Source organism: Nerophis lumbriciformis, linkage group LG03 (genome assembly GCF_033978685.3).
Source record: "Nerophis lumbriciformis linkage group LG03, RoL_Nlum_v2.1, whole genome shotgun sequence".
In the NCBI taxonomy this organism is placed as follows: Eukaryota; Metazoa; Chordata; class Actinopteri; order Syngnathiformes; family Syngnathidae; genus Nerophis; species Nerophis lumbriciformis.
This window is the reverse complement of record NC_084550.2, coordinates 63,450,604-63,732,500: the sequence shown is the minus strand read 5'-3', so window position 1 is coordinate 63,732,500 and position 281,897 is coordinate 63,450,604. Positions and strand designations below refer to the sequence as shown.

General features: G+C 39.9%; 7 protein-coding genes across 19 annotated transcripts in view; 3 read left to right on the top strand and 4 right to left on the bottom strand.

Moving 5' to 3' along the window:
• The first annotated feature begins 10,346 nt into the window (after positions 1-10,346).
• Positions 10,347-26,255, top strand: gfi1aa (growth factor independent 1A transcription repressor a). Of its 2 annotated transcripts, none has more exons than XM_061941194.2 (6): positions 10,347-10,475; positions 10,565-10,696; positions 19,084-19,397; positions 19,469-19,606; positions 25,475-25,640; positions 25,721-26,255. In XM_061941194.2, exons 1-6 carry the CDS (start codon positions 10,364-10,366, stop codon positions 25,897-25,899), a joined length of 1,041 nt encoding a protein of 346 aa, XP_061797178.2. In that variant the 5' UTR covers positions 10,347-10,363; the 3' UTR covers positions 25,900-26,255. The 2 variants fall into 2 exon arrangements, with proteins under 2 accessions (XP_061797178.2, XP_061797170.2); XM_061941186.2 differs by having other exon boundaries at positions 10,565-10,744.
• Positions 26,256-40,146: 13,891 nt separating this feature from the next.
• Positions 40,147-85,861, bottom strand: rpap2 (RNA polymerase II associated protein 2). The gene is made up of 13 exons (XM_061941155.2): positions 85,749-85,861; positions 85,628-85,673; positions 79,579-79,693; positions 76,637-76,735; positions 76,490-76,555; positions 76,341-76,429; positions 70,065-70,100; positions 69,108-69,990; positions 65,989-66,083; positions 65,716-65,796; positions 61,452-61,520; positions 44,271-44,470; positions 40,147-40,309 (listed from the first exon to the last, which is right to left on the bottom strand). The coding sequence occupies exons 1-12, from the start codon at positions 85,837-85,839 to the stop codon at positions 44,290-44,292; spliced, it is 1,851 nt and encodes a 616-aa protein (XP_061797139.2). The 5' UTR covers positions 85,840-85,861; the 3' UTR covers positions 40,147-40,309; positions 44,271-44,289.
• Positions 85,818-132,034, top strand: glmna (glomulin, FKBP associated protein a). Its single transcript, XM_061941144.2, has 19 exons — positions 85,818-85,961; positions 86,169-86,231; positions 87,680-87,805; positions 95,222-95,335; positions 95,401-95,509; positions 102,780-103,083; positions 103,170-103,269; positions 107,344-107,522; positions 107,589-107,642; positions 111,753-111,783; positions 111,881-111,970; positions 112,050-112,091; positions 118,488-118,561; positions 118,634-118,718; positions 118,788-118,897; positions 120,786-120,849; positions 129,301-129,436; positions 129,502-129,572; positions 131,779-132,034. Exons 2-19 carry the CDS (start codon positions 86,193-86,195, stop codon positions 131,866-131,868), a joined length of 1,818 nt encoding a protein of 605 aa, XP_061797128.2. The 5' UTR covers positions 85,818-85,961; positions 86,169-86,192; the 3' UTR covers positions 131,869-132,034.
• Positions 132,035-137,097: 5,063 nt separating this feature from the next.
• On the bottom strand, positions 137,098-161,033 carry cdc7 (cell division cycle 7 homolog (S. cerevisiae)). Of its 2 annotated transcripts, none has more exons than XM_061929794.2 (12): positions 160,799-161,033; positions 160,489-160,567; positions 154,471-154,557; positions 151,337-151,472; positions 151,149-151,242; positions 142,884-143,026; positions 142,516-142,816; positions 142,327-142,431; positions 142,081-142,235; positions 141,918-142,000; positions 137,635-137,784; positions 137,098-137,557 (listed from the first exon to the last, which is right to left on the bottom strand). In XM_061929794.2, the coding sequence occupies exons 2-12, from the start codon at positions 160,565-160,567 to the stop codon at positions 137,220-137,222; spliced, it is 1,671 nt and encodes a 556-aa protein (XP_061785778.2). In that variant the 5' UTR covers positions 160,799-161,033; the 3' UTR covers positions 137,098-137,219. The 2 variants fall into 2 exon arrangements, with proteins under 2 accessions (XP_061785778.2, XP_061785785.2); XM_061929801.2 differs by having other exon boundaries at positions 142,753-142,816.
• A 5,547-nt stretch (positions 161,034-166,580) lies between these two features.
• Positions 166,581-236,217, bottom strand: hfm1 (helicase for meiosis 1). 5 transcript variants are annotated; one of them, XM_061940997.2, is made up of 41 exons: positions 236,073-236,217; positions 235,374-235,474; positions 235,156-235,295; positions 234,773-235,007; positions 226,006-226,343; positions 220,791-220,832; positions 220,630-220,700; positions 220,422-220,554; positions 216,675-216,826; positions 216,524-216,601; positions 216,278-216,433; positions 215,996-216,196; positions 210,978-211,066; positions 210,830-210,873; positions 210,440-210,541; positions 203,993-204,138; positions 201,367-201,461; positions 201,159-201,292; positions 200,892-200,939; positions 198,654-198,734; positions 196,420-196,511; positions 196,228-196,334; positions 196,105-196,152; positions 195,937-196,034; positions 195,729-195,863; positions 195,568-195,653; positions 183,115-183,198; positions 182,852-183,009; positions 179,279-179,382; positions 179,012-179,182; positions 178,857-178,928; positions 178,652-178,776; positions 176,035-176,114; positions 175,881-175,963; positions 175,729-175,800; positions 175,615-175,652; positions 175,365-175,557; positions 170,252-170,300; positions 170,094-170,172; positions 167,017-167,150; positions 166,581-166,932 (listed from the first exon to the last, which is right to left on the bottom strand). In XM_061940997.2, the coding sequence occupies exons 2-41, from the start codon at positions 235,451-235,453 to the stop codon at positions 166,884-166,886; spliced, it is 4,422 nt and encodes a 1,473-aa protein (XP_061796981.2). In that variant the 5' UTR covers positions 235,454-235,474; positions 236,073-236,217; the 3' UTR covers positions 166,581-166,883. The 5 variants fall into 5 exon arrangements, with proteins under 5 accessions (XP_061796981.2, XP_061796992.2, XP_061797000.2 ...); XM_061941008.2 differs by having other exon boundaries at positions 166,581-166,929; XM_061941016.2 differs by having other exon boundaries at positions 175,729-175,788.
• Positions 236,218-245,347: 9,130 nt separating this feature from the next.
• LOC133588463 (zinc finger protein 644-like) lies at positions 245,348-275,378 on the top strand. Its single transcript, XM_061941045.2, is given in 6 exon segments — positions 245,348-245,360; positions 245,363-247,741; positions 248,267-248,839; positions 251,879-252,004; positions 274,709-274,811; positions 274,878-275,378. Coding segments are annotated over 6 exon segments (3,381 nt in total). The 3' UTR covers positions 275,065-275,378.
• Positions 275,379-279,752: 4,374 nt separating this feature from the next.
• The window catches only part of LOC133588513 (uncharacterized), a 62,716-nt gene continuing 60,571 nt past the window's right edge, over positions 279,753-281,897 (bottom strand). For 6 of the 7 annotated variants that reach the window (XM_061941111.2, XM_061941119.2, XM_072912223.1 and 3 more), the window contains one exon: positions 280,168-280,327. In XM_061941111.2, the coding sequence (XP_061797095.1) occupies positions 280,307-280,327 (21 nt within the window). In that variant the 3' untranslated portion in view covers positions 280,168-280,306. Of the gene's footprint in view, positions 280,081-280,167; positions 280,328-281,897 lie in introns of those variants that run through there. The other variant, XR_012049314.1, reaches the window with a different exon arrangement.

Sequence of the window (281,897 nt, the reverse complement as noted above, 5' to 3'; positions counted from 1 at the left end):
CTGGACGGGATGAGGTAAATCAGAGGCTGCCATGGAACGTGAACGTGTTGGTCGGGAAAAAGGGAGCTGTGTGTGTGTGCATGTGACATGAAGACAAAGTGTGTGTACACAGACCGTGTGTGTGTGTGTGTGTGTGTGTGAGCACTGTGAGTATGGGCCATGTGTTCTTAGACGGGCACCTATCAAGCTTGCAGCAGCTGCACCAAACACCCTCAGTTCCCACCCGGAACACGAGTGACACTCAGCTTCAATCTTTGATATCATTCCAAAGTGACAGATTTCCTCACCAGGGTTATTACAAGGGGGGGTTGTGTGTGTGTGTGTGTGTCGGGGGGGGGGGTTAATGGTGTAAAACAATAAGGCTGAAGGCAGCGGGGGTAAGGTGAAGCGGACTGACTGTAACGTTACACCGCTTGTCTGCGTCGGCAGGCTGTCGTGCGCGAGGCCTATGAGCGGGCTCGTTTTACAAGCGGCCTGAACAAAAACCGGGCTGCGTCCGTCATCGACCAGCCTGCCTGGATGGGCCCCGCTGCTCTTCTTCTACGTCCGCTTGCATTCACACGCGGCCGAATCGGTTTCAAGTAGGACTGATATTGATCACATTGCATAATCTAGGTCAGGGGTGTCCTAACATTTTCCATGCACCAAGGGCAAATGAAATAATACTAGGGGCCACTTTGATGGTTTTGTACTTTAAAACTAGAGATGTTAACGATAAATGCTTTAAAATGTAATATCGGAAATTATCGGTATCGGTCCGATTGTAGCTGAGATAGGCTCCAGCGCCCCCCGCGACCCCAAAGGGAATAAGCGGTAGAAAATGGATGGATGGTCTCAAAAAGTAAAATGTATGACTTTTTAAAACGCCACTGTGTACACGGACGTAGGGAGAAGTACAGAGCGCCAATAAACCTTGAAGGCACTGCCTTTGCGTGCCGGCCCAATCACATTACATCTACGGCTTTTCACACACATAAGTGAATGCACACATACTTGGTCAACAGCCATACAGGTCACACTGAGGGTGGCCGTATAAACAACTTCAACACTGTTACAAATATGCGCAACACTGTGAACCCACACCACACAAGAATGACAAACACATTTCAGGAGAACACCCGCACCGTAACACAACATAAACACAACAGAACAAATACCCAGAAACCCTTGCAGCACTAACTCTTCCGGGACGCTACAATACACCCCCCCCCCCCTTCAACCCCGCCCACCTCAACCTCCTCATGCTCTCTCAGGGAGAGCATGTCCCAAATTCCAAGCTGCTGTTTTGAGGCATGTTAAAAAAAAAAAATAATGCACTTTGTGACTTCAATGATAAATATGGCAGTGCCATGTTGGCATTTTTTTTTCCATAACTTAAGTTGATTTATTTTGTAAAACCTTGTTACATTGTTTAATGCATCCAGCGGGGCATCACAACAAAATTAGGCATAATAATGTGTTGATTCCACGACTGTATATATCGGTATCGGTTGATATCGGAATCGGTAATTAAGAGTTGGACAATATCAGAATATCGGCAAAAAAGCCATTATCGGACAACTCTAATTAAAACCAATTCTATGTGCAAAAGGGTGAATTCACAGCAAATAATAATAATAATAATAATGCAGTACTTTCACGGTAACATTTACAGTAATTTACTGTGAAATATTTTTACAGCAATGGAATTCAGCTGTGATTTTTTTCCATCATAATTACAATATGTGCTTTGACTTCACAGTCGTAATGTTACAGTTCATTGTGATAAAGTTACAACTACATGTTACATCACAGCTGGGATTTATTTCCATCATAACTACAACTGTATGCTTCACAGTCGTAATGTTACAGTTCATTGTGATAAAGTTACAACTACGTGTTACATCACAGCTGGGATTTATTTCCATCATAACTACAACTGTATGCTTCACAGTCGTAATGTTACAGTTCATTGTGATAAAGTTACAACTACATCACAGCTGGGATTTTACAGTTCGCCTTTAAGTGCAGAATTACAGTTATTTGTAAAAAAATAAATAAATAATTTAGTTATCAAGATTTTGTGTGACAGATGACCAAATAAATACTTTAATTTAATTTTTAGGACATGTTGAGGGCCAATAAAAAACTAGCGAAGGGCCGAAAATGGCCCCTTGACTGCAGTTTGGATATCCCTGGTTTGCACAGTATACACATGTTGTTTATTGGTCTGTGTACTAAACTGGGTCTTGAAAATATTAGAAAAACATAAACATCAGAGAAGTGTTATTATTAATAATAATAATAATAATAATAATAATAATAATAATAATAATAATAATAATACTTTAAGGGATGTCCGATAATGGCTTTTTGGCGATATCTGATATTCCGATATTGTCCAACTCTTTAATTACCGATACCGATATCAACCGATACTGATATATACAGTCGTGGAATTAACACATTATTATGCCTAATTTGGACAACCGGGTATGGTGAAAATAAGGTCCTTTTTAAAAAAAATTAATAAAATAAAATAAGATAAATAAATTAAAAACATTTTCTTGAATAAAAAAAGTAAAACAATATAAAAACAGTTACATAGAAACTAGTAATGAATGAAAATGAGTCAAATTAACTGTTAAAGGTTAGTACTATTAGTGGACCAGCAGCACGCACAATCATGTGTGCTTACGGACTGTATCCCTTGCAGACTGTATTGATATATATTGATATATAATGTAGGAACCACAATATTAATAACAGAAAGAAACAAACAGAAACAAGTTTTTTTTGGGCTGGTGCACTAATTGTAAGTGTATCTTGTGTTTTTTATGTTGATTTAATTAAAAAACAAAAAACAAAAAAAACGATACCGATAAAAAAAACCCCGATACCGATAATTTTCGATATTACATTTTAAAGCATTTAAAACATCTCTAATTATTATTATTATTATTACGTACCAATAACTTAATCACTGTGCAATAAGGACACTTTGACTAAAATATGTCAGTAATCAGAACCACTCTACGCTGTAAAAATGGCCAGGAGTGCACAGCATTTAGCAGTATTTTTCCACAATAAAATACTGTAATCGAAATTTACTGCAGCATTACAACAAATGACTGTAAAAATGACAATAATTTCACAAGGATTAAGTGTTATTTTACAATAAAATACTATTATCAAAATTTACTGTAACATTACAACCAATGACTGTGAAAATGATAATATATTTCACAATGATTAAGTGTTATTTCACAATAAAATAATGTATTTAAAATTTACTGTAAGATTACAACAATTGACTGTAAAAATGACAATTATTTCACAACGATTAAGACTCTCAAACTGTGCTGTGGCCTTCATCTATAAATCTGTACTATTATGGAGTACCTATGATTTTTTTGCAGTGTGTGTAATGTTTGCAGTGACCAAAAATAAACTTGTTAAATAAAACCCCTGTCTTGTTTTTAATGAGTACTTGGGCCTACTTGGCCACTGTATTTTCATGTTGACTATGGTGACACTTGGATAGTGGTGCTTTTCTAAAGGTGGTCAAAGTCCGAGAAGCGCTAAGAGATGCTTGCACACTTGCGTAAGAGCAAGAGAGTAAATACCGTATTTTTCGGACTATAAGTCGCAGTTTTTTTCATAGTTTGGCTGGGCTCCGGTGCGATTTATATATGTTTGTTTCCTTCTTTATTATGCATTTTCGGCAGGTGCGACTTATACTCCGGTGCGACTTATACTACGAAAAGTACGGTAACTATTTCAATATATTTATCATTTGATTCTAATATAGAGTTACAATTGTCAATTTAACTTTACTGTAATTACGTAACTGTCAAATCACAGCAGTGCAGTTACAGTCAATTACTGTGAAAGTAATGCAATTATTAGCCGGTAATTTGCTGTAAAATTAAAAATATTTTTACAGTGCATACTGCTATTGTTTTCTTTTTTTGGGTGTTTGTTTGTTATATTGTCCTCCTATTTCAGCTGACACACCTTCTCCTCATTCAATGTGTTTTCTTTATTTTCATGACTATTTACATTGTAGATTGTCACTGAAGGCATCAAAACTATGAATGTACTTAATAAAGAAATGGTGAAATAACTGAAAACATGTTTTATATTCTAGCTTCTTCAAAATAGCCACCCTTTGCTCGGATTACTGCTTTGCACACTCTTGGCATTCTCTCCATGAGCTTCAAGAGGTAGTCACCGGAAATGGTTTTCACTCCGCATGTGTTCATTCATAGTTTTTGATGCCTTCAGTGACAATCTAGAGGGTAAATAGTCATGCAAATAAAGAAAACACATTGAAATGAGAAGGTGTGTCCAAACGTTTGTCCTGTACTGTATGTTTGTAATATTTTGTCTAATAATTAAGTTCTTGTTAATTTTGGAGTGTCATAACCCTAATAGGACTGCAGAGACCGTTGATATTTTTTTTAAAGACACACCTTTTTAATCATGCTTTAATTGTGTTATTTTCTGTTATTTACACTGCTTCTCTCAGTCTTATGTTTGTTATTCATTAATTAATGTATTATTTATATTGACATATATTTGATAATATACAATATTTTCTTGTTATGTGTTTATTTTTTTCAGATATGTTGATATTCTGCAGTGGTTTTCTTCAAAGCAATCTGAGGGTTCCTGGTTCAATCCCCAACCTTCTACCATCCTAGTCACGTCCGTTGTGTCCTTGAGCAAGGCACTTCACCCTTGCTCCTGATGGGTCCTGGCTAGCGCCTTGCATGGCAGCACCCGCCATCAGTGTGTGAATGTGTGTGTGAATGGGTGAATGTGGAAATAGTGTCAAAGCGCTTTGAGTTCCTTAAAAAAAAGGTAGAAAAGCGCTATACAAGTACAACCCATTTACCATTTATTCACCATTTACACTAATAATTCTATATAAATATGAAATATGTGCACAAGATCTTGGTTTTATTTTGATTTGACAAAGCATGTTCGGTTGCTTTGTTGGGTCTGCTCCACCCCTATCTAGTGTTTATCTCAGGGGTCGGGAACCTTTTTGGCTGAGAGAGTCATGAAAGCCAAATATTTTAATAAAATGTATTTCCGTGAGAGCCATATAGAATATTTTTTAACACTGAATACAACTAAGTGCGTGCATTTTTAAGTAAAACCAACATTTTTAGAGTATAATAAGTCTCTTATTCTTTTTAATAACATTGTTATTCTGAAGTTAACCAATAATAAATAAAATACTTATTACCAATAATGAACAGGATGGATTAAAATGCATGAGAATGTTTTATATTCTGAACGTTATTTTTAACACTGTGATTACCAGCGGAATTATTCATTACTTAGACTTAGACTTAGACAAACTTTAATGATCCACAAGGGAAATTGTTCAGTTACAATGAGGGAAAGTGTAAGGATGGAAAGGACAGTGCAGGTATACATAGACTAATATAGCGATAAAAAAATCTAACATATATATATACAAATATTTACATAATATGTGTACAGAATAATGTATATACAGATATATTATATTATGTCTATAACATATATTACAATATATACCAATGACCATGTACAATATTACAGTATATCATACTTGCCAACCCTCCCGGATTTTCCGGGAGACTCCCGAAATTCAGCGCCTCTCCCGAAAACCTCCCGGGACAAATTTTCTCCCGAAAATCTCCCGAAATTCAGGCGGAGCTGGAGGCCACGCCCCTTCCAGCTCCATGCGGACCTGAGTGACGTGTCGACAGCGGCCAGCCTGTTCTCACGTCCGCTTTCCCACAATATAAACAGCGTGCCTGCCCAATCACATTATAACTGTAGAATGATGGAGGGCGAGTTCTTGGTTTCTTATGTGGGTTTATTGTTAGGCAGTTTCATTAACGTCCTCCCAGCGCGGCAACAACACACAACAACAGCAGTCACGTTTTCGTCTACCGTAAAGCAGTTCTTCTGCCGTAAACAGCAATGTTGTGACACTCTTAAACAGGACAATACTGCCATCTACTGTACATGCATATGTGACAATAACATTTAGGGCTTTTAGAGAGTGCAGTGCACAGCTGCTTTACTATATATATATATATATATATATATATATATATATATATATATAATAAAATAAATATATATATAGCTAGAATTCACTGAAAGTCAAGTATTTCACATATATATATATATATATATATATACACATATATATATATATATAGATATATATATATATATATATATATATACATATATATATATAATAAAATAAATATATATATAGCTAGAATTCACTGAAAGTCAAGTATTTCATATATATATATATATATATATATATATATATATATATATATATATATATATATATATATATATATATATATATATATATATATATATATATGTATGAAATACTTGACTTGGTGAATTCTAGCTGTAAATATACTCCTCCCCTCTTAACCACGCCCCCCGACCCCCGACCCCCGACCACGCCCCCCCTCCCGAAATCGGGGGTCTCAAGGTTGGCAAGTATGCAGTATATACTTATCGTGTTAAGCAATGCCGGCTAGGATTTATCTGAGAGCCAGATGCAGACATCAAAAGAGCCACATCTGGCTCTAACACAGTGGTTCTTAACCTTGTTGGAGGTACCGAACCCCACCAGGTTCATATGCGCATTCACCGAACCCTTCTTTAGTGAAAAATAAAATGTTTTTTTTTTTCAGATTCAAGACAAAGTTATATGTTTTTGGTAACACTTTAGTATGGGGAACATATTCTAAGTAACAACGACTTAATTTAGAGTTATTTGGACACTATGGGAACATATTCTAAGTAATAAAGACTTAGTTTAGAGTTATTTGGTTAGGGTTAGAGGGTTAGGGCTATAATAAGGCCATGCCGAATAAGGCATTAATAAGTACTTAATAATGACTAGTTAAGAGCCAATATGTTACTAATTTGCATGTTAATAAGCAACTAATTAATGGTGAATATGTTCCCCATACTAAAGTGTTACCATGTTTTTTTTTTACTGGTGAACAAAATTAACCGTGCATGAACATCACCTTGTTCAAAGAACAAAACCAACACAGTGCATGAACTCACAACAAATTACACACCTGCAAACCAGTCGGCTGTTGCCTTATCCATAATACGCCGATAGGGAGAAGTTTCTATTTACACGATGAGTCGGGTGTGTTTTGACCTCCGCCGAACTCAAGGGTTCCATCGAACCCAGGTTAAAGGGGAACATTATCACCAGACCTATGTAAGCGTCAATATATACCTTGATGTTGCAGAAAAAAGACCATATATTTTTTTAACCGATTTCCGAACTCTAAATGGGTGAATTTTGGCGAATTAAACGCCTTTCTATTATTCGCTCTCGGACATCGGGAAGCAATCTGCATTTTTTCAAACACATTACAAACACCGAGTCAAATCAGCTCTGTTATTTTCCGTTTTTTCGACTGTTTTCCGTACCTTGGAGACATCATGCCTCGTCGGTGTGTTGTCGGAGGGTGTAACAACACGAACAGGGACAGATTCAAGTTGCACCAGTGGCCCAAAGATGCGAAAGTGGCAAGAAATTGGACGTTTGTTCCACATACTTTACCGACGAAAGCTATGCTACGACAGAGATGGCAAGAATGTGTGGATATCCTGCGACACTCAAAGCAGATGCATTTCCAACTGGACTGGACAGATCAGCTTTCAGGAAAAGAGAGCGGATGAGGGTATGTCTACAGAATATATTAATTGATGATAATTGGGCTGTCTGCACTCTCAAAGTGCATGTTGTTGCCAAATGTATTTCATATGCTGTAAAGCTAGTTCATAGTTGTTAGTTTCCTTTAATGCCAAACAAACACATACCAATCGTTGGTTAGAAGGCGATCGCCGAATTCGTCCTCGCTTTCTCCCGTGTCGCTGGCTGTCGTATCGTTTTCGTCGGTTTCGCTTGCATACGGTTCAAACCGATATGGCTCAATAGCTTCAGTTTCTTCTTCAATTTCGTTTTCGCTACCTGCCTCCACACTACAACCATCCGTTTCAATACATGCATAATCTGTTGAATCGCTTAAACCGCTGAAATCCGAGTCTGAATCCGAGCTAATGTCGCTATAAACTTGCTGTTCTATCCGCCATGTTTGTTTTGTATTGGCATCACTGTGTGACGTCACAGGAAAATGGACGGGTGTTTATAACGATGGTTAAAATCAGGCACTTTGAAGCTTTTTTTTAGGGATATTGCATGATGGGTAAAATTTTGAAAAAAACTTCGAAAAATAAAATAAGCCACAGGGAACTGATTTTTAATGGTTTTAACCCTTCTGAAATTGTGATAATGTTCCCCTTTAAGAACCACTGCCCTAGAGCCATAGGTTCCCTACCCCTTGTTTATCTAGTGCAGGGGTGCTCATTACGTCGATCGCGATCTACCGGTCGATCTCGGAGGGTGTGTCAGTCGATCACCAGCCAGGCATTAAAAAAATAGTCCTAAAAATCAGCGATCATAAATCTTCACTATGATGTCACTTTCGTCACTTGATTGACATTCACGGCACCCGAGGGTCTTCTGAGATGACGCTGGCTGCTGCCAGCTCATTAAAATTACCGACTGGAAGGCGAGAAACACTTTATTTCAACAGACTCTGGCGCCGTACCTGTCGTCAAAACTCCAAAGACCGACTGCACAGTTGCACAATAAAAGCTCTGCTTCATCCTGCCTGCGCTACCAAAATAAGAGTCTCAGAAAGCTGGCGTGCACAAGCTAGCAAGCTACAGAGTTTGCCGACAATGTATTTCTTGTAAAGTGTATACAAAAGAGTACGGAAGCTGGACAAATAAGATGCCAAAAACCAACCACTTTCATGTGGTATTGGACAGAAAGGAGGACTTTTTTTCTCCTCCATTCGAAAATGCGGACGTTATCAGCAACACTGTCTGATTCCAATCAATGCAAGTCATCAGAATCAGGTAATACACCAACTTTTATTCTTGTCTTCATGAAAGAAAGGAATCTATATGTGTTAAACATGCTTGTATTATCTTTAACCACCTTTAACTTGTTAACAATATTAACTATATGTGTTAAACATGCTTTTTTATCTTTAACCACCTTTAACTTGTTAACAATATTAACTATATGTGTTAAACATGCTTGCATTATCTTTAAACACCTTTAACTTGTTAACAATATCAACTATATGTATTAAACATACTTGTATTATCATTAAACACCTTTAATGTATTAACAACATTAACTATATGTGTTAAACATGCTTGCATTATCATTAAACACCTTTAACTTGTTAACAAAAACTTATATTTCATAAATAAGTAAATATAAATTATATATATGAATGAGGTAGATCCCCACGACTTGATCAATTGAAAAGTAGCTCGCCTGCAGAAAAAGTGTGAGCACCCCTGATCTAGTGTTTTTCATGTTTTTATTTCTATTTTAATTTGCTATTATATAGTCTAACTGGAAGACGAGGAACAAAAAGACAGCAGACTACAAACAGCTACAGAATATAGCTTACCGCTACCGCATCCAGCTACACTGACAACGACAAGTAGAAATGACAATGATCCAGCACTGACTGGAGGGGAAGGCAGGTTTAAATAGCAGCTGGCTGATTGACACCAGGTGTGGCCAGGTGCCAATCAGCCACAGCTGAGGGGACACAGCACTCAGGGAGACAAGTAGGAAATAAAGACAAAATAAAAGTGCTGGACAGAAAACTAAGACAAAACGCAGAGAAAAAACTAAAACACAGTCAAACTGTCAGGGACAAGCCTGACAGTTGTTGTCGTCGTACTTTTGTAGCTGTATGTAGAAATGGCTGGTTGCATCAGCTCTGCTCTTTTAGTGTCTTTAATGTTCTTTGATGTTTCCCTCTTACACACATGCTTATGTGTGCTATGGCTATGAGGCTTCTTTTTCCTTTGGCCTCAGTCTGGACCTCCTCTCCAGGGGCCCAGGCTAAGACTGAATATTTTTCTTTTTCACCTTTTTTTTTTTGTAAGGAGCGCCGGAAGTTGGCAGACCCGTCAACGATCCTGTTCTGTCTCCCTGTAATGTTTGATCCTGTTCTGTCTCCCTGTAATGTTTGTCTGATCTTGAATGGGATTGTGTTGAAAATTGTAATTTCCCCTCGGGTATTATTATAGTATTTCTGATTCTGATTTTGATTTACATTTTGGAAGGGTGCAGCTTTTTGGCCACCTGCCACACAACACCTGGTAACACCCCCGTGCCCTTTGCGCATGCGTAATGGTGAGGTAGAACCAAGTCCCAGCCCCGTGTGGCTCAGTGCAATCTGCGAGGAGATCAAGAAGACGCAGCAAGCAGAGCCGAGCAAACATGCCGAGGTCTTTCCTGGTGAAGAGTAAGCGGGCACACAGCTACCATCAACCCCGACACCTGCACGATGACTGCATCGGCCTGGACACGCTCCTGGCTCACATCAACGCAGGTTGGTTCGTTTGTGCGTAATTACGCGCGGGGTTCCATATGGCGAAAGTTTTGTTTTTTTTATTTAAAAAAGGCTCCTGTTGCTTCCAGAGGCGAAATGTCAAGTGGAGTGCAGCCTGGAGGCCGCGCCCACTGACAGACTCTCCCCGGGGCCACAGCGCCAGTCGCCGGGTTCACTGCCGTCCAGCTCCCCGCTGAGCGACGGAGCCTGCAGTGACCGAGGTTCGGACTGGGATTTGTGGGGTCCGCCGTCCCCGTCCTCCTATCCAGGTCTCATTCAACTTTCAGTCTCAGACCCACTTTTAATTTAGGAGCCTTTAACTATAACGGCATGAATCACTTTTTTAACTCCTGAACTGCATATATAATTCCCACATGAAAACGCAAAACCGTTATAAAATAGTCTGTATCAAAGCATGTCAAAATGTGTATAGAGAGATGATTAAAAGTCTCTTTTACATACACTTTCTAAATAATCTAATGATGCAACGTGAATTTATAACATATAAAAATTATTTTCTATCACGCTTATGAATAAAAATACAATTATGCATATCATACCAACTTGATTTATAAAGCCCTTTAAAAACAACCTCAGTGGAAGAACAAAGGGCTGTACACCACAAAGAAATAGAGACTAAAAAAATAACATTTAAAAAGCAAATACAAATTACCCTAAGAACAATTTGTTAGATAAAAAGCAGTTAGAAAGGGTTAAAAGTTAGAAACAGTTTAAAGTCTCATGCAGAAAGCAAAATATAACCTGCGAGTCAACAATTCTTCTCAACTAAAGAGGAGACATGTAATTTGGAGAAAAATCTAAATGAAACCATCTGTACGCACGTAAAACCCTATCAGTATGTGGAATGAAATGATAGAATGGATTAAACAAAGAAATCAAACAATTTGGGATGTCCGATAATGGCTTTTTATCCCGATATTGTCCAACTCTTTAATTTTAAAAATACCGATATCAACCGATATATGTCGTGGAATTAACCCATTATTATGCCTAATTTGGACAACCAGGTATGGTGAAAATAAGGTACTTTTTTTTTTAAATAAGATAAATAAATTAAAAACATTTTCTTGAATAAAAAAGAAAGTAAAACAATATAAAAACAGTTACATAGAAACTAGTAATGAATGAAAATGAGTAAAATTAACTGTTAAAGGTTAGTACTATTAGTGGACCAGCAGCACGCACAATCATGTGTGCTTACGGACTGTATCCCTTGCAGACTGTATTGATATATATTGATATATAATGTAGGGACCAGAATATTAATAACAGAAAGAAACAACCCTTTTGTGTGAATGAGTGTGGGGGGAGGGAGGTTTTTTGGGTTGGTGCACTAATTGTAAGTGTATCTTGTGTTTTTTATGTTGATTTAATTTAAAAAAAAAAAAAAAAAAAAAAAAAAAAAAAAAAAAAAAAACCCGATACCGATAATAAAAAACCGATTCCGATAATTTTCGATATTACATTTTAACGCATTTATCGGCCAATAATAGCGGCAGGCCGATATTGTCGGACAGCTCTAATTCTCAACTAAAGAGGAGACATGTAATTTGGAGAAAAATCTAAATGAAAACATCTGTACGCACGTACAGCACTTAAAACCTATCAGTATGTGGAATGAAATGATGGAATGGAAAAAACAAAGAAATCAAACAATTAGGGATGTCCGATAATGGCTTTTTGCCGATATCCCGATATTGTCCAACTCTTTAATTACCGATACCAATATCAACCGATATATGCAGTCGTGGAATTAACACATTATTATGCCTAATTTGGACAACCAGGTATGGTGAAGATAAGGTACTTTAAAAAAAAAATAAGATAAATAAATTAAAAACATTTTCTTGAATAAAAAAGAAAGTAAAACAAAATAAAAACAGTTACATAGAAACTAGTAATTAATGAAAATGAGTCAAATTAACTGTTAAAGGTTAGTACTATTAGTGGACCAGCAGCACGCACAATCATGTGTGCTTACGGACTGTATCCCTTGCAGACTGTATTGATATATATTGATATATAATGTAGGAACCACAATATTAATAACAGAAAGAAACAACCCTTTTGTGTGAATGAGTATAAATGGGGGAGGGAGGTTTTTTGGGTTGGTGCACTAATTATAAGGGTATTTTGTGTTTTTTATGTTGATTTAATTAAAAAAAACAAAAAAAACAAAAAACGATACCGATAATAAAAAACCCGATACCGATAAATTCTGATATTACATTTTAACGCATTTATCGGCCAATAATAGCGGCAGGCCGATATTGTCGGACATCTCTAATTTTCAACTAAAGAGGAGACATGTAATTTGGAGAAAAATCTAAATGAAAACATCTGTACGCACGTACAGCACTTAAACCCTATCAGTATGTGGAATGAAATGATGGAATCAAATCAAATCAAATCAACTTTATTTATAAAGCACATTTAAAATTTACCACAGGGGTAGCCAAAGTGCTGTACAATGAGCAGGTTAAAAGATAAAACGAGTACCGAGCAAACACAACACAACACAAACAGAACATGATAAAAAATAAATAATTAAAATAGAATTAATAAAAACATAAAAACATAAAAACAGGATCACAGCAGGTGTATTATGGGGCGCCATTGCAGGATGGATATCACTCAGTGTTAAAAGCCATGGAATAAAAGTATGTTTTTAAGAGAGATTTAAAAACAGGAAGAGAGGAGGCTTGTCTAACACTCAGGGGTAGGTCGTTCCAGAGCTTGGGAGCAGCAACGGCGAAAGCTCTGTCACCTCTAAGCTTCAGCCTTGTGTCAGGGACCGTCAACAGCAGCTGATCGGCTGATCTTAAGGATCGGGTGGGGCAGTAAGGCTGAAGGAGGTCGGAGAGATAGGTTGGCGCGAGGTTGTTTAGACATTTAAAAACAAATAAAAGGAGTTTAAAATGTATTCGGTAACGCACAGGGAGCCAGTGAAGGGACGCTAAAATAGGGGTGATGTGCTCACGTCTGCGGGTCTGTGTTAGCAGACGAGCAGCAGAGTTCTGCACGAGCTGCAGGCGGGCGAGGGAGGCCTGGCTAATGCCAACATACAGGGCATTACAGTAATCAAGACGAGTCGAGATAAAAGCGTGGATTAATTTCTCAAGATCATGTCTTGATAGAAGCGGTTTCACTTTCGCTATTTGGCGTAATTGATAAAAGCTTTTTTGAACGACGCTGCTGATTTGTTTTTCGAATTTAAAATCTGAGTCAAACTTTACCCCCAGGTTTGTGACAGAGTCGCTGAGATACGGGGTCAGAGTGCCGAGGTCAACGTTGGGGGAGGGAGAGCGACTTGGACCGAACAACATAACTTCTGTTTTGTCTTCATTTAGGCTCAGGAAGTTAGCTGAAAGCCAGACTTTGATGTCGTGCAGGCAGTCAATAAGACTTTGAACCGTGTTATTTTGTGCCATGGGAAAATAAATCTGGCAATCATCGGCATAAAAATGAAATGCAATACTGTACTTCCTAAAAATAGAACCAAGGGGGAGAAGGTAAAGCGCAAATAAAATTGGGGCAAGGATTGAACCCTGGGGGACCCCATGTGGTAAAGGAGCTGTGGACGACATAAAACTGTCTACTTTTACACAAAAACTCCTGTCGGTTAGGTACGACCGGAACCAGTTGAGGGCGGCGCCCTTAATGCCCACACAGTTCTCAAGACGAGTGATTAAACAAAGAAATCAAACAATTAGGGATGTCCGATAATGGCTTTTTATCCCGATATTGTCCAACTCTTTAATTACCAATATCAACCGATATATGCAGTCGTGGAATTAACACATTATTATGCCTAATTTGGACAACCAGGTATGGTGAAGATAAGGTACTTTAAAAAAAAAAAAAAAAATAAAATAAAATAAGATAAATGATTTAAAAACATTTTCTTGAATAAAAAAGAAAGTAAAACAAAATAAAAACAGTTACATAGAAAGCTAGTAATTAATGAAAATGAGTCAAATTAACTGTTAAAGGTTAGTACTATTAGTGGACCAGCAGCACGCACAATCATGTGTGCTTACGGACTGTATCCCTTGCAGACTGTATTGATATATATTGATATCATCAGTGTGTGAATGTGTGTGTGAATGGGTGAATGTGGTAATACTGTCAAAGCGCTTTGAGTACCTTGAAGGTAGAAAAGCGCTATACAAGTATAACCCATTTATCATTTATTTATATATATAATGTAGGAACCAGAATATTAATAACAGAAAGAAACAACCCTTTTGTGTGAATGAGTGTAAATGGGGGAGGGAGGTTTTTTGGGTTGGTGCACTAATTGTAAGTGTATCTTGTGTTTTTTATGTTGATTTAATAAAAAACAAAAAAAAACAAAAAAAACAAAAACGATACCGATAATTAAAAAAACCGATACCGATAATTTTCGATATTACATTTTAACGAATTTATCGGCCAATAATAGCGGCAGGCCGATATTGTCGGACATCTCTAATTCTCAACTAAAGAGGAGACATGTAATTTGGAGAAAAATTTAAATGAAAACATCTGTACGCACGTACAGCACTTAAACCCTATCAGTATGTGGAATGAAATGATGGAATGGATTAAACAAAGGAATCAAACAATCATTCGAATTGTATTCACTTTAAGAAACTGTTCAAACTTAAAGTATTTACAAGAAGAATTGCACACTAAAATACGCTGGGTTATTTTGATGACCCAATTTATGAGTTGCTCGTGTTGGGTTACATTTTGGAGTTGTTTTTAAGAAAAGCAATCCATTTTTGGGGTTATAAGGGTATTATTTTAACTCAAATTCTGGGTTTTCAAAATGATGAACCCTTTTTGGGTTGTTTTTCAACAAGTAACGCATTTTTGGGTAAAAGGCTTTTTTTTTTAAATTATTATTAAAAATCAACTTTTTTCTTGAAGGAAATTTTATTATGGATTAATCTCATTAATATTATTTACAATCACCCAACATTGAGCTAGCATAACTCAACTTTTGGGTTAAATAATTCAACCCAATAGTTTGGTTGGGAATAACCCAACAATAGGTTATCATAACTCAACTTTTTGGTTAAATAATTCAACGCAAAAGTTGGGTTGAAAAAATTAACCCAAAATGTTGAGTTAAAATAACTCAAATAAGTGGTTCGTCCTTTTCTGAACCAGCAGTTGTGTTAAAATTGGGTTATTTTTCAACCCAACATTTTTCAGTGTGTATGATAAATATCTTGAACCTGATCAACAATGAGATCATCTTATTCAAATCAAAACATTTTTATGATAACTTTCTGTATTTGATATGTGTTTACTTACTTACTCATTTGTCTATTTATTTATTTACTGATTTATGCATTTATTAATTGTGTTATAACAAATGTGTGAAAAATGGGTATAGGATTAAATAAACTCTGCCTCTTCCTACTCCTTTTTGGACATGCTGTAAACTGTAAATATGTCATATTTATATTATATTTAAGTGTATAATAAATGTATGTTCGGAATTAACTAACACCATATCACTTATTAAATTATAAACATATTTATATTATATTTAAGTAGTAATTGTATGTTTGGAATCAATTAACACCATAACACTTATTAAAATGTAAACATATTTATGTTATATTTAAATAGTAATTATATGTTTGGAATCAATTAACACCATATCATTTATTAAAATATAAACATCTTTATATTATACTTAAGTAGTAATTATATGTTTGGAATCAATTAACACCATATCATTTATTAAAATATAAACATATTTATATTATACTTAAGTAGTAATTATATGTTTGGAATCAATTAACACCATATCATTTATTAAAATATAAACATATTTATATTATACTTAAGTAGTAATTATATGTTTGGAATCAATTAACACCATATCATTTATTAAAATATAATCATTTATATTATATTTAAGTATAAAGTAATTGTATGTTTGGAATCAACTAACACCATAACACTTATTAAAATATAAACATATTTATGTTATATTTAAGTAGTAATTATATGTTTGGAATCAACTAACACCATGTCACTTATTAAAATATAAACATATTTATATTATATTTAAGTAGTAATTATATGTTTGGAATCAACTAACACCATGTCACTTATTAAAATATAAACATATTTATATTATATTTAAGTGTATAGTAATTGTGTGTTCAGAATCAACTAACACCATATTACTTATTAAAATATAAACATTTATATTATATTTAAGTATACTGTAATTGTATATTTGGAATCAACTAACACCATATCACTTATTAAAATATAAACACATTTATGTTATATTTAAATAGTAATTATATGTTTGGAATCAATTAACACCATATCATTTATTAAAATATAAACATATTTATATTATACTTAAGTAGTAATTATATGTTTGGAATCAATTAATTCCATATCATTTATTAAAATATAAACATATTTATATTATACTTAAGTAGTAATTATATGTTTGGAATCAATTAACACCATATCATTTATTAAAATATAAACATATTTATATTATACTTAAGTAGTAATTATATGTTTGGAATCAATTAACACCATATCATTTATTAAAATATAAACATATTTATATTATACTTAAGTAGTAATTATATGTTTGGAATCAATTAATTCCATATCATTTATTAAAATATAAACATATTTATATTATACTTAAGTAGTAATTATATGTTTGGAATCAATTAACACCATATCATTTATTAAAATATAAACATATTTATATTATATTTTAGTAGTAATTATATGTTTGGAATCAATTAACACCATATCATTTATTAAAATATAAACATATTTATATTATACTCAAGTAGTAATTATATGTTTGGAATCAATTAACACCATATCACTTATTAAAATATAGACATATTTATATTATAATTAAGTGTATAGTAATTGTGTGTTCAGAATCAACTAACACCATATTACTTATTAAAATATAAACATTTATATTATATTTAAGTATAAAGTAATTGTATGTTTGGAATCAACTAACACCATAACACTTATTAAAATGTAAACATATTTATGTTATATTTAAATAGTAATTATATGTTTGGAATCAATTAACACCATATAATTTATTAAAATATAAACATATTTATATTATACTTAAGTAGTAATTATATGTCTGGAATCAATTAACACCATATCATTTATTAAAATATAAACATATTTATATTATACTTAAGTAGTAATTATATGTTTGGAATCAATTAACACCATATCACTTATTAAAATATAAACATATTTATATTATAATTAAGTGTATAGTAATTGTGTGTTCAGAATCAACTAACACCATATTACTTATTAAAATATAAACATTTATATTATATTTAAGTATACTGTAATTGTATGTTTGGAATCAACTAACACCATATCACTTATTACAATATAAACATATTTATGTTATATTTAAGTAGTAATTATATGTTTGGAATCAACTAACACCATATCACTTATTAAAATATAAACATATGTATGTTATATTTAAGTAGTAATTATATGTTTGGAATCAACTAACACCATATCACTTATTAAAATATAAACATATTTATATTATATTTAAGTGTATAGTAATTGTGTGTTCGGAATCAACTAACACCATATTACTTATTAAAATATAAACATTTATATTATATTTAAGTATAAAGTAATTGTATGTTTGGAATCAACTAACACCATGTCACTTATTAAAATATAAACATATTTATATTATATTTAAGTAGTAATTATATGTTTGGAATCAACAAACACCATATCACTTATTAAAATATAAACATATTTATATTTAAGTGTATAGTAATTGTATGTTCGGAATCAACTAACACCATATCACTTATTAAAATATAAACATATTTATGTTATATTTAAGTAGTAATTATATGTTTGGAATCAACTAACACCATATTACTTATTAAAATATAAACATTTATATTATATTTAAGTATAAAGTAATTGTATGTTAGGAATCAACTAACACCATATCACTTAATAATATATAAACATATTTATATTATACTCAAGTAGTAATTATATGTTTGGAATCAATTAACACCATATCATTTATTAAAATATAAACATATTTATATTGTATTTAAGTGTATAGTAATTGTGTGTTCGGAATCAACTAACACCATATCACTTAATAATATATAAACATATTTATATTTAAGTGTATAGTAATTTTATGTTTGGAATCAACTAACACATATCACTTATTAAAAAAACATATTTATATTATATTTAAGTGTAATTGTTTGGAATCAATTAACACCATATCACTTATTAAAATATAAACATATTTATATTATATTTAAGTGTATAGTAATTGTTTGGAATCAACTTACACCATATTATTAAAATATAAACATATTTATATTATATTTAAGTGTATAGTAATTGTATGTTTGGAATCAACTAACACACTTATTAAAATATATTATATAGTGTGTTGACTTGAACTATTTGGACGTGTGATTCTATCATATTGATGATGCTCTAATCATTCACATTCATTAATTAAGGGACGATGTACTCACGTTTGCTGACGTTTCCCGCGCAGACTCAGAAGACGGCATGCATCATCACTTCAACACCATGGCAGCTTATGCCTGGACCTCCTACCCCGGTTCTGGCCTGGGGCGTGCGGTCCAGAGTCCGTATCTGCACCTCCCTCCCTGCAGAGGCCCGGGGAGCGGGGCCCCCGCACTTTACGCGCAGAGGGCCACTCCTGCTGCAGTCCAGGTGCAACCAATGTGCAGGATCCAGAAGTTTGTGGACGTAAAAGGGGGGCAGCGGGGGTGTGACGTGAAGACTGAAGAGGATTTCACGAGCGTGGATGGCTCCATGAGCTATAAGTGCATCAAGTGTTACAAGGTGAGGAGCAACTAATAAGTCCATTCATGGCCTTCAGACAAATAATGAGATGGTGAATTTGTGCACTCGAGGTGTTCTCCACGTCCCACGGCCTGGAGGTGCACGTGAGGCGCTCCCACAGCGGGACTCGTCCTTTTGAGTGCGGGGTTTGCGGCAAAACCTTCGGCCACGCCGTGAGCCTGGACCAGCACGGGGCGGTCCACTCGCAGGTAAGCCCGCGAGAACGCCACGTGGGCATAGGCGCCGATCCCGTGGCTGCTTAGGGGCCCCGAGCACCCACGTGGGATTGACGGCTACTTTCAATCTTTAAACTATTACAAACCCCGTTTCCATATGAGTTGGGAAATTGTGTTAGATGTAAATATAAACGGAATACAATGATTTGCAAATCCTTTTCAACCCATATTCAATTGAATGCACTACAAAGACAACATATTTGATGTTCAAACTCATAAACTTTATTTTTTTTTTGCAAATAATAATTAACTTCGAATTTCATGGCTGCAACACGTGCCAAAGTAGTTGGGAAAGGGCATGTTCACCACTGTGTTACATGGCCTTTCCTTTTAACAACACTCAGTAAACGTTTGGGAACTGAGGAGACACATTTTTGAAGCTTCTCAGGTGGAATTCTTTCCCATTCTTGCTTGATGTACAGCTTAAGTTGTTCAACAGTCCGGGGGTCTCCGTTGTGGTATTTTAGGCTTCATAATGCTCCACACATTTTCAATGGGAGACAGGTCTGGACTACAGGCAGGCCAGTCTAGTACCCGCACTCTTTTACTATGAAGCCACGTTGATGTAGCACGTGGCTTGGCATTGTCTTGCTGAAATAAGCAGGGGCGTCCATAGCAACGTTGCTTGGATGGCAACATATGTTGCTCCAAAACCTGTATGTACCTTTCAGCATTAATGGCGCCTTCACAGACGTGTAAGTTTCCCATGTCTTGGGCACTAATACACCCCCATACCATCACAGATGCTGGCTTTTCAACTTTGCGCCTATAACAATCCGCATGGTTCTTTTCCTCTTTGGTCCAGAGGACACGACGTCCACAGTTTCCAAAAACAATTTGAAATGTGGACCCGTCAGACCACAGAACACTTTTCCACTTTGTATCAGTCCATCTTAGATGAGCTCAGGCCCAGCGAAGCCGACGGCGTTTCTGGGTGTTGTTGATAAACAGTTTTCGCCTTACATAGGAGAGTTTTAACTTGCACTTACAAATGTAGCAACCAACTGTAGTTACTGACAGTGGGTTTCTGAAGTGTTCCTGAGCCCATGTGGTGATATCCTTTACACACTGATGTCGCTTGTTGATGCAGTACAGCCTGAGGGATCGAAGGTCACGGGCTTAGCTGCTTACGTGCAGTGATTTCTCTAGATTCTCTGAACCCTTTGATGATATTACGGACCGTAGATGGTGAAATCCCTAAATTCCTTGCAATAGCTGGTTGAGAAAGGTTTTTCTTAAACTGTTCAACAATTTTCTCACGCATTTGTTGACAAAGTGGTGACCCTCGCCCCATCCTTGTTTGTGAATGACTGAGCATTTCATGGAATCTTCTTTTATACCCAATCATGGCACCCACCTGTTCCCAATTTGACTGTTCACCTGTGGGATGTTCCAAATAAGTGTTTGATGAGCATTCCTCAACTTTATCAGTATTTATTGCCACCTTTCCCAACTTCTTTGTCACGTGTTGCTGGCATCAAATTCTAAAGTCAATGATTATTTACAAAAAAAATTTTTTTTATTAGTTTGAACATCAAATATGTTGTCTTTGTAGCATATTCAACTGAATATGGGTTGAAAATGATTTGCAAATCATTGTATTCGTTTATATTTACATCTAACACAATTTCCCAACTCATATGGAAACGGGGTTTGTGTTTGAAAAATCAATCTTGTTGTTATTGTTAATTTTGTGCGAGTTTGGTCCGATTTACATTATACATACCGGTAATAACAAAGTCACTAATCATATAGTCTATAATTAACCAAGCCTAACCAAGATTTCACTGTTCCCAATAATGAACTAACTACACAACCATCTTGACTTTGGACACACAACCCACGAGCGAATGAAGTGCATATACTTAATCAACAGCCATACATGTCACACTATAGTATGAACAACGCCAACACTGTCATAAACATGTGCCATATAGTGAAACCACACTAAACAACATTTTGGGAGATTTATCTGTGTTGGGACTTGTCCAGGGTGTACCCCGCCTTCCGCCCGAATGCAGCTGATATAGGCTCCAGCACCCCCCGTGACCCCAAAAGGGACAAGCGGTAGAAAATGGATGGATATTTGCACCCCAACACAACATAAACACTACAGAACAAATTCCCAGAATCCCCTGCAGCACCAACTCTTCCCGGGCACTGCAATATAAACAAACGCCATAGGTGGATCTACACCTAACATCCACTGTAATGATACCACGTACAATAGGTACCTAGTTGATACTACTATGATTACATCGATATTTTTTAACATCACAAAATCTTCTTTCGTTTTTTTCAAATGTGTATTATAACTCAGGAAATATGACTTTGAATATGACCAATGTATGATCCTGTAATAACTTGGTATCGGATTGATACCCAAATTTGTGGTATCATCCAAAACGAATGTACAGTATCAAACAACAGAAGAATAAGTGATTATTACATAGAACATGTTAAAAGAGAAAGTAAGCAACATATTAACAGTAAATGAACAAGTAGATTAATAATTAATTTTCTACCACTTACAAAATAATAGAATGATAAATGACACAATATGTTAGTAACATACGTCAGCAGCTAAATTAGGAGTCTTTGTTTGTGTAACCTATTTTTATGGGCTTGCCTCTTTGTGATGTTAAGTTCCTGTTAAAAGCTGTTATACAGTATATTCCTTGAGCTCTTATTTTGAAGGCGCAAAGAGGGGAAGTGGTGACACGTTGTTGTCTGAGCGGAGGTTTTGAAAGAAAGAAAATAAAGTGGTCCTCGTGTAAAACTGGAGCCTCCGTGTTTGTTATTTTGTAGTTTGATACAGTATAGGCGACATATATAAACCCTCGGTTACTTTACAACGTGTCACCACTTCCGCTCTTTGCGCTTTCAAAATAAGAGCTCAAGGCATATACTGTATAACTGGATTGAGGCTCCAGTGTCTTCGGAGGCGTGGGTTCGTATCCCACCGCTGCCACCAATGTAACCGAGGGTTTATATATGTCGCCTATACTGTATCAAACTACAAAATAACAAACACGGAGGCTCCAGTTTTACACGAGGACCACTTTATTTTCTTTCTTTCAAAACCTCCGCTCCACGACACCGTGCCACCACTTCCCCTCTTTGCGCCTTCAAAATAAGAGCTCAAGGCATATTACTGTATAACAGCTTTTAACATCACAAAGAGGCAAGCCCATAAAAATAGGTTACATACAAATGTACTTAGTTGTCTAGTATGTTTACTGTTCTATTTAAGGACAAAATTGCAATAATAAATATAAGTAGGGATGTCCAATAATGGCATTTTGCCGATATCCGATATTGTCCAAGTCTTTAATTACCGATATCAACCGATGTATGCAATTGTGGAATTAACACATTATTATGCCTAATTTGGACAACTAGGTATGGTGAAGAAAGGGTACTTTTTAAAAAAAATAATAAAATAAGATAAATAAATAAAAAAAAAAAATCTTGAATAAAAAAGAAAGAACAGCAATATAAAAACAATTACATAAAAACTAGTAATTAATGAAAATGAGTAAAATTAACTGTTAAAGGTTAGTACTATTAGTGGACCAGCAGCACGCACAATCATGTGTGCTTACGGACTGTATCCCTTGCAGACTGTATTGATATATATTGATATATAATGTAGGAACCACAATACTAATAACAGAAAGAAACAACCCTTTTGTGTTAATGAGGGGAAGGTTTTTTTGTTTTTTTTGGGGGGGGGGTGTATCTTGTGTTTTTTATGTTGATTTAATTTTTTAAAAAAAACAAAAAAAAAACGATACCGATAATTAAAAAAAACAGATACCGATAATTTCCGATATTACATTTTAACGCATTTATCGGCCGATATTATCGGACATCTCTAAATATCAGTTTAATGTACCCTTAGATTTTTTTTGTTAAAATAAAGCCAATAATGACATTTTTTGTGGTCCCCTTTATTTAAAGTTAAAGTACCAATGATTGTCACACACACACTAGATGTGGCGAAATTATTCTTTGCATTTGACCTATCACCCCTGATCACCCCCTGGGAGGTGAGGGGAGCAGTGAGCAGCAGCGGTGGCCACGCCCGCGAATCATTTTTGGTGATTTAACCCCCAATTCCAACCCTTGATGCAGAGTGCCAAGCAGGGAGGTAATGGGTCCGGTTTTTATAGTCTTTGGTATGACTCAAAAAGTACAGAAAAACTTTTGGTACCGGTACCAAAATATTGGTATCGGGGCAACACTAATACATACACTATACTTGCCAACCCTCCCGAATTTTCCGGGAGACTCCCGAAATTCAGCGCCTCACCCGAAAACCTCCCGGGACAAATATTCTCCCGAAAATCTCCCGATTTTCAGCCGGAGCTGGAGGCCACGCCCCCTCCAGCTCCATGCGGACCTGAGTGAGGACAACAGGGTGACAAGAACTAAATCATCCAGACTAGAGATAAATTGTATTATTATGTTTATCTTCCCTAAAAACAAATATATTTATTAATTTAAAAAAAAAAAATACATTTTTACTATAGTTTGCTAAAAACATCCAAATTAATTGTATTTTTATTTGTATTTTTTCTGACTCCTTATTACATCCAGCCATAGAATTATACCGGTACATTAAAATAAACATATTTGAAATAATTCATTTTAAATTATCATAATAATTCATTTAAAATGACCATATTAAATTATTAAAATAATTGCTTGTTTATCAACAACTTTAGCATTTTATTCATTACATTTTGAAGCTCTCAGAAGCCAAGTTATGTTATATTCATGTTATATTTATGCAAGTTTGAAGTATCAATGATCTAAACACAGTTTTGTTTGCATATTTCCAGGATGTATATATATATATATATATATATATATACGGTATATACAGTATATATATATATATACGGTATATATATATATATATATATATATATATATATATATATATATATACACATATATATATATATATATATATATATATATATACATATATATATATATATATATATATACATATATATATATATATAAAAGTTAAAGTTAAAGTACCAATGATTGTCACACACACACTCTAGGTGTGGCGAGATTATTCTCTGCATTTGACCCATCACCCTTGATCACCCCCTGGGAGGTGAGGGGAGCAGTGGGCAGCAGCGGTTGCCGCGCCCGGGAATCATTTTTGGTGATTTAACCCCCAATTCCAACCCTTGATGCTGAGTGCCAAGCAGGGAGGTAAGGGGTCCCATTTTTATAGTCTTTGGTATGACTCGGCCGGGGTTTGAACTCACAACCTACCGATCTCAGGGCGGACACTCTAACCACTAGGCCACTGAGTATACACATATATATATATATTTATATATACACATATATATACATATACATATATATACATACATATATATACATATATACATACATACATATATATACATACATATATATATACACATACATATATATATACATACATATATATATATACATACATATATATACACATACATATATATATATATATATATATATATATATATATACATATATATATATATACATACATATACATATACACATATATATATACATACATATATATATACATACATATATACATACACACATATATATATATATATGAAATACTTGACTTGGTGAATTCTAGCTGTCAATATACTCCTCCCCTCTTAACCACGCCCCACCTCCCGAAATTGGAGGTCTCATGGTTGGCAAGTATGACATACACACCGAGCACCCACTTGCAGAAATGTAGATTGGCGCCTATGCTCGTGGGGTGGATGGCGCGTGAAAGCCGCGTGATCTTCTTGTGCGCAGGAGAGGACCTTCAGCTGCAACATCTGCGGCAAAAGCTTCAAGCGCTCCTCCACACTGTCCACGCACCTGCTCATCCACTCGGACACGCGGCCGTACCCGTGCCAGTACTGCGGCAAGAGGTTCCACCAAAAGTCGGACATGAAAAAGCACACCTTCATCCACACAGGTGAGAGACGCGCAGCTGCAGCGCGCGCGTTGTCATGGCGACCCGCCGACTCAAACCCCCAACCCGCATCCGCTTTGCAGGCGAGAAGCCGCACAAGTGCCAAGTGTGCGGGAAGGCCTTCAGCCAGAGCTCCAACCTGATCACGCACAGCAGGAAGCACACGGGATTCAAACCTTTCGGCTGTGAGCTGTGCGGGAAAGGCTTCCAGAGGAAAGTGGACCTGAGGAGGCACAAAGAGACCCAGCACGGACTCAAATAATCCACTCATGTGAATTAACTTCTGCACTTTCATGCACATCTGGGACTGTTATTTATTCATTACCTTAATAAACCATATCATTTAATAACTGCCTTTTTGGGTCTCATCTAACGAGGTACTGCATGTGATTAATCACCACTGCATCAACGCACAATAATAACCCAAATGATTTTATTATGTTGCTTCAGTAGAAGCCCCGATGGCACTTTATGGATAAAACTGTTACCAAGTTTGGAGCAAAGACATTACTATAATTAGGCATATACTTGAAAAAATGTTTGTGTGGGGAAAGTCTGATAATAAAATATAGTCGTGGTCAAAAGTTTGCATAAACTTGTGAAGAACATAATGTCATGGCTGTCTTGAGTTTCCAATCATTTCTACAACTTTTTTTGTGATAAGTTAAAGATAAAGTAAAAGTACCAATGATTGTCACACACACACACACACACACACACACACACACACACACACACACACACACACACACACACACACACACACACACACACACACACACACACACACTAGGTGTGGTGAAATGTGTCCTCTGCATTTGACCCATCCCCTTGTTCACCCCCTGGGAGGAGAGCGGAGCAGTGGGCAGCAGCGGTGGCCACGCCCGGGAATAATTTTTGGTGATTTAACCCCCAATTCCAACCCTTGATGCTGAGTGCCAAGCAGGGAGGTAATGGCTCCCATTTTTATAGTCTTTGGTATGACTCGGCTGGGGTTTGAACTCACAACCTACCGATAGAGTGATTGGAGCACATACATACAAGTAGACATACAGCAATGTTAATATTTGGTTACAAGTTCCTTGGCAAGTTTCAGTGCAATAAGGCGCTTTTGGTTGAATTTTTGACCACTCCTTTTGACAAAATTGGTGCAGTTCAGCTAAATGTGTTGGTTTTCTGAAATTGGACTTGTTTCTTCAGCATTGTCCACACGTTTAAGTCAGGACTTTAGGAAGGCCATTCTAAAACCTTAATTCTAGCCTGATTTAGCCATCACTTTACCACTTTTGACGTCTGTTTGGGGGTCATTGTTCTGTTGGAACACCCAACTGCGCCCAAGACCCAACCTCCGGGCTGATGATCTTCATTGTCCCATTTACTCTCTGTAAAGCACCAGTTCCATTGGCAGCAAAACCGGCCCAGAGCATAATACTACCACCACCATGGTTGATGGTAGGTATGGTGTTCCTGGGATTAAAGGCCTCACCTTTTCTCCTCCAAACATATTGCTGGGTATTGAGGCCAAACATCTACATTTTTGTTTCATCTGACCACAGAACTTTCCTCCAGAAGGTCTTATCTTTGTCCATGTCCATGTCAGATGAAACAAAAATGTAGCTGTTTGGCCACAATAATCATGAATAATCAAATCAATTATTTACGGTGATTAACCACAATTCAAAAGTGATTAATCCGATTTCAAAATATAATTTGACAGCTCTAATTTACATTAATTATTTAACTCAAGGCCCGGGGGCCAGATCTGGCCCGCCACATACATTTTTGTGGCCCCGAAAGTGTGGAAATAATATGTGTTGATAAAATGCCTTATATTTTCTTATTACTAAAATACATGTACTGTATGCAATGACATATATTTACACTTTAATCATCTCTAATAATAAAACACAATAATATATCATCATACATCAAAATATTGGGGTATTTTTTAAGCTAACAATTATTGTGATTAATTACAATTCAAAAGTGATTACCGTATTTTTCGGAGTATAAGTCGCACCGGAGTATAAGTCGCACCTGCCGAAAATACATAATAAAGAAGGAAAAAAAACATATATAAGTCACACTGGAGCCCGGCCAAACTATGAAAAAAACTGCGACTTATAGTCCGAAAAATACGGTAATCAGATATAAAAATATAATTTGACAGCTGTAATTTACATAAATTGTTTAAATCATTATGTTATATTATATTATTATATCTTTCTCTAAACCAGTTCCACACAATTGTATTGTATTGTTTTTGCATCACAATGGATGGAATATTGTCACTGCACTGTACAACAAAACTTGTTTACGCTCAACAAACTTTTATTTTTATTTTATTTCTTAAATTTAAAATTTTTAAGATTTGACAATCAGTAAAAACAATAAATAATTAAAAAAAAAATTTTTTTTTAAATTAAATAAAATGTACACTTTAATTTCACTTGAATTATAATATGTTGTTTAACAAAATTTCATTTCAATAAAATGATCAAAAAGTGTCACAAAAGTTTCAAATGTATAGTCAATTGTCTTGGGTTGAAGATTTTGAAAACTGTATTTTATAATTTCAGTCAGTGTCCAATGTTTGTTTCTTTCCAAAGTAAAATTAATTGCTTAACTCATAACTTAGACTTAGACTAGACTTAGACTTCCTTTTTATTGTTATTCAAATGTGAACTTTACAGTACAGATAAGAACGCAATTTCGTTACATAAGCTCATGGTAGTGCAGGATAAAAAAGCAATAAGGTGCATATATAAATAAATATATATATATATATATATATATATATATAAAATAAATAAATATATATGAATATATATAAATAAATAAATAGATTACTGTACAGATAAATATATTGCACTTTTTCACATGCGTCCACGTTTATGGATGTATGTTATATTGTCTTTTTTATTCCAGCGAGTTAATCCTTTTTGGGGGGAGTTGAGGGGATAATTTAATTATGATGCGTTCAAGAGTCTTACGGCCTGAGGGAAGAAGCTGTTACAGAACCTGGAGGTTCTGCTTCGGAGGCTGCGGAACCTCTTTCTAGAGTCCAGCAGTGAAAACAGTCCTTGGTGGGGGTGGGAGGAGTCTTTGCAGATTTTCTGAGCCCTGGTCAGGCAGCGGCTTTTTGCGATTGTGTGGCCCCCGAAATAATATATGTTAATAAAATGCCTTATCTTCTCTTAATAAATGTCTTACAAAAATAATTGTACTGTGGGCAATGACATATATTTACACTTAAATCATCTCTAACAATAAAACAAAATATTATATCTTCGTACCTCAAAATATTGGGGTATTTTTTAAGCTAACAATTTTTGTCATTAATTACAATTCAAAAGGGATTAATCAGATTTAAAAAGATCATTTGACAGCAGTAATTTACATAAATTGTTTAAATCATTATGTCTCATATCTTTCTCTAAACCAGTTCCACACAATTGTATTTTATTATGTTTGCATCGCAATATGCTTTGTCACTGCACTGTACAATAAAACCTGTTCACGCTCAACAAACTTTTATTTTAAATTTATTTTATTTCTTAAATTTTACATTTTGAAGATTTGACACTTGTATTTAAAACGAACCTTAAAAACCTGTCAATCAGTAAAAACAATAAATTAAAATACAAAGAAAATGCATGATTAAAAAATCCTTTAAATTAAATCAAATTTACACTTTAATTTCACTTGAAATATAATAATATAATGTTTCACAAAATATAATTTCAATAAAATGATCAAAAAGAGTCACAAAAGTTTCAAATGTATAGTCAATTGTTTTGGGTTGAAAATTTTGAAAACTGTACTTTATCCTTTCAGTCAGTGTCCAATGTTTGTTTCTTTTCAAAGTAAAAATATAATTTGACAGCTCTAATTTACATTAATTGTTCAACTCAAGGCCCGGGGGCCAGATTTGGCCCGCCACATCAATTTGTGTGGCCCACAACAGGGTGGAAATAATGTGTTAATAAAGTGCCTTATCTTTTCTTAATAAATGTACTACCAAAATAAATGTACTGTATGCAATTACATATATTTACACTTTAAACATATCTAATAAGAAAACAAAATATATCATACATTTCAAAACTATTTTTTTGTCCAATTAAAGATAAATACTTAAATATCTGCTTGACTCATGATTTCAATCCAACAAATAGTTCATGCAAAAATTTGACAGTAAAATCCACTTTCGTACCGTTATTAAATATAGGAGTAATAATACACTATAAAAACACAACAATCGTAGATTTTACACTATAAAAAACTAGCCTGAATTATTCCATAAAAAATTGTGGTACGGTTTTTCCATTCACTTATTTTATATGCTGTAAAAAAAACAAAAAAAACCTGCAAATATTAAGGTAAAATTGTGGCGACTGACCTGACATTTTTAGTACAATCTAAAGCAGGCATGGGTCAAATGTTTCGGGTTGAAGACTTTGAAAACTGTCCAATGTTTGTTTCTTTTCAAAGTAAAACGACAATGTACTGATTGAGTGGTATAAAAAAAAAAGAGAAGCGGTGTTCTGCTATGCAAGCTGTCAATCACGTCTCTAATCTGACTAAGTTCCATCACTTGTGCCAAACAGGAAAAAAACAAAAACGTTTTGTCGTATGCACCAGCTGGTCTAAATCAAATATTTCCAGGCACACGGATTGATAGCGCAGCCATATAACAAATGCCATAAAGCTGCATGTGCAGGAAGTCTGCAGGAGTTTTCAATCCTTCATTGTGGCAGCGAGAACACTGAAGGACAGAAAAGTCTGGACTGCATGAAAAGTCCTGCAGGGTGTGATTTATTTGGACACATGCAGACCTCTACCAACTCAAACATGATTCACATGATATCATTTGCACGTGTCTTACCTTACATGTGCTGATGCTGTGTACACTGTAAAACAAAGTCTGTAGATTTTACAGTAAAAATACTGTTGCCATGCAGTATTTCACTGAAGAGAACAGTTTACAGTACTGTATGTAAACACAATCATCACCTGTAAAAAAAATAGCATCTTAAAGGGGAACTGCACTTTTTTTGGAATGTTGCCTGTCGTTCACACTCATAATGAAAGACACGATGATGCATTTTAATGCATTCTAAATATGAAATAAAGGTAAACAAAAGTCCACTTACATAGGGGGGCAATGTAAGGCCCTTTATTACGCCCATAAAACCCAATAAATAACCATTCAAAAAGCCAACAATTCTCCATTTACATTTGGTAACTTGAATATTAACAAGTATCAGTAATATTGTTATTATAAGTGCTAACACAGGCAAACTATTTATAGTGGTTATTAGAGATGTGTCAAGACTTGGTCCTGGGGTTTAGTTTTTCTGGGATGCAACGGAAAGTTGGCTCGGGCGAGACGGGAATTTAAGTACATTTTTATTTAAAGACTATAACTACAAAAAAAGGAAGTAAACAAAAGGCGCGCACAATGGCGGAGAACAAACTATGAAACCAAAAAGACTATAAACATGGAACAAAAACTTACTTGGCTTGGACAAAAATAGTAGCATGAAGGATGGACATGGAAAGAAGTGTCAGGAATGGACAGAGCATAAATGTGAGGATGTCACCAGAAAGACAAACTGAAAAACACTGAACTTAAATACTACAGACATGATTAACGAAAACAGGTGCGTGACTCAAAACGTGAAACAGGTGCGTGACGTGACAGGTGAAAACTAATGGGTTGCTATGGTGACAATCAAGAGTGCACAATGAGTCCAAACGTGGAACAGGTGAAACTAATGGGGTAATCATGGAAGCAAGACAAGGGAGTGAAAAGACAGAAACTAAAGAGTCCTATAACTAAACAAAACATGACTTAAAACAAAACATGATTACACAGACATGACAAGATGTCCGATAATGGCTTTTTTGACGATATCCGATATTCCGATATTGTCCAACTCTTAATTACCGATTCCGATTTCAACCGATACCGATATATGCAGTCGTGGAATTAACACATTATTATGCCTAATTTCCAATATTACATTTTAAAGCATTTATCGGCCGATAATATCGAACATTTTTAGCAGCTGGCGATGTTTACATCAGTGGTTCTCAAACTTTTTTCTGTGAAATTTGTTTTAATTCAAGTACCCCCTAATCAGAGCAAAGCATTTTTGGTTGAAAAAAAGAGATAAAGAAGTAAAATACAGCACTATGTCATCAGTTTCTGATTTATTAAATTGTATAACAGTGCAAAAATATTGCTCATTTGTAGTGGTCTTTCTTGAACTATTTGTAAAAAAAGATTTTTATATTTATATTTATATTTATAAAGGATTTTTGAATTGTTGCTAAATTTAGAATATTTAAAAAAAATCTCACGTACCCTTTGGCATACCTTCAAGTACCCCCAGGGGCAGGGGCGCCGCTAGGGATTTTGGGCCCCATGAAAAGAATCTTTACAGGGCCCCCAACCCTCCCGGATTTTCCGGGAGACTCCCGAAATTCAGCGCCTCTCCCGAAAACCTCCCGGGACAAATTTTCTCCCGAAAATCTCCCGAAATTCAGGCGGAGCTGGAGGCCACGCCCCCTCCAGCTCCATGCGGACCTGAGTCTGCTTTCCCACAATATAAAGAACGTCTACAGTAAAGCAGTCCGTCTGCGTAAACAGCAATGTTGTGACACTCTTAAACAGGACATTACTGCCATCTAGTGCATTTGATGAAAGCACTTTTGTGCGTGCCACACAGCAATGCATAATCAGAGCGGGTGTTCAGCATGGTTAGAAAGATAGTGACAGAGAATAGAACAAGGATGGACAATTCAACCCTTAACTCAACAATGAGTAGATGAGTGTTATGTGTGTGTATATGTGTAAATAAAAGAACACTGAAATTCAAGTATTTCTTATTTCTTTTAGATATATATATATATATATATATATATATATATATATCTATATATACATACATACATACAGGTAAAAGCCAGTAAATTAGAATATTTTGAAAAACTTGATTTATTTCAGTAATTGCATTCAAAAGGTGTAACTTGTACATTATATTTATTCATTGCACACAGACTGATGCATTCAAATGTTTATTTCATTTAATTTTGATGATTTGAAGTGGCAACAAATGAAAATCCAAAATTCCGTGTGTCACAAAATTAGAATATTACTTAAGGCTAATACAAAAAAGGGATTTTTAGAAATGTTGGCCAACTGAAAAGTATGAAAATGAAAAATATGAGCATGTACAATACTCAATACTTGGTTGGAGCTCCTTTTGCCTCAATTACTGTGTTAATGCGGCGTGGCATGGAGTCGATGAGTTTCTGGCACTGCTCAGGTGTTATGAGAGCCCAGGTTGCTCTGATAGTGGCCTTCAACTCTTCTGCGTTTTTGGGTCTGGCATTCTGCATCTTCCTTTTCACAATACCCCACAGATTTTCTATGGGGCTAAGGTCAGGGGAGTTGGCGGGCCAATTTAGAACAGAAATACCATGGTCCGTAAACCAGGCACGGGTAGATTTTGCGCTGTGTGCAGGCGCCAAGTCCTGTTGGAACTTGAAATCTCCATCTCCATAGAGCAGGTCAGCAGCAGGAAGCATGAAGTGCTCTAAAACTTGCTGGTAGACGGCTGCGTTGACCCTGGATCTCAGGAAACAGAGTGGACCGACACCAGCAGATGACATGGCACCCCAAACCATCACTGATGGTGGAAACTTTACACTAGACTTCAGGCAACGTGGATCCTGTGCCTCTCCTGTCTTCCTCCAGACTCTGGGACCTCGATTTCCAAAGGAAATGCAAAATTTGCATGGTTGGGTGATGGTTTGGGGTGCCATGTCATCTGCTGGTGTCGGTCCACTCTGTTTCCTGAGATCCAGGGTCAACGCAGCCGTCTACCAGCAAGTTTTAGAGCACTTCATGCTTCCTGCTGCTGACCTGCTCTATGGAGATGGAGATTTCAAGTTCCAACAGGACTTGGCGCCTGCACACAGCGCAAAATCTACCCGTGCCTGGTTTACGGACCATGGTATTTCTGTTCTAAATTGGCCCGCCAACTCCCCTGACCTTAGCCCCATAGAAAATCTGTGGGGTATTGTGAAAAGGAAGATGCAGAATGCCAGACCCAAAAACGCAGAAGAGTTGAAGGCCACTATCAGAGCAACCTGGGCTCTCATAACACCTGAGCAGTGCCAGAAACTCATCGACTCCATGCCACGCCGCATTAACGCAGTAATTGAGGCAAAAGGAGCTCCAACCAAGTATTGAGTATTGTACATGCTCATATTTTTCATTTTCATACTTTTCAGTTGGCCAACATTTCTAAAAATCCCTCTTTTGTATTAGCCTTAAGTAATATTCTAATTTTGTGACACACGGAATTTTGGATTTTCATTTGTTGCCACTTCAAATCATCAAAATTAAATGAAATAAACATTTGAATGCATCAGTCTGTGTGCAATGAATAAATATAATGTACAAGTTACACCTTTTGAATGCAATTACTGAAATAAATCAAGTTTTTCAAAATATTCTAATTTACTGGCTTTTACCTGTATATATATATATATATATATATATATATATATATATATATATATATATATATCTCCATCCATCCATCCATTTCTACCGCTTATTCCCTTCGGGGTCGCGGGGATATATATATATATATATATATATATATATATATATATATATATATATATATATATATATATATATATATATATATATATATATATATATATATATATTAGAGATGCGCGGTTTGCGGGCACAACCGCGGAGTCCGCGGATTATCCGCGGATCGGGCGGATGAAATAAAAAAAAATTAGATTTTATCCGCGGGTCGGGTCGGGCGGTTGAAATGAAAAAAAATTAGATTTTAAATAGATTCAGGCGGGTGGCAGTTAAACCAATTCGGAAATATATATACATAGTTAAATGTTGTTACCCACATACGAAAAACGAGCAGGCACCTGCTGCATATGCCACAACAGAAGAAAAAAAAAAAAAAGAGATGGACACTTTTACGGAGCGGAGAAGGGATGCCTCGCCGGGGTCCGGGACCGAGGCCCCTTCCCCCGAGAGGGCCCCACCGGGAGCCGTAGCTGAGGCGATCCGCGAGAAGGGCCCGACGCACGTCCAGGGTCACCACCGCGCCCACCGCACCGACACCCCGCCTCGTCCGCCTTCGCCGCGGCCGGCGTCACGCGCAGCAGGTAGGCAGCTTACCTGCCCGCCACCCCCGTGACCGGGGCTCGTAACAGGGGTCACTCCGCGCGCTCCGCCCGCGCAGCTTACCTGCCCGCCACCCCTGTTGCCGGGGGCGCGTAACAGGGGTCACTCCGCGCGCAGTGCGCTCACGAAAGGGGTGGGGCTCACCCTGGTTGATATAGACAGCAGGACGGTGGCCATGGAAGTTGGAACCCGCTAAGGAGTGTGTAACAACCCACCTGCCGAATCAACTAGCCCTGAAAATGGATGGCGCTGGAGCGTCGGGCCCATACCCGGCCGTCGCCGGCAGCGAGACGCGCTTGGAGGTGCGCTCAGCGCGGCTCCCATATGTTTGCGCACTGGTGTGCGTCTGGGTCGTGACAGCGTGGCACGCGAATGTCTGTGCTGCATTGGATCAGTCTCCTTTCTTTAACAGGCAAAAGCTTTATAACCTCACTAATGCCTTGCATCGTCTATATTAGATATATAACAACGGGCGGGTGCGGGCGGGTGCGGTTCTGATCAAATGTTAGATCGGGTGGATGGCGAATGGTTGACGACTTTCTGATGCGGTTGCGGATGAAATAATTGCCTATCCGCGCATCTCTAATATATATATATATATATATATATATATATATATATATATATATATATATATGAAATACTTGACTTGGTGAATTCTAGCTGTAAATATACTCCTCCCCCACCCCCCGAAATTGGAGGTCTCAAGGTTGGCAAGTATGCCCAACACACTGTCATTATTTTTTCTGTATTATAATTTCATCATCATTAGGGGCCTCTCTGGGCCCTCCTCCATCATGGGCCCCTAGAATCCGTCTCCTTTACTCCCCCTTTTCGGCGCCCCTGCCCAGGGGTACGCGTACCCCCATTTGAGAACCACTGGTTTACATCATCGAGTGGTCTGCTGTTTCCTTGCTCCCTGTAAGTTTATTCTAGATCAGGGGTCGGGAACCTTTTTGGCTGAGGGAGCCATGAAAGCCAAATATTTTAAAATGTATTTCCGTGAGAGCCATATAATATTTTTTTTAACACTGAGTACAACTAAGTGCGTGCATTTTTAAGTAAGACCAACATTTTTAGAGTATAATAAGTCTCTTTTTCTTTTTAATAACATTGTTATTCTGAAGCTAACCAATAATAGATAAAATACTTCTTACCATTAATGCGACTTCTTGAACAGGTGCGGTAGAAAATGGATGCGTGAGAATGTTTTATATTTTGAACGTTATTTTTAACACTGTGATTACCAGCGGAATTATTCATTACTTATCGTGTTAAGCGATGTCAGCTAAGATTTATCTGAGAGCCAGATGCAGTCATCAAAAGAGCCACATCTGGCTCTAGAGCCATAGGTTCCCTACCCTTGTTCTAGATCATAAATCATGCCTCTCGCCTGAAAAGTAGAAGGATGAGGACGTATTTCGACAAGTTGGGACACTTTGACAGCAAATTTAGACCCGAAAGTGGCAAGAACGACACGAAAAGACGTTTGGTTCCACCCCCTTTTTTTGGTGAGGATTATGAGTCATTCTTCATCTAAATAGGAATATGTGAACATCCTAGCAGTCGGCATCCTGATGACAGCAGACTGTGTACAGTAAGTGATCTTTTATTATGTTTGTTGGCTCTCATGAAGTCTGCAGTGATTAATCAGGGATGTTTTTGAAATGAATGCGCCGCATATGCTTAAAATGGTCAAAATATGTAAATATTAAAACTTATTATAAATGTTACTACAAACCCCTTTTCCATATGAGTTGGGAAATTGTGTTGGATGTAAATATAAACGGAATACAATGATTTGCAAATCCTTTTCAACCCATATTCAGTTGAATATGCTACAAAGACAAGATATTTGATGTTCAAACTGATAAACTTTTTTTTTTTTTTTTTTGCAAATAATCATTATCTTTAGAATTTGATGCCGGCAACACGTGACAAAGAAGTTGGGAAAGGTGGCAATAAATACTGATAAAGTTGAGGAATGCTCATCAAACACTTATTTGGAACATCCCACAGGTGAACAGGCGAATTGGGAACAGGTGGGTGCCATGATTGGGTATAAAAGTAGATTCCATGAAATGCTCAGTCATTCACAAACAAGGATGGGGCGAGGGTCACCACTTTGTCAACAAATGCATGAGCAAATTGTTGAACAGTTTAAGAAAAACCTTTCTCAACCAGCTATTGCAAGGACTTTAGGGATTTCACCATCTACGGCAGGGGTGCTCACACTTTTTCTGCAGGCGAGCTACTTTTCAATTGATCAAGTCGTGGGGATCTACCTCATTCATATATATAATTTATATTTACTTATTTATGAAATATATGTTTTTGTTAATAAGTTAAAGGTGTTTAATAATAATGCAAGCATGTTTAACACATATAGTTAATATTGTTAATAAATTAAAGGTGTTTAATGATAATGCAATCATGTTTAACACATAGTTAATATTGTTAATAAATTAAAGGTGTTTAATGATAATACAAGCATGTTTAATACATATAGTTAATATTATTAATAAGTTAAAGGTGTTTAAAGATAATACAAGCATGTTTAACACATATAGTTAATATTGTTAACAAGTTAAAGGTGTTTAAAGATAATGCAAGCATGTTTAACACATATAGTTAATATTGTTAACAAGTTAAAGGTGTTTAATGATAATACAAGCATGTTTAACACATAGTTAATATTGTTAATAAGTTAAAGGTGTTTAAAGATAATGCAATCATGTTTAACACATAGTTAATATTGTTAACAAGTTAAAGGTGTTTAAAGATAATGCAAGCATGTTTAACACATATAGTTAATATTGTTAACAAGTTAAAGGTGTTTAATGATAATACAAGCATGTTTAACACATATAGTTAATATTGTTAACAAGTTAAAGGTGTTTAAAGATAATGCAAGCATGTTTAACACATATAGTTAATATTGTTAACAAGTTAAAGGTGTTTAATGATAATACAAGCATGTTTAACACATAGTTAATATTGTTAATAAGTTAAAGGTGTTTAAAGATAATGCAAGCATGTTTAACACATATAGTTAATATTGTTAACAAGTTAAGGTGTTTAAAGATAATACAGGCATGTTTAACACATATAGATTCCTTTCTTTCATGAAGACAAGAATATAAGTTGGTGTATTACCTGATTCTGATGACTTGCATTGATTGGAATCAGACAGTGGTGCTAAAAACGTCCACATTTTCGAATGGAGGAGAAAAAAGTCCTCCTTTCTGTCCAATACCACATGAAAGTGGTTGGTTTTTGGCATCTTATTTGTCCAGCTTCCGTACTCCTTTGTATACACTTTACAAGAAATACATTGTCGGCAAACTCCGTAGCTTGCTAGCTTGTGCACGCCAGCTTTCTGAGACTCTTGTTTTGTTAGCGCAGGCAAGATGAAGCAGAGCTTTTATTGTGCAACTGTGCATTCGGTCTTTGGAGTTTTGACGACAGGTACGGCGCCAGAGTCTGTTAAAATAAAGTGTTTCTCGCTTTCCAGTCGGTAATTTTAATGAGCTGGCAGCAGCCAGCGTCATCTCAGAAGACCCTCAGGTGCCGTGAATGTCAATCAAGTGACGAAAGTGACGTCATAGTGAAGATTTATGATCGCTCATTTTTAGGACTATTTTTTTAATGCCTGGCTGGTGATCGACTGACACACCCTCCGAGATCGACCGGTAGATCGCGATCGACGTAATGAGCACCCCTGATCTACGGTCCGTAATATCATCAAAGGGTTCAGAGAATCTGGAGAAATCACTGCACGTAAGCAGCTAAGCCCGTGACCTTCGATCCCTCAGGCTGTACTGCATCAACAAGCGACATCAGTGTGTAAAGGATATCACCACATGGGCTCAGGAACACTTCAGAAACCCACTGTCAGTAACTACAGTTGGTCGCTACATCTGTAAGTGCAAGTTAAAACTCTCCTATGCAAGGCGAAAATCGTTTATCAAGAACACCGAGAAACGCCGACGGCTTCGCTGGGCCTGAGCTCATCTAAGATGGACTGATACAAAGTGGAAAAGTGTTCTGTGGTCTGACGAGTCCACATTTCAAATTGTTTTTGAAAACTGTGAACGTCGTGTCCTCCGGTCCAAAGAGGAAAAGAACCATCCGGATTGTTATAGGCGCAAAGTTGAAAAGCCAGCATCTGTGATGGTATGGGGGTGTATTAGTGCCCAAGACATGGGTAACTTACACATCTGTGAAGGCGCCATTAATGCTGAAAGGTACATACAGGTTTTGGAGCAACATATGTTGCCATCCAAGCAACGTTACCAGGGACGCCCCTGCTTATTTCAGCAAGACAATGCCAAGCCACGTGTTACATCAACGTGGCTTCATAGTAAAAGAGTGCGGGTACTAGACTGGCCTGCCTGTAGTCCAGACCTGTCTCCCATTGAAAATGTATGGCGCATTATGAAGCCTAAAATACCACAACGGAGACCCCCGGACTGTTGAACAACTTAAGCTGTACATCAAGCAAGAATGGGAAAGAATTCCACCTGAGAAGCTTAAAAAATGTGTCTCCTCAGTTCCCAAACGTTTACTTAGTGTTGTTAAAAGGAAAGGCCATGTAACAAAGTGGTGAACATGCCCTTTCCCAACTACTTTGGCACGTGTTGCAACCATAAAATTCTAAGTTAATTATTATTTGCAAAAAAAAAATAAAGTTTATGAGTTTAAACATCAAATATCTTGTCTTTGTAGTGCATTCAATTGAATATGGGTTGAAAAGGATTTGCAAATCATTGTATTTCGTTTATATTTACATCTAACACAATTTCCCAACTCATATGGAAACGGGGTTTGTACATTACATATATACTTACATCATGTATATAAAACCTTAATAGAGGTGTTTGGATGTTTTAAGGGCGTTTTGGGCAGAATAGAGCGACTCTCATAAGCTCCATTGTTAGCTGACTTTTGATCACATTTATTTACTATTTAGAATACATTAAAAAAAAAAAACATGTGTTCATGTCTTAAATAAGGATTGTGAATGATAGTCAAAAATCCCCAAAAAGTGCAATTCCCTTTTAAATCGCCAGATTTTTACCTTTAAAAAAAACAGCGGTACCGTTGATCCAGTTACAGCACAAGTGTCTAACTCAGATAGATCTTGCACCTCACATTTATCAATAAATGTATTTGATCTTTCCATTTTGGCAGAGAAAAATGTCCTGCATGCATTTGCATATCTTCTAAACGTTACGGGGTGCTAAGAAAAAAAAAAATAGATTCATATCCAAATTACGATTTTCATTTATTCCAACTCCAAAATCGATTCATCGCTTTCAACAATCGATTAAAACATTACAAAAAATAAAAATACATATTTTTTAATCAATTAAAAAAAGTTTTAAGGCCATCTCTGCACTTACTTGCTGCCAAGAGGAGCTTTTGTAACCTGTAAAAAAAGGGTAATAATAATTTTAATAGCAAATAATATATTGCGATAATCGGTTTGAATCGAGAATGGACTTGTCAACTTAAGAATCAGATTTGAATCGAATCTTGCATTGTTGTAATATTCACACCCCTATTATCTGATCGTGCATTCCAAAGTCATTCCAAACATTTTTTGTTATCAAAAATAAATATATCTGTTTGTCACTTCCACTTAGGATTTCAAAGCAAGTTATTAAGATGTAAAAAAATATTAAATGCAAAAGCAAGTGAATATCATCAGGCAGCTATATTGCTTTATACCGTATTTTCCCAAACTTTGAACCCTGTGGCTTATACAAAGGTATGGCTAATCTATGGATTTTTCTTGGCTCACGGCTAAATGACGGAATGGCTTAACGTTCCTCTTGTGTTAGCTTTCTGTTACCATCTCTTATGTTAACGGGTCGGTCTAGACCCATGTCTTAAATCAGCTGTAAAATACACTAAAAACAATGATCTATTATCCAATTTGTTTCTCATCTCTTGGTTATCTTGTTAGGGTTCCTTATCCATGAAAATATTGGTTTTAATATTTTTGGTGTGGGCCATTGGGCCTTTTTTTTGTTGTTAGAATACCCCTCGATTTCAATTAACAAAAATGGTAAAATGAACCTCAAGAGAATCGTATAAATAAATAAAAGGTTGTTGTGTTACCTGACTATAACTGAGGGGTATTAGAACACATCTCTTAAATACATTTGTTTAATTTATTTTTTCATTTTAATAATTTTAACTATGGTAACATCTATGGTGTTACGGGTCAATTTCGACCCATATATATTTACTTTACAAAATGAAAAGTAGAACAAGTCACGACATAAAATATAGATTTGCAAGGTCAAACAAACAACAACCAATCAAGCAAATCAAGTTAAGTTAAAGTTAAAGTAGCAATGATTGTCACACACACACACGAGGTGTGGTGAAATTTGACCTCTGCATTTGACCCAACCCCTTGTTCACCCCCTGGGAGGTGAGGGGAGCAGTGAGCAGCAGCGGTGGCCACGCCCGGGAATCATTTTTGGTGATTTAACCCCCAATTCCAACCCTTGATGCTGAGTGCCAAGCATGGAGGTAATGGCTCCCATTTTTATAGTCTTTGGTATGACAGACTCATCAGATGTATCTGTGTCTTCTGGATGATACTCCACATTGTCTTCCTCTTTGAAACCTGTTCATCCGTATCACTATGCTACTCTGTGTCCTCTCCCTTGTTTTCACCAAAAATATTATCCAGAACTTCTCTCACTGTAAATCTTTTTTCATTTTTGCATGCTGCAAATTGGAGATGTGCACTCTGCAAGTCACCAACTCTATACTGAATTGACCTCACATGTCTGGACATGCCCATCTTTGTTTGTTTTTATACTGGATAACAAGGTAAAATGAGAATCCCCCTAAAGCTCACATGATTGGAAGAGGAGCGAGCTGTCAGTGTGTTCAGTTTTGGCTCTAATTATTGCTTTATTATCTTATTTTTATAACTGGGTCGAAACCGACCCTAACAACATCAAGGTCATAATTTCAACCAGAGCATTTTATAATTTACTGAAAAAAAATAAAAAAGTTTTATTTTGTTGAAATAGAGGTTCCTGACAAAGTCAAAAAGCCTTGAAGCAAAAAAATAAATTTATGTGGTTCTTTTATGCATTTAAAAACTAAAACGGGTCGGTGCCGACCCTAACACAAGACGAAGGTTAAGCCATACTTGCCAACCTTGAGACCTCCGATTTCAGGAGGTGGGGGCGTGGTCAGGGCGGGGGGTGGTTGGGGGCGGGGCTAAGAGGGGAGGAGTATATTGACAGCTAGAATTCACCAAGTCAAGTATTTCATACATACATACACACACACACACACACACACACACACACACACACACACACACACACACACACACACACACACACACACACACACACACATATATATATATATATATATATATATATATATATATATATATATATATATATATATATATATATATATATATATATATATATATATATATATATATCAACGGGGGGTGCTTACAAACATCAGTTGTCTACCAATCTAAGGTAATACGCAAGGACATTAACACATCCGACACATATGTAGGATTAACTGAGGGAGAGTTCAAAACCAGATGGAACAATCACAAGGCTTCTTTCAGGAACCAAAACCTGCGGAATACCACAGAACTCAGCAAACACATTTGGGACCTCAAAGACAATAATGTTGAATATTCAATAACATGGCAAATTCTTGCATCCAGCACACCTTACAATAGTGGTAATAAAAGATGCAACCTATGCTTGAAAGAAAAACTGTTTATTATTTACCGTCCAGACCTGTCATCCCTCAACAAGCGCAGCGAAATTGTAACAGCATGCCGCCACAGACGGAAACACCTCCTAGGTAACACATGAGCCAATCACCACGCCCCTACACCAGCCTGTACCCACCCACTCTGTGCCCTATATAATCCATGGTATGTGAATGCTCCCATTAAAATCTCCTGATGATTGAGGGAACCCCCCCTCATGAAACAGGCCTGTAGAGATGAAATAGTCTTGTGATTTTTTTCCCCACACATACATACATACATACATATATATATATATATATATATATATATATATATATATATATATATATATATATACATACATATATATATATATATATATATATATATACTGTATATCTACATCCTGAAAATATGCAAACAAAACTGTGTTTAGATAATTGATACTTCAAACTTGCATAAATAAATAATAAGGAATATAACATAACTTGGCTTCTGAGAGCTTCAAAATGTAATGAAAAAAATGCTAAAGTTGTTGATAAATTATTTTAATAATTAAATATGGTCATTTTAAATGAATTATTATGATAATTTAAAATTAATTATTTCAAATATGTTTATTTTAATGTATAATTCTATGGCTGTATGTAATAAGGAATCAGAAAAAATACAAATTAAAATACAATTAATTTTGATGTTTTTAGCAAAATATAGTAAAAATGCATTTATTTATTTATTTTTTTAATTAATAAATATATTTATTTTTAGGTAAGATAAACATAATAATACAATTTATCTCTAGTCTGGATGATTTAGTTCTTGTCACCCTGTTGTCCTCCCGTCGTGAAAATAGGCTGTCCTCACTCAGGTCCGCATGGAGCTGGAGGGGGCGTGGCCTCCAGCTCCGGCTGAAAATCGGGAGATTTTCGGGAGAATATTTGTCCCGGGAGGTTTTCGGGAGAGGCTCTGAATTTCGGGAGTCTCCCGGAAAATTCGGGAGGGTTGGCAAGTATGGGTTAAGCAAAGAAATCAAACAATGTACTAAAATGATCCACTACTTTGAAACCGTTCAAAGTGTACAGAGAACAAGGAAGAGCAATCCTGATAAACATCTTGAACCTTATTAAAAAGGAGGTAATCATATTAATCTCAAAGGAAGAAGTAAGACATTAATTACTTTTCTGTTTTGTTTGATCAGCCTTTTACTGTCCTGTTACAGACACTAGAAACAATTAAGGTATGTCAATAAACATTTACAAAACTTTTAATGTAAATATCTCATTTCACAACGTACTGGTATAAATCTTTTTTTTTTCTTCGAAAATTTAGTGGGTGTGGTTTATGTAGCGGAAATACGTTGGTCAGCATTACTCTGGACACCTCTGATTTACAGTAATGCTCCATAAAAAACATTTTTTCAGTATAAAAAGGCAGCTCAGCTGACATAATTTTTACTTAAAATACCAGTGGTGTCGCTTTTCAAGTTACAGTAATTCAGTGTAAAAACCAGCATAAATTCCACAGTAAAATTCCGGTGAATGAGCTGACAGTTTTTGAGCATATTCCTTAAATAAAATGCCTGACATGAGAAAATTAAAAGACACAAGGTAGTTTGAAATGGAAAATATACCTTTATTTGGCGGAAGCAATTACAAGGGCCCATCCTTTGTAGAGTGTTTAGGAGAGTCCCTGCCCTGGGGCTTGAAGATGTGTAGCAGCTGGACCAGGTCTTGCTGCTGAAGGCCCAGATCCTCCATCAGGCTGGTGAAATACTGCACTGACCACGGCGTCTCCAAGGCCTCTCCAACCACCGCAGACACGCTGGACAAGCTGACATGATCACACATCCATCAGCTCGCTGACATGACTTAGACTTACAGGACTGCCTCAGAAAATTAGAATATTGTGATAAAGTCCTTTATTTTCTGTAATGCAACTAAAAACATGAAAATGTCATACATTCTGGATTCATTACACATCAACTGAAATATTGCAAGCCTTTTATTATTTTAATATTGCTGATTATGGCATATAGCTTAAGAAAACTAAAAAATCCCATCTCAAAAAATTAGAATATTTCCTCAGACCAAGTAAAAAATAAAGATTTATAACAGCAAAACAAAATCAAACATTTGAAAATGTCAATTAATGCACTCAGTACTTGGTTGGGAATCCGTTTGCACGGATTACTGCACCAATGCGGCGTGGCATGGATGCAATCAGCCTGTGGCATTGCTGAGGTGTTATGGATGCCCAGGATGCTTCAATAGCGGCCTTTAGCTCATTTGCATTATTGGGTCTGGTGTCTTTCAGCTTTTTCTTCACAATACCCCACAAATTCTCTATGGGGTTCAGGTCAGGGGAGTTGGCAGGCCAATCGAGGACAGTAATGCCACGGTCAGTACACCAGTTACTGGTGGTTTTGGCACTGCTGGATCATGCTGGAAAATGAAATCATCATCTCCATAGAGCTTTTCAACAGATGGAAGCATGTAGCCGTATTCCCATGGTCAAGCCACTCCTGAACTCAAGACAACGGAAGAAGCGTCTGACTTGGGCTATGGAAAAGAAGCACTGTACAGTTGCAGAGTGGTCCAGAGTCCTGTTTTCAGACGAAAGCACGTTTTGTATTTCATTTGGAAGTCAAGGCGCTAGAGTCTGGAGGAATGCTGGAGAGGAGCACAATCCAAGTTGCTTGAAATCTAGTGTGAAGTTCCCACAGTCAGCAATGGTTTGGGTAGCCATGTCAGCTGCTGATGTTGGTCCACTGTGTTTCATCAAGTCCAGAGTCAATGCAGCTGTGTACCAAGAGATTTTAGAGCACTACATGCTTCGATCTGTTGAAAAGCTCTATGGAGATGACTATTTCATTTTCCAGCATGATCCAGTAGTGCCAAAACCACCAGTAACTGGTGTACTGACCATGGCATTACTGTCCTCGATTGGCCTGCCAACTCCTCTGACCTGAACCCCATAGAGAATTTGTGGGGTATTGTGAAGAAGAAGCTGAAAAACACCAGACCCAATAATGCAAATGAGCTAAAGGCCGCTATTGAAGCATCCTGGGCATCCATAACACCTCAGCAATGACACAGGCTGATTGCCTCCATGCCACGCCGCATTGGTGCAGTAATCCGTGCAAAAGGATTCACAACCAAGTACTGAGTGCATTAATTGACATTTTTAAATGTTTGATTTTGTTTTGCTGTTATAAATCTTTATTTTTTACTTGGTCTGAGGAAATATTCTAATTTCTTGAGATGGGATATTTGAGTTTTCTTAAGCTGTATGCCATAATCAGCAATATTAAAATAATAAAAGGCTTGCAATATTTCAGTTGATGTGTAATGAATCCAGAATGTATGACATGTCCATGCTTTTAATTGCATTACAGAAAATAAAGGACTTTATCACAATATTCTAATTTTCTGAGACAAGTCCTGTAGACTTCCTTTTTATTGTCATTCAAATTTGAACTTTACAGTACAGATAAGAACGACATTTCGTTACATTAGCTCATGGTAGTGCAGGATAAAAAAGCAATAAGGTGCATATATAAATAAATAAATAGGTTACTGTACAGATAAATATATTGCACTTTTTCATATGCATCCGCATATGAAAGAACATGACACTTTGAGTACACGATCACGGCCAATGAAATACACCTAGGGTGAAGCCATGTGATGCCCAACAAAAAAGGGTCAAGTATTGCTTCAAAAAGGCAAACTAATTGGAAATAACTTCCTTGTTTCTTCTTGAAGTGTATTTCACAATGTCTCCGTCTTCTTATTAATTCAGCTCTATATTCTGTAAAATCATAACCATTATAAAATAAAATAAAAAATGTAATTCAGGGTTGTCAAAACTTTTTCCACTGAGGGCCGCACACTGAAAAATGGAAGCCATTTTTTATATTTTTCATGTTTAAGACCATTAGGACTCTCCTCAGTTGGTGAATGTTATAAGCCATGGGGACCCAAAAGGGTCTCAGTTAGAGATGTCCGATAATGGCTTTTTTGCCGATATCCGATATTGTTCAACTCTTAATTACCGATTCCGATATCAACCAATACCGATATATACAGTCGTGGAATTAACACATTATTATGCCTAATTTTGTGATTCCCCGCTGGATGCATTAAACAATGTAACAAGGTTTTTTCCAAAATAAATCAACTCAAGTTATGGAAAAAAATGCCAACATGGCACTGCCATATTTATTATTGAAGTCACAAAGTGCTTCTTTTTTTTTTAACATGCCTCAAAACAGCAGCTTGGAATTTGGGACATGCTCTCCCTGAGAGAGCATGAGGAAGTTGAGGTGGGCGGGGTTGAGGGGGTGGGGAGTTCTTCAGTCATTCACAAACAAGGATGGGGTGAGGGTCACCACTTTGTCAACAAATGCGTGAGCAAATTGTTGAAGAGTTTAAGAAAAACCTTTCTCAACCAGCTATTGCAAGGAATTTAGGGATTTCACCATCTACGGTCCGTAATATCATCAAAGGGTTCAGAGAATCTGGAGAAATCACTGCACGTAAGCAGCTAAGCCCGTGACCTTCGATCCCTCAGGCTGTACTGCATCAACAAACGACATCAGTGTGTAAAGGATATCACCACATGGGCTCAGGAACACTTCAGAAACCCACTGTCAGTAACTACAGTTGGTCGCTACATCTGTAAGTGCAAGTTAAAACTCTCCTATGCAAGACAAAAACCGTTTATCAACAACACCCAGAAACGCCGTCGGCTTCGCTGGGCCTGAGCTCATCTAAGATGGACTGATACAAAGTGGAAAAGTGTTCTGTGGTCTGACGAGTCCACATTGCAAATTGTTTTTGGAAACTGTGGACGTCGTGTCCTCCGGACCAACGAGGAAAAGAACCATCCGGATTGTTATAGGCGCAAAGTTGAAAAGCCAGCATCTGTGATGGTATGGGGGTGTATTAGTGCCCAAGACATGGGTAACTTACACATCTGTGAAGGCACCATTAATGCTGAAAGGTACATACAGGTTTTGGAGCAACATATGTTGCCATCCAAGCAACGTTACCATGGACGCCCCTGCTTATTTCAGCAAGACAATGCCAAGCCACGTGTTACATCAACGTGGCTTCATAGTAAAAGAGTGCGGGTACTAGACTGGCCTGCCTGTAGTCCAGACCTGTCTCCCATTGAAAATGTGTGGCGCATTATGAAGCCTGAAATACCACAACGGAGACCCCCGGACTGTTGAACAACTTAAGCTGTACATCAAGCAAGAATGGGAAAGAATTCCACCTGAGAAGCTTAAAAAATGTGTCTCCTCAGTTCCCAAACGTTTACGGAGTGTTGTTAAAAGGAAAGGCCATGTAACACAGTGGTGAACATGCCCTTTACCGAATACTTTGGCACGTGTTGCAGCCATGAAATTCTAAGTTAATGATTATTTGCAAAAAAAAATAAAGTTTATGAGTTTAAACATCAAATATCTTGTCTTTGTAGTGCATTCAACTGAATATGGGTTGAAAATGATTTGCAAATCATTGTATTCCGTTTATATTTACATCTAACACAATTTCCCAACTCATATGGATACGTGGTTTGTACATAATACATCATTATGCCTCATATTTGAGGTATATTTGAGGACATTTTATTTGAAGTTTCCGTTTCCTTAAACCTGAACACACACATCTTTACCTCTGGCCATTCTAAGCCAGTAATTTCCAGGAGTTATCACACCCTCTGAAAAGCCTCCGTTTTAGTAATGTTTTCCAATGTTGTAAAAATGTGTCGAATAAATATTACATTTCAACATATCTGTCAACCAAGATTTGCATCAGCCTGCGACGCATAGGCATTTTGATAGTAGTCTAATATAGCTAATATAGACACTTACATCATATGTTGCCTTCATTTGAACACTTATATAAGATTTAAATTTTTTGCGGTTCCAGACAGATTTTTTATGTTTTTTTTGGGGTCCAATATGGCTCTTTCAACAGTTTGGGTTGCCGACCCCTGCTTTAGGCCTACTACTAGAGATATCCGATAATATCAGACTGCCGATATTATCGGCCGATAAATGCTTTAAAATGTGATATCGGAAATTATCTGCATCGATTTCAAAAAGTAAAATGTATGACTTTTTAAAACGCCGCTGTACGGAGTGGTACACGGACGTAGGGAGAAGTACAGAGCAGTTGCGTCTCCCAGTCATACTTGCCAACCCTTCCGATTTTCCAGGGAGACTCTTGAATTTCGGTGCCCCTCCCGAAAATCTCCCGGGGCAACCAATCTCCCGAATTTCTCCTGATTTCCACCCAGACAACAATATTGGGGGCGTGCCTTAAAGGCACTGCCTTTACGTGCCGGCCCAATCACATAATATCTACGGCTTTTCACACACATACAAGTGAATGCCATGCATACTTGTCAACAGCCATACAGGTCACACTGAGGGTGGCCGTATGAACAACTTTAACACTGTTACAAATATGCGCCACACTGTGAACCCACACCAAACAAGAATGACAAACACATTTCGGGAGAAAATGTTAAAATTATGGAATATGACAGAGTCAGATGACTGCCGATTTTGTTGTCAGGAGTCTGAATCCACCCTACATTTGTTTTGGTATTGTCATATTGTGTCTTCTTTTTGGGTGGAAGTTGAAAAAATGTGTTTAAGGATTGGTTTGTTTATGAAGCTTGATGTGGTTTCTGTTATTTTGGGAGAGTTCATTGACAATCATGATTTAATCAATTTAATTATAGTACTCGGTAAAAGGTTTATTTTTAAGGCCAAAAACAGATATTCACTTCGTATTACTTTCTTTAAAACATTTATTCAGTATTTTTTAACTTTAGAAAGTTACATGGTTGAAAACGATAATGATGCCAAAAAACATAAAAAAAAGATGGGAAGTCCTCAAAGGCTTATGTTGAAAGTGTAATTATGTTTATAGATTATATGCTATCTGTTGTTGTATTCCCTAATTTTTAGTGACCTGAACATAATCTGGACTGCAAATACATTTTTGTTGTTGTTTGTTTGTTTTGAAAATGTAATTTTGTTTATAGATTATATGCAATCTGTTGTGTTCCAAAATGTTTCTATTTTTTATTTATTTATTTTTATTTATTTATTTATTTTAAATTTTTCAGTGTACATGAATGAAGGTGTGTGTTGCTTAACCCGACTTGGACATTATCTGGACTGGACCTGGTTTTAAAAAAAACCTTTAAACGAAGCTAATTTCATTTACAACCAGGTCTGGTGAAGATAAGGTCCTTTATTTTTTATTTTATTTTATTTTATTTTTTAGATAAGGGAAATACATATTTTCTTGGATAAAAAAGAAAGTAAAACAATATAAGGGTAATTACATAAAAAAAAAAAAAAAAAAAAAAAGTAATTAAATGAAAATGTTAGTGGGTGTGTATGAGTGTGAATGGAGGAGGGAGGTTTTTTTTGGGGTTGAAAGTGTATCGTGTGTTTTTTTTTATGTTGATTTAATAAATAAATTAAAAAAAACCAAAAAAACACATTTCGGGTGAACATCCGCACCGTAACACAACATAAACACAACAGAACAAAAACCCAGAACCCCTTGCAGCACTAACTCTTCCAGGACAATACAATATACACCCCCGCTACCTCCTATCCCCAACATCAACAACACCGCCCAAACCCCCCCAACCCCGCCCACCTCAACCTCCTCATGCTCTCTCAGGGAGAGCATGTACCAAATTCCAAGCTGCTGTTTTGAGGCATGTTAAAAAAAATAATGCACTTTGTGACTTCAATAATAAATATGGCAGTGCCATGTTGGCATTTTTCCATAACTTCAGTTGATTTATTTTGGAAAACCTTGTTACATTGTTTAATGCATCCAGCGGGGCATCACAACAAATTTAGGCTTAATAATGTGTTAATTCCACGACTGTATATATCGGTATCGGTAATTAAGAGTTGGACAATATCGGAATATCGGCAAAAAAAGCCATTATCGGACATCTCTGCCTACTACACTACTGTATTTCTATGCAGGTCATTAAAGTGGTATTTGGGGAGCCAAGTGTTTTCTGAGGTGCTAATTGGAAAGGTGATTTATGTATTCCTTCCCAGATGTAGTAAAATAAAACATTAACACGCATATAGTTGAGAAGTACAATCACAACAAAAATAACTTTGTTCAATTCATACTTTACTGCTTTATCAAAATGTGCCTGGGACCTTCTGCCTCCCTCGGTGTTCCAACTCTACCTGCCCCATGTCTACCTGTGTGCACGTCGGTTTATCTCCGGTTCTCCTCAGCTTCTAGGGTTGCAGTGGGGCATCCATTATTCAGCTCCAATCAACAATAGAGGCCAGACCAGCTCCACAGCTGCTGGTCAGCAGGTAGATAACCACACCACTCCAAATTATTCATGATGGAGAATCATATCCTACCACTGGCACTGGCACTGGCTCCCACACAAGTGTGTGTATGTAAAACTTGGTAAAAAGTCAAGCAGTCTATCTAAATTGATCAGTCTTAGGCCCCGTTTACACTGCACACCACATCTGATTGTTTTGTCCTCAAGTGACACAGATTGGATTTTTGTTGCCAGTCGAAACGCTACAAAGTGCTTCAAATCTGATCTTTTGGCATCAGATTCAGGCCACAGGAGGTAGTCCTGAATCCAATTGGAATCTGATCTTTTCAAATGTGACTTCAGTCTAAACGCAATGTGACCTGAATGTGACTTTTTCATCATCTTTGGGCGAGCCACGTCACTCGCAGTCGCCAGGAAGTGGATATTTCATCACAACACCCGGTTTCAATTTCTATTTAAGACAACCAAATTTTCAGTGCATCACTTGTCATCCATCCATCCATCCATTTTCTACCGCTTGTTCCCTTCGGGGTCGCGGGGGGCGCTGGAGCCTATCTCAGCTACAATCGGGCGGAAGGCGGAGTACACCCTGGACAAGTCGCCACCTCATCGCAGGGCCAACACAGATAGACAGACAACATTCACACTCACAAGGGCCAATTTAGTGTTGCCAATAAACCTATCCCCAGGTGCATGTCTTTGGAGGTGGGAGGAAGCCGGAGTACCCGGAGGGAACCCACGCAGTCACGGGGAGAACATGCAAACTCCACACAATAGCGCATAAATAATAGTTTATATGTAATATACTGTATGAATATATATTTTGATTCTGAAGGAATAGTGATTGTTGAAAGACCGGAATAGACGCTGTGGTACATTTGTTACATGTGAGTTGAAAAATAAATCTCCCGTAGATCCACGCTGATGTCTGTGTCTCCTCTACTTAACAGCCATTAAAGAGATTACAACTAGAGATGTCCGATAATGGCTTTTTTGCCGATATCCAATATTCCGATATTATCCAACTCTTAATTACTGATTCCGATAACAATCGAGACAGATATTTACAGTCGTGGAATTAACACATTATTATGCCTAATTTTGTTGTGATGCCCCGCTGGATGCATTAAACAATGTAACAAGGTTTTCCAAAATAAATCTACTCAAGTTATGGAAAAAAAATGCCAACATGGCACTGCCATATTTATTATTGAAGTCACAAAGTGCATTATTTTTTTTAACATGCCTCAAAACAGCAGCTTGGAATTTGGGACATGCTCTCCCTGAGAGAGCATGAGGAGGTTGAGGTGGGTGGGGTTGGGGGGGCAGGGGTTGAGCTCGTCGGGGGTAGCGGGAGGTGTATATTGTAGCGTCCCAGAAGAGTTAGTGCTGGAAGGGGTTCTGGGTATTTGTTCTGTTGTGTTTATGTTGTGTTACGGTGCAGGTGTTCTCCCGAAATGTGTTTGTCATTCTTGTTTGGTGTGGGTTCACAGTGTGGCGCATATTTGTAACAGTGTTAAAGTTGTTTATACGGCCACCCTCAGTGTGACCTGTATGGCTGTTGACCAAGTATGACTTGCATTCACTTGTGTGTGTGAAAAGACGTAGATAGTATGTGATTGGGCCGGCACGCAAAGGCAGTGCCTTTAAGGTTTATTGGCGCTCTGTACTTCTCCCTACGTCCGTGTGCCACTCCGTACAGCGGCGTTTTACTTTTTGAAAAAAATACCGATAATTTCCGATATTACATTTTAAAGCATTTATCTGCCGATAATATCGGCAGTCCGATATTATCGGACATCTCTAATTACAACCCTCCAAAATATTTTACACTATATACACCAGAGGTGGGACCAAGTCATTGCTTTGCAAGTCACAAGTAAGTCTCAAGTCTTTGCCCTCAAGTCCGAGTCAAGTCCCGAGTCAAGACAGGCAAGCCCCGAGTCAAGTCCAAAGTCAAGACTGGAAAGTCTCAAGTCAAGTCCTAAGTCCTGCATTTTGAGTTTTGAGTCCTTTCAAGTCCTTTTAACCACAGACTAATATATTAACACAGATTGTGTATGCTTTTCAAACGCTGTATTTATTTATTAAAACAAGTGCATTTTAAATTGCAGGAAAGAAAATTGTGCTGACATTGCACTTTATAATAGCACTATTAACCAGTCATTTTAAACATTAACTCATTCCTTTACAGAACAAACACATTGAAAAATAAAGTGCAAATGTACTTATTTGTACAAAAGTGTTAACATTGAAAAAACATGACATATACGTGAACATAACAAAAAAGTTGTACTTTTTATATGTCAGGGCCCTATGCTGCATTGCATTTGCAAAAGACCAAATTAGCCAAGAGTCTGTCAGTCATTTGTGCACGATGGGGGCGTAGTATGATGCCACCATGGCTGAAAACTCGCTCCACTGGAGCACTGGAGGCAGGCACTGCCAAGACTCTCATGGTCACTCGGAACAGTGAAGGAAGAGTCTTCATGTTCAATGCCCAGAACAAAAGGGGGGGGGAGTTTTTTTGGGTTGGTGCACTACTTGTAAGTGTATCTTGTGTTTTTTATGTTGATTTAATAAAAAATAAAAAAATAAAAATAAAATTATTTCTTGTGCGGCCCGATACCAATCGATCCACGGACCAGTACCGGGCCGCGGCCCGGTGGTTGGGGACCACTGAGGTAAACAACCAACAGTATGTCAGAAAGCTAGCTAAAACGGTACACATATTCATAATATAGTATACATTTTAACTGACCTTTATTTTACTATTTTTGTCTTTTTTTAGGTGGCTAAAATACGCGGTGCTGCTGACCGCCGTCTAACGTTACGTGTGATATATTGACTAACGTAACCCTGCTTGAAAAAAATCACTGAACAAAAAGTATGAATAAGGTAGTGAACTGCAACAGATTCCCGTGTTTGCAATAACGTTAGGAGTGAGTTTACAGCCTCACTGATTTAACTACACAGCAAATAAAAGTCACGTTACTTAGCCAATAAACGTTATTTTACATTCAAAACTTACCGTTCTTTGTGCAACTTCAAATGCCGGACGAAGTTGGAAGTTGTTGCCTCTCCATCAGTAATTTTCGAACCGCATGTGTTGCATACTGCAAACCGTTTTGTGTTGACCACCTCGTAATTTTTATACCCAAACGAAATTATTTTAGGTATCATTTTTTGTTCACTGGCGTGTGGTTTGGACATGTCTTCTTCGTTGGTTGTCCTGCAATTTGATTGGATGAATGCTGTGTGATGAAAACAAAGTAGATCTAATTTGATTGGCTGTTGTACTGAGACCACACCAGCTGACACACGCAACGCTGATAGACAAGTACACATTGAAAAATACGGAGCGCTCCCGAATAACTTTTTCATCTTTGGGTTTTGGGGAAAGTAGCAAGTCATGTCAAGTCATGTCAATTCAAAAGGCTCAAGTCCAAGTGAAGTCACAAGTCATTGATGTTAAAGTCTAAGTCGAGTTGCAAGTCTTTTTACATTTTGTCAAGTCGAGTCTAAAGTCATCAAATTCATGACTCGAGTCTGACTCGAGTCCAAGTCATGTGACTCGAGTCCACACCTCTGCTATATACTGTACATTACATTAATTTACTTTCACCTAAAAAAAACATACATTTTTAAGGTGTGAAGACTTTTATTTTATTTTGTAGTAGTAGCGACTTCCTCCCGCTCAACATCCTTTGTTTTCAAAAAGTGCACATGCAAGTGATGTCGGGGCCACATTTGGGGCCTGTGCACGTTTACACTGGAGTCTGATAAAATCACATTTGACTTGCAATGTAAACAGTCAGCTGGAATACATTTGGGCCATTTGGGCCTGCAGTGTAAACGTAGTCACAGTTGCAGTTTGATAACTGTGATATGAAATTTGTATATCTCATCCCTAGAAGCGAGTAACAATCTGTGAATAATAATGACTGATCCCAATTCAAACGTTGGATTAATCCGATGAAAAAAATTATTCATTTGACGGCACTAAAAACTGATGAATATTTTTTTTTTGCAAATAATCATTAACTTTAGAATTTGATGCCAGCAACACGTGACAAAGAAGTTGAGAAAGGTGGCAATAAATACTGATAAAGTTGAGGAATGCTCATCAAACACTTATTTGGAACATCCCACAGGTGAACAGGCAAATTTGGAACAGGTGGGTGCCATGATTGGGTATAAAAACAGCTTCCCAAAAAATGCTCAGTCTTTCACAAGAAAGGATGGGGCGAGGTACACCCCTTTGTCCACAACTGCGTGAGCAAATAGTCAAACAGTTTAAGAACAACGTTTCTCAAAGTGCAATTGCAAGACATTTAGGGATTTCAACATCTACGGTCCATAATATCATCAAAAGGTTCAGAGAATCTGGAGAAATCACTCCACGTAAGCGGCATGGCCGGTAACCAACATTGAATGACCGTGACCTTCGATCCCTCAGACGGCACTGTATCAAAAACCGACATCAATCTCTAAAGGATATCACCACATGGGCTCAGGAACACTTCAGAAAACCACTGTCACTAAATACAGTTCGTCGCTACATCTGTAAGTGCAAGTTTAAGCTCTACTATGCAAAGCGAAAGCCATTTATCAACAACATCCAGAAACGCCGCCGGCTTCTCTGGGCCCGAAATCATCTAAGATGGACTCATGCAAAGTGGAAAAGTGTTCTGTGGTCTGACGAGTCCACATTTCAAATTGTTTTTGAAAATATTCGACATCGTGTCATCCGGACCAAAGGGGAAGCAAACCATCCAGACTGTTATCGACGCAAAGTTCAAAAGCCAGCATCTGTGATGGTATGGGGGTGCATTAGTGCCCAAGGCATGGGTAACTTACACATCTGTGAAGGCACCATTAATGCTGAAAAGGTACATACAGGTTTTGGAACAACATAAGCTGCCATCTAAGCGCCGTCTTTTTCATGGACGCCCCTGCTTATTTCAGCAAGACAATGCCAAGCCACATTCAGCACGTGTTACAACAGCGTGGCTTCGTAAAAAAAAAAGAGTGCGGGTACTTTCCTGGCCCGCCTGCAGTCCAGACCTGTCTCCCATCGAAAATGTGTGGCGCATTATGAAGCGTAAAATACGACAGCAGAGACCCCGGACTGTTGAACGATTGAAGCTCTACATAAAACAAGAATGGGAAAGAATTCCACTTTTAAAGCTTCAACAATTAGTTTCCTCAGTTCCCAATCGTTTATTGAGTTTTGTTAAAAGAAAAGGTGATGTAACACAGTGGTGAACATGCCCTTTCCCAACTACTTTGGCACGTGTTGCAGCCATGAAATTCTAAGTTAATTATTATTTGCAAAAAAAAAATAAAGCTTATGAGTTTGAACATCAAATATCTTGTCTTTGTAGTGCATTCAATTGAATATGGGTTGAAAAGGGTTTGCAAATCATTGTATTCCGTTTATATTTACATCTAACACAATTTCCCAACTCATATGGAAACAGGGTTTGTATTATTACAGTTTAAGTCACTATGATAGGGGTGTCCTAACGTTTTGACTTGGGCTACAAAATACTTGGCCGTAGTTGGGACACCCTTGCACTATGGCATCACATGATCAGTCCACCCCCAGGATAACAGTTAAGTCCGTCTGTCATCCTCCATTAAGTAGGAAAGAGCCCACTAAATTGGAAGTCAGATGGACAATCATATACGCTCAACATTTTGTTTAGTTTTTCCTTTTCGTTCTATGTGGTCATTCAAGTATTGTGTAAACAACACATCATTCAAGTATTGTGTAAACAACACATCATTCAAGTATTGTGTACACAACACATCAGTATGGAATGATAGTCAAACTCACATTGTTTTGTATAGGTGCTCAGTAAGCATGTTGATGCAAATGATAAATCAGAGCCAGATAGAATGAAGTGAAAGTTTCCCCAAGTGCCAGTTTAACGTGGATGTGTGTGTGTAAGTTGACAAGTGTGTGTGTGTGTGTTTTCTCTCCTATATCACGGATCTCGCTAGGGGACAATCTGGCCGAGATAAGCTCCGGTGTGTACTCAGATGGGAGGAGCACGGAACTGATAGTGAACTGCCGTGGCCACGTGCACACTAGCGTGCACACTCGCCCGCCATATGGTGTGGGTGACACAATATCAAATGCCCCATGACGCCAAGGCACAAGCAAACGATTGATCGAGTTGTTTGCTTTTGTTAAATGAGTTATTTGGCTAAAAGTTGCTGCAGTTACACGCACATTACAGGTGATTCTTAAGTGACATAGAACAAATGTTCAAAAACAGTGCATCAAAATGCAGCATGTCTAGACTGTCTCCACTGAAGGCATGCAGAACAACATAAAGGATACAAGGTACATTTGGATGTTAAAATCAATCCAATGTATCCAATAAATGCTAAGCTATCGACAAAACCCAAAACAAGTGAAGTTGGCACGTTGTGTAAATCGTAAATAAAAACAGAATACAATGATTTGCAAATCCTTTTCAAACTATATTCAATTGAATAGACTGCAAAGACAAGATACTTAACATTCGAACTGGAGATCTTTGTTATTTTTTGCAAATATTAGCTCATTTGGAATTTGATGCCTGCAACATGTTTAAAAAAAGCTGGCACAAGTGGCAAAAAAGACTGAGAACGTTGAGGAATGCTCATCAAACACTAGGCGCAAAGTTGAAAAGCCAGCATCTGTGATGGTATGGGAATGTATTAGTGGCCAAGGCATGGGTAACTTACACATCTGTGAAGGCGCCATTAATGCTGAAAGGTACAAACCCCGTTTCCATATGAGTTGGGAAATTGTGTTAGATGTAAATATAAACGGAATACGATGATTTGCAAATCCTTTTCAACCCATATTCAATTGAATGCACTACAAAGACAAGATATTTGATGTTCAAACTCATAAACTTTATTTATTTTTTTGCAAATAATAATTAACTTAGAATTTCATGGCTGCAACACGTGCCAAGGTAGTTGGGAAAGGGCATGTTCTCCACTGTGTTACATGGCCTTTCCTTTTAACAACACTCAGTAAACGTTTGGGAACTGAGGAGACACATTTTTTAAGCTTCTCAGGTGGAATTCTTTCCCATTCTTGCTTGATTTACAGCTTAAGTTGTTCAACAGTCCGGGGGTCTCTGTTGTGGTATTTTAGGCTTCATATGATGCGCCACACATTTTCAATGGGAGACAGGTCTGGACTAAAGGCAGGCCAGTCTAGTACCCGCACTCTTTTACTATGAAGCCACGTTGATGTAACACGTGGCTTGGCATTGTCTTGCTGAAATAAGCAGGGGCGTCCATGGTAGCGTTGCTTGGATGGCAACATATGTTGCTCCAAAACCTGTTACATGTTAGAAGGCGGGAAAAAAACCCACTTTTGTCTTCTTGTCTCTCATAATGATTGTGAACGATAGGCAACATTCCAAAAAAAGTGCAGTTCCCCTTTAATGTTAATCATAAACGTGTATCCTCTCAGGCTGACACTCTTTATTTTTAGTCCCCCGGCTGACCAGCGGCTAACAGCTATTGTGTGTCTCCCTACGCAGCGTGGAGGCACTCCCTTAATCTGATAATCACCTCCATTAAGGCAAATAAACTTTATTTCTGAAGCATCATAATGATTAAACATTATCACTGGAGGATGAGGACAAACATGCTAAACTCTGAGAACATGCCAAAAAGGTAGTCGAAATTGTCACAAAGGTGTGTGCCAATTCAGTTTACATGCAACTCATCCATTTTTAACTTCTAAACATTTAAAAAGGTCATTTTCTGCAGATTTTCGCCATTTCCAGGTGATGTTCTGTAACCAGCTCCTCCTGGATATTTTATCCGATGGCTTTCAAACTCTACCCAGACAGATCAGACACATGAAGGATGTAACATTTTGAAGTGTTTAGGTTTTCACTATAGGATGTGGGCAAAGCATGGTGACCAGGATTAGCCTTCTCCACAGAGCATCAAAAAAGGTCACAAATTGACCATAGAGCAGGGGTCTCAAATTCAAACGCAACAAGATAACCTGTTTTTTAAAAAAAAATGTTTTTTTTAAAAAGGTAGATTTTACAATTAAAAAAAAAAACTGGCAGCTCAGTCACAAGAATTTCACTGTAAAATTTACAAAGCTTGTCACACCAAAGTACTGTAATCGACAAAACTGTACCACTGTTTTTGCATTAAAATTCTGGTGACTAAGCTGCCAGTTTTTTACTGTAATTTTTTTTTCTTTTTTTTTTACAATGCATTACTATATATTGAAAAATAAGCAGCACCATTATATTTAACGCAAAATCCTGGTGACTGAGCCGCTACATTATTTTTTTACCATCAAATCTATGTTCCCTCTTTTTACGTTACATTTATGGCGACTGGGCTGCCAGGTTTTTACAGTAAAATCTGACTTTTTTTTTTTTAATTTTTTTTTTTTACAATGTAGCCTTAATGATTGTGCAGATTAAAAAAGGTCAGTTTAAATATGCAATACCTTTGGTCGGGGGGTCGGCTCAAACCTTAAAGGGGAACATTATCACAATTTCAGAATGGTTAAAACCATTAAAAATCAGTTCCCAGTGGCTTATTATATTTTTCGAAGTTTTTTTCAAAATTTTACCCATCACGCAATATCCCTAAAAAAAGCTTCAAAGTGCCTGATTTTAACCATCGTTATAAACACCCGTCCATTTTCCTGTGACGTCACATAGTGAAGCCAACACAAACAAACATGGCGGAAAGAACAGCAAGCTATAGCGACATTAGCTCGGATTCAGACTCGGATTTCAGCGGTTTAAGCAATTCAACAGATTACGCATGTATTGAAACAGATGGTTGTAGTGTGGAGGCAGGTAGCGAAAACGAAATTGAAGAAGAAACTGAAGCTATTGAGTCATATCGGTTTGAACCGTATGCAAGCGAAACCGACGAAAACGACACGACAGCCAGCGACACGGGAGAAAGCGAGGACGAATTCGGCGATCGCCTTCTAACCAACGATTGGTATGTGTTTGTTTGGCATTAAAGGAAACTAACAACTATGAACTAGGTTTACAGCATATGAAATACATTTGGCAACAACATGCACTTTGAGAGTGCAGACAGCCCAATTTTCATCAATTAATATATTCTGTAGACATACCCTCATCCGCGCTCTTTTCCTGAAAGCTGATCTGTCCAGTTTTGGAGTTGATGTCAGCAGGCCAGGGAAGCTAGGGTCGATATTCTTCTCTTGATCATCTTCGGTGGCATAAGGGACGGTGTGAGCCAAGACATCCAGGGGGGTTTAGCTCGCTCGTCTGCGGGAACAAACTGCCGCCATTGCTTGCCGTGCTACCGAGGTCCTTTGTCCCTGAATTGCTCACACACTCCGGCAGATTCAATGGGGGTCTGGCGGCAGATTTCTTTGACTTTATCGTTGGAAATGCATCTGCTTTGAGTGTCGCAGGATATCCACACATTCTTGCCATCTCTGTCGTAGCATAGCTTTCGTCGGTAAAGTGTGCGGAACAAATGTCCAATTTCTTGCCACTTTCGCATCTTTGGGCCACTGGTGCAACTTGAATCCGTCCCTGTTCGTGTTGTTACACCCTCCGACAACACACCGACGAGGCATGATGTCTCCAAGGTACGGAAAACAGTCGAAAAAACGGAAAATAACAGAGCTGATTTGACTCGGTGTTTGAGAAAATGGCGGATTGCTTCCCGATGTGACGCCACGTTGTGACGTCATCGTTCCGAGAGCGAATATTAGAAAGGCGTTTAATTCGCCAAAATTCACCCATTTAGAGTTCGGAAATCGGTTAAAAAAATATATGGTCTTTTTTCTGCAACATCAAGGTATATATATTGACGCTTACATAGGTCTGGTGATAATGTTCCCCTTTAAATTGATGGTGTCGACAGTAAGGGTAGTATTAACATGATCGATACTGGAGCGATTAGGTCGATATTTTCATTTTCTCAAAATGTTTTGTTGTTTTGGTCAATGTTTACGAACTCAAGCAATAATTTCCTGGACACAGGAGGACTTTAAAGGCAAAAACCAAATGATTCCAAAGAGCAGTTGACCGTAAACAAAACAGTGTCCTATTGACTTTGTCTTGATCAAACAATTATATATAATGTCATAGAATAAAGAACTACCGGTAGTTGAAATATTGGCATTGCATTCCTTTCATTTTTAGAAGATGCCCTTGGACACCCCTGGAATAAACGTTCATACAGGATGTAAAAACACTGTTGGCTTATCACAAGTCCATTAATATGACTAATAATATGTAGAGGGAAATAACCAATACCGGTACATCTTTAGGAATGTACCTTGATTGGCAATATGGAAATGAAGGACTCATTGATTATTTTTTATTTAAATACATGTATTATTACGCTCACCCCTAGTTTTGTGTAGTGTGTGTGTGTGTGTGTGTGTGGAAGCCACACTTACAGATGCAGAATCACAACAGCGATGAGGGTCCACACTGGAGTTTTATGGATGATGTTGGTGTTGGTCAACCTGTGGGGTTTAATAACATGAATAAGGAATAATAACAAAAGGCAAAGTTATTCCCCACATGAAAATACATCGATGTCTTAGCAGGTGCAAAAACGTGAGCCTGAATGGGAGTAGACGTAATGCTGTACACTGGACATGGTCAGGGCCAGCAGCAAAAACATGGCATGCTGTATATGTGTAATGATGGATGTCCTTCTGTCAACGCTGCATATCCTTTAGCCTGCAGGGTGTCAGCGGGGGCCTCTCGGCACACACAAACAAGAATTCCTGGAAGCTGGACTTGTCTTAAATCACTGGCATGGTGATTTAATAGCAGTGGTGTGCCGTCAGGGCCAGCAAGGCCTCCTCTGCTGGCCTAACATAACCAGAAATTATGATCATAATTAAAGATAAAAGTATTTTTCAATTTACTTTCCCTAAATATCTACAAATATTCATATTCTCTTCATGTCATACTATGCTCCTTCCAGCGCTGTTGTTTTTAGGTTATAGAGTTTTTATCCAATCAGAATTCAGTGTTTCTGTGTTGAATTCTGTGTTGGCCCTGCGATGAGGTGGCGACTTGTCCCGGGTGTACCCCGCCTACCGCCCGATTGTAGCTGAGATAGGCTCCAGCACCCCCTGCGACCCCGAAAGGGATAAGCGGTAGAAAATGGATGGATGGATACATCTTGTGAGACAATGTCGCCCAACCCCGGAAGCTCGAATGGGTTCTACTAATTGTAAGTTCATATATCTTTTTTCTTAATTTTTTTCACGTTTAATATGTTTTTTACAGTTTTAATTTTGACAGTACTCCATAATATATGTTTTAATTCAGTGGTTCTTAACCTGGGTTCGATCGAACCCTAGGGGTTCGGCGGAGCCTCCACCACGGAGGTAAAGACACATCCGATTTATTGTGTAAATAAAAACTTCTCCCTAAAAAGAGCTCAGCAGCGCATGCACATTCTACAGACGCACTATAGAGAGCCTGCTGACCAACAGCATCTCTGTCTGGACTGGAGCCTGCAATGCCTCAGACTGGAAATCTCTCCAGAGAGTGGTGAGGACAGCGGAAAAGATCATCAGGCCTACTCTTCCTCCTATCCAGGAGATCGCAAAAAGCCGCTGCCTGACCAGGGCTCAGAAAATCTGCAGAGACCCCTCCCACCCCCACCAAGGACTGTTTTCACTGCTGGACTCTAGAAAGAGGTTCCGCAGCCTCCGAAGCAGAACCTCCAGGTTCTGTAACAGCTTCTTCCCTCAGGCCGTAAGACTCTTGAACGCATCATAATTAAATTATCCCCTCAACTCCCCCCAAAATGGATTAACTCGCTGGAATAAAAAAGACAATATAATATACATCCATAAACGTGGACGCATTTGAAAAAGTGCAATATATTTATCTGTACAGTAATCTATTTATTTATATATATATATATATATATATATATATATATATATATATATATATATATTTAAATATTATTTATATATATTTATTTATTTATATATGCACCTTATTGCTTTTTTATCCTGCACTACCATGAGCTTATGTAACAAAATTTCGTTCTTGTCTGTGCTGTAAAGTTCAAATTTGAATGACAATTAAAAGGAAGTCTAGTCTAGTCTAAAATACCCCCAAAATATGCTCCCTCTAATTTTCCATCTGATTTGCAGGGTGTTTGATTGATCGATTGAAACTTTTACGAGCAGATTGCAAAGGAAGAGAATACACAGTACAGTTTACACAGTACAGTTCATATTCCGAACAATTGACCACTAAATGGTAACACCCGAATAAGTTTTTCAACGTGTTTAAGTCGGGGTCCACGTTAATCAATTAATGGTAATGTGTGTAAGGTGTGTAATTTGTTTTGAGTTCGTGCACTGTGTTGGTTTTGTTCTTTGAACAAGGTGATGTTCATGCACGGTTCATTTTGTGTATCTGTAAAAAAACATGACTTTTTCTTGAATTTGAAAAAAAAAACATTTTATTTTTCACTAAAGGGTTCGATGAATGCGCATATGAAATGGTGGGGTTCGGTACCTCCAACAAGGTTAAGAACCACTGTGTTTCTTGCATTTTTGTTGTGTTTCGCTTGATTGTAAAATATGTTGATTGAGAGGTGGTGTGACGGTTATATGTAGTCAATAATCAGTGTTTTATAGTTAATATTGTAAATCCCACATTATTTTAATGTACATTCTGGGTGTCTCATTCAGTCACAAAATGTAAAATTCCATTCCATTTTTAAGATGGTCTTTACATTTAATGAGACATTATTGTAAGATTTTGTATTAGTGTTCCTAAAAATAGATATACCGGCTCCCCAACACATTTTTGTCTCTAAATTTGGCCCATCCATCCATCCATTTTCTTCCGCTTATCCGAGGTCGGGTCGCGGCAGCAGCAGCCTAAGCAGGGAAGCCCAGATTTGCCTCTCCCCAGCCACTTCGTCCAGCTCTCCCCGGGGGATCCCGAGGCGTAGTCTTCCCAGCGTGTCCTGGGTCTTCCCCGTGGCCTTCTACCGGTCGGACGTGCCCTAAACACCTCCCCAGGGAGGCGTTCGGGTGGCATCCTGACCAGATGCCCGAACCACCTCATCTGTCTCCTCTCGATGTGGAGGAGCAGCGGCTTTACTTTGAGCTCCCCCCGGATAGCAGAGCTTCTCACCCTATCTCTAAGGGAGAGCACCGCCACTCATTTCCGCCGCTTGTACCCGTGATCTTGTCATTTCGGTCATAACCCAAAGCTCATGACCATAGGTGAGGATGGGAACGTAGATCGACCGGTAAATTGAGAGCTTTGCCTTCCGGCTCAGCTCCTTCTTCACCACAACGGATCGATACAGCGTCCGCATTACTGAAGACTCTGAGTCAAAATAATTGCCCAGGCCTGGTCTAATATGATATGAATTGAGAGCAATTTTTATGGACAGAATTTCTAGGCGCAGTCAAGGCGTTGAGGGGATCCGGTTTGGTGGCTGCAGGATTAGGTCTCTGCTTTTTGCAGATGATGTGGTCCTGATGGCTTCATCTGGCCAGGATCTTCAGCTCTCGCTGGATCGGTTCGCAGCAGAGTGTGAAGCGACTGGGATGGGAATCAGCACCTCCAAGTTCGAGTCCATGGTTCTCGCCCGGAAAAGGGTGGAGTGTCCTGCCCCAAGTGGAGGAGTTCAAGTACCTCGGAGTCTTGTTCACGAGTGAGGGAAGAGTGGATCGTGAGATCGACAGGCGGATCGGTGCGGCGTCTTCAGTAATGCGGACGCTGTATCGATCCGTTGTGGTGAAGAAGAAGCTTTAGCCGGAAGGCAAAGCTCTCAATTTACCGGTCGATCTACGATCCCATCCTCACCTATGGTCATGAGCTTTGGGTTATGACCGAAAGGACAAGATCACGGGTACAAGCGGCCGAAATGAGTTTCCTCCGCCGGGTGGCGGGGCTCTCCCTTAGAGATAGGGTGAGAAGCTCTGTCATCCGGGGGGAGCTCAAAGTAAAGCCGCTGCTCCTCCACATGGAGAGGAGCCAGATGAGGTGGTTCGGGCATCTGGTCAGGATGCCACCCGATCGCCTCTCTCGGGAGGTGTTTAGGGCACGTCCGACCGGTAGGAGGCCACGGGGAAGACCCAGGACACGTTGGGAAGACTATGTCTCCCGGCTGGCCTGGGAACGCCTCGGGATCCCCCGGGAAGAGCTGGACGAAGTGGCTGGGGATAGGGAAGTCTGGGCTTCCCTGCTTAGGCTGCTGCCCCCGCGACCCGACTTCGGATAAGCGGAAGAAGATGGATGGATGGATGGATGGATGAAAGCAATTTATGAAAATTGATGAGGTGGCGACTAGTCCAGGGTGTACCCCGCCTTCCGCCCGATTGTAGCTGAGATAGGCTCCAGCGCCCCCCGCGACCCCGAAGGGAATAAGCGATAGAAAAAGGATGGATGGATTTTTATTTAAAAAAAATTAAAAACATTTTTTAAACGTGTTTTAAAAGACTCAGTTTCATTATTTAGTGGTTCAGGCTTCAAAGGGGTAAATGATTACAAGGTATGTATTTTTTTCAATTTGTCAATTCAATAAGAGTCTAATTTTACTGCTTTGCATGGCATGAGCAGACAAGTTGGCGGCAGTGCAACATGAATAGGTCCAATGTGTGTGTGTGTGTGTGTGTGTGTGTGTGTGTGTGCAGGGAGAACAGAAAGTGCTGCACTGACCTGAATGTCCTGACCAGGTTGTTGAGGTCAGTGCTGATGTCACTCAAGGTGAGACTCAGGGGGCCCACAATGTTCTTGAGACTGCACATTGAGAAGGACAGACACAACATGCATCAATGAGTAAGACTTGCAGCAGTTACATAAATACTGCATGTTCACTTGCAGGGGGACAAAATTTAACTCTGAAAGGGTGTGTAAACCCGGGAAATAGTGGTCCAAAACACACATATATTAATTGATGAAGACAATCTGGAAGGTTGTGCACACACACACCAGCTAGCAATCTTCTCCCCTGTGATTCGCCTTTGGATGAGATGTTGAGCTCTGGAGTCCACAAGCGGAAGACGTGTGTTGCTCCTCTGGTCCGCCTGGTGGGAGAACAACAAATCAAGTGACTTTTTTGGTGCACCTAGCGCTCACTGAGCGATACAACTGTGGCTGCTGATGAAGGATGTTTTCCTTTCCGACACATACGCGCTACTAACTAGAGTTGTCCAGGTAACAACATTTATTTTGAAACTTTTCAAAATAAAGCGGATCGTAAATACATTTATTTAGGCTTTATTTTAACAGAAAATCTTATAGTACAATAAACATATGTTTCTTACCGCAATAAAAGAACAATTTTGTCATTAAAGTAATAGTGAATATACTGGACAACTTGTCTTTTGGTACTAAGTAAGCAAACAAAGGCCCCTAATTTGTCTGCAGTAACATATTGTGTCATTTATTATCTTATTATTTTGTAAAAATTATGAGGGACAAGCTGTAGAAAATTAATTATTAAAGGCCTACTGAAACCCACTACTACCGACCACGCAGTCTGATAGTTTATATATCAATGATGAAATCTTAATATTGCAACACATGCCAATACGGCCGGGTTAGTTTACTAAAGTGCAATTTTAAATTTCGCGCGACATATCCTGCTGAAAACGTCTCGGTATGATGACGTCAGCGTGTGACGTCGCGGATTGTAGCATGGTGGCCAGCTATTAAGTCTCTGTTTTCATTGCAAAATTCCACAGTATTCTGGACATCTGTGTTGGTGAATCTTTGTTCAATGAACAATGGAGACAGCAAAGAAGAAAGCTGTAGGAGGGAAGCGGTGTATTGCGGCCGACTGCAGCAACACAAACACAGCCGGTGTTTCATTGTTTACATTCCCGGAAGATGACAGTCAAGCTTTACCATTGGCCTGTGGAGAACTGGGACAACAGAGACTCTTACCAGGAGGACTTTGAGTTGGATACGCAGACGCGGTACCGTGAGAACGCATGAAGCTGCGGCTTCCAAACATTTGATCGCTTGCCCGTGCGTGCGTGCCGCTATGTGCATGTCACGTACGTAACTTTGAGGAAATATATGTGCTGTATGAACTTTGGGGAGGTGAACGGTACTTTGGGCTGTGGGACTGAGTGTGTTGTGCAGGTGTTTGAGTTGTATTGGCGGGTTATATGGATGGGAGGGGGGAGGTGTTTGTTATGCGGGATTAATTTGTGGCATATTAAATATAAGCCTGGTTGTGTTGGGGCTAATAGAGTATATATATATGTCTTGTGTTTATTTACTGTTTTAGTCATTCCCAGCTGAATATCAGGTCCCACCCGCCCCTCACAGCATCTTCCCTATCTGAATCCCTCCCACTGTCCTCTAGTCCTTCACTCTCACTTTCCTCATCCACGAATCTTTCATCCTCGCTCACATTAATGGGGAAATTGTCGCTTTCTCGGTCCGAATCGCTCTCGCTGCTGGTGGCCATGATTGTAAACAATGTGCGGATGTGAGGAGCTCCACAACCTGTGACGTCACGCTACTCGTCTGCTACTTCCGGTACAGGCAAGGCTTTTTTATCAGCGACCAAAAGTTGCGAACTTTATCGTCAATGTTCTCTACTAAATCCTTTCAGCAAAAATATGGCGAAATCGCGAAATGATCAAGTATGACACATAGAATGGACCTGCTATCCCCGTTTAAATAAGAAAATCGCATTTCAGTAGGCCTTTAATCTACTTGTTCATTTACTGTTAATATCTGCCTAATTTTCTGTTTTTAACATGTTCCATCTACACTTCTGTTAAAATGTAATAATCACTCATTCTGCTGTTGTTTGATACTTTACATAAGTTCTGGATGATACTAAAAATTTTGGTATCGATCCGATACCAAGTAGTTACAGGATCATACATTGGTCATATTCAAAGTTCTAATGTGTGCAAGGACGTATTTCCTGACTTTATAAAACAATAAAAATGACAAAAGATTTCGTGAAAATAAAAAATATTGATGTAATCTTTGTAGTATCGACTATGTACGGCTCTAGTGATGTGCGATACCACTGATTTTCTTTGCGATCTGATACTGAGTAAAAATTCAGTCTGGTATCGGCAATACCGATCCATTCCAATACGTAGTGAAAATGTACCTAATGTGTGCCAAAATATACAGAGCTCTTTATTTAAAATATTAACATAGCACAAAGAATACAGCTATTTGTTTATTATTTCTTATTATATATTATTAATGATCTATTTATATAATACATATAATTATCTATTTCAAACTTTGAAGTATATTGCTGTAGTACAAGGCCAAGCTAATACAAAAAAAAAAAAACAGAAGACAATATCGTACAAAGTACATGGAAATGGTGTTTTCCATAAAACCATAATAAAAAAGGAAATAAGTAACAAAATCAAAACATAAAAAAAAAAGAATAAATAAGACCCATTATTAGGATAAAAAGTAAGTCACAATTCAGTTCCATGAACATGTTAAGGTGAAAATACTGAACATGTTTTAAACAAAAGCATTTGACATTCAAAGTTTAGTTACCTTTTTACACAGTGTTCCTGGTAATGATACACATGATCTCAAATAACTCAACTGCTAAAGTATCAAAAGTATCGATAATTTGATTTGAGAATTGATATTAGAGCAGAAAGATCTTGCATCTGCAGTATGGATACTTCAGTATCGATCCGCACATCACTACTTTACATTCAACAGCGCGAGCTTGCAAATTAGCAGTTAGCTTTTGTGTCCTCTTACGGTGTGTAGTGAAGCATGTTTAGCCATTCCTCGTCCTCCAGTGATAACGTCACTTGTAAGAAACTTACTTTGTCGCCCTGAAGGCGAGGATTAGTGATTTAGAAGATTGAATACTGCCACGTTTATCCTTAGTTTTAAAGCTCAACTTTTTTTTTTATTTACCCAGAAAAGTCCCATTGAGATTAAGAATGTCCTTTGCACATTCAGACACCAGTGTAGGTGCCACTGGGAGAAAAGTGGCTGATTAGGAACCTGCAACCCCCAAGTTGTTGGTGAATGTTTATATGGCGCCCCCTTGTGGCCATTACCTTCTAAACTGATGCGTGTGCTCCAACACTCACCTCATGGCCATTCTCGGGAGGAATACATGAGCCTTTATAGAACTCTCTGACTTTTAGCCCCAGTTGCTGCGTTTCCTTCTTAAGCGTCTCATAGTCCGGAGTCGGCAGTGTAGGTCTCTTCTGCTCCTCTGCGACAACCGCTCCTCCACCTCCCTCCACAAGGTCATCTTCATCCAGTTTCTCCTCTTCTTCTTCTACTTCTTCCTTTAAGTTGGTTAGAGGAGAGTCAAGCTGGTGCAGGAACTTCAGGGTCTCATCAGTTAGCCATTCCTTCAATGTCAACCTCAGGGATTCAAGGAGATTCCACCCAATCAGTTTGGCTGCTGGTGGCTGGGTGTGGTTCTTCACCAGATCTCTTAGCCCTTGTGCCCCTCGCTTGCTCATCCCCACCTGGATGATGTTGAAACTGGGCAGAGCCTTGCAGTCTGTATTCATAAATTCTCTCGATGCAGTACTTGTAGAAGAGTTAGGAGGAGTTGCATGGCCTTCCTGGGTGGATGCTGCAATATGCAGACTGCATGAGTTCGGCTTTTCAGTCACGTCCTCCACACGGATTTCCTCCTGCATTTGCTGTGCAGATTCTTCAGAAGACCCATGACACTGTTGCACTTCTCCATCTTCCTCTCTTTTTAATGTGTTCATCCCCGCACCCCGTTCTCCTTTGTTTCCATTTGTACGTTTGGGCAAGTCCCCCCAGTGCACGCTGGCTTTCTGCTGCTGGGACACCACACTGGAAATGAAGTCCTGCTCCAGCTCGCCATCGCTGCTGTGGTCTGAGAAGAAACGCTCCTGAGGGTCCTCAGGTTGAGCATTCTCTGGATCTTCAATGTCCTGCTCCTGGAGGCGCATCTGTGTCAGCCTCACCTCCTCACCAGAAATCCCGCTGGACAAGAGATGATATTTGGAGAAAGTTAGAGTACATTTTTAAATGATGTTACTGCTGTAGCAAATACGTACATGTCCCCTTTCTTCATCAGCTGTATGTCTGGGGGGCTGCAAGAAAACGCCGTTATTAATACCTGTCACGTAATTAGTGTGCACATTTCTACAAAAAGGCCACCCTGAAAAAAGTCAGAATTAGAAGAAAGAGAGACGTTATTAAAATTAAGAGAAAACAGACAGACATTTACAAGAAAAAAGTAATTATAAGAAAATCAAATCAAAATATTACAAGAAAATAGCTTACATCTACAGGAAATATGTTTTTTTAAAGGCCTACTGAAAGCCACTACTACCGACCACACAGTCTAATAGTTTATATATCAATGATGAAATCTTAACATTGCAACACATGCCAATACGGCCGGGTTAGCTTACTAAAGTACAATTTTAAATTTTGCGCGAAATATCCTGCTGAAAACGTCTCGGTATGATGACGCCTGCGCGTGACGTCACGGATTGTAGAGGACATTTTGGGACAGCTATTAAGTCGTCTGTTTTCAGCGCAAAATTCCACAGTATTCTGGACATCTGTGTTGGTGAATCTTTTGCAATTTGTTCAATGAACAATGGAGACAGCAAAGAAGAAAGCTGTAGGTGGGAAGCGGTGTATTGCGGCAGGTGTTGTGCCGGATAACGCACCCCCGCCGTAGAATGCACCCCTTGACTGTTGTGCCGGATAACACAGCCGGTGTTTCATTGTTTACATTCCCGGAAGATGACAGTCAAGCTTTACCATTGGCCTGTGGAGTTCTGGGACAACAGAGACTCTTACCAGGAGGACTTTGAGTTGGATGCGCAGACGCGGTACCGTGAGTACGCATGCAGCTGCGGCTTCCAAACATTTCATCGCTTGCCCGTACGTGCGTGCCGCTATGTGCATGTCATGTACGTAACTTTGGGGAAATATATGTGCTGTATTAACTTTACGGAGGTGAACGGTACTTTGGGCTGTGGGATTGAGTGTGTTGTGCAGGTGTTTGAGTATTGGCGGGTTATATGGACGGGAGGGGGAGGTGTTTGTTATGCGGGATTAATTTGTGGCATATTAAATATAAGCCTGGTTGTGTTGTGGCTAATAGAGTATATATATGTCTTGTGTTTATTTACTGTTTTAGTCATTCCCAGCTGAATATCAGGTCCCACCTGCCTCTCACAGCATCTTCCCTATCTGAATCGCTCCCACTGCCCTCTAGTCCTTCACTCTCACTTTCCTCATCCACAAATCTTTCATCCTCGCTCAAATTAATGGGGAAATCGTCGCTTTCTCGATCCGAATCGCTCTCGCTGCAGGTGGACATGATTGTAAACAATGTGCGGATGTGAGGAGCTCCACAACCTGTGACGTCACGCTACTCGTCTGCTACTTCCGGTACAGGCAAGGCTTTTTTATCAGCGACCAAAAGTTGCCAACTTTATCGTCGATGTTCTCTACTAAATCCTTTCAGCAAAAATATGGCAATATCGCCAAATGATCAAGTATGACACATAGAATGGACCTGCTATCCCCGTTTAAATAAGAAAATCGCATTTCAGTAGGCCTTTAAATACTACAAACGCAAATCTTTACAATTGTTAAAATAATGTATTGCGACTTCAAATGACTTGTCAAGCTGTCATGACTTTTTTCTTGTCTTTTGACTGAAACTTTTATTATTTGCATTACCAAATCGCGCACGTCCATATTCACTTTGGCATTTTGAGAGCATTGTTAAATTTACAAAGTGCAGGAAACCGCAGTGTGCCGCCAGAACATGAATGTTGCAGCCAATATGTCCCAAATGGTGTGTGTGTGTGTGTGTGTGTGTGTGTGTGTGTGTGTGTGTGTGTGTGTGCGGCCTAACCACCTTCAATTGTCGCTATCTTGGCTACAAAGAAGTTAAAGTTAAAATTAAAGTACCAATGATTGTCACACACACACACACACTAGGTGTGGTGAAATTTGTCCTCTGCATTTGACCCATCCCCTTGTTCACCCCCTGGGAGGTGAGGGGAGCAGTGGGCAGCAGCGGTGCCGCGCCCGGGAATAATTTTTTGGTGATTTAACCCCCAATTCCAACCCTTGATGCTGAGTGCCAAGCAGGGAGGTAATGGGTCCCATTTTTATAGTCTTTGGTATGATTTGAACTCACAACCTACCGATCTCAGGGCGGACACTCTAACCACTAGGCCACTGAGTAGGGGGGAAGGGATTTACTCGCATGCTCCCGATGGGAGCATGCGAGAAGAGAGAAGAAGAAGAGAGAGAAGAAGAACAACAGGAAGTGGATGCAGTGCTTCTGGAAAGTAGTCAGAGCGCTACACTTTTCGCACATTTTCTCATGTTACAGTCTTATTCCAAAGTGGAATAAACACATTTTGTCCTCAAAAATCTACACACAATACCACTTAATGACAATGTAAAAAGGATTTTAAATGTTTTTTTGCAAATTTATTACAAATAAAAAATCACTGCGGCGTCTTCAGTGATGTGGACACTGTATCGATCCGTTGTGGTGAAGAAGGAGCTGAGCCGGAAGGCAAAGCTCTCAATTTATCGGTCGATCTACGTTCCCATCCTCACCTATGGTCATGAGCTTTGGGTTATGACCAAAAGGACAAGATCATGGGTACAATCGGCTGAAACGAGTTTCCTCCATCGGGTGGCGGGGCTCTTCCTTAGACATAGGGTGAGAAGCTCTGTCATCTGGGAGGAGCTCAGAGTAAAGCCGCTGCTCTTCCACATCAAGAGGAGCCATGTAGGCGTTTAGTGGGCATCTTCCACATCAAGAGGAGCCAGATGAGGTGGTTTGGGCATCTGGTGGAGGTGTTTAGGGCACGTCCGACCGGTAGGAGGCCACGGGGAAGACCCAGGACACTTTGGGAAGACTATGTCTCCCAGCTGTCCCGGGAACGCATTTGGATCCCCCGGAGGAGCTGGACGAAGTGCCTGGGGAGAGGGAATTCTGGGTTTCCCTGCTTAGGCTGCTGCCCCCCGAGACCTGACTTCAGATAAGCGGAAGAAAATAGATGGATGGATGGATGTACATAAGTATTGACAGCCTTTATTCAATACTTAGTTTATGCCCGTTTGGCAGGAATTCCAGACTCAAGTATTTTTGAATACGATGTCACAAGTTGGCACACCTATCTTTGGGCACTTTCAACCATTCCTCTTTGCAGCACCTCTCAAGCTCCATCAGGTTAGGTAAGAAGTGTTGGTTTTCATCCAGGATGTCTTTGTACATTGCTGCATTCATTTTTCCCTCTATCCCAGTGGTTCTTAACCTGGGTTCGATCGAACCCTAGGGGTCCGGTGAGTCGGCCTCAGGGGTTCGGCGCAGCCTCCGCCGCGGAGGTCGAGACACACCCGACTCATCGTGTAAATAAAAACTTCTCCCTTTCGGCGTATTATGGATACCCCCAAACAATGTTACCTCTAATTTTCCATATTATTTGCATGTGTGTAATTTGTTGTGGTTCATGCACAGTTCATTTTGTGCACCAGTAAAAAAACTTATAACTTTGTCTTGAATTTGTAAAAAAAAACATTTAATTTTTCACTAAAGAAGGGTTCGCTGAATGCGCATATGAAACCGGCAGGGTTCCGTACCTCCAACAAGGTTAAGAACCACTGCTCTATCCTGACTAGTCTCCCAGTTCCTGCCTATAAAAGCACCCCCACAGCATGATGCTGCCATCACCATGCTTCACTATAGGGATGGTATTGGCCTGGCGCCACACATGACGCCTGGCATTCACGCCAAAGACTTCAATCTTTGTCTCATCAGACCAGAGAATTTAGTTTCTCATGGTCTGAGAGTCTTCCAGGTGCATTTTGGCAAACTTTTTTTTATTAAGAAATGGCTTCTATCTGGCCTGACTGATGGATTGTCCTTCTCTCTCCACAGAGGAATGCTGTAGCTGTAGACAGAGTGACCATGGTCTTGGTCACCTCCCTGACTAGACTAAGATGAATGCAGCAATGTACAGAGACATCCTGGATGAAAACCTTTGCACCCAACCTGATGGAGCTTGAGAGGTGCTGCAAAGAGAAACGGTTGAAAGTGCCCAAAGATAGGTGTGCCAAGCTTGTGGCATCGTATTCAAAAAGACTTGTGGGTGGAATTGCTGCCAAAAGTGCATCAACAAAGTATTGAGCAAAGGCTGTCAATACTCATGTACATGTAATTTTTTATATTTGATAAATTAGCAAAATTAAAAATAAATTAATCACAGTTTCATAATGGGGTATTGTGTGAAAAATGTAACTATTCCATTATCTATTCCATGAGACTAACATAACAAAATGTTTAACAAGTGAAGCACTTTGAATACTTCCCAGATGCATTGCAAATATCCCAATTGTCATTTCCCTAAGTGTGCTGCGACCGTGCCCTTGAGACCTCCGATTTCGAGAGGTGGGGGGATGGGAGGCGTGGTCGGGGGTGGGGCGGGGCGGGGTTGGGGGCGTGGTTAAGAGGGGAGGAGTATATTTACAGCTAGAATTCACCAAGTCAAGTATTTCATATATATATATACACACCGGTATATATATATGTATATATTAGAGATGCGCGGATAGGCAATTATTTCATCCGCAACCGCATCAGAAAGTCGTCAACCATCTGCCATCCACCCGACCTAACATTTGATCAGAACCGCACCCGCCCGCACCCGCCTGTTGTTATATATCTAATATAGACGATGCAAAGCATTAGTGAGGTTATAAAGCTTTTGCCTGTTAAAGAAAGGAGACTGATCCAATGCAGCACAGACATTCGCGTGCCACGCTGTCACGACCCAGACGCACACCAGTGCGCAATCATATGGGAGCCGCGCTGAGCGCACCTCCAAGCGCGTCTCGCTGCCAGCGACGGCCGGGTATGGGCCCGACGCTCCAGCGCCATCCATTTTCAGGGCTAGTTGATTCGGCAGGTGGGTTGTTACACACTCCTTAGCGGGTTCCGACTTCCATGGCCACCGTCCTGCTGTCTATATCAACCAGGGTGAGCCCCACCCCTTTTGTGAGCGCACTGCGTGGAGTGCCCCCTGTTACGCGCCCCCGGCAACAGGGGTGGCGGGCAGGTAAGCTGCGCGGGCAGAGCGCGCGGAGTGACCCCTGTTACGAGCCCCCGGCCACGGGGGTGGTGGGCAGGTAAGCTGCTTACCTGCTGCGCGTGACGCCGGCCGCGGCGAAGGCGGACGAGGCGGGGTGTCGGTGCGGTGGTGACCCTGGACGTGCGTCGGGCCCTTCTCGCGGATCGCCTCAGCTACGGCTCCCGGTGGGGCCCTCTCAGGGGAAGGGGCCTCGGTCCCGGACCCCGGCGAGGCGTCCCTTCTCCGCTCCGTAAAAGTGTCCATCTCTTTTTTTTTTTTTCTTCTGTTGTGGCATATGCAGCAGGTGCCTGCTCGTTTTTCGTATGTGGGTAACAACATTTAACTATGTATATATATTTCCGAATTGGTTTAACTGCCACCCGCCTGAATCTATTTAAAATCTAATTTTTTTTTATTTTAACCGCCCGACCCGACCCGCGGATAAAATCTAATTTTTTTAAATTTCATCCGCCCGATCCGCGGACTCCGCGGTTGTGCCCGCAAACCGCGCATCTCTAGTATATATATAAATAAATAAATAAGAGAAATACTTGAATTTCAGTGTTCATTTATTTACACATATACACACACAACACTCATCTACTCATTGTTGAGTTAAGGGTTGAATTGTCCATCCTTGTTCTATTCTCTGTCACTATTTTTCTAACCATGCTGAACACCCTCTCTGATGATGCATTCTGCTTCGTCTCCTTGTTGTGTGCGCAGTTGTGCACTGCACTCTCTAAAAGCCCTAGATGTTATTGTCACATATGCATGTACAGTAGATGGCAGTATTGTCCTGTTTAAGAGTGTCACAACATTGCTGTTTACGGCAGACGAACTGCTTTACGGTAGACAAAAATGTGACTGCTGTTGTTGTGTGTTGTTGCCGCGCTGGGAGGACGTTAATGAAACTGCCTAAAAATAAACCCACATAAGAAACCAAGAACTCGCCCTCGATCATTCTACAGTTATAACGGGATTGGGCAGGCATGCTGTTTATATTGTGGGAAAGCGGACGTGAAAACAGGCTGTCGACACGTCACTCAGGTCCGCCTGAATTTCGGGAGAAAATTTGTCCCGGGAGGATTTCGGGAGAGGAGCTGAATTTCGGGAGTCTCGGTTGGCAAGTATGCCTTAGGAACTAGTAGCTTGCATATTGAAGAGTAAGTGTGAAAGTGTGCAATATTTCTAGTTGGAGTCGGGCAGACCTACCTCTCATACTGCCTGAGCCAAAGTGGTGTCGTTGATATCTGGACCTCAAATTCTTTGGAGGCTTTATAGCAAAAGTTACTGCAAAAACACTGAAGACAGGGAGAACAAATAAGTGTATATCTCCTGCTGAGACATGACGCAGCACTCACCTTGCGCTCTGTGATGTCATACACCTTATTGGGCTTGGTAGAAATTTTGTACTTTTGACTTGGGATCTGTTAAGTGAACAGATATGAGAAACAGAAATGCGTACAGCTACAACACAAGCATATTAGGAATAAGTAGGATGCGGATACCTTTCCCAGTTTATTTGGACATAAAGGATAACCACACAGCTTGGCGATAGATCTTTCCTCCACTGCATCTTTGTAATTCGCACTGGTGATAAACCTGGCCTGTGAGAAAAATATGGGTATTAACTTTTAAAAAAACATGAATATCTACATGCCAAAATTGCCAAACGTATTGACATTTTAGGAAAAACAAATCACATCTCACCATAAAACCTTGACCACTCTATACCGTACACTCTTAGTGTCATATCTGAAAGAGGACCTGCACATTTTTGGGGAATTTTGCCAATCGTCTACAATCCTTATGAGGCACAAGAAGACAAAAGATATATATTTTTTGCTTTCAAACCTATACAAATCGGCTTGTTCTAGATGCAGCTAATGCTAGCAATCAATTCTACTTCTAAATCATTTTAAAAATGCATTCAAAAACTCGGACATGGGAGGAGTTCGGTGAGGCCATGGAAAACGACTTCCGGACGGCTTCGAAGCAATTCTGGACCACCATCCGCCGCCTCAGGAAGAAGCAGTGCACTATCAACACCGTGTATGGCGAGGATGGTGTTCTGCTGACCTCGACTGCGGATGTTGTGGATCGGTGGAGGGAATACTTCGAAGACCTCCTCAATCCCACCAACACGTCTTCCTATGAGGAAGCAGTGCCTGGGGAGTCTGTGGTGGGCTCTCCTATTTCTGGGGCTGAGGTTGCTGAGGTAGTTAAAAAGCTCCTCGGTGGCAAGGCCCCGGGGGTAGATGAAATCCGCCCGGAGTTCCTTAAGACCGGGGTGGTGGTTCCTCTCTTTAAGAAGGGGAACCGGAGGGTGTGTTCTAACTATCGTGGGATCACACTCCTCAGCCTTCCCGGTAAGGTCTATTCAGGTGTACTGGAGAGGAGGCTACGCCGGATAGTCGAACCTCGGATTCAGGAGGAACAGTGTGGTTTTCGTCCTGGAAACTGTGGACCAGCTCTATACTCTCGGCAGGGTCCTTGAGGGTGCATGGGAGTTTGCCCAACCAGTCTACATGTGTTTTGTGGACTTGGAGAAGGCATTCGACCGTGTCCCTCGGGAAGTCCTGTGGGGAGTGCTCAGAGAGTACGGGGTATCGGACTGTCTGATTGTGGCAGTCCGCTCCCTGTATGATCAGTGCCAGAGCTTGGTCCGCCATGCCGGTAGTAAGTCGGACACGTTTCCAGTGAGGGTTGGACTCCGCCAAGGCTGCCCTTTGTCACCAATTCTGTTCATAACTTTTATGGACAGAATTTCTAGGCGCAGTCAAGGCGTTGAGGGGATCTGGTTTGGTGACTGCAGGATTAGGTCTCTGCTTTTTGCAGATGATGTGGTCCTAATGGCTTCATCTGGCCAGGATCTTCAGCTCTCACTGGATCGGTTCGCAGCTGAGTGTGAAGCGACTGGGATGAGAATCAGCACCTCCAAGTCCGAGTCCATGGTTCTCGCCCGGAAAAGGGTGGAGTGCCATCTCCGGGTTGGGGAGGAGATCTTGCCCCAAGAGGAGGAGTTCAAGTACCTCGGAGTCTTGTTCACGAGTGAGGGAAGAGTGGATCGTGAGATCGACAGGCGGATCGGTGCGGCGTCTTCAGTAATGCGGACGCTGTATCGATCCGTTGTGGTGAAGAAGGAGCTGAGCCGGAAGGCAAAGCTTTCAATTTACCGGTCGATCTACGTTCCCATCCTCACCTATGGTCATGAGCTTTGGGTTATGACCGAAAGGACAAGATCACGAGTACAAGCGGCCGAAATGAGTTTCCTCCGCCGGGTGGCGGGGCTCTCCCTTAGATATATATATCGGTTTGTTGCAACTTTGTGACTTTATTGGACGCAGCCATCCACCAAGCTAGAGCACCTGCATGCACTCACTGTCGCCGGTCCCTCACTTCTCTCGCCCACTCACTCACTGACGTCACTCAACTTGCATGCTGTCATATCTTAAAGGGCGACACACACGCACACGCACACGCACACGCACACACACACACACACACACACACACACACACACACACACACACACACACACACACACACACACACACACACGTTACTCTCATAACTAACATGACATCATAGTGAAGCCAGAAGTCGAGTTTCTTAACATTCTCACTACTTTTCTTTTGTCGAGCACAAAGAAAATAACATTTTAGTTAAATGTAAGTTGTGTCCAGGATCAAATATCTACTTAAAGTTAAAGTTAAAGTGCCATTATGTTGCAGCTATTTAAAATAGTTTTGTCAATTTGTTCTGGCCTGAAATAAATTGGCCCTTTGAAACCTATCTTTGTCTTTGTGTGTTGTATGTAGACCACATTGCTTAGCAGAGTTCAGTGATGCAAATCAACAGATTGTATTATTCTCCAGTGCAATAACAGTACTGAAATGAAGGTTAAAAGGGCATTAAAGGGGAGCCTTAAAAAAAAAAGGGGGGGAAAATAAGTAACTAAATAGTTACTTTTCACAGTAATGCATTACTTTTTGGTGTAAGTAACTGAGTCACTTTTGAAATAAAGTAACTAGTAACTGTAACTAGTTTTCAGTAACTAACCCAACACTGGTTAGTACCCACCTCTGCATACCAATAATGCCACCAAGTCAGCTATTGCTGCTTTTTTCAGGCTTCTGATTGGACAAAATGTGCATGACAGCAGGTGTATGCGTTTGTGTGTAGATATAGACAGTTTTGAAACTACACTTGTGTGGATGGAGATTGTTTGAACCCCAAATATGTATTTTTGAAACTCTCCGTGTTGTGGACATGGCCTTAGTGATGGGGCAAGAGGACATTATAAGCTTTGCGTCTTCCTGCTCCTTTTCTGACGTTTCTTTTCTCATTTTCTTCAATATGTGTATGAAGTACTATCTCAATTGTCACTTGAAACAGCAAACATGATAGCCCAAGTCATGAAGGGCCCAAACAGGTGAAGTCAACTCACACAGTCAATCAAGAAGTCCTCAGCAACAACGTCCTCAAGAAGACGCTCGACCACTTGCAGGGCTCTTTTTTCCAGCTCCAGTCTCTCTCTGAGCTTCTCTCTGACCTCTTCTCTCCTGTCACACATGAGTATTAACACCACCAAGTCAAACACAAACAAACACTTTACAGCAGGGGTGACAAAGGTACGGCCCGCGGGCCTGAACAGGTTTTATCCGGCCTGCGTGATGAGTTTGCCGAGTATTAAAATGAGCTGCATTTTTTTTTATGAAAGAAACTGCTGTTCAAAATGTGTCCACTAGATGTCACAATAGCAATTCTGTTAGGACTAGCAAGAAGTACAAAGTAAAGCGTGGGTGCGGCTACTCTCTGGGGGGGGGGTTAGGTTTGGTTGATATCAGCACTTCAGTCATCAACAATTATATCATCTGAGAAATGGACATTGAAACAGTGTAGACTGACTTCGTAGGATATGTACAGCGAGCAGTGAACATAGTGAGCTCAGAAAGCATAAGAACAAGTATATACATTTGATTATTTACAATCCGGGGAGGTGGGATGTGATGGGGGGAGGGTGTTAGTCTAGGGTTGTAGCTGCCTGGACGTGTTCTTTTAGTGCGGTTTTGAAGGAGGGTAGAGATGCACTTTCTTTTACACCTGTTGGGAGTGCATTCCATATTGATGTGGCATAACAGAAGAATGAGTTAAGACCTTTGTTAGATCGGAATCTAGGTTTAACATGGTTTGTGGAGCTCCCCCTGGTGTTGTGGTTATGGCGGTCATTTACGTTATGGAAGTAGTTTGACATGTACCGGTACTTTGGTATCAGGGAGGTGTAGCGAATTTTATAGACTAGGCTCAGTGCAAGTTGTTTAACTCTGTCCTCCACCCTGAGCCAGCCCACTTTGGAGAAGTGGGTAGGAGCAACGTTCCCTCTAAGGTGCACGCCTGCGCAATTGCGCACCGCTCAAGCGTCCTCTGCGCACAGCAAATATATGCCGCGCACCAAATCAAATCCCATCTGAATTCTAAACAAAAATAAACACATTTATTCTGTATAATTTTGCAATGCAACTCTGAGTGACAGTGACAACAAGCGGCCCTAACACCGTTCAATTGAACATCGTTCAATTATTGTAACGTCTATCGAGATGCTTCGAGGACAGGAATTATATCGATCACTTTATTGAGCAAAACTGTTTATATTCGGCCATAACCACACCAAAACACGAGTAAAAAACTTCTGTCTCGAAAAACTAGTCATTTTCTGCCGTCCAAACCAGGCCAAAACCAACTTGTCATCGGTCACCAACACGCATACCACTGGTTCGTTATGGCCACACAAAAAGTCGGACAACTCAAACACCACACAAAGTTACACTATGACTCCTCAGTCATACGTGTGCTTATTCTACTGTCATTTATTATTAATGTTAATTTATTGATATTAATCATGGAATGCTGTTACTAGAGAAAGTTACAGGAATGCACACGTCATCCTATGCTTACATTTCATTGTGCAACATGAGGATGTTTAAGGGGAGCTAAATGTGATCTCTGAAAGGGGTACAAATGATTTCCAAAGCAGGACCCCCCACCCAGACATATTGTACAATACTAATCCATAGCTTATGAAAAACAAGATTTCTTTTAATTTCATTACAAGTGGGCCAAATCACTAATATTACAAAATAATCTCATGAAAATGACTCCTGTCATTTGAGTGTTATAATAAAAGATTGGTTTGAGACAGGTGTGCTGCTGGTATTGCCACGTGTGATGTTGCTCACTTGTGCTCCACTGAATGCTCAGAGAGTTTTTGTGTTTGCTCACACACATGAACAATTAGAGGGAACATTGGGTAGGAGTGAGGTGTGATCTGGGGTGGAGGTTTAGAAGTAACCTGACTAGCTTGTTCTGGGATGTTTGGAGTCTAGATTTGAGGGTTTTGGAGGTGCTGGGGTAGTGGTACCCCAGAAAACTGATTTAAAGTTTAATCCTGACTTTGTAGATACACTGAGACGAAGTCTAAGCTCATTGCATACTTGCCAACCTTAAGACCTCCGATTTCGGGAGGTGGGGGGTGGGGCGGGGCGTGGTTGGGGCGGGGGCGTGGTTGGGGGGCGTGGTTACGAGGGGAGGAGTATATTTACAGCTAGAATTCACCAACTCCAGTATTTCATATATATATATATATATATATATATATATATATATATATATACATATATATATATATGTATACACACACACATATATATATATATGTATGAAATACTTGACTTTCAGTGAATTCTAGCTATATATATATATATATATATATATATATATATATATATATATATATATATATATATATATATATATATATATATATATATATATATATTTTATTATATATATAAATAAAATAAATATTTGAATTGCATTGTTCATTTATTTACACATATACACACACATAACACTCATCTCCTCATTGTTGTACTTGAAAGTACAATGCAATACAATTCCGGGGCAATGGCACCTATCAAATACACAGTAATGAAAACACAGTTGTTCTACTAACTGTACTGTGTGTTATGAGAATAGAGTATATGTGTGTGTGGCCCTTTAATAGGTGACAGCATGTGAGGTGAGTGACGTCAGTGAGTGTGTGGGCGAGAGAAGAGAGGGAGCGGGGTAGCGTGAGTGCGGGGAGGGACGAGTTGGTTTTGTGTTGGATTGGCTGTGTGCAAGCAATCAATAAAGCAAGATTTGCAACTAATCGCTGGACTCATCATTCACCCTAAAGTCGCCCGCTGTGGAGACCCACTGCCGGGTAAGGTGAAGGGTGTTGCCCCGAGCATACATCCCCTGGAGAAGTGTCTCCCCTGCGCTCTTCGACTACGGTCTTGTTCTTCTGTTTCGTCTCCTTGTGTGCGCACACTGGACTCAGGTCCGCATGGAGCTGGAGGGGGCGTGGCCTCCAGCTCCGGCTGAATTCCGGGAGAAAATTTCTTCCGGGAGGTTTTCGGGAGAGGCGCTGAATTTCGGGAGTCTCCCGGAAAATCCGGGAGGGTTGGCAAGTATGTCATTGTGTTGTTGAGACTGCACCAATTTCCTCAGAATTTTCAACAAACTTGAAAGGATTTGTCCAGAGGATTATTTGTGATTTGTACGTTTTCATAATGTGCTTGTTTTCGTTTTTTTAGAAACATGTGCGCTCAAAGTCCGAGTTGCGTTGCATCTCCTCCGACGTCGTGCACCTGGAGACCAGAACTTGGTCTGCACGATGACCTTCCAGACGCAGGGCGCTTCAGTGGTCGCAGGAGGCACCTGAACGCACCACGACGCATAATGTGCGCCTTCTGTAAGCGCAACGGGGGGTCCGAGGCGGTCTACAGGTTTCACTGCCTGAATACGCGCTCCGGAGACGTAACCTGTCCTTGCCTGCGCAGGTACGGGTGTCCTCTCTGTGGAGCTTCCGGCGACAAAGCGCAAACTAAAAGCTTCTGTCCAGAAGTGGGCCCCAACTACAAGTCTGTGTACGTCCAGAACGAACTCTGAGCTTCTTGTTTGCTTCCATCACAAAACCCTTTCTTTGTTGGAATACTTCTCTTTTACTGCTTTTATATCATGAGAGAATAAGTATTTGTATTTGTTGAAACTAAAACACTACTGTGAAATTGTTATTTGACTTTCATTCTTGTGTGCAAGTAATGTTATTTGTGGTATTGTAGTAGTTTGCAGTGTTTTACATGGTATTGTATTTATTTGTAGTATTGTTGTAGTTTTATACATATCGTTTGCAATACCATGAATTGATTACAAGTTAAACAAGTTGAAAAATGTATACGGGTGTTACCATTTAGTGGTCAATTGTACGGAATATGTACTCAACTGTGCAATCTACTAATAAAAGTTTCAATCAATCAATCAATCAATGTTCTTTTTTTGGTCAAAGTAAAACAAAGTAAACAACCTGGAGTTGTCTTTATTTTTAGGTTATCATGCCATGATTTTACCATTCCGGCCCACTTAGGAATAGATTTTCCTCCATGCGGCCCCTGAACTAAAATGAGTTTGAAACCCCTGCTTTACAGTAAGTTTAACCCTTGCGTGGTGTTCGGGTCTGTGGGACCCGTTTTCATTTCTTATTAAAAGAAAAATTATACAATTAATTAATTTTTCAAACTGAGACTCACTGACTTTGGCTCATTTTCTGTGAAGAACATATATCAGAATACATATTTAATGACCACACACACACCATACACCCCTCCTACACATTTCTATTACATATAAGATGTCCGGGTCCACTGGACCCGGGGCTAATAGAAGTGTATGATGTTCTGTGTACCACACGCACCCACCCACCCACCCACCCACCCAACCACACACACACACACACACACACACACACACACACACACACACACACACACACACACACACACACACACACCAGGCCTAGACAGGAGGAGGACAGAGTGTAGGTTAGGGGTGCTTATTACGTCGATCGCGAGCTACCGGTCGATCTCGGAGGGTGTGTCAGTCGATCACCAGCCAGGCATTAAAAAAATAGTCCTAAAAATGAGCGATCATAAATCTTTACTATGACGTCACTTTCGTCACTTGATTGACATTCACGGCACCCGAGGGTCTTCTGAGATGACGCTGGCTGCTGCCAGCTCATTAAAATTACCGACAGGAAGGCGAGAAACACTTTATTTCAACAGACTCTGGCGCCGTACCTGTCGTCAAAACTCCAAAGACCGACTGCACAGTTGCGCTAACAAAATAAGAGTCTCAGAAAGCTGGCGTGCACAAGCTAGCAAGCTACGGAGTTTGCCGACAATGTATTTCTTGTAACGTGTATACAAAGGAGTACGGAAGCTGGACAAATAAGATGCCAAAAACCAACCACTTTCATGTGGGATTGGACAGAAAGGAGGACTTTTTTTCTCCTCCATTCGAAAATGCGGACGTTATCAGCACCACTGTCTGATTCCAATCAATGCAAAAGTCATCAGAATCAGGTAATACACCAACTTATATTCTTGTCTTCATGAAAGAAAGGAATCTATATGTGTTAAACATGCTTGTATTATCTTTAAACACCTTTAACTTGTTAACAATATTAACTATATGTGTTAAACATGCTTGCATTATCCTTAAACACCTTTAACTTATTAACAATATTAACTATATGTGTTAAACATGCTTGTATTATCATTAAACACCTTTAATTTGTTAACAATATTAACTATATGTGTTAAACATGCTTGCATTATCTTTAAACAACTTTAACTTGTTAACAATATTAACTATATGTATTAAACATACTTGTATTATCATTAAACACCTTTAATTTATTAACAATATTAACTATATGTATTAAACATTCTTGTATTATCATTAAACACCTTTAATTTATTAACAATATTAACTATGTGTTAAACATGCTTGCATTATCATTAAACACCTTTAATTTATTAACAATATTAACTATATGTGTTAAACATGCTTGCATTATCATTAAACACCTTTAACTTGTTAACAAAAACATATATTTCATAAATAAGTAAATATAAATGATATATATGAATGAGGTAGATCCCCACGACTTGATCAATTGAAAAGTAGCTCGCCTGCAGAAAAAGTGTGAGCACCCCTGGTGTAGGTACACAGAACATCAGAGGGTCAAATGTGCGAGAAAATGAGAGCAGACAGTGTTGACAAATAATGTTGCAACCTTCTGTGGGAACCGCAGGTGCAGAAACACAAAAGAAGAATCCCTGTGGGATGCAGAAACTGGCAGAGAAATCTTCTGTGCAACGTTCATATTGTTGTTACTCATGTTACTATTTACTATGTTAAAATACTGAACAGATGTTTATTGGGATAAGGTAAACATCTGTTCAGTATTTTAACATAAAAGTGTTTGATTGTGAGGCATTAAAAGCCACAAAACGCAACGGGTCCACCAGACCCACAAACGCTGGCTGAGTAACAACAATATGAACATTACACAAGGGTTAAATAAGGAACTAACACATGTCTCCACACACCTTATGGCGTCCTCTTCAACGTTTTGCGCTTTGTTGTGTTTTCCACCTGCGACGACAAGCAGCAATACGTTAAACGATGAGTTGTCGTACTTTAGAGGTTTTTTTTAATTCAAGAAGTTACCTTTTTTAGCCGCTTTAGAGACAATTCTTCTCTCCTCCGACTCCATGTTGTTTCTGTTTGGTAGGATTTCAACTTCGACCCATGACGTCATTTATCTACGGCAAGCCAGAAGCGGCAAAACTCGAACCCGGACGTCTCACCATCTCGTGTGGTCTTTGAGAAATGAAGCCACAAATGTTTCTGCGTAGTATTTTTGTATGATTACCTAAATACGTAAGTATTGGGGAATGCATTTTTAAACTTAGGATGTGTTTTAAAATGTTTTCTTAACTGTCTAGTGGCTAAGCTAATTTTAGACTGGAACAAAGCTAGCTTTCACTCGTTTGATTCCAGTGAAGTTGTTGCTTAGTTTCATTAATTGGCCTGTCTTGCACAACTTTTTCTTCAGCCAGGTCTAACTTTGTGTTTATTCTTTCTCAGGACTGTTGCGTGAAGAGAAACAGAATGGCTCTAGATCAGTTCAGTGATGTGGTCCAGAGATGTGTGAGTTCATTCAAAGCCTACAATTTCATTTCATCAAAGGAGTGTTGATTAAAGGCCTACTGAAATGCGATTTTCTTATTCAAACGGGGATAGCAGGTCCATTCTATGTGTCATACTTGATCATTTCATGATATTGCCATATTTTTGCTGAAAGGATTTAGTAGAGAACATCGACGATAAAGTTCGCAACTTTTGGTCGCTGATAAAAAAGCCTTGCCTGTACCGGAAGTAGCAGACGAGTAGCGTGACGTCACAGGTTGTGGAGCTCCTCACATCCGCACATTGTTTACAATCATGGCCACCAGCAGCGAGAGCGATTCGGACCGAGAAAGTGACGATTTCCCCATTAATTTAAGCGAGGATGAAAGATTTGTGGATGAGGAAAGTGAGAGTGAAGGACTAGAGGGCAGTGGGAGCGATTCAGATAGGGAAGATGCTGTGAGAGGCGGGTGGGACCTGATATTCAGCTGGGAATGACTAAGACAGTAAATAAACACAAGACATATATATACTCTATTAGCCACAACACAACCAGGCTTATATTTAATATGCCACAAATTAATCCCGCATAACAAACACCTCCCCCCTCCCGTCCATATAACCCGCCAATACAACTCAAACACCTGCACAACACACTCAATCCCACAGCCCAAAGTACCGTTCACCTCCCCAAAGTTCATACAGCAAATATATTTCCCCAAAGTCCCCAAAGTTACGTACGTGACATGCACATAGCGGCACGCACGTACGAGCAAGCGATCAAATGTTTGGAAGCCGCAGCTGCATGCGTACTGACGGCACCGCGTCTGCGTATCCAACTCAAAGTCCTCCTGGTAAGAGTCTCTGTTGTCCCAGTTCTCCACAGGCCAATGGTAAAGCTTGACTGTCATCTTTCGGGAATGGAAACAATGAAACACCGGCTGTGTTTGTGTTGCTGCAGCCGCCCGCAATACACCGCTTCCCACCTATAGCTTTCTTCTTTGCTGTCTCCATTGTTCATTGAACAAATTGCAAAAGATTCACCAACACAGATGTCCAGAATACTGTGGAATTTTGCGATGAAAACAGACGACTTAATAGCTGGCCACCATGCTGTCCCAAAATGTCCTCTACAATCCGTGACGTCACGCGCTGACGTCATCATACCGAGACGTTTTCAGCAGGATATTTCGCGCTAAATTTAAAATTGCACTTTAGTAAGCTAACCCGGCCGTATTGGCATGTGTTGCAATGTTAAGATTTCATCATTGATTTATAAACTATTAGACTGCGTTGTCGGTAGTAGTGGGTTTCAGTAGGCCTTTAAATGTACTATTAGCTTGTGAATTAAATGAATGTTTACACAAGTAAACTGCTACAATGCAGTGTCCCTATGGCACTTTGGGCGGCACAATTATTAGGGACTTGCAATTTTAACTTGATGCCCTTTTTGTGTGTCGGTCACCCAGCAAGCCCTCTCCACTGACCAGTACTCAACTGAGGACCACGACGTCTTCATGACCGCTGGGCGAACATGCATCGAGGAAGGAAACAGCGCTCAAGTGCTCAGTATAGTCCTGGATGACAAGAATCTGGTAAACGGCACAATGTCTTGTCTTGTTAATTGTAGGGATGCACAATATTTTCTTTCCTGTTTTTTTTAAGGCCGATACAGATAAATTAAAGGCCTACTGAAATGCGATTTTCTTATTTAAATGGGGATAGCAGGTCCATTCTATGTGTCATACTTGATCATTTCGCGATATTGCCACATTTTTGCTGAAAGGATTTAGTAGAGAACATCGACGATGAAGTTCGCAACTTTTGGTCGCTGATAAAAAAGCCTTGCCTGTACTGGAAGTAGCAGACGATATGCGCGTGACGTCACAGGTTGTGGAGCTCCTCACATCTGCACATTGTTTACAATCATGGCCACCAGCAGCGAGAGCGATTCGAACCGAGAAAGCGACGATTTCCCCATTAATTTGAGCGAGGATGAAAGATTTGTGGATGAGGAAAGTGAGAGTGAAGGACTAGAGGGCAGTGGGAGCGATTCAGATAGGGAAGATGCTGTGAGAGGCGGGTGGGACCTGATATTCAGCTGGGAATGACTAAAACAGTAAATAAACACAAGACATATATATACTCTATTAGCCACAACACAACCAGGCTTATATTTAATATGCCACAAATTAATCCCGCATAACAAACACCTCCCCCCTCCCGTCCATATAACCCGCCAAAACAATACACCTGCACAACACACTCAATCCCACAGCCCAAAGTACCGTTCACCTCCCCAAAGTTCATACAGCACATATATTTCCCCAAAGTCCCCAAAGTTACGTACGTGACATGCACATAGCGGCACGCACGTACGGGCAAGCGATCAAATGTTTGGAAACGTACTCACGGTACTGGGTCTGCGTATCCAACTCAAAGTCCTCCTGGTAAGAGTCTCTGTTGTCCCAGTTCTCCACAGGCCAATGGTAAAGCTTGACTGTCATCTTTCGGGAATGTAAACAATGAAACACCGGCTGTGTTATCCGGCACAACAGTCAGGGGGTGCATTCTACGGCGGGGGTGCGTTATCCGGCACAACACCTGCCGCAATACACCGCTTCCCACCTACAGCTTTCTTCTTTGCTGTCTCCATTGTTCATTGAACAAATTGCAAAAGATTCACCAACACAGATGTCCAGAATACTGTGGAATTTTGCGATGAAAACAGACGACTTAATAGCTGGCCACCATGCTGTCCCAAAATGTCCTCTACAATCCGTGACGTCACGCGCAGGTGTCATCATACCGAGAAGTTTTCAGCATCATATTTCGCGCAAAATTTAAAATTGCACTTTAGTAAGCTAACCCGGCCGTATTGGCATGTGTTGCAATGTTAAGATTTCATCATTGATATATAAACTATCAGACTGCGTGGTCGGTAGTAGTGGGTTTCAGTAGGCCTTTAATTGTATCTTGTGGCAAATGCAGGAAACACACAGTTGCTGTTTCGTTCAGATCCTGATTCAAAGACTGCCAACGTAAGAATCCACATACAATTACCGTTTTTTCCCGGACCATAGGGCGCACCGGACTATAAGGCGCACTGCCGATGAATGGTCTATTTTTGATCTTTTTTCATATATAAGGCGCACCGGATTATAGGGCACATTAAAGGAGTCATATTATTATTTTATATATTTTTTTCTAAATTGAAAACGTTTCCTTGTGGTCTACATCAGTGGTCCCCAACCACCGGGCCGCGGCCCAGTACCGGTCCGTGGATCGATTGGTTCCGGGCCGCATGAGAATAAAAAAATAATAAATAAAAAAATAAATTACTTTTTTTTTAAATAAATTAAATCAACATAAAAAATACAAGATACACTTACAATTAGTGCACCAACTCAAAAAACATCCCTCCCCCATTTACACTCATTCACACTCATTCGCACAAAAGGGTTGTTTCTTTCTGTTATTAATATTTCTGGTTCCTACATTTTATATATATATATATATATATATATATATATATATATATATATATATATATATATATATATATATTCAAATAAACATATATATAAACATACATACATATACGTATATGTACTGTGTATATAAACATACATATATACACATGCATATATATATATACTGTACAATAATGCATGCATATATATACACATACCTGCCAACTTTTGAAATCAGAAAAACCTAGTAGCCAGGGTCCAGGGGCCTGGTGGGGGGTTCAGGCTTCGCCCCCCGGCGCAAAATGATTATTAGCATTCAGACAGGTTAAAATGTTGATAAAACCATCACTTTTCTATCAGTCACAGTGACTTTTCAAAACAAAAATATTACAGCAAAAATCATATGGGTTGATTGACATGTTTATTCTGTAAGCTAACTTCAATAGTTTGAAATTATTTTGACAGTTAATGCCAGTTATCCTGTCAACCTTTCACAAGACTTCAATTTGTTAATTGAAAGTATAAACAGTATAAACACTTTTTACAGTAAACAAATGGTAAAACAGTACTAAACAATTCCATTAAAAAAAAAATTGGTGTCATTATTAACTTTCTGTCCAAGCTTGTATAATCTACTGCCTTGTTCAATTGTAAAAAATATTCTGTGCCTAAAATTCACATTTCTATCACAATTATCATACTGTAAACATGGTAAGCTAACTTCATTAAAATTAATAGTCCTGTCAATAGCATGGAATTACAATTCAAATGTAGTTTTTTTGTAAGCCTTTCAAAAGAATTCAAAATATGAAAAATTAATGAAAATTAATTTAAGCCATCAGACACTTGAAAAGTGGCACATCACATCTCTAATGTAATCATTTTAACTTTTCAACAGAAATAGCACTGCAAAAATATTAAGGACATACTTCTGTATTTTGGTAGTTATGCTGTCAACATTTAACAAGATTTCTTCAACTTGGACTTGAAAGCATAAATAGTATAAACACTTTTAACAGTATAACAGTACTAAACAATTCCAATTGGTGTCATTACCTTTTTGTGGCTAAAATCCGAAAAACGTTGAAAGTTTTCCACTTGTATCGCTAGCAACGGCATTAGACTTGTGTTTTTTTGTCCCAACGTGGTCTTTTACATCGCTAATTCCTCCGTGTCCGATCGAAAAATCTTGTCTGCACAAGGTGCAATTCGCGTAGTTTTCACCCTTTTTGGAACGGATAATTATTCCCGGATAGGCTTTTGAATATTCTTCACGGAATGACTGCAGTTTTCTTTTCGGTTTAAGACTCGTTTGCGATTTTTCTCCGGCTGATTCCATGATCGTTCGCTCGTTTGGAAACAATGGCAACAGGTGCCTCGTGCTTGGCAGCGGTGCTATAAATAGCCTCGCGCATTTAAAAAAATATTTTTTTTTTAATGAATGAAAAACCGTATTTTTTTATCACTGCAACCGTAACCCGGAATAGGTTGATGAAAACCGTACTAATTACGGGAAAACCGGAGTAGTTGGCAGGTATGTATACACACAATCACATATATCTACATACTGTATATACATATTTATGTATATCATATTATATATATATACACACACACTCACATACATACACATTATATATATATATATATATATATATAAACACATGCATACATAAATACACAAATACACTCACACACGTGTGTATATATATATATATATATATATATATATATATATATATATATATATATATATATATATATATATATATATATATACCGGTGTGTGTATATATATATATATATATATATATATATGTATATATACACCCACTCAAATATATTCACATACACATATATACATACATACATATGGGTCTTTCTGATGTCGTCCTGTGTGCCGTCATCTATCGACCACCCAAGTACCACAAAGACTTTATAACTGACTTTTCTGAATTTCTGGCTGAAATCCTGCCCAAATATGATCGTGTCCTTATTGTGGGTGATTTTAATATTCACACCTGCTGTCCAGATGAGCCGCTTTCCAGGAGCTTCCTGAATATAATCGACTCATTTAACTTTGTACAGTCTGTGTGTGGTTCTACACATGAACGCGGGCATACACTCGATTTAGTGCTCTCGTATGGTTTGTGTGTTTTTAATTTGGACATTTGCGACGCTGTGTTCTCTGATCACATGCCGATCCTGTTTGACATTGCCACGCAGTGTCCAGTTAAATTGTGCGCACCGCCCCAACGCTCTCGCATGTTTAATTCTTCGTCTCCTGCTCGGTTCTCCTCTATTTTTTCGACTCTTTGTGATGATAATTCTGCAGCATCTGTGTGTCTGAATACTGAATAGTTGGTTTCTGGGTTCAACTCTATCTGTTTACAAACACTGGACACGATCGCGCCTTTCAAATGCCGCCGCGCTAAAGCCACGCCTCAGCCCTGGTTGAATGGCGTCACTCGGGCTGCCAGGCGCGTATGTAGAAGAGCAGAGAGAAAATGGAAAAAAGACAGGCTGCATGTGTCCTTTGCCATTTTTAAAGAAAGCCTGTTTTCCTTTCAGATGACTGTAAAAGCAGAAATGAATATATATCTATCTCAGATTATATCTTCTAACTGTAACAACCCCAGAGTTCTGTTTAAAACTATTAACACTGTCATTGATGCTCCCAAATCTGCTGGTTTTGATGCTTCTTTTGAATTCTGTGAAAATTGTCTCCATTTTTTCACTGACAAAATTGTGTCAACTAGAGCCAGTCTATCTCAGCCTTCATATGACCCTTCTGTTCCCCTGCATTTCTCTTCTGTTTTCCATCAGTTTGAGCCGGTGTCCTTTTCTTTTTTAAGTGACACAGTTAGTCATATGAAGCCCTCTGGTTCTCCTGCAGATGCCCTCCCACCTCGCCTGTTTAAGGAGGTACTTGCTACTATTGGATCAAGTGTCCTTAACATTATCAATAGTAGCCTCTCTTCTGGAATAGTTTCAGTAGAGTTTAAACATGCAGTGGTACGACCTCTACTTAAAAAACCCAGCCTCGACCCCTCTCTCCTCTCTAACTTCAGACCTATCTCTAATCTTCCATACATTTCCAAAATATTAGAGAAGGTTGTCTACAGTCAGTTGTTGCCCTTCTTAGAGGATAATGGTATCACTGAGCTGTTCCAGTCCGGTTTTAAAGCCCTCCACAGCACAGAGTCAGCGCTTCTAAAAGTTTTTAACAATATCCTCCTGTCCACTGATTCTGGTAAATATGTTGTCCTGGTGCTTTTAGATCTGTCTGCTGCGTTCGACACCGTCGACCACGCCACCTTAATCACTCGTCTTGAGAACTGTGTGGGCATTAAGGGCGCCGCCCTCAACTGGTTCCGGTCGTACCTAACCGACAGGAGTTTTTGTGTAAAAGTAGACAGTTTTATGTCGTCCACAGCTCCTTTACCACATGGGGTCCCCCAGGGCTCAATCCTTGCCCCAATTTTATTTGCGCTTTACCTTCTCCCCCTTGGTTCTATTTTTAGGAAGTACAGTATTGCATTTCATTTTTATGCCGATGATTGCCAGATTTATTTTCCCATGGCACAAAATAACACGGTTCAACGTCTTATTGACTGCCTGCACGACATCAAAGTCTGGCTTTCAGCTAACTTCCTGAGCCTAAATGAAGATAAAACAGAAGTTATGTTGTTCGGTCCAAGTCGCTCTCCCTCCCCCAACGTTGACCTCGGCACTCTGACCCCGTATCTCAGCGACTCTGTCACAAACCTGGGGGTAAAGTTTGACTCAGATTTTAAATTCGAAAAACAAATCAGCAGCGTCGTTCAAAAAAGCTTTTATCAATTACGCCAAATAGCGAAAGTGAAACCGCTTCTATCAAGACATGATCTTGAGAAATTAATCCACGCTTTTATCTCGACTCGTCTTGATTATTGTAATGCCCTGTATGTAGGCATTAGCCAGGCCTCCCTCGCCCGCCTGCAGCTCGTGCAGAACTCTGCTGCTCGTCTGCTAACACAGACCCGCAGACGTGAGCACATCACCCCTATTTTAGCGTCCCTTCACTGGCTCCCTGTGCGTTACCGAATACATTTTAAACTCCTTTTATTTGTTTTTAAATGTCTAAACAACCTCGCGCCAACCTATTTCTCCGACCTCCTTCAGCCTTACTGCCCCACCCGATCCTTAAGATCAGCCGATCAGCTGCTGTTGACGGTCCCTGACACAAGGCTGAAGCTTAGAGGTGACAGAGCTTTCGCCGTTGCTGCTCCCAAGTTCTGGAACGACCTACCCCTGAGTGTTAGACAAGCCTCCTCTCTTCCTGTTTTTAAATCTCTCTTAAAAACATACTTTTATTCCATGGCTTTTAACACTGAGTGATATCCATCCTGCAATGGCGCCCCATAATACACCTGCTGTGATCCTGTTTTTATGTTTTTATGTTTTTATTAATTCTATTTTAATTATTTATTTTTTATCGTGTTCTGTTTGTGTTGTGTTGTGTTTGCTCGGTACTCGTTTTATCTTTTAACCTGCTCATTGTACAGCACTTTGGCTACCCCTGTGGTAAATTTTAAATGTGCTCTATAAATAAAGTTGATTTGATTTGATTTGATTTGATATATGTACTTTGTATATACTTTATACCGGTACATACATATATACACACTAGGGCTGCAACTAACGATTAATTTGATAATCGATTAATCCGTCTATTATTACTTCGATTAATCGATTAATAATCGGATAAAAGAGACCAACTACATTTCTATCCTTTCCAGTATTTTCTTGGAAAAAAACAGCATACTGGCACCATACTTATTTTGATTATTGTTTCTCAGCTGTTTGTACATGTTGCAGTTTATAAATAAAGGTTTATAAAAAAATGCCTCTGCGCATGCGCATAGCATAGATCCAACGAATTGATGACTAAATTAATCGCCAACTATTTTTATAATCGATTTTAATCGATTAGTTGTTGCAGCCCTAATACACACGCATATAGTGTACATACATATATACTTATATATACATACATATATAATATACACACAATCCCATATATACATATTTATGTATATCATATTCTTATACACACACACACATACAGTACTGTATATACTCTCTCTCTATATATGTATATATATAATACATATATTGTTATAAATTATATATAAATAATGATTAATATAATTGGATATTAAGAGTATGTGAAAGTTTGACTCCTACCTTGTTTACTTCTGTGACGACCTCATTAAAGTTTTGTAATCAAACAGAAATATCAAGTAGCTAAAATGCACTAAACATGGATAAGTGTGGAGAGAGTGTTTTGTATTTTGCCACCATGCTTTGTAATGGATTTAAATGGGTGTAATTTTGATGTTTGTGTGGTGCATGGACATTTCTTACTACATTCACAAAGTTCAGTGAGCCGGTTTTGTTGACACATGGTCTTTTGGAGTTGGTTGCAGTTTGTTTGAGTTGGGTCATCTAAATACATTCTGTGCTGTACTCACTTATGTAACTGCTATCCTGTAGGACATAGTGAGATGCATGGGATGGAACCTGCTGCCTCCCCTGGTCCAGGTTCTATTGAAGAAGGAAGACAAGAATCTGCTTCAATGCCTGGCCATTTTCAATCACCTCCTTGAGGTTGTTACCTGTTTTTCTTCTTTCTTTACTTGTCCAAGTATTTCATAGACGTTTGTCCTTCTTAGGCCTGCAGACCAAAAGAGTTGCTGATTGGCCTTTTGGAGCAGCTGGAGCAAGAGGAACCTGTCGCCATAGCAGAAAGCCTCAATCTACTGTTGAAGCCTCTACAAAAAGGTTTGGAGAGTCATCATCTAGACTCGATGATCAGGGGTGTCCATAGTGTGGCCCATAGCTCATTTTAAAAGAAAAAAATGTGCAATAAAAGAGCAAACAGGTGAAATGTAACAGGAACAAGTTGAAAAGTTGACTAATAACACAAAGCTGCCATGCAGGCTGTTTTTTCATTGAAGCTGTCATTGCTCAAAAAATAATAATGAATCACAATCAATGTTGTTATGAATTATTGACCTATGCAACGCTCATATGCTGACTTTACAGCAAATAGTCTACTTTGAATTTTTTTTTTTGGAAACCATAAGTTAGGTTTGACAATGAGCATAAAACATTTTACTAATAATCGACAGATAGAGATTAAGTTGATCTAGAGCAGTGTTTTTCAACCACTGTGCCGTGAGATACAGTCTGGTGTGCCGTGGGACATTATCTAAATTCACCTATTTGGGTTAAAAATATTTTTTGCAAACCAGTAACTATAGTCTGCAAATGATGTGTTGTTGTTGAGTGTCGGTGCTGTCTAAAGCTCAGCAGAGTCACTGTGTAATACTCTTCCATATCAGTAGGTAGCAGCAGTGCTTTGTAGATGTCGGAAACAGCGGGAGGCAGTGTGCAGGTAAAAAGGTGTCTAATGCTTAAACCAAAAATAAACAAAAGGTGAGTGTCCCTAAGAAAAGGCATTGAAGCTTAGGGAAGGCCATGCAGAACGAAACTAAAACTGAACTGGCTACAAAGTAAACAAAAACAGAATGCTGGATGACAGCAAAGACTTACTGCGGAGCAAAGACGGCGTCCACAATGTACATCCGAACATGACATGACAATCAACAATGTCCCCACAAAGAAGGATAAAAACAACTGAAATATTCTTGATTGCTAAAACAAAGTAGATGCGGGAAATATCGCTCAAAAGATGAAACTGCTACAGGAAAATACCAAAAAAAGAGGAAAAGCCACCAAAATAGGAGCGCAAGACAAGAACTAAAACAATACACATAAGAAAACAGCAAAAAACAGGTCATGGGACAGGTCATGACAGTACACCTACTTTGAGACAAGAGCTATAGTAATGCATGCTTGGTTATGCTTTAAAGTCATATCCAACAATTGCGACGACTTTTTACTGTCAACTGAGTTTAATTTTTTGGGGGGGTTTCTGCTGGTTGTGTGCGTCCGGAATTTTTTCAACGCAGAAAATGTGCCTTGGCTCAAAAAAGGTTGAAAAACACTGATCTAGAGACTTAAGCATTGTAAGTAAAAACATTTATGACTTATTTTGAACACGTTTATGAGTGGGGTCCCTTTTGGATCCCAAAGAGTGGGATTTTTTTAAAACTGTCATTGTTAAAAAAAAACTCATATATTCTTAAAATCAATGTTGTTATTAATTATTGACCTTTTTAAGGCTCCAATTACTTTACATAAAATATTACGCTTTGACATTCTTTTTGGGAAAAATGTTTGCATATTTTGTGTTTTTGCCATAAAACAAAGAATAAAAACAAACTTTATATGAAGAGATAGATCTGAAGTTGATCTAGAGATCCAATCGTTGAATTAAAGAAAAATTATATGACTTATTTTTAAAACTGTTCATGACTGAGACTCTTCTGGGTCCCCAGGATCAAACGTAAGGGTTTGCAAACACAAAAATGTGTTTTTACTCAATATGACAGTAATGTTAGAATCCTGACAAAATGTGTTTAAAGCAATAAAAAAATATTCAAGCATAACTCCTAAACCAAACATACAATACATCTAATAAGGCCTGAATTAATGTATCTTTGTGAGTTTTACTAGAAACATGTGCTTTTGTAAGGTTTGCAAACACAAAAATTAGTTTTTTACTCATTTCAACAGTAATTTTCTTAGAATCCTGAGAAAATTAGTTTGAAGCAATAAAAAAATATTTCAAGCATAACTCCTAAGCTAAACATGCAATATGTCTAATAATGCCTGAATTAATGTATCTTTGTTAGTATTACTAGAAACATGTGCTTTTGTAAGGTTTGCAAACACAAACATTAGTTTTTTACTCAATATGACAGTAATGTTCTTAGAATCCTGAGAAAATGTGTTGGAAGCAATAAAAACATATTCAAGCATAACTCCTAAACCAAACATACAATATGTCTAATAAGGCCTGAATTAATGTATCTTTGTGAGTTTTACTAGAAACATGTGCTTTTGTAAGGTTTGCAGACACAAAAATTTGTTTTTTACTCAATATGACAATAATGTTCTTGGAATCCTGAGAAAATGTGTTTTAAGCAATAAAAAAATGTTTTAAGCATAACTCCTAAGCTAAACATGCAATATGTTTAATAATACCTGAATTAATGTATCTTTGTTAGTTTTACTAGAAACATGTGCTTTTGTAAGGTTTGCAAACACACAAAAAAGTTTTTTACTCTATATGACAGTAATGTTCTTAGAATCCTGAGAAAATGTGTTGGAAGCAATAAGAACATATTCAAGCATAACTCCTAAACCAAACATACAATATATCTAATAAGGCATGAATTAATGTATCTTTGTGAGTTTTACTAGAAACATGTGCTTTTGTAAGGTTTGCAGACACAACAATTTGTTTTTTACTCAATATGACAGTAATGTTCTTAGAATCCTGAGAAAATGTGTTGGAAGCAATAAAACAATATTCAAGCATAACTCCTAAACCAAACATACAATATGTCTAATAAGGCATGAATTAATGTATCTTTGTGAGTTTTACTAGAAACATGTGCTTTTGTAAGGCTTGCAAACACAAACATTAGTTTTTTACTCAATATGACAGCAATGTTCTTTGAATCCTGAGAAAATGTGTTTGAAGCAATAAGAAAATGTTTCAAGCATAACTCCTAAACCAAACATACAATATGTCTAATAATGCCTGAATTAATGTATGTTTGTGAGTTTTACTAGAAACATGTGCTTTTGTAAGGTTTGCAAACACAAACATTAGTTTTTTACTCAATATGACAGTAATGTTCTTAGCATCCTGAGAAAATTAGTTTGAAGCAATAAAAAAAATGTTTCAAGCATAACTCCTAAACCAAACATACAATATGTCTAATAAGGCCTGAATTAATGTGTATTTGTGAGTTTTACTAGAAACATGTGCTTTTGTAAGGTTTGCAAACACAAACAGTTTTTTACTCAATATGACAGTAATGTTCTTAGAATCCTGAGAAAATGCGTTGGAAGCAATAAAAAAATATTCAAGCATAACTTCTAAACCAAACATACAATATGTCTAATAAGGCATGAATTCATGTATCTTTGTGAGTTTTACTAGAAACATGTGCTTTTGTAAGGTTTGCAGACACAAAAAATAGTTTTTTACTCAATATGACAGTAATGTTCTTAGAATCCTGAGAAAATTAGTTTGAAGCAATAAAAAAATGTTTCAAGCATAACTCCTAAGCTAAACATGCAATATGTCTAATGCCCGAATTAATGTATCTTTGTGAGTTTTACTAGAAACATGTGCTTTTGTAAGGTTTGCAAACACAAACATTAGTTTTTTACTCAATATGACAGTAATGTTCTTAGAATCCTGAGAAAATACGTTGGAAGCAATAAAAAAATGTTTCAAGCATAACTCCTAAACCAAACATGCAATATGTCTAATAAGGCATGAATTAATGTATCTTTGTGAGTTTTACTAGAAACATGTGCTTTTGTAAGGTTTGCAGACACAAAAAATAGTTTTTTACTCAATATGACAGTAATGTTCTTAGAATCCTGAGAAAATTAGTTTGAAGCAATAAAAAAATGTTTCAAGCATAACTCCTAAGCTAAACATGCAATATGTCTAATGCCCGAATTAATGTATCTTTGTGAGTTTTACTAGAAACATGTGCTTTTGTAAGGTTTGCAAACACAAACATTAGTTTTTTACTCAATATGACAGTAATGTTCTTAGAATCCTGAGAAAATACGTTGGAAGCAATAAAAAAATGTTTCAAGCATAACTCCTAAACCAAACATGCAATATGTCTAATAAGGCATGAATTAATGTATCTTTGTGAGTTTTACTAGAAACATGTGCTTTTGTAAGGTTTGCAGACACAAAAAATAGTTTTATACTCAATATGACAGTAATGTTCTTAGAATCCTGAGAAAATTAGTTTGAAGCAATAAAAAAATGTTTCAAGCATAACTCCTAAACCAAACATACAATATGTCTAATAATGCCTGAATTAATGTATGTTTGTGAGTTTTACTAGAAACATGTGCTTTTGTAAGGTTTGCAAACACAAACATTAGTTTTTTACTCAATACGACAGTAATGTTCTTAGAATCCTGAGAAAATGTGTTTGAAGCAATAAAAAAATATTCAAGCATAACTCCTAAACCAAACATACAATATGTCTAATAAGGCATGAATTCATGTATCTTTGTGAGTTTTACTAGAAACATGTGCTTTTGTAAGGTTTGCAGACACAAAAAATAGTTTTTTACTCAATATGACAGTAATGTTCTTAGAATCCTGAGAAAATTAGTTTGAAGCAATAAAAAAATGTTTCAAGCATAACTCCTAAGCTAAACATGCAATATGTCTAATAATGCCCGAATTAATGTATCTTTGTGAGTTTTACTAGAAACATGTGCTTTTGTAAGGTTTGCAAACACAAACATTAGTTTTTTACTCAATATGACAGTAATGTTCTTAGAATCCTGAGAAAATGCGTTGGAAGCAATAAAAAAATGTTTCAAGCATAACTCCTAAACCAAACATGCAATATGTCTAATAAGGCATGAATTAATGTATCTTTGTGAGTTTTACTAGAAACATGTACTTTTGTAAGGTTTGCAGACACAAAAAATAGTTTTTTACTCAATATGACAGTAATGTTCTTAGAATCCTGAGAAAATTAGTTTGAAGCAATAAAAAAATGTTTCAAGCATAATTCCTAAGCTAAACATGCAATATGTCTAATAATGCCCGAATTAATGTATCTTTGTGAGTTTTACTAGAAACATGTGCTTTTGTAAGGTTTGCAAACACACAAAAAAGTTTTTTACTCTATATGACAGTAATGTTCTTAGAATCCTGAGAAAATGTGTTGGAAGCAATAAGAACATATTCAAGCATAACTCCTAAACCAAACATACAATATATATAATAAGGCATGAATTAATGTATCTTTGTGAGTTTTACTAGAAACATGTGCTTTTGTAAGGCTTGCAAACACAAACATTAGTTTTTTACTCAATATGACAGCAATGTTCTTTGAATCCTGAGAAAATGTGTTTGAAGCAATAAGAAAATGTTTCAACCATAACTCCTAAACCAAACATACAATATGTCTAATAATGCCTGAATTAATGTATGTTTGTGAGTTTTACTAGAAACATGTGCTTTTGTAAGGTTTGCAAACACAAACATTAGTTTTTTACTCAATACGACAGTAATGTTCTTAGAATCCTGAGAAAATGTGTTTGAAGCAATAAAAAAATATTCAAGCATAACTCCTAAACCAAACATACAATATGTCTAATAAGGCATGAATTCATGTATCTTTGTGAGTTTTACTAGAAACATGTGCTTTCGTAAGGTTTGCAAACACAAAAATTAGTTTTTTACTCAATATGACAGTAATGTTCTTAGAATCCTGAGAAAATGTGTTGGAAGCAATAAAGAAATATTCAAGCATAACTCCTAAGCTAAACATGCAATATGTCTAATAATGCCTGAATTAATGTATCTTTGTGAGTTTTACTAGAAACATGTGCTTTTGTAAGGTTTGCAGACACAAAAAAATAGTTTTTTTACTCAATATGACAGTAATGTTCTTAGAATCCTGAGAAAATTAGTTTGAAGCAATAAAAACATGTTTCAAGCATAACTCCTAAGCTAAACATGCAATATGTCCAATAAGGCCTGAATTAATGTATCTTTGTTAGTTTTACTAAAAACATGTGCTTTTGTAAGGCTCAAACACAAACATTAGTTTTTTACTCAATATGACAGTAATGTTCTTAGAATCCTGAGAAAATGTGTTGGAAGCAATAAGAAAATATTCAAGCATAACTCCTAAACCAAACATACAATACATCTAATAAGGCATGAATTAATGTATCTTTGTGAGTTTTACTAGAAACATGTGCTTTTGTAAGGTTTGCAGACACAAACATTAGTTTTTTACTCAATATGACAGTAATGTTCTTAGAATCCTGAGAAAATTAGTTTGAAGCAATAAAGAAATGTTTCAAGCATAACTCCTAAACTAAACATGCAATATGTCTAATAATGCCTGAATTAATGTATCTTTGTTAGTTTTACTAGAAACATGTGCTTTTGTAAGGTTTGCAGACACAAACATTAGTTTTTTACTCAATATGACAGTAATGTTCTTAGAATCCTGAGAAAATTAGTTTGAAGCAATAAAAAAATGTTTCAAGCATAACTCCTAAACTAAACATGCAATATGTCTAATAATGCCTGAATTAATGTATCTTTGTTAGTTTTACTAGAAACATGTGCTTTTGTAAGGTTTGCAAACACAAACAGTTTTTTACTCAATACGACAGTAATGTTCTTAGAATCCTGAGAAAATGTGTTGGAAGCAATAAAAACATATTCAAGCATAACTCCTAAACCAAACATACAATATGTCTAATAAGGCCTGAATTAATGTATCTTTGTGAGTTTTACTAGAAACATGTGCTTTTGTAAGGTTTGCAAACACAAAACATTGTTTTTTACTCAATATGACAGTAATGTTCTTAGAATCCTGAGAAAATTAGTTTGAAGCAATAAAAAAATGTTTCAAGCATAACTCCTAAGCTAAACATGCAATATGTCTATTAATGCCTGAATAAATATATCTTTGAGTTTGACTAGAAACATGTGCTTTTGTGAGGTTTGCAAACACAAAAATAGTTTTTTACTCAATATGACAGTAATGTTCTTAGAATCCTGAGAAAATGTGTTTGAAGCAATAAAAAATGTTTTCAAGCATAACTCCTAAACCAAACATACAATATGTCTAATAATGCCTGAAGTAATGTATCTTTGTGAGTTTTACTAGAAACGTGTGCTTTTGTAAGGTTTGCAAACACAAAAATATGTTTTTTACTCAATATGACAGTAATGTTTCTTAGAATCCTGAGCATTAAAGGTAAATATGTATATAGTATTGGTTTTGAAAATGGAAACTATCAAAATGGCCCTCACATGCTTTGATTTTTCAGTGGAAAAACTTTGGACAGCCTTGTGGCAGATTCTTCGTGTCACTAACTCGTGTCTTAATGCTGTCAGTCCTGTTGCGTCTGGGCAGCCGTAAGGCGGCATCTTTAGGTATGGCGTTGTCCTCTGCCCTGGACCAGCTCGCCAAACTGCCTGTGCCGCACACCAAGGAGCAAGAGGAGGAGGACAACTTCTCGCTTGGCCGTTGCTGCGCTGCGCTAACAACCTTCGTCAAGCCCTTCGTTCAAGAGGCCCAACAAGACACATTTATCGGTAACGGCAAGCCCAGTGAGCGCTTGAACGGCAAGAAGGTTTTGGCCACAACTGAAGGGGTGTTATTGGATAAAGAAGAGCTGGGGGTGGAGCTACTGAAGTTGTAAGTGAGAAAGTTTAGGTTCCGCTAATTTTTTTAATGTTCCAATTGTACGAGTGTCTGATCTTATGGTTGTTTCTGTTTTGCAGCTGTATGAGCGCTCTGAGTCGCCCTCTTCTGGAGGTACAGCTCAATGATCCAGACACGTTGACTTTTTCTCCGCTCAGGAATTTTGCCACAGAGATTCTGGTACGACTAACTTTTTAACGTCAATTGAAAATACAGATTTCGCACATCGTTTCACTTTTAGTCAGATTCAGTTTCTGACAACCTAACAAACTTGTCCACTTTTCTGCGTCCCATTAACAGTCTTGTCATGTTTTCAATACCCTGCGCGAGTCCCACCGTGTTCCTCAGAAAACACGTTTGCTATCCTGTTCTCAACTCCCTCAGTTCTGTCGGCCCTCCATGACATCACTGGTTGGTAGAGTGGCCGTGCCAGCATCTTGAGGGTTACAGGTTCGATCCCCGCTTCCGCCATCCTAGTCACTGCCGTTGTGTCCTTGGGCACTTTACCCATCTTCTCCCAGTGCCACCCACACTGGTTTAAATGTAACTTAGATATTCGGTTTCACTATGTAAAAGCGCTTTGAGTCACTAAAGAAAAGCGCTATATAAATATAATTCACTTCACTTCACTGGTTGACTCGACAGTAGTTCTCTGTTCTCGAACACAGATACACACGTACTTTACTTGTTTTAGTAAGGCACTTCATCTTTAGTAAGATGAAGTGCACAGTAGTGCTCCCGATATCATGTAAACACTGTACTGACCTGAAAATAAGACCTTTTCAAAACTCCATCCATCCATTTTCTACCGCTTATTCCCTTCGGGGTCGCGGGGGGCGCTGGAGCCTATCCCAGCTACAATCGGGCGGAAGGCGGGGTACACCCTGGACAAGTCACCACCTCATCGCAGGGCCAACACAGATAGACGGACAACATTCACACTCACATTCACACACTAGGGCCAATTTAGTGTTGCCAATCAACCTATCCCCAGGTGCATGTTTTTGGAGGTGGGAGGAAGCTGGAGTACCCGGAGGGAACCCACGCAGTCACGGGGAGAACTTGCAAACTCCACACAGAAAGATCCCGAGGCCGGGATTGAACTCACGACTACTCAGGACCTTCGTATTGTGAGGCTACCACCGTGTTGCCCTACCTTGCGATGTGTTCCTGATAATCATATGCATTATCTTCAATGACTAAAGTATCAATATTCCATCCATCCATCTTCTTCCGCTTATCCGAGGTCGGGTCGCGGGGGCAGCAGCTTAAACAGGAAAGCCCAGACTTCCCTCCCCCAGCCACTTCGTCCAGCTCCTCCCGGGGGATCCCGAGGCGTTCCCAGGCCAGCCGGGAGAGATAGTCTTCCCAGCGTGTCCTGGGTCTTCCCCGTGGCCTCCTACCGGTCGGACGTGCCCGAAACACCTTCCTAGGGAGGCGTTCGGGTGGCATCCTGACGAGATGCCCGAACCACCTCATCTGGCTCCTCTCGATGTGGAGGAGCAGCGGCTTTACTTTGAGCTCCCCCCGGATGACAGAGCTTCTCACCCTATCTCTCGGTGGAGGAAACTCATTTCGGCCGCTTGTACCCATGATCTTGTCCTTTTGGTCATGACTCAAAGCTCATGACCATAGGTGAGGATGGGAACGTAGATCGACCGGTAAATCGAGAGCTTTGCCTTCCGGCTCAGCTCCTTCTTCACCACAACGGATCGATACAGCGTCCGCATTACTGAAGACGCCGCACCGATCCGCCTGTCGATCTCACGATCCACTCTTCCCCCACTCGTGAACAAGACTCCGAGGTACTTGAACTCCTCCACTTGGGGCAAGATCTCCTCCCCAACCCGGAGATGGCACTCCACCCTTTTCCGGGAGAGAACCATGGACTCGGACTTGGAGGTGCTGATTCTCATCCCAGTCGCTTCACACTCGGCTGCGAACCGATCCAGTGAGAGCTGAAGATCTTGGCCAGAGGAAGCCATCAGGACCACATCATCTGCAAATAGCAGAGACCTAATCCTGCAGCCACCAAACCAGATACCCTCAACGCCTTGACTGCGCCTAGAAATTCTGTTCATAAAGGTTATGAACAGAATCGGTGACAAAGGGCAGCCTTGGCGGAGTCCAACCCTCACTGGAAACAGGTCTGACTTACTGCCGGCAATGCGGACCAAGCTCTGACACTGATTATACAGGGAGCGAACTGCCACAACAAGACAGTCCGTTACCCCATACTCTCTGAGCACTCCCCACAGGACTTCCGTACACGGTCGAATGCCTTCTCCAAGTCCACAAAGCACATGTAGACTGGTTGGGCAAACTCCCATGCACCCTCAAGGACCCTGCCGAGAGTATAGAGCTGGTCCACAGTTCCACGACCAGGACGAAAACCTCCTGAATCCGAGGTTCGACTATCCGGCGTAGGCTCCTCTCCAGTACACCCAAATAGACCTTACCGGGAAGGCTGAGGAGTGTGATCTCACGATACTTGGAACACACCCTCCGGTTCCCCTTCTTAAAGAGAGGAACCACCACCCCGGTCTGCCAATCCAGAGGTACCGCCCCCGATGTCCACGCGATGTTGCAGAGTCTTGTCAACCAAGACAGCCCCACAACATCCAGAGCCTTAAGGAACTCCGGGCGGATCTCATCCACCCCCGGGGCCTTACCACCGAGGAGCTTTTTAACTACCTCCGCAACCTCAGCCCCAGAAATAGGAGAGCCCACCACAGATTCCCCAGGCCCTGCTTCCTCATAGGAAGACGTGCTGGTAGGAATGAGGAGGTCTTCGAAGTATTCTCTCCACCGATCCACAACATCCGCAGTCGAGGTCAATATTCATTATCAATATTTGGATTTGATATTAAAGCATAAGGAACTGGTATCAGCGATATACATATTTCAGTATCAATCAGCACATCACTAGCATAGAGGATGACACCAGAGCAATTTGATTGGAGAATGGTTACGGGCTCTCATCTCCAGGACGTCCGTCCCTCATTTAGCATTCAGTGAGTTGCTTACCGTATTTTTCGGACTATAAGGCGCACTTAAAATCCTTTCATTTTCTCAAAAATCGACGGTGCGCCTTATAACCCGGTGCGCCTAATGTACGGAATAATTTTGGTTGTGCTTACCGACCTCGAAGCTATTGTATTTGGTACATGGTGAAATGATAAGTGTGACCAGTAGATGGCAGTCACACATAAGAGATACATGTAGACTGCAATATGACTCAGGTAAACAACACCAAAATGTTATATGTTCCATTGAAAATATAGAACATTACACACGGCGCTCAAAAATCTATCAAAATGTTTTAGTACGACTTTGGTAAGCTACGAAGCCGCACCGCTTGATGGATTGTACTGTGCTTCAACATACGAGTATTATTATGGTGTGTGTGTGTATAAGGTAATATTGGCGTTTTGTTTCGCAATATTATGCAAATGCAACTTTTCTTACCTTCTGGTACCTGCTGATCTGTATTTGGGATCTGCATAAGTCCTGAAAATTTGCGCGAGTACGCCTTTGTAGTCCGTGCCGATGCCGTAGTCGATAAGCTTCTTCTTTTTCTCTATCTTCTTGTTATGGGACATTCATCCTCTGCTGTTGCCATTTCTAATATAAAGTAGTGTAAAGTTCTTACTTATATTTGTCAGTAAACTCGCTAAAACATACCGGTGTAGTGAGTTTACATTATTCACCCAAGGAACTTATTAGAAAGTTCCGGTCGGACGGTTTTTCACGGGACACGTTGTTGTTGTTTCCGGATGAGGAGATGCTGCTCCATTATTGATTTAAGTAAAGTCTGAATGCCATTAAAACAGTTAGCTCCATCTTTTGACACTTCTTTCACTCCCGTCCTAACAAAGATGACAGAGAAAAGACGCTGCCGAAGGTGAGCCACGTAAATAAGACCGCCAACAAAACGGCGCATCCTGAAGTGACGGTCAGAAAGATGATCTGTAAAACATCATCTATGCAACATTTTGACCAAAGAACCAGCATTACATGTTATGTAGACCACAAGGAAGTGTTTTACATCTAGAAAAAAAATAAAATAATATGACCCCTTTAATGCTTCCTGTAATCTGGTGCGCATAAGTGATATGAAATATGAAAAAATACCTGACTAGACACGCTCACCGGCGGTGCTCCTTATAATCCGGGTGTGCCCTATGGTCCGGAAAATACGCTATATTTGCAGGTGTGACTTTACAGCCCAGTGTGTTCTTGTGCCTCCTGCAGAACAACCTCAACACTATCGGAGAGTCCGTGCCGCGCCTCGTGTATCGGCCTCTGTCCAAACGCAAAGAGTCCGGCTTTTTAGAGGAGGAAGTGCGTTACCCCAAAGAGTCACTGGCCAGCTTGGCTCACCTGGTGTTCGTCCATCACCTGGCTGTGGACACCATCCCCTGTGTCTTTAAGTAAGGACGGTGCCTTCAAACCGTCTGATCTTTGGTGATATTCTGAATTGTTCTTACTTCTTGCAGTCCAGTGTTTTGTCTCCGTTGCAATATGGAGCACATCTTCATCCTGCTGTCCAGGTGAACTGTTCACAACACATATGCACAACATTTAGACATGAAGTGGTGTGTGCACAAATATTACAGTGCATCCTAAAAGTAATCACAGCGCTTCACCTGTTCCATACTTTGTTATCTTACAGCAGTGGTTCTTAACCTTGGTTTGATCGAACCCTAGGGCAGTGTTTTTCAACCACTATACCGCGCTAGTGCCGTGAGATACAGTCTGGTGTGCCGTAGAAGATAATCTAGTTTCACTTATTTGGGTTAAAAATATTTTCTGCAAACCAGTAATTATAGTCTGCACATTATGTCTTGTTGTTGAGTGTCGGTGCTGTCTAGAGCTCGGCAGAGTAACCGTGTAATACTCTTCCATATCAGTAGGTGGCAGCCGGTAGCTAATTGCGTTGTAGATGTCGGGAACAGCGGGAGGCAGCGTGCAGGTAAAAAGGTGTCTAATGCTTAAACCAAAAATAAACAAAAGGTGAGTGCCCCTAAGAAAAGGCATTGAAGCTTAGGGAAGGCTATGCAGAACAAAACTAAAACTGAACTGGCTACAAAGTAAACAAAAACAGAATGCTGGACGACAGCAAAGACTTACTGTGGAGCAAAGACGGCGTCCACAAAGTACATCCGAACATGACACGACAATCAACAATGTCCCTACAAAGAAGGAAAAAAACAACTGAAATATTCTTGATTGCTAAAACAAAGCAGGTGTGGGGAATAGCGGTCAAGGAAGACATGAAACTGCTACAGGAAAATACCAAAAAAAGAGAAAAAGCCATCAAAATAGGAGCGCAAGACAAGAACTAAAACACTACAAACAGGAAAACGGCAAAAAACTCAAAATAAGTCAGGGCGTGATGTGACAGGTGGTGACAGTACACCTACTTTGAGACAAGAGCAACATTGATGCACGCTTGGTTATGCTTTAAAGTCATACCCAACAATTGACTTTAAACTTTTTACTGTCAACTGTGTTTCGTTTTTTAATGATTTCTGCTGGTGGTGTGCCTCCGAATTTTTTCAACGCAAAAAATGTGCCTTGGCTCAAAAAAGGTTGAAAAACACTGCCTGAGGGCATTGGTTCTTAAACTTTTTTCAGTGATGTACCCCCTGTGAATTTTTTTTAAATTCAAGTACCCCCTAATCAGAGCAAAGCATTTTTGGTTGAAAAAAAGAGATAAAGAAGTAAAATACAGCAATATGTCATCAGTTTCTGATATATTAAATTGTATAACAGTGCAAAATATTGCTCAATTGTAGTGGTCTTTCTTGAACTATTTGGAAAAAAAGATAGGTTTTTATTTATATTTATAAAGGATTTTTGAATTGTTGCTGTTTTTAGAATATTTAAAAAAAATCTCACGTACCCCTTGGCGTACCTTCAAGTACCCCCATTTGAGAACCATTGCCCTAGGGGTTTGGTGAGTCTGCCTCAGGGGTTCGGCGGAGCCTCTGCCGCGGAGGTCAAGACACACCCGACTCATCGTGTAAATAAGAACTTCTCCCTATTGGCGTATTACGGATACCCCCGAACAATGTTCCCTCTAATTAGGTGTGTAATTTGTTGTGAGTTCATGTACTGTGTTGGTTTTGTTCTTTGAACAAGATGATGTTCATGCACGGTTCATTTTGTGCACCAGTAAAAAAACCATATAACTTTGTCTTTAATTGGAAAAAAACATTTTATTTTTCACTAAAGAAGGGTTCGGTGTATGCGCATATGAAACTGGTGGGGTTCGGTACCTCCAACAAGGTTAAGAACCACTGTCTTACAGCCTTATTCCAAAATGAAATACATTTATTTGTGTCCTCTACACAGTTCCACACACAATGCCTCATAATAAACTATAAATGTATTTTTTATTTGGCTAATTTATTACTAATTACTTAGTTGATGCACTTTTGGCAGAAATTCCAGCCTCAAGTCTTTTTGAATACGATGCCACAAGCTTGGCACACCTATCTTTGGGCACTTTCAACCATTCCTCTTTGCAGCACCTCTTAAGCTCCATCAGCTTGGATGGGAAGGTTTTCATCCAGAATGTCTCTGTACACTGCTGCGTTCATCTTTCCCTCTATCCTGACTCGTCTCCCAGTTCCTGCCACTGAGAAGCATCCCCACGGCATGATGCTGCCACCACCATGCTTCACTGTAGGCATGGTATTGGCCTGGTGATGAGCGGTGCCTGATTTTCTCCAAACATTCTTGCCAAAGACTTCAATCTTTGTCTCATTAGACCAGAGAATTTAGTTTCTCATGGTCTAAGAGTCTTTCAGGTACATTCTGGAAAACTTTTGACTAAGAAATGGCTTCCGTCTGGCCACTGATTGGTGGATTGTCCTTCTTGAAGGTTCTCCTCTCTTCACAGAGGAATGCTGTAGCTCTGACAGTGTGACCACGGTCTTGGTCACCTCCCAGACTAGACTAAGATGAATGCAGCAATGTACAGAGACATCCTGGATGAAAACCTTCGCATCCAACCTGATTGAGGTTGAGAGGTGCTGCAAAGAGGAATGGTTGAAAGTGCCCAAAGATAGGTGTCCCAAGGTTGTGGTATTGTATTCAAAAAACTTGAGGCTGGAATTGCTGCATAAACTAAGTATTAAGTTAAAGGCCTACTGAAATGCAATTTTCTTATTTAAACGGGGATAGCAGGTCCATTCTATGTGTCATACCTGATCATTTCGCGATATTGCCATATTTAGAGAACATCGACGATAAAGTTCGCAACTTTTGGTCGCTGATAAAAAAGCCTTGCTTGTACCGGAAGTAGCAGACGGGTAGCGTGACGTCACAGGTTGTGGAGCTCCTCACATCTGCACATTGTTTACAATCATGGCCACCAGCAACGAGAGCGATTCGGACCGAGAAAGCGACGATTTCCCCATTAATTTGAGCGAGGATGAAAGATTTGTGGATGAGGAAAGTGAGAGTGAAGGACTAGAGGGCAGTGGGAGCGATTCAGATAGGGAAGATGCTGTGAGAGGCGGGTGGGACCTGATATTCAGCTGGGAATGACTAAAACAGTAAATAAACACAAGACATATATATACTCTATTAGCCACAACACAACCAGGCTTATATTTAATATGCCACAAATTAATCCCGCATAACAAACACCTCCCCCCTCCCGTCCATATAACCCGCCAATACAACTCAAACACCTGCACAACACACTCAGTCCCACAGCCCAAAGTACCGTTCACCTCTCCAAAGTTCATACAGCACATATATTTCCCCAAAGTCCCCAAAGTTACGTACGTGACATGCACATAGTGGCACGCACGTACGGGCAAGCGATCAAATGTTTGGAAGCCGCAGCTGCATGCGTACTCACGGTACCGTTTCTGCGTATCCAACTCAAAGTCCTTCTGGTAAGAGTCTCTGTTGTCCCAGTTCTCCACAGGCCAATGGTAAAGCTTGACTGTCATCTTCCGGGAATGTAAACAATGAAACACTGGCTGTGTTATCCGGCACACCAGTCAAGGGGTGCATTCTACGTCAGGGGTGCGTTATCCAGCACAACACCTGCCGCAATACACCGCTTCCCACCTACAGCTTTTTTCTTTGCTGTCTCCATTGTTCTTTGAACAAATTGCAAAAGATTCACCAACACAGATGTCCAGAATACTGTGGAATTTTGCGATGAAAACAGACGACTTAATAGCTGGCCACCATGCTGTCCCAAAATGCCCTCTACAATCTGTGACGTCACGCCCAGGCGTCATCATACCGAGACGTTTTCAGCAGGATATTTCGCGCAAAATTTAAAATTGCACTTTAGTAAGCTAACCCGGCCGTATTGGCATGTGTTGCAATGTTAAGATTTCATCATTGATATATAAACTATCAGACTGCGTGGTCGGTAGTAGTGGGTTTCAGTAGGCCTTTAAGGGTCTGAATACTTATGTACATGTCATTTTTTAAAGTATTAATACATTTGTTATATTTCTAAAAAATGTTTTTACATTGTCATTATGGGGTATTGTGTGTAGACTTTTGAGGACAAAATGAATGTATTCCATTCTGGAATAAGGCTACTTTCCGGTTGCACTGTATGTATATAATACAGCACAACAGGTGCCATTGTTCAACTCCGATGTGGTTCTTGTAATTGTCAGAACTGAAGAGTCTAGGATTCAGAAAGGACTGGTAAGTCAAGTTGATGTTTTAGTCACTTTTGGTATAAAAAATCAATCCTGACGATGCAGACGTAGTAGTCGCATGTTCATGTTCCACTGTGCCACAGGAGCTTTATGAGAAGAGTCTTGTGCGTGTGGATGATGGCAGTCTGCCTGCAAACCTGCTGGAAATCAAAACCTTCCTGGCGGTTCCACGGGTAAACTTTTGTATAAGCCTTTTTCTTTACTTTGGCCTTTCACAATAAGTGCCTTACTTGTACACTGTTTTTGTTTCAGACCTTAACGAAAGTCATGACGATATGTCCAAGACGCGATTTGGTAAGTCATCGTCAAAAAACTGTATCCTAAAGTTTGTGATATTGGAATTATTCTCTGCCACTACAACTTTCTTAGGTAGACCTGCACCTTTTAATAAGATCCCATAAAAGAGCATCTAGTCCACATCATTCCTAAAATAAAATACTAATGTAAATACTAAAAATATACACAGACTCCTTCCATTTAAAAGACTTGGATACAGTAAAGTATTCTGGGGAAATTAGTATTTTTCGCCAATTTCTATATTTTGAAAGTAACAATATTTCTTGTATACCTATAAAATTGGATAACATGCATGTTAAATGTTAGCATACTAGCAAGATAGCGCTCGGTAACAATATCATTTTCTGTTAGTTTCAGACATCCTGTAAAATGCTAACACTTAGCAAGATAGCGCCAAATATTACCCATGCTTTTTAGCTTTAGACCTTCAAAATTGGTTAAAATGCTAACATTTAGCATGCTGGCAGAATAGCACCAAGTAATAATATTCAGACCTTGTAGTTTTAGGCCGACAAAATTGGCTACAATTTTAACACTCAACATGCTAAAATTGGTTAACACAAGCTAGCACTTAGCATGCTAGCAGATGAACGACAGGTACTATAACAATATTCATACCTTTTTAGTTTTAGACCTCCAAAATTGGTTAACACATGCTAACACTTAGCATGCTAGCAGATTAACGACAAGTACTATAGCAATATTCATACATATTTAGTTTTAGACCTACAAAATTGGTTAACGCATGCTAGCAGATTAGCGACAAGTACTATAACAATATCCATGCCTTTTAGTTTTAGACCTACAAAATTGGTCAACACAAGCTAACACTTAGCATGCTAGCAGATTAACGACAAGTACTATAACAATATTCATACCTTTTTAGTTTTAGACCTACAAAATTGGTTAAAGCATGCTATCAGATTAACGACAAGTACTACAACAATATTCATACCTTTTTAGTTTTAGACCTACAAAATTGGTTAAAGCATGCTAGCAGATTAGCGACAAGTACTATAACAATTTCCATGCCTTTTAGTTTTAGACCTACAAAATTGGTCAACAAAAGCTAACACTTAGCATGCTAGCAGATTAACGACAGGTACTATAACAATGTTCATACCTTTTTAGTTTTAGACTTACAAAATTGGTCAAGACAAGCTAATATTTAGCATGCTAGCAGATTAATGACAAGTACTTTAACATTATCCATGCCTTTTAGTTTTAGACCTACAAAATTGGTCAACACAAGCTAACATTTATCATACTAGCAGATTAACGACAGTACTATAACAATATTCATACCTTTTTAGATTTAGACCTCCAAAATTGGTCAACACAAGCTAACACTTAGCATACTAGCAGATTAACAACAGGTACTATAACATTATTCATACTTTTTTAGTTTTAGACCTACAAAATTGGTTAACACTTGCTAAGATTTAGCATGCTAGCAGATTAGCGACAAGTACTATAGCAATATTCATACATATTTAGTTTTAGACCTACAAAATTGGTTAACGCATGCTAGCAGATTAGCGACAAGTACTATAACAATATCCATGCCTTTTAGTTTTAGACCTACAAAATTGGTCAACACGAGCTAACACTTAGCATGCTAGCAGATTAACGACAGGTACTATAACAATATTCATACCTTTTTAGTTTTAGACCTACAAAATTGGTTAACACATGCTAACACTTAGCATGCTAGCAGATTAACGACAAGTACTGTGACAATATTCATACATTTTTAGTTTTAAACCTACAAAATTGGTTAACGCTTGCTATCAGATTAACGATAAATACTATAACAATATCTATGCCTTTTTAGTTTAAGACCTCCAAAATTGGTCAACACAAGTTAACACTTAGCATACTAGCATATTAACGACAAGTACTATAGCAATATTCATACATATTTAGTTTTAGACCTACAAAATTGGTCAACACAAGTTAACACTTAGCATACTAGCATATTAACGACAAGTACTATAGCAATATTCATACATATTTAGTTTTAGACCTACAAAATTGGTTAACGCATGCTAGCAGATTAGCGACAAGTACTATAACAATATCCATGCCTTTTAGGTTTAGACCTACAAAATTGGTCAACACAAGCTAACACTTAGCATGTTAGCAGATTAACAACAAGTACTTTAACAATATCCATACCTTTTTAGTTTTAGACCTACTAAATTGGTCAACACAAGCTAGCATTTAGCATGCTAGCAGATTAACGACAGGTACTATAACAATATTCATACCTTTTTAGTTTTAGACCTACAAAATTGGTTAACACATGCTAACACTTAGCATGCTAGCAGATTAACGACAAGTACTGTGACAATATTCATACATTTTTAGTTTTAAACCTACAAAATTGGTTAACGCATGCTATCAGATTAACGATAAATACTATAACAATATCTATGCCTTTTTAGTTTAAGACCTCCAAAATTGGTCAACACAAGTTAACACTTAGCATACTAGCATATTAACGACAAGTACTATAGCAATATTCATACATATTTAGTTTTAGACCTACAAAATTGGTTAACGCATGCTAGCAGATTAGCGACAAGTACTATAACAATATCCATGCCTTTTAGGTTTAGACCTACAAAATTGGTCAACACAAGCTAACACTTAGCATGCTAGCAGATTAACAACAAGTACTATAACAATATCCATACCTTTTTAGTTTTAGACCTACTAAATTGGTCAACACAAGCTAGCATTTAGCATGCTAGCAGATTAACGACAGGTACTATAACAATATTCATACCGTTTTAGTTTTAGACCTACAAAATTGGTTATAATGCTAACATTCTAACACTTAGCATACTAGCAGAATAACACCAAATAATTTCCATGCCTTTTTTTAGACCTACAAATTTGGTAGAAAATGCTGATTTGTTAACACTTCGCAAGCTATCAGTAGAACGTAAAGTAACAAACAATATCAATGCCTTTTTAGCATGGATATTGTCTTTTATCTATGTCTATATAATTGGCTAACATGCTAGCAATTTTTTGTTTTTCTTTGAATTATATCCAAGACTTTTGGTTTTATACCTACAGAATTGGCCAAAATGAGAACATGTTAACAGTTAGCATGCTAGCGCCTGGCGTGACAGAGTGCTAAATGTTAGGAACCGTTTGTAAATATGGGAGTAGTTTATTCTGGAATACACCAACATTATCTAATTGGAATTTCAATTTTACTTTCTGTTTGCAACCTCAGTTCAAATTAAATGTAAAAATATTTTAATTGAGTTGGTATTTGGGAAACAACCGCAATTGAATTCAGTTTTGCACAAGTCTGATTGATAGAGGACAATATATTGAATTATTTTGCTTTCAGTTGTCAGAGAAGTACAAAGCCCAAAACCAGTGAAGTTGGTACGTTGTGTAATTCATAAAATAAAAACAGAATACAATGATTTGCAAATCCTTTTCAACCCATATTCAATTGAATAGACTGCAAAGAAAAGATACTTAATGTTTGAACTGGTAAACTTTATTTTTTGCAAATATTACTTAATTTGGAATTTAAGGCCTGCTACATGTTTCAAAAAAGCTGGCACAAGTGGCAAAAAAGACTGAGAAAGTTGAGGAATGCTCATCAAACACTTATTTGGAACATCCCACAGGTGAACAGGCTAATTGGGAACAGGTGGGTGCCATGATTGGGTATAAAAGCAGCTTCCATGAAATGCTCAGTCATTCACAAACAAGGATGGGGCGAGGGTCACCACTTTGTCAACAAATGCGTGAGCAAATTGCCCAACAGTTTAAGAACAACATTTCTCAACCAGCTATTGCAAGGAATTTAGTTCAAAAGATTTAGAGAATTTGGAGAAAGGCGGAAAACCAACATTGAATGCGTGTGACCTTCGATCCCTCAGGTAAAAGTGACATCAGTGTGTGAAGGATATCACCACAGGGGCTCAGGAACACTTCAGAAAACCACAATCAGTAACTACAGTTGGTCGCTACATCTGTAAGTGCAAGTTAAAACTCTACTATGCAAAGCCAAAGCAATTTATCAACAACACCCAGAAACGCCGCCGGCTTCGTGGGTCTGAGCTCATCTAAGATGGACTGATACAAAGTGGAAAGTGTTCTGTGGTCTGACGAGTCCACATTTCAAATTGTTTTTGGAAACTGTGGACGTCGTGTCCTCCGGGAAACAAAGAGGAAAAGAACCATCCGGATTGTTATAGGGGCAAAGTTGAAAAGCCAGCATCTGTGATGGTATGGGGGTGTATTAGTGCCCAAGACATGGGTAACTTACACATCTGTGAAGGCACCAATAATGCTGAAAGGTACATACAGGTTTTGGAGCAACATATGTTGCCATCCAAGCGATGTTATCATGGACGCCCCTGCTTATTTCAGCAAGACAATGCCCAGCCACGTGTTATAACAGCAAGGCTTCATAGTAAAAGAGTGCGGGTACTAGACTGGCCTGCCTGTAGTCCAGACCTGTCTCCCATTGAAAATGTGTGGCGCATTATGAAGCCTAAAATACCACAACGGAGACCCCCGGACTGTTGAACAACTTAAGCTGTACATCAAGCAAGAATGGGAAAGAATTCCACCTGAAAAGCTTCAAAAATTGGTCTCCTCAGTTCCCAAACGTTTACTGAGTGTTGTTAAAAGGAAAGGCCATGTAACACAGTGGTAAAAATGCCCCTGTGCCAACTTTTTTGCAATTTGTTGCTGCCATTCAATTCTAAGTTAATGATTATTTGCACAAAAAAAAATGTGTTTCTCAGTGTGAACATTAAATATCTTGTCTTTGCAGTCTATTCAATTGAATATAAGTTGAAAAGTATTTGCAAATCATTGTATTCTGTTTTTGTTTTATGAATTACATTAAGTGCCAACTTCACTGGTTTTGGGTTTTGTAGATCTTCATTGTATTTGTGTGCCTAATAATGTAATTTAATATTAATTTGAGCTACAAGCAGTGCCCCACTTTAGCCAGTAGATGTCACTCTTTGATGTTCATTCCAATAATGGTCAACACTTAATAAAGTAGTGATTTCATTTCGAGATGAATGCATCTTTAGAACTCTAAATGGGTGAATTTTGGCGAATTAAACGCCTTTCTATTATTCACTCACGAAGCGATGACGTCACAACGTGGCGTCACATCGGGAAGCAATCCACCATTTTCTCAAACACCGAGTCAAATCAGCTCTGTTATTTTCCGTTTTTTCGACTGTTTTCCGTACCTTGGAGACATCATGCCTCGTCGGTGTGTTGTCGGAGGGTGTAACAACACGAACAGGGACGGATTCAAGTTGCACCAGTGGCCCAAAGATGCGAAAGTGGCAAGAAATTGGACGTTTGTTCCGCACACTTTACCGACGAAAGCTATGCTACGACAGAGATGGCAAGAATGTGTGGATATCCTGCGACACTCGAAGCAGATGCATTTCCAACAATAAAGTCAAAGAAATCTGCCGCCAGACCCCCATTGAGTCTGCCGGAGTGTGTGAGCAATTCAGGGACAAAGGACCTCGGTAGCACGGCAAGCAATGGCGGCAGTTTGTTCCCGCAGACGAGCGAGCTAAACCCCCTGGATGTCTTGGCTCACACCGTCCCTTATGCCACCGAAGATGATCAAGAGAAGAATATCGACCCTAGCTTCCCTGGCCTGCTGACATCAACTCCAAAACTGGACAGATCAGCTTTCAGGAAAAAAGCGCGGATGAGGGTATGTCTACAGAATATATTAATTGATGAAAATTGGGCTGTCTGCACTCTCAAAGTGCATGTTGTTGCCAAATGTATTTCATATGCTGTAAACCTAGTTCATAGTTGTTAGTTTCCTTTAATGGCAAACAAACACATACCAATCGTTGGTTGGAAGGCGATCGCCGAATTCGTCCTCGCTTTCTCCCGTGTCGCTGGCTGTCGTGTCGTTTTCGATACATGCGTAATCTGTTGAATCGCTTAAGCCGCTGAAATCCGAGTCTGAATCCGAGCTAATGTCGCTATACCTTGCTGTTCTATCCACCATGTTTGTTTGTGTTGGCATCACTGTGTGACGTCACAGGAAAATGGACGGGTGTATATAACGATGGTTAAAATCAGGCACTTTGAAGCTTTTTTTAGGGATATTGCGTGATGGGTAAAATTTTGAAAATAACTTCGAAAAATAAAATAAGCCACTGGGAACTGATTTTTAATGGTTTTAACCCTTCTGAAATTGTGATAATGTTCCCCTACTGTTTGATAGTAGTTTCAGTAATGTGTTATTTCAACATTGCCCTGTGCGGGGGCTGGAGCCTATCCCAGCTGCACTCTATCCAAATGTGCATTGTTATTGCTGTGAGTGATGACATGAACATATAACATGATCTTCCACCACAGAGGAGCAAAGGTCTGAAGGTGTTCCAGCTGAGCATTGATAAGTTCGATCCTGAGGCCAAGTACCATTTTTTCAAGTGGGTTCTACCTCGCCGTCTGGAAAAGTACTTCAGAGTGTCACGTGGTCTAACCGCTGGGCCGTGTTCCAGGTTCATGCTGAAGATCAGCAGTCACTCAGGAGTGGAAGGCTACGTCATCAAAAACATCCGAAATCAGATCGACGGCGCTCTACGGGTGAAGTGCCGCCGTAAACGCCAGGGTGAGTGTTTGTCCTCGCTTATACTCGCCTGCTTGTCTTCATAGCCGGACAACGCTAACAGCTGGTTTGCGGGCGTTCATCTGCTTCCCCTGCTGCGCTCGGTCTTCACCCTCCCGGACGGCCCCGAGACTGACCTCCTGCAGTACCTGGACAGGTAAACCCTCACATGGAAATAGGCATCAAGATGAAGCAATGGCTGTACATACAAAGTATTCACAGCCCTTCACTTTATGTTATTCCACAATAGAATGCATTACTTTTGTCCTCAAAATTCTACACACAATACCCCTTAATGACAATGTGAAGGTTTTTTTTTTATTATAAAATTGTGCAAATGTATTAAAATAAAAAAATGACATGTACCGTATTTTTCGGACTATAAGTCGCAGTTTTTTTCATAGTCCAGTGCGATTTATATATGTTTTTTTCCTTCTTTATTATGCATTTTCGGCAGGTGCGACTTATACTCAGGTGCGACTTATACTCCGAAAAATACGGTACATAAGTATTGACAGCCTCTGCTCAATACTTAGTTGATGCACCTTTGGCAGAAATTCCAGCCTCAAGTCTTTTTGAATACGATGCCACAAGCTTGGCACACCTATCTTTGGGTACTTTCAACCATTCCTCTTTGCAGCACCCCTCAAGCTTCATCAGGTTGGATGGGAAGTGTTGGTTTTCATCCAGGATGTCTCTGTACATTGCTGCATTCATCTTTTCCCTCTATCCTGACTAGTCTCCCAGTTAGTTTTCATCCACGATGTCTCTGTACATTGCTGCGTTCATCTTTTCCCTCTATCCTGACTAGTGTCCCAGTTAGTTTTCATAAGGATGTCTCTGTACATTGCTGCATTCATCGTTTCCCTCTATCCTGACTAGTCTCGCAGTTAGTTTTCATCCAGGATGTCTTTGTACATTGCAGCATTCATCTTTTCCCTCTATCCTGACTAGTCTCCCAGTTAGTTTTCATCCAGGATGTCTCTGTACATTGCTGCATTCATCTTTTCCCTCTATCCTGACTAGTCTCCCAGTTAGTTTTCATCCAGGATGTCTCTGTACATTGCTGCATTCATCTTTTCCCTCTATCCTGACTAGTCTCCCAGTTAGTTTTCATCCAGGATGTCTCTGTACATTGCTGCGTTCATCTTTCCCTTTATCCTGACTAGTCTCCCAGTTAGTTTTCATCCAGGACGTCTCTGTACATTGCTGCGTTCATCTTAGTCTAGTCAGGTTGGTGACCAAGACCATGGTCACTCTGACAGAACTACAGCATTCCTATGTGGACAGAGGAGAACCTTCCAGAAGGACAATAGACCAATCAGTGGCCAGACAAAAGCCATTTCTCAGTAAAAAGTTAGCCAAAATGCACCTGAAAGACTCTTAGACCATGAGAAATTAAATTCTCTGGTCTAATGAGTCAAAGATTGAAGTCTTTGGCGTGAATGTTTGGAGGAAACCAGGCACCATTCATCACCAGGCCAATACCATCCCTACAGTGAAGCATGGTGGTGGCAGCATCATGCTGTGGGGATGGTTTTTAGTGTCAGGAACTGGGAGACTAGTCAAGATAGAGGGAAAGATGAATGCAGCAATGCACTGAGACATCCTGGATGAAAACCTTCCCATCCAACCTGATGGAGCTTGAGAGGTGCTGCTAAGAGTAATGGTTGAAAGTGCCCAAAGATGGGTGTGCCAAGCTTGTGGCATCGTATTCAAAAAGACTTAAGGCTGGAATTGCTGCCAAAGGTGCATCAACTAAGTGTTGAACAAAGGCTCAGAACATATGTGATTTCTTAGATTTTTATTTTTAATAAATTAGCAAAATTTAAAAATAAAACCTTTTCATATTGTCATCATGTGGTATTGTGTGTAGAATTTTGAGGGCAAAAATGAATGTATTCCATTTTGGAATAAGGTCTGTAACATAAAATGTGGAACAAGTGAAGTGCTGTGAATACTTTCCTTGTGCGCTGTATAAAAACGGTTGTGTGTTGGAGGACTGAGTATTTGTTAAATAAGATGAAGTGCGTGTGTGCAAACAGACTGATGGAGTGTCTGAACCTGCTGCGTTACCTCCTGATAAGAGACAAAGTGACCGACAACAAGGTAAACGTCGTTCTTAATTCACCACATCACTGCCTAAGCCACCCTCAAAATGTTCCTTCCTGGGACCCAAATGTACTCAAATCCACCATATCTTGTCAAAGCATCAACATTAGGGATGTCCGATGATATTGGACTGCTGATATCATCGGCCGATAAATGCTTTAAAATGTAATATCGGAAATTATCGGTCTCGGTTTCAAAAAGTCAAATTTATGACTTTTTAAAACGCCGCTGTGTACACGGACGTAAGGAGAAGTAGAGAGCGCCAATAAACCTTAAAGGCACTGCCTTTGTGTGCCGGCCCAATCACATAATATCTATGGCTTTTCACACACACAAGTGAATGCCATACAGGTCACACTGAGGGTGGCCGTATAAACAACTTTAACACTGTTACAAATATGCGCCACACTGTGAACCCACACCAAAAAAGAATGACAAACACATTTCGGGAGAACATCCGCACCGTAACACAACATAAACACAACAGAACAAATACCCAGAAACCCTTGCAGCACTAACTCTTCCGGGACGCTACAATATACACCGCCCGCTACCCCCAACCCCGCCCACCTCAACCTCCTCATGTTCTCTCAGGGAGAGCATGTCCCAAATTCCAAGCTGCTGTTTTGAGGCATGTTAAAAAAAATAATGCACTTTGTGACTTCAATAATAAATATGGCAGTGCCATGTTGGCACTTTTTTCCATAATTTGAGTTGATTTATTTTGGAAAACCTTGTTACATTGTTTAATGCATCCAGCGGGGCATCACAACAAAATTAGGCATAATAATGTGTTAATTCCACGACTGTATATATCGGTATCGGTTGATATCGGAATCGGTAATTAAGAGTTGGACAATATCGGCAAAAAAGCCATTATCGGACATCTCTAATCTTCATATATGTGTGTGAATATTCAGTACAGGCCAAAAGTTTGGACACACCTTCTCATTCAATGGGTTTTCTTTATTTTCATGACTATTTACATTGTAGATTGTCACTGAAGGCATCAAAACTATGAATGAACACATGTGGAGTTCGATCCTGAGGCCAAGTGCAAGTTTTATATTTAACGCTTAAATCCCTGGAGTCTACATCAACTTCAGATCCATCCCTCATTTCAAAATGTTTTAGTTTTTTTTTATGTTGTTTTTCTGTTTGTTTGTTTTCCGCCCTTTTTTGTCAAACACACAAAATTTGCAAAATCTTCCACCAAAAATATTTTTCAAAGTGGAATATTTGATGTGAAGTAATGGGAACCTTGGATAGGTCAATAATTCATAATAACATTGATTTTGATTCAATATTATGTTTTGAGCAATGACAGTTTGAAAGAAAAAAAACAGCTTTGTTTTATTAAATGGTAAATGGTAAATGGGTTGTACTTGTATAGCGCTTTTCTACCTTTTTTTATTAAGGAACTCAAAGCGCTTTGACACTATTTCCACATTCACCCATACACACACACACATTCACACACTGATGGCGGGAGCTGCCATGCAAGGCGCTAACCAGGACCCATCAGGTTCAATATTAGTAGTCAACATTGCAACTTTTTCTAAATGACATTTCACCTTTAAGCTTTTTTATTTTTTAGAATGTGCCGTGGGCCTTTAAAACATTAGCTGTGGGCCGTAAATGGTAAAAAAAATTAAAATAATCTGCGTTCTTTCTGATTTCAATGCGTTAAAAAGACACAAAAAGTGCGTTAACGCCAACACTGCTTGACAGTATAACAAAATAAGTCACACTTATATTCTGTAACATTCACAGTTTTGGAAAAAAAGTGCAGAGGTAGAAATATTCAAAATAACCTCTAAATTTTAATTTCCCCTCGGGGATTAATAAAGTATTTCTGATTCCGATTGTATATATATATATATATATATATATATATATATATATATATATATATATATATATATATATACACACACACAGGTAAAAGCCAGTAAATTAGAATATTTTGAAAAACTTGATTTATTTCAGTAATTGCATTCAAAAGGTGTAACTTGTACATTATATTTATTCATTGCACACAGACTGATGCATTCAAATGTTTATTTCATTTAATTTTGATGATTTGAAGTGGCAACAAATGAAAATCCAAAATTCCGTGCGTCACAAAATTAGAATATTACTTAAGGCTAATACAAAAAAGGGATTTTTAGAAATGTTGGCCAACTGAAAAGTATGAAAATGAAAAATATGAGCATGTACAATACTCAATACTTGGTTGGAGCTCCTTTTGCCTCAATTACTGCGTTAATGCGGCGTGGCATGGAGTCGATGAGTTTCTGGCACTGCTCAGGTGTTATGAGAGCCCAGGTTGCTCGGATAGTGGCCTTCAACTCTTCTGCGTTTTTGGGTCTGGCATTCTGCATCTTCCTTTTCACAATACCCCACAGATTTTCTATGGGGCTAAGGTCAGGGGAGTTGGCGGGCCAATTTAGAACAGAAATACCATGGTCCGTAAACCAGGCACGGGTAGATTTTGCGCTGTGTGCAGGCGCCAAGTCCTGTTGGAACTTGAAATCTCCATCTCCATAGAGCAGGTCAGCAGCAGGAAGCATGAAGTGCTCTAAAACTTGCTGGTAGACGGCTGCGTTGACCCTGGATCTCAGGAAACAGAGTGGACCGACACCAGCAGATGACATGGCACCCCAAACCATCACTGATGGTGGAAACTTTACACTAGACTTCAGGCAACGTGGATCCTGTGCCTCTCCTGTCTTCCTCCAGACTCTGGGACCTCGATTTCCAAAGGAAATGCAAAATTTGCTTTCGTCAGAAAACATGACTTTGGACCACTCAGCAGCAGTCCAGCTCTTTTTTTCCTTAGCCCAGGTGAGACGCTTTTCGCGCTGTTTCTTGGTCAACAGTGGCTTGACACGAGGTATGCGGCAGTTGAAACCCATGTCTTTCAAGCGTCTCTTGGTGGTGGATCTTGAAGCACTGACTCCAGCAGCTGTCCACTCCTTCTGAATCTCCCCCACATTTTTGAATGGGTTTTTTTTCACAATCTTGACCAGGGCGCGGTGATTCCTATCGCTTGTACACTTTTTCTGACCACAGTTTTTCCTTCCCTTTGCCTCTCCATTAATGTGTTTGGACACAGAGCTCTGAGAACAGCCAGCCTCTTCAGCAATAACCTTTTGTGTCTTTCCCTCCTTGTGCAATGTGTCGATGGTTGCCTTTTGGACAGCTGTCAAATCTGAAGTCTTCCCCATGTTTGTGTAGGCTTCAGAACTGGACTGAGAGACCATTTAAAGCCCTTTGCAGGTGTTTTGAGTTAATCAGCTGATTAGTTTGTGGCACCAGGTGTCTTCAAAATTTAACCCTTACACAATATTCTAATTTTGTGACACACGGAATTTTGGATTTTCATTTGTTGCCACTTCAAATCATCAAAATTAAATGAAATAAACATTTGAATGCATCAGTCTGTGTGCAATGAATAAATATAATGTACAAGTTACACCTTTTGAATGCAATTACTGAAATAAATCAAGTTTTTCAAAATATTCTAATTTACTGGCTTTTACCTGTACATACATATATATATATATATATATATATATATATATATATATATATATACATATATACATATATATATATATATATATACATATATACATATATATATATATATATATATATATATACATATATATATATATATATATATATATATATATATATATATACATATATACATATATATATATATATATATATACATATATATATATACATATATATATACATATACATATATATATATACATATACATATATATATACATATATGTATGTATGTATATATATATACATATATACATATACATATATATATATATATATATATATATATATATATATATATATATATATGAGGAGGGGGGGCTAGGGGGTAGCGGGGGGTGTATATTGTAGCGTCCCGGAAGAGTTAGAGCTGCAAGGGGTTCTGGGTATTTGTTCTGTTGTGTTACGGTGTGGATGTTCTCCCGAAATGTGTTTGTCATTCTTGTTTGGTGTGGGTTCACAGTGTGGCGCATATTTGTAACAGTGTTAAAGTTGTTTATACGGCCACCCTCAGTGTGACCTGTATGGCTGTTGACCAAGTATGCCTTGCATTCTTTTACATGTGTGGCGAGCCATAGATACTGCGTGGCTGGCCCGGCACGCAAAGGCAGTGCCTTAAAGGCACGCCTCCAATATTGTTGTCTCTGTGGAAATCGGGAGAAATTCGGGAGAATGGTTGCCCCGGGAGATTTTTGGGAGGGGCAATGAAATTCGGGAGGGTTGGCAAGTATGTCAATCAATCCACTCCATCGATCTCTCTTTCTGTGCCCCTTGCCCACACATGTTGCTGCGTGCGCGCATCTTCACAATTTGTTTTGTTTTTAACCCCTTCTTAACCCTGGACATACATTGAAAATACACGCAACCCTGACTCAAAATGCCGGACATTTGAGGCATTTAAGAAACCCCGCCCGGACAGCCCCGCAAAAGAGGACATGTCCGGAGAAAAGAGGACTCATGGTCAGTCTAGCCACCACACAGTGGAATGCACTACCAACAGACCGTAAAATTCAAACTTCCCTACTAAATTTTAAAACTGCCATAAAATCATGGCTCAGCTCCACCTCTACCTGATCTGAACCAAAATTGATCCCTAGCAACTCCTCGAAGCATCAAACAGGTTGAAATGTGTTTATAGTGTATATATATGTTTTCTCATTCTGTTTTGCACACTCTTTGAGTCAACATGTGCATTGTCATGTACATAGTGTATTTACCCCCCCCCCCCCCCTATTTTTTGTATATATTGTTTTTCAAATCACCTGACATGCATACCGTATATATGTACATCATTTATCAATTTTTTTAACGTAATTTTTTTATATACATGTTACAGGTTATATATCTTTTAGTATTGAATGTATCAAATGTGATGAATATTTAATGGACCACAATGGAAACAAGGCTTTTGGCTTTTTGTGCCATCCATTTGCCCTTTTAAAGCATTGCATGGATTCAATTCTTTAAAATGTCAATACACTTCTCAATCAATCAATCAATCAAATGGCACACTGACAAAGCTTAACCTATTGTTACTAGTTAAATGCGTTAAAATGTAATATCGGAAATTATCGGTATCGGTTTTTTATTATCGGTATCGGGTTTTTTGTGTTTTTTTTTTTTAATTAAATCAACATAAGAAACACAAGATACACTTACAATTAGTGCACCAACCCAAAAAACCTCCCTCCCCCATTTACACTCATTCACACAAAAGGGTTGTTTCTTTCTGTTATTAATATTCTGCTTCCTACATTATATATCAATGATAATAAATGGGTTGTACTTGTATAGCGCTTTTCTACCTTCAAGGTACTCAAAGCGCTTTGACACTACTTCCACATTTACCCATTCACACACACATTCACACACTGATGGAGGGAGCTGCCATGCAAGGCGCTAACCAGCACCCATCAGGAGCAAGGGTGAAGTGTCTTGCTCAGGACACAACGGACATGACGAGGTTGGTACTAGGTGGGGATTGAACCAGGGACCCTCGGGTCGCGCATGGCCATTCTTCCACTGCGCCACGCCGTCCCATATATATCAATACAGTCTGCAAGAGATACAGTCCGAAGGACACATGATTGTGCGTGCTGCTGGTCCACTAATAGTACTAACCTTTAACACTTAATTTGACTCATTTTCATTAATTACTAGTTTCTATGTAACTGTTTTTATATTGTTTTACTTTCTTTTTTATTCAAGACATTTTTTTATTTTTTTATTTATCTAATTTTATTTATTTATTTTTTAAAGTACCTTATCTTCAACATACCTGGTTGTCCAAATTAGGCATAATGTGTTAATTCCACGACTGTATATATCGGTTGATATCGGTATCGGTAATTAAAGAGTTGGACAATATCGGAATATCGGATATCCCTAATTGTTACTATAACAAATCTACAAGGTTAATAAAGTTTGCTTCTCTTTCCTGCCCTTCATTTATCTGCTTTCTTTTGTAATTCAAGTAATCATTACATATATGTATTGTTGCATTTGAAACAATTGCATTGTTAATACGAGGTAATTATTGTTATTATTCATTATCAATAGTGCTATTGCTATTTGCTCCATTTGTAGTATAATAATGTTCATTGTCATTTCTGTGTTAATAATATTTACTTTACTAACTGCTTCTACTATCATATTTGCTGATGCTGTTCTGTTGTTGTCTCTTCGTCTTATCCCCACAATTTCCTCCTCTGTCTTCCTTTTTTTCCTCTTTCTATCCCCTCCTGCTACGGCCCGGCTGCGCCAAATGATAATATAAATCCGTTTAATAAAGTCAAATACAAATAAGGCAACAAGAGAAGTATCCCACAGTTCTCTTTTGTAAAGTAAGTCTGTACAGCTGATATAGATCACCTACATCATGGGTGTCAAACTCTGGCCCGCGGGCCAAATTTGGCCCGCCGTGTAATTTCACTTGGCCTTTGAGGGGATATCAAATTAACACTGGAGCTGGCCCGCCGATTATATACAGCGGCGGTGCCGCGGTAACGCCTCATTCACCGCTAATTCTCATACTTACCAACCCTCCCGGAAGACTCCCAATTTCACTGCCCCTCCCAATAATAGTCACATCCACTTTTCATCTAGTCCAACGAGTGCTGGCCCAGTCACATGAAACGCATACTTAATCAACAGCGATACAGGTTACACTGAGGGTGCCCGTATAAACAACTTTTACACTGTTAGAAATATACGCCACACTGTGAATCCACACCAAACAAGAATGACAAACACATTTCGGGAGAACATCCGCACCGTAACACAACAGAACAAATACCCAGAACCCTTTGCAGCACTAACTCTTCCGAGACGTTACAAGGTGTGTGTGTGTGTGTGTGTGGGGGGGGGGTTGGTGGTAGCGGGGGTGTATTTTGTAGCATCCCGGAAGAGTTAGTGCTACAAATGGTTTTGGGTATTTGTTCTGTTGTGTTACGGTGCGGATGTCCTCCCAAAATGTGTTTGTCATTCTTGTTTGGTGTGGGTTCACACAGTGTGGCGTATATTTCTAACAGTGTAAAAGTTGTTTATACGGGCACCCTCAGTGTAACCTGTATCACTGTTGATTAAGTATATTGCATTCACATGTTTGTGCATACAGACGCCTGCATATATTGTGTGATCGGGCCGGCACGTTGTTAGAATGGATGAAAAGCAGACGTGACGACAGCTCGTAGTCGACGTTAAAGGCAGTGTCTTTAAGGCACGCCCCCAAGACTGTGGTCCGGGCGGACTACGAGATATAATGACTGATGAACACCTTCCTTCGATAATGAAGGTTGCCTCAGCTCAAAGCCTGAGTCCCGACATTAATGAACTAGCATCCAAGAAAAGATGGCAGGTATCTGGCTTGGGCACATCAGATGAGATCAGTGTGTTGCAAACTGAGCAGTTTAAAGTCATAAATGGTTGGTTTATTCATTGTTATTTTATTTTCAAATTTATTAGCCTGTGGAAAAAGTTAATGTTGATATTTACCCCAGAAGGCTGCAAATAGAAAATAGGCATTACATTTTTATTTAAAATGTATTTGATATGCCATTGATATTTTTTAATTATTATTATTTGAAACTCGATTTTGCATGTCACTATAAAGTTATATAAGCCTTGCTTGTTCAATATTCAATGCAAAACTTGTTTGGGTCCCTATTAAAAGGTTAATTTGTTCAACCTTGGCCCACGGCTTTGTTCAGTTTTAAATTTTGGCCCACTCTGTATTTGAGTTTGACACCCCTGATCTACATCAACTATATGATTTGCCCGAGTCGCTGGACAGGACAGAAAAAAACAGTTAATTACCTGATAGTAAAAATCACAACAATGCAAACTCGCCACAGCAAAACCTGTGAAAAATATTTAAAAAAACAAAGTAAAAGCACAGACATACAGTATGTAGTGCAGTGATTCCAAACAATACATTTAAGGCAGACGCCACATTGACCCACTTTACACTAAAGTCATCAATTCTCCATAATTGTTGGTCCAAAACTAATGAGGATTTTGGTCAAATGAGGTTAATACGTTTTATTGGGCCGTTCTGTGTATTTTTTCTACCTTTATTGCGGCGTCGAGATCGTGCTAGACAATTTGCTGGTCACTAAACACTGCATGAATGTATCCAGCCCCAGAATTATACTTGTTTTATTGTAAGTCTAAGGGATGGGAGTAAGTTTAAAGCCCAGGAAAACAATTGCATGCGCACTCGGATTAGTGTGAGCACTGCTGCCATCTAGCTGGAGGCTTGTGCATTGCAGTTTTTATAAAAGCAGACACACAGTCAACTAAGCTGAGCTGCGACAGAGGGACCTACATTGGCTTAAGTCACTCATTGTCTTCATCTACCAGACAGGGATCTGGACAGAGCTACATAAAATACAAGAGGGCTTCATGAAGCCCCTCCGTGTGGGGATCAACATGTCCAGAGCTCACTACGAGAGGGAGCTCAGCACCACCATGGAGAAGAAGAGGAGAAATGCCCAAGGTGAGACCACCACACACAAGCTCTTCTCAACATTCTATTTTTTTTTAACACGTTCCTCTCCACAGAGACATCTGTCATTTCTGTTTCTGTTGGTGACGAGAAGCTGCCAAACATGACCCCGGAATCTCAGATTCAGGTGAGGGACTTTTTAAAGATTGCACTAAAGCAGGGGTGTCAAATTAATTTCAGCTCAGGGGCCGCATGGAGGAAAATCTGTGCACACGAGGGCCGGACTATTAAAATTGTGGCATTAAAACTAAAGAATAAAGACAACTTCAGATTGTTTTCTTTGTCTTACTTTGGCCAAAAATAGAACAAACACATTCTGAAAATATAGAAAAAAATACCAACAGCGGTAAAGTTTAGATCCATGAAGGAAAGAAGAAAGAATGAATATTTATAACTGAATACAAACCCAGTTTCCATATGAGTTGGGAAATTGTGTTAGATGTAAATACAAACGGAATACAATGATTTGCAAATCATTTTCAACCCATATTCAGTTGAATATGCTACAAAGACAACATATTTGATGTTCAAACTGATAAACATTTTTTTTTTTTGCAAATAATCATTAACTTTAGAATTTGATGCCAGCAACACGTGACGAAGAAGTTGGGAAAGGTGGCAATAAATACTGATAAAGTTGAGGAATGCTCATCAAACACTTATTTGGAACATCCCACAGGTGAACAGGCAAATTGGGAACAGGTGGGTGCCATGATTGTGTATAAAAGTAGATTCCATGAAATGCTCAGTCATTCACAAACAAGGATGGGGCGAGGGTCACCACTTTGTCAACAAATGCGTGAGCAAATTGTTGAACAGTTTAAGAAAACCCTTTCTCAACCAGCTATTGCAAGGAATTTAGGGATTTCACCATCTACGGTCCGTAATATCATCAAAGGGTTCAGAGAATCTGGAGAAATCACTGCACGTAAGCAGCTAAGCCCGTGACCTTCGATCCCTCAGGCTGTACTGCCTCAACAAGCGACATCAGTGTGTAAAGGATATCACCACATGGGCACTTCAGAAACCCACTGTCAGTAACTACAGTTGGTCGCGACATCTGTAAGTGCAAGTTAAAACTCTCCTATGTAAGGCGAAAACCGTTTATCAACAACACCCAGAAACGCCGTTGGCTTCGCTGAGCCTGAGCTCATCTAAGATGGACTGATACAAAGTGGAAAACTGTTCTGTGGTCTGACAAGTCCACATTGTTTTTGGAAACAGTGGACGTCGTGTCCTCCGGAACAAAGAGGAAGAGAACCATCCGGATTGTTATAGGCGCAAAGTTGAAAAGCCAGCATCTGTGATGGTATGGGGGTGTATTAGTGCCCAAGACATGGGTAACTTACACATCTGTGAAGGCCCCATTAATGCTGAAAGGTACATACAGGTTTTGGAGCAACATATGTTGCCATCCAAGCAACGTTACCATGGACGCCCCTGCTTATTTCAGCAAGACAATGCCAAGCCACATGTTACATCAACGTGGCTTCATAGTAAAAGAGTGCGGGTACTAGACTGGCCTGCCTGTAGTCCAGACCTGTCTCCCATTGAAAATGTGTGGCGCATTATGAAGCCTAAAATAGCACAACGGAGACCCCCGGACTGTTGAACAACTTAAGCTGTACATCAAGCAAGAATGGGAAAGAATTCCACCTGAGAAGCTTAAAAAATGTGTCTCCTCAGTTCCCAAACGTTTACTGAGTGTTGTTAAAAGGAAAGGCCATGTAACACAGTGGTGAACATGCCCTTTCCCAACTACTTTGGCACGTGTTGCAGCCATGAAATTCTAAGTTAATTATTATTTGCAAAACATCAAATATCTTGTCTTTGTAGTGCATTCAACTGAATATGGGTTGAAAATGATTTGCAAATCATTGTATTCCGTTTATATTTACATCTAACACAATTTCCCAACTCATATGGAAACGGGGTTTGTACATTTACATATGCATAAAAATGTGTTTTCTTTTGTATTATTTCTTTAATGAAATAACGTTTATGACAACCATTTTCCAAAACACAATATAGAATGTGAGATATAGCAAGATAATGCATACATTTATCATTTGTTTTCAAAATGGTTACAAAAAAGTGGGACCCCATTTTTACAACTTGATGGGGTCCCTGGGGCCCCATTTTGAAAATTCATAGCGCCAACACTAATGGAGTATTGGTGCGTGCAAAACAGCAGCAGGCGGCTGTGGCCTGCGGGCCGCTTCTAATACTAATCAAATATCTTTAAAAATCATTCATCCGGCCTTGCAGGCATTGACTTTGACACCCCTGTACTAGAAAGATGATTATACTGATTGCTGACGTTCCCCTACCAGGCTCTCCATTCAGCCCTGCACACCTTTGACATGATGGAGAGTGTGCTGGCACGAACAGAAGAACTCACCGACATGAAGGCTGCAATTTAGACTTCATGGACGTCTGGCTGGTCAAAAACTTGTTTTGTTTTCACCTAAAGGGCAGTCAAACATGATCAATCATGTCAGAAGGTCATGCAATACCTGCCCTTATTTTCTCCTTAGTTACAAGACTGATTCTTTTAAAACGTTTACTAATAAATAATTAAATTATGAACATTTCAGTCGGTATGTGTCATTTATCCATGCACACTAGACATTCGTGACCCCGCCTAATCCTAAATTCCTTTTCTCTGCTTTAAATTGTTCCTTTTTTTCTTTTTTAAACAAAGGTAACTTAAAAAGTAGTTTGACTGCAGTAAAATATCAACACAGCCACATTTTCCTGCAGGAAGATACTTAGACAAGATGGTATGTTGTGTAAGTATAAAACTGTATACCTGTAGTTGTTAATGTGTACAACTGAATGGAGGATGTGTTTACATGCATTAGGGATGTCCCGATCCAGGTTTTTGCACTTCCGATCCGATACCGATATTGTTTTTGCATTTCCGATCCGATACAGATACTGACCGATACTGCCCTATCCGAGCATGTATTAAAGTTTAAAGTTATTTAGCCTACTTAGTTGTCAGAATCATGTTGAAAAGGGTTTTAGTACTCTTGATAACAACTAGCCAGCTGAATTCGGGGAGTTTGAATAATACACAATGGTTGGTAACAAGAAACTGACCTGTTAATTCAAGGATAAACACAAAATAGACAAAATTATACATGACAAACAGAAATGGCATCATTGAACTAGGGCTGGGGGATATGGCCTTTTTTAAATATTGCGATATTTTAAGGCCATATTGCGATACACAATATATATCTCGATATTTTGCCTTAGCCTTGAATGAACACTTGATGCATATAATCACAGCAGTATGATGATTCTATGTGTTTTGATTGATTGATTGAGACTTTTATTAGTAGGTTGCACAGTGAAGTACATATTCCGTACAATTGACCACTAAATGGTAACACCCCAATAAGTTTTTCAACTTGTTTAAGTCGGGGTCCACTTAAATTGATTCATGATACAGATGTATACTATCATCATAATACAGTCATCACACAAGATAATCACATTGAATTATTTACATTATTTATAATTCAGGGTGTGGAGGGGGGCGCCGGATGTAAGTGTCAAAAAGACAGCCAAAAGAGTTTGATATGAGAATAAATCTAAAGTTAAAATATAGGGTAGAAATGCACCCATTTGCAGGAAATGTAGTCTTGATTTTCAAAATTTTCTTTCAAGGCTTGCATGTCTACATTAAAACATTCTTCTTCATACTGCATTAATATATGCTACTTTTAAACTTTCATGCAGAGAAGGAAATCACAACCAAAAAAATCACAAATTTTTTCATACGGTGTTGATCTGGAAATTTTTGCCTCAGCATTTTGATGGTGTGGACATGTGGCACCGAATGGAGATAAGCGTCTCGACAGACGTCACAATATTTGAACAATGATGACGAAAACTGTTTTCTCTGTCGTGTCCGTGTGTCGAAAATTGTTATGCGCTTATTTTTTTATTAGATTTTGTGCGTGGCATAGATTTGCTATGCGCAGAGGACGCTTAAACAGTACGCAATTGCACAGGCGAGCACCTTAGAGGGAGCGTTGCTCGCACGGCTGCGCTAGCATCACAGCTAACGTTAGCCATGCTGCTACCTCTCTGCTCGGGGAGGACGTATACGTATGTGACGTATGACGTGACAGAATGTGACGTGTGTAAGAAGGTGCACTTGCTGTCTGTGAGAGGGAGACACAGAAAAGAGTGAGAAGAGCCTGTCGTGTAATGCCAGCAGCTAAAAGCAACTGCGTGAGAATCCACAGACCTGTGGATGTGTTGAAGGTGTGCTGGAAAATGCGGAACAGCAGAAAAGTGGAATGTATTATTTAAATCGGTGCGTTGGAAAACACGGAACAGAGTTTTTTTTTAAACTGGATCTGAATCGGCATTTTCCCATGCCTTGCCGATACGCAATTTTTGGCAAATATCGGCAGCCGATCCGATCCAAATATCGAATCGGGACATCCCTAACATGCATGTTATACATTTTACCTTTTTGACCCACGGATCAAACTTTTCAACTACAAAAGAGCCCGAGGCCCACTCAAATAATACTGAATTAGTAATCTTACTCTTGATATTAAAAAATTACCGTTTTTTTCACTTACCCGATGAAGCAGGAGTAGGTGAGCCCCCAGCACGGTGGGACAAGGGTTAGTGCATATGCCTCACAATACGAAGGTCCTGAGTAGTCCTGAGTTCAATCCCGGGCTTGGGATCTTTCTGTGTGGAGTTTGCATGTTCTTCCCGTGACTGCGTGAGTTCCTCCCGCCTCCAAAGACATGCACCTGGGGATAGGTTGATTGGCGACACTAAATTGTCCCTAGTGTGTGAATGTTGTCTGTCGATCTGCGTTGGCTCTGTGATGAGCTGGCGATTTGTCCAGGGTGTACCCCGCCTTCCGCTCAAATGCAGCTGAGATAGGCTCCAGCACCCCCCGCGACCCCGAAAGGGGCAAGCGGTAGAAACTGGATGGATGGATTGATATTCAATAATTATATCTAAACTACTTACTGTTTAAAACCTTGTCAAATGATATGAAAGCATGTGTCAATCACAAATATTATCAAGCCTTAGGTCAGGCTGATTGTGAAAATAAGTACTAATCATATTTACATAAAAACTGATAAAAAATTACATACAATTACACACAGTACGGTAATATGATAAATTCCAACTACCGTATTTTTCGGAGTATAAGTCGCAACGGAGTATAAGTCGCACCTGCCGAAAATGCATAGTAAAAAAGGAAAAAAACATATATAAGTCGCACTGGAGCCCGGCCAAACTATGAAAAAAACTGCGACTTATAGTCCGAAAAATACGGTAAATGTGTCATAACAAAACTGCAAATGAAAATACAGCTTCACCACCTTAGTCATAATTATTGCGCTTAAGAAACTTCTCTATGACTTTTGTTTAGTATTGTCATTACTGACACAACTTAGTGGTGGAAAAGTGGAAAGTAGTTTTACTGCTGTATTTTAATGTTGGTCATTATGGTGGGACTTTCTTAGGCGGTACTTGGTGAAACAAGTTTGAGAACCACTGCTTTGGAGTATCAAAAATAGGCAATTTTAGTGCTAGTTATGGTTGAGTACATCATTTACACCAGTGTTTCTTAAGCCAGGGTTTTTCAACCTTTTTTGAACCAAGGCACATTTTTTTCATTAAAAAAAACAAAACGGAGGCACACCACCAGCAGAAAAGGTTAAAAAATTAAACTCCCCCAGTTTGTTGTTGTTTCCTGTGTCGTGCTTTAGTTCCTGTCTTGCGCTGTTATTTTGGTGGCCTTTCCTGTTTTGTTGGTGTTCTCCTGTAGCAGCTTCACGCCTTCCTTTGAGTGCTATTGCCCGCACCTGCTTTGTTTTCGCAATCAAGACTATTTAAGTTGTGCGTACGTTATCCTTCTTTGTGGGGACATTGTTGATTGTCATGTGATATACGGATGTGCTTTGTGGACGCCGTCTTTGCTCCACACGCTGTAAGTTTTTGCTGTCGTCCAGCATTCTGTTGTTGACTTTGTAGCCAGTTCAGTTTTACTTTTGTTTTACATAGCCATCCCTATGCTTCAGTGCTTTTTCCTAGCGGGACTTGCCTTTTGTATTAATTTTTGGTTTAAGCGTTACATACCTTTTTACCTGCACGCTGTCTCCCGCTGTGCTCTGCATATTGGGATTGCCAAGCTCTACACAGCGCAGGCACTAGACAACGGCACATTATTATGATTACCGTATTGCTTTGCAAAAAATATTTTCTGGACCAATTAGGTGAAGTGGCATAATTTCACACGGCACACCAGACAATATCTCAGGGCACACTAGTGTGCCGCGGCACAGTGGTTGAAAATCACTGTCTTAAGCATAGGGCCGTTGTTGGGCTGCCAAAAAATATCTTTCTCAGTTGTGAGCGGTACTCGGTTGTAATACACTTTTCCACCACTCGTGGCAGTAATGACAATCTAAAACAGACAGAATAAGTCTGGAGCTAAAGCAGGGGTCCCCAAACTTTTTGACTCGTGGGCCGCATTGTGTTAAAAAAATTTGGCCGGGGGCCGGGCTGTGTGTATATATATGTATATATATATATATATATATATATATATATATAAACATTGTCTTTTTAATCCATTTTGACATTTAACATTGTCATGTTATCGATGGGAAAATTCATTTTTAGACAATATGATTTGCCTGAGCGGCTAGGAGACACCGAGAGTAACAAGCGGTAGAAAATGGATTAGAAAGGAAAGATTTAAAAAATAAATAAATAAATATATATATTTCACTTGGGACTTCCCGTGGGCCGGATTATGGATGCTGGGGGACCGGATCCGGCCCGCGGGCCGTAGTTTGGGGACCCCTGAGCTAAAGCCTTAGAGAAGTTTAAGCGCAAAAGATATGACTAAAGAGGTAAATGGCTTGTATTTGTATAGCGCTTTTCTACCTTTTAAGGTACTCAAAGCACTATTTCCACATTCACCCATTCACACACACATTCACACACTGATGGAGGGAGCTGCCATGCAAGGCCCTAACCACGACCCATCAGGAGCAAGGGTGAAGTTTCTTGCTCAAGGACACAACGGACGTGACGAGGTTGGTAGTAGGTGGGGATTGAACCAGGAACCCTCAGGTTGCTGGCACGGTCACTCTCCCAACCGCGCCAGCTGAAAGCTGTACTTTCCTTTGTACTTAAATTTAATTAACAGTTTAGTTAATTAACATAATTTAGTTAGAAATCATTTTACTACGGCATAATTTTATGTACATGTATTTTTCATCCGTTTTTATGGGTCCCTTCTTTTGCAGTAAATTTGATTGGTATTGATTTTGAAATCAGCCTGACCTAAGCCTTAAAATAGTCTTTGTGATAAAGACATGCTTTCATATCATTTGGCGAGGTATATTCTGTTAAACTGCAGGTAGGTTAGATAAAATGATTAAATATGAATGAAATCAAGAGTAAGATTACCAGGGGAATTCAGCGTTAATATTTGAGTGGGCCTCAGGACCTTCTGTAGTGGAAAAATTGGGCCCTGAAGTCAAAAAGGTTAAGAACCCCTGATTTACACATGGTCTTGGAATATAAATATAAGATCTACTAAGACAATGCCAGCTCGGCAATTTTTTAAAAATGATTTTCAACTTTATTAGGAGTAAAACAATGTTTCCTGCGTAGTAATAAATTATACAGCTGCATTTACACATAAAGATGACCGACACTCATACAATGGTACCAATAAGAAACAGACCAACACCAAAGTAGAATTGCTTTACAGGCCTTTGAACAGTGGGTGCTGCAAGGCCAGAGCCGCTGTAATTCTGCTATTAGGGTTGAGATCCAACAGCCGGTCCAGCAAGTCGTAGGCCTCATCAGGTACCCTGTCCCATCCCTGCTCATCATGCCAACACCAGGGTTTCTCCCCTGGTGTTGGATCCTGGTCTTTTGGGAGCGGTGCAGGAGTCTTACCCGTGCCATCTTTGCCTGTGTCTTTACCATCTGTGACTGGCGGGACTTCATCATCCGGTAATGGTCTCCGCCCCCTCAGCGTCTCACAGAGCTCCCGGAGATCCAGTCGAGGAAGCTCCCGACTGCACAGCACCGCCTTGCCTGGACAGGAAGTTCATCACACAAGTTTTCAACCAAGTCGTCATCTTGACTATGCGATTACAGATGTTCATACGCACCGAACGCTTTAGCCGCGCGTCCGGTCTCTCTGGAGCCTCGTATTGTCATGATCTGAGCGAGAGCGATCATGTCGTCGCTGGCTTTGAAGAAAGGGTAGCGTCCGCTTAGCAGCGAGAGCAGGATGACTCCCGCTGACCACACGTCGATGGCTGAGTGCAGCATGAGACAGTGAAGAATTGCCAGTTTTATTTTCTAATCCAATGATTTGTGCTCAAATAATCAATTTCAACCTCTATAGAACATGTGTAAGACTCTCGGCCCGGGGACCAGACCTGGCCCGGGGACCAGACCTGGCCCGCCACATCGTTTTACGTGGCCTGCGGAAGCCTGGAAATTATGTGCATTAACTAGCAACTCATCTTACTTATTACCGTATTTTTCGGACTATAAGGCGCTCTTAAAATCCTTTCATTTTCTCAAAACTAGACAGTGCGCCTAACGGACGGAATAATTTTAGTTGTGCTTACCGACCTGAAAGCTGTTATATTTGGTACATGGTGTAATGATAAGTGTGACCAGTATATGGCAGTCACACATAAGAGATACGTGTAGACTGCAATGTGACTCAAGTAAACACCAAAATTTGATATGTTCCATTGTAATTATAGAACATTACACACGGCGCTCAAAAATCTATCAAAATGTTTTAGTACAACTTTGGAAAGCTATGAAGCTGCACAACTTGATGGACTGTACTGTGCTTCAACATACGAGTATTATTATGCTGTGTGTATGAGGTAAGACATTATCTGGCGTTTTGTTTTGCAATATTATGCAAAAGCAGCTTTTCTTACCTTCTGGTACCTGCTGATCTGTATTTGGGATCTGCATAAGTCCTGAAAATTTGCGCGCTTCCGCCTTTGTAGTCGGTAAGCTTCTTCTTTTTCCTCTATCTTCTTGTTATGGAACATTCATCCTCCACTGTTGCCATTTCTAATATAAAGTAGTGTACAATTCTTACTTATATCTGTCAGTAAACTCGCCATGAAAGCACTAAAACATACCGGTGTAGTGAGTTTACATTATTCACCCAAGGAACTTTAGTTATTAGAGAGTTCCAGTCGGACGGTTTTTCACGGGACACATTTCCGGCAATGTTATTGCACTAGTGAGACACGGATGAGAAGATGCTGCTCCGTTGTTGATTAAAGGCCTACTGAAATGCGATTTTCTTATTTAAATGGGGATAGCAGGTCCATTCTATGTGTCATACTTGATCATTTCGCGATATTGCCATATTTTTACTGAAAGGATTTAGTAGAGAACATCGACGATAAAGTTCGCAACTTTTGGTCGCTGATAAAAAAGCCTTGCCTGTACCGGAAGTAGCAGACGATATGCGCGTGACGTCACCGGTTGTGGAGCTCCTCACATCTGCACATTGTTTACAATCATGGCCACCAGCAGCGAGAGCGATTCGGACCGAGAAAGCGACTATTTCCCCATTAATTTGAGCGAGGATGAAAGATTTGTGGATGAGGAAAGTGAGAGTGAAGGACTAGAGGGCAGTGGGAGCGATTCAGATAGGGAAGATGCTGTGAGAGGCGGGTAGGACCTGATATTCAGCTGGGAATGACTAAAACAGTAAATAAACACAAGACATATATATACTCTATTAGCCACAACACAACCAGGCTTATATTTAATATGCCACAAATTAATCCCGCATAACAAACACCTCCTCACTCCCGTCCATATAACCCGCCAATACAACTCAAACACCTGCACAACACACTCAATCCCACAGCCCAAGGTACCGTTCACCTCCCCAAAGTTCATACAGCACATATATTTCCCCAAAGTCCCCAAAGTACGTGACATGTACATAGCGGCACGCACGTACGGGCAAGCGATCAAATGTTTGAAAGCCGCAGCTGCATGCGTACTCACGGTACCGCGTCTACGCATCCAACTCAAAGTCCTCCTGGTAAGAGTCTCTGTTGTCCCAGTTCTCCACAGGCCAATGGTAAAGCTTGACTGTCATCTTTCGGGAATGTAAACAATGAAACACCGGCTGTGTTATCCGGCACAACAGTCAAGGGGTGCATTCTACGGTTGGGATGCGTTATCCGGCACAACACCTGCCGCAATACACCGCTTCCCACCCACAGCTTTCTTCTTTGCTATCTCCATTGTTCATTGAACAAATTGCAAAAGATTCACCAACACAGATTTCCAGAATACTGTGGAATTTTGCGATGAAAACAGACGACTTAATAGCTGGCCACCATGCTGTCCCAAAATGTCCTCTACAATCTGTGACGTCACGCGCAGGCGTCATCATACCGAGATGTTTTCAGCAGGATATTTCGGGCGAAATTTAAAATTGCACTTTAGTAAGCTAACATGTGTTGTGGCATGTGTTGCAATGTTAAGATTTCATCATTGATTTATAAACTATCAGACTGCGTGGTCGGTAGTAGTGGGTTTCAGTAGGCCTTTAAGTTTTTTGATTGATTGAATTATTTATTTCAAACCTGCACAGTACAACACACTTTTTTTTTTTTTTTTTACATTTTGGCAGAGACATTTATGCAAGGCTTGAAAAGGGGTTGGATGAAGCAAATGCTTATAATATCCCAACCCCTCTCACTCACTCCACATTTAACATAAACAATATAATACAAGAACAATACTATACAAACAAAAACAAGAAGAGCTCCTGTACACTAACAATACAATAGTACCACTGTTACTATGAGACAAGACAAGATGAGACAACACACACACACACACACACACACACACACACACACACACACAGGCCCAAACACTCTCTGACCATACACCTCTCTCTCATCGCTCTGTGCTGAGGGCATCAGTCTCTTTCCTCCTCGTACTTCTTCAGTACTTCTTTTTTTAAACAGTCTTTTAAATGTAATCATGTTAGAACAGGTTTTTAACTCGTCCCCTAAGTTGTTCCACAGACTGACTCCACGCACTGAAATGCACATTGATTTTAAAGTTGTTCTAAATTTAGGAAAATATAATTTGTTGTTTCCTCTTAGACTGTAACTATGGTGAGCATCTCTATCCTGGAATAGGTTTTGTATATTGGATGGTAGATAGTTTTGGGATACCCTAAACATAATTTGAGCAGTTTTAAAATTGACCACATCGTGCAGTTTAAGTTGCTTTAACTCCATGAATAGTGGATTTGAATGATGTAAGTAGTGAACATTGGACACAATCCTAATGGCCTTTTTCTGCAGAGTGACTAAAGGCTGTAGATGAGATTTATAACAATTTCCCCAGACTTCAACACAATAGTTTAAATACGACATAATAAATGAATGATATAATAACAGCAGAGCATTGGTGTTCAATAAATGACATGATCTCCTCATCATTCCAACACATTTAGCAACTTTTTTCCTCAGGTAACTTATATGAGGCTTCCATGAGATATTTTCATCTATTACCACTCCTAAGAATGAATTTTGTTGAACATATTCTATTGGTGTATCATCAATAACAATCCTGATGGGTATACTACTTTTGCGATTGCTAAAGAGCATGATTTTGGTCTTCTTTAAATTGAGAGACAATTTGTTTGTATTAAACCAAGTTTTTAACTTGATCATCTCCTCAGTTACAGAGGCCAGAAGTTGCTTTACGTAAGTAAAGTCTGAATGTCATTAAAACAGTTAGCTCCATCTTTTGAAACTTCTTCCACTCCCGTCCTTGCATGTTACTCCGCAACAACAAAGATGACGGAGAAAAGACGCTGCCAAAGGTGAGCCACGTAAATAAGATCGCCCACAAAACGGCACATCCTGAAGCGACTGTCAGAAAGCGGCTTGAAGATGTTCTGTAAAACATCATCTATGCAACATTTTGACCAAAGAACCACCATTACATGTTATGTAGACCAAAAGGAAGTCTTTTCCATTTAGAATTTTTTTTAAATAATATGACCCCTTTAATGCGCCCTATATATATAAAAAAAGATCAAAAATAGACCATTCATCGGCAGTGCGCCTTATAATCCGGTGCGCCCTATGGTCCGGAGAATACGGTAAGCACTTCATCTTTCTTACTAAACATACTTGTTCTTTCAATTTTGATGGAAAATTGCATGTCTTGCATACAGTTGCATGCCTTTTAAACCTAAGAACAATCTGACCATGCAAAAAACATATTAACACAGGGGTGTCCAAAGTGCTGCCCGCAGCTCCAGTTTTGTTGGCACACATTGTTGGATGAAAAAAATATAAAAATGTAAAAAAAAAAACCCAGCAAAACCCTAGTATTTAAAAAAACATTTTTACAACCCACTCACCAGTTCCTTGGTTTGGACACTTGGTGAGGACCTCTGGAGCTCGAAAACCTGGTGTTCCCGCCCTGGGAGCCACTTGCTGCTTTCTTTGAAGCACAAGAAGAGCAAGTCAAGGGGTGTCATAAAACAGAACGCCGCCGCCACTAACAAACACAACTGGCCAAACCTGGCCAGGCAAACGTTGCAGACACGGTCCGTCTGGAAGCAGGAGCAGGTGAAAGTCTGCTGGGCGGTTCGTTGATGTTTCTGTGTTCTGACACTAGCTGGACCTCCTCGAGCTGAAGGGAACCTTCGATTTGACAGGTCCCCTGGTCTCACAGACTTTACAAGTTGAAGGCAAGAGAAAACACATGGATTTTTAAAAAACATTTATGATTCTTGTTGCAGTTTGAGGTGTAGAAAATAGTCTTACTTCTGTCTTATTTGCCTGCTTGGTGGTAGAGGCGGCTGAAGTGCAGCTGTTCAGGTTCCTCTCGCTAAACACCGGCCTCTGTGCTTTACGTATTCCCAATAAATCCTGACGCAAACAAACATGAGTCAGGAAAAGTGCAGACGAAATGACAAACACGGCGACAGTATCCCAAATCACCAAAAATTACACCTTTGTGTGCTTTGTGCGAGAAGTAGAGGCGCCTGCTGTGACAGCGATGGATCGTGACTTTTTAATCAATGCTTTCCGAGTGGCCGGTGTGGTTATGGGGGGAGAGGAGGGGGAGAAAGGCGGGTGAGCTGTGGATTGGTGTGAGGCTGTGGCGGAAGAGGAAGGTTTAGGTGGGGCTTTGTCTCGTCTCTCTGTGGAACTTCCAGCTCTTGGCTGCGATGGCTTCTGTCTGACCACCTTAAGCAGTTTGATCTGAGTGTCTGCTGTTCCTTGAGCGAGGCCAAAGTCCACCAGGGCAAACCTGCACACACATCAACAAAGTACAGCATGTCCCTCCATTTCATCCTTTTGGCTGTGCGACAACTTACGTCTTAGCTTTTCTGTTGTAGAGGAAGTTGTTTGGTTTGATGTCCCGGTGAATGACACCGAACTGGTGGATGTGCCGTAGGGCTTTAAGCAGGTGGTAGATGTACAGACGGACCTCTTCAAAGCTCAACAACCCGATGACATCCTAGTTAACACAAGAAGAACACAATCTCACAGCTGCATTGAGTATACAACTCAAATAGATCAAGTGGAAGAGTGCTATGCAAAATTATGCCTTTCCATTCAGTAAAACAATATGTTTATTATAAATCAGTATCAGGGTTGCACAATAGAGACCAGGGATTCCTAATCTTTTTGACCTCGGGGCCCAACTTTTCCCGACTCAAATATTAACACTGAATTAGTAATCTCACTCTTGATTTAAATCTAACCTACTTGTCAAATGACATGAAAGCATGTATTCATCACAAATAGCATTGTCATGGCTTAGGTCAGGCTGATTACAAAAATAAATTATAATCAAATATACTGCAAAAGGACTGATACAAACAAACGTAGATTTAATTATGCAGTGCTAAAATAAATACATTCTACTTCAAATAAGAATGTAAACACCCTCCACTTTTAATTAATAACAATCTCGTAGAAAGGGTCACCATTTTAAATTCTTAGGGGTGAACATAACAGAAGATCTATGCTGGGACATTAACACGGCTTCTACAGTCGGAAAGGCCCAACAACGTCTTTTTTTTGAGGAAACTAAAATGCGCAAACATTCCGCAGAAATCAATGGTAAACTTTTACAACTGTGCCATCAGCAGTGTCCTCACTTCCGGCTTTTTAGTGTGGTTTGCTAGCTGCACTAAAGCGAACCAACAGGCCCTCCAGCGAGTGGTTAAAGCGGCGGGGAAAATTACAAGGACGATACTCCCAGAGATGAGTGCCATGTACACAACATCCTGAAGGACAGATACCACCCAGCACATGGCCTCTTCAACCTGCTACCCTCTGGAAGGAGGTATAGATCGATTCGCGCCAGGACCACCAGAATGTCTCACAGTCTGTATCCCCAGGCTGTGAGACTGCTAAATGAACAGCCTGCCCCTTTGCTGCCCCGGACCATCTTATTACCTCACTCTTCACCACCTCAATAATTGTGCTCTGGACATTGCATTGCTGCAACATCAACGTAACACCCATCAGACATCTGACTGTTCCCACCCCCACGTCCCTCTATTCGCCATCTTCCTAACAATGCTAAACTGTAAACTATGGTCAACCTGCACTTCAATGCAGTTTCTATGCCGCTGGACAAAGCTCAAACAAAATCTCGTTGACATGTATGACTTAAGTGTTATTATGACAATGACAATAAAGGAATTGATTGACTGAAATGTTTCTTAACTAAACTGTCAATAAAATTAAAGTGCAAATGAAACTGCAGTTTCACCACTTAAGTCATAAACTTTGCGCTTAAGAAACTATGACTTCAGCTCCAGAATTCTTCTGTTTGATATTGTCATTACTGTCACAAGTGGGGGCTTCACAGTGGCAGAGGGGTTAGTGCATCTGCCTCACAATACGAAGGTCCTGAGTAGTCTTGGGTTCAATCCCGGGCTCGGGATCTTTCTGTGTGGAGTTTGCATGTCCTCCCCGTGACTGCGTGGGTTCCCTCCGGGTACTCCGGCTTCCTCCCACCTCCAAAGACATGCACCTGGGGATAAGTTGATTGGCAACACTAAATTGGCCCTAGTGTGTGGATGTGAGTGTGAATGTTGTCTGTCTATCTGTGTTGGCCCTGCGATGAGGTGGCGACTTGTCCAGGGTGTACCCCGCCTTCCGCCCGATTGTAGCTGAGATAGGCTCCAGCGCCCCCCGCGACCCCAAAGGGAATACGCGGTAGAAAATGGATGGATGGATGGATGTCACAAGTGGTGGAAAAGTGTACTACAAAGAAGTACCGCTGTGGCCCACATGGACCACAGATATTTTTTGGAGGCTTACAAATGGGTCCTATGGTTAAGAAACAGTGATGTAGACCAGTGTTTTTCAACCACTGTGCCTCGGCACACTAGTGTACCGTGAGATATTGTCTGGTGTGCCGTGGGAGATTATGTAATTTCACCTAATTGGGTTAAAAGTTTTTTTTGCAAACCAGTGATTATAATCCGCAAATGTGCCGTTGTTGAGTGTCTGTGCTGTCTAGAGCTCAGCAGAGTAACCGTGTATTACTCTTCCATATCTGTAGTAGGGATGTCCCGATCCAGGTTTTTGCACTTCCGATCCGATACCGATATTATTTTTGCACTTCCGATCCGATACCAACTGATACCGACCGATACTGGCCTATCCGAGCATGTATTAAAGTTTACAGTTATTTAGCCTACTTAGTTGTCAGAATCATGTTGAAAAGGGTTTTAGTACTCTTGATAACAACTAGCCAGCTGAATTAGGGGAGTTTGAATAATACACAATGGTTGGTAACAAGAAACTGACCTGTTTATTCAAGGATAAACACAAAATTATACATGACAAACAGAAATGGCATCATTGAACTAGGGCTGGGCGATATGGCCTTTTTTTAATATTGCGATATTTTAAGGCCATATTGCGATACACGATATATATCTCGATATTTTGCCTTAGCCTTGAATTAACACTTGATGCATATAATCACAGCAGTATGATGATTCTATGTGTTTTGATTGATTGATTGAGACTTTTATTAGTAGGTTGCACAGTGAAGTACATATTCCGTACAATTGACCACTAAATGGTAACACCCCAATAAGTTTTTCAACTTGTTTAAGTCGGGGTCCACTTAAATTGATTCATGATACAGATATATACTATCAGATATATACTATCATCATAATACAGTCATCACACAAGATAATCACATTGAATTATTTACATTATTTATAATCCAGGGTGTGGAGGGGGGCGCCGGATGTAAGTGTCAAAAAGACAGCCAAAAGAGTTTGATATGAGAATAAATCTAAAGTTAAAATATAGGGTAGAAATGCACCCATTTGCAGGAAATGTAGTCTTGATTTTCAAAATTTTCTTTCAAGGCTTGCATGTCTACATTAAAACATTCTTCTTCATACTGCATTAATATATGCTACTTTTAATCTTTCATGCAGAGAAGGAAATCACAACTAAAAAAATCACAAATTTTTTCATACGGTGTTGATGTGGAAATGTTTGCCTCGGCATTTTGATGGTGTAGACATGTGGCACCGAATGGAGATAAGCGTCTCGACAGACGTTACAATATTTGAACAATGATGACGAAAACTGTTTTCTCTGTCGTGTCCGTGTCGTGTCGAAAATTGTTATGCGCTTATTTTTTCATTTGATTTTGTGCGTGGCATATAATTGCTATGCGCAGAGGACGCTTGAACAGTGCGCAATTGCACAGGCGCGCACCTTAAGAGGGAACGTTGGTCACACAGCTGCGCTAGCATCACAGCTAACGTTAGCCATGCTGCTACGTCTCTGCTGGGAGAGGGCGTATACGTATGACGTGACAGTATGTGACGTATGACGTGACAATATGTGACGTATGTCGTGACAGTATGTGACGTATGACGTGACAGTATGTGACGTGTGTAAGAAGGTGCGCTTGCTGTCTGTGAGAGGGAGACACAGGAAAGAGTGAGAAGAGCCTGTCGTGTAATGCCAGCAGCTAAAAGCAACTGCGTGAGAATCCACAGACCTGTGGATGTGTTGAAGGTGTGCTGGAAAATGCGGAACGGAAATTAGGGAGCAGCAGAAAAGTGGAATGTATTATTTAAATCGGTGCGTTGGAAAACACGGACCGGAGTTTTTTTTTATAACTGGATCTGGATCGGCATTTTCCCATGCCTTGCCGATACGCATTTTTTGGCAAATATCGGCGGCCGATCCGATCCAAATATCGGATCGGGACATCCCTAATCTGTAGGTGGCAGCAGGTAGCTAATTGCTTTGTAGATGTCAGGAACATGGTTTGTCGTGATCACAATATGCAGACGACAGCGGGAGGCAGCATGCAGGTAAAAAGGTATCTAATGCTTAAACCAAAAATAAACAAAAGGCAAGTGCCGCTAAAAAAAGGAATTGAGGCTTAGGGATGGCTATGCTAAACAAAGCTAAAATTGAACTGGCTGCAAAGTAAACCAAAACAGAATGCTGGACGACAGCAAAGACTTACAGCGTGTGGAGCACAAAGTACATCCGACATGACAATCAACAACAAAATAGGAGCGCATGACAAGAACTAAAACACTACACACAGGAAAACACCAAAAAACTCCAAATAAGTCACGGCGTGATGTGACAGGTCGTGACAGTACAACTACTTTGAGACAAGAGCTATAGTGATGCCTGCTTGGTTATGGTTTGAATTCATATCCAAAAATTGTGAGAACAACTTTTTATTGTCAATATCGGCTGCGGAGTTTCATTTTTTTATGTTGTCTCGATTATGGTGTGCTTCGAGATTTTTTCAATGAAAAAAATGTGCCTTGGCTCAGAAAAGGTTGAAAAACACTGATGTAGACAATATAAATGACATACATTTGGCCAACAATCCACTCAATTATCTTATTCCGCTTATCCGAAGACGGGTCGCGGTGGCAGCAGCCTAAGCTGAGAAACCCAGACTTCCCTCTCTCCAGCTACTTCATTCAGCTCTTCCCGGGGGGTCCAGAGGCGTTCCCAGGCCAGCTGGGAGACATAGTCTCTCCACCGTGTCCTCCTACTGGTCAGACTAGGGCTGGGCGATATATCCAATATACTCGATATATCGCGGGTTTGTCTCTGTGCGATATAGAAAATGACTATATAGTGATATTCGAGTATACGTCCTCACGCAGTTGCTTTTAGCTGCGGGCATTACACTACAGACGTTTCCACTCTTTCTTGTCTCTCCTTCTCACAGAGACATAAAACAAGCGCACCTTCTTACATACGTCACATACTAACGCGCGTGCAACGTCCCACGCCCTCGCCGAGCAGAGAGGTAGCGGAATAGGTAACGTTAGCAGTGGCAGGTGCTGACGGAGCGGTGCGAGTGGTAATACGAGAGAGAGATGGTGCGAATCTGGTAACAAATGAAGGAAGAATTAATTCCCAAGAAAAACAGCACGGGGTCCATCGTCTGGCGGTGGTTTGGCTTCACGCGGGAAGATGTTGAACAAACAACAGTAATTTGTCAAGTATGCGGCAAAAGCGTTGCTATAAAAAGTAGCATTACTGCTAATTTGTAGCATCATTTGAAAAGTCACCCGCTAGAGAATGAAGAGTGCTTGAAACTCTGCATGTCAACATCTCCGGCCGGTGCCACACCAACAAAATGCCCAAGCAATCATTTCCACATCAACACCGTATGAAAAAAATAGTCAACAACAGAAGGAGATAACGTCCGCAGGAACCTACCACATAGCGAAGGACATACACTATTTAATTTCCTATTATGCAGCTCATTTTTATTTGACACTAATTGAAATATCTTGTGTGATATCATGCACTTTATATGTTTTAAACTATTGTAGTGGTGTTCTGTACAAAAAGTGCACTTTAATTTAGTGTTGTTTTGATCAGTCATCTTAGTGACATCATGCACAAAAGTGCACTAATAGCTTGTTTTAGAATGTCTCTGACAATCTTGCGCTTTCTGTTTTGAAATTGAATTGTGCCACTGCTTAATAACAGTTTAATAAATACAGTTTTGGTCAATTCACTTAGTTGTGATTTCCCTCTCTGCATGAAAGTTTAAAATGAGCATATATTAATGCAGTAAGAAAGTTAAGAAAGTAAGGTTTTTAAGGAAAACACATAGAATCATCATACTGGGTTGATTATATGCATCAAGTGTTAATTCAAGGCTAAGACAAAATATTGAGATATATATTGTGTATCGTGACATGGCCTAAAAATATCGAGATATTAATAAAAGGCCATATCGCCCAGCCCTAGTAGGTAAGTACATTTTATTTATATATTTATATAGCGCTTTTCACAGATAAAATCACAAAGCGCTGTACAAAACATAGGTAAAGTAAAACAACAATTCAATTTAAAACAACAGGGGCAACATCATAAATAGGATACAAAGGCGATTAAAAATGATAGTTAAAAGGTGCATTAACTAAAAGCTTTACTAAAAAAGAGAAGTTTTCAAATGTTTCTTAAAAGTTTCAACACAGTCAAGATCAGGGAGGGACTGGTGCAAATTGTTCCAGAGTCTGGGAGCTATAGCCTGGAATGCCAGGTTTCCATGGGTTTTAAAACGAGTTTTCGGGATCTTTAGAAGACCCTAGCCTGAAGACCGGAGGCTGCCCCCCTTAGAGTAGGGGCATAACAAGTCTGTGATGTACTGAGCGGCCCCACTGATTGCAGAGTCATTTAAAATGCGTGTCTGTTTCCTCACAAGTGCGCCTTATAGTCCGAAAAATACGGTATTTGTATGTAACTATCTTTTGCTGCCCCTTGAAAAACTTTTTTTTTTAATATCAATGAGTCTTTTCCTGTTTAAAGTTACATTGAAGCACATTATGTTTGCACTTGCCAGTACTTCTCAAACATCAGCTACCCGTTTGCACTCGCTCATAATAATATTATAGCACACATAGTCAGAAGAAGGCCCTTTAGAAGGAATGGGTGTTTGTAATTTAGCAACTTCGGAGGATAATTTAGCAAGTAATCATACCCCGCTAGATACGTCAAAAAAGAAACGAGCAATAAATCTAGTGAAGACACGACTTTGTCATGAAAGTATGTATTGATGGTTATTCTCCCCGAGCAGTGAATGCTGCTGTGGCCCCGCCCCAATCTAAAGGCACTTACTGGTAGCATTAAAGGCCTACTGAAACCCACTACTACCGACCACGCAGTCTGATAGTTTATATATCAATGATGAAATCTTAACATTGCAACACATGCCAATACGGCCGGGTTAGCTTACTAAAGTGCAATTTTAAATTTCGCGCGAAATATCTTGCTGAAAACGTCTCGGTATGATGACGCCTGCGCGTGACGTCACGGATTGTAGAGGACATTTTGAGACAGCATGGTGGCCAGCTATTAAGTCGTCTGTTTTCATCGCAAAATTCCACAGTATTCTGGACATCTGTGTTAGTGAATCTTTTGCAATTTGTTCAATGAACAATGGAGACAGCAAAGAAGAAAGCTGTAGGTGGGAAGCGGCGTATTGCGGCAGGTGTTGTGCCGGATAACGCACCCCCGCCATAGAATGCACCCCTTGACTGTTGTGCCGGATAACACAGCCGGTGTTTCATTGTTTACATTCCCGGATTGTAAACAATGAACTGGGACAACAGAGACTCTTACCAGGAGGACTTTGAGTTGGATACGCAGACGCGGTACCGTGAGTATGCATGCAGCTGCGGCTTCCAAACATTTGATCGCTTGGCCGTACGTGTGTGCCGCTATGTGCATGTCACGTACGTAACTTTGGGGACTTTGGGGAAATATATGTGCTGTATGAACTTTGGGGAGGTGAACGGTACTTTGGGCTGTGGGATTGAGTGTGTTGTGCAGGTGTTTGAGTTGTATTGGCGGGTTATATGGACGGGAGGGGGGAGGTCTTTGTTATGCGGGATTAATTTGTGGCATATTAAATATAAGCCTGGTTGTGTTGTGGCTAATAGAGTATATATATGTCTGGTGTTTACTTACTGTTTTAGTCATTCCCAGCTGAATATCAGGCCCCACCCGCCTCTCACAGCATCTTCCCTATCTGAATCGCTCCCACTGCCCTCTAGTCCTTCACTCTCACTTTCCTCATCCACGAATCTTTCATCCTCGCTCAAATTAATGGGGAAATCTCGGTCCGAATCGCTCTCGCTGCTGGTGGCCATGATTGTAAACAATGTGCAGATGTGAGGAGCTCCACAACCTGTGACGTCACGCTACTCGTCTGCTACTTCCGGTACAGGCAAGGCTTTTTTATCAGCGACCAAAAGTTGCGAACTGTATCGTCGATGTTCTCTACTAAATCCTTTCAACAAAAATATGGCAATATCGCGAAATGATCAAGTATGACACAAAATGGACCTGCTATCACCGTTTGAATAAGAAAATCGCATTTCAGTAGGCCTTTAAGAGAAGTAATTGTGACATTTTAAAAAAACTATTCAAATAAGCAACAAAAGAAAGTTTTTACTTTTTGTGTTTTTTTCCTCACTTCTTGCAAATGCGTCATGGCCACTTATGCAACTTGGATGATTCCATTGAGTGGTAAGCGAAAGATAGTAACACCTCTACACAAGTTGTACATGTCTGAGTGTGTTTCTTACTACTATTGCTTGGTGTTCCATATAAGGCATGACAATCACGACATGGTCCTCCTTCCTGAAGCAGTACTCCACGCCCATCACATTCTCCCTGCCACTGAAAAAAGACAACAGTGACTGTGATGTGTTCTTCGGGTTCAAGATCATTTCAGGAGAGCGAATAAGAACTGTAACAATAGTAGTTAACAAACCCCACAACAGTGAGACACTGGAGTTCGGCAGCGATGCGAGTCGGGTGGCTAATTGGGATGAGGTGCTTGAGGGCAAACATGTCTCTGCTGCCGTCTCGCATCCGAGCCTCACCGAGGTAGACGGAGCTGAATGTACCTAGTTGTGCACACAAACAGGCATCAAGGACTGAAAACAACATGGTGCCACATTGTTCAAACATAAGAGATAAATAGATTATATATTTTTAATGTAAGTTAAAATATATTCAATTATATTTTGTTAAATACAGTGGTACCTCAGCTTAAGAGTGTTTTGAGATAAGAGCTGTCGCTTGACTCATTGTTATACGTTACATTGTAGTATAACCATTGGCGTTGTTAGGCCTATTTTAGGGGGGCTCAAGCCCCCCTAAAATGTTCTTAAGCCCCCCTAAATATATAATAATTTGGTGTTATATATATATATATAATTTTTTTTTTTTTTTAAACAAATACATGCCAACGTATTCATTATAAAGTGGCCCGAATATGAGTTTAAATAAATTAATCATCCATCCATCCATTTTCTACCGCTTATTCCTATATAACCTGTCATTATTCACTCAGTTTTCCCTCACTTCATAGCGTAAATAACCAAAAATTATTCCTGGGCGCCGCACCGCTGCTGCCCACTGCTCCCCTCACCTCCCAGGGGTGAACAAGGGGATGGGTCAAATGCAGAGGACACATTTCACCACACCTAGTGTGTGTGTGTGTGTGTGTGACAATCATTGGTATTTTAAGGGAGAGAGCCCCTTTAGTGTGTCGGTATCCAATCCATTCCACTTGTTCATATAGAAAATGCCCACATTCCTCAAAATCCAGTCTGCATTTTCTCTGCGACCTTGCCTGCGGTCCTTGGACTTGTTCATATAGAAAATGCCCACATCACTCTTGTAGAATCTATATAAAGTAATATACATTAGTCTAATGTTAAAACAATGAAAAAAACATTAAATATATTTGTTTTATTGTATTGTTACATTAATAGCTGTTGTATTGTTATAGAATGGCTTGTTAAACATTTCATAGGATTTTCAGAGGGAGGAAAAACCAAGACATTTAATATAATATGTCAAATTAATAAATACATAAAAAAAAAAAAAAATGGTTATTTCATTTCGTCCCGTGCATTTTTTTAAATAATACTAATAACAATGAATCATTTCTAAGTCTTTGTTAGCCGTTTGTGAAGTTTTGTGCTCGTGCGCTTCGTTCCCTCGCGTCCTGTGCATCTCCTGGGGGCTTAGCCCCCCGTCCTTAAAAGCTAGTGACGCCCCTGAGTATAACCATCGATCAATATATCGACTTATATTCTTAAATTTCAAGTATATCGATCTCTGCTCAGCAAGTTTGCTTACAGAAGATAGGTATGGCACCAAGATCGTTTTAAAAGTGAGTCAATTGATTTTATCGATATTAGAAAAAGGAAAACCTTGGATTAAAGAACGGCAGACTTTACATTAAGTTTAAAAATAAGGACGTTAAACGTTAAGTCTATTTTGTCACCTTTGATGTAATCAAAACAAAAATGGCAGATAGCCATGGAGGCTGAGAAAGGTCACAACAAATGCAAATGCCATAAGACAGTAGCATTATTTACAACACAACAGCTTTCAGCTACAAATGACAACACAATAATATAAAGCCTCAACACAACTTTAAAGGCAAACTGCACTTTTTTTGGAATTGTGCCTACTGTATCATTCACAATCATTATGAAAGACATGATGATGGATGTTTTTTAATGCATTCTAAATATTAAATAAACCTAAAACAAAAGTCCGCTTACAGCACAGCCAATGGGAGCTCCTCTATTTCGTCCAAAGAAATCCAATAAATAACCATTCAAAAAGCACCAACTCCTTTTACATTTGGTTACTTGAATATGAACAAGTATTAGTGATATTGTTATTATAGGTCAGTGGTTCTTAACCTGGGTTCGATCGAACCCTAGGGGTTCGGCAGAGCCTCCACCACGAAGGTAAAGACACATCCGACTTATCGTGTAAATAAAAACTTCTCCCTATCGGCATATTATGGATACCCCCAAACAATGTTCCCTCTAATTTTCCATCTGATTTGCAGGTTTTTTGATTGATTGATTGAAATGTTTACTAGTAGATTGCAAAGGAAGATAATACATTATATGAAACAGTACTGTTTACACAGTACAGTACATATTCCGTACAATTGACCACTAAATGGTAACACCCGAATAAGTTTTTCAACTTGTTTAAGTCGGGGTCCACGTTAATCAATTCATGGTAATGTGTGCAAGGTGTGTAATTTGTTGCGAGTTCATGCACTGTGTTGGTTTTGTTCTTTGAACAAGGTGATGTTCATGCACGGTTCATTTTGTGCACCAATAAAAAAAAACATAACCTTTTCTTGAATTTGAAAAAAAAACACATTTTATTTTTCACTAAAGAAGGGTTTGGTGAATGCGCATATGAAACTGGTGGGGTTCGGTACCTCCAACAAGGTTAAGAACCACTGTTATAGCTGCTATCGCAAACAAACTATTTAAAGCGGCGCCGTGATCACTTCATGTGTGCCTATGTTTACATCATTGAGTGATCTGTGATCATGTTTGGTTCCGTTTACAAGAACCGTGGTGCATTTGCTCAGGTTTATTTAGTTTGCTCACACAGTCAAGTAAGGTAAGGGTCAAGCAAAGCTCCTTAAATCACAATTACTCCTATTATGCCAACCAGCATTCTCTGTAGAGTACATTTGTTTCCACTCTATTTCTTTTGTCAGTTATACTGTATATTTCAGAAGTTATATAGCCCTGGTAAGCTAAATAAAAGTGTCCACAGCAGTAGATGCTGGCCTTTAAGAGAATACAATGTAAATTCAAGAATCTGTGTTCACATTGGTCCAAGTTCCTCTATACACCAGGATAGTGTTTTAGGAGTTTGTTGACATTTTTTAAAATTAAAGTCTCTCCTAAGCTCTGAACTGAATTCAGTAGACAGTATGGTGTCATTAACAGAACTAATTTGGCCCATGGGCCGCAAGTTAAATAACACTGTTATACAGTAATTAAAAGCGTGATACTTTCTAAAACAAAGCAATGTGTCATTAGTTTGGAAATACTATCAACCGTGTACCTTCTCCAATTTTGTCAATGATGCGAAAAGTCTTGGCAAGCTGAGGAACAGCTTTGTAGAGCGATTCAATGTCAGACTCGACACTCCCTGGAGAAAAACAGGAAAAATGATCAAAGACGGCAATATATACAATATTAATATGTAGGGATGTCCAATAATGGCTATTTGCCGATATTCCGATATTGTCCAACTCTTTAATTATCGATACCGATATCAACCGATACCGATATCAACCGATATATGCAGTCGTGGAATTAACCCATTATTATGCCTTATTTGGACAACCAGGTATGGTGAAGATAAGGTACTTTTTTTTTTTAATTAATAAAATAAGATAAATAAATTAAAGGGGAACATTATCACAATTTCAGAATGGTTAAAACCATTAAAAATCAGTTCCCAGTGGCTTATTATTTTTTTCGAAGTTTTTTTCAAAATTTTACCCATCACGCAATATCCCTAAAAAAGCTTCAAAGTTCCTGATTTTAACCATCGTTATAAACACCCGTCCATTTTCCTGTGACGTCACATAGTGAAGCCAACACAAACAAACATGGCGGAAAGAACAGCAAGCTATAGCGACATTAGCTCGGATTCAGACTCAGATTTCAGCGGCTTAAGCGATTCAACAGATTACGCATGTATTGAAACGGATGGTTGTAGTGTGGAGGCAGGTAGCGAAAACTAAATTGAAGAAGAAACTGAAGCTATTGAGCCATATCGGTTTGAACCGTATGCAAGCGAAACCGACGAAAACGACTAGACAGCCAGCGACACGGGAGAAAGCGAGGACGAATTCGGCGATCGCCTTCTAACCAACAAATGGTATGTGTTTGTTTGGCATTAAAGGAAACTAACAACTATGAACTAGGTTTACAGCATATGAAATACATTTGGCAACAGCTTGCACTTTGAGAGTGCAGACAGCCCAATTTTCATCAATTAATATATTCTGTAGACATACCCTCATCCGCGCTCTTTTCCTGAAAGCTGATCTGTCCAGTTTTGGAGTTGATGTGAGCCAAGACATCCAGGGGGTTTAGCTCGCTCGTCTGCGGGAACAAACTGCCGCCATTGCTTGCCGTGCTACCGAGGTCCTTTGTCCCTGAATTGCTCACACACTCCGGCAGATTCAATGGGGGTCTGGCGGCAGATTTCTTTGACTTTATCGTTGGAAATGCACTTGCTTTGAGTGTCGCAGGATATCCACATATTCTTGCCATCTCTGTTGTAGCATAGCTTTCGTCGGTAAAGTGTGCGGAACAAACGTCCAATTTCTTGCCACTTTCGCATCTTTGGGCCACTGGTGCAACTTGAATCCGTCCCTGTTCGTGTTGTTACACCCTCCGACAACACACCGACGAGGCATGATGTCTCCAAGGTACGGAAAACAGTCGAAAAAACGGAAAATAACAGAGCTGATTTGACTCGGTGTTTGAGAAAATGGCGGATTGCTTCCCGTTGTGACGTCATCGCTCGGAGAGCGAATATTAGAAAGGCGTTTAATTCGCCAAAATTCACCCATTTAGAGTTCGGAAATCGGTTAAAAAAATATATGGTCTTTTTTCTGCAACATCAAGGTATATATTGACGCTTACATAGGTCTGGTGATAATGTTCCCCTTTGAAAACATTTTCTTGAATAAAAAAGAAAGTAAAACGATATAAAAACAGTTACATAGAAACTAGTAATTAATGAAAATTAGTAAAATTAACAGTTAAAGGTTAATATTATTAGTGGACCAGCAACACGCACAATCATGTGTGCTTACGGACTGTATCCCTTGCAGACTGCATTGATATATATTGATATATAATGTAGGAAGCAGAATATTAATAACAGAAAGAAACAACCCTTTTGTGTGAATGAGTGTGAATGGGGGAGGGAGGTTTTTTGGGTTGGTGCACTAATTGTAAGTGTATCTTGTGTTTTTTATGTTGATTTAATAAATAAAAAAACACAAAAAAAAACGATACCGATAATAAAAAAACCGATACCGATAATTTCCGATATTACATTTTAACGCATTTATCGACATCCCTATTAATATGTAACATACAGTATCATTTAAAGGGTGTAAACGTGCTAAAGAGCTGGCATGTTCATGTCAATTTCAACCCTGACTGCTTATTTGCTAACGTGCTTCTTTTTTGGAAGGGATTTAGTGCACAGGTCTATGTTTATTTTGTCAACAATCTCTCAAGATATATTTATAGATAAATATTTTCTTTGTTACTCAAACGACACTTTTCCAACATAATTTTATATGGCCCTCGAGCGCCTGGAAATAATGTGCATTATAAAGTACCTTATCTGTTCTTGCTGAATGTCCTAGTTTTTTTAGTTTTGACAAAAAATACATATTTACTGTATGAAATTGCATATTTTTAAAACTTTAAAATTATCTAATATAATATATATATATATATATATATATATATATATATATATATATATATAACAAAAATTATATTATACTTCCCCCCCAAAAAGGAGTAGGAAGAAGCAGAGCTTATTTAATCTTACCCCTTTTCAAACCACAGCAATTTTATCCAATTTCCTTGTTCTCTGTAACAGAACAGTGAACGAATAAATAATAAATAATAGGGATGTCCGATAATGGCTTTTTGCCGATATCCGATATTGTCCAACTCTTTAATTACCAATACCGATATCAACTGATATCGATATCAACTGATACAGATATCAACCGATATATACAGTCGTGGAATTAACACATTATTATGCCTAATTTGGACAACCAGGTATGGTGAAGATAAGGTACTTTTAAAAAAAATTTATGAAATAAAATAAGATAAATAAATTAAAAACATTTTCTTGAATAAAAAAGAAAGTAAAACAATATAAAAACAGTTGACAAAATTAGTAAAATTAACTGTTAAAAGTTAGTACTATTAGTGGACCAGCAGCACGCACAATCATGTGTGCTTACGGACTGTATCCTTTGCAGACTGTATTGATATATATTGATATATAATGTAGGAACCAGAATATTAATAACAGAAAGAAACAACCCTTTTGTGTGAATGAGTGTGAATGAGTATAAATGGGGGAGGGAGGTTTTTTGGGTTGGTGTACTAATTGTAAGTGTATCTTGTGTTTTTTATGTTGATTTAATAAAAAAATAAAAATAAATTAAAAAAACGATACTGATAAAAAAAACGATACCGATAATTTCCGATATTACATTTTAACGCATTTATCGGCCGATATTATCGGACCTCTCTAATAAATAATATAACAAAGTAAGCAAACAAATATTAAATTAATAAATAATCTTTGTCTCAATAAAAAAAATTAAAAAAAAAAAATTTAAAAAAGGGTTCAAGATGTCCGTCATAATTTTTTTTCTGTGTACTTTGTTAACACTTGTAGTTTGAACAGTCTCTTGAACTGAATCATATTGGTGTTTTGTTTGATTTCTTTGGTTAATCCATTCCATAGTTTAATTCCACATACAGATATGCAAAAGGTTTTAAGTGTTGTACAAGCATACATTTTGTCTGTAACAGAACAGTGAACATATAAATAATAAATAATATACCAAAGTAAGCAAACAAATATTAAATTCCTAAATAATCTTTGTCTCAATAAAAAAAAAAAAAGAAAAGAAAAGAAAAAAAAGGGTTCAATATGTCCGTCATAATTTTTTTTCTGTGTACTTTGTGAACACTTGTAGTTTGAACAGTCTCTTGAACTGAATCATATTGGTGCTTTGTTTGATTTCTTTGGTTAATCCATTCCATAATTTAATTCCACATACAGATATGCTAAAGGTTTCAAGTGTTGTACAAGCATACAAATGTTTTAAATTTGAGTTTCTGTTTGACTTACGATTTTAAAGCAAGTTATCCATCAAACTTACTTGAAACACAAATGACAATAGATTTCACGGTCAAATTTGTGGCGGTTTTACAGCGTATTACTGTAAATTGAAAAAACTTGACCACTGCTTTTTACGGGGAAAAACTGTCAACTGAGCTGTTTTTCTACCGTAAAATCTATGGTTGTTGTTTATACGGCGTATTACTGGAAATGACAAAATGGTACTACTTTTTTTTTACGGTAAAAAACTGGCAGCTCTGTAGCCTGAAATACAAACCCCGTTTCCATATGAGTTGGGAAATTGTGTTAGATGTAAATATAAACGGAATACAATGATTTGCAAATCATTTTCAACCCATATTCAGTTGAATATGCTACAAAGACAACATATTTGATGTTCAAACTGATAAACTTTTTTTTTTGTTGCAAATAATCATTAACTTTAGAATTTGATGCCAGCAACACGTGACAAAGAAGTTGGGAAAGGTGGCAATAAATACTGATAAAGTTGAGGAATGCTCATCAAACACTTATTTGGAACATCCCACAGGTGAACAGGCTAATTGGGAACAGGTGGGTGCCATGATTGGGTATAAAAGTAGATTCCATGAAATGCTCAGTCATTCACAAACAAGGATGGGGCGAGGGTCACCACTTTGTCAACAAATGCGTGAGCAAATTGTTGAACAGTTTAAGAAAAACCTTTCTCAACCAGCTATTGCAAGGAATTTAGGGATTTCACCATCTACGGTCCGTAATATCATCAAAGGGTTCAGAGAATCTGGAGAAATCACTGCACGTAAGCAGCTAAGCCCGTGACCTTCGATCCCTCAGGCTGTACTGCATCAACAAACGACATCAGTGTGTAAAGGATATCACCACATGGGCTCAGGAACACTTCAGAAACCCACTGTCAGTAACTACAATTGGTCGCTACATCTGTAAGTGCAAGTTAAAACTCTCCTATGCAAGGCAAAAAACGTTTATCAACAACACCCAGAAACGCCGTCGGCTTCGCTGGGCCTGAGCTCATCTAAGATGGACTGAGACAAAGTGGGAAAGTGTTCTGTGGTCTGACGAGTCCACATTTCAAATTGTTTTTGGAAACTGTGGACGTCGTGTCCTCCGGACCAAAGAGGAAAAGAACCATCCGGATTGTTATAGGCGCAAAGTTAAAAAGCCAGCATCTGTGATGGTATGGGGGTGTATTAGTGCCCAACACATGGGTAACTTACACATCTGTGAAGGCGCCATTAATGCTGAAATGTACATACAGGTTTTGGAGCAACATATGTTGCCATCCAAGCAACGTTACCATGGACGCCCCTGCTTATTTCAGCAAGACAATGCCAAGCCACGTGTTACATCAACGTGGCTTCATAGTCAAAGAGTGCGGGTACTAGACTGGCCTGCCTGTAGTCCAGACCTGTCTCCCATTGAAAATGTGTGGCGCATTATGAAGCCTAAAATACCACAACGGAGACCCCCGGACTGTTGAACAACTTAAGCTGTACATCAAGCAAGAATGGGAAAGAATTCCACCTGAGAAGCTTAAAAAATGTGTCTCCTCAGTTCCCAAACGTTTACTGAGTGTTGTTAAAAGGAAAGGCCATGTAACACAGTGGTGAACATGCCCCTTTCCCAACTAACTTGGCACGTGTTGCAGCCATGAAATTCTAAGTTAATTATTATTTGCAAAAAAAAAAATAAAGTTTATGAGTTTGAACATCAAATATCTTGTCTTTGTAGTGCATTCAATTGAATATGAGTTGAAAAGGATTTGCAAATCATTGTATTACATCTAACACAATTTCCCAACTCATATGGAAACGGGGTTTGTAAAAAAATAACAATGGTACTGTTTTCCATTAATGTGTTGTAAAAACCATCATATATTCTACATTAAAATTCTGGCGACGAAACTGCCAGTTTTTCCCCTAAAATCAGAGGCACTGCTTTTCCATTTGCAGTAAAATATGTTGTGAAAACACTTTACCACAACTTAGTTGCCAGTTTTTTTTGGTGTAAAATCTACAGATTTTTTTTTACAGTGTAGGGACAAAATAATATAAGGTACAGGCAAATTAAGTTATTATTTGCTGTTACAAGCTGATTTAGTGAATGTTCTGGTCAACTGCATTGCATATTTAAGTCATAAAAACTTCGACTCACTGGAGGTTTTACTCTTCTTGCTGGTAGATTTGACACATCCATCTATTGGGAAGGTTTCAGTGCAGACAGGAGACTCCATCTTGACAACAAACACGACAAATGACTTGACATGGACAACATTGACTGCTCTAAACAGTGAGTGTGAAAGTAATCATCTCGATCGAAAAGAAAGTGGCCGAAACTGCAAACCAAGCAAGGTCAAAATGAATCTTTTTGTCCAAAATTAAATATATGCTAACGTTACTACTTGCGAAGTTCCGTCATGGAATGTGAACAGCTTAGGCAAAACAAGGAAACTCGAAACACTCACCGCATTTGTTCGACGTCAACGGCTGTCTGAAAAGTATTCACCTGTATCAATAACTCTTTGAAGTTTCGAGAAAAGTGGGGGGAAAGTGGTTAATACACTTTTTACAGACAAAACGCGACACAATAGGCTAAAATACAAAGAAGAGTACAAAACATTTGACTAGTTTGACGCCTTTCCGCCAACAAACTCCGCGCTAAAAATGACGTCGGCCGAATCTCGCGAGAGGTAAGCAATACCGCGAGAACAATGCGAACGTGAACGCTTTTCTTCTTCTTTAATGTATCGCGGGTGGCAACCAACGTTATAGGTGCATAGCGCCACCTAATGTACTGGAGTGTGTATCCTCAGTGGGAGTACTTATATACATATATATGGTATATACATATCAAATATGTATTTAAACTAAACCACACATAGGGAAAAAAGACATAAAAACCTACACTTTAAGTATTAAACATGTGATCTTAAGAGATCACATGTGTTAAGTGTTTCCCCCTTCACTAAAATAGCCTTTAAACTTGTTTGATTGAGACTTTTTTTACAAACCCCGTTTCCATATGAGTTGGGAAATTGTGTTAGATGTAAATAAAAACGGAATACAATGATTTGCAAATCCTTTTCAACCCATATTCAATTGAATGCACAACAAAGACAAGATATTTGTCATAAACTCAAACTTTTTTTTTTTTTGCAAATAATAATTAACTTAGAATTTCATGGCTGCAACACGTGCCAAAGTAATTGGGAAAGGGCACGTTCACCACTGTGTTACATGGCCTTTCCTTTTAACAACACTCAGTAAACTTTTGGGAACTGAGGAGACACGTTTTTTAAGCTTCTCAGGTGGAATTCTTTCCCATTCTTACTTGATGTACAGCTTAAGTTGTTCAACAGTCCGGGGGTCTCCGTTGTGGTATTTTAGGCTTCATAATGCGCCACACATTTTCAATGGGAGACAGGTCTGGACTACAGGCAGGCCAGTCTAGTACCCGCACTCTTTTACTTTGAAGCCACGTGATGTAACACATGGCTTGGCATTGTCTTGCTGAAATAAGCAGGGGCGTCCATGGTAACGTTGCTTGGATGGCAACATATGTTGCTCCAAAACCTGTATGTACCTTTCAGCATTAATGGCGCCTTCACAGATGTGTAAGTTACCCATGTCTTGGGCACTAATACACCCCCATACCATCACAGATGCTGGCTTTTCAACTTTGCGCTTATAACAATCCGGATGGTTCTTTTCCTCTTTGGTCCGGAGGACACGAGGTCCACAGTTTCCAAAAACAATTTGAAATGTGGACTCGTCAGACCACAGAACACTTTTCCACTTTGTATCAGTCCATCTTAGATGAGCTCAGGCCCAGTGAAGCCGACGGCGTTTCTGGGTGTTGTTGATAAACGGTTTTCGCCTTGCATAGGAGAGTTTTAACTTGCATTTACAGATGTAGCGACCAACTGTAGTTACTGACAGTGGGTTTTTGAAGTAATCCTGAGCCCATGTGGTGATATCCTTTACACACTGATGTCGTTTGTTGATGCAGTACAGCCTGAGGAATCGAAGGTCACGGGCATAGCTGCTTACGTGCAATGATTTCTCCAGATTCTCTGAAACCTTTGATGATATTACGGACCGTAGATGGTGAAAACCCTAAATTCCTTGCAATAGCTGGTTGAGAAAGGGTTTTCTTAAACTGTTCAACAATTTGCTCACACATTTGTTGACAAAGTGGTGACCCTCGCCCCATCCTTGTTTGTGAATGACTGAGCATTTCATGGAATCTACTTTTATACCCAATCATGGCACCCACCTGTTCCCAATTAGCCTGTTCACCTGTGGGATGTTCCAAATAAGTGTTTGATGAGCATTCCTCAACTTTATCAGTATTTATTGCCACCTTTCCCAACTTCTTTGTCACGTGTTGCTGGCATCAAATTCTAAAGTTAATGATTATTTGCAAAACAACAAATGTTTATCAGTTTGAACATCAAATATGTTGTCTTTGTAGCATATTCAACTGAATATGGGTTGAAAATGATTAGCAAATCATTGTATTACGTTTATATTTACGTCTAACACAATTTCCCAACTCATATGGAAACGGGGTGTGTAGTAGATTGCACAGTACAGTACGTATTCCGTACAATTGACCACTAAATGGTAACACCCGAATAAGTTTGTCAACTTGTTTAAGTCGAGGTCCACGTTAATCAATTCATGGTATAAATATATACTATCAGCACAATACAGTCATCACACAAGTTAATCATCAGAGTATATACATTGAATTATTTACAATTTTTACAATCCGGGGGGTGGGATGTGGGGGTTAGGTTTGGTTGATATCAGCACTTCAGTCATCAACAATTATATCATCTGAGAAATGGACATTGAAACAGTGTAGGACTGACTTCGTAGGATGTGTACAGCGAGCAGTGAACATAGTGAGCTCAGAAAGCATAAGAACAAGTATATAAATGTGATTATTTACATTTGATTATTTACATTTGATTAATTACAATCCGGGGAGGTGGGATGTGGGGGGGTTGAGGGTGTTAGTCTAGGGTTGTAGTTGCCTGGAGGTGTTCTTTTAGTGAAGTGAAGTGAATTATATTTATATAGCGCTTTTCTCTAGTCACTCAAAGCGCTTTACATAGTGCAACCCAATATCTTTTAGTGCGGTTTTGAAGGAGGGTTGAGATGCATTTTCTTTTACACCTCTTGTGTATATTGATGTGGCATAGAAGGAGAATGAGTTAAGACCTTTGTAAGATCGGAATCTGGGTTTAACGTGGTTTGTGGAGCTCCCCCTGGTGTTGTGGTTATGGCGGTCATTTACGTTATGGAAGTAGTTTGACATGTACTTCGGTATCAGGGAGGTGTAGCGAATTTTATAGACTCGGCCATGGCCTACCTAGACTGTACAATTTGTCCCTTAGCGTCTTCAGCTGCAGCCTGTATTTCCTGCACTCCACATGCTGCACATTTTCAACAACAAGAACTAGAACAATCCTTTGTTCTATGGTGTTGCAGCATGCCCAATTATTTGACATTTAAAACATCTTAAGGGAGCAGGTATACATTCTCTAACATCACAACTCATGAATCCCAGCATTACTTGTTTAGGGAAAGCGTCTTTAAACTCCAGCATTACCGATAAATTGTCTGATGTGACACCATTTCTACTCATTTGTAGTCGTTTTTGCCGTTGTCACCCTCCCTCCCCTCACTTCATTTGGGATCACCTCCATTGAAACTGTCAACGGTACCGGTCTAACTCCTCTGAGTTTGGCTGCACTACGAGGGACACGTACATTTACTCTTTGCTTATCCACCTTAGCGGTGCGTAGTAGCGAGTCTCTCTGTGCTTCATCTTTAGCAAAAATCAGCAGCCTTCTGTTGCTAAAGAATTTGGCAAACTTGATTTTGCTTTTGAGCTTTTCTGTCTCTTTTGCTATCGTGATTGGATGAAATTGCACTGCTTCCTCTATAAACGTCATCATGACTTTCCATTCAGCTTTTTTAGATTTAATGTCAGACCTGCTGGCTTTTACCTTTCTTTCCGCTACCGTACCTCAGAACTCTGATCCAGAGCTGTCACTCAGCGGAGTAATGCTTCTGTCATTCCTTGTAACTTCCTGCCAAGCCATATCCTCATTCCCTCCGTTCGTACTATCACCCATGTTGGATACATTCACAGTGTAGTTGTCAAAGTGACAGCAATCAACATTCGTTAATTTATGTAATTATATCCTAGAAATGGGATTTATGGGTCTTTGAAAGGGGTCGGATCTTGAAGAACCGTTCAGAAGGCTGGCTCGTTATTATTTTTAGAAGTAACTTAATTATTTTTGTTTATCAAGAACACAATCACAGTGAACAGTTATGAGATTCGGATAAAACAAATTCAAACCTACACGATTGGTGGGAATAAATCTGAAACAATAATCACTTAATTTGGTCTATGTTTTCCTTGTACACATTCCAAAAGGTGGCACCATATACACACACACACACACATATATATATATATATATATATATATATAATATAATAATATAATATATCAGTATATATTATATACTGTATATATAATATGTAAATATTACATATATGTTATTATATTTTATATTTATATTTATACAGCGCTTTTCTCTAGTGACTCAAAGTGCTTTTACATAGTGAAACCCAATATCTAAGTTACATTTAAACCAGTGTGGGTGGCACTGGGAGCAGGTGGGTAAAGTGTCTTGCCCAAGGACACAACGGCAGTGACTAGGATGGCGGAAGCGGGGACCGAACCTGGAACCCTCAAGTTGCTGGCACGGTCACTCTACCAACCGAGCTATACCACCCATGTTATGTTTTATATTGCTACTATGGTACATTTTTAGTCTACTTTATATCTTTTGTTTTCGCCCTCTTTTGGTGCGCTTGTGTGCATTATCCTTTCCATCCTTTATAACTGAGCTACTGAGTGGAACAATTTCCCTTGTGGATCATTACATTTTGTCTAAGTCTAAGTCTATCCCATATGCATATGTGGAGGGAAGTGCGTCAGCACGCCTGCAAGAGCAAAGGTCACCGCCTCTGGCAATGGTGTCGAGGGCGGAGCACCATCAGCTAGGGGCGGGGCATGACACAGCTGGCAGGTGATTAGATTTCACAGGTGGTACGTGTTAATCTAATCATCTGTTGTCTTTAACGGTAAGCAGCCGGGAGCAGAGCAAAGGAGAGGATTGGGAGTGACGGCAACGTCACGACATGCCGAAAGACCTTTTGAAAATCTTGTTAAAAACATTAAAACTTTGTTAAACCTGCACGATTGGCTCTTGTGACGTGATATCCGTGGAACGGGTAGGGACCGACTTCCACAGCATGACAATGAGATAACTATTTCTGGGGGGAAAAAACTGTAGTACGCAAAAACATACAAATGATAGATACAAATAATGTCTGACAAGACAAAAAAGCGAATGACAAATTGTACTACTTAACCTGGTGTTTACATCTAAACTACTTTACAAAATCTATCCATCCATTTTCTACCGCTTATTCCCTTCAGGGTCGCTGGAGCCTATCTCAGTTACAATCGGGTGGAAGGCGGGGTACACCCTGGACAAGTCGCCACCTCATCGCAGGGTCATCACAGATAGGCAGACAACATTCACACTCACATTCACACACTAGGGCCAATTTAGTGTTGCCAATCAATCTATCCCCAGGTGCATGTCTTTGGAAGTGGGAGGAAGCCGGAGTACCCGGAGGGAACCCACGCAGTCACAAGGAGGACATGCAAACTCCACACAGAAAGATCCCGAGCGCAGGATCGAACCCAGGACCTTCGTATTGTGAGGCAGACGCACTAACCCCTCTTCCACCATGCTGCCCACTTTACAACATGCCCGGGAAATTTATATTGGAATGCCTCGCAAACAAACGGCTCGTAACTACGAATCGGTTCCCACCGTACACTTAAAAGAGTCGTTCAAAAGACTTGACTCATTCGCAAATGTCACACATGTATTGTATCAAATACAAGATATTAATGCTTAGTCCGATATGTATAGTTTTGAGAAAGTACAGTATTGTTTGTTTAATACATATCCGACTTTTTGCATTACTGTTTGTATTTTATCCATGTGAGAAGTGCTAAGTAAACAAAATGTAATTACTTACTTTACTCAAAACTAAGCATACCTATCTTTGGAACAGCAAAATATTTGATAAAAGCTCAAATGAATGATATTGCAAAACAATGCCTCGTCTTAAAAGGTTTTAATAGATATGATGCAGACACTGCTTTCTGTTGTGCGTTTCTTGAAAAGTAAACATTTGCACTCCAATAGATGCGCCTTGCATTTTTATTTAACATCATGCACAAAGCCAATAAACTGTCCGTAGCTGCTTAAATGGAATACGTATTTACTAGTCCAGTATTGAAGAAATAAGCTAGCACTGAGATGAGGAACCAACCCGACACAAAAACATCAACAACGAAACGTTTTTCAAACAGCCCGTAATGTCTGTGTGTGTTTTAAGGACATTTACTGTATGTGCCGGTAAGCCAATCATCCAGATCTTCTAAAATATACCATCAAATATCCCAATCAACGCTTCCTCTTCTTTGCTGCTGAAAATAGAGGGTGGAAAAGTGAAAAGAATCAATTTGTCATGGCACTCAGTGTATAAGCATTGCAATTAAATTTGCCTCTACCTGCTGCTGTCAGCCTGCACGGTGGCATCAATCGTTGTGAAGAAATCAAATCGCTGAGCTTGTGGAACCACACAGTTTGCGGTTTTTCTTTCTGGTGCTCTCATTGTCATCCCTTCACTTAACATGTTTGGATTCTGCAAATTAACAGAAATGTTTCAATTATATCAAGGACAATTTCGATTTATCGGGGTTAAGGTCCGCACTAGAGATGTCCGATAATATCAGACTGCCGATATTATCGGTTGATAAATACTTTAAAATGTAATATCGGAAATGATCGGTATCGGTTTCAAATGACTTTTTAAAACGCCGCTGTACGGAGTGGTACACGGACGTAGGGAGAAGTACAGAGCGCCAATAAACCTTAAAGGCACTGCCTTTGCGTGCCGGCCCAATCACATAATATCTACGGCTTTTCACACACACATGTGAATGCAAATCATACTTGGTCAACAGCCATACAGGTCACACTGAGGGTGGCCGTATAAACAACTTTAACACTGTTACAAATATGCGCCACACTGTGAACCCACACCAAACAAGAATGACAAACACATTTCGGGAGAACATCCGCACTGTAACACAACATAAACACAACAAAACAAATACCCAGAACCCCTTGCAGCACTAACTCTTCCGGGACGCTACAATATACACCCACCGCTACGCCCTACCCCCCTGCCCCCCAACCCCGCCCACCTCAACCTCCTCATGCTCTCTCAGGGAGAGCATTTCCCAAATTCCAAGCTGCTGTTTTGAGGCATGTTAAAAAAAATAATGCACTTTGTGACTTCAATAATAAATATGGCAGTGCCATGTTGGCATTTTTTTCCATAACTTGAGTTGATTTATTTTGGAAAACCTTGTTACATTGTTTAATGCATCCAGCGGGGCATCACAACAAAATTAGGTATAATAATGTGTTAATTCTACGACTGTATCAGTGACGTGCGGTGAGGTTGATGGCTGGTGAGGCACTGACTTCATCACAGTCAGATTTACAAACATATGAACCCTAAAGAGTATCTTATTCACCATTTGATTGGCAGCAGTTAACGGGTTATGTTTAAAAGCTCATACCAGTATTCTTCCCTGCTTGGCACTCAGCATCAAGGGTTGGAATTGGGGGTTAAATCACCAAAAATGATTCCCGGGCGCGGCGCCGCTGCTGCCCACTGCTCCCCTCACCTCCCAGGGGGTGATCAAAGGGATGGGTCAAATGCAGAGGACAAATTTCACCACACCTAGTGTGTGTGTGACAATCATTGGTACTTTAACTTGACTTTAACTTTACACATACAAACTGTAGCACACAAAAAAGCACATTTAATAAAAAAACGTTATTATGGTCTTACCTTTACTTATAAATAAAGTCCATGCGCCGCTGTTGTGCCGGATAATGCATCCCCGGCGTAGAATGCACCCCCTGACGGGAGTGTTATATCAACTAAAGCCCACACTTAAAGTTTCCACGTGCAAGATTGAATATATTTAAAAAAGTTATTTAATAAGAAGCCAAAAAGTGCAAAAAGAATAATGTTCGTGTTGGAGGAGTTGTGAATGAATGAAATATGAAATCCGTGCTGCAGTCTGCAGGTGTACCTAATGTTGTGGCCCAGCAGCGACTGCAGCACGGATTTCATATTTCAGTCATTCACAACTCCTCCAACACCTCTGTTTGCTGAATGTATAGATCAAATACATATCTGACAAATAGGAATGAGTTTGGACAACTACACGCACACGTCAAGAACTGCAGTGTACCTCGCATCGAGGATGCCCTCGTACTCTGGCAGCTGTCGCATGAAACTTGCGTTCGGTCGTGTGATGCTCCTCTTTTCCTTGACAAAGTTGTATGCCTTCTCTAGCGACCAGCCGAACTCTTTCATTGCATAAGCAATGACTGTGGAGGCGGATCGGCTGATGCCCATCCGTGCTGCAGTCTGCAGGTGTACCTAATGTTGTGGCCCAGCAGTTATTCACAACTCCTCCAACACGAACATTATTGTTTTTGCACTTTTTGGCTTCTTATTGAATAACTTTTTTTTAAATAGATTCAATCTTGCACGTGGAAACTTTAAGTGTGGGCTTTAGTTGATATAACACTCCCGTCAGGGGGTGCATTCTACGGCAGGGGTGCATTATCCGGCACAACTCTACCACCAGGAGGCGAGATTACTGCGTGCCTCACACAGTGCGTCTTCGCAGCCGTTTTATGATTGCTCAGCACAAGAAATACGTTACACACATACAGTTGTTGACAAAATACACTGTACATTATATACCTCAGCTAACTAAACTATGGAAATGTATAATATAATTCATATAGCAATACGGTCTCACTGCACAGCAGGCCAGCAGTTAGCCGAGTCATTGCGCAATCCATGGTGAGGCTCAACTCAGTGATGTGCCTCAACTGGCTGCTGACTCACCGCAAGTCTCTTCTCAGTATTTGAACGGCAAATGTGAAAATTCAGCGATTTTGAATAAAAATAATCTAAAACTGGTGAACTGGTAAAACTTTTTTTCTTTTTACATTTCTTTTCTTTCCATGATGGCACGTGAGGCCCCGCCTCACCTGCCTCCCCTGACTGCACGTCACTGGACTGTATATATCGGTATCGGTTAATATCGGAATCGCTAATTAAGAGTTGGACAATATCGGAATATCGGATATCGGCAAAAAAGCCATTATCGGACATCTGTAGTCCGCACCATTAAGAGCCACTATTTTGCTTACATTTAAAATATTCTGAAAAGTGTTGTTAGAGTTACCAATAAATATAACTGTAGAGATCAATGTCAAAATCAATTTGGACAAATAGTCAAATTACCGTATCTCTCTTGTGATATTTTTTTTAATGGTGCAAAATGAAGTAAAAAAGCTCATTCAAACCACTTAGCCAACCCATTAAAGCAACTAGCATATTCTGTATATGTCCTGACTGTATTTCAATACGGTTGAGTTTATTAAGGTTGGCAATTTGTAACATTATCAATTTACATGCAATAAAATGATTATTGCACAGGTTTATTATTGTATGCAGAGCATCTACTACACCTTGGCATGAACCCACCTTTGTCTGGTTGTCATGTCTGCTTGTGATAGGTGAGGGTCCAGGGTGAAGTTGGTCTAATACAGGCCGGGAAATGGACCTGTGAAATTTAACAAATAAAAAATGCTTTTAGCTGCTAGGCTTTTATTCCCCATAAAAAACATAACATAAAAAAATACCTTAGTGGGTGCCTGGCAGTGGTTCCACGTGGTGATGTAACAATGAAACCTGCACATGCAAATGTAGATTTCATTATTGCTTTATTGTGTGTGCATTATTGTAGAGGTGATAGTGATGATTTACAAGTCAGAAAAATAGAAAAATGTTGTTACGGTCCATCCATCCATTTTCTACCGCTTGTTACGGTCCATCCATCCATTTTCTACCGCCTGTCCCTCTCGGGGTTGCAGGGGTGCTGGAGCCTATCCCAGCTGCACTCAGGCGGAAGGCGGTGTACACCCTGGACAATTGTCCACCTCATGTCAGATACACGACATTCACACTCACATTCACACTAGGGACCATTTAGTGTTGCCAAGCAACCTATCCCCAGGTGCATGTCTTTGGAGGTGGGAGGAAGCCGGAGTATCCGGAGGGAACCCACGCAGTCACAAGAAGAACATGCAAACGCCACACAGAAAGACCCCGAGCCCGGGGATCGAGCCCAAGACCTCCTTATTGTGAGGCACACGCACTAACCCCTGTTCCACCGTGCTGCTTGTTGTTACAATGTTAGATAAAATTCATGTTAAACAATGCCAAAACATGAAATCATAAGGTTCATGCAATTGGTTGTGAGCTTGTTTTGTTTGCCTCTGAACATTGTGTTTTTCAGAGTATTTATTTTTACAATTGGCCATTGGTGACATTTGGAACTCCCAGTAAATTCTCTCTGCCTGCATAGCCCCTCTTCTCTCCTCAGCTACTGTATCTGTGCTGCAGTGTGTCATTCCTTCTCGTCTCATGCCCTGCCAGCCTGCTCTGATGTCTATAAAACAATAATATTTTTGTGTTATTTGACCACGACATCTTACAACAGACTGTTTAAAGTAGAAAACATTGACTGGTAGCCGCCATTGCGACGTCACATTACTGCTTGGTTTGATGGCCCACATCATCTAATCATGGCATGTGCACAATAGCACCAACATGCAGTGAGACCAATGTTGGTAAATGCTGCTTATTTACATCCGTCTCCGTATCAACCGGAAAGTGGGCATGTGAGACCTACGAATATACATACTGTTTTTGAAATGTGTTTTTGACCGTGTCTGAAAAACAAAATAGCAGTGATGTTTATCTTCAAGATTTATCATTAACAGTGTACATTTTCGCCCGATTGTAGCTGAGATAGGCTCCAGCGCCCCCCGCGACCCCGAAGGGATTAAGCAGTAGGAAATGGATGGATGGATGGATTTTTAAAATATAAATTATGATACTTTTGGAGAGGGTGTGCCTTGAGGTGTTTAATTTGCAATCCACACACGAAGTGTAGGCGCCATGTCTGGTTATGGAAATTTATTTTTTTATGATTGAATCAATCCAGTATTTATGTTTGGTAACCCCCGAGCATAAATTCAGTATTTACTTTGTTTATTAAAGGTACTTGGCTGAAATATCGGTTTTGAAATTGGTACTGTACCTCTGAGAGTGAGGGCTGATTGCTGCCTTCGAGCCATTACCGCCCCATAGCCCTCACATCCATAATTATGAAGTGCCTGGAGAAACTGCTGCTTCACATCATCCTTCCAGTTGTCACCCCACACCTGGACCCCCTCCAATTTGCCTACAGGGCCAGGAGGGGCACAGAGGATGCTGTGGCCTGCCTGCTGCATCTCCTCCTCCAGCATCTGGACTCCCCAAGCAACTTTGCCAGGATCCTCTTCGTGGACTTCAGCTCCGCCTTCAACTCCCTACAGAAGCATCTACTGATCCGGAAACTACACCAGCTCAACATCCCCCCTCAGCTGATCCACCTCACCCACAACTTCCTCACCGACCGATTGCAAGCAGTAAGGGTGGGCTCAAGCACATCCCCGATGCTTACCATCAACACCGGGGTCCCACAGGGATGTGTGTTAAGCCCTTTCCTGTACACACTCTACACCAATGACTGCTGTAGCATCTCACCCACCACAACATACTTAAAATACTCAGATGACACAGCCATTCTCGCACTCCTCTCCAACAGTCAATCCATCCTGGACTATCATAACACAGTCAAACATTTCACAGAGTCATGCACAGCCAGTTATCTGGAAATCAATGTCAACAAAACAAAAGAAATATGGTTCAACCCCCCCTCACCTCAGAACCCCATCATCATAAACACACAAACAGTTAAAACATTTGACACTTTCAAATACCTGGGCGTAACCTTGGACAATAAACTCACCTTTGATCAGCACACCACGGACATTCAAAAAAGAAGTCAACAAAGACTGTCAGCCATCCGAAAACTTAAAGGACTATACTTTGCACCTCATCTCCTGTTATTACTTTACCAAAGCATTGTTCAACCCATCCTTCTGTACTGTTCCACATGTTTTTTCACCATGCTTTCTGTAACCAACCGTACCAAACTCACACGCATTACAAACATAGCAGCTAAAATCATCGGCCTACCCACACCCAACATTTCAGACTTAAACCACAGGTCCATCACCCGACTGGCAAAAACAATAGTCCAGGATATCACTCACCCACTACACCAATACATCATCCCACTACCATCAGGGCGCAGGCACAGAACTATCAAATTCCGTAGGGCCCGCCTCAGGAAAAGCCTTATCCCTGCAGCTATAGCCGCCCTTAACAGCAGGCCCGGCCGACCCGTCTGACAAGCCTGTAAATGTGTGTTAGTCTTGTATGATGTCTTTTTGTTATTTCTTTTGTGTGTGATGTGTAATGTCTAGTGTTTAAATGTACGGCAGTGACAATGAATTTCCCCAAGGGGACCAATAAATCTAAATCTAAATCTAATCTAAATCTAGATGTGGTTTGTTTGGTACAATTAAGGGAGTCTCGCGCTTTTTCTGACCATGTATTACATGTACTACAAGTGGACTGGGATGTTGTTTTTGAGTTTGTTTGACATGGAATGGGGAATACTGTAAGCAGGATTGCCTGTCACAACTAAAAATGTGATGTATGTTTTATTTTAGTTTAAATAAATGTACAGCAATGCAACTGGCAAACTTGAAACTTTACTGTCAGCCGTCAGCTCCTCTTACCAAGGAAATATTTGAAGTTTTTACTGACGAACCCTACAATTTTTAGTCAGAAAAACCACGAGACTCTCTTAATTGTGACAAAGATGAAACATTTATCTCCACCTGGCCCGAATGAAGCAATCAGCCCACACACTCTCAAAGGGACAGTCGCAATTTGAAACAACGTCATTCTTCAGCCAAGTCTCTTAAATATACTCAAATTAAATACTGAATACATGCTAGGGGTTATAGTTAGAATTCTAATGATTATAATACAAATTATTATTATTCCAAAAAATCTCCCTGCATTAATTCAGTAATAAAAATTACATTTCCATAACCAGATATGACGCCACTTCGAAACTTGTCAAGAACGTGACTATAGAGCAAAATGCACACCTAAAACATATCCAATACATAATATAATATATAGACCATGGGTGTCCAAACCTTTTGAAGCTGACTGCATGTAAAGTTACTATATACCATACTTGCCAACCTTGAGACCTCAGATTTCGGGAGGTGAGGGGCGGGGCGGGGCGTGGTTGGGGGCATGGTTAAGAGGGGAGGAGTATATTTACAGCTAGGATTCACCAAGTCAAGTATTTCATATATATATATATATATATATATATATATATATATATATGTATGTATATATAAGAAATACTAAGTCAAGTATTTCATATATATATATATACATACAGTATATATATATATATATATATATATATATATATATATATATATATATATATATATATATATATATATATATATATATATATATATATATATATATATATAATAAAATAAATACTTGAATTTCAGTGTTCATTTATTTACACATATACACACACATAACACTCATCTACTCATTGTTGAGTTAAGGGTTGAATTGTCCATCCTTGTTCTATTTGTCACGATTTTTCTAACCATGCTGAACACCCTCTCTGATGATGCATTGCTGTGTGGCACGCAAAAAGTGCTTTCATCAAATGCACTAGATGGCAGTAATGTCCTGTTTAAGAGTGTCACAACATTGCTGTTTACGTCAGACGAACTGCTTTACGGTAGACGAAAACGTGACTGCTGTTGTTGTGTGCTGTTGTCGCGCTGGGAGGACGTTAATGAAACTGCCTAACAATAAACCCACATAAGAAACCAAGAACTCGCCCTCGATCATTCTACAGTTATAACGTGATTGGGCAGGTACGCTGTTTATATTGTGTGCCTGAATTTCGGGAGATTTTCGGGAGAAAATTTGTCCCGGGAGGTTTTCGGCAGAGGCGCTGAATTTCGGGAGTCTCCCGGAAAATCCGGGAGGGTTGGCAAGTATGCTATATACATACGTATATACATACAAACATATATATATATATATATATATATATATATATATATGTATAGCTTATACATATGTATGTGTAGATACATATTATAATGATAATGAATATATCATTAATAATTATTATAATTGGATATTAAGAGTATGTAAAAGTTTGACTCCTACCTTGTTTACTTTTGTGACGACTTCCTTAAAGTTTTGTAATCAATCAGAAATATCAAGCAGCTAAAATGCATCAAACATGGAGAAGTTTGGAGAGTGTTTTGCATTTTCCCCACCATGCATTGCAGGGAATTTAAATGGGTTTAACTTTGATTTATGTGTAGCGCTTTGACTTTTTTCATAATATCTACTACGTTCAGTGAGCAGGTGGTGTTATGTGTGACCATGTGTGTTGACTTTGTGCGTTAGTTTATTTGTGCCATGAGTGGGAAAGGCTGTTTACATGTCATGTATAAAAATGCTGTGCAATGACATATTGAATTGTACATTATTGTTAATGATCTGCATTGTTCATGATGTCCACAAAATTTCAGCAGAAATTGACTATTTAGATGGAGTCACCATATGGAACAGATACTTTATTAAAAGTGACACCCATGGAAGCAGAAGTGTTTTAAATGTAGACTCAAGTAATCATAGTTTTCCTTTAACTAAGTGTATAAACAGACCCATCTGCACATTCATTTCCACTTTACCTACCTGTAACTATAAATGAAAGTAAATGGCTACCTGTTGTGCTGCATTCAGCCAGTTGATGACTTGCGGCAGGGACATATAGACTCTGTGATGTGTCGCTGGCACGAACCAGGTTCTCGTCATCAAAGTCGCTCCAGTCGTCCCAATCATTTCCAAGATCAAAGCTGACACTTGGTATTTGTGACAGTGTCTCGTTGTCGCTGCGATGGCCCTGATGCCAGGGTCTCTATGAGATAGAATTGGAGTTAATTGAGTTCAAGAGCAGTTTGGAGGTTTGACTCACAGCAGCATCGAATCCAACATTTCTCCAGCTGCTGGAACCTTGAAAATAATTCAAAACAAATGGTTGATTGGAGGTTTTGTGCTTTTTGGGCTCAATATATGGAGAGTGTTTAACCTTGATAGTAACGAGCTGCAACATCAGCGTGGACTGCCTTCTCCATTGTTCTGTGCGCATCTATAACGGCATCTCAAAAAGATGCGAACATAAAACATATATTTAACCACGCAACGATGCGGATGTGAGGAATTTTGAAGGGGAGACTGTACCGTCGTCCTGCTGAAAACGTTGAGAACAATTTTCTCTTGGGAGATGCATCGTCTCAGTGGGAGCATCGTGGTATCCGCCATTGCTTAAAAACACAATGTAAACAAATAAACTACAACTACTGACACTTTATTTCACCAAGCTGGCAAGAATCACCTGGATAGAGAGTGCACTTTCTTAGCATTGTATGCAAACTGCTGCATGTTGACACCTGGAGACTCCTCATTCATTTTCATCTAATGAGAAAACAATATTCAAACACAACACCACACTATCAAGGTTTTTAATGTTAGCCAGTGAAATATTTCGATCCCGTGCACAGTTACCGTATTTTTCAGACTCTCAGGTGCACTTGAAACCCTTTAATTTTCTCAAAACTCGACAGTGCGCCTTATAACCCGGTGCGCATAATGTATGGAATAATTTTGGTTGTGCTTACCGACCTTGAAGCTATTTTATTTTGTACATAGTGAAATGATAAGGTTGACCAGTAGATGGCAGTCACACAATAGAGATATGTGTACACTGCAATATTATGGCAGTCACACATAAGAGATATTTGTAGACTGCAATATGACTCAAGTAAAAAACACAAAAATGTTATATGTTCCATTGAAAATATAGAACATTACACACGGCGCTCAAAAATCTATCAAAATGTTTTAGTACGACTTTGGTAAGCTATGAAGTCGCACCGCTTGATGGATTGTACTGTGCTTCAACATATGAATAACATATTATCTGGCGTTTTTGTTTCGCAATATTATGCAAAAGCAACTTTTCTTACCTTCTGGTACCTGCTGATCTGTATTTGGGATCTGCATAAGTCCTGAATATTTGCGCGCATCCGCCTTTGTAGTCCGTGAAGATACCGTAGTCAATAAGCTTCTTCTCTTTCTCTATCTTTGTCACGACGTGGACTATGGTGTGATTATTTTCCCGAGATGCAAGTAAAGCTGGACTGGTCATGGCGTGAAGGTAAATACATATTTATTTATAACACTCAAAGGAACAAAAAGCGCGCTCAAGGCGGATGTACAAACTTGACTAACGAAACAAAAAGACTTGCACGTGGGCAAAAAACTGTGAACAATTAAACAAAAACACTAACTGTGGCATTAATAGAAAAAACTTACGTGGACATGGCATGAAGTGCGCAGAGGTAGACAAAGTTTGACAGGGGTAAGAATGCGGGGTTTCGCCAGAAAGACAAACTGAAAACAATGAACTTAAATACTACAGACATGATTAACGAAAACAGGTGCGTGACTCAAAACGTGAAACAGGTGCGTGACGTGACAGGTGAAGACTAATGGGTTGCTATGGTGACAAAACAAAACAAAAAAGTCCAAAAACAAAACCGAACATGAATGAAATAAAACATGATCACACAGACATGACAATCTTCTTGTTATGGAACATTCATCCTCCGCTGTTGCCATTTCTAATATAAAATAGTGCAAATTTATTTACTTATATCTGTCAGTAAACTCGCCATGAAAGCGCTAAAACATACCGGTGTAGTGAGTTTACATTATTCACCCAAGGAACTTTAGTTATTAGAGAGTTCCGGTCGGACGGTTTTTGACGGGACACATTTCCGGCGTTGTTGTTGAACTAGTGAGCCACGGATGACAAGATGCTGCTCCGTTATTGATTGAAGTAAAGTCTGAATGTCATTAAAACTGTTAGCTCCATCTTTTGACACTTCTTCTGGGGACGGCGTGGCGAAGTTGGTGGAGTGGCCGTGCCAGCAACCTGAGGGTTCCTGGTTCGATCCCCAGCTTCTACCACCCTAGTCTCGTCTGTGGTGTCCTTGAGCAAGACACTTCACCCTTGCTGCTGATGGGTCGTGGTTAGGGCCTTACATGGCAGCTCCCGCTATCAGTGTGGGATTGTGTGTGTGAATGGGTGAATGTGGAAATAGTGTCAAAGCGCTTTGAGTACCTTGAAGGTAGAAAAGCGCTATATAAGTATAACCTATTTACCATTTACCATTCCACTCCCGTCCTTGCACGCTACACCGCTACAACAAAGATGACGGAGAAAAGACGCTGCCGAAGGTGAGCCACGTAAATAAGACCGCCCACAAAACGGCGCATCCTGAAGCGACTGTCAGAAAGCGGCTTGAAGATGATCTGTAAAACATCATCTTTGCAACATTTTGACCAATGAACCACCATTACGGGCTTCACGGTGGCAGAGGGGTTAGTGCATCTGCCTCACAATACGAAGGTCCTGAGTAGTCTTGGGTTCAATCCCGGGCTCGGGATCTTTCTGTGTGGAGTTTGCATGTCCTCCCCGTGACTGCGTGGGTTCCCTCCGGGTACTCCGGCTTCCTCCCACTTCCAAAGACATGCACCTGGGGATAAGTTGATTTTACAACACTAAAAATTGGCCCTAGTGTGTGGATGTGAGTGTGAATGTTGTCTGTCTATCTGTGTTGGCCCTGCGATGAGGTGGCGACTTGTCCAGGGTGTACACCGCCTTCCGCCCGATTGTAGCTGAGATAGGCTCCAGCGCCCCCCGCGACCCCAAAGGGAATAAGCGGTAGAAAATGGATGGATGGAACCACCATTACATGTTATGTAAACCACAAGGAAGTCTTTTCCATTTAGAAAAAAATAATAATAAAATGACCCCTTTAATGCGGCCTATAATCCGGTGCGCCTTTTGTATGAAAATAGACCTGACTAAACCCGCTCATCGGCAGTGCGCCTTATGGTCCGGAAAATACGGTAGGTTTGCATTACATCCTCATCTGTCGTCTCACCTTGAGTCGTTTGACAGGCGTGGGCGAAAGTGTGTCATATCGACTCTTCAGATCCCTCAAATGTGAGGAAAACCCAGACCCAGACACTCGGTTGTTCAGCCTCTTTCTCACCACACCTGTTTTACCTTGGGAGAAGATGAAGGATGCTCTGTAATGTACAATCACACTGACACACACACACTGAGGGGTGGATGATTATACTTACAGCAGTCATGGCCACACTGCTCCTTATTCTTGCAGAGGTGGTTACACTGTCTTTTATTACCATTGCCACTATCTGCAGTTGCATTAAAACTGGTTAAGAAAAGGGTTGAAATAACATTGTCATGTATTGATAATATAAAACCACGCGTGTGGCACCTTGCTCTTTGGAGGATGTGGCCTTTCCCCTCACAGGCACCGCTTTGTTTGGTGCTGTCTGCTGTGGCCTTTGTCCAGCAGAATCATGAGACGTGTCGTACAGATGATCAGTTTCAAGGCTGTGGGCTCCAGAGTAGTACACATCGAATGTCTGCTGGATGTCTAGGCCAACTGTAAAAGAGAAGAATGATGAAAAGACAATCTGGAACAACTGAAACAAAGCTGACACTGAGGACCATTGTGTTGTTTTTGTTATCGTATAATTACCATATTCTGAGCTAATGAGATTAACGCTGATCTCATCTCCCTTTAAAGCCTTTGCCACCTCGATCTTCTTTGACCAGGAACTGCACTTCAACAGCATAAGGTCACTGGAAAATAAACACTATTGATTACTTAATGAATAGCAATCTGTTTGTACTTAATTTCAGTAAATACAGTGCATCCGAAAGTATTCACAGCGTTTCACTTTTTCCACATTTTGTTATGTTACAGCCTTATTCCAAATGGAATACATAAACATTCTACAGACAATACCCCAAAATGACAATTTGAAACGTTGTTTTTAATTATGAATTAAATACAAATAAAATAATGAAAATTACATGTACATAGGTATTGACAGTCTTTTCTCAATACTTAGTTGATACACCTTTGGCAGCAATTCCAGCCTGAAGCCTTTTTGAATATGATGCCACAAGCTTGGCACACCTATCTTTGGGCACTTTCAACCATTCCTCTTTGTAGCACCTCTCAAGCTCCATCAGCTTGGATGGGAAGGTTTTCATCCAGGATGTCTCTGTACATTGATGCATTCATCTTTCCCTCTATCCTGACTTCTCGCCCAGTTCCTGCCACTGAAAACCATCCCCACAGCATGATGCTGCCACCACTGTAGGGATGGTATTGGCTTAGTGATGAGCGGTGCCTGGTTTCCTCCAAACATGATGCCTGGCATTCACGCCAAAGACTTCAATCTTTGTCTCGTCAAACCAGATACTTTAGTTTCTCATGGTCTGAGAGTCTTTCAAGGGCATTTTGGCAAACTTTTGACTAAGAAATGGCTTCCGTCTGGCCACTCTACCATACAGGCCTGATTGGTGGAAGGTTCTCCTCTCTCCACAGAGGAATGCTGTAGCTCTGACAGAGTGACCATGGTCTTGGTCACCTCCCTGACTAGACTAAGATGAATGCAACAATGTACAGAGACATCCTGGATGAAAACCTTCCCATCCAACCTGATGGAGCTTGAGAGGTGCTGCAAAGAGGAATGGTTGATACTTTGAGTACCTTGAAGGTAGAAAAGCGCTATACAAGTACAACCCATTTATACTGCCCAAAGATAGGTGTGCCAAGCTTGTGGCATCGTATTCAAAAAGACTTGAGGCTGGAATGTCTGCCATAGGTGCATCAGCTAAGTATTGAGCTATCAATACTTTTTATTTTTAATAAATTTGCAAACATTTAAAATAAACATTTTCACATTGTCATTATGGGGTATTGTGTGTAGAATTTTGAGGACAAAATTAATTTACCGTATTTTCCGCACTATAAGGCGCACCTAAAGACCTCCAATTTTGTCAAAAGCTGACAGTGCGCCTTATAATCCGGTGCGCCTTATATATGGACCAATATTGAGCCTCCAACAGGTAAAAGTTTCAATCAATCAATCAATCGCAACTACGGTAAGCAGCCGCCGACTTCATTTTCCCCCGTAGAAGAAGAAGACTGCGTGACTCTCGTTTGAGTCACACATTAAGAGTGTTACTAAAACGGCCTCCTTTCATCTCCGTAATATCGCTAAAATTTGTTCTATTTTATCCACTAGCGACGCTGAGATCATTATTCATGCGTTCGTTACGTCTCGTCTCGATTACTGTAACGTATTATTTTCGGGTCTCCCTATGTCTAGCATTAAAAGATTACAGTTGGTACAAAATGCGGCTGCTAGACTTTTGACAAGAACAAGAAAGTTTGATCATATTACGCCTATACTGGCTCACCTGCACTGGCTTCCTGTGCACTTAAGATGTGATTTTAAGGTTTTACTACTTACGTATAAAATACTACACGGTCTAGCTCCAGCCTATCTTGTCGATTGTATTGTACCATATGTCCCGGCAAAAAATCTGCGTTCAAAGAACTCCGGCTTATTAGTGATTCCCAGAGCCCAAAAAAAGTCTGCGGGCTATAGAGCGTTTTCTATTCGGGCTCCAGTACTATGGAATGCCCTCCCGGTAACAATTAGAGATGCTACTTCAGTAGAAGCATTTAAGTCCCATCTTAAAACTCATTTGTATACTCTAGCCTTTAAATAGACCCCCTTTTTAGACCAGTTGATCTGCCATTTCTTTTCTTTTCTCCTCTGCTCCCCTCTCCCTTGTGGAAGGGGTGGGGGGGAACAGGTCCGGTGGCCATGGATGAAGTGCTGGCTGTCCAGAGTTGGGACCGGGGTGGACTGCTCGCCTGTGCATCGGTTGGGAACATCTCTGCGCTGCTGACTCGTCTCCGCTCGGGATGGTGTCCTGCTGGCCCCACTATGGACTGGATTCTTACTATTATGTTGGATCCACTATGGACTGAACTCTCACAATATTATGTGAGACCCACTCGACATCCATTGCATTCGGTCTCCCCTAGAGGGGGGGTTACCCACATATGCGGTCCTCTCCAAGGTTTCTCATAGTCATTCACATCGACGTCCCACTGGGGTGAGTTTTTCCTTGCCCTTATGTGGGCTCTGTACCGAAGATGTCGTTGTGGCTTGTGCAGCCCTTTGAGACACTTGTGATTTAGGGCTATATAAATAAACATTGATTGATTGAAGAAGAAGCGCGCGGTGCATGCTGGGATATATGACTGCGCGAGGCATGCCGTTTCATTTCCATTTGTTTGTTTATGTAAAGACCCCAAAATGGCTCCTATTAAGAGACACGCTTACGATGCAGAATTTAAACTTAAGACAATCAGTCACGCAGTAGAACACGGGAATAGAGCAGCAGTGACACTGACTCCATTAATGGCGACTTCGACGAGACGGAGCCCGGTCATGTTGGATGCCGTATCCGCCCAACTGTTTAATTCGGACACTGAAGAAGAAGAATTTGAGGGATTCGTGGATAAAGTGAGCTTTACATGTTTATTTTGTGTGTTGTGTTGTGTGACATTAACGTTTGAGCAACGTTGAGTTATTGATATATTGTTATTGCTCTGCACTATTTCGAGTGTTACTATATTGTGATTGCACTAACGTTTGATTTACCGTAACAGTATTACTGTTTTTTACCTGTTTATTGAATCAGGGAAAAGTTCCCCTCCACTATGTGATATAAATGTTGCACTACATGTTATACCTTGCTGTTGTTAAAAGATAAACAAAACACCATGTCACTGACTTTACCTCGAGGAAAATAATAAAACAGCTGTTTATTCATTTTGGGAGTGAACTGAGTTGTCAGAACGCTGGTTTGTAATCCATTAATAAAGTGTGACTGACCTATCTGACTGTTTTGTTGACATTCCCTTTAGCGCAGCTCCATCTAATGGATGTATAATGTAACCCCAGCCTCTATTCTTTGCGCCTTATAATGCTGTGCGCCTTATATATGAACAAAGTTTTAAAATATGCCATTCATTGAAGGTGTGCCTTATAATCCGGTGCGCCTTATAGTGCGGAAAATACGGTAGTCCATTTTGAAATAAGGCTGTAACATAACAAAATGTGGAAAAAGTGAGACGCAGTGACTATTTTCTGGATGCGCAGTAATTTAGCAAAATCAATTGGTTGGCAAAATTACAACAAAGCCAAATGTTTTATAAAAGAGGCTTTTTCATCCTTACGTGAATTTTTGCCGGAAGACACAATTGTTGTCAGAGTCTCCTATTATCAGAGACACATAATGGTTTTCCGGAGCTGTTCTCCGAGACAGGAGCTGCGCTTGGTTTTTGAGGTTCACCGTCACAATGATCTCAGCTGTACTGCAGCTATACCTCGGCAGCTGCAAAAGACAACGTTCATTTGGGAGAAAGCCGGAAAATAAGGGGGGTGCAACCGCTAAATAAATTCTGCATTGCAGTTCGGGCAAATGAAAAAGGTTTTTTACCTGCTCCAAAGTGACCTCATACTTTGGCAGGTGCAGGACAAATTCTTTAATTAGGTTTCCAAATGGTGGATGTCTGTTAAGTATCTGAAAAAAAGGACAATTGATTATTGAGTTTTTACCTTCATCAACAACTGCTTAACATATTGTGAATAAATGATACAGATTTCAAAACATTATTTCTTGACTTGGATTAAAAGAGGATCGACTTTTCATACTTATGGGTACCTGCTGTTGTGTATTTGGGATCCACATAAATCCCCAAAATGTGAAATCAAACTGTGAAGGCATTGCGGAGATATTTATAAAATAATCTTGCCTTTCTTCCTACTTTCGCCAAACGAGCTGTTCGGAAATTGCTCCTAGTGTGACGTTTTTGTAGTGTGTGACATCAGCAAATTATCCGTTGATGGTAGAAATGGACCCAGTGTACCTTGTGCCCGTCCGCCATCATAGTCTTCATTGGAGTTAATAAGCTCCTTTTTTTCTCTATCCTCTTGTTGTGGGGCACACTGGCTTGTACATGCACATGTTGCCATCTCTAATATGAAGTAGCGTATATATATAACTTATATCTGTCAGTAGACTCCATATGGAAGCGATAAAAACTAAAACAAAGATGGTGTGGAGAAGACGCGGTCAAAGTGGAGGCACATAAATTAAAAACGCCTACAAAACGCGGCGTTCTGAAAAGAACCATCAGAAAGCAACTTGAAGATGGTCTGCATAACATAATATATGCAACATATTGACTAAAGAACCACCATTACATGTTATGTAGACCACAAGGAAGTATTTGAAATAATTTAAGGCAAATAATGATGTGTCATACTGACGGTCTACATTGTAAGAAAAAGGGTCTTAATATTATTTTCAATTGATAAATATCTAAATTGACACTACTGTGTATACCTTTATCTGTGCATCCATTTGAAGCCTCCTCTACTGATGAAAAATGGCATTTGTTGGACCATATTTTGTGGCATTTTCTGCTCACCACAGACTGTATGCACTGTTTATAATCTCTCACCTGAGGAACCAAAACTAAAGTTCAATTGACTTAAGTATAATTGAAGTTACCTTAGCAAGTTTGCAAAATGTGTTGTTGTTTTTTTCCCCTTCCTGGGGAGGCTCTCCCTCACACTGAACGAGACCCCTGAATAAACTGTGGTAGAACGAGATATATCGACTGTATGAACAAGTGTGAGTACATATTTAACTTAGATCCGACTAACTAAAAATACTGCATAAGAAGGGACTCATAAATAACTGATGAAAAATACATTTACCGTATTTTTCGGAGTATAAGTCGCACCTGCCGAAAATGCATAATAAAAAAGGAAAAAAACATACATAAGTCGCACTGGAGCCTGGCCAAAACTATGAAAAAAACTGCGACTTATAGTCCGAAAAATACGGTACATACATTTGTGTTGCTCTAAAATAAATAAACTAAATCAATAATGAGTGTTTCTTAGATAAAACGCCAATATAACTTAAGTGCAAATTAAAATACAGCTTCACCACTTTAGTCATAATTTTTGCGCTTAAACTTTGACTTTACTTCTAGACCACTTCTGTTTGTTTGAGATTGTCATTACTGCTACATGTGGTGGAAAAGTGTCTAACAACTGAGTATGGCCCTGAGAAACAGATATTTTTGGCCAGCCCTTTAGTAAGTAAATTTTATTTATAAAGCGCTTTTCACAGATAAAATCACAAAGCGCTGTACAAAACTTAGGTGAATTAAAACGGCAATTGAATTAAAACAATAGGGGCGATATGATAAAAAGGATAAAAAGTGGAGTAAAAATGATAGTTAAAAGGTTCATCAACTAAAAGCTTTACTACTTTTCTTATGCCTTCTGATATCTCTCTCTCTCTCTATGTCCACTACTTGCTGTACATATCCTACCAAGTCAGACCTACGCTGTTTCAATATCCATTTCTCTGTTCTCAATTGTTGATGACTGATGATAACAACCAAACCTAACCCCCCCCCCGAATTGTAAATAATGTAAATAATTAAATATATACACCCTGATGATTATCTTGTGTGATGAATGTATATGATAGTATATATCTGTATCATGAATCAATTTAAGTGGTACCCGACTTAAACAGGTTGAAAAACTTATTCGGGTGTTACCATTTAGTGGTCAATTGTACGGAATATGTACTTCACTGTGCAACCTACTAATAAAAGTCTCAATCAATCAATCAATCAATCAATCAAAAAGAGAAGTCTTCAAATGTTTAGTATTTTAGGGCTAAAAAAAACACAGATTTAATTAATTTGATCACTGTTTTTGCGAAAATGAATGATAGCGGCATCTTTGCACAACATATTTAAACCGAGCGATTCAATCAAGACTGTAAATAGTCAAGTAAATCCAAAACATTTCAGTATGCAGCAGCATTAGATTAATACGATCGCCCCTCTTTGAAGTAATGAATGACTGTGGCAAAAAATATAATCAGAAAGGCTCCAAATAAGACTGGAAATAGTCCACAAGTGAGAGAAATTGCATTATTTCTGCAGACAAGAAGTGCTGGGATAAGCAAATGGTCAATAGCTCGAATGCACAGTACACACACAGGCCTTTGGGGCCAAAAGATTCAATGACATTTAGTCCTGTATTACCAATTCATGATAGAAGACACTTTACACATGCAGCAGGTCAAGCGCGGTTCTTATACATTAAAGAGAACCACATTTTAAAAAAAAAACAGATAAGGGGGGTACTCCGACAAAGTCCAGTAGTGTAAGTATGGCCTTGTTTGAATTCTCAGTAAAAGTAAAAAAATAGCAGAGGATGGTTTCGATCCATCGACCTCTGGGTTATGGGCCCAGCACGCTTCCGCTGCGCCACTCTGCTTGACTGCGATGCAAGCACTGTCCATTTACGTCAGCACACACACCGCTGCAACATCAGCAGAATGCTACACACATTATCAAGGAGGTGCCACCACACTTGCACCTCATTTGTCATAAACTTCACTAATTACATTTGAATCATTGTTTTCATTATCCATACAACGGCTATTTTTATATATAGTGTTCCCTCGTTTAACGCTGAGATTACGTTCCAAAAAATACCCGCTTTAAGTAAAATCCGTGTAGTAGAATTAAAATGTTTATGTGTTTTCCTTCATTATATTTTTTTCATTTACACTATATGTTTTTTTCATTTACAGGATTTTTTAAAAATTTTATTTACTGTGCATGTTTTTTCATTTACAGGTTGTTTTTTTAACTATATGTTTTTTTTGTTTACAGTACTGTACAGTATATGTTTTTTCGTTTCTTATATATATTTTTGAAGTCTGTAAAACCCCTAACCACACACTTTATAAACTTTTCTCAGACAGGTTTTAACATTTTCTCACATTTCTCTTGTTTAAACACTCTCAAAGTTCAAACCTTTGTGGATTTAAAAAAACAACAACTACAGTACACTACAAACATCAAAACCTGTTTTTTTAGGGCTCTGGGATTTTATTTATTTTTTACCTATAAATAGAATGAGAATCAGAATCAGGTTTATTATAAGTATACTTGCATTTACAAGGATTTTTTCTTCGGCAGTTGTTAGCTCTCTAAACATACAACAAATAGAAAAGTATACATTCACTGAGCAAGCAAGTACTCTCGGTGCATACTTTACAGCAAGACATATACTAGTCACCTATCAACATTATATACAAGTAAGACTTTAAAAGATTTGGTGCAAAGAACAAATATATACATAACATAAATATATAGTGACAAAAAGTGTAGAGAATGAGTAGTGCAAAATAGCCAGGCGCACGGTCTGAAATGGGCAATAAGCTTGTGATCTGCAATAAATCTGTAATATGCAGGATGCATGAGTGATAAAGTCAGTAGTGTCAGTAAAGTCCGGCTGTGCTTGGGAACAGATCAGATTGTGCTGTCCACCTTATCTACTGTTCAGGAGAGTGATGGCAGTGGGTAAGAAGCTGTTCTTGTGTATAGTAGTTTTTGTGTGCAGGGATCTGTATCGTCTGCCAGAGGGGCTCTTTGGTGATGTTCTCTGCCCTCTTCCTGGTCCTGCTGGAGTCCAAGTCCTGTAGGGGAGACAGGGGGGGCACCAATGATCTTTTCCGCTTGTCTGATTGTGCGCTGGAGTCTGCATCTGTCCTTGTTGTGGTTCCCCCAAATCAGGCAGTAATCGATGAGCAGAGAATGGATTCAACTGTAGCAGTGCGGAATATGACTAACAGCTCTTGTGGTAGGCCATATTTGCTAGGTTGCCGTAGGAAGTACATCCTCTGCTGAACCTTTTTGAGGATTGAGCTGATGTTTGTCTCCCACTTCAAATCCTTGGAGATGATGGTTCCCAAGAACTTGAAAGAGTTCACCAATGACACTGGGCTATTGGATATTGTGAGGGGAGGCAGCACCGAGTGGTGTTTCCTTAAGTCCACAGCCATCTCCCCAGTCTTTTTAGAGTATTTAGCTCTAAGTTGTGTTGACTACACCAAAGCACCAGCCTCTCACCTTCCTGCCGATATGCAGACTCGTAACCATTCTGAATGAGCCCAATGACAGTGGCGTCATCTGCAAATTTCAAGAGTTTTACAGCTTTGAAGTGCAGTCATTTGTGTATAGGGAGAAGAGCATTGGAGAAAGGACGCACCCCAGTGGCACTTCAGAGTTGATTGACCTTGTTCTGGATGTGATGTGACTCTCTGGTGAAGGTGGCAAAGAAGAAGACTGTGGAAAAACTACTGAGCATCATGGATGATGCCAGTCACCCTCTGCATACCGTTATCAGTAGCCAGAGGAGCCTGTTCAGTGCTAGACTGCTTCATCCCAAGTGCAGAACTATCCATCCATCCATTTTATACCGTTTGTCCCTTTTGGGGTCGCAGGGGGTGCTGGAGCCTATCTCAGCTGCATTCGGGCGGAAGGCGGTGTACACCCTGGACAAGTCGCCACCTCATCGCAGGGCCAAGTGCAGGATTAAAGGCCTACTGAAATGCGATTTTTTTATTTAAACGGGGATAGCAGGTCCATTCAATGTGTCATACTTGATCATTTCGCGATACTGCCATATTTTTGCTGAAAGGATTTAGTAGAGAACATCGACGATAAAGTTCGCAACTTTTGGTCGCTGATAAAAAAGCCTTGCCTGAAGTAGCAGACGATATGCGCGTGACGTCACAGGTTGTGGAGCTCCTCACATCTGCACATTGTTTACAATCATGGCCACCAACAGCGAGAGCGATTCGGACCGAGAAAGCGACGATTTCCCCATTAATTTAGGTGAGGATGAAAGATTTGTGGATGAGGAAAGTGAGAAAGAAGGACTAGAGGGCAGTGGGAGCGATTCAGATAGGGAAGATGCTGTGAGAGGCGGGTGGGACCTGATATTCAGCTGGGAATGACTAAAACAGTAAATAAACACAAGACATATATATACTCTATTAGCCACAACACAACCAGGCTTATATTTAATATGCCACAAATTAATCCCGCATAACAAACACCTCCCCCCTCTTGTCCAAATAACCCGCCAATACAACTCAAACACCTGCACAACACACTCAATCCCACAGCCCAAAGTACCGTTCACCTCCCCAAAGTTCATACAGCGCATATACGGTACCGCGTCTGCGTATCCAACTCAAAGTCCTCCTGGTAAGAGTCTCTGTTGTCCCAGTTCTCCACAGGCCAATGGTAAAGCTTGACTGTCATCTTTCGGGAATGTAAACAATGAAACACCGGCTGTGTTTGTGTTGCTGCAGCCGCCCGCAATACACCGCTTCCCACCTACAGCTTTCTTCTTTGCTGTCTCCATTGTTCATTGAACAAATTGCAAAAGATTCACCAACACAGATGTCCAGAATACTGTGGAATTTTGCGATGAAAACAGACGACTTAATAGCTGGCCACCATGCTGTCCCAAAATGTCCTCTACAATCCGTGACGTCAGGCACTGACGTCATCATACCGAGAGGTTTTCAGCAGGATATTTCGCGCAAAATTTAAAATTGCACTTTAGTAAGCTAACCCGGCCGTATTGGCATGTGTTGCAATGTTAAGATTTCATCATTGATATATAAACTATCAGACTGCGTGGTCGGTAGTAGTGGGTTTCAGTAGGCCTTTAATAGACTCAAAACACCTTTCTCCCACACGCCATCAGATTGTACAACTCCTCTCTGGGGGCGAGGGGTGGTACTAGGATGACAGGGAACGCCAAGCAATAATAATACTGAATTAAACTGCAACAAAAAACAGTGCAATTAACAGTGCAATACATTTTAAAGGTGCAATATACACATCACATCTTTGATATAATCGACAGTATTACCGTTTTTCTTCTTCTTTTTTTTCGCTTCATAACATTGTCACTACTGCTTAGTTTCTCGTGTTATATTCTTATTTTTACTGTTATATTTTTATTCTTATTGTTCCTTTTTATTTTTATTCTTATTGTTATATTTTCTATTTAATTTCCATTTATACCTCCATTATTTACTTTTTAAATTCTATCTCAAATCTGTACACTGGTGTTGGAATTTAAATTTTCCTGAGGGAACTCTCCTGAAGGAATCAATAAAGTACCATCTATCTATCTATCTATCTATCTATCTATGTCTTTTAACCGCACATGCTGGCTCCTGTATGTCAGGAAGCTGGAGATCAAGCAGGGGGCACAGCGAGGTGGGAGAATTTGGCGGTGAGGATTTCAGGTATGATGGTGTTGAACGCTGAGCTGAAGTCAATAAATAGTATCCTGGCATATATCCCTGGTTGGTCAAGATGTTGCAGGATGACGTGCAGTCCCATCATCCACCGACCTGTTTGGTCTGTAGGCAAACTGCAGGGGGTCCAGCTGGTGGCCTATGGTGCTTTTAAGATGGGACTGCACTCACCGTTCAAAGGACTTCATGACGACTGAAGTCAAGGCCACAGGGTGTAGTCATTCGGTTCAGTGATGGAGGATTGCTTAGGGCAGTGGTTCTTAACCTGGGTTCGATCGAACCCTAGGGGTTCGGTGAGTCGGTCTCAGGGGTTCGGTGGAGCCTCCGCCGCGGAGGTCAAGACACACCCGACTCATCGTGTAAATAAAAACTTCTCCCTATCGGCGTATTATGGATACGGCAAGAGCAGAAGTCACACTTATTTGCAGGTGTGTAATTTGTTGTGAGTTCATACACTGTGTTGGTTTTGTTCTTTGAACAAGGTGATGTGTCACGGTTGGGGTTGCAGCTTGCTGCGGGATCGTTCCTCCAAAGCTACACGGACTACTACGGACGACAGCGTGAGGTAGGAGTTGGTTTATTTAACTTAAATAGTAAATGGATACAAACAGACAAAAAACAAACAAAAGGAAAGCGTGCCGTTCGCACGAGAAGCTAAAACAAAAACTTACTTAGCACCGGAATCAGGAATCAAGACCAGGAATAAACAAACGTGACTGTTGCATACAGCAAACAACGAAGCTACAATGAGTGACCGGAAAAGGCAGAACTAAATAGAGTCTCTGATGAGCAACAGGTGCGCGAAAAGGCAGGTGAAAATCATAAGTAACCATGGTGACTAAACTCAGGAAGTGCATAACCAGGAACTAAAAAGGAGTCCAAAACAAACCGATAACACAAAACATGATCCGACCACGGATCATGGCATGATGTTCATGCACGGTTCATATTGTGCACCAGTAAAAAAACATATACCGTATTTTTCGGAGTATAAGTCGCACCGGAGTATAAGGCGCACCTGCCGAAAATGCATAATAAAGAAGGAAAAAAACATATATAAATCGCACTGGAGCCCGGCCAAACTATGAAAAAAACTGCGACTTATAGTCCAAAAAATACGATAACTTTGTCTTGAATTTGAAGAAAAAAAAAATATATATATTTTTCACTGAAGAAGGGTTCGGTGAATGCGCATATGAAACTTGTGGGGTTTGGTACCTCCAACAAGGTTAAGAACCACTGGCTTAGGGACTGGAATGATGGTGGAGTTTTTGAAGCATGAGGAGACTTCCCACAGCTCCAGTGATCTGTTGAATGTCTTTGTGAAGACAGGTGCAAGTTGGACAGCACAGGTCCTGAGACAGGAAGGTGTAACTCTGTCAGGTCCTGGTTCCTTTCAGATGTACTGTCTCTGAAAGAGGCGGCGAACATCTTCCTCATGTATGATTAGTGTGAATTGTGTGTTGGGCGGGGGAGGGGTAGCAAGGTGAGTGGAGGTGATTGCAGCTGGACTGTAGTGGGGGAGGGGTGTAGATGGCCCTTTATCAAAACGACAATAGAAGCTATTCAGCTTCTTAGCAAGGCCATAATTAGCATCAACTTTGGGTGATGGTCTTTTGTAGGTGGTCATTTCTTGGAGTCTTTTTCCACAATTAAGATGAGTTGTTTGCTGAAAATTGGACTTTCAGCCTCTCAGGGATTTTTTTTGCAGCTTTGATTTTCTTATTCAAAATGTTCCTGAGTGTTATGTACAGAGACCTGTCTCCCGCTCTGTATGCCTCCTCCTTTGCCTGACGCAGCTGGTACAGTTTTGCTGTGAACCATGGTTTGTTGTTGTTGAAGGTGCGAAAAGTCTTTTTTTGGCAAACAGACTTCCTCACAGAAACTAATGTAAGATGTCACAGTGTCTGTGACCTCATCCAAGTCACTTGTGGCATCCTCAAACACACTCCAGTCTGTACAGTCAAAGCAGTCCTGTAACTCTTCCTCCGCCACATTTGTCCATTTCTTTACTGTCCTGAATGCAGGCTTTGTAGATTTTGATTTTTGTTTGTAAGTTGGGATGAGATGGATCAAGTTGTGATCAGAGCAGCCAAGAGCCGCACGAGAAACAGAGCATATTTGCCAACCCTCCCGATTTTCCCGGGAGACTCCTGAATTTCAGTGCCCCTCCCGAAAATCTCCCGGGGCCACCATTCTCACGAATATCTCCCGATTTCCACCCGGACAACAATATTGCTACACCATCCTTCACTGGGCGCCGTTTCCGGCCGGATAATATATAATAACGGTTACACCTCGAAGTCAAGCGCGGCAATCAGAACAGAAGAAGACGAAGACGAAGCAGAAGAAGAGACATGGCGACGACGAGTAAGAAGAAGAAGTACGCTTGCAAGTTCCAAAATGATTGGAAAAAAGAATTTCAGTTCATCCTGGACAGCTCGAAGAGGAAGGGGTATGCTGCATGCAAATTTTGTAGATCAGACTTCTCCATTGAACACGGTAGTCACTCATGAGCGGTAAGAGAAGCACAAGGCTGCGGCAACGCAGCACCGGTCACAGCCCAGTATTATGGGCCACCTTGCTAAATGGAGACCCGAGGGTGTAACTTATGCCGAGACAAAGATGGCTATGCTGATAGCCACAAGCAACATCCCGTTCTCATTTGCGGATGTTTTCAACAAATCCGTGAAGGATATGTTCCCGGATTCAGAGATCGCTCGGCAGTACGCAAATGGCAGAACAAAGGCTACTCAAATAGTGAAAGGTGAGTGTATAGGGTTGCCACCTGTCCCTTATAATACGGTGTCGTCCCGTAACTTAAGATTAAATTGTTAAATATTATTATAATTTTTTTAAAGTAAGCAGCAAGTACAGTACAGTTAGTAGAAAAACTGTGTTTTCATTACTGTGTATTTGATAGGTGCCATTGCCCCGGAATTGGACAAGGAAGCGATCGAACTGTGCCAAAAACCAACCCTTTGGTCTGATGTGTGATGAAAGCACAAGCAGAAATACGGATAAAGTATGTATTTTGTATTTACACTTCTCTTGTAAAGTAATTTTGTGGCTGCTGTCAGTGAAAATTGCTCTCTAAATATACATATATATATATATATATATATATATATATATATATATATATATATATATATATATATATATATATATATATATATATATATGTATATGTATATGTATATATATATATATATATATATATATATACATATATATATATATGTATATGTATATATATATATATATATATATATATACATATATATATATATATATATATATATATATATATATACATATATATATATATATATATATGTCTTAATAAGGTTATCCAAAAAATAGTGCTCGATACCGTAGTAGAGCGCAATATATGTATGTCTCCTGATGATTGAGGGAACCCCTCATGAAACAGGCCTGTAGAGATGAAGTAGTCTTGTGATTTTTTCCCACACATACATATATATATATATATATATATTTTTTTATATATATATATATATATATATATATATATATATACACTGTATTTTTCAGACTATAAGTCGCAGTTTTTTTCATAGTTTGGCCGGGGGTGCGACTTATACTCAGGAGCGACTTATACTCAGGAGCGACTTATGTGTGAAATTATTAACACATTACCGTAAAATATCAAATAATGTTATTTAGCTCATTCACGTAAGAGACTAGACGTATAAGATTTCATGGGATTTAGCGATTAGGAGTGACAGTATGTTTGGTAAACGTATAGCATGTTCAATATGTTATAGTTATTTGAATGACTCTTACCATAATATGTTACGTTAACATACCAGGCACGTTCTCAGTCGGTTATTTATGCCTCATATAACGTAAACGTGTTCAGCCTGTTGTTCACTATTCTTTATTTATTTTAAATTGCCTTTCAAATGTCTATTCTTGGTGTTGGGTTTTATCAAATAAATTTCCCCAAAAAATGCGACTTATATATGTTTTTTTCCTTCTTTATTATGCATTTTCGGCCGGTGCGACTTATACTCCGGAGCAATATATATATATATATATATATTTAAAGGAGTTTCTGATATTGGCCAGGGATTGCGATCCGAAAACTCAGGAGGTGGTGTATATATGGTATATATATATATATATATATATATATATATATATATATATATATATATATATATATATATATATATATATATATATATATATATATATGGTATATATATATGGTATAAATATATATATATATATATATATATATATATATATATATATATATATATATATATATGGTATATATATATGGTATAAATATATATATATATATATATATATATGTATGTGTGGGGGAAAAAAAAAATCACAAGACTATTTCATCTCTACAGGCCTGTTTCATGAGGGGGGTACCCTCAATCGTCAGGAGATTTTATATATATATATATATATATATATATATATATATATATATATATATATATATATATATATATATATATATATATATATATATGGTATATATATATTATATATATGACCCCCAGCGGGCCTTTTTAATATCTCCCTAATTCTGAGGTCTCAGGGTTGGCAAGTATGGGACAGAGTGGTATGCCCCTTTAAGAGCCATGTAGCAGTGATCTAGTGTGTTATTGTCTCTGGTGGGACATATTAATGTGCTGTCTGTATTTCGGAAGTTTGTGGTTTAATTTAGCCCTGTTAAAGTCGCCCAAAGTAATGATCACCAAGTCCGGATACTTGTGCTCTGCAGAGTTTACCTGATCAGCGAGAGTTTGCAGCGCTTCACTCACTCTGGGGTTAATATAAACTCCGACCAGAATGAATGAGGAGATTTCCCACGGGGAGTAAAATGGCTTACAGTTCAGAAAAAGTGACTCCAAGTTCGAGCTGCAGTATTTACCGAAAACAGTAACATCTGTGCACCAACCTTCGTTTATGTAAAAGCAGATTCCCCCTCCTTTAGTTTTTCCTGATAGCTCTTTTTGCTGGTCTGCGCAATGTAAAACGAACCCAGGTAGGAGTAATCCGTTTTTAGGAATCATATCACTTTATCATAAAGCCCGCAGCATTTCCACACATAACCAGAGTCACACAATCTTTTTGGGCCTTAAATCCTGCGCTTTTGGCTTTGTCCTGCATTATAAAGGTGCGAGAGGGCATTCGTTTCCAAAACAAGCATGTCTCATCCATATTAAAAACTTGTTCAGGATTATATCCACCCACCCACAGTACACATTCTGTACAGTACAGGACACATGGCATGAAGAAGATTGATTGACAATGGTCTACAGTCCTTTAGCAAATCAGGACGCAGAACACAATGCACATTTATATGCTGTAAAACAAAAAGCATGCGACACTGTAAAAAAAACACACACAAAATCGGTGACAGCCAGGCCGTGTAAAGTCAACTGTGTTGTAGCGAGGGAACACTACGTGGATGGGTGGAGGGAGGGTTTCTACAGTTTAGTTTCAATGGAACTAAGGATTTAGGGTCTTGGCTCAAAATTCACCTACACAAAAAAACTGCAACTTGTCATTGCAGAGGATGATTCTATTCTTCCTTACTACTGACCAGATGCCCTTGAGCAAGGCAAGAAAAATACATTTTCATTGGGGAATTTGATTCCGTGTTGTAAAAAAACAAATGGTAGAGCAATATATTGTATTTTTGTGGGGCTGTTAAAAGAGACTGACCAGCTCGATCTCTCTTGGATTGGTTTGCTCGATCTTGCTGAATGTGGTGAGTCCAGCGTTCACCATTGCTGTTGAAAGCATCTGACCTGAAATCAGCGTGAAAGTCTTATCATTAAATCTTCACCATTGACTGATGTTTTGCATGTTGACATCCTCCCCACCTATCTTGTCAAGCTGTTTTGAAACCATCGGCGAATTCTCCCAGAGCTTGGCTCTGAAACATTTGGCCAGAATCAGAGAGTTCAGCAAAGCATTGAACCCGATCTTGGAATGCTGACTCAGGAATTCAAAAAGACCTGATGAGAGTCCAAACACAATCAACGTAAGAGTATGTTTCCACAGCCCAGACTCAGTTGTGGTTCGACATACACTTGCTTATTCGCATTCCAGTCCTGAAGATTTTTGCCGTGTCCTGTGTGAGGCTAAACTCTTGAAGTGGGATGGAACCCAGCTGAGCTTGAATTAAGCTGCGAAGAAAAAAAAAGCGTAGGGTATATTAAAAATGAATAAGAAGACACTGAAAATAGACCCACCTACCAATTCACTTTCATATCACTGCTTTTGATCTTTCCTTCCATCGGAAACCTGTAAAATACATTTGGGATGTGGGTTTATTTGCACAAGGCACCCAAAATTAACTTTTAGATGATATAATCTGACCTGATAGTAACCCTGTTCTTGTCATAGTTCAGCATATTCAAGGATCTCTTCTCATTCACCCTCAACTGGATGTCGCTGAACTCTCTGCTCTTTGACACCAGATCAATCTGTATGGATAGACATTTATGGTCCCAGTGCAATACTGCTCAACAAGCCCAGGAATTGATTGATTAATTGATTAATTGAACCTACCAGGTCAGACAGGTTCTCAGTGCCAGACACTTTTCTGAACTGCTGCATGGTGTCAAAGGCAACATAAAACCTTGCCATCAACCTGCCAGCCTCTGGGAAAACATACAAACAAACAGGAGTATCCTGGAAGCACAGACCTCCTAACAATTGTCAATTGCAAAAGGATTAAATCAAGCGTGTCTAAAGTGTGGCCCGGAGGCAATTTGCAGCCCCAGTTTATTTTTTATCAGCCTGCGGCACATTCTAAAAATACTATTTTAAAAAAACATTAAAAAGTGGAATAAAAGAGCAAACAGGTGAAATGTTTTTTTGTTTTTTTAACTGTCACTGCTCAAAAAGTAATAATAAATTAAAGACAATGGTGTTATGAATTATTGACCTACTCCAAGCTTCAATTACTTCACATATTACACATTGAAATATTTTTTATGGAAAATATTGCATAGTCTGTGTTTTTGCCATATAAAAAAACACATTTTTATTTGACAATAAGAGCATAAAACAAACAAACAAAAAGATATAATAATACAAACTTAACTATGCTACAACTGAAGTTGATATAGAGACTAGAAGCTTTGAAAGTAAAAAAAATAATATGTAGAATCTATTTTTTATACTTTAATTTTGTCATTTGTCATTTCTCAAAAAGTAATAATGAATTAAAGACAATGGTGTTATGCCAGTTCCAGGTCCTAAATGCCGGTCAAAGTGTCCCAACTTGTCGGATTATATCCTCAGCCATCTACTTTTCAGGTGAGAGGCATGATTTATGATCTACAATAAACTTACAGGGAGCAAGGAAACGAATAAGCAGCAGACCGCTCGATGATGTAAACATGTGATCACGTCCCTGCTATAAATAGTTTGTCTGTGTTAGCACTTATAATAACAATATCACTAATACTTGTTAATGTTCAAGTCACCAAATGTAAATGGAGTATTGTTGGCGCTTTTTGAATGGTTATTTATTGGATTTTATGGGCGGAATAGTGGAGCTCCTTTTGGCAGACTTGTATTTACCTTTATTTAATTCCTAGAATGCATTAAAAAAATCCATCTATCGTCATGTCTTTCATAATGATTGTGAACGATAGGCAGAATTCCCAAAAAAGCGCAGTTCCCCTAAAGTGCATTACTTTTGTAATTTTTCTTAAACAAGTTCAAAATGCTGTGGCATCATTAACTACCACAATCGTGGTCATGATCGCTTCAGGAAAAAGAGGATTTGGCGAGATCTGTCTCATTTACAGTGTGAAAGTATTGCCTAAGGAACTAGGGTTGGTGAGCTAATAAAGGACTATGAATAGCCTGAATAGCAGCTGTGAGAACATCAAACATGACTTTTAACGCCATCACCTGGCGCATGTTGGTGTGTGCACAGCATTTTCTCACTGGTAAGTTTGAATCAAAGCACTTAGTAGGATGTTAGCGTCAGCCAACCTAGCTGGGGACGACAGACAACGTACCGTATTTTGGACAAAAGCATTGTGTCTATTTACTTTTAGTCTTGGGTAAGCACAAAAATGAATGAGTAGTACTTTCGGAGCAGTAGCACAAAGATACAATTATTTAAATGTAATAACAAGCTTGTTTTTTGGGGGGAAACCTTATGAAATGAGGCTGGGCACCTTCACACCATCTCGAACACACAGGAGATGAAAGCTGTGGATTATGTGCAATTTAAAAGGAAGACAATGAGCCTTAACAGACGTTGCATTCAGAAATTCTCTGTTGATGACATATAGACACGTTTGACTTGGACAATGGCGGCAGCTAACTTAAATCTTTTGTCCATCGGATGTGCTCGTGTGGATTATTTCCATCAATGCAACTTAATTTTTCCAGGTAGCGAGCCTTTGGAACAAGGTTCAGTTTGTTTCGGTGCGGCCCCTTGATTTTTTTTATTTTCTACGATCCATTTGAATCCAGTTTGTTGCTCTATCTCACTTTACCGTGGGTACAGTACAGCCATGTAAACAACGTCCAGCAAAAATGGCTACCTGGCACCCACAATGCATTGCAAAATCGAACACATCCGCCCTTCTGCGATTAATGGCCAACTGTTAAATAAAAACTGCACAACACCACATTCAGTGGCATCCAAAACCTCTAGCCTCACGTCCAAATGCATGAACCTCATGATTTGACATTTTTGTACTGTTTAACACAAGTATCTCAACTTGTAACCACATTTATAGGTCAGAAAAGAGAAAACTCCTCATAGTTATCTCTACCTGTCGGTTTAATGTTGACGTCTTCATCCATACTGATCAAACCAATAGTGGACAGAGAGTTGAGATTCTTCAGACAGAGTTCTACAAAAGGAGAGAATACATTGATTTTAAACTCTATAGAGAGTAGTGTGATAAAACATTCCTAATTTCCAAACAAAGTACAAACCCTGTTTCCATATGAGTTGGGAAATTGTGTTAGATGTAAATATAAACGGAATACAATGATTTGCAAATCATTTTCAACCCATATTCAGTTGAATATGCTACAAAGACAACATAATTGATGTTCAAACTGATAAACATTTTTTTTTTGCAAATAATCATTAACTTTAGAATTTGATGCTAGCAGCACGTGAAAAAGAAGTTGGGAAAGGTGGCAATAAATACTGATAAAGTTGAGGAATGCTCATCAAACACTTATTTGGAACATCCCACAGGTGAACAGGCAAATTGGGAACAGGTGGGTGCCATGATTGGGTATAAAAGTAGATTCCATGAAATGCTCAGTCATTCACAAACAAGGATGGGGCGAGGGTCACCACTTTGTCAACAAATGCATGAGCAAATTGTTGAACAGTTTAAGAAAAACCTTTCTTAACCAGCTATTGCAAGGAATTTAGAGATTTCACCATCTATGGTCCGGAATATCATCAAAGGGTTCAGAGAATCTGGAGAAATCACTGCACGTAAGCAGCTAAGCCCGTGACATTCGATCCCTCAGGCTGTACTGTATCACCAAGCGACATCAGTGTGTAAAGGATATCACCACATGGGCTCAGGAACACTTCAGAAACCCACTGTCAGTAACTACAGTTGGTCGCTACATCTGTAAGTGCAAGTTAAAAATCTCCTATGCAAGGCGAAAACCGTTTATCAACAACACCCAGAAACGCCGTCGGCTTCGCTGGGCATGAGCTCATCTAAGATGGACTGATACAAAGTGGAAAAGTGTTCTGTGGTCTGACGAGTCCACATTTCAAATTGTTTTTGGAAACTGTGTGTTACGTCTTGGGCGCATGGCTGAGATTGTCGTGTTCCTTCCAAGGCAGAAGACAAGCAGGAGCGGCGTATAGGTAAGATTAAGTATTTTTAATAAATAAAAGGCAGGACAAAAATACAAAACTGAGGACGCTAGCAAGCGTGGAGCTAAACAAAAACCAAAATGTCACCAAGGGTGAAAAACGGGGAATGCTGGATGGCAGAATAATGTAAAGAGCGAGGAGAAAACCAGGGGAACGTAAATGTTGCATAAAGCAAACATTGACCCAGCACTTACTGCTGGGTGACAGGAAACTATAAAGGGGAGTGATTAGCCAAAACACCTGGTGGAAACACTAATTGCAAAACTACCGTAAGACAGGTGAGGAGAATCAGTGCCCATGGAAACCAACAATAAACAGGGAAAGAGGGTGCACCCAGGAAACAGACTAAAACAGAAACATAACCAACATAAATCATGCCATGATCCGGGTAACGGATCATGACACTGTGGACGTCGTGTCCTCCGGACCAAAGAGGAAGAGAACCATCCGGATTGTTATAGGCGCAAAGTTGAAAAGCCAGCATCTGTGATGGTATGGGGGTGTATTAGTGCCCAAGACATGGGTAACTTACACATCTGTGAAGGCGCCATTAATGCTAAAAGGTACATACAGGTTTTGGAGCAACATATGTTGCCATCCAAGCAACGTTACCATGGACGCCCCTGCTTATTTCAGCAAGACAATGCCAAGCCACGTGTTACATCAACGTGGCTTCATAGTAAAAGAGTGCGGGTACCAGACTGGCCTGCCTGTAGTCCAGACCTGTCTCCCATTGAAAATGTGTGGCGCATTATGAAGCCTAAAATACCACAACGGAGACCCCCGGACTGTTGAACAACTTAAGCTGTACATCAAGCAAGAATGGGAAAGAATTCCACCTGAGAAGCTGAAAAAATGTATCTCCTCAGTTCCCAAACGTTTACTGAGTGTTGTTAAAAGGAACGGCCATGTAACACAGTGGTGAACATGCCCTTTCCCAACTATTTTGGCACGTAATGCAGCCATGAAATTCTAAATTAATTATTATTTGCAAAAAAAAAAAAAGTTTATGAGTTTGAACATCAAATATCTTGTCTTTGTAGTGCATTCAATTGAATATGGGTTGAAAAGGATTTGCAAATCATTGTATTCCGTTTATATTTACATCCAACACAATTTCCCAACTCATATGGAAACGGGGTTTGTAAAAGCCCACCTAGAAGTTTTGCTTCAATTCCACATCTGTCCAAGTCAGCAGAGAAGCCTGAAATGAGAATTAAGGTGCACGATACATCACATACACTTGCTTTTTTTTTTGCATACATTTGTATGCAAACAAAAGCAAGTGTATGTGATGTATCGTAGCGAAACTTTATACATGTTCAAAATAAACCTAACCTAAGATTTAGTTATTCAAGGCTACATATTATTCAATTCAACAACTTTAAAAATCCCCCAGAGACTTCGCGCTTGGAATGCTGACCATAATATGTTGGATTCTTCAGTGCTCGGATGTAGAGGAAGGTGGAGCGTATCCAGTCCAGGGCCATGTTGACGTCACAGATGGTTTGCAGAACTATCTCAGCATTGAGGTGCTCCACCAGATGACTGTGCAAACTGTCACAAATCACCTTTAGCACGAGATGTAGTTCCGTCACATGTAGCACTTTAGTCAAGAGGGGAGGCAACACCTGCTTTCGATAGTTTCCACCCCGTTCATCACTTTCAAATACTTGTCTTTGGTTTGCATCTTGGTCATGATCACTGCTGTGGCCGACGTGTCAAACTTCCACAACAAAAAGATGAAGTATTGAGAAGCAGGGTTGTAGTACGATGAATATCTGAACAGATCAGTGGCGGGCCGTGCGTTTCCCACATAGGCCTTCAGTGATGTCCGACTTCTATGATTACCTCTCAAAATACCATCATTTATGTCACCACATCACCATTGCTGGAGAAATACTATACGGGAACACATTTACGCCCGACTGCGCATTGAATCACGTCAACAGTGTACAAAATGGGTTATTTTCTGTCACATTTAAAAATAAATTATAACGCATCAGCAATTAAAACATATCTCATGTGGTACAGTCGAAATCAAAATTGCAAAAAAGATATTAAAAGGGAAAAAATAAAATATTTGAACTCACAATTTGTAGCACCTATTCGACGCCGTATAAGCCAGTGGTACCCCTCGTCATTTCATCGCCAGAAAAGCTGAGCTAGCTTCCGGGGTCAGCCGAGATCGTCTCACAAGATGTAGTTTCTCTTTAAATATCTTGAAAATGGCCTTACTAATATATATCTGCCACCTAATCAACGTTTTGTTCTCCTTCTCTGATATCCTGGTATGGCTACGACGCAACACTTCCTGCTAAACTGAAACTTGTGAATGGATACTCTCATACTCTGATTGACTATCGCAACTGTCTATCAACCGTATGTCCCCGTTCACTTACAGCGCACAGACGCCCGCATTGTTGATTCTGAAAGCCTCGGGCAGATTTGGTACAGCATGGCAACATAAGCTAGCTGAGTTTTGATTGGATACAAACTAAAACTAAAAACAACAGCACTGTAAGGAGCATAATATGACATGAAGGAGAATATGAATACGCTTAGATATTTAGGGAAAGTAAATTAAGAATAATTGTATCTTTAATTACAAACCCCGTTTCCATATGAGTTGGGAAATTGTGTTAGATGTAAATATAAACGGAATACAATGATTTGCAAATCCTTTTCAACCCATATTCAGTTGAACATGCTACAAAGACAACATATTTGATGTTCAAACTGATAAACCTTTTTTTTTTGTGCAAATAATCATTAACTTTAGAATTTGATGCCAGCAACACGTGACAAAGAAGTTGGGAAAGGTGGCAATAAATACTGATAAAGTTGAGGAATGCTCATCAAACACTTATTTGGAACATCCCACAGGTGAACAGGCAAATTGGGAACAGGTGGGTGCCATGATTGGGTATAAAAGTAGATTCTATGAAATGCTCAGTCATTCACAAACTAGGATGGGGCGAGGGTCACCACTTTGTCAACAAATGCGTGAACAAATTGTTGAAGAGTTTAAGAAAAACCTTTCTCAACCGACTATTGCAAGGAATTTAGGGATTTCACCATCTACGGTCCGTAATATCATCAAAGGGTTCAGAGAATTGGAGAAATCACTGCATGTAAGCAGCTAAGCCCGTGACCTTCGATCCCTCAGGCTGTACTGCATCAACAAGCGACATCAGTGTGTAAAGGATATCACCACATGGGCTCAGGAACACTTCAGAAACCCACTGTCAGTAACTACAGTTGGTCGCTACATCTGTAAGTGCAAGTTAAAACTCTCCTATGCAATGCGAAAACCGTTGATCAACAACACCCAGAAACGCCGTCGGCTTCGCTGGGCCTGAGCTCATCTAAGATGGACTGATACAAAGTGGAAAAATGTTCTGTGGTCGGACGAGTCCACATTTCAGATTGTTTTTGGAAACTGTGGACGTCGTGTCCTCCGGACCAAAGAGGAAAAGAACCATCCGGATTGTTATAGGCGCAAAGTTGAGAAGCCAGCATCTGTGATGGTTTGGGGGTGTATTAGTGCCCAAGACATGAGTAACTTACACATCTGTGAAGGCACCATTAATGCTGAAAGGTACATTCAGGTTTTGGAGCAACATATGTTGCCATTCAAGCAACGTTACCATGGACGCCCCTGCTTATTTCAGCAAGACAATGCCAAGCCACGTGTTACATCAACAAGGCTTCATAGTAAAAGAGTGCGGGTACTAGACTGGCCTGCCTGTAGTCCAGACCTGTCTCCCATTGAAAATGTGTGGCGCATTATGAAGCCTAAAATACCACAACGAAGACCCCCGGATTGTTGAACAACTTAAGCTGTACATCAAGCAAGAATGGGAAAGAATTCCACCTGAGAAGCTTAAAAAATGTGTCTCCTCAGTTCCCAAACGTTTACTGGGTGTTGTTAAAGGGAAAGGCCATGTAACACAGTGGTGAACATGCCCTTTCCCAACTACTTTGGCACGTGTTGCAGCCATAAAATTCTAAGTAAATTATTATTTGCAAAAAAAAAAAAAAGTTTATGAGTTTGAACATCAAATATCTTGTCTTTGTAGTGCATTCAATTGAATATGGGTTGAAAAGGATTTGCAAATCATTGTATTCCGTTTATATTTACATCTAACACAATTTCCCAACTCATATGGAAACGGGGTTTGTATGATCATGATTTCTACTTATGTTAGGCCAGCAGAGACGGCACACCACTGGAACATATGTTGGTCACATTACCTGTGGTCTTCCAGCTCGGCCTATCATTTGCAGCAGGTCAGCCTCACAGTACTCTTCACAGGAGCCTGCAGAATACTGCATGGTGGACTTGATCACCACTAAATGAGCTGGCAGGTTCACTCCCATGGCCAGAGTGCGCGTGGTAACTACAGGATCAGAAAACACACACCGAGTCAGTTGTCAAAGCCGATACCATAGAAATGAAAGCTGAAATACAGCCACCACCTCAGCAGTTTGTGTCAGGTAATATCAAAATGTAATCTGCCAATTACACAGCGAATGCCAGGGGTGTCCAAAGTGCGCCCATTTGCGTCCCGCAGCTAACGTGTTTACAGCCCGATTAAAAAAATACTCTTACAAAAAAAACATGAAAACTAACTAACACTAATAACACAAAGCTGCCATGCAAGCTGCTTTTTACTTGAAAACTGCCATTGTTCAAAAATAATAATAAATGAAAATCAAAGTTGTTATGAATTATTAAAGTGTGTGAAGTGAATTATATTTATATAGCGCTTATCTCTCGTCACTCAAAGTGCTTTACGTAGTTATCTGATTGATTGATTGATTGAGACTTTTATTAGTAGGTTGCACAGTGAAGTACATATTCCGTACAATTGACCACTAAATGGTAACACCCGAATAAGTTTTTCAACTTGTTTAAGTCGGGGTCCACTTAAATTGATTCATGATACAGATATATACTATCATATATACTATCATCATAATACAGTCATCAAACAAGATCATCACAATAAATGATTTACATTATTTACAATCCGGGGTGTGGAGAGGGGGGGTGGGAGGGTTGGGTTTGTTTGTTATCATCAGTCATCAACAATTGAGAACAGAGAAATGGATATTGGACAGTGTAGGTCTGACTTGGTAGGATATGGACAGCAAGTAGTGGGCAGAGAGAGAGAGAGGAGAGAGAGAGAGAGAGAGAGAGAGAGAGAGAGAGAGAGAGAGAGAGAGAGAGAGAGAGAGAGAGAGAGAGAGAGAGAGAGAGAGAGATCAGAAGGCATAAGAAAAAGTATCTGCATTTGATTGTTTACATTTGATTATTAACAATCCGGGGAGGGTGTTAGTTTAGGGTTGTAGCTGCCTGGAGATGAACTTTTATTGCGGTTTTGAAGGAGGATAGAGATGCCCTTTCTTTTATACCTGTTGGGAGCGCATTCCACATTGATGTGGCATAGAAAGAGAATGAGTTAAGACCTTTGTTAGTTCGGAATCTGGGTTTAACGTGGCTAGTGGAGCTCCCCCTGGTGTTGTGGTTATGGAGGTCATTTAAGGAAGTAGTTTGACATGTACTTCGGTATCAGGGAGGTGTAGCGGATTTTATAGACTAGGCTCAGTGCAAGTTGTTTTACTCTGTCCTCCACCCTGAGCCAGCCCACTTTGGAGAAGTGGGTAGGAGTGAGGTGGGATCTGGGGTGGAGGTCTAGAAGTAATCTGACTACCGGTAGCTTGTTCTGGGATGTTTGGAGTTTAGATTTGAGGGTTCTGGAGGTGCTAGGGTACCAGGAGGTGCATGCGTAATCGAAAAAGGGTTGAACGAGAGTTCCCGCCAGAATCCTCATGGTGCTTTTGTTGACCAGAGAGGAGATTCTATAGAGAAATCTTGTTCGTTGGTTGACCTTTTTTTTTTTTTTTAAGTTACAATTAAAGTTACAATTAAACCAGTGTGTGTGGCACTGGGAGCAGGTAGGTAAAGCCCAAGGACACAATGGCAGTGACTAGGATGGTGGAAGCTGGGATCGAATCTGCAACCCTCAAGTTGCTGTCACGCTCTATCACCCGATTGACCTAATTAGAGCTCAAATTATTTCACATAAAATGGGGAAAAATACTTTACGTTTTGTGTTTTTGCAATAAAAACATTTTATTATCTATTTGTTTCTATCTTTACAAAAAGAGCATAGAACAATAAAAACAAAATGTAAACTTTTTATTGACGGATAGCTCTGAAGTTGATCTAGAGCAGAGGTGTCCATTAGTTCCATCGCAGAGGTTATGTCAGTCTATTGTCAGCCAGGCATTAAAAAAAATAGTTCTTAAAGTTAGCGATCATCAATCTTCACTATGACGTCACTTGATTGACATTCACAGCTGCTGCGAGCTCAGCATTAAGAAAAAACGACCAGCAGCAAGGCGAGTAACACTCTTTATTTCAACACACATCACATGAGCTCTATTCAAATGGGCTCAGAGAAGTCAAGAGGTGTCGTCAATCATAAACACTCACATGAAGTTAAGAGGCCATGCATGAAGCTAATTTGATTCGATTGTAACTTTTCTACATCACCAAAATTGATCATGTATGTTGCTGTACATATACTTTTGGCCCAGCGGATTTGATCACATTTTCAGTAGACTCATAATAAATTCATAAAAGAATCAAACTTCATGAATGTATGTGCTCCAATCACTCTATCACAAATAAATAAGAGTTGTAATATATATATATATATATATATATATATATATATATATATATATATATATATATATATATATATATATCAGTGACGTGCGGTCACTAGAGGCCTCATCATGGAAAGAAAAAAAATGTAAAAAGAAAACAACTTAATTAAATTGTTATATGTATCCAGTGATTAAACTATAAAGTTATTTTCCATTTAACTTCACCAGTTTTAGATTATTTTTATTCAAAATCGCTGAATTTTCACATTTGCCGTTCAAATACTGAGAAGAGACGGTGCGGTGATCAGCAGCCAGTTGAGGCACGTCACTCAATTGTGCCTCACCATGGATTGCGGACTCGGCTAACTGCTGGCCTGCTGTGCAGTGAGACCGTATTGCTATATGAATTATATTATACATTTCCATAGTTTAGTTAGCTGAGGTATGTCATGTACAGTGTATTTTGTCAACAACTGTATGTGTGTAACGTATTTCTTGTGCTGAGCAATCATAAAACTGCTGCAAAGACGCACTGTGTGAGGCTCGCGTAATCCCGCCTCCTGGTGCCGGTTATTGCACCTCCGCCGCAGACTGCACCCCCCGACAGGAGCGCCACACCAACCAAAGCCCAGACCCAAACCCTCCACGTGCAAGACCGAATCCACCCAAAAAAAGTCACTTAACAAGAAGCCAAAAAGTGCAAAAACAACATTGCTCACGCCGGAGGAGCCGTGAACGACTGCAGGGACACAACATTAGGTACACCTGCAGACTGCAGCACGGATTTCATATTTCATTCATTCACAACTCCTCCAACACGAACACCACTGTTCCCGCACTTATAAGTAAAGGTAAGACCATAATAACGTTTTTTTTATTAAAGGTGCTTTTTTGTGTGCTACAGCTTGTATGTGTAAAGTTAAAGTTAAGTTAAAGTACCAATGATTGTCATACACACACTAAGTGTGGTGAAATTTGTCCTCTGCATTTGACCCATCCCCTTGCTCACCCCCTGGGATGTGAGGGGAGCAGTGGGAAGCAGCGGTGCCGCGCCCGGGAATAATTGTTGGTGATTTAACCCCCAATTCCAACCCTTGATGCTGAGTGCCAAGCAGGGAAGAATGCTGGTATGAGCTTTTAAACATAACCCGTTAACCGCTGCCATTCAAATGGTGAATAAGATACTCTTTAGGGTTCATATGTTTGTAAATCTGACTGTGATGAAGTCAGTGCCTCACCAGTCATGAACCTCACCGCACGTCACTGATATATATATATATATATATATATATATATATATATATATATATATATATATATATATATATATATATATATATATATATATATATACCAGTGGTGTGCCGTCAGGGTCAGCAAGGCCTTCTCTGCTGGCCTAACATAACCAGAAATCATGATCATAATTAAAGATAAAATTATTTTTTTAGTTACTTTCACTAAATATCTAACATTTTCATATTCTCTTCATGTCATATTATGCTCCTTCCAGTGCTGTTGTTGTTGTTATAGTTTGTATCCAATCAGAATTCAGCTAGCTTATGTTGCCATGCAGTACGAAATCTGCCAGACGCTTTCAGAATCAACAATGCAGGCGTCCGTGCACTGTAAGCGAACGGGGATATACAGGTGATAGACAGTAGTGATAGCCAATCAGATCACGAGTTGTTGTCAGTAAGGCCTTCTAGATGGCCTCACGTTGAACGTGACATTTACGCGTCCTGTGATTGGGTACTCATCGGGACCGATTAATTTGAGAACACAGAGTTGAGAGACAGTTGCGATAGCCAATCAGATCACAAGTTGTTGACAGCAGCTGTTCTGTTACAACTAAAAGTTGTAAACTCTTGTTGTTAAAGTTTGACATTTAATTAACATTGTTACATGTGTATTTGTCGCCACCATGTGGTCAGGGCAGTTAATATATCTTTGAGAAGTGTGTACCGTATTTTTCGGACTATAAGTCGCAGTTTTTTTCATAGTTTGGCCGGCCTCCAGTGCGACTTATATATGTTTTTTTCCTTCTTTATTACGCATTATCGGCAGGTGCGACTTATACTCCGAAAAATACAGTACCTTGAATCGAACTTTATTGACCGGAAGTTGCATAAGCCGAGCAGAGAAATTTACGGTAGATGTTTTAATTGCTGATGCCTTTTAATTGATTTTTAAATGCACCAGAAAATAACCCGTTTTGTGTACTGTTGATGTGTTTCAATACAAAGTAGTGTGTAAATGTATGTAAATGTGTTCCTGTATAGTATTTCTCCAGCAATGATCATGTGGTGACATCAATTATGGTATTTTGAGAGGTAATCAGTGAAGTCGGAGGTCACTGAAGGCCTAAGTGGGAAACGCACGGCCCGCCACTGGTATATACATATCATATTTATATCTCGAGATTCAAGCTTTGAAAGTAAAAATAAATCAAATTGATCTATGACCTTTTTTTAACACTTTTATGAGGTTTTTTTTTTTAGGATCCCTGAAAATTTGGGGCAGATTTCTTTTTAACTTTCATTGGTCAAAAAAAAATAAGAATTAAAATTAATGTTGTTATGAATTATTGACCATTGCGGTGCTCCAATTACTTTACATTAAATATTCCACCATTAACATTTCTTAGGGAAATATTTCATGTGTTTGTCTTTAAATCTGGGTTTTCTTCAAGACAAAAAAAGCACAAAACTAGAGATGTCCGATAATATCGGACTGCCGATATTATCGGCCGATAAATGCTTTAAAATGTAATATCGGAAATTATCGGTATCGGTTTTAAAAAGCAAAATTTATGACTTTTTAAAACGCCGCTGTACGGAGTGGTACACGGACGTAGAGAGAAGTACAGAGCAGTTGCGTCTCCCAGTCATACTTGCCAACCCTCCCGATTTTCCCGGGAGACTCCCGAATTTAAGTGCCCCTCCCTAAAATCTCCCGGGGCAACCATTCTCCCGAATTTCTACCGATTTCCACCCAGACAACAATATTGGGGGCGTGCCTTAAAGGCACTGCCTTTGCGTGCCGGCCCGGTTGCATAATATCTACGGCTTTGCACACATGCAAGGCATACTTGCTCAACAGCCATACAGGTCACACTGAGGGTGGCTGTATAAACTACTTTAACACTGTTACAAATATGTGCCACACTGTGAACCCACACCAAACAAGAATGACAAACACATTTCGGGAGAACATCCGCACCGTAACACAACATAAACACAACAGAACAAATACCCACAACCCCTTGCAGCACTAACTCTTCACCCCCCGCTACCCCCCACCCCCAACAACCTCCTCATGCTCTCTCAAGGATGTCCCAAATTCCAAGCTGCTGTTTTGAGGCATGTTAAGAAAAATAATGCACTTTGTGGCTTCAATAATAAATATGGCAGTGCCATGTTGGCATTTTTTTTCCATAACTTTAGTTGATTTATTTTGGAAAACCTTGTTACATTGTTTAATGCATCCAGCGGGGCATCACAACAAAATTAGGCACAATAATGTGTTAATTCCACGACTGTATATATCGGTATCGGTTGATATCGGAATCGGTAATTAAGAGTTGGACAATATCGGAATATCGGATATCAGCAAAAAAGCCATTATCGGACATCTCTACAGAAAACATAACAAAATGTAATTTTTATGTCAATGGCTAGATCTGGAGTTGATCTTTAGATATTTATGTGTTGAAAGTAAAACAAATATTATCACCTGACTTCTTTTTAACACTTTAATGACTGAAATCCTTTGGGTCCCTGGGAGCCCTAAGGTCTGCAATAAGCATTGTATTGGTTTTGAAAAAGAAAATATCAAAAATTTTTCAGTGTGCGGCCCTCAGTGGAAAACGTTTGGACACCCCTGGTGTTTGCGATACATTGAGCGGAAAGGACTGTCAATGTCATTCTCACTGCTTCTGAAGTCATATTCAAAACAATGTAGATGAATTATTCATTACAATATGGTGGAGTTACATAAGTTACTATTCACACTCTGTCTTACAAAGGACAGGCAGGTCTCCCAGAGCAAAGGTTTTTTCTATCAGTTTTCGGTCAGACACGTCAACACCAGCGTGGTGGTACCCGACTCCAAGCATCACAAGATCTGCACACCGAATATATGAAAAACATTTGTTATAATAAACAGACTTTATCATGCCAAAACTACTGTGGACAACAGATAATTCATCCTGAGAAAATGATAGATTTAAATGTATTATACATTTACTAGTCTCTGTGCAAATTTGAAGTCGCTGATAGGATATTTGTAAGAAAACTGTCAGGAATATTAGTATCAAAGTCTTCAAATTTGTTGTTTTGTTTCAACAGATTTTCATTAACTGGAAGCCAAGTATAAACTCTACATATCATTCACCTGATCGAAAAAACTCACCTCTCAATTTTGAATCTACAATGGCCTCTGCATATTTTTTCAACCTGTGGGTCAAGAAGGTCAAGTAATGAGGTTAACTTAAGAAAATACATTTCTTCAAGCGTTGTTGTATGCATGAATGTGTCGTTTCAGTAGAGTATGTATGCACCTTTGCTTGTGTTCAAATGCCATAATAAACCGTGTGTCCTTAGCCAGAACTTCAGCTGACTGCTGGGTTCCTTTCCTAGTGGAGCAAAACTACAAAAGAGGATGGTAGTTTTTCCTAATTCACCTTACAAAACAAGACAATATTTGTTCTACATTGCACAATATAGTACATCCCTACTATTTACTGGGGTCACATTCCAAAACCCCTCACAAATAGCAAAAAAAAGCAAATGATGGGCACATCCCTAAAATTGCATATTTTTGATTCTCTAATACGATACAATTATTTACATTCAGTTTTGCATATTAAGCAACAAATTAAGAATATAGTATACAGCAGTGATGGGTTACTGACACCTCAGTGAGTGTCTGGAATACTCAATATATGTATTGACAATGCGCTGACACTGTAATAGTGTTTCATAACGGTCATCCGCCATCTGCTGGATTAAAAAAATCACTACATTTGACCTGCAAAAAATAAAAAATAAATATTTAGCTAATTGTTTTGTAATTTACTTCCTTAAAAGGGAACTGCACTTTTTTTTTCGGAATTTTGCCTATCGTTCACAATCATTATGAAAGACATCACAACGGACAGATTTATTTAATGCATTCTAAATAATAAATAAAAGTCTGCTTACAGCGGAGCCAATGGGAGCTCCATTATTCTGGCCATAAAACTCAATCAAAACCATTCAAAAAGCACCAACAATATTAAATTTACATTTGGTGACTTGAATTTTAACAAGTATTAGGGATCTTTCTGTGTGGAGTTTGCATGTCCTCCCCGTGACTGCGTGGGTTCCCTCCGGGTACTCCGGCTTCCTCCCACTTCCAAAGACATGCACCTGGGGATAAGTTGATTGGCAACACTAAATTGGCCCTAGTGTGTGGATGGATGTGAGTGTGAATGTTGTCTGTCTATCTGTGTTGGCCCTGCGATGAGGTGGCGACTTGTCCTGGGTGTACCCCGCCTTCCGCCCGATTGTAGCTGAGATAGGCTCCAGCGCCCCCCGCGACCCCAAAGGGAATAAGCGGTAGAAAATGGATGGATGGATGGATAGTGATATTGTTATTATAAGTGCTAACAAAGACAAACTATTTTGATGATCACTTCCTGCGTCCTATATTTACATCATCGTCTGCTGCTTCCTGGCTTCCTTGCTCCCTTTAAGTTTATTCTAGATCATAAATCATGCATCTCACCGGGACAGTAGATCGCTAAGGATATAATCCAACAAGTTGGGACACTCTGACAGCCATTTAGGACCTGGAACTGGTGAGAAAGACACGTAAAGCACTTTCCCTCCACCTCGTTTCTTTACGAGGATTATGAGTCATTCTTCACTTAAATGGGAATATATGAACATCCTAACTGCCGGCATCTAATGACAGCAGACATTGTACAGTAAGTGAGTAATAATCAGTGATGAAAAAAAAAAAGAAGCAATCATTGTGATTGCTTTATGAAATTAATGCACCACACCACGTATACTTAAAATGATCAAAATACGCAAATATTACATGTTATTATAAATGTTACTACATGACATATATACTTACATCAAGTATATAAAACCTTAATGGAGGTGTTTGGATGTTTTTTAAGGGCAGAATACAGTACCACCCACAGGCTCCATTGTAAGCAGACTTTTGATCGCGTTTATTTATTATTTAGAATGCATAAAAAAAAAATCCATCAGTCGTCATGTTTTTCATAATGCTTGTGAACGATACGCACAATTCCAAAAATAGAGCAGTTTCCCTCTAAAGGAACAGAATAAAGGAAAACGAAAGGTGAAACTCTGGTCAATGAGCCAAATAGTAAACAGGAAGACATTTGCCTTATTTGGCGTCAGAAGATTAAAACGAACCCACGCTTTGGAATTTTTCCTTTTTCTTGGTTCCATTTAGACCGATGATGCGGACAAAAAACGATGTCAAACACGGCACATGACCGTTTCAACTTTTTTTTAGAATAGGAGTTGTCCCTCATGAGCCGAAAGAAGAGTTGTCTGAAAAACAGTTTGGCGCTTTACAGAGGCCTGCACAATTAATTTACATCGAATTGACATCAAGGGTTTAATTTCTGCAATTATTAATCGCAGGAGGCTGAGGTTTTTAATTGTTTTCTCTCCTCCATCTCCTTGCATCCTTGGCCTGCTGACAAATCAAAGGTGGTTACAGGAAACAGTGCTGTGTGTGCTATAGCCCAGTGGTCCCCAACCACCGGACAATGGCCCGGTACCGGTCCGTGGATCCATTGGTACCGGGCCGCAAAAGAAAGTAAAAAAAAAAAAAAAAAAAAAAAAAAATATATATATATATATATATTCTTTTTTTTTTTTTCCTGTATTGATCTGTATTGATATACAGAAACCAGAAATATTAAAAACAGAAAGAAACAACCCTTTTGTCCGAATGAGTGTAAATGGGGAAGGGAGGTTTTTTGGGTTGGTGCACTAATTGTAAGTGTATCTTGTGTTTATTATGTTGATTTAATAAAAAAATAAAAAAATAAAAAAATAAAATATATATATATATATATATATATATATATATATATATATATATATATATATATATATATATATATATATATATACTCTTTTTTTTCAATACAGATCAATACAGTCTGCAGGGATTAAGTCCGTAAGCACACATGATTGTATTTTTTTATGACAAAAAATTAAATAAAAATAAATAAAAAAATACCATACATAAAATACCAGACGCATACATTTGTCCAATTGTGGCCAAGTAGATGCATTGTGGGTTTCCTGGACGTCATTAACATCCCTAAAAGAAAAATCTAAGGAAGAGAATCCCTCTGCCGTCTTCCACTAGTTATTTTTAATATATAAATCACCCGCTTCAATATTCTCTCTTCCCTTCTCCGACTTTCTCGTCATTTGGGATGTCTGTTGTGATTTCCCTTCCTGGTTCCATGACCCGCCCTATCTTGCCTCTGATTGGGCAGTCCCTAATGTTTTGCCTTAATCTTAACCATTAGTGACTCATCATAGTAAACCAACCAATCATGGATGTCCTTATACGTAAACCAACTAATCATCATTGATGTTTCCCGTATAGATTGTCCACTGCCCGTGGAGTTGATTCGCTACGTAGCTTCCGTTTTTAAGTTAATCATTTCTAATGGAGAACCGTAGTTTTTAACCACTGGATTATCAAAAAACTTATTTATTAAGGGAAAACCGTAGTTGTTGGCAGGTATTAAAGAGACGGATCAAGATTTTAACACACATTGTAGGTCGCAAAAAACTAAGAAAAACTGAAAATATTTTTGTATATTTTTACAGAAATTAAAAAAGACAGATTTCCGACTATAGACGGGAAAATCTAGAACAGGGGTCTCAAACTCAATTTACCTGGGGGCCACTGGATGCAGAGGCTGGGCCGCAAGAAAAGATTTCTTAAAAAAATCTAACATGCACTTTTTAATTAATTCACCTTCTTTGAATGGCTATCCCGCCCTAGCAACATACTTGCTAACCCTCCCGATTTTTCCGGGAGACTCCCAAATTTCAGTGCCCATCCCGACAATCTCCCGGGGCAACCATTCTCCCGAATTCGTCCCGATTTTCACCCGGACAACAATATTAAGGGCGTGCCGTGATAGCACTGCCTTTAACGTCCTCTACAACCTGTCGTCGCGTTCGATTTTTTACCATACAAACAGCGCGCCGGCCCAGTCACATGTTGTATGCGGCTTCTGCAGACACACGTAAGTGACTGCAAGACATACTTGATCGACGACCATACAGGTCACACTGAGGGTGGCCGTATAAACAACTTTATCACTGTTACAAATATGCGCCACACTGTGAACCCACACCAAACAAGAATGACAAACACATTTCGGGAGAACATCCGCACCGTAACACAACATAAACACAACAGAACAAATACCCAGAATCCCATGAAACCCTAACTCTTCCGGGCTACAATATACACCCCCGCTACCACCAAACACCGCCCACCCAACCCCGCCCCCCCAACCCCGCTCACCTCAACCGACGCACGAAGGGGGGGAGGGGGGGGGCAGGGTTTGGTGGTAGCGGGGGTGTATATTGTAGCCCGGAAGAGTTAGGGCTGCATGGGATTCTGGGTATTTGTTCTGTTGTGTTTATGTTGTGTTACGGTGCGGATGTTCTCCCGAAATGTGTTTGTCATTCTTGTTTGGTGTGGGTTCACAGTGTGGCGCATATTTGTAACAGAGTTAAAGTTGTTTATACGGCCACCCTCAGTGTGACCTGTGTGGCTGTTGATCAAGTATGTCTTGCAGTCACTTACGTGTGTGTACAGAAGCCAAATACAACATGTGACTGGGCTGGCACGCTGTTTGTACAGGTTGTAGAGGGCGCTAAAGGCAGTGCCATCACGGCACGCCTTTAATATTGTTGTTTGGGTGAAAATCGGCAGACATTCGAGAGAATGGTTGCCCTGAAATTCGGAAGTCTCTCGGAAAAATCGGGGGGGTTGGCAAGTATGACGCTGTCAAGCGCCATTCATATAAAACTTGTCGCACTGACATTACATTTTCATATGAAGGTGCGGGCCGCAAAATAACGTCTCGCGGGCCGCGTGTCTGAGACCCCTGATATAGAACTTGTTGAATGCATCACCCTGTGCTAGATTACCTGCTGCAACACTATTTTTCCACAGCAGATGGCGCCATCAACGCACTTTTTAGTCAAGTTAATTGGCCCTGGTGTGTGAATGTGAGTGTGAATGTTGTGTTGGCCCTGTGATGAGGTGACAACTTGTCCAGGGTGTATTCCGCTTTCCGCCCAAATGCAGCTGAGATAGGCTCCAGCACCCCCCGCGACCCCGAAAGGGTCAAGCGGTAGAAAATGGATGGATGGATGGATACCATTAAAAAAGGAATGATCTTTCTTTAAAGCACTGGAAAGAAATATGCGTGGGGTCGCAAATTCTGAAGCGCAAGTAGTCGGGATCCAGTGTATATTACATGAAAAGAATAACCTGACTCACCACTAGAGCGGGCTTCTGGTCAGAATACGTCTGTATGACATTGGCCATCTTATAGTTGAGAGACAAATCGAACTTGAACTCGGTTTGGTTTGTGCTGCAGGGGAATCCCAACACCACTTTCCTCAGCTTCACCGGGCGGTAGCTCTCATCTAACTCCAAACATGTCGCTGGACCCGTGTCACTGGAGAGCCAGTCTGCTATCTAGGAGATAATAGGAAGGGATTAGTCACATGCTACATATTGTATATATATATATACATATTTTATTCATTATGTTCTTACATCCGTAATATTGGGTATAGTGGCTGACACAGCCACAAACCTCATAGAGAGCTCTGTGTCTGGGTTCTGGGCCTTCCTGTATGCATGCACAGCCTTCATTCTGCTAACCACCACTTCCAGAGTGGCACCACGAGTTGCATCCTTGACGACATGAACCTATAAGAACACATTTTCTAGCATTCAAATGATCAGCATCCCATTAACACATGTATTTATCTTTTTTAAAGGTAGGATAAATACGCTGACCTCATCTATAAGGAAGAGTCTGACCAACTGCAGCAGACAATTATCCCTCCACTTTCTTGTCATGCTGTCCCATTTTTCCTGTGGGACAAATAGATCCTCCTTATATCATGTATGGTACTTGTGTCTTTTATGTTGCATTGCTGTCACACACTGGGGTGGTGAGAATGATGTGGGAGTCCTGAATTTCAAAGAAGTCATCTATCTCCGTGTCGCCCGTCAGCTCCTTGCAGTTGAGCCCCAGAGGACCAAACTTCTTCGTCCAGCTCTCAAAGCACTGACTGCAGAGAGCTTTGATGGGAGCCACTGGCAAGCAGGAAAAAGTCAATGTAGATTGTATAGAAAACTGGAAAAAGCTATTTCTGTAGAAACTGTGTTTGAATGCTGAAAATCGGAAGCCAAACGGTAACGCAGGTAGCACCATAGCCAGATAACGTCAACAATGTCAAACAAAAAATACAACTTTTAGGTGTATACCTGCAAAATGAGCTATAAAAGCCAGAATGGACTATTTCCAAAAGTTAGCATTCATCAAGTACCAAAATGTATGACTCATGCAAAAAAAGTTTTAAAAAAGCTAACATGCTAACCATTGTTACAGTACCGGTATATGACTCTGAGGTGTATACCTACAAAATTCGTCAAAAGAGCAAGCATGATAATGTTACCCTGCTTACACTTGTCGGAGGCAGATATTTACATATATCCGAATTTAAGTGTTACTTCTTTTAAACCGTTAATCATATTACAAAACAGCTAGTGTTTTTCTTCCAATTGTGGTCTTTTGGTTGTCTGCAACAAACTGTGTGCTTAACCTTGAATGAAGAATGTAGGAAAGAGAGATACTCCTTTCTATTATCTAGCATTCTTCCCAGGTGCGGAGGACAATGGGCATGTGTTTTGGCTGGAGGGACATGAGTGCGAGGGTGGGAGAGAGACAGACTTAAGAGGGGAGAGGGTTTTTCGGGGTGGGGCAGACCATCTTGGCGGCGCGATTGAATGTTCTATGCTGGACTGGTCTCAATGTATTTGCAAAGCTTTGCAAATATATTACAAAATACCTATTCTGTCTCTGGTGTTTTTTCTACTCAGCTTTAAGTGTCGTAAAGAGCTTGGGAGCGACTTGTGACTTGAATTCCCTGGGAGGAACAACTGGTCCGAACGCAACAATACCTACAAAATTTGTCAAAAGAGCTAGCATGATAATGTTACCCTGCTTACATGTAAACGTCAGCATGCTAACAATTAGCGTGCGTCAAACATCAAAATATATGGCTCTGAGGTGTATATCTGCAAAAATAGATTAAACAGCTAACATGCTAACCAATGTTACCACACTAACCATAAGCATAAAAAACTAGAAAAAGCTATTTCAGTAGAAATTGTGTTCGGATACTGAAAAGCTGAAGCCAAACTATAACACTAACAGGTAGCCCGCTATAGCCAGATAGCGCGCCAGGTAACAAAAAATACAACATTTACGTGTATACCTGTAAAAAGAGCCACAAAAGCCAGCATGGAACGTTGCCAATCAAGTACCAAAATGTATGACTCTTAAGGTGTATACCTACCAATAAAAAAGTTTCAAAAGCTAACATCCTTAGAATAATTGTATCTAAGTTATCACAAAACTTTGTGTTGCCCTGAGTTCTCGGCGAGAAGCAAAAGCTGTCTTTGATCCTACCAAGAAGAAGGCTTGTAAAACTCCACTGTGTAGGATGGGAAGCAAATGAAGGTGTTCTGTTTCTTTCATGTATTGTAATCAACAGAAAGATATTGTCTTGACCCGAGATCTACAAAGGACCTGACTCCCCTCCAGGGACCTTTTCTGTGAACTGTTTTACGACCTTTTCTTTGAACTGTTGTAATCAAAGGCGATGGCTGTTTACGACCCCCGTCCCTTAGAAACAGCTGTTGCCATGTAATCAGGGAAAGTCCAAATAAAAGAGGAGGCGTACAATCTTTCGCCAGAGCATGATGGAGACGGTACAAGAGTACAGCCCAGATGTCTCTCCTCAATTGAGCCAAATTTAATTCTGTCTCTGTTTAATTCCTTGCTTCTTGTCTTGTTTAATAGATGTCATCAGTGTTTGAACCTGACAAACATGCTAACAATTGTTAGCATCCTAACAGTAAACATGCGTCAAGTATCAAAATACAGTATATTTCTCCAAAATGTGTCAAAAAAGCTAGCATGATAATGTTACGCGTGTCAAGCATTAAAATATACGGCTCTGAGGTGTATATGTGCAAAAATAGTTTAAAAAGTTAACCTTAAGCATGTGTTAAGTCACAAAATGTATGACTGAAGTGTATACCTACAGAAGTTAGCCAAAAAATGCTAATGTTATAACGTTAGCATGCTAGAAATTGATTTAATGTTAGCATTCATTTTAAATGGAAAAAATGTTCCGGAAAATGTGGAACTTCTGGAAATGCAATAATTTTTTGGAGGATGAAAAAAATGCCGGCACCCGTGTCATGAATAAGCCCAAAATTTAGAAGGAGAATGGTTTGAATCAACTGAAAAATGAGGGAGAAAAAGGCAGACCAAAAAAAGGCGGAATAAGAAGTTGATTCAAAATTCATCATCTTCCTTTCCTTCACTTCAAGGTTCAAGGTTCAAGGTTCAACTTTATTGTCCCCGCGGGGAAATTTGTCTTGGGCACAGTGCATCATTGCTTTCTTAACATACACAAAAACAACAGAACAAAAACACAAGTACAGACACAACCACAACCAGACAACTAACATTTAAACATCAGAACATGGAGCTTGATAGACATAGGTGGCACTTTGATGTAGGCATAAAATCTACAGTATGGAGATAAAGATAAAGTACCAGTGTGCATTGCACTAGAGCTCATGGATAAAGTGCTGTGTGCTAAAGTGCTTAGTTCTAAAGTGCTATGAGCTAAAGTGCTATGTGCTAAAAAAGCGCTAACCTATGTATTAACATTCTATTGCACATTGTTGGTCAGCTTAATGGAGGCTGGGACAAATGATAATTTAAGGCGGTTAGATTTGCATAGTGGGACCCGGAGTCTTCTCCCTGATGGCAGGGTTCCATATTCAGGGAAGAGTGGGTGTTGTGAGTTGGAAATAATTTTCTTAGCTTTTTTCCTAACTGCCTGCTCATAGATGCTCTATATAGGCTCATATTATTTCCTCCCTACGATTTTCATTGCCGTTTTATGCATGCCGGCCAGTTTGCTTTTTAGCTTAACGGTTAGGCTGCCAAACCATGAGGTGATCCCGTATCTAATGATGCTCTCTACAATGGCACGGTAGAAAATCATCATGATGTGGCTGCTTACGCCGTACAATCTTAATATTTGCAAAAAATATAGCCTCTGTTGCAGTCTATTGCGCAGTTTGTCAATATGTGTCTTCCAGCAGAGAAGATTATCAATATGAACCCCTAAATATTTATATGAGAATACCTGGGTGATTTCCTGATTTTTGATGACCACTGGCTCATGGTCAGTCACTTTCCTCGGATCCAAAACCATTTCCTGTGTTCCTACTTGTCTAAAGAGTTGACTAGAAGGGCAAGCACAGGCTGGCTACTTTTGACATTTACAGTATGGACATACATTTGAGCCTTATATATTTCATCTCACACTTTTCTGGTGATATTCAATCCTGTGAAATCCTTAGAATGGACTTGAGCTCACATTAGATGAATTTGTCAGAAGTGAAGTTTTAGATAAACATTGATGTTGCAGAGAAAGAAGCACAAAGTCAACATTGGTTATTTACCAGTCCACAATCAAATCTATGATGTTCTTTTAAGAAAAGTCTATATTATTTATTACCTATGACAAGTGTTTCAAGAGAGAACGCTAATTGTCCCACACAAGCACAGTTCTTTTTAGACAATTGTCAAATGGAAGCTTACTATAAACAGCTTTGACGTCCCTCCAGGGCTCTGAGGTCTCCATCAGCAGGTGAATGATGGCCAGTTCAAACAGTACTGTTTTACCAGAACCAGTCGGGGCACATGCAACAAAGTTTGTGTCCGTATAAAGAACCTATGGACCAAAAAATATACCTCTCTCAAAATAAAATTAGCCTTCCAGGTGATGCAAGACGGTAAAACTACTTACATCATCGAGAGCTTTGGACTGGACATAGTTGAAAAAGGGGAACTCGCTAAAGACAGGTCTGAACTTAGCAGCTGTGTCAGCACACTTCAGGAAATATTTGTGAAATCCTACAAGTTAATTCAGATGTTGTTATAATTTTTCTTCTCACTGAAAAAGGATACGGATTTCAGAGACTGGCCGCAAAATGTCCGATCCCGAAGACCCTGGAAAGCACACATTCCAAGCGTCCAAATGTCAACTTCAGTTCGCTCTCTATATAGAGAGAGTATGGCCAACTGGCTTTCAAAGTTGGGACCAAACATGGCGCTTTTGACCGATCATTTAGGACAGGGGTGTCCAAAGTGCGGCCTGGGTGCCATTTGCGGCCTGCAGCTGATTTTTAACGGCCCGGGGCACATTCAACAAACGCTAACAGAAAAATAACCAGAAGTAGAATAAAAGAGCAAACGAGAAAAAGATGCAATGTTGACGATGAAAACACAAACCAGATGCAGGCTGTTTTTTCAAAAATTCCACTTTTCAATATTTTTCTGGGGGGAGTATAGCATTTTTGTGTTTACCGTATTGACAAACAGCATAAAACGAAAAAAAACAACAACTTATAATTGACTTATTTCAAGTTATTCTAGAGCGGGGGTCTGCAACCTACGGCTTTAGAGCCACCATAGTGGCTCCCTGGAGCTTTTTAAAAAATGTATGAAAATAGAAAAAGATGGGGGAAAACTATATTCTTGTTCGAATGGGGTTTCTGTAGGATGACAACATGACACAAACCTCCCTAATTGTTAGAAATCCCACTGTTTATATACAACATGATTCTCTAATGAGAGTATTTGGCGACCGCCATTTTGTCCTACTAATTTTGGCTGTCCTTGAACTCACCATAGTTTGTTTACATGTACAACTTTCTTCAATGATGCCAGAGAAAGACATATTTTAAGCCACTCATTCTTTGTCTCATTTTGTTCACCAATTTTTTATGTAGCATGTGAATGCACAAAGGGGAACTTTGTTGATGGTATTGACTTGTGTGGAGTGCTTATCAACCATATTTGGTCAGTGCATGACTGCAAGCTTAAAGATGCTAACATGCTATTTAGGCTAGCTGTATGTACGTATTGCATCATTATGCCACACTTGTAGGTATATTTGAGCTCAATTAATTTCCTATGTCCTCTGTGTATTTAATTTATATCTGCATTTCTCATGACATATGTATTATCTGTATGAAATATTGCCTGCATTTCTGATAGTAGTTTGTGTGCCGTTATAGACCACAGCAAACGTAACCCAGCTTGCATAGATTGAAGACAGCCTGACATGTCCTATAATTTGGACACACACATCTATAACTTTGGCCATTCTAAAAAAGTAATTTAGAGGAGTTATCTCACCCCCTGAGAAGCCTGCATTTTACTAATGTTTTCCAATGTTGTAAAAATGTGTAGAATAAATATTACATTTCAACATTCTTCATTAGGTCAGGATTATTCAAACTAAAAGACATTGTAGAATTGCATACTCTATTAGTGATGTTCAAAGTTAGAAATAAAGTTCTTCCAAAGGACTTACAAAAGTTATTTGTGTTCACGTCGGAAGATGAGAATCACAGAAGGCCGTATGACTTTAAATATCAAAGAGTGCGAACAAATTTGAAGCAAATGTGCTTATCTGTTGCTGGTGTGAAAGCATGGAATTCTCTAGACAAAGACTTAAAAAGTTGCAAGAATATATTTGAATTTAAAAGGAGTTACAAAAAGAGACAACTGGAGTTATATCAAACTGATTTTTGATTTTGATTGGAACGTGTCATTTTGAAAATGCTTAAAGGGGAACATTATCACAATTTCAGAAGGGTTAAAACCCATTAAAAATCAGTTCCCAGTGGCTTATTTAATTTTTCGAAGTTTTTTTCTAAATTTTACCCATCACACAATATCCCTAAAAAAAGCTTCAAAGTGCCTGATTTTAACCATCGTTATAAACACCCGTCCATTTTCCTGTGACGTCACATAGTGATGCCAACTCAAACAAACATGGCGCATAGAACAGCAAGCTATAGCGACATTAGCTCGGATTCAGACTCGGATTTCAGCGGCTTAAGCGATTCAACAGATTACGAATGTATTGAAACGAATGGTTGTAGTGTGGAGGCAGGTAGCGAAAACGAAATTGAAGAAGAAACTAAAGCTATTGAGCCGTATCAGTTTGAACCGTATGCAAGCGAAAACGACGAAAACGATACGACAGCCAGCGACACGGGAGAAAGCGAGGACGAAATCGGCGATCGCCTTCTAACCAACGATTGGTATGTGTTTGTTTGGCGTTAAAGGAAACTAACAACTATGAACTAGGTTTACAGCATATGAAATACATTTGGCAACAACATGCACTTTGAGAGTGCAGAAAGCCCAATTTTCATCAATTAATATATTCTGTAGACATACCCTCGTCCGCGCTCTTTTCCTGAAAGCTGATCTGTCCAGTTTTGGAGTTGATGTCAGCAGGCCAGGGAAGCTAGGGTCGATATTCTTCTCTTGATCATCTTGGGTGGCATAAGGGACGGTGTGAGCCAAGGCATCCAGGGGGTTTAGCTCGCTCGTCTGCTGCCATTGCTTGCCGTGCTACCGAGGTCCTTTGTCCCTGAATTGCTCACACACTGCGGCAGATTCAATGAGGGTCTGACGGCAGATTTCTTTGAGTTTATCGTTGGAAATGCATCTGCTTTGAGTGTCGCAGGATATCCACACATTCTTGCCATCTCTGTCGTAGCATAGCTTTCGTCGGTAAAGTGTGCGGAACAAACGTCCAATTTCTTGCCACTTTCGCATCTTTGGGCCACTGGTGCAACTTGAATCCGTCCCTGTTCGGGTTGTTACACCCTCCGACAACACACCGACGAGGCATGATGTCTCCAAAGTACGGAAAAGAGTCGAAAAAACGGAAAATAACAGAGCTGATTTGACTCGGTGTTTGAGAAAATGGCGGATTGCTTCCCGATGTGACGTCACGTTGTGACGTCATCGCTCCGAGAGCGAATATTAGAAAGGCGTTTAATTCGCCAAAATTCACCCATTTAGAGTTCGGAAATCGGTTAAAAAAATATATGGTCTTTTTTCTGCAACATCAAGGTATATATTGACGCTTACATAGGTCTGGTGATAATGTTCCCCTTTAAACGAAAATTAAAAGTATGTTGGAGTTCGGGTGTTGGTGGAGGGAACAGTGATAAAGTAATCTAAATAATTTGTGTTAAAAAGGGGGCAGATAAATATAAGAATAGTATTCTTCTATCTGCTCCTTTCTGATCATGGAAATGTATAAGAAACAAAAAAACGATGAAAGTGTCAACTGTATATGGCTTGTATATGCATTTTCATGAAAGGAATAAAAAGAAATGATGATGATGATGATGATGATGAACATTCCTGTCAACGAAGATTTGTGTCAGCCTGCGACACATAGTCATTTTGATAGTAAGCTAATATAGCCACTTACATCATATGTTGCCTTTATTATAACACGTCTGTAAGACTTTTAAAGTCATTTTGATAGTAGGCTAATATAGACACTTATATCATGTGTTGACTTCATTATATCATTTATAGAAGGCTTTTAATTTTTTGCGGCTCCAGACAGATTTTTAAATTTTTTTGGGGTCCAATATGGCTCTTTCAACATTTTGGGTTGCCGACCCCTGATCTAGAGAGAGGAAATTGAACACTTTTATGCCCTTTTGGATCCCCAATAACTTTAGTGTGATTTGTTTTCTTTAAACGGTCATTGCTCAAAAAATAATTAATTAAAATCAACGTTATGAATTATTGACCCATTTAAGGTTCCAAATACTTCGCATCAAATATTCCACTTTGGAAATTTTTTTCGGGGGACAATATATTGTTTTGCCTTTAAAAACAGGAGTTTGACAAAAAGGTCATCCATCCCATCCATTTTCTACCGCTTATTCCCTTCGGGGTCGCTGGAGCCTATCTCAGCTATAATCGGGCGGAAGGCGGCGTACACCCTGGACAAGTCGCCACCTCATCGCAGGGCCAAAACAGATAGACAGACAACATTCACACTCACATTCACACCATCCATTTTGTACCGCTTGTCCCTTTTAGGGTCGCGGGGGGTGCTGGAGCCTATCTCAACTGCATTCGCGCGGAAGGCAGGGTACACCCTGGACAAGTCGCCACCTTATCACAGGGCCAACACAGATACACAGACAACATTCACACTCACATCCACACACTAGGGCCAATTTAGTGTTGCCAATCAACCTATGCACAGGTGCATGTTTTTGGAGGTGGAAGGAAGCCGGAGAGTACCCGGAGGGAACCCACGCAGTCACGGGGAGAACATGCAAACTCCACACAGAAAGATCCCGAGCCCGGGATTGAACACAGGACTATTCAGGACCTTCGTATTGCACTAACCCCTGTACCACCGTGCTGCCCTCACATTCACACACTAGGGCCAATTTAGTGTTGCCAATCAACCTATCCCCGGGTGCATGTCTTTGGAGGTGGGAGGAACCCGGAGTACCCGGAGGGAACCCACGCAGTCACGGGGAGGACATGCGGTATAGCTCGGTTGGTAGAGCGGCCGTGCCAGCAACTTAGGGTTATAGGTTCGATCCCCGCTTCCGCCATCCTAGTCACTGCCGTTGTGTCCTTGGGCAAGACACTTTACCCACCTGCTCCCAGTGCCACCCACACTGGTTTAAATGTAACTTAGATATCGGGTTTCACAATGTAAAGCGCTTTGAGTCACTTGAGAAAAAGCGCTATATAAAATGTAATTCACTTCACTTCAAACTCCACACATACAACATAAAAACTTTTTTTTTTTTTTTTTTTTACTTTATATCGACATATAGACTTGGCATTGATCTAGAGATGTAGGCGTTAGGAAAAAACTTTATACAACTTGTTAAAAACATTTATATGACTGAGAGGGACCAAACCTGAGAGGAGCCTTAAAGGTTAAAAAAAATCTATATATTGTATCGGTTTTTAAAAAATGGCCCCCGCATCTTTAATTTTACAGTGGAAAAAGTTTTGACACCCTTGATTTAGGAGTCTGTCTGATTGGTCAAAAGCCCATCACATGACTACATGGTGCCAAGTTTGGTCCCAACTTTGAAAGCAAGGCCATACTCTCTCTACACACAGCTCTGCTCTCTAGTGTTCTTTTCTGCCACCGTGTGGCCAGTGTGTGGTATTACAACCATGAAGTCAACGAGGGAAGCTCACCTCCAACCACTTCGTCACACCAAAGGCTTATTGTTCTCACTGCACTAACATGCTCGATAGCGATACAGGGCTACAGTGTATTTGTAGAGTGTGTGTGTGTGTCATTGCAGTGCAGCACCTTGAATATGGAGCGGCTGAGGCGTCATGGCCGTTACCAAGGCTCTCTTTGTGCCCTTCACTTCTGCATATGCCGCCTGCTCGGGGGGGTTGAGACTCCATGCAGACGAGCCCAGGGGCGGGGGGAGGATGGGTGGCTTCAAGGGGGAAGGAGGAGCGGCCTGGCTAAATGTCACCCGCGGTGGCTGATGAGGAGGCGGGGGCGCTGTTACCATGGTAACCACAGGGGGGAAAGTTTGAGGTCTGGATGTTGTCTGGCGACCGCTGCTACCGCTGCTACAGAGGTCGTTTGGGTTGGACGTGTCACCTCCGCTGCTCAGCACAGGAGCCGTGAACAAGCTGTTGTAGGAGGGACCAGAGAAGAGAAAGACTATTTTGTCACCTTGAGTTTAAACGTTATTTGACAGCAGGCCTCGTGCAACAGTAGTAACCTGGAAAAGGTTGCTTCTTCATGAATGCAAAAATAACTAGGCATATACAAATGATGTGTTTTTTATATTTTCTACATGTAAATCCAGAAATAGCCTGGTTTCCAGCCGTTGTCCAAAAACAGAGAATTGCAATAGTGAATGATTTTGTAGTTGTCTATATGTGCCCTGTGATTGACTGGTGACTAGAGATGTCCGATAATATCGGACTGCCGATATTATCGGCCGGTAAATGCTTTAAAATGTAATATCGGAAATTATCGGTATCGGTTTCAAAGAGTAAAATGTATGACGCCGCTGTACGGAGTGGTACACGGACGTAGGGAGAAGCACAGAGCGCCATTAATCGATTGATTGATTGAGACTTTTATTAGTAGGTTGCACAGTGAAGTGCATATTCCGTACAATTGACCACTAAATGGTAACACCCGAATAGGTTTTTCAACTTGTTTAAGTCAGGGTCCACTTAAATTGATTCATGATACAGATATATACTATCATATATACAATCATCATAATACAGTCATCACACAAGATAATCATCAGGGTGTATACATTGAATTATTTACAATTCGTGGTGTGGAGGGGGGGGGGTTAGGTTTGGTTGTTATCATCAGTCATCAACAATTGAGAACAGAGAAATTGATATTGAAACAGTGTAGGTCTGACTTGGTAGGATATGGACAGCAAGTAGTGGACATAGAGAGAGAGAGAGATATCAGAAGACATAAGAAAAGTATCTGCATTTGATTGTTTACATTTGATTATTAACAATCCGGGGAGGGTGTTAGTTTAGGGTTGAAGTTGCCTGGAGGTGTACTTTTATTGCGGTTTTGAAGGAGGATAGAGATGCCCTTTCTTTTATACCTGTTGGGAGCGCATTCCACATTGATGTGGCATAGAAAGAGAATGAGTTTAAACCTTTGTTAGATCGGAATCTGGGTTTAACGTGGCTAGTGGAGCTCCCCCTGGTGTTGTGGTTATGGCGGTCATTTACGTTAAGGAAGTAGGTTGACATGTACTTCGGTATCAGGGAGGTGAAGCGGATTTTATAGACTAGGCTCAGTGCAAGTTGTTTTACTCTGTCCTCCACCCTGAGCCAGCCCACTTTGGAGAAGTGGGTAGGAGTGAGGTGGGATCTGGGGTGGAGGTCTAGAAGTAATCTGACTAGCTTGTTCTGGGATGTTTGGAGTTTAGATTTGAGGGTTTTGGAGGTGCTAGGGTACCAGGAGGTGCATGCGTAATCGAAAAAGGGTTGAACGAGAGTTCCCGCCAGAATCCTCATGGTGCTTTTGTTGACCAGAGAGGAGATTCTACAGAGAAATCTCGTTCGTTGGTTGACCTTTTTGATTACCTTGGTTGCCATTTTATCACAGGAAAGATTAGCCTCTAGAATGGAACCTAGGTAGGTGACCTCATCTTTCCTGGTGATAATAATATCACCCACTTTTATAGTGAAGTCAATAAACCTTAAAGGCACTGCCTTTGCGTGCCGGCCCAATCACATAATATCTACGGCTTTTCACAAACACAAGGCCACACTGAGGGTGGCCGTATAAACAACTTTAACACTGTTACAAATATGCGCCACACTGTGAACCCACACCAAACAAGAATGACAAACCCTTTTCGGGAGAACATCCGCACCGTAACACAACATAAACACAACAGAACAAATACCCAGAACCCCTTGCAGCACTAACTCTTCCGGGACGCTACAATATACACCCCCCGCCCACCTCAACCTCCTCATGCTCTCTCAGGGAGAGCATGTCCCAAATTCCAAGCTGCTGTTTTGAGGCATGTTAAAAAAAACAATGCACTTTGTGACTTCAATAATAAATATGGCGGTGCCATGTTGGCATTTTTTTTCCATAACTTGAGTTGATTTATTTTGGAAAACCTTGTTACATTGTTTAATGCATCCAGCGGGGCATCACAACAAAATTAGGCATAATAATGTGTTAATTCCACGACTGTATATATCGGTATCGGTAATTAAGAGTTGGACAATATCGGAATATCGGATATCGGCAAAAAAGCCATTATCGGACATCTCTACTGGTGACCAGTCCAAGGTGTACCCTTTTCCCCCAAAGTAATCTGGAACAGGCTCCATCTCAAAAGGGGAACTGCACTTTTTGGGGGAATTTCATTCACAACCCTTACGTAAGACAAGAACACATATGTTTTCCCTTATTTGATGCATTCTAACTCGTAAAATACGGAAAGTACGAGATGGCTAACAATGCAGCTAATGGGAGTAGACTATTCCACTCATAAAGCTCTTTAACAAAACAGCCAAAGACCTGAATATTAGCCAAGTATTAGAGATATTGTCATTATAAGCGCTATCGTGAAGGACCTATTTTTAGCGGCGCATTGATCATAACTAGCTACAGTATGTTGAACCAGTGAGCTGCTGCATCACCTCTGGGCTGGTGAAAGTTAATTCTATATTATAAATCATGTCTCACACTTATATAGTAGAAGGTTGTGGCCATAAACCGAGAAGTTGGCCAATTTTGACATCCAACTTAGACCCAGAGATGGCGAGAAAGACACAGACGCTTTTACCGCTCACACACGTGCACTTACACTAAAGCGGTCTTTGTAAAATCTTTGTTTAAACATTTTAAACAGTTTATTCTCTACTATATTAGTAGTGTTTGAGAGCAGAACTTAACGTAAATAAAGGACAAGAGATGGCATTAGTTTGTGTTCTTTTGTAGTTGCTACGCCAAATATAACTAGAAGACCTGCTTGTGCAAATAAACTAACGTCATGTTAAGTCCTAGTAATAAATATTGTTATTGTTGGTACAATCCACCGTATTTGCGTTGTCCATTTTTATTATCTTAGTTGTTGTTGTGCAGGAAAGATAAGTGGTTTATTCTACACGGATGACCACATTATAGCGTCTTTGGTGATATTTGTTAGCATCAAGAAAATATCCTTAATAGTATTAATAAAGTAGATTAACAAATGTATCAAGCATATACTGAATCTTGATATGGCTAGCAAACATTGCTGAACGACAGGGACATATACAGCTAAATGAGACAAAATATCAACTTCACAGCATAAAAACAACTGCAGACATGAATTGTGGATGATACTTGTAGCAGGAAATCAACTGCAAACAGACTTATCCTTTTTCTCATTAGCGTCACGATCACAGCAGCACTCGTTATGTCAATGAAATATATTACTTAGCGATGCACCAATAAGTCCAACTTTGTCTTTCACCCATCAATGTTTGATTTGTGGACCCCTCAGATGTGCCTCCAATCTTTTCTTCTCTAAATCCTTGTTTGTGTCAAATGAGTTAAGTTAAAGTTTCAGTACCAATGATTGTCACACCCACACTAGGTGTGGTGAGATTATCCTCTGCATTTGACAGGTGAGGTCGTGGCGAGCAGTAACGTCTTGGTAGTGATGAATGGTTTCAATCTTTAAATTTTTTTTTTCTTAAGAGCGTATAAATCCACTCTATTCTAAATATTTTTTTATGATCACTTTTATATTTGCCTCTAAACCTTTCAAAATACGCCCAAATCTGCACTGATGCAGGGAAATAAACAGTAATCTAAGGGGGCTCTAGACCAGACCTGGGCAATTATTTTGACTGGGGGGGGCCAAATTTAGAGAAAGAAATGTGTCTAGGGGCCGGCATATCTGATTTTTAGGAACACTAATACAAAACATCACAATAATGTCTGATTGAATGCTAAAAATGTTATGACAGACCGCCTTAAAAAACGGAATGACATTTTACATTTTTTTACTGAATGAGACACCCAGAATGTACGTGAAAATAAAGAATGTGGGATTTACAATATTAACTATGAACGATAAAACACTGAATATTGACAACATATGAACGTCACACCCCCTCTCGATCGACATATTTTACAGCGAAACGCAACAAAAATGCAGCAAACACAGCGAAATATAAACATGAAGGGTAACAAAACCCCCACTTACTATCTGATACATCTGATACATCACTAAGCTTTAGAACTTTGCTGTAAAAATCTCCTTCCGAGTCTGTACCTTACACCCACATTTCAGGCTGGCCCATACTTGCCAACCTTGAGACCTCTGATTTCGGGAGGTGGGGGGTGGGGGCGTGGTTGAGAGCGTGGTTAAGAGGGGAGGAGTATATTGACAGCTAGAATTCACCAAGTCAAGTATTTCATGCATATATATATATATATATATATATATATATATATATATATATATATATATATATATATATATATATATATATATATATATATCCTGAAAATATGCAAACAAAACTGTGTTTAGATAATTGATACTTCAAACTTGCATAAATAAATATTAAAGAATATAACATAACTTGGCTTCTGAGAGCTTCAAAATGTAATGAATAAAATGCTAAAGTTGTTGATAAACAAGCAATTATTTTAATAATTAAATATGGTCATTTTAAATGAATTATCATGATAATTTTAAATTAATTATTTCAAATATGTTTATTTTAATGTATAATTCTAATGCCTGGATGTAATAAGGAGTCAGAAAAAATACAAATAAAAATACAATTAATTTTGATGTTTTTTTGTTTTTTTAATTAATAAATATATTTATTTGTAGGTAAGATAAACATAATAATACAATTTATCTCTAGTCTGGATGATTTATTTCTTGTCACCCAGTTGTCCTCCCGTCTTGAAAAAAGGCTGTCCTCACTCAGGTCCGCATGCCGGCTGAAAATCGGGAGATTTTCGGGAGAATATTTGTCCCGGGAGGTTTTCGGGAGAGGCGCTGAATTTCGGGAGTCTCCCGGAAAATTCGGGAGGGTTGGCAAGTATGGGCTGGCCGCTCTGGAAACACTCTGTGGAAACGCTCACCACCCACACTGCTTGGTTCCTCGTCTGAGCTGCTGTGACTTACATTACCATAGGAACTAGTAGGGGTGTAACGGTACGTGTATTTGTATTGATTGAACCGTTTCGGTACGGGGGTTTCGATTTGGTTCGGAGGTGTACCGAACGAGTTTCCACACGGACATATTAAGTAGCGTAGCGCACGTTGTGTAAACAATGCACACCGAGGCACAACACACGGCATGCCGGCAGCGACCAGGCGAGGACAACATGTAAAAGCCAGAGCTGGAAGACCCTCCTGCCTCGTTAAGATCTCCCGTTTTGGTACACTTTGGCTGCGCGATACAACAATGGAGGACGGAGGTTTGTCGACATTGTTCAGCAGCTGCTTCTGACAACACGTCAAACATGCTAACCCATTTGAAGCGTCACCACCGCATTCAAGCAGCCTCTCCTCGGTGAGTCAGGCAGGGCTAAAGCAATAACAAATGTTTTTATAGCAGCAGATTTAAGACCATATTGCATTAGAAACTAGATTTTGACCCACTTCTATGGTGGAAGAACAATAAGCCCATATATCCTCTTACTGCCAAGTTAGCCAGGCTGGGGGGAAAAGAAAAGTTAATCTGAGGCTGAGTTGACTTGAAACTGTTTAATGTTGCACTTTTTATATGTAGAAGAAAAGTTTTGTCATTGTATTTAATCTGAGCAACAACTTGAGGCAGTTCAATGTTGATTAACTTGGACACCGACTTAAACAAGTTGAAAAACGTATTCGGGTGTTACCATTTAGTGGTCAATTGTACTGTACTGTGCAATCTACTAATAAAAGTCTCAATCAATCAATCAAAAAAAAGCACTTTATATGTACAAACCCCGTTTCCATATGAGTTGGGAAATTGTGTTAGATGTAAATATAAACGGAATACAATGATTTGCAAATCATTTTCAACCCATATTCAGTTGAATATGCTACAAAGACAACATATTTGATGTTCAAACTAATAAACTTTTTTTTTTTGCAAATAATCATTAACTTTAGAATTTGATGCCAGCAACACGTGACAACGAAGTTGGGAAAGGTGGCAATAAATACTGATAAAGTTGAGGAATGCTCATCAAGCACTTATTTGGAACATCCCACAGGTGTGCAGGCTAATTGGGAACAAGTGGGTGCCATGATTGGGTATAAAAACAGCTTCCCAAAAAATGCCCAGTCTTTCACAAGAAAGGATGGGGCGAGGTACACTCCTTTGTCCACAACTGTGTGAGCAAATAAGCAAACAGTTTAAGAACAACGTTTCTCAAAGTGCAATTGGAAGAATTTAAGGATTTCAATATCTACGGTCCATAATATCATCAAAAGGTTCAGAGAATCTGGAGAAATTACTGCACGTAAGCGGCATGGCCGGAAACCAACATTGAATGACCGTGACCTTCGATGCATCAGACGGCACTGTATCAAAAACCGACATCAATCTCTAAAGGATATCACCACATGGGCTCAGGAACAATTCAGAAAACCACTGTCACTAAATACAGTTCGTCGCTACATCTGTAAGTGCAAGTTAAAGCTCTACTATGCAAAGCAAAAGCCATTTATCAACAACATCCAGAAACGCCGCCGGCTTCTCTGGGCCCGAGATCATCTAAGATGGACTCATGCAAAGTGGAAAAGTGTTCTGTGGTCTGACGAGTCCACATTTCAAATTGTTTTTGGAAATATTCGACATCGTGTCATCCGGACCAAAGGGGAAGCGAACCATCCAGACTGTTATCGACGCAAAGTTCAAAAGCCAGCATCTGTGATGGTATGGGGGTGCATTAGTGCCCAAGGCATGGGTAACTTACACATCTGTGAAGGCACCATTAAAGTTAAAGTTAAAGTTAAAGTACCAATGATTGTCACACACACACTAGGTGTGGTGAAATTTGTCCTCTGCATTTGACCCATCCCCTTGATCACCCCCTGGGAGGTGAGGGGAGCAGTGGGCAGCAGCGGTGCTGCGCCCGGGAATCATTTTTGGTGATTTAACCCCCAATTCCAACCCTTGATGCTGAGTGCCAAGCAGGGAGGTAATGGGTACCATTTTTTTAATAGTCTTTGGTATGACTCGGCCGGGGTTTGAACTCACAACCTACCGATCTCAGGGCGGACACTCTAACCACTAGGTCACTGAGTAGGTGAATGCTGAAAGGTTAATGCTGAAAGGTACAGTACATACAGGTTTTGGATAGGCTGCCATCTAAGCGCTGTCTTTTTCATGGACGCCCCTGCTTATTTCAGCAAGACAACGCCAAGCCACATTCAGCACGTGTTACAACAGCGTGGCTTCGTAAAAAAAGAGTGTGTGTACTTTCCTGGCCCGCCTGCAGTCCATCAAAAATGTGTGGCGCATTATGAATCGTAAAATACGACAGCGGAGACCCCAGACTGTTGAACGACTGAAGCTCTACATAAAACAAGAATGGGAAAGAATTCCACTTTCAAAGCTTCAACAATTAGTTTCCTCAGTTCCCAATCTTTTATTGAGTGTTGTTAAAAGAAAAGGTGATGTAACACAGTGGTGAACATGCCCTTTCCCAACTACTTTGGCACATGTGGCAGCCACGAAATTCGAAGTTAATTATTATTTGCAAATAAAAAATAAAGTTTATGAGTTTGAACATCAAATATCTTGTCTTTGTAGTGCATTCAATTGAATATGGGTTGAAAAGGATTTGCAAATCATTGTATTCCGTTTATATTTACATCTAACACAATTTCCCAACACATATGGAAACGGGGTTTGTAGAAAGGTTTTGTTAAGAAACCATTCTGAGCCTTATCTTATATAGTTTTTATTTTATATATGTTGACCACATTAACCCTGGCAATGGACCCTGTGTGTATATGTATGTTATGCCATTACTTACAAATTTGGTAAATAAATAACCCAAAAATTTATATTTCGTTGTTTTCTTACTGTACCGGAAATGAACCGAACCGTGACCTCTAAACCGAGATATGTACCGAACCAAAATTTTTGTGTACCGTTACACCCCTAGTAACTAGTATATCATGCAAAAGCGCAGATTCCAACCATTCAAATACTTTGTATAATTCAAGACTTACGGTCATTTGAAAACATCGCTGCACATCATAATGGCAGCTACAGCCCCCCCGGGCCTTAATTTGCCCAGGTCTGCTCTAGACCATCGTCTGAAACCTGGAAGTGCCTCTAGGTCACTTGATTGCAACCTAACAAAACTCTACACTCACTCTCACTTGTTTTAATGCTACGCTCAAGCTGCTCCACCATCGTGTCAATAAAGCCGCCAAGAAGAAAGACGGACGTGACGTCATATACAACCCAGCTATTGCAGTAGCAAAAACATTAATGAATCAAAACAGTCCAAAAAAAAATCCCCATTCCCCAAAAGTAACACATTTGCCAATATGTGCATTGGAATTGTGGAATTAATATGCACTGCCACTTGCCTTCTCCGCAGAGGTGAATCTTTACTATTGCCCACAGATAAATATTTAATGCCGATGGATCCTTGATCAGCGTCCGGCAGACTTTCATCTTCAGCTATGGCGTCGAAGCCTTCACCTCCCCAAAGGCCATTGTATCCGACAGTACTGCAACTGCCATCTTGGATGTCCTCATTATCTTTCTCAGCGCCGTGTAACCTGCGGAAAATGCCAGCTGATCCTTGTTTTAGTGGGAAACCTGTGAATTGTAAAGGAGAGTTTGACATGAGGTTTGTATTGATGTTATGTTATTTATGGAAAGCAAAAAGCTTTCAAGCCTAATCAAGCAGGAATGTTGGTGCGTCAATTTAGTATGATTTTATGCAAATTAAGTGAAAAGGAATTACCCCTTAATCCAGAACATGACATACCGTACAGGGCAGCCAACGACTCAGCCTCTTCCTGCATAACCTGAGCGGCTGGAATCTGTGAAAGAGATGGAGGTGCTTTCAGCTGCCATGGATCGGCCTCCCGGTGCAGTGGCTTTCTGTTGATGACAACCCAAAATGGTAACTAAACTTAAGAGTGATGAGAACATGTTTCAGTGCATTTTCTTTGTACTTACATTGTGTGGACAGTGGGTTTCACAAAAAATAGATTGTCCAAGGACAAGGTGTAGTCATCTGAGTTGAATGTCTCATTCATCGTCGATTTTAAGGGGTGTCACTACATTGAAAATTAAACACATGAACTATAGTATTTTGCTTTTCAAGATCACATAGGCATTGAGAAATGATGTTTTATTCTTCTGTCCCAGTGGTTATAGCAATATTGACTACTTTTCCATGCAGGTAATTCAGAACCCTACTGATTTTAGCCATAGCTGTTGGAAAAGCACTAGTCTGTGCTCCAAACACTTCTCTGTGCATTAAGAAGGCAAATATACTGATATAAACAGTATGTGCTTGAAAATGTGTCTGGGTCACATTTACCCAAATGACAGACACATCTTCCATAAGTTGCTTTTTTTTAAACATTTTTTAACATTGGATGTTGAAATCAGACACTTTTGTGCTTTAGTTTCTCTGAATGTCATTGCAAATGTTCACTTCTCATTTTTTTAAACGTTATATTTATTCTATTACAAAATCAGTTTGTTGAGGAACAAATGAACTATTTAGCATTGCTAATGGATAGCATGAGAGCTAAGCTAATATCATAGCCTTAAGAATGCCCTACATATAGCATTTTTAGAATTATATTAGTTAAATTAGACTCATAATATATTTTCAACTACTACTTTTCTCTTTTTCTGAGTACCCACCTTTGCTAACTGCTTTCAAATTGTTACAATGCTACTAAAATTACAATTCGGCCATTGCATAGTCATTAAATCTGACCATGGGGATTTTTAGTAGTCTCTCTCATTGCCAGTTTTGGATAAAACACAACTTCAAATCACTACCAACCTCATTATGTCTGCACATTACTCATTTTAACGTCAGTAATTGCACTTTTATTAAATATAATGGCTATATTATAGTGGTAATAATAATGTCATTTTTAATGTAGTGAGGGGGAAAAAATCAGGCATATCCAGAGCCGATCCATGCATTTTTACCGATTTTTATTAAGGATCCTCATTAGCTGGTTGCCTCAATAACCCACTAGTCTTCCTGGGGTCCACAATTCAATACAATTACAAGTAAAAGCGTATAATTATAACTACACAATACAGAAAAATTTTAAATACAATAAAAGCATCAATAAGAAAACAAGCAAACAATTTACAGTCACAGAATAATAATTACCATATAAATATAACTACACAATATAAAACCAAACAAATCATCAACGAGCAAACTAATTTAAAGACTCAGATAAAATATTACTTTCTTTTTAAAAACCTGTTTATTTTCAATGCCGGTGAGAATTTTAGGCAGGTTATTCCAGAGTGATAAAGACCTATAATTTTTTTTTTTTTTTTTTTTTGAGACTTGTTTATGTGGAAGTGATTTTTTTTCTTTATTGCAAAAGCTTTATTGCACTCTTAATTTATGTAACTGAATTTTTTTTAATTAAATTTTGTGCACTGATTTTTTTTTTTTTTTTTTTACATCAAATCATGCTGCCATGAATACAAATGTGTGAGCAACATGTGTATTTAAAATACAGTGTTTTAAAATTCAGTGTGAAAAAAATTCAGTGAAGAATTATTCGTTGCTTTAAAACTCAAGGCCCACTTCCGGTAAATTGAGATTGGAGCGATCATGTTTTAAGCAGCAGCCAATGACATGTTCAGTTTGAAGTCGCGTGACCCGAGTCAACCGGAAATTAGGTTTGAAGCAAGTAATATATTTATGCACTGGATTTTATTACACGGAATTTTCACACACTGAATTTTAAAAACACTGTTTTCAATAAACTCATTTAAAAAAAACTAAATTATATCGTCAGCATGATTTGATGTAAAAAAAAAAAAAAATCAGTTAAAAAAATATCAACGCAAAAAATCCAGTTTCACAATTTCAAATGTCAAAAAAGCTTTCGTATTAAAGACACAAATTGACATCCATACTTTTGTGTCCCCTGATTAATTTAGAGACCATATCGCTGTTGAACACGTTGGCAGTGTAACAAAGAGCAATGCGAGGGCAGCCATGGGGGCTTAATGGTAACATCGCTTCTGTGTTCTTCAGCGAAGTTTCAATAACCAAATCATTGTGTCTTGCAGTTTTTTTTTTTCAAACCACAGCTGGTAATTTAATTTAAATGCCAATTAAACTAGTTTACGACGGTTATTCACCATGGAGCCATCAAAAATGTGCCACCTAAAGGAAGCGTTCATTAACTCCTTTTTTATGCCTCCTATGTGGAACGTACCATTCTGAGATTTCCGCGGGGGTGCATACTTGGACTCCTAACATTACGTGGCTAAATCCACCTCGACAATAACTTTGATTCGGCGCTTAAGCACACGTTGTTGCCGTTTCGAACGTCTCCTCATGTCCGTTGTGTTGGTTTCGGGTCTGTACGAGCACATGTACGCCCGGTTGGCCATTAAGAAAATAAATGATCTGTGCCACACCAGACCGCCACGGAAAATGGCGACTGTGAAGTAGATGGACGACGAAAGTCAGAAATTATCAAATGCTCCGTTTTCCTCGCGTCCAGTCTCCATCTGCACCTTTTCGAGGTAATGTGTGCTGGGGTTTTTTTTTTTTTACATTATATTGCCACCCGTGTCGAATCTTGTGAGTGGTGTTTTGTCATTGGCTCCAGTTCAGCCCGGGTAATGGTTTTTTTTTTTGGTATGGAACAACCTTGTTGGAATGGTCTGCAGCTCATGAGAGCAGCATCCAACAACACATGCTAATAATAATGGCAAAAATATTACCAAACAATGATCAAGACCGCTTCACACAAATGTCAGCCGGGTTTACATTTGTAAACTACACCGGCGAAAGTTTTACACTCAATTCACAGGCGATTGTCAACATGCATTATTGTCTTTGAACCCTCAGTTTTGTCTCTGGTGTTATTTTTTTGAACGTTGAATGCACTCCCTTGTTGTGACACTTATATTGCTACTTGTGCCCTTCCTAAATAGTTGTTTTTAATGAAACCTTTAAGCAAATGACATCTATGATGTATTATTGAACCACTAACGCTTGAATAACTTCATCTTAACCCTTGCATTATAGACACAATCACCAATGGGTGCATACAAATTGGTTTTAATGTGTTCATGTACATGACAAGTGTGTAAACAGGGGTTCTGAACCTTTTTGTCTTCGGGGGCCCAACTTTTCCACTACAGACGGCCCACTCTCATCTACTTTTTAATTTAACAACCTTGTCAAATTAAAAGCACTAACCAAATATACTGCATAAAATGGCAGATCCGTCAGCGGTCCGGTCCTGTCTCCCTGTAATGTTTGTCTGATCTTGAATGGGATTGTGCTGGAAATTATTATTAAAGGGGAACATTATCACAATTTCAGAAGGGTTAAAACCATTAAAAAAATCAGTTCCCAGTGGCTTATTTTATTTTTCAAAGTTTTTTTCAAAATTTTACTCATCACGCAATATCCCTAAAAAAAGCTTCAAAGTGCCTGATTTTAACCATCGTTATATACACCCGTCCATTTTCCTGTGACGTCACACAGTGATGCCAATACAAACAAACATGGCGGTTAGAACAGCAAGGCATAGCGACATTAGCTCGGATTCAGACTCGGATTTCAGCGGCTTAAGCGATTCAACAGATTACGCATGTATTGAAACGGATGGTTGTAGTGTGGAGGCAGGTAGCGAAAACGAAATTGAAGAAGAAACTGAAGCTATTGAGCCATATCGGTTTGAACCGTATGCAAGCGAAACCGACGAAAACGACACAACAGCCAGCGACACGGGAGAAAGCGAGGACGAATTCGGCGATCGCCTTCTAACCAACAATTGGTATGTGTTTGTTTGGCATTAAAGGAAACTAACAACTATGAACTAGGTTTACAGCATATGAAATACATTTGGCAACAACATGCACTTTGAGAGTGCAGACAGCCTAGTTTTCATCAATTAATATATTCTGTAGACATACCCTCATCCGCTCTCTTTTCCTGAAAGCTGATCTGTCCAGTCCAGTTGGAAATGCATCTGCTTTGAGTGTCGCAGGATCTCCACACATTCTTGCCATCTCTGTCGTAGCATAGCTTTCGTCAGTAAAGTGTGCGGAACAAACGTCCAATTTCTTGCCACTTTCGCATCTTTGGGCCACTGGTGCAACTTGAATCCGTCCCTGTTTGTGTTGTTACACCCTCCGACAACAAACCGACGAGGCATGATGTCTCCAAGGTACGGAAAACAGTCGAAAAAACGGAAAATAACAGAGCTGATTTGACTCGGTGTTTGTAATGTGTTTGAGAAAATGGCGGATTGCTTCCCGATGTGACGTCACGTTGTGACATCATCGCTCCGAGAGCGAATAATAGAAAGGCGTTTAATTCGCCAAAATTCACCCATTTAGAGTTCGAAAATCGGTTAAAAAAAATATATGGTCTTTTTTCTGCAACATCAAGGTATATATTGACGCTTACATAGGTCTGGTGATAATGTTCCCCTTTAATAAAGATTCTGATTCTGATAAGAAGGGACTCATGGATAACTGCCGAAAAATACATTTATAACAATTATGTAGTGCTGAAATAATCTAAATTAATAATGATTATGTTTCTTAAAACTGTCAATAAAATTAAAGGCCTACTGAAATGCGATTTTTTTATTCAAACCGGGATAGCAGTTCCATTCTATGTGTCATACTTGATCATTTCGCGATATTGCCATATTTTTGCTGAAAGGATTTAGTAGAGAACATCGACGATAAAGTTCGCAACTTTTGGTCGCTGATAAAAAAGCCTTTCCTGTACCGGAAGTAGCAGACGAGTAGCGTGACGTCACAGGTTGTGGAGCTCCTCACATCTGCACATTGTTTACAATGGCCACCAGCAGCGAGAGCGATTCGGACCGAGAAAGCGACGATTTCCCCATTAATTTGAGCGAGGATGAAAGATTTGTGGATGAGGAAAGTGAGAGTGAAGGACTAGAGGGCAGTGGGAGCGATTCAGATAGGGAAGATGCTGTGAGAGGCGGGTGGGACCTGATATTCAGCTGGGAATGACTACAACAGTAAATAAACACAAGACATATATATACTCTATTAGCCACAACACAACCAGGCTTATATTTAATATGCCACAAATTAATCCCGCATAACGAACACCTCCGAAATCAATCAATCAATCCCCCCTCCCGTCCATATAACCCGCCAATACAACTCAAACACCTGCACAACAAACTCAATCCCACAGCCCAAAGTACCGTTCACCTCCCCAAAGTTCATACAGCACATATATTTCCCCAAAATCCCCAAAGTTACGTACGTGACATGCACATAGCGGCACGCACGTACGGGCAAGCAATCAAATGTTTGGAAGCCGCAGCTGCATGCGTACTCACGGTACCGCGTCTGCGTATCCAACTCAAAGTCCCCCTGGTAAGAGTCTCTGTTGTCCCAGTTCTCCACAGGCCAATGGTAAAGCTTGACTGTCATCTTTCAGGAATGTAAACAATGAAACACCGGCTGTGTTTGTGTTGCTGCAGCCGCCCGCAATACATCGCTTCCCACCTACAGCTTTCTTCTTTGCTGTCTCCATTGTTCATTGAACAAATTGCAAAAGATTCACCAACACAGATGTCCAGAATACTGTGGAATTTTGCGATGAAAACAGACGACTTAATAGCTAGCCACCATGCTGTCCCAAAATATCCTCTACAATCCGTGACGTCACACGCAGACGTCATCATACCGAAACGTTTTCAGCAGGATATTTCGTGCGAAATTTAAAATTGCACTTTAGTAAGCTAACCCGGCCATATTGGCATGTGTTGCAATGTTAAGATTTCATCATTGATATATAAACTATCAGACTGCGTGGTCGGTAGTAGTGGGTTTCAGTAGGCCTTTAAAGAGCAAATGAAAATACAGCTTCACTACTTTAGCCGTCATTTTTGCACTTCTCTGACTTTAGCTCCTGACTTCTTCTGTTTGTTTGATATTGCCATTACTGCCACAAGTGGTGAACAAGTCTATTACAACATACAGACCACAGCTGTTATTTGGACGGGCCTCTAGGATTCTCTCGCGGCCCAACAATTGGCCCTAGCTCTATGGTTAAAGGGGCTGTTTGCAACATTTACACAGATGCGTAGAGGGCGCTAACTTTCCACTGTATTATAAGCGCTATATCCCGCCCTCTTCTAGGACGTAATGACATAACTAGCTATGTACGTAACACATGCACGCGCATTAGCTTTAGCTGTTGTTAGTTAATGATAGCGATTTGGATAGTTGGCATTTGCTGTCACGAATGTATATTCTATCATAACAACAACACAACTGCAATTGTTCGTTGCTTCTCTTGGACTTCTTTTGTATGTGTGCACACGCTTCCTGCGTGTACGTGTTGAGGCATATTCGGGTCGGTAAAAAATTACATAAACTTAGTAATTTTGAAAAATCTAGACTGTTTTAGAACAGATGTGTTTGGTTAAACCACTAGTGGCAACATAAGGTAGGCCTGGGGGTGGGGCTCGATAGCGAGAACTTGGTGAATGAGCCTGTCCCCACAGGGCCTGGCCAGGAGCAGCCCGAAGATGCAGTTTGGGCATAAAAGTCGGGTGCTTTGTGAGTCAGGCGGCAGTCGAAGGCAGGTCCCTTGGCGGTCCGATCCTCGGCTGCAGAACCTAGCTCTTGGGACGTGGAACGTCACCTCGCAGAGAGGGTAAGGAGCCTGAACTGGTGCGCTAGGTAGAGAAGTTCCATTTGGATCTAGTCGGTCTCACTTCGACGCACAGCAAGGGCTCTGGAACCAGTCCTCTTGATAGAGGCTGGACTCTCTTCCACTCTGGCGTTGCCAGCAGTGAGAGGCTCTTACTACTTGTTGCCCTCGCGGCTCAGAGCCTGTACGTTGGAGTTTAACCCGGTGGACGAAAGGGTAGTTTCCCTCCGCCTATGAGTGTGGGGACAGGTTCTGACCGTTTGTGCTTACACACCAAACAGCAGTTCAGAGTACCTGCTCTTTTTGGAGTCCCTCGAGGGAGTACTGGAGAGTGCTCCCTCAGGTGATTCCCTTGCTCTGCTGGGGGACTTCAACGCTCACGTTGTCAACTGAGACCTGGAGAGGCGTGATTGGGAGGAACGGCCGCCCTGATCTGAACCAGCATGGTGTTTTGTTATTGGACTTTTGTGCTCGTCACAGACTGTCTATAACAGGGGTGCCCATTACGTCGATCGCGAGTTCCGTGTCGATCGCGGGGGATGTGTCAGAGCTCGCCAGCCAGGGATAAAAAAATAGACCTAAAAATGAGCGCTCATCAATCTTCACCAATACGTCACTTTATTGACATTCACGGCACTCGAGGGTCTTGTGAGATTATTAAGAAAAAATTAGTTGAGAAACACTTTTTATTTCAACAGACTCTCACGCCGTACCTGCCGTCAAAACTCTAAAGACCGACAGTACAGTTCCTATCTTCACAATAAAAGCGCTGCTTCATCCTGCCAGCGCAAACAAAATAAGAGTCTCAGAAAGCTGGCGTGCACAAGCTAGCAAGACACAGAGTTTGCCGTCAATATATTTCTTGTAAAGTGTGTAAAAACAAGTATGGAAGCTGGACAAATAAGATGCCAAAAACCAACCACTTTCATGTGGTATATTTTTCTCTCCATTTGAAAATGTGGACGTTATCATCATCACTGTCTGATTCCAATCAATGCAAGTCAGCAGAATCAGGTTTGATGACTTGCATTACACCAACTTATTTTCTTGTCCTCATGAAATAAATGAATCTATATGTGTTAAACATGCTTGTATTATCATTAAACACCTTTAACTTGTTAACAAAAACGTCTCTTTCATAAATAAATAAATATAAATGATATATATAAATGAGGTAGATCCCCTTGACTTGGTCAATTGAAAAGTAGCTCGCCTGCAGAAAAAGTGTGGTCACCCCTGGTCTATAACAAACACCATGTTCAAATGTACACTTGGCACCAGGACACCCTAGGCCGCAGCTTGATCGACTTTGTGGTCGTATCATCGGATTTGCGGTCTCATGTTTTGGACACAAGAGAGGGGCAAAGCTTTCAGCCGTCAGCTCCGATAGTGGGGAAGGATGCTGGACAGACTTAGAAGGCCCAAACCCATAGTGAGGGTTTACTAGGAACGACTGGCAAAGTCTTCCGTCGGAGACAGTTTAAATTCCCAACACGAGAGAACTTCGAACATGTTACAAGGGATGTCCTGAATATTGAGTCCAAGTGGACCATGTTCCGTGCCTCTATTGTCAAGGCAGCCGATCAGAGCTGTGGCCGCAAGGTGGTCGGTAATCTCAGAACCTGCTGGTGCACACCAACAGTGAGGGTTTTCGTCCCGGTCGTGGAACTGTGGACTAACTCCATATTTTCGTCAGGATCCTTAAGAGTGCATGGGAGTTTTCCCAACCAGTCTATATGTGTTTTGTGGATTTGGAGAAGGCATTTGACCGTGTCCTTCGGGAAGTCCTGTGGAGGGCTGCCCTTTGTCACCGATTCTGTTTACAACTTTTATGGGCAGAATTTCTAGGCACAGTCAGGGCTTTGAGGGGATTTGGTTTGGTGGCTGCAGGATTAGGTCTCTGCTTTTTGCGGATGATATGGTCCTGCTGACTTCATCTGGCCAGGATCTTCAACTCTCACTGGATCGGGTCACAGCCGAGTGTGAAGTGATTGAGATGACTATCAGTACTTCCAAGTCCGAGTCCATGGAGTGCCATCTCCGGGTTGGGGAGGAGATCCTGCCCCAAGTGGAGGAGTTAAAGTACCTCGGGGTCTTGTTCATGAGTGAGGGAAGAGTGAATCGTGAGATTGACAGGCGGATCGGTGCAGCATCTGCAGTGATGCGGACCCTGTATCGGTCCGTCGTGGTGAAGAAGGAGCTAAGCCGGAAGGCAAAGCTCTCAATTTACTGGTAGATCTATGTCCCTATCCTCACCTATGGTCATGAGCTTTGGGTTATGACCAAAAGGACAAGATCACGGGTACAAGCGGCCGAAATGAGTTTCCTCTGTCTGGTGACGGGGCTCTCTTAGACATAGGGTTAGAACTCTGTCATTCGGAAGGAGCTCAGAGTAAAGTCGCTGCGTCTCCACATCGAGAGGAGCTAGATGAGGTGGTTCGGGCATCTTATCAGAATGCCCCCCGAACGCTTTCTTGGGTAGGTGAAGGAGACCACGGGGATGACCCTGGACATGGTGTAGAGACTGTCTCCCAGCTGGCCTGGAAACGCCTCAGGATCCCCCCGAAGGAGTTGGACAAAGTGGCTGGGGAGAGGGAAGTCTGGGCTCCTCTGCTTAGGCTGCAGACTTCAGATAAGCGGAAGAAAACGGATACATGGATGGATGGTTGTTTGTTTAGTTGTAAACTAGAGGTGCAGATTGTGTCGATCTATGGCTGTCGTAAAGGGGCCCTATTATGCAAAACCATTTTTTCTTACCTATTAGTACCTGCTGTTGTTTGTTTGGGATCTGCATAAGTCCCGAAAATTTGAAATCAAACCAATAAAAATAATAAACTTGCTATGGAAGCGCTAAAAACTACAACAAAATGGGCGGGGAGAAGATGCCGTCCAAGTGGAGCCACGTAAATAAGACCGGCCACAAAACGGCACATCCTGAAGAGACGGTCAGAGAGTGGCTCAAACGGTCTGTAAAACATAACCTATGCTAAATTTGATCAAAGAATCACCAACCGACAAAGTATGTATGTAGAATGTTTTTGGACTCTGGAATGGAAACCCAGAAAGAACCCATACAACTCCCCTCACACACTACATGCAAACAGCCACCTGAGCTAGTTCAAACCCAGAACCTTCTAGTGTGAACCACTGAACATTGCTCATGAAATGTGTTACTGTCTCATCACTGCAGTCATACAGGTTTTACTCAAAAACAAAACAGAAACTAAACTGAAAAATATACCTCTTTTACCTTCTTTAGGTCATGGCAGCTGAAATGTATGTCTGACTGGTGTTGATGGAGATGACGAAGATGCAGATCCGGACATTAACGCCCTCGTCCTACTGCAAGAATCAGTGAAAATGGCGGAAGAATCAACCTCTGGCAATGACTCTTTTCACAGACTGACTCTGAAGCAACCCAGTGTCCTAGATGTTCTGTCAAACGCAGACATGTTGTCTCCTGTTGGCTTAGGCAATGGACTTTCTTTACATGAGGCCACACAGGCTGATGAAGTCAACAGTATGCTCATAGAGAAAGATGAGGGGAAAAGCATAACCCAGTTGAAAACAGTGCAGGAAATAGATACTGCAGAAATTTGGGGTTTTGATGTGGAATCTCCAGAAAACTCATCAGATGATTTCAGCAGCCCCAGTGATGTCCAATGGGATCCTCATAAAGAGTTTATGCAGTTTCTCTTGGAGAAACACAATGATTCATCAAGTGAGGAACCAAAAGAGGTATTACATCCTCTAAACAGCCAGGGAAGAAGAAAACGGAAAATGGACATAGTTGCCATGGCGGATCCCTCAGAGGACATGCACCCTGATTTGAATCACAAGTCATCTGAGGATTATTCTCATACAGAAGACCAAGTGGGCTCAGTTCCTCTTAAAGATGTCAAACAGTCAAGGACTTTTTCCAAGCTGCAGACATCCAAGACAGTAAATGTTCCGAGTTATCCCAACGGAACCATGAAAGCCATCAAGCAAGTTCTTCGCAATGTACCGGAAAGACAGTCGCATGAAGACAACCCAAGCTGTGGCCTTTCATTGTTGAAGGACAGGCTCACAGCAAATTCTCATTCAGAGGAGAAAGCGTCCTTTTACCCATGCCCAAAATGTAAGCTCGTTTTCAAGAAGTCCCATTTGCAGCGTCATATGAAAACTCACGAAAAGCCACCAAATCTTTCGCCAAAGACTTTTACCTGTGGAGAATGTGGAGATTCTTTCAGACAAAGTAGTCTTCTTATCGAGCACATGACCGTACACCATGAAAAAAGATCACGGCTACCCGGCAAACTCAAAGGATGCACGGACAAGAACAACGAGGAGAAAAACACAAAACTTTTCTGCCCGCAGTGTCCATTCGTTACAAACTGCCCCAACACGTTTGTTCAACATGCAAAAACCCACGATAAGAGAAAGTTTAAATGCGACAAATGTAGCTACAGGACTGAGAACAGCTACGATCTTCGCAGACACAGTCTCATACAGCATACAGCAAAAACAGTTTACAGCAAGCAAATCTGGGGCAATAACTCTCAAACCCTCTCCTGTAACATTTGTCCTTATAAAACTTTTAGCAAAACGGTTTTTAAACATCACTTGGTGCGTCGCCATCAGCAAGAGTATGAGGAATATGAATTTGCGCGGTATGCTGAGAACAATGCACAACCATTCGAAAAGCAGCACATTCCTTTTTGCACATCGGTACAAGATGCAGAGCTAACATCAAAAATTATGATTAAAAATCAAGTCTCCTCAAAAAGGCCTGCCAAGTCAAACGACATATCTGATTTATTTAAAGGTAACAAGATCAGGAGCGGTTTCAATTCTGAACTAACTGAATCCAAACTGGACAAATCCATTAATGTTTTGCTGTCCCGGCAAAATCATGTGAAGAAGACTAAATCTGTAACTGCTTCCAACTATGAAAATGAAGGTTCTGATCAGGTAGCGCCCCCTACCGTTAAGGAAGATACGACATTATCTTCAAATGGCCTCACAGGATCGTCCCATTACGCTGATAGAGTTCCCAATTGCAACCCAGCTCAATCGCCAATCAAGAAGTCGCCATCTAAAAGAAAGATGTCAACCCCATATCGCAACACGCCGGACCAAGACTCTCGTTTCATCTCGCCAAAACCTTCGCCAAGCCCAAAGAGACTTAACCAAGGAGACGCAGACGAATATGACCGAAAAGACACTTTCCGTCTTAAAGATACGGATGACGATGGTGTCAATCCAGAGAATCACAATTTAATTTATACCTACAGCAGAAGTATGTCGATACATGATGCTCTGCAGGCATCAAAACATATTTTTGAGGAAACGAAGAATGACGAGCAGAAGTACAGTGAACCTACCATAAAAGAAGAGTGCATCGAAACAGAAGTGTACGACTCTCATCCGATGGCTTTGCAAGAATCCATAGCAGAAGACACGGCCGAGTTGGAACTGTACCAAAAGAGCTGTCCCTACTGTTCTGCGGTCTTCAAGTCGGGAGTGGGGTTGTCCAATCACGTGAGAGGACATCTTCACAGGGTTGGACTGACCTATAGAGCGCGCCATGTTCTGACTCCTGAGCAAGTGGCTTGTAAAGACCGCAAGCCCAAAATCCAACAGAAGATCACAACGTTCCGGAAACTGAAAACAGGTACCGGTTATATATTCTTTTTTTTTTTTTAGCTGCTGGGTGATAAAACAGCATTGTTGTGATTAGTGAGAAGATTTGAGTACTGTAATTTCCGGGCTATTGAGCGCACCAAAATATAAGCCACACCCACCTCTGGACGAATGTAACAAAAGCCACAGCATAGACTTGAAGGTAGAAAAGTATACGAGTATAATCCCTTCACTAGCCTACTAGAGAGATCAATGAGCAGTTGTCGTCCTTCTCTTCTCCTTGCGGCAGTCCGGGGCCCGTTAGTGATGGTGGGTTATTTTATCGCAGTGGGTCTGTGGTGTGTGTGAGTGACAGGAAGAAAAGCTCTGATTTGCTAGTGGGGTTTGCATATAAATCTCTAGACCTAAGAGAAAATAGTTTTATAGTGATAGTCTATAGGGAACTGGTACATTTTATGATGCCATCACCTCGTTTTTATTTGAACGGACTTGGACTTTTTGAACGTTCTACTGGATGAAACAGTTTAATGCTGACTTTCTTTGTGTTGTTTTGCAGTGTTGCAATTGCCGCCAGATTCTAAGGACCCAGGTCTTCATTCCTGCCCGTTATGTGGGGAATTTTTTAACAATAGGAAAGGACAGTCCAACCACGTACGTGGCCACCTCAAGAAGATTGGTAGAGGCTACTTATCAAAGAACAGATCCCCATTAATCGCGTTCAAGGAGTTGATGCGTAACAAAAAGGAGTACCTGAGGGCAGTTGAGATTCTCGGAAAGAAACAAAACCATTTCCATCAGGGAGCTGGTCGCTTCACGCCAGCCTCCTTTGAAAACCTTCAGGTTAACTTGGACTCAAGCGTGTGCGAGGATGTCAAACCCAAACACCTGCCTGTGTTTTCATTCCTGGAAACGGACGATGACAAAAGGCGAATACAGACCAAGTTAGATGACAGACATTCTCTTTCCGACACCACCGCATTGATAGGAATTCTGAAGAAGAGAAAGTGCCAGGAAGACTCCAAACCCAAGGGAGTTCTACATGTATCCAGGTCTCCTGTAGCGGTCTCCTCAAACAGCGAACACAGTCCTGGACCAAAAGTGGCCGCTTCACTGCCAGTCCCTGTGTCGGGTAAGTGACCGCATCCAAGTCGCCATAAAAATGTGATTTTTGGATGTTTTTTTTATCTTTATCACGTTTTTGGGTGTGTTTGATTTGGAATATACAGTGATGTTTATGTAACAACAAATGGTTAGGACTCTGAGGACACTTTTTGACAAAAGTCTCAAATATGTCTGGCAGCCTCTTGCAATAATCATATACAGTCATGGCCAAAAATATTGGCATTTCTGTCAGATATTACACCATTTCTCCCAGAAAATTGTTGAAATTACAAATGCTTTTGTATTCACATTAAGGGTGTAACGTTACGTGTGTTTGTATTGAACTGTTTCGGTACGGGGGTTTCGGTTCGGTTCGGAGGTGTACCGAACGAGTACACATGCTAGCAGCGACCGGGCTAGCACAACATGTAAAAGCCAGAGCTGGAAGACCCTCCTGCCTCGTTAAGATCTCCCGTTTGGGAACACTTTGGCTGCGCGATACAACAATGGAGGACGGAGGTTTGCCAACATTGTTCAGCAGCTGCTTCTGACAACACGTCAAACATGTGTTGCACCTTTCCTGATACTTGATGATACTTGTAAGAAACTTACTTTATCTGTCGCCATAGAGGCGAGGATTAATGATTTAGAAGTAGCTAAAACACTGCAGACTGCGAATGGATGCTAGCTAGCCATGTGTTAAAGCACTTCTTCCTGAGGGTGTTTCAGTGTTATAACTTCACCTTTATCTTTAGTTTTTAGGCCAAAATGCATCCGTTCTCCCTTTTCTGTCTACACACTGTGTGCGTGCGCTGCCGAACATGCTCCTCTGCTCGTAAAACCAGCATTGTCACGACACACCGTCATGCCCGAGAACCGGTACTTTTCAAATAGAGTATAGTACCGGTTTTTGATTCTTTAGTACAGCGATACTATACCAGTACCGGTATGCGTGGGTTAATTTGAGCCTCTTTTATGCACACAATGGATCAAAATGGACGACGCGTCCATTTGGACTAGGGATGTCCCGATCCAGGTTTTTGCACTTCCGATCCGATACCGATATTGTTTTTGCATTTCCGATCCGATACCGATACTGACCGATACCGATACTGGCCTATTCGAGCATGTATTAAAGTTTAAAGTTATTTAGCCTACTTAGTTGTCAGAATCATGTTGAAAAGGGTTTTAGTACTCTTGATAACAACTAGCCAGCTGAATTAGGGGAGTTTGAATAATACACAATGGTTGGTAACAAGAAACTGACCTGTTTATTCAAGGATAAACACAAAATAGACAAAATTATACATGACAAACAGAAATGGCATCATTGAACTAGGGCTGGGCGATATGGCCTTTTTTTATTATTGCGATATTTTAAGGCCATATTGCGATACACAATATATATCTCGATATTTTGCCTTAGCCTTGAATGAACACTTGAAGCATATAATCACAGCAGTATGATGATTCTATGTGTTTTGATTGATTGATTGAGACTTTTATTAGTAGGTTGCACAGTGAAGTACATATTCCGTACAATTGACCACTAAATGGTAACACCCCAATACGTTTTTCAACTTGTTTAAGTCGGGGTCCACTTAAATTGATTCATGATACAGATATATACTATCATCATAATACAGTCATCACACAAGATAATCACATTGAATTATTTACATTATTTATAATCCAGGGTGTGGAGGGGGGCGCCGGATGTAAGTGTCAAAAAGACAGCCAAAAGAGTTTGATATGAGAATAAATCTAAAGTTAAAATATAGGGTAGAAATGCACCCATTTGCAGGAAATGTAGTCTTGATTTTCAAAATTTTCTTTCAAGGCTTGCATGTCTACATTAAAACATTCTTCTTCATACTGCATTAATATATGCTACTTTTAAACTTTCATGCAGAGAAGGACAACACAACTATAAAAATCACTAATTTTTTCATACGGTGTTGATGTGGAAATTTTTGCCTCGGCATTTTGATGGTGTGGGCGTGTGGCACCGAATGGAGATAAGCGTCTCGACAGACGTTACAATATTTGAACAATGATGACGAAAACTGTTTTCTCTGTCGTGTCCGTGTGTCGAAAATTGTTATGCGCTTATTTTTTTATTAGATTTTGTGCGTGGCATAGATTTGCTATGCGCAGAGGACGCTTAAACAGTGCGCAATTGCACAGGCGCGCACCTTAGAGGGAGCGTTGCTCGCACGGCTGCGCTAGCATCACAGCTAACGTTAGCCATGCTGCTACCTCTCTGCTCGGGGAGGACGTATACGTATGTGACGTATGACGTGACAGTATGTGACGTATGACGTGACAGTATGTGACGTGTGTAAGAAGGTGCGCTTGCTGTCTGTGAGAGGGAGACACAGAAAAGAGTGAGAAGAGCCTGTCGTGTAATGCCAGCAGCTAAAAGCAACTGCGTGAGAATCCACAGACCTGTGGATGTGTTGAAGGTGTGCTGGAAAATGCGGCACGGAAATTACGGAGCAGCAGAAAAGTGGAATGTATTATTTAAATCGGTGCGTTGGAAAACACGGACCGGAGTTTTTTTTTTAAACTGGATCTGGATCGGCATTTTCCCATGCCTTGCCGATACGCAATTTTTGGCAAATATCGGCATCCGATCCAAATTTCGGATCGGGACATCCCTAATTTGGACACCACTCACCAAAGTGAGAGTGAATGAGGGACAGAAGACAGGATGAGGCGGTTGATAGGGGGAGAGATGAGAGAATAATAAGTGAACAGGGACAATCTACGAGTTGCTGTTGGGCACTTAGCTGATTGACCTTGCAGTCAGTGGCCGCCATCTCGCTCAAACTTTGACTCGTGCAAGAGCATGGCAGTCCCCTCTTTATTTGGGCAACACTGAGCTGGCAGCAGTAGTGCCCAAAGGCTGTGGAAAGAACAACAACACAAGTAACGGGCAGGTAAAGCATAGAATGTGTGCACACCTGAACTCCAACAGCTGTTCCCCAGACATGCTGGGTAGTGCAGCAGCAACTCTGTGCTTGGTGACCGACTTTTGATGTGTGATTGTTTATTCCTCTTGCAGAGAAAGGTGAATTCAACAGGAAAGCGTGTGTCCACTGCAACGCAAGTTTCCACAGTGGCGTGAGCCTGTCCAATCATGTGCGAGCATGTGTGAAGCGGAAAAGAACCGCCTCACTCGAAGGAAACAGTAAGTGCCTTTCAAATACGTAGAGCATGTTACTCTGGAACTCAGGGCTGCGCAGAGTGCCGTAAGTTGCACATTTTAAAAATATGATTACCCTATTTCCCGACTATAAAGCACATTTAAAATATTTTCCTTTTTTCAAAAATCAACTGTGCGCCTTGTAACTGGTGCGCCTAATTAAAGTACCGTATTTTTCAGACTATAAGCCCGGTTTTTTTCATAGTTTGGCCAGGGGTGAGACTTATACTCAGGAGCGACTTATGTGTGAAATTATCAACACATTACCGTAAAATATCAAATAATATTATTTAGCTCAGGGGTCAGCAACCCGCGGCTCCGGAGCCGCATGCGGCTCTTTGATCACTCTGATGCGGCAAGGAATACAATTTGAAACGTCATTATACAACTAGACATGCTGAGGAGTATGCAAAACACCAGGGAGATGAGAGAGTGAACCGGGTTGCAAATTTTAAAACCAGTCTACTGAGGCAACAAGATTTCGTCAAGAAAGCAAGCGATGCTTCACCCAGTTTCTGCATCCAGTGGCCCCCAGGTAAATTGAGTTTGAGACCCCTGGACTAGACTTATAAGATTTCATGGGATTTAGTGATTAAGAGTGACAGATTGTTTGGTAAACGTATAGCATGTTCTATATGTTATAGTTATTTGAATGACTCTTACCATAATATGTTGGTTATTTATGCCTCATATAACTAGGTATGATGTTTGATAAGAAATGATCGAGTTCGAGCATATTATCGAATCCTCTTATCGAACCGATTCCTTATCGATTCTCTTATCGAGTCCAGATAGGTTGTTGTATATGGAAAAAACCCACAATATTTGGTTTAACAAATCACTTCACATTCTCTACTGCTCGCTACTATAGTATTACCATATCTGAGTTATTGTGTGGAAATGTGGGGAAATAACTACAAATGTGCGCTACATTCGTTAACCGTGTTACAAAAAAAGATCAATTAGACTGATACATAATGTTGGATATAGAGAACATGCAAACACTTTATTTATTGAATCAAAAATATTAAAGTTCGATGATTTGGTAAAATTGCAAACAGCTAAAATGATGTGGAATTAAATGATGGAATGGATTAAGTAAAGAAGTTGTACTGATATGATCCAGTTTAAGAGGTTGTTCAAATGAATAGTGCTTACAAAGTACAAAGAAGAAGAATTATGAGAAATACCGTATTTTTCGGACTATAAGTCGCAGTTTTTTTCATAGTTTGGCCGGGCTCCAGTGCGATTTATATGTTTTTTTCCCTTCTTTATTATGCATTTTCGGCAGGTGCGACTTATACTCCGAAAAATACGGTACTTCCCACCTTATTGAAAATAAGATATTCTTCATCTCAGTATATTAATAATGACTGAATTAATTAATTACATATTACAAAACTGTTGTATATACTAATTCACAGATATTTTATCATAAAAAGGTCAGTAAATGATGTATATATTTGTCGGATCATGTTTTGTTTAGTTATGTTCTGTTAGTTTTGGACTTCCTTAGTTGTTTTGTGCACTTTGGGGGTTTGTTTTAGTCACCATGGTTACTTATGATTTTCCCCTGCCTTGTACGCGCACCTGTTGCTCATCGGAGACTCTATTTAAGCCTGCCTTTTCCGGTCACTCGTCGTGGCTTCATTGTTTGCATTTGCAACTTTTACCGTATTTTCCGCGCCTTCAATGAACGGCATATTTCAAAACTTTGTCCACCTATAAGCCGCCCCGTGTTGTAAGCCGCATCTAACTGCGCTAAAGGAATGTCAAAAAAACAGTCAGATAGGTCAGTCAAACTTTAATAATATATTAAAAACCAGCGTTCTAACAACTCTGTTCACTCCCAAAATGTACGCAAATGTGCAATCACAAACATACGTATATCAACATGGACAGAGCTGCGTGAAAAAAGCCACCCGGCCTCTTCGCGTAAACTTAAACTTACCTTAACCACTCGCTCATCTTTTCTTCATCCATCCCTTCGAGTTAGCTTTTATGATGACGCCGGCTGGAAAGGTCTCTTTTGGCAAGGTCTTCCTTTTGAATATCACCATGGGTGGAAGTTTCTGGCCATTAGCATGGCAAGCTAGAACCACAGTGAAGGATGACTTCTCATTCCCTGTGGTGCGAATATTCACCGTACGTGCTCCCGTTGTATCCACAGTGCGGTTCACAGGAATATCAGTTGCTGTGAAATAGTAATCCGTGTGCGGATGGAGAGATTGCGTCTTTTCATGAACCGGATACCTGTCGCTTAGGAGCCATTTTGTGGTCTTTACAGATGTAAACACACAAAGGAAATGAAACGTACGGTGATATCCGCGCGTTTTTTCTTCTTCTACGCGGGCGGGTGGTTGCTTACAGTAGAAGAAGAAGCGCTTCCTGTTCTATGGGGGCGGGTGCTTACCTTGGCGGTTGCTTGCGTAGAAGAAGAAGCGCTTCCTGTTCTACCGGGAAAAAAGATGGCGGCTGTTTACCGAAGTTGCGAGACCGAAACTTTATGAAAATGAATCTTAATATTTATCCATATATAAAGCGCACCGGGTTATAAGGCGCACTGTCAGCTTTTGAGAAAATTTGTGGTTTTTAGGTGCGCCTTATAGTGCGGAAAATACGGTACGTTGGCATTCTGGTTTTCGAGCTCATGATTACCTTAGCTTCTAGTATTCCTATGCTACGTAAGTTTTTGCTTTAGCTTCTCGTGCGAACGGCACGCTTTCCTTTTGTTTCGTTCCTGTTTGTTGTAATATGTATGATTTATGAGAAATAAATCATCTCCTACCTGCACGCTTTCGTCCGGAGCCGTCAGTTTTGCGTCCCGGGAACTAACCGCCGCATGCTGCACCCGGTCCGTGACAAATAACTGAGCTACGTGACGTCATTTCTTGTGATGTCCCACGGGGCATTTCTTGTCGGGACGGGAGTCGTTCCTAGGGATTCGAATAAAGAACCAACTCTTTTTCTTTACTACCGGTTCTCAAAAAGGGATTCGAGTCCGAGGACTCGGTTCTTTTCTTATCGAACAACCGGGAAAACCGGTTTCGAGTATCATCCCTACATATAACGTACACTTATTCAGCCTTTTGTTCACTATTCTTTATTTTAAATTGCCTTTCAAATGTCTATTCTTGGTGTTGGCTTTTATCAAATAAATTTCCCCAAAAAATGCGACTTATTTATATATGTTTTTTTCCTTCTTCATTATGCATTTTCGGCCGGTGCGACTTATACTTAAAAAAATACAGTACCCATGATTGTCACACACACACTAGGTGTGGCGAAATTATTCTCTGCATTTGACCCATCACCCTTGATCACCCCCTGGGAGGTGAGGGGAGCAGTTGTACGTTTTACCGCATTTTTCGGACTCTTCATCGGCGGTCACTCGAAGCGAGTATGACGATCCTCCTGGTAGGGGGCTATCCCTTTATGGAGGATGCCTGTGCGTGACTTAGTTTAACATGGGGAGACTGGTGCACGTACTTGACAGATCCGGGTCAGGGTCCAGTGGCATGGAGTCCAAGACGACTGGGGACCCTTTTCTGCTGCAGCCTTCTTCCGCCATCCCAGCCGGTTACGCTCCATAGGGTTAGCAGTCATCCTCCGCCTGTTCCACCGTTGAGGTCTTGGGTTGTTATTTCCCCATAACTGGGCCCACATGGATGTGGGGGTGCCTTCTTCCGCCATCGCAGCCGTTGTGGTAGTTCTTACATCTACCGTTTTCCGCCTGCTCCACCATTGCTTCACCGTATCCCTGGCTAGGGGGAAGTCAGGTACTAGGCCTTTGCCAAGGGCCACCTGGGGTAACAGTAGTAAAGGGGTTAACCTCCTAGTGCCCCAAGACTCCATAGAGGAGCCGGATGCACTCTAACGTCATGCGCTATAATGCGCACCGGAATATAATCCATACCCACTAAATTTTAGAATTGTTTAAAATTCCATATTGTAGTTAAACCGGACTATAAATCGCAGATACTGTATATACGTTGTGAAATTAGTTATTTACACAGAAATATTTTATAAATGTTTATTTACATACCTTAATTGTTTCCAAACGGTGTCTACACGGCAGTAAAACAGATGATCGAACACAGAAGTCATCGTCATGGTGCCACTTGCTGCACAAGCTGGCTCTCCAATGAGCTAAACCAGGGGTGCTCACACTTTTTCTGCAGGTGAGCTACTTTTCAATTGATCAAGTCGTGGGGATCTACCTCATTCATATATATAATTTATATTTACTTATTTATGAAATATATGTTTTTTTTAACAAGTTAAAGGTGTTTAATGATAATACAAGCATGTTTAACACATATAGTTAATATTGTTAATGAATTAAAGGTGTTTAATGAAAATACAAGTATGTTTAATACATATAGTTAATATTGTTAACAAGTTAAAGGTGTTTAATGATAATACAAGCATGTTTAACACATATAGTTAATATTGTTAATAAGTTAAAGGTGTTTAAAGATAATACAAGCATTTTAACACATAGTTAATATTGTTAACAAGTTAAAGGTGTTTAATGATAATACAAGCATGTTTAACACATATAGTTATATTGTTAATAAGTTAAAGGTGTTTAAAGATAATACAAGCATGTTTAACACTTATAGTTAATATTGTTAACAAGTTAAGTGTTTAAAGATAATACAAGCATGTTTAACACAAATAGTTAATATTGTTAACAACTTAAAGGTGGTTAAAGATAATACAAGCATGTTTAACACTTATAGTTAATATTGTTAACAAGTTAAGTGTTTAAAGATAATACAAGCATGTTTAACACATGTAGATTCCTTTCTTTCATGAAGACAAGAATATAAGTTGGGGTATTACCTGATTCTGATGACTTGCATTGATTGGAATCAGACAGTGGTGCTGATAACGTCCGCATTTTCGAATGGAGGAGAAAAAAAGTCCTCCTTTCTGTCCAATACCACATGAAAGTGGTTGGTTTTTGGCATCTTATTTGTCCAGCTTCCGTACTCCTTTGTATACACTTTACAAGAAATACATTGTCGGCAAACTCCGTAGTTTGCTAGCTTGTGCAAGCCAGCTTTCTGAGACTCTTATTTTGTTAGCGCAAGCAGGAAGAAGCAGAGCTTTTATTGTGCAACTGTGCAGTCGGTCTTTGGAGTTTTGACGACAGGTACGGCGCCAGAGTCTGTTGAAATAAAGTGTTTCTCGCCTTCCAGTCGGTAATTTTAATGAGCTGGCAGCAGCCAGCGTCATCTCAGAAGACCCTCGGGTGCCGTGAATGTCAATCAAGTGACGAAAGTGACGTCATAGTGAAGATTTATGATCGCTCATTTTTAGGACTATTTTTTTAATGCCTGGCTGGTGATCGACTGACACACCCTCCGCGATCGACGTAATGAGCACCCCTGAGCTAAACCCGCTCACGGTGACGTTTTGGTGAATTTACTGAAGAATTTGCGAAACTGAAACAATACAAAAAGAATGCCATTGTAAGTTAATAATACTAACGCAGACACTCGTAGACGTGTTAGCATATTAGCTAATGCTAACGCCATTAGCTTGATTACATTACAATAGCATGTACAAATATGCATGAAGACACACCTACATACAGTACATCACACGTTGGATGGTTTAGTAAGTAAGAATTGTTGTAGTTATATTGTAAAACTTACAAACGTTGCTTGGAGTGATGAATGAAGAATCCATACGAGTAGAAATGCGACGGACGACTAAAAGATGGAACGGTACTTGTACTTCCAGTTCAAGGCTTTCAACAACAGGAAAGACTTGTAGGCATTCACCCTGCAGTGAGCAAACTCGTCCAAAATTTGGCACCATAGCACAAACAATAACACTATTCAAGTGTCTTTGCATGTGTTTAATGAAAACTATTCGCAATATGGCCGTCAGCGAAGAAAAATCCATAAATTAGCAGTACCAGTTGATAAGCCGCAGGGCTCAAAGTGTAGGAAAAATGTTGCAGCTTATATTATATATATGTTCTGCTAACCGACCTCGAAGCAATTTTATTTGGTACATGGTGTAATGATAAGTGGGACCATTAGATAGCAATAACACATAAGAGATACGTGTAGACGCTCGCAAAGCAAGATCAAAACTTTGATATTTCATTGAGAATATAGAACATTACACACAGCGCTCAAAAATCTGTCAAAATGTTTTATTATGACTTCGGTAAGCTATGAAGTCACACCGCTTGATGGATTGTCGGAGCATTACGGCTACCATATTCAGACGTACTGTGCTTCAACATACTGTATTATTATGGTGTGTGTATAAGGACCCCAAAATGACACCTATTAGCAGACATTATCTGGCGTTTGGTTTCGCAATATGCAAAAGCAACTTTCCTTACCTTCTGGTAGCTGTTGATGTGTATTTGGGATCTGCATAAATCCTGAAAATGGGTGCACGTCCACCACTGTAGTCCGCACCGTAGTCAATAAGCTCCTTTTTCTCTCTCCTCTTGTTGTGGGGCATTCTGCTGTTGCCGTTTCTATTATAAAGTTGTGTATCCGTAGACTCGCTATGGAAGTGCTAAAATCAAACCGGTACAACAAAGCTGACGGGGAGAAGACGCTGTCGAAGTGGAGGCACTTAGATAAGACCGCCCACAAAACTACGCATCCTGAAGAGATAGTCAGAAAGCAGCTTGAAGATGGTCTGTAAAACATCATCTATGCAACATTTTGACCAAAGAACTACCATGACATGTTAATGCGGACCACATTGAGGTCTTTTAAATGTAGAAAATAAATTAGAATATGACCTCTTTTAATCAGGGTTTTTTCTGGCTCATATTGAGGCAATCCTGATCATGCGCCAGAATTTTTCCGCAAATTTTTTTTTTCAATTTACAGTAATATGCTGTAAAGAACACTAACATTTATTGTCATTTCTATTAATTTGATGGGTAGTTTGCTGTAACATCATAAGTCAAGCAGATATCTAGGTATTTATTTTTATTTAGACAAAAAATATTTGGAAAGTACTTTAACATTTGTTGCAATACTGGATATTATTAAAGGGGAACATTATCACAATTTCAGAAGGGTTAAAACCATTAAAAATCAGTTCCCAGTGGCTTATTTTATTTTTCGAAGTTTTTTTCAAAATTTTACCCATCACGCAATATCCCTAAAAAAAAAAGCTTCAAAGTGCCTGATTTTAACCATCGTTCTATACACCCGTCCATTTTCCTGTGACGTCACATAGTGATGCCAACACAAGCAAACATGGCACATAGAACAGCAAGCTATAGCGACATTAGCTCGGATTCAGACTCGGATTTCAGCGGCTTAAGTGATTCAACAGATTACGCATGTATTGAAACGGATGGTTGTAGTGTGGAGGCAGGTAGCGAAAACGAAATTGAAGAAGAAACTGAAGCCATTGAGCCATATCGGTTTGAACCGTATGCAAGCAAAACCGACGAAAACGACACGACAGCCAGCGACACGGGAGAAAGCGAGGACGAATTCGGCGATCGCCTTCTAACCAACGATTGGTATGTGTTTGTTTGGCATTAAAGGAAACTAACAACTATGAACTAGGTTTACAGCATATGAAATACATTTGGCAACAACATGCACTTTGAGAGTGCAGACAGCCCAATTTTCATCAATTAATATATTCTGTAGACATACCCTCATCCGCGCTCTTTTCCTGAAAGATGATCTGTCCAGTTTTGGAGTTGATGTCAGCAGGCCAGGGAAGCTAGGGTCGATATTCTTCTCTTGATCATCTTCGGTGGCATAAGGGACGGTGTGAGCCAAGACATCCAGGGGGTTTAGCTCGCTCGTCTGCGGGAACAAACTGCCGCCATTGCTTGCCGTGCTACCGAGGTCCTTTGTCCCTGAATTGCTTACACACTCCGGCAGATTCAATGAGGGTCTGGCGGCAGATTTCTTTGACTTTATCGTTGGAAATGCATCTGCTTTGAGTGTCGCAGGATATCCACACATTCTTGCCATCTCTGTCGTAGCATAGCTTTCGTCGGTAAAGTGTGCGGAACAAACGTCCAATTTCTTGCCACTTTCGCATCTTTGGGCCACTGGTGCAACTTGAATCCGTCCCTGTTCGTGTTGTTACACCCTCCGACAACACACCGACGAGGCATGATGTCTCCAAGGTACGGAAAACAGTAGAAAAAAACGGAAAATAACAGAGCTGATTTGACTCGGTGTTTGAGAAAATGGTGGATTGCTTCTCGATGTGACGTCACGTTGTGACGTCATCGCTCCGAGAGCGAATAATAGAAAGGCGTTTAATTCGCCAAAATTCACCCATTTAGAGTTTGGAAATCGGTTAAAAAAATATATGGTCTTTTTTCTGCAACATCAAGGTATATGTTGACGCTTACATAGGTCTGGTGATAATGTTCCCCTTTAAAGTTTAAAAAGGTATGCAATTTCAAGCAGTACATATATTTTTTCTGTCAAAATGAAAAAAAATCAATTACATTTAGTGAGAAAATATTAAGTACCGTATTTTCCGCACTATAAGGCGCACCTTCAATGAATGGCCTATTTTAAAACTTTGTTCATATATAAGGCGCATAGAATAGACGCTGCAGTAGAGGCTGGGGTTACGTTACGCATCCATTTAGATCAGGGGTGTCAAACTCAAATACAGAGTGGGCCAAAATTTAAAACTGAACAAAGCCGCGGGCCAAAATTGAACGAATGAACCTTTTAATAGGGACCCAAACAAGTTTTGCATTGAATATTGAACAAGCAAGGCTTATATAACTTTATAATGACATGCAAAATCGAGTTTCAAATAATGATAATTCAAAAATATCAATGGCATATCAAATAAAATTTAAATAAAAATGTAATGCCTATTTTCTATTTGCAGCTTTCTGAGGTAAATATCAAAATAAACTTTTTCCACGGGCTAATAATAAATTTGAAAATAAAATAACAATAATGAATGAATCAAACATTCAAGCCTTGAAGTAGCAAGAGAAAGTGCATGAATAAAACGTTAATTATTGCTCAGTTTGCTACACTGATTTGCTTTAACACTGACTATGGAACAAGCAATGCTTATATAACTTAATAGTGCAAAATCAACTTTCAAAAAACATCAATGGTATATTAAATAAAATTTAAATAAAAAAATGTAATGCCTCTTTTCTATTTGCAGCCTTCTGAGGTAAATATCAACATTAACTTGGTGGTAGCGGGGGGTGTATATTGTAGCGTCCCGAAAGAGTTAGTGCTGCAAGGGGTTCTGGGTATTTGTTCTGTTACGGTGCGGATGTTCTCCCAAATGTGTTTGTCATTCTTGTTTGGTGTGGGTTCACAGTGTGGCGTATATTTCTAATGGTGTTAAAGTTGTTTATACGGCCACCCTCAGTGTGACCTGTATGGCTGTTGACCAAATATGTCTTGCAGTCACTTACGTGTGTGTACAGAAGCCAAATACAACATTTGACTAAGTATGATTTGCATTCACTTATGTGTGTGTAAAAGCCGCATATATTATGTATTGTATGGAGGGAAAGCGGATGTGACGACAGGTTGTAGAGGATGTTATAAATAATAATGATAAATGGGTTATACTTGTATAGCGCTTTTCTACCTTCAAGGTACTCAATGTTGAAGGCAGTGCCTTTAAGGCACGCCCCCAATAATGTTGTCCGGGTGGAAATCGGGAGAAATTCGGGAGAATGATTGCCCCGGGAGATTTTCAGGAGGGGCACTGAAATTTGGGAGTCTCCCGGGAAAATCGGGAGAGTTGGCAAGTATGAGTATTAGCGGTGAATGCGGTGTAACAGCGGCACCACCGCTGTATAATACCGGCGGGCCAGCTCTAATGTTAATTTGATATTGCCTCAAGGGCCAAATTAAATTACACGGCGGGCCAAATTTGGAATAAACAGCTGTTTTATTATTTTCCCCGAGGTAAAGTCAGTGACGTGGTGTTTTGTTTATCTTTTAACAACAGCAAGGTATAACATGTAGTGCAACATTTATATCACATAGTGGAGGGGAACTTTTCCCTGATTCAATAAACAGGTAAAAAACAGTCTGATACTGTTACGGTAAATCAAACGTTAGTGCAATCACAATATAGTAACACTCCAAATAGTGCAGAGCAATAACAATATATCAATAACTCAACGTTGCTCAAACGTTAATGTCACACAACACAACACACAAAATAAACATGTAAAGCTCACTTTATGAAGTTATTCCTCATCTATGAATCCCTCGAATTCTTCTTCTTCAGTGTCCGAATTAAACAGTTGGGCGGATACGGCATCCAACATGACCGGCTCTGTATCATCATTAATGGAGTCAGTGTCGCTGCTGTTGTCTAGCAGTTCGGTGACAATTCCTGCCTTCCTCATATATCCCGGCATGCACCGCGCGCTTCTTCTACGGGGGAAAATGAAGTCGGCGACTGCTTACCGTAGTTGCAAGACCTGTTGTGACTCAATATTGGTCCATATATAAGGCGCACCGGATTATAAGGCGCACGGTCAGCTTTTGAGAAAATTGGAGGTTTTTAGGTGCGCTTTATAGTGCGGAAAATACGGTACTTTGACACGAATCATTTCCAGGTGTTTACAGGCCAGATCTGGTCTTTGAGTTTGACACCTGTGGCCTAAGCGCTTGCATAAGAGAATGATGGGCTCATAGCTTTTGTGGTGGGGCCACTTTTGCTTGAGACACTCAGATGTTTTTGAAGCAGCCTACTGAAATGCGATTTTCTTATTTAAACGGGGATAGCAGGTCCATTCTATGCGTCATACTTGATCATTTCGCGATATTGCCATATTTTTGCTGAAAGGATTTAGTAGAGAACATCGACGATAAAGTTCGCAACTTTTGGTCGCTGATAAAAAAGCCTTGCCTGTACCGGAAGTAGCAGACGATATGCGCGTGACGTCACAGGTTGTGGAGCTCCTCACATCTGCACATTGTTTACAATCATGGCCACCAGCAGCGAGAGCGATTCGGACCGAGAAAGTGACGATTTCCCCATTAATTTGAGCGAGGATGAAAGATTCGTGGATGAGGAAAGTGAGAGTGAAGGACTAGAGGGCAGTGGGAGCGATTCAGATAGGGAAGATGCTGTGAGAGGCGGGTGGGACCTGATATTCAGCTGGGAATGACTAAAACAGTAAATAAACACAAGACATATATATACTCTATTAGCCACAACACAACCAGGCTTATATTTAATATGCCACAAATGAATCCCGCATAACAAACACCTCCCCCCTCCCGTCCATATAACCCGCCAATACAACTCAAACACCTGCACAACACACTCAATCCCACAGCCCAAAGTACCGTTCACCTCCCCAAAGTTCATACAGCACATATATTTCCCCAAAGTCCCCAAAGTTACGTACGTGACATGCACATAGCGGCACGCACGTACAGGCAAGCGATCAAATGTTTGGAAGCCGCAGCTGCAAGCGTACTCACGGTACCGTGTCTGCGTATCCAACTCAAAGTCCTCCTGGTAAGAGTCTCTGTTGTCCCAGTTCTCCACAGGCCAATTGTAAAGCTTGACTGTCATCTTTCGGGAATGTAAACAATGAAACACCGGCTGTGTTATCCGGTCAGGGGGTGCATTCTACGGCGGGGGTGCGTTATCCGGCACAACACCTGCCGCAATACACCGCTTCCCACTTACAGCTTTCTTCTTTGCTGTCTCCATTGTTCATTGAACAAATTGCAAAACATTCACCAACACAGATGTCCAGAATACTGTGGAATTTTGCGATGAAAACAGACGACTTAATAGCTGGCCACCATGCTGTCCCAAAATGTCCTCTACAATCCGTGACGTCACGCGCTGAAGTCATCATACCGGGACGTTTTCAGCAGGATATTTCACGCGAAATTTAAAATTGCACTTTAGTAAGCTAACCCGGCCGTATTGGCATGTGTTGCAATGTTAAGATTTCATCATTGATATATAAACTATCAGACTGCGTGGTCAGTAGTAGTGGGTTTCAGTAGGCCTTTAACTGCCTGTTACATTAATTTCTCTGCTCTGTTCCACCTGGACTCTTGACTTTCCTTCTCGCGAGATCGCTTTTTTAAGTCGTGGCTGATTTTACCTGCCATACCGGCAATGCTAAAAAACAAACGTTACTCTGACACGGAGGAAACTTTTTTTGGGGGGGGTAACTCCTTTTAGTTGACCTTGTACCAGTCAATCTGTACCGTCATGAAACTCTACCTGATCCTATGCAAACTTCTAATAAATTCTTCAGTCAATCGATCTATTATAATTAGTCAGAAAAGGTTGGAAACAAAGCTAACACTACAAGCTGTGTTCACTTACCAGAGACAAAGTGTTCACAGAACAGTCTGGAGTGTTCTGTAGGAGTCCAGTGATCGCTCCGTATGGCTAAAATCCACTTGTCAACGTTGTGCACCAAGTAGCGGGAAAAAACACCATTCGATCTGTTTCTTCTTCGGTAGTTGCTTCAGGTCTTTTCGGTGCACTGCTGTCGTTATAGCGCCTCTATAGTGGCGCAACGCTGCAACTGCAGTTAAAATACGTAGCTGTCGCAAAGGCACATCAATCGCTCAATCAACAGCTTTACGCTGTGTTGAGCGAACGCAATCGCCCTGGCGGGGGCGACACAAATTTATTTTGAACGCAGGAAAACCCCTGTTCTCTCCAGTTGACTAAAGTAGTTATTTTCCATTCTCTTTCTCCCTCCATTGATGTCTGTTTGTGTTGCTAGCTGCTTAGTATGTATTTCAGCTGGGCCATAGACCCTTTTTTTAAAGACAGGAAAAGATTTCAACTCAATTTTTCTAATAAGTGTAATTTATGTAAACAAAATCATGGCCAAGTGCATTTCATCAACACCCGAATTCTGAATATCAACACAAGCATGTCGCTCAATTAAAGGGAAACTGTACTTTAAAAAAAAATTGTGCCTATTTATTATGAAAGACATGATGACGGATACATTTTTTTTAATGCATTTTAAATTTTAAGTACAGTATTTTTCGTAGTATAAGTCTCACCTGAGTATAAGTCGCACCTGCCGAAAATGCATACTAAAGAAGGAAAAAAACATATATAAGTCGCACTTTTGGGGGGAATTTATTTGATAAAACCCAACACCAAGAATAGATATTTGAAAGGCAATTTAAAATAAATAAAGAATAGTGAACAACAGGCTGAATAAGTGTACGTTATATGAGGCATAAATAACCAACTGAGAACGTGCCTGGTATGTTAACATAACATATTATGGTAAGAGTCATTCAAATAACTATAACATATAGAACATGCTATACGTTTACCAAACAATCTGTCACTCCTAATCGCTAAATCCCATGAAATCTTATACGTCTAGTCTCTTACGTGAATGAGATAAATAATATTATTTGATATTTTACGGTAATGTGTTAATCATTTCACACATAAGTCGCTCCTGAGTATAAGTCACACCCCCGGCCAAACTATGAAAAAAAACTGCGACCTATAGTCCGAAAAATACGGTAGATGCGATCAAAAGTCAGCTAACAATGGAGCCTATGTGAGTTGTTCTATTCTGCCTATAAATCCCTTAAAAAAACATCCAAACACCTCCATTAGGGTTTTATATACATGATGTAAGTATATATGTAATCTAGTAACATTTATAACATTTAGTATTTACCTATTTTGATCATTTTCGGCATTTCAAAAACGCATCACAACTTTCGCTTTCTTTTTTAACAACATCCCTGATTATTACTCACTGCAAACTTCATGAGAGCCAACAAAAATAATAATATATCACTTACTGTACAAGGTCTGCTGTCATTAGGATGCAGACTGCGAGGATGTTCATATATTCCTATTTCGATGAAGAATGACTCATAATCCTCACCAAGAAAAGGGGTGTGGAACCAAGCGTATTTTTGTTTTTCTTGCCAATGCCGGGTCTAAATTGGCTGTCAAAGTGTCCCAACTTGTCGGATTATATTCTCAGCCATCTACTGTCCAGGTGAGAGGCACGATTTATGATCCAGAATAAACTGACAGGGAGCAAGGAAGCAGCAGATCACTCGATGATGTAAACATAGGCACACAGGAAGTGATCACAATGCTGGCTATAAATAGTTTGTCTGCGTTAGCACCTATAATAACAATATCACTAATACTTGTTCATATTCAAGTCACCAAATGTAAATGGAGTATTGTTGGCAGTTTTTGGATGTATATGATCGGATTTTATGGGTGGCGTATAGCAGTGTTTTTCAACCTTTTTTGAGCCAAGGCACATTTTTTTCATAAAAAAATTACGGAGGCACACCACCAGCAGAAAAGGTTAAAGGGGAACATTATCACCAGACCTATGTAAGCGTCAATATATACCTTGATGTTGCAGAAAAAAGACCATATATTTTTTTAACCGATTTCCGAACTCTAAATGGGTGAATTTTGGCGAATTAAACGCCTTTCTATTATTCGCTTTCGGAGCGATGACGTCACAGCGTGACGTCACATCGGGAAGCAATCCGCCATTTTCTCACTTTCGTCAGTGTGTTGTCGGAGGGTGTAACAACACGAACAGGGACGGATTCAAGTTGCACCAGTGGCCCAAAGATGCGAAAGTGGCAAGAAATTTGACGAAATTTGTTCAAAATACAAGGCTGTGGGGAAAGCCGACGAAATGGTCAGTCGTTTGTTCCGCATACTTTACCGACGAAAGCTATGCTACGACAGAGGTGGCAACCGTCCCTTATGCCACCGAAGATGATCAAGAGAAGAATATCGACCCTAGCTTCCCTGGCCTGCTGACATCAACTCCAAAACTGGACAGATCAGCTTTCAGGAAAAGAGAGCGGATAAGGGTATGTCTACAGAATATATTAATTGATGAAAACTTTATTCATTACTCGCTGTTTTACGTAAATTATTTTACATAAACTGTGTTTACCAATAATTTAGCTTAAAAACATTTATTTTTTTCAATCATTCGAGTACATTCGGGTAGTCTTGTAATGCAGTATTTTGTGTCTATTTAGGTATGGTTAACCTGAGTGCTAAAATCGTGGAAAAATATATGTTCTTAGCGCGCCTGAAATGGGCTGTCTGCACTCTCAAAGTGCATGTTGTTGCCAAATGTATTTCATATGCTGTAAACCTAGTTCATAGTTGTTAGTTTCCTTTAATGCCAAACAAACACATACCAATCGTTGGTTAGAAGGCGATCGCCGAATTCGTCCTCGCTTTCTCCCGTGTCGCTGGCTGTCGTGTCGTTTTCGTCCGTTTCGCTTGCATACGGTTCAAACCGATATGGCTTAATAGCTTCAGTTTCTTCTTCAATTTCGTTTCAATACATGCGTAATCTGTTGAATCGCTTAAGCCGCTGAAATCCGAGTCTGAATCCGAGCTAATGTCGCTATAGCTTGCTGTTCTTTCCGCCATGTTTGTTTGTGTTGGCTTCACTATGTGACGTCACAGGAAAATGGACGGGTGTATATAACGATGGTTAAAATCAGGCACTTTGAAGCTTTTTTTAGGGATATTGCGTGATGGGTAACATTTTGAAAAACACTTTGAAAAATAAAATAGGCCACTGGGAACTGATTTTTAATGGTTTTAACCCTTCTGAAATTGTGATCATATTCCCCTTTAAAAAATTAAACTCCACCAGGTGCCTTATTTTGAGTTTGTTGTTGTTTCCTGTGTGTATTGCTTTAGTTCCTGTCTTGCGCTGTTATTTTGGTGACCCTTCCTGTTTTGTTGGTGTTCTCCTGTAGCAGCTTCACGCCTTCTTTTGAGCGCTATTGCCCCGCCCCTGCTTTGTTTTCGCAATCAAGACTATTTAAGTCGTGCGTACGCTATCCTTCTTTGAGGGGACATTGTCGATTGTCATGTCATGTACGGGATGTGCTTTGTGGACGCCGTCTTCGCTCCACACGCTGTAAGTTTTTGCTGTCGTCCAGCATTCTGTTTTTGTTGACTTTGTAGCCAGTTCAGTTTTACTTTTGTTTTACAAAGCCATTCCTATGGTTCAGTGCCTTTTCCTAGCGGGACTTGCCTTTTGTTGATTTTTGGTTTAAGCGTTACATACCTTTTTGCCTGCACGCTGTCTCCCGCTGTGCTCTGCCTATTGGGATCACGACAAACCATCCTCGACGTGTTCCGACTTCTACAAAGCAATGAACTACCTGCTGCCACCTACTGAAATGGAGTGTCATTACATGGTTAGTCTGTCAAGCTCTACACAGCACAGGCACTTGACAACGGCACATTATTATGATTATTGATTTGCAAAAAATATTTTTTGGACCAATTAGGTGAAGTTGCATAATTTCACACTAGTGTGCCGCGGCACGGTGGTTGAAAATCACTGGCGTATAGGACCTCTCATTGACACAAAATTAGCTGCCTTATAATAAGGTACGCCTAATGGTCCGAAAAATACGGTAACGTAATTTTCAGGCACCTATAAGCCACAAATATTTGGACAAATGTTATTTTGTACTTATGTTGAGCACACAAGTCTAATTGCCACATGTTGTTACATTGAAAGATGAAATGTTGTTTTCATTGACAAATGTAACAGAACAATATTGCCTACCGGAAAGACTATTGAGCGTGGTCTTCATGCTTCCCCTCCTGAGCGCTGAAACCGCTAAAGTCCTCCTCGGCGCTATGGTCTGGCCTTTTGGGGGCCCCGTTTCCTTTTTCCATGACTGGGCCGATTGTCTTCGGCTTCGGGTCTGAGTCGTGTGCATTTTGTGGTTTCCTCTCTCTGATGGCGTCCGTCACGCGGTAAATGGTCGACTGAAACTTTCATCGGTCTGATGTGATCAGGCTAAAATTGTTGGCCGCATGTGAAGCTCGTAAACCTGAAAAAAAAAATCTATAAATGACCTGCAGCGTTGTATAAAGCGCTGGGGTTTAAAGTGTGGTAAAAGTGAGCAGGTAGACAAGAAAAAACAACAAAATGCCGGCATGTGAAACGCGGAAATCCGTCAACATGTCACTTTAGTGTTTTTAAACTGACATATTTTAATACAAATAAATTGAACACTGGCCTCAGCTACAGGTACTCACTAGTCCTCTTGCCTAAACTCAGCACTGAGTTGCAGAACCAGGAGACGATCAGGAGCACCGAAGCAAGCTTGTATTTTGTTAACCATCTAGCTATCTTACTTACTTGTCGTCGCTGCTTATCATGTTTGGATGGTTACAATCCCAACACTGTAATTGTAGATCAGCGGTTCTTCTCAAAGTAGCACCTCAGCACCTCTTCAATGACCAACATTAAATACAGTAGCGTAGTAGGCCTAAGTAGTCATTAAAAACAGGGCATAGTACATTTCATATTTTAGGCCACTGTAGCATTACACACAGTTTGAACAGTAACACTGTGTTGGGATATCATTTTAAGTGGGTCTTTGGCGTAACGTACCACATTTTGAGAATCACTGTTATTAAGGTATTTACATACCTTAATTGTTTCCAAACGATGTCTGTAACACGGCAGTAAAACGGCTGATCAAACAAAACAGAAGTCATGGTCATGGACCCACTAGCTGCGCAAGCTAGCTCTACAATCAGCTAAACAGACTCAATAACTCCACGGTGACGTTTTGGTGAATTTACTGAGGAATTTGTGAAACTGAAACAATACAAAAATAATTCCATTGTAAGTGAATAATACTAAAACAGACACTCTTAAACGTGTTAGCATATTAGCTCATGCTAACAACGCTAGCGTCATTACGTAACCATACTTGCCAACCTTGAGACCTGCAAATTCGGGAGATTGGGGGGGTGGGCGGTGTTAAGGGGGAGGAGTATATTTATAGCTAGAATTAACTGAAATTAAAGTATTTATTTTTATATATATATATATATATATATTATATACATATATATTGTATATATATGTATATATATATTATATATATATATTATATATATAATATATATATTATATATATATTATATATATTATATATATATATGTATATATTATATATCTAATGTATATATTATATAATATATATATTATATATATATTATATATATATATGTATATATTATATATATAATGTATATATTATATATATATATATGTATATATTATATATATATATATGTATATATTATATATATATATATGTATATATTATATTATATATATATGTATATATTATATTATATATATATGTATATATTATATATATTTTTATATATATATATATATATATATATAATATATATATACATATATATATATAGAGTACAGTAATGAAAAGACAGTTGTTCTACTAACTGTACTGTACTTGTTGCTTACTTTAAAGGCCTACTGAAATGCGATTTCTTATTTAAACGGGGATAGCAGGTCCATTCTATGTGTCCATCCATCCATCCATCTTCTTCCGCTTATCCGAGGTCGGGTCGCGGGGGCAGCAGCCTAAGCAGGGAAGCCCAGACTTCCCTCTCCCCAGCCACTTCGTCCAGCTCTTCCCGGGGGATCCCGAGGCGTTCCCAGGCCAGCCGGGAGACATAGTCTTCCCAGCGTGTCCTGGGTCTTCCCCATGGCCTCCTACCGGTCGGACGTGCCCTAAACACCTCCCGAGGGAGGCGATCGGGTGGCATCCTGACCAGATGCCCGAACCACCTCATCTGGCTCCTCTCGATGTGGAGGAGCATTCTATGTGTCATACTTGATCATTTCGCGATATTGCCATATTTTTGCTGAAAGGATTTAGTAGGGAACATCGACGATAAAGTTCGCAACTTTTGGTCGCTGATAAAAAAGCCTTGCCTGTACCGGAAGTAGCAGACGAGTAGTGTGACGTCACAGGTTGTGGAGCTCCTCACATCTGCACATTGTTTACAATCATGGCCACCAGCAGCGAGAGCGATTCGGACCGAGAAAGCGACGATTTCCCCATTAATTTGAGCGAGGGTGAAAGATTCGTGGATGAGGAAAGTGAGAGTGAAGGACTAGAGGGCAGTGGGAGCGATTCAGATAGGGAAGATGCTGTGAGAGGCGGGTGGGACCTGATATTCAGCTGGGAATGACTCAAACAGTAAATAAACACAAGACATATATATACTCTATTAGCCACAACACAACCAGGCTTATATTTAATATGCCACAAATTAATCCCGCATAACAAACACCTCCCCCCTCCCGTCCATATAACCCGCCAATACAACTCAAACACCTGCACAACACACTCAATCCCACAGCCCAAAGTACCGTTCACCTCCCCAAAGTTCATACAGCACATATATTTCCCCAAAGTCCCCATAGTTACGTACGTGACATGCACATAGCGGCACGCACGTACGGGCAAACGATCAAATGTTTGGAAGCCGCAGCTGCATGCGTACTCACGGTACCGCGTCTGCGTATCCAACTCAAAGTCCTCCCGGTAAGAGTCTCTGTTGTCCCAGTTCTCCACAGGCCAATGGTAAAGCTTGACTGTCATCTTTCGGGAATGTAAACAATGAAACACCGGCTGTGTTTGTGTTGCTGCATCTGCCTGCAATACACCGCTTCCCACCTACAGCTTTCTTCTTTGCTGTCTCCATTGTTCATTGAACAAATTGCAAAAGATTCACCAACACAGATGTCCAGAATACTGTGGAATTTTGCGATGAAAACAGACGACTTAATAGCTGGCCACCATGCTGTCCCAAAATGTCCTCCACAATCCGTGACGTCATCATACCGAGACGTATTGGCATGTGTTGCAATGTTAAGATTTCATCATTGATATATAAACTATCAGACTGCGTGGTCGGTAGTAGTGGGTTTCAGTAGGCCTTTAAAAAAACAAAAACACCTACCTTTCACTATTTGAGTAGCTTTTGTTCTGCCATTTGAGTACTGGCATAATCCCAGGAATGTAGGCTCATACGACTTGTTTGTTTGTCTTGTCTTTATTGCACAAGATGTAATGCAACCACACAACAGCTCCAATGTGTGTTTTATCCCTTTTCCCGGCAAAACTCGAACACCCACTTCCTATTAACAACGTCACTTCCCTATCTCTCCCGGAAGTCCCGCCCCCCAGCCACAGTCATTGGCTAACACCCCGTAGCCAGCCGCTACAGTATTAACGTGCCGGCTGGAATAAACACACGCTGAGAAATAGCTCCGTGCCTGCCTACTTTATGGGTTATAGATAAACCTATGGATAACGGAGACATATATAATAGTCTCCTTTTCAGGTGAGAGAGGACGCTAAAGGCAGTGCCTTTAAGGCATGCCCCCAATATTGTTGTCCGGGTGGAAATCGGGAGAAATTCGGGAGAATGGTTGCCCTGGGAGATTTTCGGGAGAGGCACTGAAATTCGGGAGTCTCCCGGAAAATTCGGGAGGGTTGGCAAGTATGTTACGTAACGATAGCACGTACAAATATGCATGAAAACACTCCTACAGACATCACACATGGAACGGCTTAGTAAGTATGACTTGTTTTAGTTATATATTGTAAAACTTGGCGTGATGAATGAAGAATCATTACAAGTAGCAACGCTTTGGACGATTGGAAGACCAGACGTCACTTCGAGTTCTGGTTAAAAGCAGTAAATGGGAGGACACTGCAGCAGCTGCAGTGAGCGAACTTGTCCAAAAGATGGCACCACAGCACAAACTATAAAACATATTTTTAATGCATTTGCTTGTTTTGTTTTAGCTTTTTGTATAGAATTATCTTCACTGTTTTATGAGCCGCAGGGTTCAAAGTGTAAAAAAAAATATATACCGTATTTTCCGCACTATAAGGCGCACCTAAAAACCACAAATTTTCTCAAAAGCTGACAGTGCGCCTTATAACCCGGTGCGCTTTATATATGGATAAATATTAAGATTCATTTTCATAAAGTTTAGGTCTCGCAACTACGGTAAACAGCCGCCATCTTTTTTCCCCGTAGAAGAAGCGCGCGGTGCATGCTGGGATATGTGACGTTTCATTTCCATTTGTGTGTTTATGTAAAGACCCCAAAATGGCTCCTATTAAGTGTGTTGTCTGTCTAATTATAAATAATGCAGACGAGGCGTGTTAACTGAGTTCTCAACGTTTACTCACAGCGTGCTCATAACCACATTCTAACTGCCAGCATACAACAACGCTTCTCAGGGCTACCGCGCATGCTCGTCACTATCGTTGCATGCTGGGTAGTGTAGTTGTTATATTTGCTAGCTCATAACATCACATTAAGAGACACGCTTAATTCAATACTCGCCGTCATTCCGGGTGGATTGACAAAAGACCTCCAGCCGCTAGATATTGGTGTCAACAGGGCATTCGAAGCTAGACTGCTAACTACGTGGGAACAGTGGATGACAGAAGGCGAACACACCTTCACTAAGACAGGGAGACAGCGCCGGACGACATACGCCCAACTTTTCAATTCGGACAACGAAGGAGAATAATTCGAGGGATTTATGAATGAAGAATAACTTCAGAAAGTGAGCGTTATGTTTATTTTGTGTGTTGTGACATTAACGTTCGAGCAACATTATGTTGCTATTGCTCTGCACTATTTTGAATTTTACTATGTTTGTGATTGCACATTTGCGTACATTTTGGGAGTGAACAGAGTTGTTAGAACGCTGGTTTTTAATATATTATTAAAGTTTGACTGACCTATCTGACTGTTTTTTTTGACATTCCTTTAGCGCAGTTAGATGCGGCTTACAACACCGGGCGGCTTATAGGTGGACAAAGTTTTGAAATATGCCGTTCATTGAAGGCGCGGCTTTTAACCCAGGGCGCCTTATGGTGCGGAAAATACGGTAGTAGCTACTTATATCCGGAATTCACAGTAGCTTTTTTGCAGAAGGTCCCTAAAAATAGCAGAGCGCTCCTGTAACGGAGAAAATAATACAATTTCTACTAGGGATGTCCGATAATATCGGCCGATAAATGCGTTAAAATGTAATATCGGAAATTATCGGTATCGTTTTTTTAATTATCTGTATTTTTTTAATTAAATCAACATAAAAAACACAAGATACACTTACAATTAGTGCACCAACTCCTTCACACAAAAGGGTTGTTTATTTCTGTTATTAATATTGTGGTTCCTACATTATATATCAATATATATCAATACAGTCTGCAAGGGATACAGTCCGTAAGCACACATGATTGTGCGTGCTGCTGGTCCACTAATAGTACTAACCTTTAACAGTTAATTTGACTCATTTTCATTAATTACTAGTTTCTATGTAACTGTTTTTATATTGTTTTTTTATTCAAGAAAATGTTTTTAATTTATTTATCTTATTTTATAAACATTTTTAAAAAGTACCTTATCTTCACCATACCTGGTTGTCCAAATTAGGCATAATAATGTGTTAATTCCACGACTGCATATATCGGTTGATATCGGTATCGGTAATTAAAGCGTTGGACAAATCGGAATATCGGATATCGGCAAAAAGCCATTATCGGACATCCCTAATTTCTACTGTAGAGGACGCTGCGTCTCCAGAATAAACACAATTGGGCTAATAGTGACGGAGGAAGTCCGGTCCCTAGCGTTCTGGAAAGGTGGCTCCCAGAACAATTGAGTTGAATATCCAATTGGGGGGCTATGCCTCATAATGTTGGCTTTTGGACGGCAGGAAGGAAGCATAGATTGGAAGCAAGAAGGTCTGAGCTGAAGATACACATGAACAAAGTCCTCCCACTAATTGTCTTTCAGCGTTCGACTGCAAAGCGAGGAGGCAGCGTTTACGGCAGAGCTCCAAGAAGAAGACGCTGCCGTTGACCCAAACACCCGAGGATATGTACAGACTCACGTGCAGGTAACGTCTTCATGGCGGGTGAGCGCGTGTGCCGTTTGACCACATGGTGGCACCTTCTCCTTGCAGGTTCTGTGACCTGGTCTTCCAGGGTCCTTTGTCGGTCCAGGAGGACTGGGTGAAGCACCTCCAGAGACACATCATGAACACTGGAGTCCCTCACACTGGGCTGGGCATGGTGGAGGCCATATCACCCTCCGCAGACTTGGCTGGCGTCAAGAGCGACCAGGAGAACACTCCCATTGCCACCTCCTGAACACAACCTGAACTTTGCTTTATGTACATGGGATGTCTTTTCACTTTTTTGTAGGACGTACAGGCCAAAAGTACAATCTGCATCTTTCAGATTGCCGTATAAATGGAGACTTTTTGGACAATGATTTTGGATATTTTCCCCCCCGTGGAAGAAGAGTTCCACCGCAGTAAGGAAGACAACCTTTACCTCAGACTCGGAATCCAATCAACCTTTTCTTCTAAATTAGGAGCACTTGTATGAAAACCTGCTTTCTTCTACCCCATCTTCATGCACACTTAGTATCCAACCTGACAAAAATAAAAACTTATACTAAATATTTTATTTTTTTGGTTCTGTTTTCAACGATCGAGTGGAACCTTTGAAGTAGAAAACAATCCATTTCATGACTTACTTCATGTATAAAAAGTTTATATAGTAAAGTTAGCTTTAAATAGACTATATAAAGGAGTCATATGTAATAATCTCATGTCAAGTCATCATTAAATGGCCCTGATATGTCGAAAGGCGTTAATAAATCATGTTCTTTTCCAATACCGCTATAACTGATAACAGTAATATGTTCATTTCAGAATTAGATTTACAGCCCCGAAATATTGTTTTCATTTCGATGCCCCGCCCTCCACCCTTTGACCAATTAGAAAGTCCGAGTGTGTCACATCCAGGTTCATCTTCGTCGAGCTACTGCCACTGGTAAAGGTACTAAACATGTCAGACCTTAGTAAATCTAAAATGCCTCGTTCCCATTCTCAACTTATTCATGACAAAGCCAGGAACAAAACGAGGATGCCTTTGGAAGATGGAGAAGATTTTTTCATCTGAAGCCAAACTTGATAATTTCCTCCTTGATAGGTAAGTCAGGCATTTAGGTATTATTATTACTTGTCATAAATGGAAATGGACATTTGGTATGTAAATGATATTGTCCAATACAGTCTATGATATTGTCTATCAAAGCTAGTATGTTCCTGCAACGAATGCTTAGTGTGATGGTGCGAAGCTCCGAGTGTAATGCTTAAGCATGCTAGCCCGGTCAATGACACATCGACGTTAGCTTGTATGTCGATGTGTCATCCAACTGACATGACAAAATATATTTTGGACAAATAAAAGCTATGTGGATATGGGTAGTGTCAGTGCCTATTTCCTTCTCAATATGCCGATACGCTGAGGAAATGGGTTCCAACATTAGCACATTCATGGCAATGTGAAACATATGGAGACAGCCAACGCATACTTGATCTTCAGCGATACAGGTCACACTGAGAGTGGCCGTATAAAAAACTTTTAACATTGTTAGAAATATGCGCCACACTGTGAACCCACACCAAACACGAATGACAACACATTTTGAGAGAACATCCGCACAGTAACACAACATAAACACAACAGAACAAATACCCAGAAGTCTTTGCAGCACTAACTCTTCCGGGACGCTACAAAGTGTGTGTGTGTGTGGGGGGGGGGGGATTTAGAGGTGTATATTGTAGCGTCCAGGTGTTGTGCCGGATAATGCACCCCCGGCGTAGAATGCACCCCCTGATGGGAGTGTTATATCAACTAAAGCCCACTTAAAGTTTCCACGTGCAAGATTGAATCTATTTGAAAAAGTAATTTAATAAGAAGCCAAAAGTGCAAAAACAATAATGTTCGTGTTGGAGGAGTTGTGAATGAATGAAATATGAAATCCGTGCTGCAGTCTGCAGGTGTACCTAATGTTGTGGCCCAGCAGCGACGGCAGCACGGATTTCATATTTCATTCATTCACAACTCCTCCAACACGAACATTATTGTTTTTGCACTTTTGGCTTCTTATTAAAGAACTTTTTCAAATAGATTCAATCTTGCACGTGGAAACTTTAAGTGTGGGCTTTAGTTGATATAACACTCCCGTCAGGGGTGCATTATCCGGCACAACACTTGAAGAGTTAGTACTGCAAAGGGTTTTGGGTACCGTATTTGTTCTGTTGTGTTACTGTGAGGATGTTCTCCCAAAATGGGTTTGTCATTGTTTGGTGTGGATTCACAGTGTGGCGTATATTTGTAACAATGTTAATGTTGCTATACGGCCACTCACAGTGTAACCTGTATCGCTGAAGAGCAAGTATGCGTTGCATTCACGTGTGTGTGCGTACAGGAGCCGCACATATCTTGTGACTGGGCGGGCACGTTGTTAGAAGGGATGAAAAACGGATGTGACGTCAGCTCATAGAGGACGTTAAAAGCAGTGCCTGTAAGGCACGCCCCCAAGACTGTGGAATACGAGAAATAATGACTGATGAACACCTTCGTTCGATAATGAAGGTTGCCTCAGCTCAAAGCCTGAGCCCCGACATTAATGAACTAGTATCCAAGAAAAGATGTCAGGTATCTGGTTTGGGCACATCAGATTAGATCAGTGTGTTGCAAACTGAGCAGTTTAAAGTCCTGAATGGTTGGTTTATTCATTGTTATTTTATTTTCAAATTTATTAGCCTGTGGAAAAAGTTAATGTTGATATTTACCTCAGAAGGCTGCACATAGAAAAGAGGCATTCAATTTTTATTAGGGACCGCAATGTCCCTTTGGGACAGAGGACCCTATTGTAATTGTAAGGTTTTATTATTATTATTCCGCCGCCTCTTTGAGCTGTAATTTGACCCCCTTAACATGCTTCAAAACTCACCATATTTGACACACACATCAGGACTTGCAAAAATTGCCATTTAATAAAAAAAACAAACCCCAAAACTCAAAATTGCGCTCTAGCGCCCCCTAGGAAAAACACAGACAAAACTGCTTGTAACTTCCGGTAGAAATGTCGTAGAGACATGAAACAAAAACTTCTATGTAGGTCTGACTTAGACCTAGATTTCATACATTAACATCTTTCAGCAAAAATCAACAGGAAGTTGGCAATTCCCCCTTCAAAACAAAAGTTTCGTAAAAACAGTCACTTTTGCCTCTTTGAGCTGTAATTTGACCCCCTTAACATGCTTCAAAGCTCACCAAACTGGACACACACATCAGGACTGGCAAAAATTGCGATCTAATGAAAAAATCCAACCCCAAAACTCAAAATTGCGCTCTAGCACCCCCTAGGAAGAAAACACAGACACAACTGCTCCTAGGAAGAAAACTCAGACAAAACTGCCTGTAACTTTCAGTAGGAATGTCATAGAGACATGAAACAAAAACCTCTATGTAGGTATCACTTAGACCTACATTTCACATATTGACAACCCCCAGCAAAAATCAACAGGAAGTTTGCTATTCCCCCTTCAAAACAAAAGTTTTGTAAAAAACGGTCACCTTTTTTCAAACATTATCTCCTCTGAGCGCGTTTGTTGTGTCGGCTTCAAACTAGCACAGGAGAGAGATCGAACCTTTCTGATTAAAAGTTGACCAAAGAGTTTTTATTACTGCTCCGGTTTGGATTTTATGTGCCGTCAAAGTCGGTCCCGTCCATCGCTGCTTGCAGCTTTAATTTAAATTGTATTTGATATGCCATTGATATATTTTAATTTTTATTATTATTATTTGAAACTGGATTTTGCATGTCACTATAAAGTTATATAAGCCTTGCTTGTTCAATATTCAATGCAAAACTTGTTTGGGTCCCTATTAAAAGGTTAATTTTTTCAACGTTGGCCCGCGGCTTTGTTCAGTTTTAAATTTTGGCCCCACTCTGTATTTGAGTTTGACACCCCTGGTAACATGTCTTGTTACCTTGGTAACATGTCTCCTCTTTAGTTTTGGGCGTACATTAGGCTGCTAAGCATGCTCTACTTATTTTCACCAGTATAAGCATTGCTAGAGTTGGTTGTAGTTGGTTTTAGTCTTTTGTTTTCTTAAAGTACTGACAATAACCATATGATTGACATTTGTTGTGATGTTGTACGCAGGCATGACATACCGGGTACTTCTTCTTCAAAATAGCCTAATTTATGTGTAAAATGTGTTAGAGATTTGTTATTGACAGAACGCGTGTCTGTTCAGCTGTTATGGTCGCAGCATCTCAACCCCCTAGTAAGAGGCAGTGGAAGTTTCAAGTTCCTTGGAGTAGCCCAGTCCATATCGAGCTGGATTCGGCTGCGTATCTCGCAACCGCAGTCAGGGAGAGAAGCCGGGGACTACAGTACCATTTCTGGCCACATTATTACATATGGCTCCTTTAATCTTGCTTAGTAAAATGACAAGAATGGAATGATGTGACGTTCTGCACGATGACCACTTCAAAAGCAATGTTTTGATTTTGGAGGCATATTTTCACACTGATGGCCAAAACTATTCAATGGGTGTGTTTCACTTTGCAGGTTCTACTGTCAAAACTACTAGCCACGCCCTTCATCCTTGTCTACAATATTTTAACAATGACACTTTTTCAATAACTTGACTTCAAATGTATTATATCACAAATACAATGTTTAAAGCGTTTGTGTTCACAATTAAAATAAATGCACAAGTTGACTTTTCTCCCGTGTGTCTCACACACATACACATCCTTGTATTTGTTGCCTTCTTGAGACCTCCGAAAAATGCCTGCCTCTTTAGGACCACCCTTTCTAGATATATAAAGATTTGTATTTACAACATTAATAATATATACATACTATGCAAATATAAAAAAGGTAAGGTTTTAGTAAAGAAAAAAAAAATGTTTTTGAATTTTTTGTTTGTAATTGTTTTTTAATCTTCATTAATTACTTCAAGTTATTACAATATGTCTCTATATACATTTTATTTTATTTTAATTAATTTTGGCCAAAGGGGGCGCATTTCAATTTCTTACACACACTTATTACATATGTTGGCCAGAGGGGGAGCACTTCAAAAAATTTTACACACACTTGTTATTTCATATGTTGACCAAAGGAGGAGCACTTTTAAAACCGACACAGAGTCAATTTGAAAAATCCCTCCTTTTTGGAACCACCCTAATTTTGAGAGATTTCACCACCAAATGCAATGGTTTTCCGTACTGGGACCATAATTTAATTCCTAACTTCTTCACCGGTCCTCATATGGAAGGTACTTTTCCTTGTTGAGGTTTCAAGAAGGGTTGAAATACACGAACACACGAACACACACACACACACACACACACACACACACACAGGGGTTCTACAATAAGAACATTTCAGCTTCTGAGTAAGAACAATCTGCTTTAATTGTTTAAAAAAAATACCTGAAAAGCTTCAAAATGCGTGTGATGGTGAAAGTTAGTCAAGTCCACGGTGAACTTGTGGCAGATGTTTGGGGGTCTTCACTCCAGCTTGCCGAACCCCTGAAAAAGACCATGTTTTTTTTTACATGGAGAAGAACATCTACAGTGCGTCCAGAAAGTATTCACAGCTCTCCCCACCCCACCCACATTTTCCTATGTTACTGCCTTATTCCAAAATGGAATAAATTCCTTTTTGTCCTCAAAATTTGACACACAATACCCCATAATGACAATGTGAAAAGTTGCTATTTTTTAATTGCAAAACACAAATGGTTGAAAGTGTCCAAAGATAGGTGTGCCAAGCTTGTGGCATCGTATACAAAAAAGACTTGAGGCTGTAATTGCTGCCAAAGGTGCATCAACTAAGTGTTGAGCAAAGGCTCTAAATACTTATGTACATTTATTTTTGTTTGTTGAAATGTCACAATGCAAATAAAGTGGTGCCTCAGTTTTTGTACGGGAGACTTTTGGTCCACAGTCTGAAGTAGTCTAAAGTATTGTGTATCATTGTTGCATTATTTTTAATGATCAAATCAAATGTTTAAAAATGAGCTGATTATAACTTCTGTCCAGTTAACTTATTATCCATCCATCCATCTTCTTCCGCTTATCCGAGGTCGGGTCGCGGGGGCAGCAGCCTAAGCAGGGAAGCCCAGACTTCCCTCTCCCCAGCCACTTCGTCCAGCTTTTCCCGGGGGATCCCGAGGCGTTCCCAGGCCAGCCGGGAGACATAGTCTTCCCAACGTGTCCTGGGTCTTCCCCGTGGCCTCCTACCGGTCGGACGTGCCCTAAACACCTCCCTAGGGAGGCGTTCGGGTGGCATCCTGACCAGATGCCCGAACCACCTCATCTGGCTCCTCTCGATGTGGAGGAGCAGTGGCTTTACTTTGAGTTCCCCCCGGATGACAGAGCTTCTCACCCTATCTCTAAGGGAGAGCCCCGCCACCCGGCGGAGGAAACTCATTTCGGCCGCTTGTACCCGTGATCTTGTCCTTTCGGTCATAACCCAAAGCTTATGACCATAGGTGAGGATGGGAACGTAGATCGACCGGTAAATTGAGAGCTTTGCCTTCCGGCTCAGCTCCTTCTTCACCACAACGGATCGATACAGCGTTCGCATTACTGAAGACGCCGCACCGATCCGCCTGTCGATCTCACGATCCACTCTTCCCTCACTCGTGAACAAGACTCCGAGTTACTTGAACTCCTCCACTTGGGGTAGGGTCTCCCCCGCAACCTAGAGATGGCACTCCACCCTTTTCCGGGCGAGAACCATGGACTCGGACTTGGAGGTGCTGATTCTCATCCCAGTCGCTTCACACTCGGCTGCGAACCGATCCAGTGAGAGCTGAAGATCCTGGCCAGATGAAGCCATCAGGACCACATCATCTGCAAATAGCAGAGACCTAATCCTGCAGCCACCAAACCAGATCCCCTCAACGCCTTGACTGCGCCTAGAAATTCTGTCCATAAAAGTTATGAACAGAATCGGTGACAAAGGGCAGCCTTGGCGGAGTCCAACCTTCACTGGAAACGTGTCCGACTTACTGCCGGCAATGCGGACCAAGCTCTGACACTGATCATACAGGGAGCGGACCGCCACAATCAGACAGTCCGATACCCCATACTC

Bases quoted from the DNA above. Each gene is read 5' to 3' on its own strand.
- gfi1aa (XM_061941186.2), top strand. From the start codon at position 10,364: ATGCCGAGGTCTTTCCTGGTGAAGAGTAAGCGGGCACACAGCTACCAT. The intron at 19,398-19,468 runs GTGAGGAGCAAC...TGTGCACTCGAG, and splicing joins AGTGCATCAAGTGTTACAAG to GTGTTCTCCACGTCCCACGG. The intron at 25,641-25,720 runs GTGAGAGACGCG...TCCGCTTTGCAG, and splicing joins GCACACCTTCATCCACACAG to GCGAGAAGCCGCACAAGTGC.
- cdc7 (XM_061929794.2), bottom strand. From the start codon at position 160,567: ATGGAGTCTCCTGTCTGCACTGAAACCTTCCCAATAGATGGATGTGTC. The intron at 142,236-142,326 runs GTAAGACTATTT...CAACTTGTAAAG, and splicing joins AGCAGGCAAATAAGACAGAA to TCTGTGAGACCAGGGGACCT. The intron at 142,001-142,080 runs GTTTGGCCAGTT...TGTGCTTCAAAG, and splicing joins TGCAACGTTTGCCTGGCCAG to AAAGCAGCAAGTGGCTCCCA.
- glmna (XM_061941144.2), top strand. From the start codon at position 86,193: ATGGCTCTAGATCAGTTCAGTGATGTGGTCCAGAGATGT. The intron at 112,092-118,487 runs GTAAGTCATCGT...CTTCCACCACAG, and splicing joins TATGTCCAAGACGCGATTTG to AGGAGCAAAGGTCTGAAGGT. The intron at 118,898-120,785 runs GTAAACCCTCAC...GTGTGCAAACAG, and splicing joins CTCCTGCAGTACCTGGACAG to ACTGATGGAGTGTCTGAACC.
- hfm1 (XM_061940997.2), bottom strand. From the start codon at position 235,453: ATGAATGAGACATTCAACTCAGATGACTACACCTTGTCCTTGGACAAT. The intron at 235,008-235,155 runs GTAATTCCTTTT...TACAATTCACAG, and splicing joins GTCATGTTCTGGATTAAGGG to GTTTCCCACTAAAACAAGGA. The intron at 179,183-179,278 runs GTAATTATACGA...TCTCTTTTACAG, and splicing joins TCTCATTAGCTCAGAATATG to TTGGCCTAGACATCCAGCAG.
- rpap2 (XM_061941155.2), bottom strand. From the start codon at position 85,839: ATGACGTCATGGGTCGAAGTTGAAATCCTACCAAACAGAAACAACATG. The intron at 76,430-76,489 runs GTGAGTGCTGCG...CCCTGTCTTCAG, and splicing joins ATGACATCACAGAGCGCAAG to TGTTTTTGCAGTAACTTTTG. The intron at 61,521-65,715 runs GTCAGTGCAGCA...TAAACCCCACAG, and splicing joins AACCTGGTCAGGACATTCAG to GTTGACCAACACCAACATCA.